The sequence below is a fragment of the Bos indicus x Bos taurus genome, chromosome 10 (assembly GCF_003369695.1).
Source record: "Bos indicus x Bos taurus breed Angus x Brahman F1 hybrid chromosome 10, Bos_hybrid_MaternalHap_v2.0, whole genome shotgun sequence".
Classification (NCBI taxonomy): domain Eukaryota; kingdom Metazoa; phylum Chordata; class Mammalia; order Artiodactyla; family Bovidae; genus Bos; species Bos indicus x Bos taurus.
Window position 1 is genome coordinate 55892608 of NC_040085.1, and position 288358 is coordinate 56180965.

The 288358-nt window shown below is 39.4% G+C and overlaps 5 protein-coding genes, 1 non-coding gene and 1 pseudogene across 18 annotated transcripts; 2 read left to right on the forward strand and 5 right to left on the reverse strand.

Annotated features, from left to right (window-relative positions):
* Positions 1 to 1757: 1757 nt before the first annotated feature.
* Positions 1758 to 13301, reverse strand: DUT (deoxyuridine triphosphatase). 4 transcript variants are annotated; one of them, XM_027554073.1, is made up of 7 exons: positions 13179 to 13301; positions 12057 to 12195; positions 9891 to 9982; positions 8230 to 8274; positions 3031 to 3105; positions 2794 to 2864; positions 1758 to 1883 (listed from the first exon to the last, which is right to left on the reverse strand). In XM_027554073.1, the coding sequence occupies exons 1-7, from the start codon at positions 13255 to 13257 to the stop codon at positions 1827 to 1829; spliced, it is 558 nt and encodes a 185-aa protein (XP_027409874.1). In that variant the 5' UTR covers positions 13258 to 13301; the 3' UTR covers positions 1758 to 1826. The 4 variants fall into 4 exon arrangements, with proteins under 4 accessions (XP_027409874.1, XP_027409875.1, XP_027409873.1 ...); XM_027554074.1 differs by lacking the exon at positions 13179 to 13301 and adding an exon at positions 12890 to 13032; XM_027554072.1 differs by lacking the exon at positions 13179 to 13301 and adding an exon at positions 12745 to 13031.
* Positions 13302 to 16521: 3220 nt separating this feature from the next.
* LOC113900530 lies at positions 16522 to 16653 on the forward strand. Its single transcript, XR_003513170.1, has one exon. It is a non-coding gene; the product is annotated as a small nucleolar RNA SNORA72 (small nucleolar RNA).
* A 19962-nt stretch (positions 16654 to 36615) lies between these two features.
* Positions 36616 to 124656, reverse strand: SLC12A1 (solute carrier family 12 member 1). Of its 5 annotated transcripts, none has more exons than XM_027554077.1 (27): positions 124569 to 124656; positions 122625 to 123160; positions 114037 to 114168; positions 113806 to 113881; positions 107937 to 108032; positions 105556 to 105695; positions 104406 to 104516; positions 101962 to 102073; positions 99876 to 100003; positions 94712 to 94796; positions 91408 to 91559; positions 90156 to 90263; positions 89739 to 89862; positions 87638 to 87739; positions 85344 to 85499; positions 79876 to 79975; positions 78741 to 78852; positions 69480 to 69620; positions 66860 to 66966; positions 62693 to 62775; positions 52709 to 52852; positions 49785 to 49916; positions 49446 to 49557; positions 47223 to 47309; positions 40808 to 40943; positions 39164 to 39231; positions 36616 to 37915 (listed from the first exon to the last, which is right to left on the reverse strand). In XM_027554077.1, exons 2-27 carry the CDS (start codon positions 123042 to 123044, stop codon positions 37780 to 37782), a joined length of 3300 nt encoding a protein of 1099 aa, XP_027409878.1. In that variant the 5' UTR covers positions 123045 to 123160; positions 124569 to 124656; the 3' UTR covers positions 36616 to 37779. The 5 variants fall into 5 exon arrangements, with proteins under 5 accessions (XP_027409878.1, XP_027409879.1, XP_027409880.1 ...); XM_027554078.1 differs by lacking the exon at positions 107937 to 108032 and adding an exon at positions 107320 to 107415 and having other exon boundaries at positions 122625 to 123229; positions 124569 to 124624; XM_027554079.1 differs by lacking the exon at positions 107937 to 108032 and adding an exon at positions 108575 to 108670 and having other exon boundaries at positions 122625 to 123229; positions 124569 to 124624.
* A 4406-nt stretch (positions 124657 to 129062) lies between these two features.
* On the reverse strand, positions 129063 to 135243 carry CTXN2 (cortexin 2). Of its 3 annotated transcripts, none has more exons than XM_027554080.1 (2): positions 134911 to 135243; positions 129063 to 129496 (listed from the first exon to the last, which is right to left on the reverse strand). In XM_027554080.1, exon 2 carries the CDS (start codon positions 129437 to 129439, stop codon positions 129194 to 129196), a length of 246 nt encoding a protein of 81 aa, XP_027409881.1. In that variant the 5' UTR covers positions 129440 to 129496; positions 134911 to 135243; the 3' UTR covers positions 129063 to 129193. The 3 variants fall into 3 exon arrangements, with proteins under 3 accessions (XP_027409881.1, XP_027409883.1, XP_027409882.1); XM_027554082.1 differs by lacking the exon at positions 134911 to 135243 and adding an exon at positions 134291 to 134538; XM_027554081.1 differs by lacking the exon at positions 134911 to 135243 and adding an exon at positions 130116 to 130200.
* Positions 135244 to 153243: 18000 nt separating this feature from the next.
* MYEF2 (myelin expression factor 2) lies at positions 153244 to 186631 on the forward strand. 4 transcript variants are annotated; one of them, XM_027554083.1, is made up of 17 exons: positions 153246 to 153544; positions 159087 to 159295; positions 160530 to 160582; positions 161757 to 161764; positions 161867 to 161960; positions 165257 to 165448; positions 166121 to 166274; positions 166820 to 166869; positions 166984 to 167047; positions 171861 to 171962; positions 173389 to 173439; positions 173745 to 173813; positions 174118 to 174216; positions 174505 to 174576; positions 176322 to 176530; positions 176610 to 176661; positions 184063 to 186631. In XM_027554083.1, exons 1-17 carry the CDS (start codon positions 153384 to 153386, stop codon positions 184224 to 184226), a joined length of 1803 nt encoding a protein of 600 aa, XP_027409884.1. In that variant the 5' UTR covers positions 153246 to 153383; the 3' UTR covers positions 184227 to 186631. The 4 variants fall into 4 exon arrangements, with proteins under 4 accessions (XP_027409887.1, XP_027409884.1, XP_027409886.1 ...); XM_027554086.1 differs by lacking the exon at positions 176610 to 176661 and having other exon boundaries at positions 153244 to 153544; positions 184063 to 184148; XM_027554084.1 differs by lacking the exon at positions 174505 to 174576 and having other exon boundaries at positions 153248 to 153544.
* SLC24A5 (solute carrier family 24 member 5) lies at positions 184667 to 193718 on the reverse strand. Its single transcript, XM_027552878.1, has 6 exons — positions 193704 to 193718; positions 192848 to 192948; positions 190179 to 190462; positions 187574 to 187780; positions 185604 to 185705; positions 184667 to 185132 (listed from the first exon to the last, which is right to left on the reverse strand). The coding sequence occupies exons 1-6, from the start codon at positions 193716 to 193718 to the stop codon at positions 184810 to 184812; spliced, it is 1032 nt and encodes a 343-aa protein (XP_027408679.1). The 3' UTR covers positions 184667 to 184809.
* Positions 193719 to 243340: 49622 nt separating this feature from the next.
* On the reverse strand, positions 243341 to 251114 carry LOC113899642 (annotated as a pseudogene).
* Between the last annotated feature and the right edge of the window lie 37244 nt (positions 251115 to 288358).

Below are 288358 nucleotides of genomic sequence, written 5' to 3' on the forward strand. Positions count from 1 at the left end.
CTACCACTTGGAAGACGGAAGACACCGCAGAGAACATGGGCTTTGAAGCCATAGGACCCATTTTAATAGTAGTCATTGTTAGCTGAAATGTCTCTGAGCCTGTTTTTCTCACCTATAAAATAGTGTTTGTATTTTTTCTATTCTCCACAAGCATGTTATGAGAAAGAAAAGAGCAGTTTGTGAGTGCTTAACAGTGGACTTAACATTAAGCTAAGATGGAATCTCTTAGCAGTCACATCAGTCTTCAACTGTTACTACGTATTGGTCAGAGTTCAGAGAACCGGACTCTAGCTAGTTTAGCAGAATTTATTTAAATTTTACTGACTTCAGAAATAATTTATACCATAACCCAGTAAACACGTGCACACATAAGTATGTAATTCAAATAATCTTCACAGAAATTACCTATCTGACCTGTTGTCCTCTGCTGTATTTCTGTTCAGTATTTTTTAACACTAGTTATGACACAGAGTTAATTTCATGACTCACTGATGAACTGTAACCCATATTTCCAAAGTAATGGAAAATACTATTGATACATTGCAGAGTATAACATGGCCTAGGGAAACACTGGAAGGACAGGGAAAACAAACTCTAACCCATGCTTCCAAAACTGGGCAGCCAAGAGTTGCCAGCTCCAGAGCATTCCGTCTGTATGACCCCCACCTACAAAATGACGGCTCCTGAGCTTCACACTAGGGCATCTGATTGACAAAGCCTAGCTGACACCCAAAGTCCTGGTGCAGAGGGGTTTGGGAAATGCAGTAATGGAAAGCACACCAAAAACTGCAATAGATGGTGTTAAACCAACTCATATGGCTGAGACAAACTTACTCAGATACTTGGATAAACCCAGTGGTCTAGGCATACCTCCTTACATCTATTTATCTGTACTAAATTGTGTATTTTCTTGGACAGCCTATTACTGCTACTTCAGTGAGGCAAATTCACAGTACTACAATTTACTTGTGTGCTTAGTCGCTTAGTCGTGTCCGACTCTGTGACCCCATGGACTGTAGCCCGCCATGCTCCTCTGTCCATGGAATTCTCCAGGCAGGAATACTGGACGAGCTTGCCATGCCCTACTCCAGGGGATCTTCCCAACCCAGGGATCGAACCCAGGTCTCCAGCATTGCAGGCAGATTCTTTACCATCTGAGCCACCAGGGAAACCCCAACAGAATGAAATTCAGAGCAATAAACCAAATGGAGATTCCCAACTCACATTTCCTTTCACAAATACACCTGTACCCAGTTAACCTGGGGTCTACCAAAAAGGAAGATTTTAAAAAAAGAAAAACAGGGAAAATTTAAAAAAATAAACCAAGGATTCTCTTCTTCCCAACTTCACAAATAATCTTAAGTTTAGAAAAACATTTTTTATATCACTGAAGGGAAGAATTAGCAATAACTTTTTACTGTTAATTAAATTTATGTAATAATTTGTATCTGTGAGAATTCAAATTTATTAAATGAAATGCATTGCTTATGATATTCAAAGCATTTTAAAAATAAGTTACTTAAGTGGTAGTATATAACAAATTAAATAATACAGATTTGGGGATAATTGATGTGCATTTAATTTAAAAAAGAAACTGCATGAGTTCACAAACAGATTTATATAACCACTTAATGCAGAAAAACACAAGGAAGTAGGTTTCTACAGGATCCCAACAGAGGTACCCTTTCCTTAAGCATAAGAAAACCAAATACTTTTAGAAGCTGAAGTGTTAAGTTTACAGAAATGCAAAACACCAAAACAGTTTAAGCAAAGTCTTTATTTTCAAGAAAAAAGTACATTCTCATTTCCTGTTCTTGGCATAAGTTTTAATTACTTCCAGTGGAACCAAAGCCTCCTGAACCCCTTTCAGTGTCATCTAAAACCTGAAAAGACATAAAGATAGTGAGCCATATAGTTAATTTTAGATCCTCTTTCAGGTCTCTCCAGCTTCTAATTTGTAAAAGTTTTATTCTTGCTATACCATTCCTTCAAAAAGGAGATTACAGAAAATTAAAATTTTTAAAATGTTCCATAAAATACTGAATAATACCAAAAAGCTAAGGGAATAGTAGAATTTCACAGTCTATTTAAATGGTTTATTATTCAAACTAATGCTATATAATAGCCATGGAAAACATTTTAAGAAGTTCTACAACTAAGATTTTAATTTTGCTTAAAATAGGACTAGTCAAATATTCCACTACAGATGGTCTCCAACTTAGAATGGTTTGACTTGTGATTTTTTAACTTGATGATGGTGTGAAAGTGATATGCATTTGGTAAAAACTGTGCTTCAAATAATGAATTTTGACCTTTCCCTGGGCCAGTGATATGTGACGTGATCCTCTCGTGATGCGGGGCAACGGCAGCGAGCTGCAGCCGCCAGTCAGCCATGCCATCACAGGGTGAAATGCTGACACAGTTTCTGTGCTCATACAACCATCCTATTTTTCACTTTCAGTACAGTATTCAATAAATTACACGAGATATTCAACACTTTATTATAAAACAGGCTTTGCATTAGATGACTCCGTCCAACTAGGTTAATAAGTGTTCTGAGCATGTTTAAGGCAGGCTAGACTAAGCTATGATGTTCAATAGGTTAGGTGTGTGAAGTGTATTTTCGACTTAAGATTTTTCAATTTACAATGGCTGTATCAGGATGTAATCGCATTGTTAAGTTGAGAAATATCTGTATTTAGTTACCAATAGCATATTCGATCCTCAAATTTTTATTTTTCCTTCACTGAAGACGTTATCATGTATTCCCTACTCAGCTTTTATGATACTTACTTGAACTTCCTCTATTTCTGGATAAAATATCCGTTCACAAATGAGCTGTGCAATTCGATCACCCTTTTTGACTTTAAAGGAAAAAGACAAAACAATTTATTACTGATTCTTTATTGATGCATTCTCTGTATCCTGCCTCACACAGTACAATGAGAATCAGAGGAGTCAGTATGTGCTATTTAGACATATTTAATACAAAACTCATTACATTGATGTGATTAGATATATTTAACATACCTTCAAACTTCTCTTTGCCAAAATTAAACAGGACAACACCAACATTTCCTCTATAATCTTCATCTATGACACCAGCTGGAGAAAAGAAAAATGATCTTAGCTTAGTGTATGGTACTTAAGGGTATATAATTACCTCAAAATCATTCCTATGTAGCTCTAAAAGTTTTATCCTTACAATGAATATGTGAATCTTGCTCTGCTACTATGTAAAGCCTCAAAGCTAAGAAATGATATTACTAAAATGCAAATGTACTTAGTCGCTCAGTCGTGTCTTACTCTGTGACCCCATGGACTATAGCCTGCCAGGCTCCTCTGTCCATGGGGATTCTCCAGGCAAGAATACTACAATGGGTTGACATGTCCGCCTCCAGGGGATCTTCCCAACCTAGGGATTGAACCCAGGTCTCCTGCATTGCAGGTAGATTCCTTACCAAATGAGCCACCAGGGAAGCCCAAAATTCAAATAAGAATTTTGAAAGTGGTCCTAATTTTCCAACCTGTCATCCTTACAAATGGTGACCATTACCTACTCTAACTTGGGAGTAGGTGCTTAGCATCTCAGCCAAGTCATCCTTAACTACTCTCTCCCAGTGCTACTGTCTATCTGCTGCATACCTGCCAAAAGGACTAGGAGAAAATTATGATTTGGGTTTCAAAGGCTTTTCCTGGTAGCAGCTTCCCACTAATATCCAGACTGAAATATGATTGAGTCATAAATAAAAATGTCAAAAAGCCAGAAGATCTGTGGTGGAATAAGTCAATGCTGACACTGTTAAGCAGCAGTCTAGCAAATATCAGAACACTCCATTTTTATAATGAAAATGGAGCTGAACTGTTCACTTCACATTCTTCTTCTCCTTTCCATTTGAGCTACCATCCTTTCTTAAGAGCATGATCTCTCAGAAGACATTAGCACATAAGCTTAATAATGAGTGTACTTTTATACACAACTGTGTAATTAGAACCTGTTTGAGATTATAAACACAAAAGCAGCAAATTTTTGCAGGAGAGGATCTTGAGCCAGGGCCCTGCCACAGCCCAGAGAAGTACATCTACCCAACTTGCTAGCATTTATCTTTGTACCAAGAATCCAAAACCTTCCCATAAACACAAGCACAGATAATGTAGGTGCACCAGGTCTTCTCATTTACTTTTTAAAAATTAAGACAAAATTCACAAGTCAACATTTTTTTAGTGTATTCAGCACTGTGAAAACATGACCACAATCAATTTTTGAACATTTTCATTATCCCAAAAAGAAACCCCCTAGCTATTAGCAGTCACTTTCCTATCCCTATCTTTCCCCTCAATGCCTATTTCCTTTTATACATGTTAATTCTTTCCCTTCAGTTTGTAAAATGCTAGATAGGATTCATGTGAATCTAATTAAATGCAGCTCCATGTCATATCTTACATCTTATTAATACCCCACTTCTCTGGGGGAACAAAAAAACTCTTATCAAAGAAGAAAAAAAAAAGAATCAGGAATTTAGTTCAATGGGTACTAATGCTGGTTGGCTAGACTCATAGTTATTTGAAGGTCAATTGAAAAAAAAAAGTTGGTTTTATTTTTTTCTTTTTTAGAACAAGAGTAAGCATTCACTTTCAATATTCTCATATAGGGAAAAAAAGGCAAAATTAAAAAAAAAAAGTTCCACCACAGGGAAATATATGCAGAAAAGCTAACATTTTAGATTCTTCCAGTGGATTACTATAGAAGTTTAGATGAACCCCTGTGCTTTATGAATGAATTAGTAGGGCTAAGTGAAACTGAACTTAAAATACTTCTTACAAGGTTCCTGACATAAGATTTAAGAGTTTGAATTACAGATAAAACACTTTTTTAAACAGTGAGAACAGTGAGTATAAAACTGGCTGAAAGTGGTTCATATCATGTCTAGACTGAAGGAAACAGTCTATTCTTTTCTGGTTCTACATCAATAAAACTTTGACCAACTCAAAGAATACTGAAGCCTGGCCTCTTTCCCCCCACTGCCAGTTGATCATTAACTTAGTCCTTGATATTTACTCAAAGAATGGATATAAAGATAGGGCCAGCTGTTTTCTATATTATCTAGATGCAGAAAGTTTCAGCTGCAGGAATGGCTCAGATCAGAGTTAAGGAAGGAACCCCTCAGCAGCAGGTCATTCCCTGCCTCCCATGCCGGAACAAATGACCACAGGAAGCTCTGGCATCTCCAAGTGGGAGTGCTCAGGCTAGCACTCATTCACCTAGAGTGCCTTAGATAAAGACCATGTGTGCTGACTTCTGAACTCACTCCTTTACTAAAAAATTTTAGAGTACCCAAACAGTACAAATACATATAAAGTAAAACCTAATAATACTTCCCAACTCTCCCCCTCAGGCAGCCACATATTTTACACATTTTTTCCACCTAAAATAGTACAGCTATCCTTTGAGAGTAACATATCTGAATCTTAGTCATTCTTTTAGATCCAAGATATGGAAATACAGCACCATGATTCCTATGTAGCTATTCTCTTACATAATCATCAGACATTCAGGTCGTTTTTACATTTTTCCTATAATAATCAAAACAGTCCTTTACATATGTCCTTGTGTATTACTGTATTGTATTCTCATCAAATAGTTTCAAAAAAAAAAAAAAAGCACTTTCCTGGGCTGAAAGGTGTGTATATTTAAAATTTTAATGGATATTGCTAGATAACTTTGCAAAGAAGGTATAGCAATTCAAATTTCTATCCATGATATTTAAGAATGCCCACTTCCAAGCTCTCTTACAATACCAAATTGAACCAATGTTTTTAATTCTGGCCAATATGATGAGTAAAAGATGGTATTTCATGGATTTATTTACATTTCCCTGATGACTAGTGAGGCTGGGCTTTTTTACCTCTATATGTTTGTTCCATATTTGCATGTCCTCTTCTATATCTTATAATCAGTTTTTTCCCCCCTTATCTGTTTGGATATTTAACTCTTCTTCATATGACTTGCAAGTATTTATTTGTTTACTTTATGGTACCTTCTACAATTCCCAAACACTCTCTTTTTTGTAAAGGCCTTGCTATACATTTGTAAAGGAGTCCTATCACACATATGCTTGGATGTCTTGAATTCCTCAAAGCCAGGTGATCTACCTAGACTGAAAGAAATTAAGTCCTTTCAAGTCAACTAGAATGTATGACAGAAAAAATGGTTCTTAATTACTCCTTTTTTAAAAGCATGAATGCCAACAGTATTTTAAAAAAACTAATAGTTCCAAGTTCATTTATTACTTGTTATTCAAAGGCAAACTGACCGTCAAAGAAAATACAAGACATTCCTTTCGTACATAAGGGACATAAACATCAAGGGTATTTCTCTTCATGAGAAAGCAGAAAGTATTTTGAAGTTATCACTGGAAAAATCATGCATTGGAACTGGCAGAGTGATTAACTGACTTCAGGCAAAAGTTTTACTGTGTCAAGACTTTGGCATGTCATTTGTTGGAAACCTTCTTTACTGAAAACTATCCACACCTACCAGATGTGAATTCTGAACGGAATCCTGCATACTCAACTTTTCCCTTTGACCCTTATTTACAGCCTGGGATTTCTAACAATATCCCTCTTCTGAAATAAAAACTGTGGCCAACTATGATAAATGTGTGCCTAGGAGACATTTTTAAGATACTCTGCATCCAAGAACACACCACAATGTGACTGTGTGAATAATACCACAGGAACCACCAGGCAAACTAACTTTCCATTGCTTTTACATGAATTTTTTTCAGAGGATTGTTTTAAATAGAGCAAAAGTTAGTAACAAAGTCAGAAAAAGTTTCCATGTTAAAAAAAAAAATCATAGAGGACAGAAAATATGTACCAAGCAGTGTTAGTGCTTTAGATACATTATAATTCAATCCTCCTATCTTTCAGGGCAAGCACACTAATTTTCATTTTACAGATAAGGAAACTGAGGCTCAGAAAAGTTAAGCAGTAACTAGCTAGTTAGTGACAAAGTAGAGCCCAAATCCAGTTGTTCCAAAGCCCATGTTCCTTTCATAACCCTCTGAAATTTATTTTAAAATACCATCTTTTATATCCTTAAGTTATTGTCTTAAGTGACCATACTGCTGCTGCTAAGTCACTTCAGTAGTGTCCAAATCTGTGCGACCCTGTAGATGGTAGCCCACCAGGCACCCCCGTCCCTGGGATTCTCCAGGCCAGAACACTGGAGTGGGTTGCCATTTCCTTCTCCAATGCATGAAAGTGAAGTCACTCAGTCGTGTCCGACTCTTAGCGACCCCACGGGCTACAGCCCATCAGGCTCCTCCGTCCATGGGATTTTCCAGGCAAGAGTACCGCGGTGCCACTGTCTTCTCCGAGTGACCATACTAGACCTTGTAAAAATATTCTTGAAAGTCAAGCATAAATTAGCCCAGGGAATTCTCAACCCCAGAGGGCTGTCCATCTCCGTTGAGTTATATTCAGCTCCTCTTCAGTCTCTAAGAGCTATTTTTGGGCTCCTGTTTTACCCCACAGCACCACCTAGTGATAGCATGGGGAGATGGCCCAGGGACAGGCCTCAGCCAGAGGGAACAGTAAGTTAATACAGGGCAGAGCTAGGTTGGTAGACGGACAGGGCAGAGTGATCCACGGCATTTAACTGCAGTGGAAAGAACAAGGGGATTGGAATCATATGGATGGATTTCAGTTTCTCAAGAGGCAACTTGGGGCCATTTCTGAGTCAGTTTCCTAGTCTATTAAAAAGCAGCTTCATATAAAAAAGGCAGGAGGTGGAGAATTTAACATACTCACTCATCTGAGGGCTAAGAGGCCTTGTGAGAGAAGCACTAACTGCAATTGCTTAAATAATGATATAAAAGCATTTCCTTTCCTTGTAATAACAAACTTCCTTCTGTGAACAGTCATTTTTGGACTAAATGCAGATTATCACTAAACCAAGGCAAAATCCTATCTGTCAGATAGTGTCTAGCTTGTGAGTAAAATAACAACATTTCACATAATGGTCATTAAAAAAGTAGACATACTCAAATAGCATTCAAAACTGTATCATAATCATCTTTTACTTAGGGACAGAAATTTCTAAAAGGCAAGATACAACAAAAATCATTTTCTTTTCTTGATAAAAATAAAATCTGTCATTTGATTACTGCAAAAACAAAATAAACACTTGTAAATATTTACAGAATAAAAATGTAAATATATTACCTCCTACATCTATGAAGTGTTTTGCTGCCAAGCCAGAACGAGGAGCTATAAAACAAACAAACAAAAATAAATTGACTATCTTAAGAAGGGCAATACTGAATAAAATTGACACAATCTAAGCATGCCACTCTCATCCCTATAACATCTGTATCTTAACCTTAGCAGACAGTTCTGAATTAAAAATGTATTTATCACATTGTACGATCAAAGTAGAAAAGTTTGGAAAAATATTGACAAGGTTTAATTCAAAACCAACTTAAACCACTCCAGCATGTCTTTAGGCAACTGAGGATAAGTGTTGAAGCTGTGGTCTGCAGGAAAGAAATGGAAAGTGAACAAGTGGTGAAAACCGTGGACAATGCTGTCCAGATGTTTGATCACAAAGGGAGGATGGAAGCTGGAAGGGACATGGGGCAGAGGAAGGGACTTTTAAGATAGGAGATCCGTTGCAGTATGGGTAAGAAGGGGAGGGGCATAAACCCAACCAGAGTAGCAGAGGTTAACCTTGAACTTGGGACTCCTACTCATAATTCAGATGCCAAAAGACAAATCTGAATGAAACAAATGAACCAGAGTAAGAAGCTAAGTTATATACCTTAACTCTTGCTGACTTGAGCAACAGGCCTACAATTAATTATCCTAATTTCTAGTATTTTATTCCAGAGTAACTTAAATCAGGCACTTTGTTGGTAAATGCTACCCCTTCCTGCCTTCACCGTTATTTCACCTCATCTCCTGATCCACACCCCCCCCCCCCGCCCCAATACACTAAAAATGCCGTCAGTGCAGCCAAAAAGAGTTCAAATGAGAGAGAGCTCATTTCAGTTTTCTTTTAAAGGGTCAAGTATCAGCAGTTCTCAGACTCTGGCTAACAAGATCCCCCTGGGATCACAGCTCCATTTGCTCCTTTATGTTTACTCTTAAGTCAGTCAGCAAGTAATTAGACTCTTGAAAAGAAGTTTTAAACTCTTTCTACAGTGATAACTGACTCGCTGCAGGAAAAAAAATCAAACCCGCATTTTTTGGTTTGATTTTTAGTTGGCTTGCCCTGCATTTTATCCTCTCTCCTCCCACGATGAGGCCTTTTCCTCTAGTGCACTGAAGAGCATCCCTTACCTAGAACACCTCATGGGAGGAAACCCAAGGGGGAAAGGCTAAGGGCCTGATATTCTCAGGGCTTAGAAACTTTACTTATGTTGGTGATATAAGATGCCATGTGCCATTATCTTAACCCTGCATCTTTATTCTTATAAAACAAATAAACATCTTCACAAAGAAATCTGACTTCATATGCCATCTGATCCCTGAGGGGAGAATTGGTTACCACTGGAAAAACCACCAGTTAAACATCGCCTATATTTTCAGTTTTTCTCACAGTGAACAGTTGTGAGAACAACCTCCTAGGCTAATGTGAGTGTCCTAAAACCTTAAGTAAGGAATCTGGGGGAGGAAGAAAAGCAAAGAGAGGCAAATGTAGCTACATAAAGGAAAGTTTTCAAGTGATTGCAACTGCCCTCGCAGCTGGCATGTCTTTATTTTAGGACACAGTCCAAGCAATATCCCTTCCCTCATTTATACACCCCAAATTTTAAACCAAGAAGAAAGAACTGATCACAAGGGAAGAGCATGACAAATAGTTATCTGTGTCTCAAGTCACTTACCCACTCTTCCATAGCACCCAGAAGGAAGGGCTATCTGAATGTCAGTTTTCACAAGCACTTTCTCCATCGGTGGTACTGTGTAATCATAGGCACTAGGAAAATAGTGAAAGATAACTGGTATTTAGATATAGTAATTCTCTAAGCATTCTTTGGTAAAAGAGGTGACAACCTGTAAACGTATTTTCCTTTGAACAAAATTGTGTTGGCAAACTGAGATAATTTTTTAGCAGGAGAGGGCTGAAAGGCAGACTTTAGAAGGTATATGATTCACTAACATGGTACAAAAAAGATAAAAGAATGAAGAAAGAAAGGCAGATAATAGCAAATAATAGCTAATATTTATTAAGCCATTACTCTGTCCCAGGTACAGTTCTAACTGCTTTGTACAACTCATTTTATTCTCACAACAATCCTCTAAGCATTAGGGAAAATGTCCAGAAGGAAGGGAGAAAAATGGGTGGGGAGCAACATGAAAGGGGGGAGGGGTATGTTCAGCTGTGCTGCATCTGTTCTGCACTTGCTAGTTGATCAGGCTTACCAAGCGGTGGCTGTGATCCTCACTTGAACTTCACTGGCTGAGGGAGAGAGGTAACCACTGTGAACAGGTCCTAGAGATGGACATTACTGAGGAGCTGATCCTCTAAGGTCCACCCACATAATGCTGCTACTCTGCTGCTACTGTAGCCCCCTCTTTGCTAAAAATGTAAGAGATTTTACAATAAGCAGAACTGGAAGTTACTTTGGAGCCCTTAAGTAAGACTAGTAAAATGCTGCTGTCTTTACTTCTTTCATTGGAATTTCCTCTCTTGATATAGTTTAAACGCTAATTTATTGAAGAGATGAATTATGTCCACGTCAACATAGAAAGTCTTCTGTGTTTAACAGGAGGATGCTTATCAAGTACCCTAAATTAAGGTCTCTTCTTAGACTCACAACAGTGCCCAGCTGTGGTGTAGTCAATCTACATCACTATTTTTATTCATGAAATAAGGGACTGAATTGTACCTCATTCAGCTGCATCATTCATACCTCACTTTTTCCTTCTTTTCTCCCACTATCATCATATACTCCTCTCTCCTCTTTTCCTGTACTTACAACTTATACCAGTGGTTCTCACACTAGAATTACCTGGGATGCTTTAAAATAAATCCTAAGGCTTGGGAGTTAGTCATGTAATAAACACCGTCTCCCCTCCAGTATCACTTTTCACCTACCTTAATGGTTTGAAGAAGTGGGGACAGTACTCAAGGGGGTTAAAAAACAAACAAACAAACAGTGGATTCAGGGTCAAAAATTCTATTATGTTCAAGCCCTTGGGCAATCAAGTCATCTCTTCACAAACCCCCACATCCGTAAAAAGTAACACTCATCTACTTCAGGATTGCTATATTAAATAAAATAGCACATGGGACAGCTTTTAGGATAGGTAAAAAATGCTGTACAAAAGAGGTGGTAGTATTAACTAACATTCCTGCTTTTCATATTCAGACTTCTGGCAAGTTCTTGGGGGGAACTTAACTTACTAACCCTTAAAGCAGAAGCAACTTCCACTAATCTTTCCTGGGTATTTTATTACCTAACAACCTTGGCTCCCAGCATGGCTTTTCTTTCTACTGACCACAGTACCACTCTCAGGCCACTACTTGAAAGCCAAAGACGGCCTTCTTCATCTCTACCTTCCACTTGGAAAGTACGCAAAAAATGTTGCAAATAAAATAACACCTGGGCGGTCATTTATTGCTATTTACTATTCCACAATCTGCCCAAATCCGTACTGAATTTATGCTAAAGAGGAAAGCTAAAATTTTCAACGTTAGAAAAAGGCAGGACTTTCGTGGTGGTCTAGTGGTTAAGACTCCAGTCTTCCACTGCAGGGGGTGCAGGTGCCATCCCGGGCTAGTGAAACAGGATCTCACGAGCCACGCTGTGGGCCCCCACTCCCCAAAAAGGCAAAAACCCTATATAATGCAAAATGCGTTTGTTTCTGCACTTTTCAATGACGGTTTCAAATTGTAGCCGCAATCGGGCATGTAAGCTAACCTGAGAGCTCTATCACTCGGAAATTGGGACTTCTCTGCGAGAAGTCCGGACGATGGGACACAAGGCGAGCCTCCTGGCCCGGGCCGGCCTTCCCCCGGGGCTCGGGTGGACAGAGTGCCCACTCACCTGTACAGGTCGTAGCCCGCGGCGCGCGCGGACCCCTTGGTGGGGGCTGTGGCGTGCTCCGAGAGCCGGGCAAAGCGGAGGCGCATATCGCCAGCCTCCGTGGCCCGGGCCCGCTTGCTGGGGGAGACGACCTGTGCCTCTTGAGAGCAGGGCATGGCAGTGTAAAACGTGGGCACAAGACGGAGCAGGGGGAACAAGAGAGAGAGAAAGAGAGAGAGCGCGGATGAGCTCTAAACTTCCCGCCAACCTCGTCCCGCCCCCGTTCCCGTCCCCTCCCCCCCGGACCAACCCACAGTCAGTGCTGAGAAGGGAGATAGGACTCAAATTTGGGGCTGGAAATCTTTCTCAGAAGACAGATTTGGGAACGGAAAATACGGAGCCTCTTAAAGCTTTGTATACTCAGTGCCTAGATCCAAAACCAGTGGCAGCTTCTGTGGCCTTTCCCTCATCCCCAAATAGAAAACCACTCCCCTTCCCTATGAGGGGATTCGAATGGACTGGCTCCCGCGCCGCTAAGGCCGCGCGCACTCCCACTGGCCCCCTCCGCCTGAAGCCCGACAACTTCCTCTGGTCCAGCCTCCCGCTCGGTGCCGGGCGCGGGGGCCGCCGGCCGGGCTCCCTGCCTCCCCCCGCCTTGGAAAGCGTGTGCTTCCAGCCTGGGCCCCGACATTACTGGAGCCGCGGCCACCTCGGCTCAGATTGCGGCCGCTGGAGAGCAGCCGGAGCGCCGGGAGCAGCACGGATCCCCGCGGGGTGGGGTCCAGGGGCGGGCCTGGCCGGGAGAGCCCCGCGGCCTCCGCCCCGGGCCGTGCGTGGCGCGCGCTGTTAATCACCGAGCGGAGCAAAGACGGAATGAAGTGGTGGCCGAGCACTGGGCGAGGGCAGAGGGAAGTCATCTGCCCGAGTTTGGGTGCAGCTTGGCGCCCCTCGTGCAGGCGCGCGCCAGCCCAATGACCTCGGAAGCAGTAACTGCCGCCGTCTGACGAGGGGCGCACGGAGGCGGCGCCTCGACAGCCCTCTGGCTGGCCCAGGCTCTCCTGGGAAGCTGCGCGCTCGAGGTCTCGAATCTCGCGGTCCCCTGCGGCCGCCTTTAACTCACCCTCTCCCTCTCTCGACTCTCACCTTTCATCTGGCGCCGGCTCTCCGAGGTCCGGGCCCTGCGCTCGGCCGGTTTACCTGGGGCGGCGCCGCCCGCCGCCATGACTCGCCAGGTTCCAGTCTCAGGGCACCTCCCCACCCCCTGCAAAAGGAACGGAACCGCATCACGATGCCGGTGACGGCCACCTCGCTCAGTGCTGCGCCCTAGGCGATGGGCAAGGCAGCGAGTTCAATCTCCTTCCAACACAGTGCAGGATGGGATTGTTGTTTATTCTCAGAAGGGCTGGGGATACCAGAGTCTTGAGGATAGCCCGGGGACATCTCAGTTGAAATCTTAGCACTCTTGGATGACCCAATAGGAGCACAGAGGAGAACCACTGTGGCTGTGACTCTGATTCGAACAAAGGTCCTGGGCCACGCTGGTGTAATTTACAGTGGGGATGAGTAAATAACTTTTCAGGTAATTGTAAACTGATTTTTCTAGGGTTCAGGTATCTTCACTTATGTCTGGAACTGACGGTAAAGTCTCAAATTGTAATGCATTTTGTCAAAAGAAATACAAACCTGTAGGGCAGTTAGGAAAATGACAAAAATGTTAGGGTATTGTTGGGGAAGTTTTCAGACTTCATTGCTTTGCCTTTCTTTACAATCCCCACCTTTTCAGTCTCTTAATGGCTCTTCCTCTTAAATGTTGGAATTCCTCTGGAAGAGATTATGGGTTATGCTCTATATAGTCTTCTCCCATGGCTTCAAATATCTATACTCTGAGGACTTACCAAATTTATATCTATAGCAACGTGATCTAGGACTTCTTCAATGGTCTCTAGAGCCATCATATGGCTCACTTCTGTTGCTCAGGGCCACAGTTCTAGACCCACCAGCCTTTCCTGCCTGCAAGTCTGTACACATCTTTCCTTGATTTATGCCGTTTTAAGTCTCACTCATCTGAGAAAGACTCACCCTGATAAACAACTAAAGTAGTTACCCTTTTTTCCCTTCACCACCATTCTAGCACACTTTTTTTTTCTTCCTAGTCACACAACTTCTTGCTACAGGCAGTGTCTCTTCTGTGTATTTATTTTCTCATTCATTGTCTATTTGCTGTAGTGGACATAAGCTGCATAAGGGCAAGGACCAAATGTGTCTTCATTCACCGTTGTATTCCTGGGGCCTGGTTTAGTGCCTGGCTCAAAGTGTTGCTTGAGAACTATTTGATATATGAATGAGTGATAAGAGATCTCATTCATTATATGAATAAATGATAGATCTCAGGTTCCATCCAGACCCTGCATATGATCACTTATCAAAGTCTTAAGATTTTTCTATTTTTTCCATTCTTTTACTTTTTAATCAAAAGGTTTTTTTCTCCATATAATGCTTTTTCAAACCTACAATGAACAACATCAATCCCTTCCCAGTCCCTCCATGAATACCATCTCTCAGCTCTCACTCCTCAGGGGCAATACTTTAACTATTTTTTTGACTTTCTATTGGAATTTACCTCCCCACCTGTTCCCAAATTATACGTTGCTATTTAAATGGCATAGAAATTACCTCTGTGGATTAGAATAGTTGAGGATTAAGTCTTTTAACCTCCTCTCCACTGCTTTCTGTTCATAGTTTTGTAATGATCTTCTGTATAAGTCAGCAGCTAGTATTTACATTATCATGACTAGTAAATATTGACTGTGGGGACAATATATGATTATTTCTTTTTTTTACACCTGTCACCCTCAAGTTAATAATTGCCTTGTTTTTCTATCTTTTTATTGGTGATGGTGTTTTTGCTTCACCCACTGCTTGTTTATTCCAAATGTTCCAGAGGATTCTATACCTCAAACATCTATCACTTCAGATGAAACACTGAGATGTAAATCTCCAATCAGTTCCAATTTTCCTTCCCTCACTCTGTTCTCTTGCTCTGATCTGCACAAATGATCTAGTCCTGCTGAATAGCTGACATCCTGGGACTTCACTTTGTGCCTGTCTTATTTATATTGGAGTCCTGGTCTTATGGATCTAGTATTTTCTTAGTTTACTTCCTCATTTTGCTGAAATACTTTCTCTAGTAATTTTCTAAGTTTGCATTAAAGGTAGTTTGAGTCTACATATTCTAAAATACAGTAACTGTAATGTTTCCCTTTACCCAGGCCCACACAAAAATCTCACTTCGTTCATGAAACTTCCTTAGAGCCAGTAATAAACTCTGCCTTATCTTTTATAACACTTACCGTATCATTCATTAGCCATATACTCCCATTGTGCAATTATCTCAAGTACATGCATTTTATCTTTCACATTAGTTAGAGTCATAAACTTTTATGACTCCTTCAAAGCACCTACTTCAGTGTTTTACACAAAAATGATTTGTTTGGCTCCTTGTAATGCCTAGGACCAAGGAAGTATTCAGCTATTTCTTCTGTTAATGTGGAGACTGAAAGTTTTATTAATGTCACTTTCCATCTGAGTTTATTTTAGATTGAAAAGAGAAAAGGGCATAATCCAACTGAAAAAGAGTAACAGATTAGGGATCTGAACCACCAAGCATTTGACGAATATTCCTTATGACAACTGAAAAATAATTTTATGTAAAATTATATACACCTTAAATTCAGGATACTACAGTAAAAAAGAACTAGATATATTCTAGCCATAGTTTATTTCATGCCATATGTTTATCAGAATATAATTATCTTATCAGTCATGGTGATGATTTACTTAAGTCTTGTGCCAACGTGAACCTACTGAGGATGCAAGTCTGTATTCTGTAAGCAAAGTTGTCCTTTCTATCTTTGCTATCTTAGAGATTTTTCACTTTTTAATAAGGACATACATGATGACTCCTTTTATTTCAGGTATATTCTAAGTGTTTTATAAATATTAACTTATTTAATCGCAACAGCCAGAGAAAACAAGTGCTGTTACTATACCCATTTTATGGCTGGGGAAATCAAAGCACAGAGAGGTCAAATAATTTGCCGAAGACCACACAGCTCACAACCAGAAAGAGACAGAGCTAGGATTCAACTTCAGGTTGTCTGACTTCAGCTGCTCTCTAGGTTTAGGTATGCCTAATGAGACTATGAAACTCTTCTTAGTACTGAGCCTGGCTGTGTTCTCCAGGTCTGGGAAAGATGTGTGTAAAAAATTAACCAGGCATTCTTAGTGTCACAGTTGATTGTGCCCACCTTATTGAAACATTTCTTCACCAAGCCACACTCTGGTTTCCTTCCCATCTCGCCTACTGTCTTCTCAATCTCCTTTTTGTAGCCTCTCCTCTTTTCAACCTTTTCTCTTGCTCAAGATAAAAAGCCTTATAGAGTCTTTCTTCCTCCCTCTTTCAGATCTTTCCTTATCCAAAAATAGTCTACGAATATTCTTGCTGTTCTGATTTCCTAATAGTCGAGGCAGGCTAAACATTCACTATATTAAGACTATGCATGTGTCCCCAGATCTACTTCTTTTCCTAAGTCTGGTTTTATAAATGCTGGTGATAAACCAAGTCTGATTTATATGATGCATCTTGTGTGTGAAATGTCTGTGACTCTAGGTATCTGATCAATCTTGAGAAATGGTAGCACGGCTAGTGTGACAATGTTTGAAGATAACCGTTGCTAGTTTGATGATTGCCAGTTGCCATTAAATGAATTGTAAATTTTTAAAAAAATAAATAAAAAGTCTTCTAAGCACTACCTAATGTTTTACCCTATTTGATTTTTCTTCATAGCACAATACTATATGAAATTATGTACGTACTTGTTTCACATGTATGTTTCTTGTACTAGCATGTAAGTTCCATAATGTTTCAGATCAGATCAGATCAGTCGCTCAGTCGTGTCTGACTCTTTGCGACCCCGTGAATCGCAGCACTCCAGGCCTCCCTGTCCATCACCAACTCCTGGAGTTCACTGAGACTTACGTCCATTGAGTCAGTGATGCCATCCAGCCATCTCATCCTCTGTCGTCCCCTTCTCCTCTAGCCCCCAATCCCTCCCAGCATCAGAGTCTTTTCCAATGAGTCAACTCTTCACATGAGGTGGCCAAAGTACTGGAGTTTCAGCTTTAGCATCATTCCTTCCAAAGAAATCCCAGGGCTGATCTCCTTCAGAATGGACTGGTTGGATTTCCTTGCAGTCCAAGGGACTCTCAAGAGTCTTCTCCAACACCACAGCTCAAAAGCATCAATTCTTCGGCACTCAGCCTTCTTCACAGTCCAACTCTCACATCCATACATGACCACAGGAAAAACCATAGCCTTGTTTAAATTTATCTTAATTTGGGTTCCTTTAAAATACTCTGTTTTCTTTTTACCTCTTCTTGCCATCTTTTAAATTTTATTATTAATTTTGCTTAAATTTATTTATTTTATTATTTCAGTTTTACTCTCTGATTCTGTTGTTTTAGATAAATTAAAACATGCATGCTTAATCCATCATTTTTTAAGATCTAAAACAAAATTATTATCTTTCTCCTGGATAGCATAGGGAACTTAGAATGCTTTAACTCCTTAATTTTTTTTTTTTTTTTTGGCATACATCCTATTATTGTCTAGTATTTTAAATGCATCTTTTCTTGAAATCTGATAAGCATTATTACTACTTTTTACAGTCATTTAAAAAAATGTCTGTCCATACTTTCATCACTTTCTTTGCTTTTCTTTCTGCATCTCAAACATCCTCTCAAATCTTAGTCTCAGATTACCATCCTTTTGCTCAAACTTTCCATGTAGGTGAACTTTCTCAGTTTGGGTTAATTTAAACAAAACTCTTGAACTCTTCTTCAGGGGTGGTGCATTCTTTGACAGTTATTCAGGAATGGAAAAGGTGAGAATATTAATGTGAAAGTATCATAATGCCCCATAACTGCACAATTCTGTAGCTGAATTTAGAACATCTGATTGTGGACCAAAATAGCTCATTTATCATGCCACACTTCACCTTGGCTAGAAATATGTGCAAGCCAAAAAATAACAGAAGCCATACTTTGAGTTATGGTACTCAAATTTACAACTTCCCCTTTATTTCAAGCCCAGAGTTTTTTTCATTTAGGACAAGAACCAGTTAGCCTGAAGATGGTGAGTTGTAGCCTATCTTTTGTAAAAGGGGAATTAGAATAAAGGAGATGGAAAAGAACCAGTATACAGGCAGATCAGTTTCAGTAAAAAGTATATGTGGCTCAGTGGTAAAGAATCCGCCTGCAATGCAGTAGACACCAGTTTGATCCCTAGTTCAGGAAGACCCACTGGAGAAGGAAATGGCAATCTACTCCAATATTTTTGCCTGAAAAATTCCATGGACAGAGGAGCCTAGCAGGCTACAGTCCAAGGAGTTGCAAAAAAGTCGGACATGACTTAACAACTAAACAACAACATATGTATAACTATCTAGAAATTCATTCTTTTAAAATTGTTTGGTCCCTAATGCCGTCAAGAGGACTCCTGGAATGTCTTTTGTTCCCCTGGGAGTATCTATTTGAAAACACTAAACTACCATATAGCTTATGAAACCCACAAGGCTATTCCTACAAGGCCCTTGGGAAGAATGCAAAGATCAGAAAAATATATGTAGCCTTTCAATTTCATAAAACCAGCACATGGATCTTAAGAATGCAAGTAGCTCAGAAGATTGACACTAAGGTGAGTGACTGTTAAGACACAATAAGGAACTCGCCAATAGTCAACAAAAGCATTTATTGCTACAAAACTACTTTGGACTGACTCACACATTACTTCCACAAAAGTTCAAGGGAATCAGAATAGTTAACATACAAACTCAGAACTATGCACTGAGTTCTCACTATACACTGAGCACACGATCTGTTAATTAACATAATCATGAAAAGCTGACTCTGAATTATGCCATTGTGTGTAGGAGTACCAGAAGGTGAAATTTCTGTGATTACAGCTCAGAGAAGGACTATTGTTATTTCATTTTAAAGCATCATCAACTTTTCAGGAAGCAAATAAAACAGATGGCTTAAGAGCAGGGTACACGTGAGAATCGTTTAAAAAGCTTGGTCAAATGCACATGTCCAAATCCCACTGCACACTGACTAAGAATTTCCAGGGTGATTCTTGTTGCCCACACTTAGTTAGGCACCACTGCTTTAGGGAATTTATTTCTAGAAAATCTGTTGCAGTCAAGACTTGCTGGAAAGAATTTCTTCACATTTAACCAATATTACAAATTTTACCAAACCCACTGTACTCTAGATCATTTTAATAGAGATTCCATTACCTTATATATAGAGGCAGGTCCTAGGTCTTTGTTCTTAATGATAAATTTGTAGTATAATTTTACTAAGAAAATTTGCAGACCAAGCATCATTCAGAATATCTGCTTGTTTCTTGGTTAAGCCATATAGAGGCCATTAAAGCTGGTCACAAAAGGTGCCCCACCAACAGATAGGACTAAAAGGCTGAAACTTACTGTAGAATGTAAAATGAAAGTTTAACCAACAAGAAACTTGATATATTTGACAATTTTGATTGCAAGATTAGGCAAAGAAGAAAGGGTTAGAGGAGGGTGGACTATATGGACTAAACTGTACAGTTGTCCAAGAAATAAGTCAGCTTTAGACTTGCACTGTCTCTCTTGACTCACATGATCTCTTTCAAATCATGTCTCCCTCTTTCATCTTTGAAGAGCACCTGATTGCACTGGGAAATTAGCTATATAATATATTGTCATGTAACTATCCCTGCTCACTAGCCCCTGGTTCAGAAATTAGTTGTATTATCCATTCTGGCTGGAGCAGCAGAACCGGTTTCATCCCAGCAAACTGACCGGTTTTATCAGCAGGGCAGTGTAAGTGGTCAACACTGCAAGACTTTATAAACCAACCAGTATATTGCTGTTGTTCAACATGTTTGGTGATGAAGCCCTGGGAAAATTCTGCTGACCAGTCCCTCCAAGGAATCTTTTCGGGTCATTTTCAGCAGTATTCACTAACCTTCCACTTTGAACTCTGGCAGGTCCAGAAGAGGCACTTCAGACCTTCTGATATTTATAGGAGCTTAGTTTGAAAACTAAGCTTACTCCTTGGGAGAAAAATTATGACCAACCTAGACAGCGTATTGAAAAGCAGAGACATTACTTTGCCAGCAAAGATCAGTCTAGTCAAGGCTATGGTTTTCCCAGTAGTCATATATGGATATGAGATTTGGACTATAAAGAAAGCTGAGGGCCAAAGAATTGATGCTTTTGAACTGTGGTGTTGGAGAAGACTCTTGAGAGTCCCTTGGACTGCAAGGAGATCCAACCAGTCCGTCCTAAAGGAAATCAGTCCTGAGTGTTCATTGGAAGGACTGATGCTGAAGCTGAAACTCCAATACTTTGGCCACCTGATGCAAAGAACTGACTCATTTGAAAAGACCCTGATACTGGGAAAGATTGAGGGCAGGAGGAGAAGGGGACGACAGAGGATGAGATGGCTGGATGGTATCACCGACTCAATGGACATGAGTCTGAGTGAACTCCAGGAGTTGGTGATGGACAGGGAGGCCTGGCGTGCTGCAGTCCATGGGGTCGCAGAGAGTCGGACACGACTGAGCGACTGAACTGAACTGAGTTGAAAATATTGCCGTTTGTAGACCCTTGAACAATAGAGTGATAGTTGACAAGAGTTTGGGGAGCAAGAATTACTATGATGACCTAGATATTTGAGAGGCTGGAGAAATTGAAAATTTTCTATTGTGTTAATCCAAGCTTGAGGTGATGAAGACTGTGTAAGTTTTTACATTGCTGCTGTAACAAATAACCACAGCAAATTACCTCAGTGGCTTAAACAATACAAATTTATTATCTTCAGTTCTTTAGTTAGGAAGTCTTGCATGGGTCTTACAAGGTAAAATCAAGGTGTTGGCAAGGTTGCAATCCTTTTTCGAAGAGGGAACCCATTTCCTTGCCTTTTCCAGCGCCCGGAAGCTGAGCACATTCCCTGCCTGTGACCTCCACCCTCGATCTTTAAAAACAGCAGCAGCGGGTTACTCCTCATGCTGCTATATCTCTAGTTCTCTGATCGTAGTTGGGAAAGTTTCTCCACTTTCAAGGACTCATTTGGTTAGACTGGACCCACCCAGATAATCCGGGATAATTCCTCTATCTCAGAGTTAGTAATCTTAATGACATCTGCCAAGTCCCTTTTACCATATAAGGTAATACACACATTTTCCAGGGGTCAAAGCGTAGATGTCATTGGGGGCCATTACTATGTCTATCATAAACACCTAGAATGGATATTTTAGACAATTAATAGGACTTCCTGTTCAGCTGGATTGATGGCCCAAAGTGTTGATTTGGTAGGCTTCCGAGGTGGTGCCGTGGTAAAAGAATCCGCCTGCCAATGCAAGAGACACAAGAGACGTGGGTTCGATCCCTGGGTCAGGAAGATCTCTTGGAGCAGAAAATGGGCAATCCACTCCATATATTCTTGCCTGGAAAACTCCATGGACAGAGGAGCCTGGCGAACCATAGTCCATGGGGTCACAAACAGTTGGATATGAATGAGCACAGTAGCAGCAGAGTCAATTTGTTATGGAAATAGGGTGGAAGAGGTAGGAGAAGATCAAGTGTTAGTTGTTCGGGTAACTTCACCCCTGTTCAACCAGTCTAAGACATATGAAAGTCTGGCTGCCTGCTGCCTTTAAGGGAACCACCTGGTTGTTGTGAAAGCATGGGTGTCTTGTGGAAGCTTCCAGATCTGAGATCGATAAGCCTTACGAAAGCAGACCTTTCCCCCCCACCCCAAATGTTCCCAGGGATAGGATTAATATCTCACCTTCTCTGAGAGCATTGATGCCTCTCCCATTGGCACCCAGTTGCCAGAAAGCATCTGCCTCTTTTTTCTCCTCTTCCCTCACACGGGCCTGGCCTTGGTCAGGCTTACTCCCTGGATGGAGCAACGGAAGGGTGCAGGGTATGGAGAATGACTGCGGATGCAGAAATCGATGCTGGGGCCACACTGGAATTGGTCTGGGAGTGGAGGATCCACGGGGTACTTGATTTGGGTGGAGGTGAATGGTGTGGCCATCATTCTGAGTAGAATGTGAGCACCACAGTCTTTCTATAACACTGAGGGTGGCTCCAGGAAAAAGGATGCCTAGTTAAGACACTACCTCAGACAGTTCTGATCTCTTTATTTCTCAGTCTTGTTGGTTGCACCTGATTTCCTCCATGACATTAAACAACTGCTGTATGATTTTTCTGTTGGTAGCACACAATTTTTCCAAATTAAAAAAAAAGAAAGACAGGAACAAAAAGGTTATGCTTTTCATCTGTGTCTGTGTAAACAAACCCAGTAATTACCATAACTCAAATTGCTGCTGAAACTCTCCATGTTTTAATGTGCACACGGTTGCTCTTGCTACTAAATCTCTGCATATATCCTGGGAAGTTAATCCTGAATTAGGAAACAGAAAAACTGATTAAAATAAAACTGGGCCAAGTCCATGATTTTTATATTCATAAGATTCAAAATTTCTGTGAGGAAATGTGCAATGCAAATTGAATTATCTTCCAGAGTAATAATAAAGAAGAAACCAAGACAATGGTAAAATATGGGCATCCATGCAGAGAGATGTATGAACCAGGCTTGCTGTAGTTTGGCTGATTGTAATTTAATATTCTGTCCTTCTGAAACAACCTGTTCTAACCTGGCTGCAGAAACTCAGTTCTCTTCAATATGAAGTGAACATTACCTAGTTTTGATGTGGCAATATTTCCTCAAATTCTACACTTTTATCAAAAGAGGTTTTTCACTGAACATTGTTAGTACTCACAAGTGTTCTAATCGCTGTCTTTCCCGATTGCCTTTAGGATAAAAGAGCAATTGTACATGTTCAAAGAAAAGACAGAAGGGTGAAAGTTGACTGTTTTTGTGCCTATTGGCATTGGGTAGGTGAAACTGAGTATTAAGGAAATAATGTAGAAAATTCAGGTCTCCACATTTTCTTTTAATCTTTAATCACTGAGTCAGATCTGACTCTTTTTGAGATTCCATAGACTGTAGCCTGCCAGGCTCGTCTGTCCATGGAATTTTCCAGGCAAAAATACTGGAGTGGGTTGCCATTTCCTCCTCCAGGGGATCTTCCTGACCTAGGGATCGAGCCCATGTCTCCTGCATTGGCAGGTGGGTTCTTTACCACTGAGCCACCAGGGAAGCCCTTTCTTTTAATGAATTGGGCTAATTTTCAGGTCTCTACTATGTATCTTTCTTTATTCCCTCTGTATCCAGTCTTATCCCTCTTTGTCCTGCTTTCTGTCTGGGGAGGCTGACCTGTAGGGACTTCATCAATGAGCTCTCTTGCTCTCCAGCGGCTTGCTTTTGGGTTTGGCAATAGAGAACCCCAGCAGGAGCTCAGAGGTAGAGGGGAGGGTAACGTCAGAGCTCCTCTGGGTGGCTGTGTCACTCCACTGAAGACGGCTGCTCTTGTTATGGCTGCCCTTTCTCCAAGCTCTGGAAACTGTTTTCTCTCCCTTTCCCTTCAGGCCTAGCACTGTTATAAGCTTCAAGATACTGTACTCCCCTGTGTGGTTTTGGTTTCCCATACCTTGTGAAACCTTTATAAATACCCCTTTGGTAAACACTCCTCAAATTTTTCCAACTTGACTGAACTCTGTTTCATATTTCAACCCTTACAGAGACAGAATCTGATTCACCTAACGTTGTATCTAAATTCTTTTCACATCCTGGGGTCCACCAACATCTCTTACCAGAACTGCTAAGTAATCTTGCTGCATCTACTTTTTAATGCTCAAAATCTAAAAGCGTCTCATCACAAATATAATAAAATCCAAACTCCCCACCATGACCCAGGGCCCTTTATATTCAGACTCTTTAAAAAAAATTATGTATTTATTTACTTTTGGCTGTGCTGGGTCTTCATTGCTGTGCAGACTTTTCTCTAGTTGCAGAGATCGGGAGCTAGTCTCTAGTTGTGGTACACAGGTTTCTCATCGTGGTGACTTCTGTTCTGCAGTGCGTGGGCTCTAGGGCACGTGATCTTCAGTAGCTGTGGCTGCTGGGCTCTGGAGTACAGGCTCAGTGGCTGTGGGGCATGAACTTTGTTGCTCCATGGCATGTGGGATCTTCCTGAACCAGGGATCAAAAACGTGTGTCTCCTGCATGGGCAGGCAGATTCTTTACCGCTGAGGCACCAGGGAAGCCCTAATCAGACTCTTAACATTCAGCTTCAACTCGAGTCACATTCATCTCATAGGCTCTGCTGCTGCTGCTGCTGCTGCTGCGTCGCTTCATTCTCTTTTGTCTAAGGACCTTTGTCTATGTTGGTCACTCTGCCAGGGGTGTTCTGCTTCCTGCTCTTCTTATGGTTAGCACTGTCAAAGACAAAATAATGAATCAGTGAGGAGGTGAATTTTATTCAGGCTGTTGCAATAGGGGAAACCCTCAGATCTGAAGATTGGAGTATACATTAATTTTGCTGTCGTTGCTATAACAGACCATTGCAAAACTGGTGGCTTTAAAGAATAGAAAGCTATTCTATTATAGTTCTGCAGGCCAGAAATCTGAATTGAATCTTAGCGTGGCTAAAATCAAGATATTGGCAGGACTGTGCTGCCTATGGAAGGTCCATGCGAGACTGATCCCTTCCTTTTTCCCACATCTAGAACTGAGTTCCTTGTCTCATGGTTCCTTCCTCTGTCTTCAAAACCGGTGATGTAGTATTTTTTCTCTGACTCTGTTTCTATCATATGGCTGCCTTCTCTTTTATCTACAGTTGTCTCCTTCTGCAACCCTCCTACAAGGATACTTGTGATTCTACTTAGGGTCCAACCAGATAATCTGGATCACTGTCTCACTCAACCTCATTAACAACATCTGCAAAAGCCCTTTTTCTGTGAAAGGTAACATATACATAGATTTCAAGGATTAGGACATGAATACCTTGGCGGGCTCTTATTTAGCCTACTGCGCCATGTCTCAGGAGGGGGATTGTACTAGATTTTATAGGAAGGAGCAGACAAGTTACAGGTGGAGTCATTTATAGTTGGGATTGTTTTTTTTCAATCAAAGAAAGCTTCAGTGAAACAGAAAGTGTTTATCTGGTTTCAGGGGAACAAACAATTCTAATCTTGGTTAATTATTCATGAGACAAGAAAGTTAGAGATCTCTGACTTTTGTCAACAAAAGGGGAATGGTCTGGGTTTGGCCTTGTCACCAAAAATGGGAACCACTTACAAATCTTATGGGAGTCATGAGAAAGAGTGGACAGCAAGCCTTAGCTAAGCTTTGTGGGGAGTGATGGCTCATTACAGGCAGTCATTTTCTAGAACACAAAAGGATGGGGAAATTGGAGAAGAAAACACTGAGATTTCTTAATCATCATTGTTTTCTAGTATCCAAGGGGGTCACATAAAAGTTCAGCACTGTTATCATCTTCTCATCCTTAAATCTATTTTCATAGATGCCCTCCCTCCCTAAATACCCTGTGTAAGTACTGCCCTTTCTGTTATTCTCTGTCATGCTTTTCTCTTTATTTCCTTCACAGTATTTTTTATAATCCATAATTATTTTGTATGCTTGTTTGCTTGTCTCTGTGTACCATAAACTTTTTGAGGCCAGAGAAGATGGTTATTTTAAGAGCTTAGAACAGTGTGTCTGCATATCCTTAGAGCCTGGCACATTTTGGTTGAATTGACCAAAGAAGCAATACCAGATGGCCAGCAAACTCACTGGTAGTGAAATAAGTGAGGATAAAAATAATGGTGAGATAAACAAGGAGAGCATTCTAGGCAGCAGGACCCACATATTCAGAGACACACAGTGGAGGGTGTGGAATGCGGTACATGGCTGGCATGGGATAGGGCTGAGGCTGGTGGGCTTAGCTCCACTGTGAGTCAAAAATCAGACCTCCAAGGAGGTGGAGGGGGAATACTTCCTATTCCCCTCAGTGCCTGCATCCATTCATCCTTCCAACAAATCTTTCTGAATGTATTCAATTTGGTAGGCACTGGTCTAGACTTTGGGGACAGAGCAGAGAACAGACCAGACAAAAACTAGTCTGACAGTAAATAGAAGAAGTAATTAAAATAAATTGTGCTGAATGTTAAAGAGAATAGCACAACATGAGAGTGAGATGTGGAATGTAGGCTTGCAGTTTAGAGAAAGTGCCCAAGGAAGGCCTCAGTGAGAATATGCTATCTGCCAGATATAGGATTCCCCAGTGACTCAGTGGTAAAGAACCCGCCTGCCACTGCCGGAGACGCAGGAGATGTGGGTTCAATCCCTGGGTTGGGAAGATCCCCTGGAAGAAGAAATGGCACCCATTCCAGTATTCTTCCTGGGATAATTACATGGACAGAGGAGCCTGGTAGGTTACAGCACATGGGGTTGCAAAGAGTTGGACACAACTGAGCACACACACAGGTGTGGGACTGAGGGTGGAGGCCATTTAACCAACCTTGAAGGAAGTGGCATTTGGGAGAAAGGCATTCTAGGCAGAGATCACAGCAAGCACTCAGGTCCTGAGGTACAAACTCACCTGTAAGAAGGCTGGTGTGGCCTAAACAGAGTGATGGGAGGATAGACATTGTAGAAGATAAGGTTACAGAGGCAGGGACTGAAGGTTGCAGTTGTAGGGCCTTAGAAGCTTTTGTAAGGACAGTGGCTTTTCCAGTGAGTGAAATGGGAAACCATTGGAATATTTTGGTAAGAGGAGTGACATGCCCTATTTCATTGAACAGGATTGCCTGGGCTGCTATTTTGATAAGAGACAGAAGAGGATCAAGGCCTGAGGCAGGAAGACTGTGCAGGAGGCTACTCCGTGATCCAGGAAGACCCTTCAGGAGGCTACTCTGTGATCCAGGTAAGAGATGACAGTAGTAGCACAGAGCAGGAGGAAGCAGTGGGAATGATGAGAAATGGTTTGATTCTGGATGTACTCTGAAGCCAGTAGGATTTGCTGGTGGATCAGATGTGAAATAAGGGAGAGAAGTCAAGGATGACTACAAAATTTATGGCAAGGATGGGGTTGCCATTTACTGATATTTGGAAAAGCGCTAAAATAGCATCTTTGGAAAGGAAGATCAGCTTGGAATACATCACTTCCAAGGTGCACAAGTAATACTTTAAAAAATAGAACTCATTTTGAAAATGTTCCTGTGATTAGGAAATTATAGAACTGGTAATCATATCTCTCCAATGTGCTGGTTGTGTTAGTTTAATATCTTTCAAGACATGTGATTGCTTACTTCTCTGAGCTCCTCACCTTCCCTGAGAAATTTCTACCACTTCTTTGTTGGGAGAAGTACAACAGGAAACTTAGAAAATTTAAGTGTGTAACTGCTTTGGAAATAACAACAGGAAAGTCTGCAGGTGAAATCTCTCCTTTTCCTCATCTCTTGGTCTTCCGAAAGAGCAGCTGAACTGAACTTGGAAGCTGAGGAAAGCCACCAGCTTTGGGGAGATGGCTGCTTAAGAGCAGAACCCTGGCTTTAGCCCCCAGGGCTCTGCAGCTAAGTCCATAGCTCGGCAGTTACTGTGTCTTTCTCTAAAAAGTTAACTGCCTAGCTTTGACCCTGAACAACTGTATGCAGAGAGATCTTTCAGGCTGAGATGGATAGCCTCGGCTCCTTGCTCCAGGCTTCACTGCTTGTCACTTTCTCTGAAGTGATCCACTCATAACCTGGACCCTGGCCTCAGCTTCTGAGTTCTTCCACACTCCTTATCTTGAACTGCCCAACTTGAAAATATACTCTTTAAGTCTCACCCAAGAGCTCCGTACACCTGCTTCACTGCAGAGTCGTTCCATGTAAATTAATTTTCCAGGTATCTGAAGCTTAGCCATCCTTCGATGTCAATTACATGAAGGGAAATTTTTCCGAGGCTGAACTGTAAACATTCCTGCTTTCTTAACCAGAGCGCATAAAACAAAACTGAACTTGTCAGGCATTAGGCTGTCTTCCCACCAAGTGATGATGTCCTCAGGCTCTAGTGAAGTATCTGGAGTCTGTGCCTCTTACACTTACAGCCTCAAGCCGCTGTGTTTTTGAGGCTTGTATTTCCTTTTTAAAAACATTTTTGATGTTTTGCTGCACCATCCCTGCTGTCATTTTTTGCTAGTTACTGCTTGTTTATTTGGATACTTCACAGACCATTTTTAACTTATCTGATTCCAAACTTGGGTCTTAGTAACTGATATGTGTTCTTTAGAAATGTGAGATAGCATTTGCGGTTATCAGAATTGTAAGATGGCCCCTTCCATGCTCACATCCTATGAAATCTCCTCCCCTTGAATCTGAGCTCGACTTACGAGTATGATGGGATTGCCATTCCAATGACTAGGTTACCTATGTGTTTGGCAAAGTGAAGGGACTTTGATTATATAATTAGAGTCTCGTGATCAGTTAACTTCAAGTTAGAAGGAAGATTGACCCAGGTATGGCTGACTTAAGCAGGGAAGCCCTTTGAAAGATGACCTAGAGGTAGGAGGTTTCCTCTCCTGTTGGCCTTCAAGAAGCAAATGACCGTGAGTTCTATAGCAGCAAGAAAATGAATTTGACCAGCAAATGCATAAGCTTGGAAGCGGACCCCAAGCCTCAGATAAGAACAAAGCCCTGGACTTGCCTGGTGGTACTGCTAAGTCACTTCAGTCGTGTCCGACTCTGTGCGACCCCACAGATGGCAGCCCACCAGGCTCCCCTGTCCCTGGGATTCTCCAGGCAAGAACACTGGAGTGGGTTGCCATTTACTTCTCCAATGCATGCAAGTGAAAAGTGAAAGTGAAGTCGCTCAGTCGTGTCCGACTCTTCACAACCCCATGGACCGCAGCCTACCAGGCTCCTCCGTCCATGGGAGTTTCCAGGCAAGAGTACTGGAGTGGGGTGCCCTTGCCTGGTGGTACAGTGGATAAGAATCCACCTGACAATGCAGGAGACGTGGGTTCAATCCTTGCTCTAGGAAGATCCCACATGTCATGGAGCTACAAAGTCTGTGCACCACAGCTACTGAGCCCTTGCTTTAGAGCCCACAAGTCAAAACTACTGAGCCCTCATGCCACAACTGCTGAAGCCAAAGTGCCTAGAACCTGTGCTTTGCAACAAGGGAAGCCATGGCAGGAAGCCTGCACACCACAGTGAAGAGTTGCCCCTGCTCAGCACAACTAGAGAAAGCCTGCATGCAGCAACGAAGACCCATCACAACCAAAAATTAATTAAAAAAAAAAACAAACACAGCCCTGACCAACACCTTGACCTCAGAGTTGTGAAACCCTGAGCAGAAAATCCAGTTAAGCTGTGCCTGTACTCTCAACCATAGAAACTGTGAGATAATAAATGGGTATTGTTTTATGCTGATACATTTGTGATAATTTATTATGCAGCAACAGAAAACTAATACAGCACCCTATTTGGATTTTGTATTTGAAAGGGTAAAAGCATACTGCACTTTGCAATGCATGGGTTCATACAAACTTAATCACATTATTATAATTACCCATCCTACTATGCATAATATCAATTCTGAGTTTTATTCCGCTCAGGAAATAAAACTCCAGAACCTATTAAAATTATATTTGTCCATTCCTGAGCCTCAGCAAATAAAATATGCAAGGCAGTAGTGGTAAATTCAATTCAACATTTCTCTTCTCTACTACTTTTTCTACCCAGGAGGGAGTCATAAGTTAGAAAAACAAAATCTACAAAAAAAAAAAAAAGCCCAAATGGAACACAGTTAAACTTATCAGTGGCTGTGTGGTGGGATCAACTTTTCCTACAGTGATATTTTAGCTACTTATGTTATAAATAAGTGCAACAAAATATAATGGTATAATATCTCATATTTTTGAGTACTTTATAAAACTTTTAAAAGTTTATTTCATATGACCTTCACAATATATGTCACCTCAAACATGAATTAATAACCAAACACAGCCTAGCAAGCTAGTAACTTGTTAATTTATGTATTTGATTTTTTAAATATTGTTTTTGCATAATAACAGCTGTCCCTCATTAATCTTGTTTTCTCTCCAGATTCAATCCTTAACTTGTTTCTTGTGCATTTTTCTAGAGGTATTCTATGCAGTTACAAATAGATATTCAAACATGATACATTACTTTTGGGAATTTGTATTTTACTAACAATTGATATATTTTGTTGGAATTGAACAATTTACCAGGATAGAGTTTTAAAGGACATTCTCCCAAGTTGTACCCATAGTTCCTTGCTCATTTGTAAATTTGTGTATTTAAATTTTATCCTTTGACTTTCCTTCTTTTTTTCTTTTAGCAATAGCAACAAACAGCACTTGAGTTTATCAAGTGCAGTTTGTGTCTGTTCTAAAAAAATAATGTCGAACAGTTAAGTATTTACCACAAAGTACTCAGTTTTTAATACACAAGATCTCGTTTTCTTGTAACAACCCCCAAAGGCAGATCTTTTAATAATGCTCGTGTTACATAGGAGAAAATGGTTCTCCAGCAGGCCAGGTAATACGCCTTCCACTAGTAAGAGGGAAAACTGAGACTCAGCTCCTCTCTCTCTGACTCCAGAACCTCAGCTTTTGATGTTACCTCCCCGCTTTTCTTCCTTAATGTCTTCTTCATGCTTTCCCTTAGTTACTTCGTACAGTTTCTAAATTCTTGAATGGATCATTAATTTTCACTTTCCTTATTTATTGATAAATCCATTTATGGATATAAATCTACCTCCAAGCCTGCTTTATCAGCATAAAATACATTTTGTTATGTGGAATTCTCAATGTCATTTTTGCTAAATAGTCAAATGTGTTCTTTCTTTCTTTTTTAAAATGTTGTTTATATATTTATTTCTGGCTCTGCTGGGTTTTCACTGCTGCTTGGGCTTTCTCTAGCTGCAGCAAATGGGGGCTAATTTCTAGCTGTGGTGCTTGGGCTTCTACCTGTCGTGGCTTCTCTTGTGAAGCACAGGCTCTGGGCGCGCAGGCTTCAGAAGTCTCTAGGGCACAGGCCCAGTGGCTGTGGGCGCAGGCTTCAGTAGTCTCTAGGGCACAGGCCCAGTGGCTGTGGGCGCAGGCTTAGCTGCGCCACAGCATGTGGGATTTTCCCAGACCAGGGATTGAACCTGTCTCTCCTGCATTGGCAAGTGGATTTTTGACCACTGAGCCACGAGGAAAGCCCTATTTCTTTCTTTTTTGACCTGAAATAATTAGAAATTTATTTTTGCAGTAAGGTTTTTCATGTTGTTTATATATTTGTATATATGATTAGTTTTATTTATTGTGATAAAAGTGCAATATTTCCTATTTCTACATTTTAGAATTAACTGAGTTATCTAATATGTAATTTGTTTTTATAAACATTCTATAGATTTCTAAAAGACAGTGTAGTCTTTGTGAGTGAGCATTATGTACCTATTAAATCCATTTTTAAAAAATGTAGTTTGAATTCTTCTATACTTGATCTGTCAAAGGTAGTGATATAGGTGAGGTGTTTCCTAAGAAAATTGGCTTTTGTAGTGACTCTCCTCATATTCAGCAATTCTTATATTATTTATGTCAATATGATATATTATTATATTTACATAAAGTTCCATTTTATCATAGCTATATTGTGACTGTATATCTTTTATAAATATAAAAAATGATGCTCTCTTGTCCTCCCTAATTCTTTTAATCTTAAACTTTGAAATTAAGATTATCAACTCTATTCTTTTTGTTTCAATGTCTCTATATATCTTTATTTATTCTTTTGTTTTTAACCTTTTTTGATATATAATTTAGAATATTATGCTAGCAGATAGAATACTGTTTAATTTTGTTTTATTAGTAAATTTGAGAGTCTGTTAAAAAAGATGTACACATTTGTGTTTTCTGTTTATTTCTTGTATGTTTGTCTTCTATAACATGATTTCTTTTTTTAATGATAATTTTTTTCTGACATTTTGGGACTATTTTTTCCCTCTTTTTACGTTCTTTAATGCATCAGGATTTACACACAATGTTTTAAATTCTGTTAGGAGACAAATTTAAGCTATTAGAAAACTGTACTAGAACCCAGAATTATCAAAATTATTAATGCCAATGAGAAAATAGTGTCCATCGATCTTCCCCTGTGAGAAATACTGAGTCATTAGTCCTCCTCCTGTTCTGTGGAGAAACAGACATAAACTGAGTGGACAGGTGAAGAGAAGAGTGGGACCCTGAAGTGGAACTAAATTTATTTCACTTATCTTTCCCCTTTTTTTGTATGCATAGGAACGATATATGACTTAAAATTCTATACCTGCATAAGCCTAAAAATTATATCTCAATATAACAAAATGCTAAGTGATAGAATATTATATAATAGTTTAAACAGCAGAGATTTTTATTCCTTAATGGGCCCTAAAATCGGAGAAGGCGATGGCAACCCACTCCAGTACTCTTGCCTGGAAAATCCCATGGATGGAGGAGGCTGGTAGGCTGCAGTCCATGGGGTCACTACAAGTCGGACACGACTGAGCGACTTCACTTTCACTTTTCACTTTCATGCATTGGAGAAGGAAATGGCAACCCACTCCAGTGTTCTTGCCTGTAGAATCCCAGGGACGGGGGAGCCTGGTGGGCTGCCGTCTATGGGGTTGCACAGAGTCAGACACGACTGAAGTGACTTAGCAGCAGCAGGGCCCTAAAATAGTGTGTTTAGAATGGTGTTGTAGATAAGATGAAGGAACATATTGTATGTTCATTTTGAAAACATTTTTTTTCTGCATTAAAAAAGGGAGACAGAGGTGGTCATTTGCACCATCAGAAATCCTAACGAGGTAAGAATGACCAGCATACCTTACCTGAGTGAGTGAAAGTCACTCAGTTGTGTCCAGCTCTTTGTGAAACCATAGACTGTAGCCCTCCAGTCTACTCTGTCCATGGAATTTTCCAGGCAAGAATACTGGAGTGATTTGCCATGCTCTCCTCCAGGGGATCTTTCCAACCCAGGGATCGAACCCAGGTCTCCTGCATTGCAGGCAGATTCTATATCGTCTGAGCCACCAGGGATGCCCACACCTTCCCTGGAGAGATTTTACCTGTAGATCAGAGCTGGCACACTCTGGGGCAGCTGCTGGCCCCAGGGGAATGCCTGTGTCAGTTGCTTGGGCCTGAGCCCTCTTGGTTTGACCTCTTGACTCTTACTGCAACTCATGGAGATACCCTGATCTGTCAGCAACTGGGACATCTGAGTCACACCCAAAGAGGAATTTCTCCTGTTCTCCACTTGGGAATCCAGACAGATTTCATCCTTATGTCAGTGTGTCCCCAGCATCTCTGCAGAAGAAAATGGAAATATCTAGGTGGACTGGCTCCAGGTGAACTGTGGGAGGCAGCAAGGAGCCTGTAGATGCTCAGTCTGACAACAAGCAGATGTGCCGATCTTCTGTGATGGACACAGTGACCTCCACCTCACCACCTGATTATCGTTACAATCCTTCTATTTAACTTTAGCTAAAGGTCTCATTGGAGAAGGCAATGGCAACCCACTCCAGTACTCTTGCCTGGAAAATCCCATGATGGAGGAGCCTGGTAGACTGCAGTCCATGAAGTCGCGAAGAGTCGGACACAACTGAGCGACTCGACTTTTCACTTTGCACTTTCATGCTTTGGAGAAGGAAATGGCAACCCACTCCAGTGTTCTTGCCTGGAGAATCCCAGGGACGGGGGAGCCTGCTGGGCTGCCGTCTATGGGGTCGCACAAAGTCAGACACAACTGAAGCGACTTAGCAGCAGCAGCAAACGTCTCATTGCCAGCATCTTGCAGTGCCAGTTTAGCAGCCCAGCATCCTAACAACAGTGAGACCCAAGGACAGGATTACCCATCTGAGTTTTCTTCTCTGTTACGAGAAATTGTGCACTGAGGGCTGATTTTGTCTCTGGCTCAGGCTCTATGGCTGGCACATATCTTTCTGGTGCCTTTCAAGGTCACCTATGAGATTCTCTCCTGCAACACCCATGTCTGCTGTGAGTGCTTACTGGATACACCTTGTGGCTTCTCCCAATAGCCCTTCTTAGTATTCATCCCAGTGCTGCACTTTCTCTCTCCTACCTTCAGCTTCTTACCTCTTCACATGCAAACTGCAGGCAGGGGTTAGTGGAATCCTCCCAGGGTCTCTTGCAATTATTTCCTGTGATACTGAGTTTTTCTCAGGAGCATTGGTTGCAAGCTGACCTTTTCTAGCTTCCATCGATCTCATCTCATATAAACTCAAGCTTGCTTGTGTTTCTAAAAATGTATAATGTACATGGCTTCCTTTCTTGGTTTCCTGCTATGATGCAGAACTTTCCTATTTGTGTGTTTCTTTGGTCATTTCAGAGAGGCTCTGCGAGCCGATGGAGAAAGAGAAACAGACACCTTTGCTCTAGTTGTGTCTTTTGTTTTGTTGGGTTTAACAGAAATCTGGTCATTCTGCACTTAGAGTGCAGGTTTACTGGGCTGGCCAAAAAGATCATTTGAGTTTTTCCATGTTATGGAAAAACCCAAACAAACTTTTTGCCCCACCCAAATACAAAGAGAAATACCATGCAAATTAGTGACTGGATATTTGGATCTGAGACTTAGGGAAGATCTGAGTTAGAGATATATATTTAGAGGTCTTCCTTGGTGGTCCAGTGCTTAAGAGTTTGCCTTCCAATGCAGGAGGTGTGGATTCTATCCCTGGTCAGGGAGCTAAGATCCCCACCTCATAGCCAAAAAAAAAAAAAAAAAAACATAAAACAGAAGCAATATTGCAACAAATTCAATAAAGACTTTAAAAGTGGTCCATATAAAAAATCTTTTTCAAAAAGTAAAGAAATATAAGTTTGGAGGCATCAGCCTGTAGTGGGAGTCACGTCACAGTAAGAAAGAAGTCTGCCTAAAGCAGGAGTTCCAAAATCTCGTGGATCATCAAAATATACAGATTCCTTGGTCCCTCTCCTATAGATTCTAATTTAGTAGGCTTATGATTGCCCTCAGGAATCTATAATCTTTTTTAAAACCTTCCATTGAAAGAATTCTAAACTTGAGTATTAAGGGAAGACATTGTAAGACAATGCTCCTAGTATGTTCCTCTTTATATAAGAAAGTTTTATATCTATGGGTATCTGGCTGTGTTGTAGGATGGTGGCAGGGTCATCAACTGAAAAAGTGGTGAAGATTTTGAAAAGTCATTGTGAGGAAAGTGTAGGGAAGCTGATGAGACACATGTACAAAATGAGGGGACGGAGGAAGTTGGACATCAATAAATATGAATGTGTACCTTCTCCTTCTTGCTCAGAAGCCCGATTGTGAACTTAGAGACTGTAGGAGGTTGGGCAAATAGAGTTGGATAAATCAAAGGACAAGGACAGGACACTGAGGGCTACAGAAACCCACTGGCAGCTGACATACTCCTATCTTTTCAATTTTCTGCTGCCCTAACCTGTTTCCCTGCTCTTGTCCTCAGGATCACCTATCCCTTTTTCTCTCAGTCCATGTACTCCTCCTTGGTTAATTTCTCCTTTGTTATCCCTTCAGTCACCATCTCATCAATAACCTTCAAAAAATTAAATAACTAATTTAAGGTAATAAAACTAATAAATGGTGAGACAGATTTGAACTTAGGCCAATCTGAGTGTTTTTTTTTTAATCACTACTTTATTTGACCCCTGCAGTTGGCATGGTGATGCCCCACCCAGACCCTGTTTAATAAAGGCCTTATTGCCTCAGCATCTGGGAGTGCTGTCAGCAGACAGCCTTCAACTGTCCAGCCCTTTGGGATGGTTCAGCTGCAGAGACTTGCCACGTCCAGATTCATACCCCTTCCTAGGCCACCCACCTTCAGTGACTGATGTATATGACTGATGTATGTGGGAGTATAAAGGTCTGGCCCTCTCAGACCTCCTTGGGACTACTCTGAATGAACCTCTGTCTCCAGAGCTCCCTGTGGGGTCACTGAGGCTGTCCTTGGGACTGCATTTCAGCTCACCTTTCCCTAACCCTTCCTGCTTTCTCCTCCTCCTTCCAAACGGACTCCTTAATAAACACGCTCCATGCTAACTTTCTGTTTCTTAGGGGACCTAACATGCAACAGCTTCTCCAAGAAACTAGAGCCGGAATTTCCTGTTATAGGAGTCACATGACTTCTCACTGTTTCCAGAGACCCTCTCAAGTGTTTCTGAGAAGTGTCAGGGCCCAGATGAAAAGCTGGGTGCCTTGTCCTGGTCACCAGGATAGCATCTAGCCATTTGAATTTCAGGTACAGAGGACTGAAGAGAGAGGGTTAACCCAGGCCTGAGTTAAGTCCAAAGGTGTCAGATTCAGAATACAGATATCCTGCTTCTTACGCTTTGCCGTTTCCCTTTTCCCTTCCTAGTCATCCTTCTGAGGCGAGTCTGACTTGAAATCCTAATCTTGAACCCCAGCTTTAAACAACCTGCAAATGAGTGAGGCACCTGATTGAAATTTTCAGGCTCACATCTGATAACACCACTGCAGTGTGATTTTAGTGACTGAAAGGAAAAAACAAGACCAGAGCAAACGAATTTGAGTGCTTTTATTTCAGGTTGACTTTTTCCCCCTTCTATTTTTTATCAGTTACAATAAACAGTCACAATATGTCAGGGAAAAATAATCAACGCATCCATCAGAAAAAAATTTTGGTAGTTTTTAATATGATTAAGTATTGTATGAATACTAACAAATTAAAAAAAATCAATACTTATATATTCCAAATTTGCAAATTTTTCTACATCAAATTTTAATTATCTTTTAACTCTCTACAATCATTATATAAAGTAACTAAAAATATGATTCAGGATATATTTCTTTATAACAGTTTGAAAATGTGTGATATTGGGTTTCCAATTAGACATCTATGAAGACTTCATCTATGCTAACCACTTAATTAGAAGAAAATATTCAAAATAATAAAATGTCTAAATATTTAGTAGGGAAAGCAATTAAAATTTATATATTAAGAACAGAATATATTGCATATTTAATCAGAATATATTTTGCTTCCTCTTTCAGCTAATATATTTTTCAGTCAGCCCCAAATTGAAGCTGTATGTTGTCAGCAATTGCTCAGATCACTCTCAGTATATAATCTGTTGTATTAAATAACCTTACTTAGGTAAGTGTTTTAAACATTGTGGAGACTCAGGTTACCTCTTAAAGTTTTTAGTTATTGATTTTCAAATCTTCTTTGTGAGTGTAAGCTTCTCAGAAGGCCAAGTATAATCATGTTTCCTGCCCAGTTGGTCTTTTCCTTTGATAACCACCCATGGTTACTATACCAGCCTGTCAATAAGCATTTAATGAGAAACTGCTGTGGGGCTGAGGCCACTACCAGGCCCTAGAAGCAAATAAAAGATTAGGTGTGCCTGGAAAAGCTTACAATAAGTTGAGTTTTCACGGGCGTAATAAGGCAGCATATGTTTGCTTAATTTTCATGTTTTTAAATAACATTGACAAGATGTTTTTCTAGGGGTAGCATTGGCTTTGACACCCCCTTAAACTGATTAAAAAAATAGTTCCCATTAAGTAATAATTTAAAAATGGCAAAATTTACTTGGAAGCCTATAGGATAGTCTTCTAGGTTTGAATATCCACAGATCACATTTACAACATAAAGTACTGGAACTTGTTTCCTAATTATTCATACTGTGTTCTAATCCTTTATCTTTAAGGATAAAGATCTTTTAAGAGTAAAATGTCAGGACATTTTTGTGATTTCCTCTAACTAGTAAGACAGGAGGGAGGTTCTTCGTGAGGATTTCCAACCAAGCCATGTACAACCAATCTGATATAGATCCTTTTCTTGCCACTGGAAGGCTCCTGACAGCATGCAAGAAAAATAAAGAACAAACATGACAATTAGTACCAACATAACATCATTAGCTATCTGAGCTATATAATAACAAGTAGCCTAAACCTTATATATGCCTCCTCCACAAAATGAAAGCACTGAAATTATTTTGAATATAGATGTTAAACTGAGATGTTTCTCAGATAATACAAATATTTACAAACCAGAAAAATAGGCCTGGACATTGTAATAGAATAGAAAGTGTGAAAAAAAGTAAAAGTGTTAGTGGCTCAGTCATGTCTGACTCTTTGCCACCCTGTGGACTGAGGCCTGCCAGGCTCCTCTGTCCATGGAATTCTTCAGGCAAGAACACTGGAGTGGGCTGCCATTCCCTTCTCCAGGGGATAGTCCCGACCCAGGGATCAAACCTGGGTCTCCTGCATTGCAGGCAGATTCTTTACCATCTGAGCCACTAGGGAAGCCCATTAGAATAGAGGCAAAGCATAAATAGATTTTCACTCTTTAAATAAAAAATGTGATCAACCAATACCTCTCCCCGTTTTTCTAGGGGTGGGGGAAGGATTTTTGCTAATATTTTAGAGCTCTTATTATATTTGGGAGAAATAGCTATTTGGGCTCTATCACCCAACTCAGGAGACCAGTCTATCTCTTAGATGAATGGTCTTCCAGTGTAGACCTTGCTTGAAGACATACCCTTGTACCTAGGAGTTAGATCATGAGATATAAATGTGAAATTGCTGGTTTTCTTGTTTAGCAATGAATCTTTAGATAAGCATTCTTATTTCCAGCAGGTATGCCCCTAATATTTGTGGGGTGGAGGACAAAGAGTGGAAATGGAAAAGCCCACTCTTTTTTCTCCTGCCCTGGCCTCTTCCCACATGGTAAGGAGCCTTGAGAACATGCCATGGACTCCACATCTCAGGAGCAGCTATCCAGGGAAGGGGCCTGTGAACCTTGACCAACTTGGGGCTTAATTGGCAGGGAATTCCAGGGTCAGATTCCTAGACAGAGGTCTAGACAGGGAATAAGGGTTCTAGGTGTCGTGTGTCCTGGCCCTTTGGGTGGAGCATGTCTGGAGTAAAGTCCATATGGAGCCCTCTAAAGCCCGTGGGCCCCATTGTCTTAGGGTGGTATTTATTTTCCCACATGTTCCAAATTTAACTTTTCCACCCGAATAGTTTTGGGCTTTTATATTGATTAACCCATGTACCTGAGATTTCTCTGTAACAGTCTTAAATGTCTGCAATGATACTTACAGGACTATGAGATTAGCAGCTCTTGAGTGCTCCTGTAAGAGTTCGTTCAGTCGAACTTGGCGGTAACTCTGTGGACAACATTCAGATTTTGTTGAGGGTGGTTTCTCAGAATTATGAATGAGAATTTATCTTTTTCCTCTAATTAGAGACAAGTAGGAAAGCCTCATTTAAAAAAAAAAAAAAAAAAAAACCTTTTCATTCAGGTTTGGAAACTTAGTGTTTTAGAAACTTGTGGAAAATATTAGAAATATAAAGAATAAGACCACTGTGTTATGTTGTAAGTTGCTAAGTCATGTCCAACTCTTTGTGACCCCATGGACTGCAGCATGCCAGGCTCCGCTGTTCATGGGATTTCCCAGGCAAGAATTCTGGAGTGGGTTGCCATTTCCTTCTCCAAGGGATCTTCCCGACCCAGGGATTGAACCTATGTCTCCTGCTTTGGCAGGTGCATTCTTTGCCACTGAGCCACCTGGGAAGCCCCATTGAGGTATAGTGGCTTATTAAATTCTAGAAAGAAAAAACAAGCAAGCAACATGGATAACAGTAAAAAGATGAGAATGGCCAGTGCTGGGAACAGGTTTGCTGTGGAAGAAACCTAACCTAATCTTGATACTAATTTGGTATGCTAAACACACAGATTATACCCTAGTCTAATCTTTCTTTAAACTCTTTGATTTTTACCAGCACAGGAGACTGGTTTCAATGAAAGAGTCACCAAAAGACTCATTTGGAAAAATAACTACATTAACTATTTTGTAGTTATGAGAGTAATATTTATTATCACATTTCACCGGTTCAGAAGCCAAAGCTTAGATAAGTGATTTGTTCAATTATATGAAAAGCTTTTGTTAGAGCTGGGCACTTTGTCACACAGAGTTTATGATTCTTAGCTCAGTATTTTTTCTACTAAATTTGAAAGGTTTTTAATATCTCCTGCTCTAATCTGTTCCAACTTCAGCTCCTAATATGGCTTATTTAAATTTTGTAATTTAGAGCTTCTTGAGGTCCTTTTCTTTGAATGTCTAATCCAATTCAGATGTTAATTCTTCTGCCTTATTCTTATGTCCTTGCCCTCTTCATCATCCTCACTGTTGCAACTTCATTCAGTTCAAGCCAGATGCAGGTAACTCCCGTCTTATTGTGTTCTCTAGAAAAGCTCACCATTTCACATCCATCCTACAAGACGTTCCAGATCCAACTTGCATATTCAGTGTTCCAGTTACAGATTTTCTCAGATCCCTATGTAAGTTTTTATAGCTATATCAGGTTAAAATTCTTTTTATTGTGTCAAACTGTGAGCAATCTATATTTACTTTGCATATGTATTGACTGAAATTATTTTAGTCTGATGGGTCTGTCTCCTTTTCTATAAAATTAAATTGGAAAGAAGACTTTGCAATATGTATCAACAGCCTGTTTTCAACTTAAAACACTTGATTTTATACTAAAAAATGAAAGCAGTTTTCTAAATCCTCACATTCACTAATATGATTCAAAAAGGACTTGAAATATGCAGAAACCCTAGATCTCGAATAAGTGAAATTCTATAATAGATACATTACTTCTTGATCTTTAAATCAACCACTGTTTTCTTTTTCAGCTAGTTAGATAGCAAAGTAAAGATTAAGAAAGAAAAGTCCTTACCTTTTCCTTGACTGCCTCCAGTTCTGCATCTGTAATTTTCCACGGAGTTTCTCTCTTTAATTTCTCAGCAGTTGTTAAATCTTTGCAGCTTTCATGGAGACAATATGGTTCAATCATTTCTTCAAAGACTTTCCAGCTGAAATTGGAATTATAAAAGAGGCCTCACAGTGGGAAACTAACTCATTATTTCACAGATACTCCAGGTGTGACTGGGTACGCTGGCTGCAGAATCAGAGCTGAATGTCATGCAAATCTTCTAAGAATTATCTTTGCAGGAGACTGTGAGTAAAACCATGGCTATCATAGTGCTTCCCTACCCAAGGAAAGACCTTAAGGGGTATGAGGCCTTGATAGCCTACTAGGTATTATTAATAAATCCTCAATATAAACACACAAACACATAGATGGTAATTACTCTGCAATTACACGTTCTACATAGTATAGTCAAAGGCACAGTTTTAACATAGACACTTTAGCCCATAAATGAGTTTCCATTTGCTTATTTACAGGTTCTATGGGAGATGTTCATGAATTAATGTAGGAGATGAACCAGCATCCCTGAGAGTTAGATAGGGTTGCCCTCCTCACCTTTAGCCCACATGGCAGCTCCCACCTTATGGCAGGAGGCTGTGGGTAGGTCGGAGAATAGTAAGTGAGTGAGTTTAATGGCTATAGAACAATCTGAATGTTTGCTGTAAATAATGCTGCCTTTGTCCTCCTGCTGTCTGATGTTGCTGCCTGAGATGTTCAAATGGCTATTGTTCAGGTGCACATTAGAGGAAAGAACAAAAATCAATAACATTTTAAAATCTGAGGCCATTTTAGAGCAATTAAGAAAAAATCATTGACTAGAAAATTAGGAGCAGTACCTCAGAACTTAGAACATTTTAAAAATTGCTGAAAAATCTCATTCTTGTCTATCATAAGAATCTCATAAGATTTATTTTTAAATGATAGCACAAAACAAAACATAATTTATAGGAGTAGTTGTCTTCCCTATGCTACTATAAGATGATCTCAAATATAAATAGTTTTCTTTGGTTTTATATATCGTGGCTTACTTAAAACTTAATAACTTTGGAATGAGTGATAATTAGAATTAATGTGCTTTTAGGTTAAGGAATTAAAGCATGAAGCAATGATTTCAGTTTCCCAGATGGTGCAAGTGGTAAAGAATCTACCTGCCAATGCAGAGATGTAACAGACGTGGGTTTGATTCCCTGGGTTGGGAAGATCCCCTGGTGGAGAGCATGGCAACCCACTCCAATATTCTTGCCTGGAGAATCCCATGGACAGAGGAGCCTGGAGGGCTCCAATCCACAGGGTCACAAAGAGTCAGACATGACTAAAGTGACTTAAGTGAAAGTGAAAGTGAAGTCGCTCAGTCGTGTCCGACTCTTTGCGACCCCATGGACTGTAGCCTACCAGGCTTCTCTGTCCATGGGATTCTCCAGGCAAGAGTACTGGAGTGGGGTGCCATTTCCTTCTCCAGGGGATCTTCCCAACCCAGGGATCGAACCCAGGTCTCCTGCATTCTGGGCAGACGCTTTAACCTCTGAGCCACCAGGGAAGTAAGGTGACTTAGCACAATGATTTCAGTGGTCTCATCAGTTTTCCTGATTTAGGACTTGCAGATGGAAGTACAGAGATTACTAAGGAGTAGTTTGTTCCCACCAGTGTGCTGCTGTTAACAGATTGAAGAGATACTTAATGCAGTAGATTTCTGATGCTTTGACTTATTCAGAATGGTAGACAACGAGTAGGAAAGAATAAGACTGATATGCCCAATTATTGTTTCAACCATGTTTTTTATCTGCTATTTCTCCCAACAGTGCTGTGCTTTTAGAGACCTTGGTGGTCATCAGTGCAGAGGTGCTGGTCTAGGAGAGAAGAGCCTGGGTTCTTGCTCCAGTTCTTCCATTGTCCTCCTTGACCTGGATAACCTAGCCTATAACAGGGGTAACAATGGCTGCTCAGAGCTGGTGTGATACTGATGCGAGTGTTAGTAGGATGATTTGGATGGCCATGCTCTGAAAAGTATGCAGTGCCCTGTACAAGCAAGACATTCATTTTACTCAACAACCATGGGACTGAGGTTAGCAGTTGACGGTTTCTCTGTTTAAGCTTTACATACAGTTATTTTGATCAGGGATAAGAGTTTTATTTGCCTCTCACTCCAGGTGCTTTTTGGAAAGACCACTTCAAAAATAGTTTCCTAAGAAATGGAAAGTGGAATAAAGATTGTTTGCTTGTCCCCCCAGGCATCCATACTACGTTTCTCCATTGTAGTTTGGATGAGAATGACTCTATCCTCAATATCAGCCAGTCAGCACAATTCTATCCCTTTTGCCAGTCAGATTGGCTAAGTTGGGCACATAAGCCAGGCAAGCTTGATCTAGCATTTCACTGACTGCAATGAGTGGCTCATAGCTTGGTGGTCCAAAGGTCTTTTTAGATTTCTATTTTGAGTCTCTATTAAATCTGCTCATTCTTATTGTTACAGTTGTTATTTAGTTGCTAAGTTGTATTTGACTGTAGCCTGCCAGGCTCCTCTGTCCATAGGATTTCCCAGGCAAGAATACTGGAGTGGGTTGCCATTTCCTTCTCCAGGGGATCTTCTTGACCCAGGGATCAAACCTGAGTCTCTTGCACCTCCTCCATTGGCAGGTGGATTCTTTACCACTGAGAAACTAGGGAAGCCCATGATCATTCTTATTATATCTTAAAATTGATTCTAGAATAGTTTAAGTATTCAGCTCAGTTCAGTTCAGTCCAGTCACTCGGTCGTGTCCGACTCTTTGCGACCCCATGAATTGCAGCATGCCAGGCCTCCCTGTCCATCACCAACTCCTGGAGTTCACTCAGACTCACTTGAGAATGAATTCAATTAAAAAAATTAACTTACAGCTTTCCTGCCTTTCCCATCCTTGTTCCTCATAATAACAAGGTTAAACTGCATAAAAATTTCCCCTAAAATTCATATAAAATTTCTTCTCAAACATTAATGTATTTGTTGTTTTTGTGATCACACTAGCATATTTAAACTAAATTATCTAGTTAATTGCTTCCAGTTTCTCTTTGATTTCTGTTTAATGATTGCTGTCTTTTTGGCCTATGACTTTTAATTTAGTCTATACAATAAAAAAGAATTTAGCCACAAGAGCTTTTCAGTTTCCCCTGCCCAATTGTTTTCTCATTAACTTAACTTTTTCCTCCCTTTCACCCTTACTCTACTGTATTTATAGATAACGTTTCTATGATAGAATGTTTCCATCAAGATTTACTCATGTTTTATGAGTAGTTGAAAGCTCTATTAAAAGCAGCTGAAGGACATTTAACATTAGCCTCCAACATGGAAATCATTGATGGTGAACTATTGCTAACATTGTGTGAAAATGAGTGATCAAGGAAGAACAGCAATCAGGAGATGGTTGTTAATGGTAGACCAGGGCTGTCTAGCCATAAGGCCCCTGTGAAAGCTGAAGTTGAGCCAGTGTTGTAAGGTTTGGGCCCTGGGCCTGGGGTTGCATCAGGCCACTGAAGAGTTCTGTTTCTCTTATTAAACCACTCCGAGGATTTGCCTTTTAAAAATTATCACAAAGATTCCAGGTGTGGTCAAGTGTGAAAGTGTTAGTCACTCAGTCATGTCCGATTCTTTGCAACGCCATCAACTGTACTTGCCAGGCTCCTCTGGCCATGGAGTTCTCCAGGCAAGAATACTGGAGTGGGTATCCATTCCTTTCTCCAGGGGATCTTACCTACCCAGGGGTGGAACCTGCGTCTCCTAAATTGCAGATGGATTCTTTACCATCTGAGTCACCAGGGAAGTGGCCATTTGTGAGATTTACTGAATGACCAGTCTCTGTTCTAAAACTTATCTTCAAATACTGGAAAAGGCATCGCCAGCATCAGACATGTGGCTGTTTTATGAAGTAACATGGCATCAGTTACAGCTGAAACTGAAAAGAGAAGGATGGTACTTCTAGCACACCTCTTCTTGGTCACCTTCTGTCTTCACATCAGGATACATTAACTACAGTTATTCTGCTAAGAATGTTCTTTTTCCTTGCATCTTCCTCAACACCTTGATATATCACAGAGAAAATCTCCAGAACTGTGAAAATGAATTAATTTTTTTTTTCCTGAGAAAGGGAAATAGATCTCTTCATTGTAGGATGCAGAGCATATGTAATCAACACCAAGTCAGAATGGTGTCTAAAGTCAAATTTAGAGACCAGGACAAAAGTACAAATGCCTTGGTCCTTTGTTTCTTATGACCGTGCATAGAGTTTTCTCCTTGAGAAGAGGAAACCATGGAACAAAGGTCAGGGGTACGAAGATGAAGCGCATCTAGGCTGTGATGGACACTCAAAGAAGGAAGAGGCATGGTTAGAGATGCAGCAACATCCTCCGTGATAGAACAGAAAGGATGGGTATACAGGTGACCATGGCTGCTGGGCAGAGACTAGTACAAAACAGAGGGAAGGATACAGGGACTTGGGTAGAAAAAATCATATTGATGGGTAAAGAGGCAAAGGATATAGAAACAAATTAATCAGCAAGCGCAGACAGTCCTTAGCTGCTGCTAAGACAAATACCAGCAAGAAGAATTCAGTTACAAGAAGCAGGTGACTGACTGATCTGTGGCCAGCATTGAGCCAGGGCTTATAGAGAATCCCAGTTCAGTAGGGGACACTGTGACTACACTCTCGTTGTCGTTCAGTTGCTAAGTCACGTCTGATTCTTTGTGACCCCCATGGACTGCAGCACGTCAGGCTTCCCTGTCCTTCATTATCTCCAGAGTTTGCTCAAACTCATGTTGGTGATGCTGTCTAAGCATCTCATCTTCTGTTGCCCGCTTCTCCTCCTCAACTATGCTCTAGACAACAGTAAACGGTCCTGTATTGGCAGAGAGCTGGCAGGCTGTGGTCTGGTGCTAAGTGGCACATACTGGGGAATCATTGTACCTGCTGTGTTATAGAAGAGAATGTGTTTCCTCCAATTAGAGCTATCAGATGAGCCTGTTTGATCACATCCCTGCAAGTGCCAAGGGGCAATGACTTAGGAGTTAAAATTCTTCAAATGAAATGTGCAAGGCTACCAGAGGTTACTGCATGACAACTTAGTTCATATAAAAATCTTAATTCCATTTACCAAGGAGAATGATAAATCTGTTCTTAATTTTTCTTAACTTTATAACTGTAGAAATATAGGAATGAAAGGCATTAGTGGTATTTATGATATAAGGAAATATTACATCATAATAATCCAGGTCAGCCCTGTCAATCCTAGCTTTCTTATTTCAGTTAAGACATTTTGTAAAGCTGTTTTAACTGACGCATAGCCTTAGAGGAATCATGAATACCCTCAAATGACATGAGGTTCAAGGTTGCCATTTTGTCAATAAGAATGCATCTTAAATCTGGATAATTTTCAGTTAGTTACTAAGTTCATCTGGGATAACAGTGAATCAGAAGAAGGATAGAGCAAGAAGGTTTGAGGAATGTGGAGTTGCAACTCATCAAGAACTACAGGAGGAAGGAGAAATGGTGATCAACAGGAATGAGAAGAGGTCTGAGTCTAGCAAGGACCTATGCCATACTGAGACCTTTGTATCTCCTGTTTCCATCCTTGGGGAACCATGCCACACCAAATCAAATGTACTAAACTGCATACAGATGCAACACTAAACATGATTTTGAACTGTAAACAATTGAAAATATTTTATAATTGTGAAGTCATTGCTCTAAATATTTTAATTTATGATCTGTTGTAATTTCCAGACAATCTTCTTATACCTCTGGGAACTCCTGTGAAGATCTAACCTACAAATTGTTTTCAAATACCATGGACTTCACAAATTTAAAAATTAATGAGGTTAAAGTGATGCTGTTTTGAAGGCATTTAAACAATTATTTCAATTTTTTTTTTCATTTTAAAATTTTGGAACCAATACCTTTCCTTGCCAGGCTTCAGATAGTTTTAGAAATCCCCTTTGGAAAAAAAAAAAAAAAAGAAATCCCCTTTGGGGGCTCTCATAGGCTTCCCATTCAGAATGCCCCACCAGTAACTTTAAATAATGTAAACTTACCCTGACTGCTCAGGTCAGAATTTTCTGAGCCTATGCTTCCTGCTACTGTTACCACCATAGAAAGCATAACGCGAAAGGCAATTCTAAAATGCTAACTAAACGATGTTTCCACAGTTGTTCTTCTCAAGCTCATCTTCACCTTAAAAACTTTTCCTTCCGTTAGAACCTGATAGCTCTGTGTCATGATTATTTAAAATCCCCTTTTATGTCATCCTATCAGGAAGTCACAGCAGTAAACCTGTAACATTTTAACCTTCTAATAATCAACACAAAAGAGGGGAGAGTTTACCATGGATAAACTGCATCTGGTTAAATATTCCATACCTTTCTTTGTTTGGCTTAACGTTGATGTCACCAATGACATGGATGTCTGCAAATTTTATCCTAAATTTGCTCAGAAGGGAAGCCATTCTGAAAATACAAGACAGAAATGCCTCATCATTGAATATTTAACTATTTTCAATCAAAGAGTTTCGTGTTTAAGACATCAAAAGCAATCATGTCTTATTTCAGCTTAGCTTTTGGACAAAGGCTTTGGTTAGTATTTGATTTCCACTGTAGCACTTGATGAATATGGATAAATGTGGACCAGATTATTCTACCAAAGGCAAAGAGAAATTTCTGTAGGTGAAGTCACTGGAAACAGCAAACCCAGCTCTGCATTCATGTTTCAGGGAAAAGGTTGTGGCACTGTCCACTCTTCCTTATCATTTGGGAAAAAGAGAACAAGTCTCAATACTTATTGATGATTGCTGATAATGTTTATAGAGTTACTGACAATCTACTGACAAACCAATAATTATTATATATTATATCATTGTAGATTAAAAGTTTTTCCCGCTAGCAACTGAACATTTTGATATAATTTCAAAGTTACAAAACATTATAAGAATAGTGTAAAGAAAGCTCAGATTCACCAGTTGTTTATGTTTTGCCCCATTTGATTTGTCATTCTCTTTTTCTCTGTCTATATCTCTCTATATTGTTTTTGCTTGCTGGCTTTCTACGTCCTACTTATCTGCCATTTTAAAGTAAGTTACACGTATCAGTCCCCTTTACCTCTAAGTACTTCAGTGAATATTTCCTAAGAGCAAGGACATTCATTCTCTTTTATAAACAGAGTACAGTTTCTGAAATCAAGAAATTTAACATGGATGCCCTGCTACTATCTTATCCACCAACCTTTTTCAAATTTCATCACTTGTCTCAATAAGGTACAGAGGCTTTAAGAAAATATAAATTATTGTAGACCTCATGATAGTTTCCATTTTACTATAATTTTCTTCAAGAGGAATTAGATATATATAATAACTTTCTAAGAAGGGGGAGACAATGTGAAAAAATGACTAAGAGCTGAAGAATTGATTCTTTTAAACTGTGGTATTGAAGAAGACTCTTGAGAGTCCCTTGGACTGCAAGGAGATCCAACCAGTTCATTAAAGGAGATCAGTCCTGGGTGTTCTTTGGAAGGACTGATGCTAAAGCTGAAACCCCAATACTTTGGGCACCTGATGTGAAGAGCTGACTCATTGGAAAAGACCCTGATGCCGGGACAGATTAAAGGCAGGAGGAGAAGGGGACGGCAGAGGATGAGATGGTTGGATGGCATCACTCACTTGATGGGCATGAGTTTGAGCAAGCTTTGGGAGTTGGTGTTGGACAGGGAAGCCTAGCCCATGGGGTCGCAGAGTCGGACACGACTGAGCGACTGAACTGAACTGAACTGAAGAGCCAGTCATTATTTTGTGATTTCTGGAAGTAGCCATTCCAGGAAGGGCTAGGACTTAGGCATGCCATGAGGGACTACGGGCTGCCAAAAGTCATTCTCTGGATTTCCTCCAGAGATCTTTGGATGCACCACACTCTTGGCATGCTTGTTGCTCTCACAACTAGAGATCAACTCTCCATGACTAAATAAATAAGAAAGGAACAGACTTAGCACCATGGGACTTGGCTTATTTATTTATTTTAATCAGAAGAGTTACCAACAGTCACCCATTTAAACACTTTCAAACTACAAGTGAGAAACTTGGGGAGGACCCAGACAGGTACAGTAACTGTTGCAAAGCCCTGCGTCTTGTCAGTGGCAGAGCTGGGGCTTGCACAGGGTGCCATCTCTGTTCTCTTCTAAGTGTGCGAGGCTAGAGGGACTGCCTCGAATTAACAGGTTTGACTCTCCCAGAAGAAACTGGACAGAATTTGGACACAGATGCCTTCAGGCTCTTCCTTTCTTGGATGCATTTACTAGTCAGAAGAAAATAAACATTATACAAGATAATGATGCTCTCACTGAAGACTTGAGAAGGGCTTTCATGCCAAATGCTTGTTGAAAGCATTTGTGGAAGGGGATAGAAGGACTTGAAGACAATGATTAGAAAAATTACGCAGATAATTTATTGACAGAAGCCAAGCAAGCCTAAGGCCTAGCGTGGTGACTTTTTGTCTTTAAATTTATTGTGCCTCAAAGACACTTAAAGTTTTTTTAAAATTAAAGCATTCAAGCAACAAACATCAAAAACGCTTCAACACAAGTGATAAATTACTTACGCAATTTTTTCTTCTTCAATGCGATTGATCTTCCCTCCAACATAGATTCTTAATTTACAGTCTTTCCATTTTTTTCTGAGAGTCAAGATATAGGGGATAAGGAGTATTAACCCTGAAAAAATTATGACAGAAAGGATGAGCATATCCAATTGAAAGGAAATGAATAGCTTTATATCTGTATTCATTCCCACACTCATAGCTCCTAAATAATTTAAATCTTTAGAGAACACAGAAATGTTATTCTTTAACTGATACCGTTTTCATATACCTTCCCATGCAGTTTGTTAAATTTATCAACAAGAAATTCTGCTCTCTAGTGTATATTCTGGAATTTTTTACCTCCATCATCAAACAACCACCAAACATCAATTGTGCCTTTTCCCTGCTTCTTTTTAAATTGGGTGCTGGCCTCCACCAGTTTCTGGTTGAACTCCCCAACGTGCATTGACTGGATTGTGTTAATGCTGCTATCTGTAACGAAAGAGAAAGTAGTACATCCATTTGTCTTTTGAGGAAAGAAACAAAATAACTTGCCAATAAATCTATTCAGGAAAATAGAAGAAGGATCATGACTTTGTGTTTTTTATACTTATGGGAAAATAGTGAGCCCTATTCTCCATAAAAGAAAAGATAAAGGTCAAATCCCACAGTAATTTAGATCACCTTCCATAGTTCAGAGAAATTTGATATTGATCTTACGATTACAGTTTTTATTATAGAGTAGTGAATTTTTTCAGATCCTTAGTAATCTGTCTCAGTGCTGAATTATTATTTAGACATGTAGCAATGCTAAATTATCTGATACAAAACCCCAAATATCCTCATTTTCCTAAATTTCATATATAACTCAGGTTACAATATCAGATGTACTTAAAAGTATTAATAGAACATGTAGTTATTGGTTTTCTAGAGATAACCAAAGAATCAGAAGTATTCCTTCGCTAGACAATATGTTCATTTGAGCACAATTTTGGTACGAATTCCAGAAATGTCTGGATTATAAAGGTTGCTAGGGACCTTGAGCATCTCAACTTCTCCATGACCCTTTGGTCCTAACATGGACCTGGCTTACTCTTCTGCTTTCTTTTCCTGGTATCTTGTGAGTCTAAGGTAAAGCCACTTGAGCTATTTGAATCTCTGTGAATGAGATGAAAAAGCCAGGAAATATGGATTAAAATTACCTCTTCTTGAGTTACAGTTAAGGGTGTACATAAAGTACTTAAAAATATTTTAATGCTATTTCCACCCTAACATGGACACAGTGAAAGTGTACCAGGGAAGTAGGGCAGTGTTTACCAGAACCCTCATTCCTATTCGCCAGTAGGTGTTTCTTTGCTACACCCTATGTATTATTTCTCATTTCCACATCTTTGAAAGTTGTGACTTCATTGCTCTATTTCAAAGCGGTAGTGTCAGCATCGTGCTTAGAGCAGAGCTGACAGCCTCGTTAGAGCTTCCTCTCTGATCTAAGAGGGTCTCAGGATGCTTTGTTCTGTCTTTTGCTGTTTCCAAGGTGGAGCTGGTCAGTTCTGAAGCAATTATCTCATATTGTTTCTATCTCAGGACTGCTAAAGGAGGAAGTAAATATCTTTACCAAGTGGACCAAACTCTGCCCCTACTTACAAGCAGATCAGAGCATCCAGAGGACTCCTGTATGAGTGCCTGGAGGCCGAGCTGGTCCTGATCTAGAACTCCAAAGAGTCCTCAACTGACAAAAGCCCAGAGCAGTAAAGGGGCCTACTATCAGAGCTGTGCTTGAAAATTTAGGCATTGAAACAAAACATAATTTTGCTTTTCTGAACAATGAGACGTGTTGACTTTCAGAGATGTATGTTTTTGCTAAAAGTATTGTCATGCAGAAACGGGGTTCCAAAATAAATAAGTTCCACTTTCACTAATAAGGACCTTATTACTTCTCTCCTCCCCAACAGCTAGAGAAGAGTATGGGCTATGACTTCTACATTTTCCATTGCTTCTCAGGTTGTACTGTTGCACAGAGCAGATTCAATGGGTAGTTAATTCTTCTCATGACTACATCAAACAATTGAAAAGGAAAGATGATAGTAGTTAGCATCCGGAGGGTCTCATTCTAATATTTATACCTGGAAAGACTTGATGTACCTCCAACTTAAGATTCAAACACATCATTTTTCTAGAAAATGTCATTTTAAGGAAGGTAATACCTAGTAGGTTCTCCCCTAGGCAATCAAATATTTCTGGCACCCAAGGGTACCTCTAAGTATTTGAAGGGGAGAAATGTTTGGTTTTCTCATAATGCTATGTAGATATACAAAAATGTTGTATTACAGGTTAAATTTGGTCCTTGGGTCATAGTAGGAAAATAAGAAAACTGAACCAAACCTCTTTCAGAGTAAAGAGATGGCCTCTTTGAAAGATTGGGTCCTATCAACCTAGACCAGAAGCCTGCTAAGTCTCAATTTGGATCTTGCTACTTGACTTGGAGACCTTGCCAAAGAAGTAATATTTCCTGGGCTTTACACCAGTGAAGGACTTCATGAACTACAGGACTATTTGTGCGTGAAAGAAATGAACCTTAACATTCTAATTTTCTACCAGCAGAGGTCGCTATGGACCTCATGAAAAAACTGTTTCTGCAAAGAGAGCAATTTTCAAAAAAAAAATCAGTCATTTGAATCACCTATTTATAAAACTTATAACAAGATCTCATTCTGTGGTCCTCCATTCCTGGGATGTACACTGAACATTCAGAGATAAGTGTACCATCTAGCCAAAATCTGCAGGTAATTAGTGTCTATGAAGTTCCAAGTCCAGCATTCTGGCTTGTGATAAAGATGGTTTTGAAATTAGAATTCTACCTGGATCCCTTTCTTGCCTGTACCAGTCGACTTTCAGTCTCCTGAAATGTCTGCAAGGTGTGTGTGTGTATAGATAAACCAGTTTCGGTATTAGGTCATGAACTTCTATCCCCTTTACATCTTAACTTAGAACTTTTTTTTTTTTTGCTTCTTATGGCATTCAATCTGCTTACCCACTATATATCTTAGAAACTAAATATTATTTTAAAACAGAGAGTTTTTACGGTAAGATGTTACAAAGGGGTGAATGTTGTTAATAAGTGACAATAGCTTCTACCTTTTAGCCATACTGTCTTCTCTAAGGAAATGTCTTTTAGTCCTTACCTACACACAATGCCTCCAGTATCTTAGATATTGACTACTGACCCCTGAAGATTCATTTTGGCTCATTTTGTAACTTTTCTTGTAAATCTTAAAAGCACTTACCTTTCTTAGGAGTTGGCTTAGTAATGTTCAGCTTGCCAGCTTTTTTAAACAAGCCTCGGATGCCTCCATTTCCTTCTTCACTTTCATTGTCTTTGATGGTGGCTTCCAAAGCCAGCCGCTCCTGTTCTAATTTCTCTAATTCCTCTGATGAAAGAAGACAAAAATCACTTACTTAACTCAGGACAACAAAGTTTCCAGAAACGGTCTTACTAATGATTTCAATATTGAAAATGGTGTGACTATGCAATTAAATGATTATTTATGCATAATATGATTTTTCTGAATGGTTTTTTAGAAGTAACACGTATCAATAAATTGTATTCAGAAAGTAACAACTAGCTCAGAAAACTGGCTCTGTTAAGTTATAATACATGAGGACACAGTTTTTTATTTGTGAGGGCAAAGGAGGAGGATTATTTAATGCCATCTTTATTTACTACTGGCAAAACAAGATACCAGATCCACTGTATGTAAGATCTTGTACACTGAAAGCTACTGATTTACTGATCTGAGCTACCAGATATTTTACAACTAGGAGTAACAAAATTACAGAAGTATGCTGGGTGTATATCAGACACACAACAGTGCCTCCTGAATTGAAACATGAAACTAGAGAATAAGAATTAAAGAAAGAGAACCAGATCTGATAATAAACTTACAGTGAAAAATATTTACCACCACCAAGTCTTTCCAATAAGTAAAATACTTTCTAGAGTGAGTGACCAAAGCAAAAGAAATAAAAGCTGACATTTCTGTGCGCCTGTCAAAGTCCACATTACTAAAAAGGGCCTCATGACACTTGAGTCTGCAATAAGAGTCAAGCTGTATAAAATGTCCTGTCCAGGATTTAGACCCGTTCTCTAAGCTTTGATGTTGGGTCTGGATGCCTTTTATCTTTCTTGGATTCTGATGGTGACAGAAAGTTCTTAGCTGCTAGGTAATGCACTGCATCCCTTGCTGGCCTCAACCCGCATGGATCAGGGCAGTCATATGACTGTGTTAAAGACTGATGGACATTCTTGCTTACAGTGGTAAGGTGAGAGTCTTGTCAGATCCCTTCATCTTCTTGCCTGCTGAGAACAGAACCTTAGAAAATGAGCTAGGTTTGGAGGAAGAGTAGAAAACCTAGATTCAGTGTTACAAAACACTAGAAGGGCTTCTGTAAATGTCAACCCTTGGAGCCCATTGCCTTTTCTTTCTGGGAAGTGAAGCTATACAAACTCTAGATTTATCAATTATGTACTAACTAAATCTGTCAGGACAGTCACATCCCTAGACGGTGCTGTTATTCAGCTACACAGAATTGTCTGGCCCCTTTCCAGGTCCCTGCGATTAATCTTTTGCCAGTGGCATGAGATTTAAGGTCAAATCATCCATGTGATTTCCCCAAAGCTTCAAAGGTTCTCAAGATCAGCAGCTATAGAAAATCTAAGAAATAAGATGAATGGCATTAAAGCTTAGACAAGAGTTGCTTACGCCTGACTTTCGAAAGGTGAACACACGCTGTGTTGCACTGGGGTCCTAACCAATTACAGCTCTGCTGCTGGCTTCATGTGACATTGGGCAAGTCACTTACTTTTCCTACGCCTCTGATTTCCTATCTGTGAAATGGAAAATCATAACCCCTCGCCTTTCCCACTCCCTAGCTTTGCAAAAAGAATAAGCAACAAGCCCTGCATGGTGCTTTGTTGCTCCTCAGAGAACAAAGCAATGAGTACATTTCTATAGGCAGTGGATTTATGCAACTTCTAGAAATGGGCTTAGGCATGCAAAGCATATCAAGGACTTTGAGAAGCCTGGGAGTTATTTTAGAAGTTAATTATTATTGTACTTTCTTCGGGTGCCAGGGTCTATGCTGCATATTATTCATTCCCAAACAACTCTGAGATAGCTACTATTATTATCCTCATTTTGTAGGTGCAGAAACTGAGGCTCAGAAAGTTTAGGTAATTTGTCTGATGTCACCCAGCAAATCACAGGGTTCCAGTGCAAAGGAGTCTGCTGCTGCTGCTAAGTTGCTTCAGTCACGTCTTACTCTGTGCGACCCCGTAGATGGCAGCCCACCAGGCTCCCCCATCCCTGGGATTCTCTAGGCAAGAACACTGGAGTGGGTTGCCATTTCCTTCTCCAATGCATGAAAGTGAAAAGTGAAAGTGAAGTCGCTCAGTCGTGTCCAACTTGTAGCGACCCCATGGACTGCAGCCTACCAGGCTCCTCCATCCCTGGGATTTTCCAGGCAAGAGTACTGGAGTGGGGTGCCATTGTCTTCTCCGCAAAGGAGTCTGCTTGACTCCAAATTCTGCATGCTATGCAATGTGAAGACCTTCTGCTGTTGGCTTCTTGCTATTATTTCAGAGTTGTTTTATTAACCTCCAACTCTTTATCCTTAGATGAACCTAAACACTCAGGTACATGGTGTAATGCCAAGCTAATTCCCCAAAACTCTGGTCTCCTCCAAATTGCCATTTTAAATAGAAGACCCTAAGGATACAGGTACATATGGCAGGCTGCCCCAGAGCAGCAGCTTCACTGTCCTGGGTGATGGGCCCCCAACTGTCGCCCACTCTGTGGGGTATGGCAAGGGGTCGGCTGTAGGGTAACCTATTCTTTGCAGTCATCTGGAAGGCAAGTATTTGCTGAGCTCCTCTAGGGGCAACTGCAAAGTTTGCACTGGAGAGAGGATTCTTTTCCTTTTCTTTTCTTGGCAGGCTCCAGCATACCCTGTGATTAGCCACTAGTTGCCATGTTTTTTTGTCCTCTAATTTGGACAAAGGAAGGGAAAAATAAATTCTCCTTTGTAAAGGGTTCGGCTGGCTAAGTGAACCGGGAGCTGCTCCAATAATGTGCTCGGAAAGTATGTGCAAAGCCCATCCTGGACAGAGCAAACTGCAAAATCCCAGGCCTGCGAGACAAAACCAGACTTTGTGTGAGCGAGTCAGATTCAGCAGTTTCCTCAAAGACAACAGAGACAGAGGTTGACAGAATCCATTCTAAAGGCTAAAGTCTGCCTGCTTGGACATCTTGGACTTTCAGATCCACACAGTGGTCACTCAAAGTGATTTTGCAAACTCTTATTAAAGTTAATTCTTAATTATGCACTTTGTAGGTGATCTAAGGCCTCCTTCTGTGCAGTCCCTCCTTTTCTCTTTTCAGTGCTAAGTAGAAGTGACGTTTTGATTATCTTTTCTCCTGCATTATCTATGTGGCCCACCGCTTGCGTCTGTTTGCATGCGAAATCACGAGTAGACTTTGTCAAAACATTTCTTTCAACTGGAGTACTGGCTAGCTGACTTGTAAAAGTGTGCCTTTAATCACCGGAGAGATAAGGCAAGGGAATAGGAGTGGATAGATGTGATGATTGCAATAAGGCTGCCTGAAAATTACTCGTTTCATCACCGCTACCATGACCACCACCACAACCATGACATTGTGATACTCAGGATTCACAGTGCTCTTTCCAATAGTGCCTGATTTCATCCCAGCATGAGTACTAGGATGAAAGCAGAGCTAGTAACATTCTCCCCATTCCCCCCTCCCCCATTTTACTGTGATGGAAACTTGGGTTTAGAGAGTTCAAGTGATTTGATCGAGGTTGCACAGCTGGTGACCCCCGTCTTCTGTTTCCAATTCTAGTGTTCATCCCTCTACTGTCCTTCATCAGTAATCTACTCTGACTTCCAATATCTCCCTGATGAAGCAATACCCAGTCTGCATGTTTTTGAAAAAAAAACCATCCTCAAATTTCTCAGGCAAGAAATTTCTATAACATTTCATATTTTAATAATATTCTTCTTCAAACTTTATTCCACTGACTAAACTATGTGGCATGGAATAGAGTTTTAAGATACATGTCTATTGTAACCCCACTAATTTGTAAACTCCTGGAGGGTAGCTTATGTCAGATTTCATTTCCACCACTTATTGAGAGTTTACTTTGTGTGAAGTACAATGCCAAACACTGTGCAGCCATCATATCCTTTAATCCAAAACAACAAACCTGTGAGGTAGGTATTACAGTTATTCCCATTAGAGTAACTGAATTTGAATCCAGACCTATCTGATTCCAAAGCCTGTGCTTAGGCTTCCCAGACTCCTGCTCAAACATTCTTAGATGTGTTCATGCCTCACTAGTGCCCATCACCGCAATCACTCAAGAATATTTTGCTGAAATAAAAGAACAGGTCAATTCTGTTTCATGTGGTGGAATACATTTGACAAAGTCATCTCTATAAAGGGACAAAAACAAGTGAAGGGCTGTCAGGGGTGGGGTGTGTATAGCGTGTATGCATGGAGGGTGTTGGTATAAAAGACAACGTTTGAAAGGAGGAGAGTTCATGCCTTGTACAGAGTTACAAGAAGAGGGGCTGAGAGCAGCTAACAGTACAGATCAGGCTCCACATGACAGAGGCAGGGCATGTGGGATTAACCCTAAGGATGAGAGATGAGGAAAGGGCTCCCTACCCTGGAACTGGCCACCCCCTGGGCACTGGTACGACTAGGAATCTTGCGTACTAGATAGTTTCATATTATATCATATTTACAAGCCATACTGCTCGGGAGAGAGAGTAAGAGCCTGCATTTCTCTCATGCCAAGATTAAGAGCATCCCTGGGGTTCTAATGATGGGAGAGAAAAGCATAGACTTTCAGGATCTATCCGTTGAGCGAGAGTTTCTGACCAAGGCTTCCTACATACCCCCAAACAGTTCTCACAGGAAGAACAAAGAGTGGAGCCTGAGCTGTAACCTCATGCAAATGCCAAAACCACTTGAACAGTAGTTGGTTTATTTTCAAGTGCTTTATAAATTGATTATATAGTAACCAACTGCAGTGACTATTTTGAAATTCAATTTAGTTGTCAAGATTGCCTCGAATGGTCTATTTCCAGTCTTTTTTTTTTCCCCCTCTTTTAACATGTCTTTTAGAAATAGGCAGGATTCTACAATTGAAATTCAGTCTGAATCTTCAGGATAGAGAGTAGTCAATTACCTGACAACAAAAGAGCGAGCAGGGAAACCCACTGAGGAGTTGCGTACCCTCTGACTTCACAGCATCCTTTTTCTTTATTAATTATTAAATTATGATTCTTTCTTGGTCAATCAACTCAAAGCTGTAAATGCTCACATGAATCAGTGTGCCGTACCCGAGGTGAAGTTTAGCTGAATTGAAGGCAGGAAGCAATCCTGCCGTGGTCGCCTTCCAATCAAGTGATTATTTACTACACTGCCATCTGTCTTTATTTTGCTAAGCCACTCCATCAGACACAGCAGAATCCTCGCGCTCCAAGATGGTCATAAATCGTGCAGTACTTCCACGGAACACTTGACCGCAATATATTGCGAATCACGTCTCATCACCTTATTTCCTACCAGTACAATTTGGACTCTATGTTGTAGTTGGCAACTTGCTAAATACCCCTGGGAAGTGAGCAATATGAAATATTGCATTTTTTTGTGTGTTGTCAGGCAATAAATTAACTTCTTAAGAGAAACTATCAGCCATCAGTATTGGATGAGTTTGCTGCAGTATACCAGTTATAATGCTATGAACATCAATCTTATTTACATAAAAAATTATTCTCCTCACATAAGCCTGTGACACAGTATAGAAATAATTGTCATTAGCTGGTAAATTACCTATAAAGTTGATTTCTATTCACTGCTTTATTAACTACACTATATGAGCACTCTGAATTGCTAATATTTCCTTTAAATTATAATCTGTGATGACACCGTGGTGTCGGTGTTGGAAAAGCTATGATGATAATCATTAACATATTGTAATGCAATACTTAAGATTTATCAGGCTCTTATTAAGCCCTGTATTACAGTATAATACAATGAAATGAAAGCTTATTTCTTCCAATTCAAATCTAATATGAAGGCTGTGGCATAAATTACATAAACTTCAAAACAATGCATAGAAATGTGGGGTGAAGTTAATTTCTATCATTATGCCGCTGTTTTTCTGCAGGTTTATGTATTTGTGTAATGTTGTTTTGGTTTACTCTAGATAATTGGTACTTATAATTATTTTATTAGCATCCTACTGCATTTTTACTTCCTAAGAAGCAAAAATATTTCAAACATCAAAGTTGATATAAATCAGATAATGCCCTTGGGAAATTAAAAGGGGATGCAGTTCACTGCCAGGATTCTTTCAGAAATATACAGAATTTGCTGGCTATATTGCTTTATAGAACTAAATTGACAGGGCATTTTGGCAGATGGAGCAGTGAGGGGTGGGAGCCGCATCACATCTTTTAGCCTGAAGAGATCAACATACAAAGCAAATGTGTAATTTAATACAAATTATAGTTTGCATTCTTATTTTTAGATGGAAAAACAGGACAACTCAAAAGGCAGGAAAATTAAATTAAAATGTAGAAGTTAATAAACCAGGTCTCTTAGTATTAGGTTCTTGTGATTGTCCGCAGCGTCATGTTTATCTTACCATAGTCAAACAGCCCCTACGCTGGGTTTTTTAAGGAACAGATAGAAACGGCTTTGTTCCATTCCTATCTCTCAGATTTCACCACTGCTTCTCGTTACGTAAGTCATTGTCCTCTAGTTCTCTTTTAAAAGGTAGAATAGAGGCTTCAAATAGACACAGGTTTGAATCTTAGTTCTACCAATTACTGGTGCTGTGAATTTAGTTAAGCCTCAGTTTTATTAGCTGTAAAATGGGGACAATGATTGTATTTGCCTGATAGGGGAGTTGAGGTGATAACTGTTGTAATACGTGTGAACATGAAGCATAACACATGGCACATAGTAAGTGCTCGGAAGTGTAGCTATTATTGCTATTAATGCATTACATTCTATTAGGAAGGAATATGAATTAATCATGACTACCACATAGAATTAGTATATCTGACCTGAGGATGTAAAAGGTCCATGAAAAAGAAAAGGCTGAAGGCATGAAAGATAACCTTAACACAACAATTTTACATAGAATGGATTCTACTCTGAGTTTTAAAGTTCTTCATGCAGAATTATAGAGTATACATATCAGATAGTGATTCTCCATCTTATAAAAATGCTTGATTTCTAATTTCTTCTTCTTTCTCCTGCTCCCTTGCAAAAAAAGAATTGTTACATCATAAAATTCACCTGATTCACTCATGGTCCCTTCTATTAGGATAAGACAGAGGTGAAATGGCCAAAAAAAAAAAAAAAAGACTCTGAACCCATCAGCCACTTGCACTCTCAAATCTCTTGCAGGCTTTTCCTTTCTGTGACCCTACCCAGCAAACCCCGATCCTCTCAACCCCAGAGATCAAATGTCACTAGAGAAAAAGCAGACAACTAGCAAAATTACTCCAGCTTCACGGAGAGAATTGAGAATATTGTGAATGATCTTCCTCAGTTTACCACTCCTGCAAATCCACATAACTCTTCATCAATCCTCACTTCTTTTACTCCAATTTTAGAAGATGAAGCAGTTTTCTTCTGTGTCACGCCAACTCTTCCATCCATGCCCTTCCTTTGATTCTTCCTGCTCCTCCAGGATCTTATTCCATGGCCATCTCTTTCCTACTCTCTAGAACCCATTTCTTTTTTCACCTAGAAACAAACACTTCTCCTATTCTAAGGTCTATATAGACCTCCTCAACCTTATTCTTCTCCTCGGCTCCTAAAGTGGGCCATATCCACATTCTCTGCTTCATCATCTCGCATTCTCTCCCTAACCCACTGCACTCTGGATCCTGTCAACACTGCTCTACAGACATTGTTCTAAGATTGTCTGTGCCATGTCAATTATATTTCCTTTGCAGTTTACTGGTATTTATGCTGATGGTTCACATTTGAGCACTCTGCTCCCATGACTTCCATGACAACACAGACTCCTGGTGCCTTTTTGTCTCTGGCCACTCCTTCCTTGGTCTTCCTTTGGGACCTTTGTCTTGTGCCTTGGGGCTCTCAACTCTTACACACTTTTTGCATTGTATTTTCCGGTGTCACAGTTTCAATTTTCATCTTAATTCTGATGTTCCTTGTGTTCGTTTGGTAGAGCTGCCATGATATATACCATATATATATGGGCAGAACACAACTGAAATTTATTTTCTCACAGTTCTAGAAAATAACACCAAGGTCAAGGTGTTGGCAGGGTTGGTTCATTCTGCGGCCTCTCTCTTTGGTTTGCAGATGGCCATCTTTTCCTTTTGACTTCATGTGATCTTTCCTGTGTGCTTGTCAGTGTCCTAATCTCTTTTCATGAGGACTCCATTCACATGGGATTAGGACCCAACCAGGGACCTCATTTTACCTTACCTATTTGATTAAAGACGCTGTCTCCAAATATAGCCACATTCTGAGGTTAGGACTTACAACATACAAATTCTGGGGGTATATAATTTGACCCAAAACATCTAAATCAACATCTCCATTTCAGATTTGTTCTTTCAGCCTGGGACTATCTAACTGCCTATTGGACATTTCCAGTAGGATTTCCCGTAGGACATCTCTTCATTACACCTACTACTCTTCCTCGTGTGGTTCCCATTTCCACTAATAGTACCACCATTCATTGCCAGCCAAGGAATCAAGGAATCTTTTTCCACTTGTCCCTCTCTCACTCCCACACCTCCTATCAAACCCAAAAGTCTGCTTTTTGTACCTCCGAAGTACACTGTCCTTTTCTCTCCATCCCCTGAGAGAGGCTGCTCTAGTCCAGGCTGTCACCTGCTCTGACTTTGATTATGAAAATCTTTTTGATTTATATTTCTGTCTCTGGTCTAGTCCTCTTCAAGTCCACCCTCCATGTAACTGAAAGAGTAGGAGATCTAAGACTCAAATTTCACCATATTATTCCCTCCCTTCAAATCTCTTCAGCGGTTCCTCATTGTCCATAGAATATGGCCCATGCTTTTTAATATGGCAAATGAGCCTTTTGAAATCAGGATCTTTTATCACCAGCCTTATATTTCACTATGATCTGCTTCAGTAATATGAATGTGCTTTCAGTTGTCCATATTCCTCATTCCTCCATAGTCCCATACCTTTGCTAATGCTCTTCTCTTTGCCAAGAATGCTGTTGTTCAAATTCTCGTTGTTCTCTCTCCAACCATTGCCAAGTTAGCTCCTACTTGGCCAGGAAGGCTTCCTGGAGTTAAGTGCCCCTTTTCCCTTTTCCATAGTACCCTATTAATATACCTATTATCACACTAACAGTGCACCCATTTCCCTTACAAGGCTATGAATCCTTGTCGATACAGACTCTTAGTAGTCTTAGTCTGCCCAGCGCTGCAGTATACACCATACCTGGCACACAAGAGGTTACCCCCAAGTATCCTCCTGTTGTAGTGTCATCTTGTCAGTGGACTCCATTGTGAAGTTCAGCTAAAGAGTGAGTCAAGGGTCAGGGCCCTATCCTAGTGTTTTACTGACTCTTTAGATGTGTCCTTCACTTTACACACAAGAGGGTATGTTTATACTCTAAGATTTAACAAGGAGTTTCTGGAATCCTCTACAGGGAAAAAGCAGAATCACTAATCTGAATTAGTGTTTCTGTCCCTGACTTAGATTAGTGATTCACAGCATGATACATTCAGGCTCATTTACATATGAGCTACAAACCAGATCATAGACTCTTAAACAAAATACATGGGTTTCCAAGGAAATAATTAGTCTTCATTTTTTGAAACATCTTGCAAAAATTAATTTGGCAGTTTACTTCACCAAAAGTACTTATTTTTAGTGATACTAGGTTTGTGGTTTTGTGATGAGAAGACTGATAACTGCCCTGAATTATTCTATATTTCTGATGAGCCAGACAAACACCGCTTATGTTAACAATGAGAAAAGCACAGGGAAAGGGTACACAGCTCGTGTCAGGGCAAGAACGCTGTCCTGACAAGAGCTCTGTTGTTAGCAGGTTTTGTCTGTGCTGGGCTCTGCACTATCCCCTCGCACCTAGAACGATGCCAGGCGGGAAGGAGGTGCTCAACGAATATCTGCTTGTTGAATAAAGAAAGTACGTACCTTGCACCTGAAGAACCTGGGAGATGTCAAACCCTTGGCTGATTCTGACTATGACAACACCAATCTCAAAATCAAATGCATCGCTGAAAGTGGAAACAAAACGGTTAGCAATTTAAATGACTTACTTAGCCCTCAAGATTTGGACTCATACTAAACTTCTATGGATTTTAATGTAATTAAACTACAAAAATTTACTTTTGAACATAGCCAAGAGTTGATGCTTTTTCTGTTCGTTTGTTTTCCCTTTATGTCTTTTAAAAATGTATTCTGAGGAAAGGTAACTAACTCTTATTCAAACAATACTATCAACTAGAATTTTAAGATTAGAATTTTGATTATTTAAAATATTTCATTCTTTTCTAATGTAAACAAAGCTATCATTGAACAGAAGTTTCAAGGCCACAAAGACCCTTTGAAATTATCAGCCAGACTGCGTACCCATTGAGGGGGAATCCTACAACATTTTTGACAGCAAGTTCCAACTTAAAAATGTCTCCAGTTCCTCTAAGAAACTTTCATTATTGACTTTAGAGAGACCATTTGAAGTAACACCTTTTCAGAGCAACTGTATCCTATTGAAGTTGGCTATTGTATCTTCTCTAAACCCAACCCAATGGAATTAGACTATCTAGAAGGGAAAGAAACACTAGCTCTTTTATCTCCATCCTAATAAAATACTTTTTCCCTCCCCTTAAATATCGAGCAGACCAGCTGGTACTTTGAGTTCATTTGAAATATTCTCCTTGGGAGTTCCTTTGTTTAATCTTTTATGGATCTGAAAGCCAAAGAGACTTTTCATTTGGTCACCCTTTCCCAGAAACTATGGAGATATGCAAAAAAAAGTCTCTTGCCAAAGTAAACCTGAATTTTCAAATAGTAATACAAATAAGTTCAGTATAGTAAGAATATCCATTCAGAATTTGAACCATAAGTGAACTTCACTTAAAATAATAGATCCATTCTAGCAAAATTTCCACAAAGTAATATCCTGATAAATCCTGTTTCTAAGTGTCCTTGATTATAAAAAGTGGACAGTGTGTTCCACAAAAGGTATCTGAATTCTGTGTTAGGCAAAATTATCCAGGACCAGGATACTAGTATAATGACAAAGGTCCTTAAAAGTAAAATTTGGAAGCAGAGGATAAGGTCAGAGCAATGTCGTGGGAGAAGGACTTGACCCATCAAAAGCTGTAAAGATGGAGACAGAGGCTATGAGCAGTGGGAAGCCTCTAGAACCTAGAAAAGGCAAGGCTAGGAATTCTGTCCTAGAACCTCCAGAAGGGAAAACAGCCCAGGGAGTTGGTATAAGACTGTTTTTGTTTTAATCGAAGGATAGTTGATTTACAATGTTGTGTTAGTTTTCAGTGTATAGCAAAGTGATTCAGTTATATATTGATATTCTTTTCCATTAGAGATCCAACCAGTCCATTCTAAAGGAGATCAGTCCTGGGTGTTCATTGGAGGGACTGATGTTGAAGCTGAAACTCCAATACTTGGCCACCTGATGTGGAGAGCTAAGTCATTTGAAAAGACCCTGATGCTAGGAAAGATTGAGGGCAGGAGGAGAAGGGGACAATAGAGGATGAGATGCCTGGATGGCATCACCGACTTGATGGACATGGGTTTGGGTGGACTCTGGGAGTTGGTGATGGACAGGGAGGCCTGGTGTGCTGTGGTTCATGGGGTCGCAAAGAGTTGGACACGACTGAGTGACTGAACCGAACTGTTAGTTTATTACAGGATATTAAATATAGTTTCCTACGCTATACAGTGGGACCATGTTGTTTATTTTATATATAGTAGTTTGTACCTACTAATACCAGACTCCTAATTCATCTCTCCCCTACCTCCTTTTTCTCTGGTAACCTTAAGTTTATTTTCTAAGTCTGTGAGTCTGTCTGTTTTGTAAATATGTCCATTTGTATCATTTTAGATTCCACAAAAAAGTGATATCATATGGTATTTTTCTTTCTCTTTTGGACAGTCAGACTTTTAACCTACACTTTTGTAAGCTAACACATTTGTGTTGTTTTAAGCCACTAACTTTGAGGTAATTTGTTATGACAGCCCATGAAAACGAATACAGAGTCTAATTAAAATTAAATCATACTTATGAATATTATGAAATTTAAAATCTTTTACTCAAACAAAATGGTATCAATAAAATACTATACTACTGTAGTGATACCCCTTTATGTTAATAATAATACTGTGCTCTAAGTCATTAAAAAAACAAAATGAAAAAGTTAGAGAAATACAAAATGGATATCTGACTGTCTTCCTTCTGTATTGACCCCATTTGCTGTGGTAATAAAATCACTTCACTTTATCAAGCCAGCTAAGTTTTATACTAGTACAAATTGATCCACCTTAACACTAACTTTTATTACCAATTATTAATTTGTATAAAAGCCAGGAGTCTCCCCAGCTTAATATTACTGGGTTTGATTATTTTGGTAATTTGAAATTTTAGAATATTTCAGATGGTAGGGGGGGTTGGAAGATGAACTCAGATAATTTTATATATCATTATGGACTCTTTGACTGAAGATTCACATATTTTTTCCTTTTTATTCCACCCCTCTTTGTTCCTAAAGATGAGGATGAAACCTTACTAAAGAATCAGGATAACAGAGTGTGGATCTAGTCCATTTCTAAGAATGTCTGGTCAGCAACTAACTGTGATTTTAAATATATCAAAAAGCTGTTTGCTAAGCCTGGCAAAATTCTGTCCCTGATCACCTGGTTTAGCTCTAACCTACTGACCTTAGAGTACCAGTTGGAGCCAGATAGCAGCACATGGCATCCAGATGTCATATGTTTAGGGAACACAGTTCAGGAGGATGCATTTAATACATGGGTTCCCCACCTTAGGAGGACTGTTAAACGATTGTTTGATCAGTAATGCATATAATTTCAGAAGATGAAAATTATTTTCTTGTATTTCTTTTTAATAGAACTAATATGGGGATATTTTGTTGTGTTCCCTAAATCTCCCCCAAATAATGGTAAATGTGATGCTCATTCTAGGAGAGGCCAGAAGACAGAGCCTGGTATAAGAAGCACTGGGTATATACCTGCTTTGAAGGGGAAAGGAATTTTTTCCTGTGTATTATGGAATCCTAAGTGCAGTCAGACTTCTTGGCATGTTCTCTACCCTGTGGTATGAAATCAGACAGAGGAAATATTCCACTTTCTGAGCTATTGACACAAAAGATGGCATTAGGCCTAGCTAATATCACCCTCCTTGAGACAAAGCTGGTTAAGTATTTTCAAGCCTGGAAGAGAAGCTCAATTTTCTAGAATTGTCACTGAGGACACCCTGAGTTGTTCTGTATGGATAGTATTTGTCTTCTCTTACTTAAAAGAAGGAACCAAGCCAGGTAAAATTTTGGGTATACATGTGCTTTTGAAGGTTGCATAGCATTGTGTTCGTTAGTTTAAACTTTGAACTTGGTTGGTCTTGGGTCAGAATTCTAGGTCTCTTGTAAAACTCGTCATTTTCTGCCTTTTACTTAATTTTTAATGTCTATGTCTCTACTCATAAAATAGAACAGTAATAGTCCTTACTTCAAAGGCTTCTTGTGAGAATTAAGTGGGATAATTCACGTTAAGGACATTAGCCTTGGTGCCAACTAGTCTTTTAAGGATTAGCATTATTATCCCTATCCCACGACTTCTTCCATTTTTAGATATTAGATGTCACGCGCATTTTAAACTCACTTTTTGCCCATAAACTAACCTTTACCTGTCAGAGGCACCTGCCATGTGGATCCTTGTATCACAAAGGGAGAAGTGAGGCTCGAGATAAGATCACTGAGTTGAGCACACCAGCCAACCCAAGATTCCAACTGTTTTGAAAAAGCAATTCCTTCCTTACCTAATTGTCCTCTCCTTTTAGTCCTGTAAATAGGTTTTAAGATTGTAACTCTTTATATTTACCTTTTTCTCTGACACTGAATTTCCGTCCCCCCCCACCCCCCACCTCTGATGACACGATTCCCTCAAGTTTTCATACTGGCAGTGTTTTTCCACTTTGCTAAAGAGTTCAGAGTACCAGGGGAACATCATCTTCTTGGGCAATTTATTCTGTACAACAGAGTCAGTTATGTACTGCCCTGGTTAGTGCTTTACAAACAAGAGCGCGTCTTGAAAGCCATCACTTACTGTATGATTCCCACATAGTTTTCAATCTCTGTCAGGGGAGCCTTCCTCCAGTTTTTTTTATATCCAATCACCAGAGTGTTTGGTTTCATTCTTCCTAAGCCCGAGGCCTAAACAGAGGAGATAAACACATGGGCAATTCTTACCAGACCAGGAAGCTACCTCTGCAAATGAAAAATAATGTCCAAAAGAGCACTGAAGTAATGTTCTGAAGATTAGATTACATTTTAGTGCATGTCCTTCATGCCCGTACCCAAGCATAAAATAGAAAGATTAGTTCTAAATCATCTCAGCCATAAATGGATTTTAGATGACAGAAATGTAGCTTTTCTAAATTAGCAGTCATTTGCATTTCTTCTGATACACTCATTAAAATGGTTCAATAATTTAAAATCAAGTGAGGGCTGGCTTAACTGTTGGCATGCGTGTTGTAACTTAGTGGTTCAAAGCTCATTTCCACCTGCTATATCCATAATGTCATTAGCAATAAAATCCATGTTTGGAAAATTCCTATATAGAAGAATCACTGAAACTTCTACTTACATTTTTTATTGAAGAATAACTGAGCTATGTTTCCAGAATCTAATCCTCTTACATGACGGTATCATTAATAGCCATCTTCCATACCAGAAGTTTCATTCCCCCCATTAGATGACAGGATATGGCTTCCAGTTAATTAAATTTAATCGGGCAATATTGCTGAGCACCTATTCATTGCAAAGTGCTATGTTAGGTGCTGTGAGAGAGCAGGGAGACACAGTCTTTGGCCTGAAGGAGTTTAGAGTAAGATTGAGGTGACAGATACATACACATAATTACATACAAATCATTAATGTGCAAAGGCAGTAAGAAATCACGTGGACGTGTAAGGGAAAATTTCCTGAATGGTTTCTTGGGAGAGCTGACATTTGTTTTGCATCTGGCAGTTTGGTTAGATGTTGCCAAGTGAAAGTAAGGGGAGCAGCGGAAGTGAAGGAAGAATATTCTGGGTCATGGGAATAGTGACACAACTGATAAAAGTGGGACATTGAAGGGACAGCAGCAAGTGAAAAAAAGATAGGCACTGAGAGAGGGTTCCTGGAATAAGCTTTGCCTCCTCCTCATTTCGTGTGTTGTCCTTGGAAATGTACAGGTAGCAGAACAGCTCCTTAGACCTGTCATCTGGCCCTTGGCATGGCAGTATGGAAGTAGTGTTTTCCATGACTATGATTTGAGGACATGGCCATTCATATCATAATTTTTTAGATGCAAAGAAGGTTTTATTCAAAATGGTATAGTTGTCAGTGCTTCCTTTAATACTACGCTGTCCTGCCCTTTTTGACATGACCTTTCTTATTCTGTTTTTCTCTGAAGAAATTCATGTCAAGTTTTTTTTTTGTTTTTTTTTTTTGCAATTTCTTCTGGATTAATAGGTGAATTGTTTTACATGCCAGTGTCTTCCCTCTTCATGTTCTTATTCTGTATTTGTTGTCTCATTCCTAGTTGAGATTCTTATTATTTTACTAACCTTCCATGATAATTTTGTATTAAATGTGTAACCTTCCCAACTCATTTAACCCAAGAGCTACTGAAAAATAACTTGCTACTGAAAGGGAAATCAGCATCTTGCAATGACATCTATTTCCAGTTTATCAAATTAGTAACGTGAAAAGAGGCTCATTGGTATTCAGAAGAAGGTAATAGGTTTTTCAGAAATGGTTTCTGCATATGTACAGCTACTTTGTTCTTTGGGGGTACTAGAGACAGGAATGCAGCAAAAACTCTTATTCTCCAAAATATTACAATTTAATTCATGTGTTTTCTTTCTGGCCTGTAAACCCATCAGTGTTAACTGGATGCAATCCTGAATTTTGACACTCCTGTAGATGGCAATTCTGAAAGCTAAATATATCATTTAGTATATGTACAATCAGGTTTTTCCAACAATATTGAAGTCCAAATTATTAGAAAGCCAAGCCCTGCACTTTCTGAGGTTCTCCTGGATTGTTTTAGAATTCTCTGGCACTTTAAACTTAGAAAATCAGAACTAGGGAAAGATTCTATGTATTATAAAAGGAGAGGAAAGAATAAGGGAGAAAAGATGGAAGAACTGTGAGCTTTAGTGTTAAACCACAGAGATTATTACATTTTATTTAACATTCTGGAAATAATTAAGGAGGAGAGGGAGATTTTATGCCCAGATCACCAGACATTTATTTAGTCCAGTCTTGCAGCTGCTCTCACACTATTTGCAAAAGAAAAAAGTAAAAGAATGCCTGACTTGAGCCTCGCTATATGCAGTATGAGATGTAAAAATAGTTTGAAGTTTTAATAGGATCTTGAATGTCGTCAACTATCAGAACAAATTTGCATTTCAATAAGTATGAGACAGAATATATGCTGTTGGCCAAAGGCAACCTCATTTTCCATTTCCAGTGTATCACTCATAGTTCACTGTAATAGAACCTCTCTGCTTCTGTTTTAGCTCTGCCTATCCCCAGGAATTCAAAATGAATTCCTTAACCATCTGTATTGATCTCTGATGCTCATCTGCCTAACTGGACAGTTCCATTTGGGAGCTTCATTACCACGGAGTGCTAATTGTCTTTAGCCTCTGTACTTATTCCCTCAATGCCAGCCTTACCTGAAGGAGACTTCGGACACCATCCCTGAAACAATCTGCTGCCACTGCTGCATAAAACGCCTTGATTTTGTTCTTTATAAGCCAGGCCTGCTTTTTTGCCATGCCACTGTTCATCTCTTTAACACACAGCTTGCGTGGTCCCTGTATGACACAATGAAATATTGGTTAGAAGCCCTGCTATTATACATCACACTGCTGTTATTTTCTTTTTTTTTTTTCCCCTTTTCAATGCTTTATTTGATCAACATATTAGAACAAATACATTTTCCTTGAATGATACTAGGAGAATAATTTGAGAATATAATGAAAAGAAATATAAAATCTGGAAAACTTTTCAATGTACAGAATAAAGCTACAATTTTTGCTTGATAATTGAACTGTTATATGTGGGTAACACATGAACTTTTTATTCTCTAAAGGACAAAAATAGCCAGCAATGCCTTGTTGGGTTAAGAAATGGGAAAGAGGGGAAAACACCTCACTAAACAGGCTTCACAGACACTCAACCTTCTGGAAAGAATCTGGGCTGCTCACGTTACTCACTTTCCATGCAGAATGTCTAGATGTATTAGCACCAGCTTAATTAACTGCCTCATGTCAAATGAAAGAAAGAGCTGATGGCAGATGAGAAAAAATACAGAAAATGTGATTGATGAGGTTCAGGATAAATACACCATCAACATTTGACTCAATAGCAAGAGCCAGGGACTTCCTTGGTGATCCAGTGGCTAAGACTCTGCCTTCCAATGCAGGGGGCTGGTTCAGTCCCTTGTTGGGAAACTAAGATCCCACAGGCTGTGCGGTATGATAAAAAAATTTTTTTTAAATAGCAAGACCCACATTTATGAATACCAAGGAAGCCTCAGCTAGAGCCCAGTTTCAAGAAATGTGACAGTACTCTTGGGAGCCAAAATGTGGTGAGTTGCAGATCCTAGCAGGAACAATTACATCTTGATAATTCTATCAGGCCCATTCTTTGTTTTTTGATGTGGAGAAGACACCCTTGTATCACTTTTCTCTGTGTAATATTGACATTGTGTGTGCTCAGTCACTAGTCATGTCTGACTTTTTGTGACCCTTTGGACTGTCGCCCACCAGGCTCCTCGGTCCATGGGGATTCTCCAGGCAAGAATACTGGGATGGGTTGCCATGCCCTCCTTCAGGGGATCTTCCTGCGCCAGGAATCAAACCCACGTCTCTTATGTCCTGCATTGGCAGGCAGGTTCTTTACCTTTAGCGCCACCTGGGAAGCCCAATGTAGACATATTCCTACTCAAATTAACATTTGCCATTACTCAATAAAGTTAGTGGAAATAGATGTTCACATACCTATGGCATAGGAAGAACAGGAGAGATTAAGAGAGAAGGAGGCAGGTGTTGTGGTGGTAGATGAAGCATTTTAAAATTTCAAGATCTGAGTTCTGGAAACTCATTTTAATTAAAGTTTCTGTTGTTTCTCCTTCCTTAGAGGTCCAAGCTAGTTTTATTCTTTGCATGTTTCAAGTCAACCCCAAGAGTATTTCTGATTATCTACCGTGTGCCTGACAAGGGTACAAATCTACTATTTTCCTGAAAAATCCTTTCAGTTGATGGAAATATTTTATTGGATTGTTTTAGATTTCTTACTAACCACCTCAGATCTTGGTAAAATGCACTGAGTAGAACTGAAACAGGGCTGAAGATTCTGCGTTTCTAACAAACTCCCAGATGACACTGATGCTGCTCATCCTCAGACCATTCTTGGAGTCATAGTCTTAGAGGGTCTTGGATTAGAGAGAAAAGGCTTGGTATGTATGAAAAAGATACCAGGTTTTTGATCAGATATAACTGGGTTCATTTGGCCACTCTGGAGGTAATTAATGATGTCTGAGCTTTGATACACTACTCCAGAAACAGGGATCAAATAGCTATCCTGCAAGGTCATTTCAAATAGTCATGATAAAGTATCTGGAATGACGTCTGGAATGTTGTAAGTTCTCATCCAAAGTTGATTTTTATTATGTTAAATAAGTGCTCACAATCTCAATTAAGTCCCAGACCTAAGTTCACCGGTGTTCTACAATAGAGCTGAAAGAGCGCTGAACTGGGAGCAGAGTGTATGGCTTGGATCTGGCTCTGAAACTGACTAGCCGATACCCTGGGTGTGCCCTTTGTTTTCTCTTGATTTGGGCTCTACACTGGTAGCTCAGACAGTAAAGAATCTGCCTGTGATGCAGGAGACCGGAGTTCAATCCTGCATCTCTAGGGGATCTTCCTAGTGGGCTGGGCTGATCCCCTGGAGAAGGGAATGGCTACCACTTCAGTATTCTTGCCTGGAGAATTTTATGGACAGAGGAGTCTGGCAGGCTACAGTCCATGGGGTTGCAAAGAGTTGGACACGACTGAGTAACTAACACTTTCACTTTACTTTCACTTTTATAAGAATAAGAAAATTGTCTAGGCCATCACTGTTCAGTATGATTAGCCCTTATCCACATGTTGCTATGGAGTGTTTGAAATCTGGCTGGTCCACATTTGGCAAAACTAATACAATTATGTAAAGTTTAAAAAAAAAAAAAAAGATGTAATGGAAATGTAAAACATTCACTGGATTTTGAAGCCTTAGTATATTAAAAAAAAAAAGGAATGTAAAATGTCTCATTAATGTTTTTATATACATTGAATGTTGAAATAATGATCTGGATGCATTACATTTACCTGTTTCTTTTTACTTTTCTTGATTGGCTACTAGAAATTTTTAAATTACATTTGTGGCACATATTACATTTCTATTATATAACACTAGATGTAATTTGGGGTCACTTCCATTTTAGTATTCTATTTAAATTGGGTCAGATTCTTTTTGTACATATTTTTACTAGAATGCTTTCTAGAACATAACAACATATTAAAGCAGTTTGGATAACTTACTTTACAGTTAAATAATAAGAACTTCCAGTGAAGATGGAGAAGTTACATAGGAAGGGTAGTTATTAAACCAGAAGACCTAGCCTGGGGAAAGATATGTCATTACAGATCAAATTTTGCTCAGGATCCTGTCAATGCATTTCAACCACTAGTACTTCTTGGGATTCTAGACACCATCAATGGCAAAAGAAAGAAGAAATATTTTCTTCAGGGAAGCTGAATGGTAACAATAACCATGAGATAGAAGAATAACCAACAGCTAGGAAAGGTATCAGACCATTGGCATATTGAGTTCACAATGACTTTGAACCTCTGGGGAAACTGGCATTTATTTAAATAAATATAGCTTAATGTATATCTATTAGTAATAAAAAAATCCAGATTAAACATTGATTGTGACGGAGAGATTTACTTTAATGCCTAAATTTGCCATATTGAGAAGTTATAAAAATATTTCATGCAGAGACTCTGTTTGCTAAAAGCAATTACATTATCCTTGTAGCACACTTATTAATGTGAGGCAAGGCTATAATACAGACATAGTATGGGAAAAGTGAGCTAACAAAAAGGTAAGACATGTTGGAATCTAATTTTTCAACGTTCAAATACATCAATAGTTACAAAAAATGGATTTTATCACCCAATTAAAATATTATAGAGATTAGCTCAGTTAGGAGTCAAAATATGAGTATATAAGTTAATTCAGGATTTGAACAAAGAAGCTCTTAAAATTTTGTATATATTATGACTTTGTCATTGATAGAGAAAGGGTTAAAGGAATTCTAATTATTTAGTCTGGAGAATAAATTCATGTGACACTACTTCAAATAGATGTATATTATGAAAAAGAATTTGCAAAGGATTTCCAATATTACTGGGCTCAAATACAGAAATTTGAGTCAAATGTGGAGTTCTTTCCAACTCTTATATTTTAAAACATCAAGGATCTTTTTGCTCTGTCTTTGCTTTCATTGCCTCTCTGGCTGGAACTATGGGAAAGAAAAATTTTCCCTTTCTGATTTGGTGTATATTTTAACTCGTCATGATCCTAGTGCCCACTTACAGGTCACTTCATTCTCCCTGTATTTTGTCATGTCATTATTTTATTAATATCGTTACAGAAACTCAATGACTAATAAAGAATATGTGCATCTAAAAAAAAGCTTTTTCCCTTTGATGGAGGTGAAAGTTGAGATTAAAAGGATGATGATAGAAGAAAAAATGATAATTTTAGTTTTCCATGCTTATCTATGCTTGAACTGCCCTCCATAAGCCACAGAGTTGGGTTATCTTCCCTTGACAAGAGAAGAGATTCTTTGAATTCAAAGAGAGTTTTAGGTTTTATTAAGATATTTTGTAAATTTTATGAAAAAAAAAGAGAAAGGGTAACAGGGTGAAAACTTGTTAAAAGGGGATCTACGTAAGGAAGTTGGTCCAATGTTATTCCTTTTCTTTACAGTGAGAAGAGAGAACAGGACAATCAGGTTTAAAGAATATAATGAGCAGGCAAATATTAATCAAAATAGATCTACATCTTTGTATACATAGGTGAAATGACTAGAAGAACACCAATCAAAGTCAGATAACATTGCCTTTTCAGAGGAAGAGAGCCATGAGGCTGAGTGGCTATAAAGGGGACTTTAGCTTGATCGGTAATGTTTTATTTTATTTAAAAAGTGAGTGGAAGCATCTAAGAAAAAGGTTAACTGTTGTTAATTAGAGAAGTAGTATACAGGTGTTGTTTTACTGACTATAGTTTCTTCATATGAAATTGTCAGTGTTCAATGACTTTCAACACACAAAAAAGTAAATTTCATGTATTTAAGCTAATATTTTTCTTAATGCTTCAAAATGAAAAATAAAAGCAAGCTTTACAAAATCTTTAGTTTTCAGCCAAAACAATACAGTGTACTTAATAAAAGATGCCAGTAAACTTGAAAGCCCTTTGCAGTCTTAAGAGAAACAAAATATAGAAAAGAGGCAAGTGTTGCATTTTTGGCAATAATGTCTTTATCTGATGAGCATGTTAAATCCCAGATCAATTTGGTCTCCTTTCCATCTTTAATGTATATTTGTCTTTTATTTGTTTTAGTAAAAAAAAAAAAAAAAAAAAAAAAAAAACCTGCCTTTAAATGTAAAACTAAGAAGTATATGAGTAAGTGACAGCTATGCCTAGAAACAGCATGCCTTCTCACATGATGAGCTGTGTGATTTTTAAACTGAATAGTATATTTGGAGAATTGATGGTGGTGGTGGTTTAGTCACTAAGTAGTGTCCAACTCTTGTGACCCCAGAGACTGTAGCCCATCAGGTTCCTCTGTCCATAGGATTTCCCAGGCAACAATACCGGAGTGGTTTGCCATTTCCTTCTCCAGGGAATCTTCCTGAATCAGGGATTGAACCCATGTCTTCGGCTTGCAGGCAGATTCATTACTGCTGAGCCACCAAAAGGGCTCAATAGTTGTGGAATATGGACTTAGTTGCTCTACTCTTCCATTTGTCAGGGGTCAAAACCATGTCTCCTGGCATTGGCAGGCACATTCTTTTACCACTGAGCCACCAGGGAAGCCCTACTCAGAGAATTAAGGGTACATGAATCCAAACTAAGCTATCTGCAATGATTACTATCTCTCCAGCTACTATAAATAAGTGAGGAAACTGACTGACAAAGAAAGGCAGTGTTTTTTTATGCCGCTGAACATATGGTACAATTAGTGGAAATCACAACCCTTGACTTCATATTTGCCTGTTGCTAAATGCACTGAGGAGAAGGCAATGGCACCCCACTCCAGTACTCTTGCCTGGAAAATCCCATGGACGGAGGAGCCTGGTAGGCTGCAGTCCATGGGATCGCTAAGAGTCGGACACGACTGAGCGACTTCACTTTCACTTTTCTCTTTTCATGCACTGGAAAAGGAAATGGCAACTCACTCCAGTATTCTTGCCTGGAGAATCCCAGGGACGACGGAGCCTGGTGGGCTGCTGTCTATGGGGTCGCACAGAGTCGGACACGACTGAAGCGACTCAGCATAGCATAGCATAGCAAACGCACTGAAGATGGCTACACTCAGAAACATGAGGTGATGCTCGAAGGTGGAATCCTACCTCTAGTCTTCGTGTGGTGAAAGGAGTGAAGCACACAAGAAAAAGAAAATCACACATATTGAATAGAAAGCCTCCTGGGATATATCACTAACTTATTATAAGGTAATCCAAAGGAGAAAAATAGACATTATTTTAAGTAACCAAGCCAGATTCCTTAAAAAATATCCCCCAGTTTGTCCTGATGAAGGGTCCCTCTTCTGAAATCTTTAAGTTTTGTAGAAAAAGGCAAGAGGTAGGCAGAAGCTCTGACGGGTGAGTGGAACATTAGTTGAATAGTTGGAAGGCTACTGGACTTGGGACCCAGCAAAAGTATAATTCTTAATTTCAATTTCAGCAGTTTTGAGGGCTACAACATCTAGTCCCTTTAAAAATGCCTGTCTGCAGGATAGGGCATGTGTTTTCCCACTACCCACCAACAATGAAATGCCTATGAGCTCCTCGTCTTGCCCCTTACTGGGAGGAGCAGATGACAAGTAATTGGAGGTCAGCAGAGGGATGGAGCACAGAGCCTGCTGCCCTGTGACTCGTTGGGAGGGAGTGCACATCTAACTGTTCAACTTGATCAAGTTGCTGAATAACTAGAAGTCCAAGATCCAATCCAATGTTTGGACCTGGTTTCACTAAGAGAGGGTATTTTAGGTTTCTGTGGAGGAAGGTATATTTTCAGAATGAAAATGGCAACAATTGTATATCAAAAATATCCCATGATAATAATACCAACAATAACAAATAAAATTAATTGAGCATTTACTGTTTGACAGACTCTGAGCTGAATGCTAGAAAGCTTATCTTCCAGAATTCTCATGACCCTGTAACAAACACAGGTGCTGTCACCATCATTATTTTTCCCATTTTATACCTGAGAAAAATTAAGGCGTAGGGAGGTTAAATTGTGTGCCCAAGGGAATCCCAGCTAATAGGTGGCAAAACAGTGATTTAGAACTTAACTGAGTGTCTCAAAAGTCCATGAGCATGAGCTTTCTAGAGTTAAAATTTAAATTGTTATCTCTCAACCTCATTGTTACCATTTAACCTTTTCCACAAGGTCGGCCAAATCACCAATCACCACATCTTGGAGGAAAAAAAATGTCATGTTGACTTTCCCTACATCCCTTTCCATCTGTTTCTTTGTAAAGATGATTGAGGACTGAGCATGAGTTGAAAAATGCTGACAGCATCTGCAGTCTCAGGAGCTCACAGAAAGTAACTAACTGAAAAGTCATTAACTGATACAGTGACTATTTTCTGTCCCAAAGAGAATCTTAGCACCTGGGAGCAAGGCTCTTGGGCCTTACTCAGAGAGTAAGTACAGTAATGTAGGAAGTAGTCTAATACACATGTCAAGCAACCAGGGCCATTAGAGGAACAGGCTTAAGTACCTGTCTCACATGAAATGTTATTCCAGAACCATACTCTTTTATTATAGTTAAAGCAGCAAAGGGTTAATTTGAAGTGATATCTCTTAAAAAGACCTTGTGTCCCTTGCCAATATATGACTGTTTATACTCTCAGTTCATTTCTCCACTCCTCCTAGAGATATTTTATTGGCTTGCTAAATTAAATTTTCTCTAAATTACTAGAGAACAAAAATACCCCAAATTGCATATTTCACCAAAACTGGCTTTGGTATTATATTGGCCAAAATGAAATCCACTAATCCAGGGCACCAAAGTTGATAATATGGGAGTAGGGTGCTTGATGAGATTTTCTAAAATCCTCTGGAGTCCCCGTTGGTCATTATTGAACCTGTCAATCTTATGTAGTCAGTAGGATTCCCTCTACCCTCTATGGGATAATTACATTGAGTTATATTGTTTGAGTTACTATCATATAAACACTGAGGAAAGAGAATATGATCGACCAGCTTGCTTCATATTGCATTTAGAGCATTGCCAAGTGTTAAAAGATGCTTAAGTGCTGGTCACAATGACATGTGGTAAATTAACCCCTGCATCATGGGACAGTCGACTGACCCCGGCTAGGTTACACAGCTTCCTGGCCACCCTATTCCCTGACAAGTATTGGAAGTTTAGGGAGTGGTATCCAACTCTAAGGGCTTTCCCGGTGGCTCAGCTGGTAAAGAATCCACCTGAAATGCAGGAAACATGAGTTTGATCCCTGGCTCAGGAAGATCTCTGAGAAAGAAATGGCAACCCACTCCAGTATTCTTTCCTAGAAAATTCCATGGACAAGAGGAGCCTGGCAGCTACAGTCCATGTGGTTGCAAAGACCTGGACCAATATCCCGACTCTGCCACTTCCTTGTCCTGTGACCCTGTGCATAATTGAATTTTCCTGAATCTCACTTTTCTAATCAGTGTAATGAAAATGGGGCTTCTTTCCCTTTCTTCCTCACTAGACTGTTATGTAGACTGAAATAAGAAAAACTGTAGGAAAATACTTTGAAGAATAGGTAAGTATGATCATAATACATGGACACGGCTGAGGATTTTGAGTGGTGTGTGTGCATGACCCAGAGGGAGAGAAACAGGGAGACACACACACAGTGTGTGCATGAGAGCACACTGTGAGAATACAAGTAGAAGTAGGCTCATTTGGAGGACTTAGACTTATTATTTTGTTAAAATATTAATGCTTTCTTCTCACTTTAGAGAGCAGTGATAGTGACTGGTCAATAATTACTGTTAAGTGTTTAGCATCTACTTTGAATACCTCCTGGAAACAACACCAGTAAGTTATTCTTAGTCTACCACATACTTCCTGAACAAAAAGGAACTCATTCCGCTTTGAATGTTTATCTAAGGCATGGAAAACTTGGTTTAACTCCCTAGATATCTGTAGTATCATCAAGTTTATTCAAATATTTAATCTAAATTCTACCTGCTTTCATTTAAGGCCATAGCGTCTGGCTCTTCCTCATCAGTTAATCTACATAATAGTGCTCTCTAGCTCATTCTATCCTTTCATATTTCTGAGAATGGTTATCACCCCCCAAATATTTTCATTTTATTTATGAGCTGGCTCTCTTTTTCTTGACTCAAAGGCCATCAATGGGAAATATTATCATTTTTAGTTGGTCTCCTGTGAAATCTGAAACACACTTTATCCACTTATTTAAGTTCAGGATCATGGGCCCCTGCTAGTCCTTGGTATATGAATGAAGGAAAGGGGTCCTGTTCTAAACTGCATTACCATTCTCCTATCACTGCACATACCTGCTGGGCTCCCCTAAGGCAACACAAATGAACAAGTAGGAAAAGGCACCTTCAAGGGATGAAGTGGCTCTTACCACAAAGACTTCACAGCAGATGCAAAGGCCACTGTTCTTGGTAAAGGCATGAGTTATATCCAAGAGAGCAGGTCTTGTCATGGGTCCCCCTGTTAAAACAATGCACTGGGGCCTGAAAATGGAGAAGAGAAGATGTGAGAGTTGATCATGACAAGAAACCTGTGAGTCCAGAACCACCCCCAGTGGAACGGGCTGGTACAGAAAGCTTGGCAAGATGGGGCAACCACTCTCCTAAATATCTCTTGAGTTTCTCACTAGAAGTCCTTTTTTTATTCTTCTTTTTAAAAAAGAAGTATTTATTTATTTGGCTGCATCAGGTCTTAGTTGCAGCTCATGGTATCTTTGTTTCAGCATGTGGGATCTTTCACTGTGGCACACGGGTTCAGCTCGTGGGCTTCGTTGCTCCCCCAACATGTGGGATCTTAGTTCCCTGACCAGGGATCAAACCCGCGCCCCCTGTGGTGCAAAGTGGATTCCTAACCACTGGACCACCAGGAAGTCCCTCACTAGACGACTTGAATCATCGTGATTTCCTGCCAATCTTGCCAAATTTGTATTCTTAGTTTTGTTAGTGATAGTAAGCATGTAAAGTAAGGAAAAGGTCCTTACTGTCCCCCTGTCTTTTTCCTCTGAACATGACCCTATCCCAAATCCTCAGTACAACCTGTCCTCCAACCAGTATATTCATATTATTTTCCTTCACCCTCCGTGCAAAGCTTGTGTTTTGAAGTTCCACTTAACATATAACCAAAGAAGAGCTTAAAGTACAACTTCTCCTAAGGGAATTCAGTAAGCCACAGAGCCTTAAGCTATATGGAGACAGAAACAACAATTAAAGTGTGTGGGGATTTGGGGACATCTCTCTGAAATCACGTCACTGAGATCCCCTCTCTATCTGTACATGGAAGGGGAAAGCCAGCACTAGGAGAATTTAGAGTTGGGGGTGGGCATAGCTCAGAGTGGAAGAGGAGAAGCGCTCATTCACAGGAGGTGCTGTTGTGAAAATGTGGCAGTTTTGTAAGATTACCTATCTAAGAGTATACCCCTAAAGCGTATCAATGTGCATTTGTCTCCCATAGAGGGAAGCTGCTTCCAATGGGAAATGACACCAGGATGCTTGAGAAACCAATTTTACCTGAAGTTTTTCACATGGTCTTCCACTGTGGTTAGTTCTAGAGCATTGTCTAAAGCGCTCATGTAGGAAAGAGCCTGCGTGGAGGAGCCCCAGTTCACATCTGTGGACAAAGGAGAATTTGACATAAAAGCACTGAGCTTCCCTCTGTATACTGTGAATATTTTTATAAGCCATTCCCTTCTTTGATTTTCCTTGGCTATGTCAGCAGTGACAAATGCCCAAATTAGAGAAACATAATGTAATATTTCCTAGAAAGTGTGTCCTTCTATGAATCCTTGTGAATTCTTAGAAGTGAGACCTCTTTTTCCAGCTGAGGATCAGACTCTAGTGTTGCAGCCTGAGAAAACTTACTCAGTGGAAGAGGCTGTGTTACAACCACACTGCAGAATCGTCAGCCCCTAAATAAATCCAAGAGTTCTTCACAAATTCTTAAATTGAAAAGAAAAGAGGCATTTCTGCATACATAGAGAGTATGTAGCAGTCTTTATATTTTGAATAATGAAACTGAATAACTTGGGAATTCTTACTTCTGGGTGTCCATGAAGAAGATCAATCTTTAGCAAGCATTTTAGTTTGATGTGTTAAGGACCCAATCTTCATAATAAGAGAGGAAAATACTACCATGCTCTGACTTAAAAAATTAAGTGTTAGATGAATCCTCTACATTTTATAAGAAGTCCCTGATGGGAATGCATAGATTCACCCTAGATGGCAGACAGAGCCATCTCCCCAGTCTTGCTCAGAACAATAAGGAAAATGATGAGAGATAATTATCTGGGGATAAAGCAGATTAATATTGATTAAGTATTTACTATGCATCAGGAATTTAGCATACCTTAAGTTATTTCATTCTTACAAGAACCCTATAAATCAACTGGATATTTATATGCAAAAAAATCAACCTTGAGCCATTCCTCACACACCATATACAAAAATTATCTCAAAATGATGAGATATAAATAAAAAATCTAAAGCATTAAAACTTTTAGAAATAGTTTGTAACTTTGAATTAGGGAAAGAGATTAGAAGCAAAAAAAAAAAAACCATAAAACATGAAAAATCAGACTTTAGAGGAATTAAGAATATCTGCTATTCAAAACAAACTGTAAGGAAATTAAAAAACAAGTTACAGACCTGTAGAAAACATTTACAAAAGATGTACTGTGAAAGGGTTTGTATCCTGAATATACAGAGGTCTTACAAATGAATAATAAGAAAACAACTCAAAAAATTTAAACAGACACTTGACAAAAGAAGATATGTGGATGACAAATAATATGTTCAACATCATTAGTCATTGGGAAAAATTGCAAACCAAAGCACAATAAGATAGTACATTATATCTTTAGTACACTACATAATTAGAATTTTTTTTTTAAAGAAATCAACTGACAATAATATGTGCTGCCTAGGATGTGGAACAACTGAGACATACATTTATTGCTGTTAGGAATGGAAAATGATGCTGCTACTTTAGAAAATAGTTTGGCTGTTAATTATAAAGTTATGTGTACCTTGTAATCATAAATTCCACTCCTAGAGAAATGAAAATATAGGTCTACATAAAGCCCTGTGTGTGAATATTTACAGCAGCTTTAGATATAATCACTAGATATAAATACAATTAGATATACCAGGTTAGATATAATTCTTCAATTAGTGAATATATTAAAAAAATCTTGAGATATATTCATATAATGGAATACTACTCAACAACAAAAAGGAACAAACTACTCATACATGTAACAACATGGATGAATCTAAAAACCTCATGTTAAGTGAAAGAAAGTATATATAAAGGCTACATCCTCTATGGTTCTACATAACACTCTGGGAAAGGCAAAGGTATAGGAACAGAAATCAGAAAAGCTGTAACTAGGGGATAAGTTGAGGGGAAGAAATTGACTGCACAGAATCTTTTAGCCATGATGGAAATGTCCTCTCTTTTTTAAAAAAGATTTATTTATTTTATTTTTTGGCTGTGGTGAGTCTTCATTGCCACGCACAGGCTTTCTCTAGTTGTGGCAAGTGGGGGCTACTTTCTGTTGCAGTGCATGAGCTTCTAATTGTGGTGGCTTCTCTTTGGATCTGCTGGCTCTAGGCACTCAGGCTTCACTAGTTGTAGCACGTGGGTTCAGTAGCTGTGGCTCCTGGGCTCTAGAGCCTAGGTTCAGTGGTGGTGGCATATGAGCTTAGCTGCTCCGTGGCATGTGGAATTTTCCTGGACCTGTGATCAAACCGCTGTCCCTTGCATTGCAAGGCACATTTTTAACCACTGGACCACCAATTCAGTTCAGTTCAGTTGCTAAGTCATGTCTGACTCTTTGTGACCCCATGAACTGCAGCATGCCAGGCCTCCCTGTCCATCACCAACTCCCGGAGTCCACCCAAACTCATGTCCATTGAGTCAGTGATGCCATCCAACCATCTCATCCTCTGTCATCCCCTTCTTCTCCTGCCTTCAATCTTTCCCAGCATCAGGGTCTTTTCAAATGAGTCAGCTCTTCACATCAGGTGGCCAAAGTATTGGAGTTTTAGCTTCAACATCAGTCCTTCTAATGAACACCCAGGACTGATCTCCTTTAGGATGGACTGGTTGGATCTCCTTGCAGTCCAAGGGACTCTCAAGAGTCTTCTCCAACACCACAGTTCAAAAGCATCAATTCTTCAGTGCTCAGCTTTCTTCACAGTCCAACTCTTACATCCATACATGACTACTGGAAAAACGATAGCCTTGACTAGATGGACCTTTGTTGACAAAGTAATGTCTCTGCTTTTTAATATGCTGTCCAGGTTGGTCATAACTTTCCTTCCAAGGAGTAAGGAACTTTTAATTTCATGGCTGCAATCACCATTTGCAGTGAATTTGGAGCCCCCAAAAATAAAGTCAGCCACTATTTCCCCATCTATTTGTCATGAAATGATGGGACCGGATGCCATGATCTTAGTTTTCTGAACATTGAGCTTTAAGCCAACTTTTTCTCTCTCCTCTTTCACTTTCAAGAGGCTCTTTAGGTCTTCTTCACTTTCTGCCATAAGAGTGGTGTCATCTGCATATCTGAGGTTATTGATATTTCTCCCCGCAATCTTGATTCCAGCTTGTGCTTCATCCAGCCCAGCGTTTCTCATGATGTATTTTGCATATAAGTTAAATAAGCAGGGTAACAATATACTGCCTTGACTTACTCCTTTTCCTATTTGGAACCAGTCTGTTGTTCCATGTTCAGTTCTAACTGTTGCTTCCTGATCTGCATACAGATTTCTCAGGATGCAGGTCAGGTCTGGTATTCCCATTTCTTTAAGAATTTTCCATAGTTTGTTGTGATCCACACAAAAGCTTTGGCATAGTCAATAAAGCAGAAATAGATGTTTTTCTAGAACTCTCCTTCTTTTTCAAGGATCCAGCGGATGTTGGCAATTTGATCTCTGGTTCCTCTGCCTTTTCTAAAACCAGCTTGAACGTCAGGAAGTTCATGGTCCACGTATTGCTGAAGCCTGGCTTGGAGAATTTTGAGCAGTGCTTTACTAGCGTGTTAGATGAGTGCAATTGTGTGGTAGTTTGAGCATTCTTTGGCATTGCCTTTCTTTGGGATTGGAATGAAAACTGACCTTTTCTAGTCCTGTGGCTACTGCTAAGTTTTCCAAATTTGCTGACATATTGAGTGCCACCAGGGAAGCTCTCTGTCCTCTATTTTGATTGTGGTGGTAGTTACAAGACTGTAAATTTGTTAAAACCTATAGACTGTACACTACAGGGGGTTAATATTAATATACATAAATTATGTGAACGTACTGTGTGTGGAAATACTTGGTATACTGGGTACCAAGCCTTGTGTCGAGAACTTTAGGAGTCTTTGTCTCTCTTGAGTCCCTTCATGGCCCATTGAGGTTGATACCACTAAGCCCCATTTAGCAGAGAAAGAAATGGCAACCCACTCCAGTATTCTTGCCTGGAGAATCCCATGGACAGAGGAGCCTCGCAGGCTACAGTCCATGGTGTTGCAAGAGTCGGACATGACTTAGTGACTAAACCACCACCACCATACCTGTATTACAAATACCATACAGTAATAAAGAAAAACAACAAAACCAAGCTCTTCAAAATAGTTACTACCTTCTCTTTTCTATTATACTTGTGTAGGAAGGGTCAGGAGCATGTGAGGGTGGCCGAGGGCCTGTCTGGCCCCTGAGACTGGACTGCCGAATACTGTACTCCTTAATCTCTAGCCTCTCTAAGTGTCAATCCCTTTCACTGGGTCTAAAGATAACATCTGAAGTCCAGATCCAACTGAATGATCAACAGCACCTTCTTGCTGCTCCAGATTCTTTAGCATGACATTTAGGTGTCTTGTTTACCTGGCCCGACCTACTCACCTTCCAAGGCTCACCTCAGGCCCCTTCTCATCACCTGAGGACTCCATCATGCTAACGGCCTTGGTGTATGCTGCACTTAGTCACTCAGTTGTGTCTGACTCTTTGCAACCCCATGGACTGTAGCCCACCAGGTCTCTCTGTTCATAAGCCTTGGCAATCCTTAAATATGCCTGATACTTGCACGCTTCCTAACTTTACTCACACTCTTTTCTTCTGCTTACAGTAGCCATCCCTGGCTCCATCTGATTAACCAACCCCTAGTCTCTTGCCCTTTTTTTTTTTTTTTAAAGTAGAGTATTTGTTCATTCAACAGATATTTATAAGTACTTACTGAGTGACTGACCCTGGGAATAGAAGCCATGAACCGGGGAAGTTTTCTTGGACAACGCTAATCACAGTTAGAGCTTCCCTGGTGGTAAAGAATCTGTATGCAATGCAGGAGACTCTGGGTTGGGAATATGCCCTGGAGAAGGAAATGGCTACCCACGCCAGTATTCCTTCCTGGATAATTCCATGGACAGAAGAGCCAGGTGGGCTACAGGCTATGGGGTGGCAAGGAGTCAGACTTGATTTAGACTAACAATAATCACGGTTAGTCACTTCCTCTCCTTTCCTCAGTAACTTGTTCATGTCACTCTCACGGTTCTTGCTATACTGTTATATAGTTAATTGCTTATATGTGAGTCTGTGCTTCTTGAGGACAGGGATTATCATTTATCAGATATAGAAGGACTATATCAGTGGAAAGCTTATGGGGTTTGGTATCAAAACACTCCCATTAAAATATCAGCTGCTTCACATCCTGATGGTCACCTCAGTGAGTGATCACTTCTTTGAACTCAAGTTTCTTCATCTCTGAAATGTGACCAATAATACCTAACATACAGCACTATTGTGAGAATTAAATGGTACACAGTATACAATAGGTGTTCAACAAGGGTAACTATTGTATTATCATATTACATTATATTATTAATATCTGCCATACACATGGCCCACCTAAACACAGGAGGTGCCACATAAACATGTGTTGAGTGAATGGATAGTTAGAGAGTGCTTAGGAGACCCTCTCTGTACAGTCCTTCTTATCCTACCTGGCTTCTTGTAAGTCACGTATATATAGAGGAAGAACTCAATGACGTAGGTGATGACAGCTGCCCACCAGTTGATGACAAACATGACCGCACAGCACAAAACGGCTCCAAAGAGAGACACCCACATGTTGTAAATACCATATGCAGGTCTCCATCCTGAAATTAAAAAAAAAATCTATGTGCACAAGAAAAATTTCCGCACTATACCATCATACCACTGTGTAGTTTTAGACTATAGGTAACATGGTTTTTTTTTCCCCTAGCATAAAAATTAGAACTTTTAGGTCAAGTTCCTAACTCTGTTATTAGTTTTCTGTGTCTTGGTCCCTGGCTTATGAAGATGTAATCACACCAAAAAGTAATGCTGTGAAATGTAGGAAATATGTCACTTGTGGTTCCTCTACACTTCCTACATGCCAGGATTTCTTCCCAAACAACGAAACCCTAAGCATCTGGTATCCATGTCATCAAGAATTGAAAGGAGGCAGGAGAGATGGAAAGAGTGGGGAACAGCAGGGCAGGGGGACACCTTAGTGGCTCAAGAAAGAGGAGGTTAAGATAACGGGCTTTTTCCTGCGGAGAAGGCAGAGCAGCCATCAAATATCATCCGCTACTTCATGCTAGCTCTTCTTTTACCCTAAGAGGATCATGCTTGCCCTTTCAGAAATAATAATCTATGGCAAAAGAGGGAAACATTTTTCTGCAATGGCTTTTTAAACCTGATACACTAATATATCATACATTTTGCAATGAAAATATACAGTGAGAAATATTTTCATACATGCATGGGGGGTTACTGTGTTCTATTAGTTCCCTGAATTGAAAGAAGCTGGGAGACAGTACAATCAGGGTAAAGAAGCTGACTTGAAGGGCACATTTGGTCTGTGGGTAAAGAATCCGCCTGCCAGTGGAGAAGACGCGGGAGATGCAGGTTTGATCCCTGAGTCGAGAAGATCCCCTGGAGAAGGAAATGGCAACTCACTCCAGTATTCTTGCCTGGGAAATCTCAAGGACAGAGAAGCCTTGCGGGCTATGGTTCATGGGATTGCAAAGAGTTGAACACTACTGAGTGTCCACACTCACACACAAAGTATATTTTTAAATTTGGAGTTGCCAAAATACAACAGAGCTTTCTTTCTTCAGAAGCAATTTCCAAAATGGCCACAAGATGGAAATCACACTACAAGAACATCACTGGAAATGCATTTATTTTTCTCTGTCTGTGTGGGTGTTTGTGTGTCAGAGAGAGAAAGAGAGAGGAGAAAGAGAGGGAAGGAGAAAGAGAGAGTCATCTTTTGGGTTTGGTATCCATGTTATCTCTGTGCTTTTCTAGGCTTCCCCTTTTCCCGCTTCCTCTTTCCTCATTCCTTTCCATTCTTACCCCTGCCAACTTCTATTACTTCACTGTGTTTTTAAAAAAGGAACACAACATGGCATGGAAGCACACATTTCTGGGATCTGTCATCTTCACTGACTAGAACCTCCTGTTCTCTGCTTAAAACAAGGCAACAAAACAGAAACAAAAATTCTTCTGTAATCTTCTGGAGCCTAGTGGCCTTGAGTAGATGAAGGCTCCCCTTCCATCTGTATTTTGGCAGGAGGTTTTCCTAAGGAGGTTTGAGTTCCTGGCATACCCTAAAACGTGAAGATGTGTTTATATCCTTAACAAAAGTCCTGGTAGTGAAGAATTTTCTACTCTCTTCTGATGGAAAGGCGAAAAAATTCGAATGGCCAGTGGAAGCAGAGAAGAGGTGAGAGGTGACAAAGATAGGGGGAGGCTCTTTGGTGTGAAATTTCGCACCACTTTAAACAACAGTCTGAGGGGTGCAGGGGTGTCACCAGCTTCAGTGTGAATCGGCACTGACTGCACTCAGCAGGTAATTATGGGAACTACTCATCCTTCTCTTCTGCACCGTGGGCAGAAAACAAATTGACAGTAAGAAAGTTTCAAATATATACATTCATTCCACTTCTGTGGTCACTTTCACCCTGGAAATAAACAGTGGTGTTTTTCTACTGCTGCAATAAATGTGGTTTCTCTTGCAATGAATAATTTATTGCCGCAGGAGAAAATTGACTTTACGGTTGGTCAAAAAGGCCGTTGCTCAAATGATTCTTTTTCTATTTCAGAAGTCGCCCCCCAACTCACCAAAAGAAAGTGAATTACACTGCCCACTAGGATATAAGGAAACATATAAACAGAGATTCAGTGGTTTTCACTGACTTATTTCATCTTGTTGAGACGAACGAAGTGGTTTGCTTTGGTTTATTTTAGTTTTGAAAAGTCAACTTACCTGGAGATTTGGCATAAGAGGCATGAAAGCAGGAGAAATTAATAAGTGCATATGAGGCCAGGAAAAAATTGGAGATGATGGGAGCGATGGTGTTCAGTTCCGCTGTGAAGGAAGCAGAATTGAGTATGTACATATGAGTGATGAGACCAGGGGCTGAACAGCTGTTACAGTCTGGAAGTTTGACTTTATTTGGAAATTGAAACCATAGCTAGCATCTGTCAAAGTTTAAGAAGGTTGTGATTTTTCTTTGGGTCTGCACTCATTTGAAATGTATTTTCAGCCAAAGTTTCTGTAAAGTAAGAAACAAGAAAACTCACCAATAAAATAGACAATCAAGATCTCTACCCACAGAAAATTCAAGTGGAAGTGGATAGAAAGTTTGGAAACCAGATGACAAAATTCCCTGTAGCTATTGCAGAGGTACCAAATCCAGGGCTCTTTATCTGCTTTGTATACCATCAAAGGGTTTCTTAAGTGCTTCAGTATTAAAGAATCCGCCTGCCAATGCAGGAGATGTGGGTTTGATCCCTGGGTCAGGAAGATCCATTGGAGAAGAAAATGGCAACCCACACCGGTATTCTTGCCTGGGAAATCGCATGGACAGAGGAGCCTGGTGGGCTACAGTCCATGGGGTTGAAAAGAGTTGGATACGACTTAGTGACTGAGCATGCATAGAATCAAAATGTTCTACAGGGTGACAGGTTAGTTAAATACCTGTACATCAGAACCATCTAACAGGATATATCTCTGCATATACCCAGCTTGCTCTCTCTGACTTTCAGAATTTTTGTTAGTCATTCCTACTTGTCTATATCTCTAGAGAGTTTTACCTCTGAAGGTTTGCTGAAAAAAAGTTTTACCTCACTAGGTAAATATCCAGTATGGTTAAATCCTAGCTGGGATGTTTACTCTATGATATAAAAAATAATTTAGAGATGTTCTCATTTATCTGAAGATCAGACAGCTATCACCTTCAGTGAAGAAGATGCAGGTGGAAGCTGGGTGTGACTGTAGAACATGGATGCCAGCAAGAATGTAGGCAAAAATAGCTGTCGCAAAGCTGGCACCATGAAGCTAAGCTACTGGGTTCTGAAAGAGTGACATTTAAGACTATTATTTAATGTATACGATTTTTAAAATCTGGGGCTATTTGATCACTTAACTGAAGTCTAGGACAATAATTGAAGTCTTAAAGTTTAAATTATAATTGAAACATATATACACATAATTACTTTTTCATTTTTAAAAAATCTAACAAACATAGATTTAAAAAAAAATTAACCAAAAAGTGATTATGTGTAGACATGGAGAGTCATATGTTCCCCTCTTCAACCTTGTGGAAATCTTATGAGGATGTGTGAATTATAGTCACTTCCTGAGTTTATGGGATGAGGAGAAGCCCTCGTTGTTCAGCACTACTGCTGAATCTGACTCTGCCTGTCTATGCATAGTTACTGTCATCCTTGCCATCTGCTCACCTGCAATGGTGGTACCTTAAGGAGGAGTAAGGAATGTGCAGGCTAACTTTGAGGTGTGTGTCTCTTTGAGATTATGTAGCTGTTTCTATATTGCTTAGGGAGAAAGAGCCAAGGTAAGTGGTTCTCAAATATTAGTGGTCTATGAATTTTGGGAACTTGTAAAAATTAGGATTCTTTATCACCAGAGATTCTAGCTATGGGATTGGGTGTGACCAATCCACAATTTTCCAGATCCACAGGTGACCACATTTTGTGGTCAGCAGACCACATTTTGAGAATAGACATTTCAGCTCTCCTGCTGGTGGCCAGAAGATGTAAGGACAGGTGGCAGCTGGAGGCAATGTGGGATTAGACAGTATCAGGCAGGTCAGAGGAAGGAGTCAGTTGCATTTGGTTGGATGGATTTCCAACATTCAGATTCAAAGAAGAGATTAAAGTCTGAAGCCCACCTCAAGTCCTCCAAGGCCCTCCACACACAAGGATTTCTCATTTCCTTCTTAGATTGCAATATTCCCAAATGCAGTATTAGACATACAACAGATACTTTCTCAAGGTCACAGGAAAACCCTATGAGTAATCGGAAGAATTTGTTGGCTTTCAGTAAGAATAAGAAAACTACAAACCAATAAGAATGAACGCCATGGCTATAACAAAAGTGAGAAAGTATCCTCTAAGGGGCTCATTGTTCTTCCCATATCCCTTTGCAAAGAACTGCAGAGCTTTGTAGATGTTGTCCTTGCACAGAGCCTAATGGAAAAGAGGAGAAATTCGTCATTTATATCTATGCAGACTCATTTTCCCTGGGCTATTCAAACAAGAAGATTTGGGGAAAAGACAAAGTGATACACAATATGAACACAAGTTAACACTGCAGTTTATCATTCTTTATATTATTTGAATCGATCTCGACTATGTGGCAGACATAGCGTCGGAGCCAGATGCAAACATTAAACTGTTTCAGAAAATGATGGAAAATGATCACCGGTGAGAGCAGATATCTCAGGGGGAGGGAGAAGCACGTGCTCTTATGCCTATGTCACCTGGAACACTTTGGGCGCGCTGACGAGGGAGGCCAGGGCCGAGGAGAGTGTTGCAGAAAAGATCCCAGCAGTGATGAGGGGGCCAAACCCTGACACCATGCTCATGACCTTGAGGAGAGAGGTTCAAGTAAGGAGACTCATCCAACAGAGTTAAAACAAAAATTTGAGCCAAATTTTAATGCAAATGCTTCCCTTTCCACTTTCTGGGGTTTCGAATCTCTTTCGTAAGCTAATTGCTTCTAATCAGATGTTTTCCCCCCTGCTTCATTCTGAATTCTTAATAGTTGTTTTTTTCAAAATGGAAATGCCTTTGTTGTTGCTGTTTTTGGATAAAAGGAACAAATGCTCACCACAATATGTCCAGAAGATACTGGAAAGAATAAACAAGGAAATTATTTCAAGAATTTTTATATTTTTCCCCTCTGTCCTTTCTGGGCATCTGTTTCTTGGTCAACGGGAAATTCTATCCAGCAGAAAGTGGTATTTTAATAAAGTCTGGGGAGGGACTCAGCTGTTTACCAATCTTTTTAAAAGGCATTAGCCTTTCTTGTTCTTCCTGCACATAGAAGCTTTTCAAATCTTTGCTTTTCCTGTGCTCATTAAACATAAGTTTAGGTCTGAGACATGATGAGATTCTATCAATTTAAGTCATGTTTGTAATAATGACTTCAGCTGAGTTAATTTCTCTTTGTTGGTTATTAAAATAGATGAATGAAGCCTTCACAACAAATTTGCTTCTCCTTCTGCTCCCCAATCATTCAGGCAAATTAATATGTTTTAAGTTCCATAGTCTCGCCAACTTCCCTGGTTCCTTTCCCCCTCACTCTTTTTCCCCTTCTGCCACTCACAATTCCCCCCTTGGCCTTGTCCTCCACACACTCCAGGACCATCACAGAGGCTTTTCCTGAGTGAAGCCCAGGCATGAAATGTGTTCCAAGTGCTAACTAATCGAAGTCTCTCCATCTGCCCACCAGGAAATCTTACACGATTGATTGGAAGATGCATAATGGCGGGCAGTAATCTTTCCCTGGGTGATGCAATTCATACAACTGCCTGTTCTCTCACCACCACAGTGAGTGTAACCACATAATGAATGCCTATAGGAATCCCTTTCCTCCCATACAAATTATTCCTTGCTGAATTAGAATCAGTCGATAACCAATCTGTTGGAGAGTCAGAAGTTTCATTACACATGATGTTCTAAAAAATGGAAGCAATAGCAGTAAACGTTATTAATTTTTGAAGTTCAAACCTGGAAATTGTTCATCAGCCCATACTGACATGGTTCATGTCGACATCTTGAGAAGTCGTAGCCTAACCCACAGGCTGCTGAACCATTGCAGTTCATCCCAGAAATGATGGTGTCATTCACGCTCCCAGTGGCATCTCGGACCACACAAGCCCCTGGGAAAACAACAAGGTCTGTCATTTCTTTACTTGAAGGGTTCAGATATCCCCCAAAGACTCAAGCAGAAAAGAATCTTCCTGCAATGCAGGAGACTCAGGAGATGTGGGTTTGACCCTGGGTTGGGAAGATCTGCTGGAGGAGGAAATGACAACCCACTCCAGTACTGTTGCCTGGAAAATTCCATGGTCAGAGGAACCTGGTGGGCTAACAGTCCATAGGGTCACAAAGGGTCAGACACGACTGAGCATGCACACACGTTTTTCTTCTGAAAACATACTTAGTTTAATTTGACCTATCCTGTCTTCATGGTCAATATTTCCTCTGACGTGACACCTGAAAGTTCCCATCCTCTGAGGCCTGGGAGCGGCCCCTATCTCTAAGGTGTCCTTGGGTGGTTAAAGTCCTAGCTTTCTGCCTGCCTCTGTAAGACGCTTGGGATTGAGACTTCTTTCCTTTTGGAAGTACACATAGCAGTGCTTTCTTTGCACGTAATATTTATTCAATTCAGATTTCCAGGTTAATGCTACTGATTGGGAGCTTTTCAGATAGAAGGATTTATTTCCTCATCTGTGAGAGAACCAAGGGATGACATTATTGAATACTAGTAATTAAGAGAGCTGAGCTCTTATTTTCAACTAATGGTATTCTTTGTATAATTTCTTAAACCATTATAATTTTACTTTTTATAAAATTTCAATGGTTTAAATGATACAGAAACTATTTGGGGATAAAATGTTAAGATTTCCTAGGTAATGTGTGCATGCATGCTAAGTCCCTTCAGTCATGTCTGACTCTGTACGACCCCATGGACTGTAGCCCACCAGGCTCCTCTGTCCGTGGCATTCTCCAGAATTCTCCAAGAATACGGAGTGGGTTGCTGTATCCTCCTCCAGGGGATCTTCCTGACCCAGGGATCCAGTCTGTTCTTATCTCTCCTTTACCACTAGAGCCACATGGGAAGCCCTTCCCAGGTACTATTCATGGTCAAACTGCTATATCAAGTATTTATCTCAGTGTATTATTTTTGTACCTTTGAGTTAATTTCTGTTATTTTCTATAACAAACATCCTATGAACATCTTTGTGCATACAATTTTTCTTCTGTAATTCGAAGTATTTCTTTAGGAGAGATTCCTCAAAATGGAGTTGTGTGCATTTTAAAGATTCTTGACATATATATTTTAATTACTGATTTTTCTTCTGAATTTTACTAACTGTATTCTCTGCCATTATGTATTTGACAGGATTATTGAGATATGAATATAGCTGTGAAATATATATATAAATGTTTCTGAACTACTTTAAGGGTAAATACTTTACAAACTAAATGCCAATCAATGAAACTGTTCATTTTGCTTTTCAGTCTCCAGCCAGATGAGTTCTCATTCCTTGCTAGTTATTTTAAGAGACATTCCAGTAATAGATATTAATGGGAACTCTCAATTATAGAGTTCATACTCTTTGAATTTATACCCTTTGAATCAAGGAAAGACTTAAAACTTACTGAATCCTTTAGTTGAAAGAGTCATTTAAAATGATCAGTGCAGGAACCCTTTCTATATAGCCCTGAGAAGTGGCCTACCAACCTCTACTTAGATACTTGAAATTGCGAGTGTTGGTTGGTTACTAAGCAAAACTATCCAGTCCAGATTTTACCTCTTTGCACTGTTCATTTATGCTGAGCTGACTTTTAAAAATCTTGTGGTTTCACTTCTGCATAATCAAACTCCCCAAATTCCCATGAAGCCATGAGCTATTATTTGCACTAATGACAGGCCAGGGACCTCATGAATATCCTTTTCTTATCCTGAGAAAAATATAGAAGCACATGTTTTTCTACCCATCAGAAACCAATAAATGAGAAGAATCTCTGAAGTCAGGCCTATACCTTTATTTATCCCTTCCTTTTTACTTTGTAGGAGAAAGAAAAACCATTTGTGAAATTTAGGTAATTTCAATGTCATTTAAAAAGTATTGATTTCCTAAAGCATTGGAATAATATCCCTTGATTTGTAACTAAACTTGGCAATGTCACAATAGAGTTAACAACATTATCCAATTTCTGGAAATAAGAGGCAGTGAGAGAAGAAAGAATCTAAGTTAATTGTTTTGCTTTTTTTTCCCCAAAGAATCCAACTCAGAACATATGTACTATCTCAATTTCCTTTCTAGTAAGCAGAGGACAACCAGAATGTCCCCTTTTAAATGGCCAGATGGGATTCCACAGTGGTCCAGCCTGGGGCTGTATTCATAGGTGTGCACAGAAAAATTTTCTTCTCTGAATGTTTCACATTCCTTCCTCTCCAGTAATGGCACAAGCCAGAGGTGACCCCCAACCAGGAGGAGGTGTGGCTGCAGGCAGCAGGTGGAACAAAAGTCAGTTTAAGAACAGCAGGCAAATTCACATATTTTCTGCTCACTGAGCAATGTGGGGGCTGGCCGCCCACACTGCTGGCAGCTGGGTCTCGTTCTGATTGCCTGCCAGTTGGTGACGGTGACATTTCCACATTAGGGACAGCAGTGCAAGGAGGAGTCACAGTCATTCATTCTATATCTTTCATACTTTTCTAAGGGTTTTGTCATGGTTGTTTTTTTGTTTGTCTTGTTCTGTTTTGGATTCGTATTCTGTCCCTCACCTGCCTCCTAAAGGCAGGGGAGGAGGTTGCTAGAAGTGGTGGCTTCCCTGGCAGTGGAATTATTACCTACAGCAGCAAAAAATTCGCTTTTGTGTTCAGGTAGAATGAAAGTGAAAGTAAAGTTGCTCAGTCGTGTCTGACTCTTTGCAACCCCATGGACTGTAGCCTACCAGGCTCCTCTATCCATGGGATTTTTCAGGCAAGAATACTGGAGTGGGTTGCCGTTTCCTACTCCAAGAGATCTTCCTGACCCAGGGATTGAACCCAGGTTTCCTGCATTGTAGGCAGACGCTTTACCATCTGAGCCACCAAGGAAGTACCAGAGACACCTGTGGTTACACCTTAATTGCATTCAAACTCCTAGAGGACCCAACAAGGGAATTAAAATTGTTGTCTATTAAAAAATTTTCAACTTATGTTCCATGGAAAGCCATGAAACATAAAACTTGACATGAAAAGCAACTGGATCCCTTGTAATTCTGGCATTCTGACACCAGAGACAACATAACTTACCCACGCAAATGGCGACTCCTAAGTAGGCGACAGTGGTGATGAAGATGGCCAGCATGGTTCCTTTGGGGATGGCCTCTTGGGGATCCTTTGAAAAAATAATGTAGAGGAACAAGGAGATAGAGTGGAATAAGAAACAGATATCACTTGGAGTTAGTTCTGTATTTTCAAAATTTTAGGCTACCCTTCCTGGGGCAAGTTGTAAAGAGAAAAAAATCAAGCAAATGGCAGAGCTGAGCTCCAGTTCTTTTTGGACAAAGACAAGGTGTTTAGAGTGAATAAAGAAATCTGTGGAACTTTGTGCTGAACAGAAGAGAACTGTAACTGACCAGGAGGAAGTTTTTACAGAAAAGTAGGCTAGTTAGTTCACTCACTAATACCTCTTTCTGTCCCTCCCCTTAATCTCCTGTGAATTTCATGCAGATGTATGGACCATAGAGTACTGAGGGGGTGGGGTAACATATCAATGTAACATATCTGGTCATTGGCAATATATCTCTGTGTGTATTTGTTTTGTACTAAGCTTGCTGCTGCTGTACTAAGCTTAGCTTTAAAAGATCACTTTTGACTGAGCAAAAAGGATGATCTGCTACATTCGCCAATCCCTCAAACTCCTCATTTGAAATCTAGTTCAGGAATAACTGCAATGAGAGATATTTAATTTCCATAGGCAAGCATAAAGAAAGAGGCAAATTTAAGCTTATACCAGAAAATGGGCTTTTCTTTTGCCCATAAATGTATATAAATTCACTGAGCTGAGCTCACATCATATATAATATACCATTTTATATCCTATTTTGGGGGTTGAATCGTATCATAATCAATTTCCAAGCAGCATAACTTCTCTATAATAGAGTTCAACTTAACAGGGATTATTAAGTAGAGATTTCAATGTATTCATTACCTATAAGACAGTGCTGGCATAGAGTAGAAGTCAGTAAATACTGAACTGAGGAAAGCACCATCCCAGTAGGCATCAGTTCCCCCTCCAGAGGACATGAGACTCATCGATACAAGTGAGCAATCAATGCAGTCAAAGTCTGAGTTCTGTGTTTCATTAACTTAAATCTGCTGATCAAATCCATCAGAAAAATCAACTCATGACGAATGCAGACTCAACCTGACAGCTGGAAATGTTAATTAAACCAAGTAAATCTGTCCCCACAGGGAAGTAAGCCAGCCCTGTGGAGCCATTCTGTAGTCATTCATTTCTTCCCACTCTTGTAGGAATATCTGTGCACAGGATTTGTCTGATATATACAACCTCTTCATTTAAAGCTACTGTCTCCAAAAGAGAATGTGTGCACTGAGTAGCACACAGAGGGAAAAAGAGGGCAACCATGGCTGAAATGAACCTCACTCAATATCCATTCATAGTATGTTTCAAATTTTCTTTCAGTGATGAAGGATTTCTTGAGCTCTCAGTGAAAATTGAAAAATTTATGTAAGTGGGAAGAAAGGAAATATATAAAAGGAAAAGAGGTATGAAGATGAACAGAAGTGTTATACCTAAAACACAAAGATCCCCTGGAGGAGAGCATGGCAACCCACTCCAGCATCCTTGCCTGGAGAATCCCATGGACAGAGATACTGGTGGGCTACAATCCATAGGGTCACAAAGAGTGGGACACGACTGAAGTGACTTAGCAAGCATCTACCCCACTCTACACATAAGACAAAATTTCCATGTAGCTGTAGACGTGCTACAAGCTCAAATTTTCCTTATTTAGGAGTTACTTGAGGGTCAAACTTGATGTGATATAAGTCGGGATGCCAATATCTTAATGTCTGGTCACATACTCACACTGCCTGTTCTGGCTACTTTTCCTCTAGTCAGGACGAGACTTAGATTCTTAGATTTCATTCCAAATGTTTATTTCCATCCTTCAAGCAGTAGCACAAAATCTCACCTTCCTTCACCTTTTTACATTAAATATCATATTTTTCCCCCTTGGGACACAGTACAAGCAGTCTTACCAGGTTGCTGCTGGTTGCGTGTCAACCATATCCTAATCTTTCATCTCTGAAACTGCATCTTAACTCTCCTGATTAGATCTGTGTACCTTGAAAATCTTCTCCCACACACATATTTACAGACCATCAATAGTGTGTTAACAAGTAGAAGGTTCAGGATGGGAACCTTGTATAGCATCCCCTTGTGCCAGTTCTAATTAGCTGTCCCTATCAGCCTGAAGACCCTTGGAATCTTGAGAAGGATTCTGAGGTTGTGAGCAGAGGTGGTGTCTTGCATATCCCCACAATGTGCAAATAACATGTTTACTAACTTGAACTGAATTTATTATGCTCTAGTTTCACTCTCAGAAACAATTATTATCTATAAGTCCAGAACTTTGGTTGCCACATCCCAGCATGTGGTCATCTTTTAGTCCTTAACATGCTTGACCCCTCTGGCTTCTGATCATGTTAATTATCTCAATGCATCATCATCTCTTGATTTCCTTTCTCTTGGGTTCCACAGTCCCTTAGCTTTTTCTCTCTCTCTTTTTTTTAAAATTTATTTTTAATTATAGGTTAATGTAGTTACCCACTAGACATCTCCCCTCTGATGTCCTTCTTCCATTTTAACCCCAATGGCTAAATCTGAGCTTCAACATGGAATCAATTCAGTAGGTTGCAACTAGCATGAAAACAATACAGTAGAATAGAACTGATGTGAAAACATCAGAGGACATCATTTGTAATAAAGTGTTGAACTGTTTAGAAGAAATTTTTATACGTAGGCACTTGGTTGTGATATATAGTATTTCCTTACAGTTCAGTTCAGTTTAGTCGCTCAGCCGTGTCCGACTCTTTGCGACCCCATGAATTGCAGCACGCCAGGCCTCCCTGTCCATCACCAACTCCCGGAGTTCACTCAGACTCACGTCCATCGAGTCAGTGATGCCATCCAGCCATCTCATCCTCTGTCGTCGTCCCCTTCTCCTCCTGCCCCCAATCCCTCCCAGCATCACAGTCTTTTCCAGTGAGTCAACTCTTCACATGAGGTGGCCAAAATACTGGAGTTTCAGCTTTAGCATCATTCCTTCCAAAGAAATCCCAGGGCTGATCTCCTTTAGAATGGACTGGTTGGATCTCCTTACAGTCCAAGGGACTCTCAACAGTCTTCTCCAACACCACAGTTCAAAAGCATCAATTCTTCAGTGCTCAGCTTTCTTCACAGTCCAACTCTCACATCCATACATGACCACAGGAAAAACAATAGCCTTGACTAGATGGACCTTTGTTGGCAAAGTAATGTCTCTGCTTTTGAATATGCTATCTAGGTTGGTCATAACTTTTCTTCCAAGGAGTAAGCATCTTTTAACTTCATGGCTGCAGTCACCATCTGCAGTGATTTTGGAGCCCAAAAAAATAAAGTCTGACACTGTTTCCACTGTTTGCCCATCTATTTGCCATGAAGTGATGTAGATCATAGTAAAAAAAAAAGAAAGAAAGAAAGAAAAAGCATCCTTTCCAGTTCCTTTCCTAACTCTAACAAAAGCTGACCTGTTTGATCCATTTTTCCTGCCATGGTCTTATCCAAACTGCATGCTTGAGAAGGATCAAGCAAGCTCTTCTTCACATCTTTGATGCCTGGTATAAGTAACAAGTGTTGGCTGAGTTGAACTGACTACTAATCAACAAATAATAAGAACTTAGGTGAAAGAAAGCACAATAGTCTTTGAATGTGTTCTTACAGTTTACCAAAATTTAAATCTGTGACCTCTGATATTTTTCCAAATCTAAGAAACCAGAAGCTCAACATCCAGTTAAATTTTGTTAAGCAGCACTACTTACTTACTTCATTATGAAGTTACTTAATTTTTCTGAGCCTCAGCATACTCATTTTTATGTTCCATCTCTGCTGAAGAATTTATCATGGCATTGTAGTCCTTAATATAACAAATGTGAATGCCTTTGTTCATTGACTCAATAAATATTTATGGGAGCTTTGCTAGCTCCAAGGACACAGCACTGAACAAAACCAAAGGCAAAGTCCCCACTTTTATGGAGTTATATTATAGGGTGAACATCTCTCATTCAGGCCCCTTCAACAGCCTTTCTCCTAACTTTGTAAGGATGCTCAGCCTATCAGGGCTTCTCCACTTGAATCATGAGAGACTCCTTCCTGTTCCCACAATTTTCCCTTGCCTGTCTGTCCTTTTGTCTTCTCTGCCTGGAATACCCTTACCTTTCCTGATTGTTGTCAGTAACCAGCTTTTGCTTTTACTTACTGCTTAAAAGTTTCTTCATTGCAAATATTGTTCCTAATGTAATTATTTCTTCTTTATTTTTATTTCATAATCTACTTGGACAATGCATTCAGTTTCATATATATATATGTACATATATCTCCCCTGATAACTTGCAAATATTTCTAGTCTTCCAAAGTTGATTGCAAATTTGTTGTGGTAAAACCTGTGTTTTCTATTTTTTTTCATGTGTGGTAGAGATTATTTATTGTCCTTTAATATCCATTCTCACCTTCCTCATTTTAGTACTGTTGCTGTTGTTGCTGAATCACTAAATTGTGTCTGACTCTTTTGTGAGGAGCTTGCCAGGCTCCTCTGTCCATGGGATTCTCCAGGCAAGAATACTGGAGTGGGTTGCCATTGCCTTCTCCAAGGGATCTTCCCAACCCAGGGATCAAACCTGTGTCTCCTGCATTGCAGGTGGATTCTTTACCACTGAGCCACCAGGGAAGCCCATCTTTTAATATTAGAACTCCCTAAAATAATACTGCTGCTGCTGCTGCTATGTCACGTCAGTCGTGTCCAACTCTGTGTGACCCCATAGACGGCAGCCCAATAGGCTCCTCTGTCCCTGGGATTCTCCAGGCAAGAATATCTGGGCACATGGCTGTCCAACTAGACATTACATTTCCCAGTCTTCCTTGCAAGGAAGGAAGGTAAAGTCACAGAGGGGGCCTCTCCAGTGGCTCAGCTTACTGAATAAGACGTTTGGAAGAACTATCAGGAATAGGAAAATTTGGCAGTAAAATTTGTCATTAAGAGAGAGAACTTTTTAAGTAACTAGGAAACCTTGAAGAAATCTTACAGCTTTGAAATCTATAGAGAAACACGGTCACTGTTGATGTCTGTAGCTCCCTGTCCTACCCAACTGCACCACTGCTTCTTAGAATTACAAAGCAGAGGAAATAACATACCTCCAAATCTCCCGAGATATTGGCACCAGCAAGGATCCCAGTTGCTGCTGGGAAAAAAATGGCAAAGACAGAGAAGAAGCCTTCACCTTTTGTGAAGCTTGGCCCAAAATTTTCTGCAAATATTGATGCTGCAACACAAATAATGAGAAAATTATTATGTAGACTTTCTTCACTGGCCGGAAATAAAGTTACCTTTGGCTTCTGTAGCCCTAAATGCAAATGTGTTCCTATAATCTAAATGGAATGAGCTTGAAGATATTGGTATAATCTTGATGAACCTCATGGTAATATTTGCCAGGTATCAAAATACATGTCACAAGGTTTTAAATCTCTAGAATATACTCTGGAAAGTCAATAATTTTCATGAAAACGGAGATCCATGTTGTCTGATTTCTTTCGATCTAGAAGACTAAAAAAGAAGGAAACAAAATTTTCTCATGATTGAACTGGCATACTCACAAATATACTGCATTATATTGCCCTACACACATACAACTACATTCTCACATGTATATATACCTTAGTCAGCATATTGCTTTACTACACCTTTTTTTTTTTTAATTGTAGAACCTTGTGGATGAAGCCACCTTACAGTTTTGATACTAATGTTCTAACCTTCCTGAACTTTGTCACTAGAGACTGGATCTTAGATCCTTATATCAAATTCTCATGTATAAGAATTCTCATATACAGTGAGGAGCTTTGGTCATAAAATAAAAATACACCACAGGTTGTCACCAAGTTATTTAAATGAAATGGAAACAATCTAGAAAAAAAGAAAAACACAAGGGAAAACAAAGAAAGAAAAGGAAGGAAGAAAAATGTAAACAGAAGAATCTAGGGAAGCGCAAAAATAAGAAAAAAATTGAAAACATCAAAAAATTTATGGCAGGAGCTGGAGAAAGGGAAAAGAAGCACAAGGAAAAGGATATGCATATCAAGCAAGACAATCTTTACAAAGAAAAAGAATCGGGAAGAAAGAAGTGATGTGATATAAGAAGGGAACAAAAAGTGACAACCAGGTAAATATTGACGGGAAATATAAAAAACCTCAGCCGTGGATTCTTGAGTATGCTAGGGTGGAAAGCTAGGAAAGAGGGGATAGGCGGACTAGAATAGAAGAGAGAAGTAAATGTTTATGCCTTGATCACAGCTGCTATGTTAATAGTTCCTACAGTCTTTTCTGTTTGAAAACCTGACAGTGATGCTCAACTAGATAATGTCATAAGAAAGCACGGTACAAAAATGACTAGCAGGATGAAAAAATGTCTGTGTTTGATTTTGGTGCTCCCAGTGGTTGGGCACATTGTCTGAGCTGTGTTTCCTTTTTTGCACAGACACCCCTACGGTTCGACAGAGACAACCTGTGCAAAACTTTAAGGTCTTTTTTTTGTTTGTTTCAGATAAGGCTTTATTGGGGCCCCAGCTGCAGCAGAGGGGAGCCAGAACAAATAACAGGTTCTCTTGTTGCCTGGCTCCCTGAGCAGGGGTAAGCTTGTTTCTTTTATGGAGTGAGGGTAGGGAGTGTGTCCAGAGGTTGGACCAGAGGGCTGGGCTTAGGTGTTTTGCCCACCTCTGAGGTAATATTGTGTGCAGGGGGCATGTGCTTTTGCTTTTAATCCCCTACTTTTGCTCTAGACTTTTCAAAAGTGGCAGATGATTTTTTTGGTCTCTTTGTATCTTTTGTCTATAATTTTGCCCCAACTGCGCATGTACACGGTTATTTTTAGTCCAAAAATATATAGTTTCTTTATATTTTGCTGCTTAAGGAGAGGTTTATTTTTTAGGTTCCAGCACTTTAAGGTTTTCAAAGCATTTTAACATCTGCTATCTTACTTGCTTTTCAACATCGCTTTAGGAAGTTGCTATTATCATTCCCACCTTGGCAGGAAAATCTGAGACAAACAGTGTTAGGTGACCTGTCTAGCTGGCAAGCAGCAAGGTTGAGACTCACTCTGGCTCTCCTGACTAAAACCTGAGAATATTCCCTGGGCCTCCAGTGGCCAGGGCAGGGGTTATGGGGATGGTGATGGGGGCGGGCAAAGAAGAAGCTTTTATTGCAAAGCAAGCTATTTGACACACATACCTTGGTAATTAAAGAAACCTCTGGCCCTTTTCTCATTGTTGGATGGAATGACAGTTCCAATGAAGAAGTTTGCAATAGCAATGAGAAGAATGATCAGAAGAATCACTTGAGCCTGGAATGACAAAGTAACAGGAGGTCAAATTAGATTTATTCAATGACCTTTTTACATAGTTATAAAAGTTGTAAATGTCCACTGAATAAAGACCCTATCTAATAATTCCGGTTAAGATTCTACTATCCAGTGTAGGTAATAAAGGTGTTCTTATAAAATGGCATCTTAATAAGCCTTATTTGGCCTAAGAATAGATGTTACATTTTCAACGGGTGCTTGGCTTCTGAGGTAGTGCAGTGGTAAAGAATCCACCCGCCAATGAAGGAAACATAAGAGATGTGGGTTCAGTCCTTGGGTTGGGAAGATCCCCTGCAGGAGGAACTGGCAACCCACTCCAGTATTCTTAACTGGAAAATCCCATGGACCAAGGAGCCTGGTGGGTTATAGTTCATGGGGTCGCAAAAGAGTCAGACACGTCAGCAACTAAACACGCATGCATGCATGTGCTTGGGCACCTGAAGGTGATATTTCAAGAGCATTCTAAGTATTAAGCGGGTAACTTAGTGCAGCGTCCCTAGGAATGTAAATGGAGCCAAAAGATATAACACTGACAGAGTTGTCTTCTTTCCTCGGCAGAGCTCCTATGGATTCTTCCCCTTCCTGGGACTAACTGCAGGAGTATGAGAACACAGAATGAGGCACAGAATTCCCAGGATGCCTAGTGCACTTGAGGTCGAGCGATCATACCCGTGTGTGCTCAGCACAAGCTGTCTCCAAGGCTGACCAGCCAAATCATCTGTTCTTTAGTCCCTCTGACATTTCAAGGTGTTTACTGGCTTGGCTCTTTCCCTCAGCTGGACATGCACTTCTCCCTACATTTTGCAAACCTGTGTCTTCACAGAGGCTTTCTTGCCCACTGAATCTAAACAGTAACAGCTAATGTTTAGTGAGGGCTTACAGTACAACAGATGCAGTTTTAACTTTACCAATATCCTTTCAGGTAAATAATAACCGCCCACAACTGTATGAAGTAGGTAATACTGTTATCATCATTTTAAGGATAAAAAATACTGAGGGATAGAGAGGTTAAGTAATTTACCAGAGGTCGTATAGACATAAACCAGGTTCAAATCCACTCTAACTACAGAGCTAGAGCTCTAAATTCTACCTTCTACTGTCATGAAACTACATTGCCTCCCTCAGGGAATAGTCTAACGTATGTTCCCCCTGCTATATTCTATCTCAGTGCCCTGTTTATTTCCTTTATAGCACTTCACAGTTTACCATTCTATATTTACTTTTTTATTACTCATCTCCCCGTAGACCATATGCTCAGCTATGGCAAGGATTGTGCCTGTGTGGGTCACACTGAATATCCAGTGCCTAGCAGAATACCCAGCACATGATAAGCACTTCATCAGTTTTTGTTTAATGTGTGAATGCATAGCCCACAAATAAACACCATGTAAGAATGTTTCCTATTGCATTATGTAAAATGGGAGGTTTTGGCTCTCTTTCCATTTCTGGTGACCACTTGAGGTCTAGTTACTGCACCTAGGAACATAAGAACCTAGGAGTTTCGATTGTACTAGTCACTGTAGTGAGTTACAAAGCAAGCAAAAGACATTCTCCCCACCATTCAGAAATTTACTAACTGGTATACTAATCACTGAGTGACTTCCTTGTTGGCTCAGATGGTGAAGAATCTTCCTGCCAATGCAGAGACACGTGTTCTATCCATGGGTCGGGAAGATCCCCTGGAGAAGGAAATGGCTATCCACTCCAGTATTCTTGCCTCGAGAATCGTGGACAGAGGAGCCTGGCAGGCTACAGTCCACAGGGTCACAAAGAGTCAGACATGACTTAGTGGCTAGACGACAACATACCAATCATTAAATCCAGATATTCTCTAGTTCCAGGGCCTCTGGTACCCTTAGATTTGCTGCTAGAGTACGGGATTTCAGAAGGGAATGACAGTTTCTGCCTCTGTTATCTTCTCCCAACACACTTGTCATATCTTGTGGATGTCAGCGTTCACAGTCAGCTAGGAAGGGGATACCAGGGAAATGAGGAAAAGACACAGGCCTCCAGTATGTACTATTGCTATGACCACAAGGGGTCTGTGCATGAAGATGGCAGCAATCTTGTTGGCTATGTCACTGTGACTACAGAACAAAGGACAAAATATAGGCCTGATCACATGAGCTATGTCTTACTACTGCCTGAACTTTGTGCTTTGAGGACTTGTTGTTCCACTGAGCACTGACCAGGCTCCTTTTACCATAGAAAGTAATAATAGCAATTCCTTTTGAATATGGAGTTCCTTCTATTCCTGCAGTTTGTTCAGGAAGCTGACTAGCAGTTGTTGGTAATATCATTTTGAGAAACTAACCTTTGCTTCCCATTCCATTCCAGCTACTGAAATTCCTAAAAGAATCACCACTGTGATGGAGCCTATGATCCGGATGTCATTGGTTGGATCCACCATCATCGAATCAGTCTCCTGGAACAACAACAAAAAATCCCCCCTAAATAGTTAGAAGTTTTTTTTTTTTTTGGTCTGTATGTGTTATTGCAGCATTTAACAGTAAAAAGAGATACTATGCCCTGCTGTCTGGGGATAATAGAAAAATGAAGTGCTCATAAATTTGAGAAGATAAAACATCTAGCATTACTTTTTCCTGTAATAATAAGCCTTTGATAGCCAAGGTTAGGAGTTAAAACTTTTAGAGATCCATTCTAGGCACAGCTTTTGAAACTATTGTAGCACTAAGTAAAATTATGGGTATGTACACTTATCACATTTTGTTTCAGGAGAACAACCAGTTATTTTTGTGTGTCAAGGGGAATCCTAGAGAGATGAAAATGAGTGGTCTCCAATGTGAATATCAAAAAATAAGTGCTACTCAATTAAAGAACAAACTATGAACTATACAATCCACTCATTTATTCATCTGATTTTCAAATAGAAGTACTATTACCTATTGAATTCAGTATCCACTATCACTCCCACAGAAGGAGGACTGGAAGCTAGCTCATATACTAGTTAATTAATGTGCTCACATACATACCATCCAGATGGAGCACCTGTGCTAAAAAATGCCCAGTTTCCTACAGTGAGTCCTAATGTTTGAACTTTCTTTCCCTTTGGACATCTGTAACCATAATAGTAATATTGATGCTGACAATAATGCTCATTGTTTATCTTTTCTTTCATGTTTTACCCTGTATTTCATGTCGATTATTTCAGTTGATCTGTACCACATTTATATGAAAGACATAGGACAATATTATTAACCCATATTATGGATTTGAAAAGCAAGGTCCAGATGAACAAAAGGGCTGGTCCAAAATCTGTCAGCTGGTAAGTGTGAGAGCCAGGACTCTAAGAAGTTCTGATGCCAACTATATTCAGCTTCCACATTCTGCACAATAAATCTGTTTCCTCTCATCTTGCCATAATGATATCCTCTGGTGCCCTGGAAAAGCAAATTAAACTGAATTATCTTGCTTAGATGAAGAGAACAAAAGCTTTTAATTACCTTAAGAAGATCTACCACAGTCTCAGCAAATCCCACCACATACATAGCAACAGCCACTGCATTGGCAAAAGCAAAGATCAAGCCTATAGATCCACCGAACTCAGGCCCTAAGCTTCTGGAAATAAGATAGTAGGCCCCACCTGAAACAAGAAATGAACATGTTTTATACTGACGAACTGCTAAAGGATTTAGTTGATATGACCAAATAATTTTGACTGTCTGAGAGCATTTAAAATACTAACTATTCTAATTTTTTATTTTAATAAAAATATTACAAATCCTAGTAATTTTAGAAATCTTGTGTCAACTTAATGAATAACTTAGCCCTTCTTTGAATTCTGTGTATAATCTACAATAGAACTATCTTGACTAAATAAAATCTATCCAAACCCATAGTACACAAATGCTACAAATAAGGATACAGCAAAATTTTCTTTCAAATTCTTTGTCTTTTGAAAACATAAAATTATTTGTCTCTAACTTCATTGGAGAGTTCAGATTAATAATTTCATATCTGAAATTTCCAGAAACGGGCAGGCACAGGCAGAAAATGAAGTAGGTAAAGTTTATCAGTGTCATTCAAGCTTCATTTCTGGTATAATTTTTGGTGTATATTTATTACATCAAAATTGATAACTATATAGTGCTATGTATTATCCACTTTATACATCAGACTTAGTTTTGACGATTTTAGCTCAAGAAAGCATGGTTGTCCCCAAATACCCATATGTGAATGGGGTTGGCAAGTGGGAAGTAACATGCAGAGAACTTAGGATGATTGCTTCTCTCTTGGACTTCGAAAAGGAAGTTCTACACATGGCTGTGTCCTTCTGGGTATGAGAAAGACTGAGCCAGAATGGCTAATCACCTTGAGAGTTCTGAAAGAAAGTTCTGAGTTCTGAAGGCAAAAATAAATAGTTGTTGAAAGGCCTAGGTGACTGGATGTTATCACAGACCGTGTGAGTTCATAACTTCCTGTCCTGAACTATTGGTAAAAGAATGACACTGAACACACAGACCTACAATCAAAACTCTCTCTCACTGACGCCTTTTCACTGTTTCCTCTCTAGTAACTCCTTTGGGTGAAGGGGCAACACCTTCTCTAAAAATGTAAATTTTTATTTGGGTTGGGCAAATCCTCATTATTTCCATTGTCCTGATTACATTAAGTACATTAGCAGCCAATTACTAGACTTGGTCGAGGAAGAAAGGAAGTTTGAAGAACAATGACAAACTTTACTCACTCATTCCCAGCCCAGGCCCATATGTTCCTGGATGATTTGAAAGTAACCCTTTGTTTTATTTTCTTTTTGAGAATCTTCTGAAGCCTGTTGGCCATTGGCAGCATAGCGTTGGGGTGAACTCTGAGGGCTCACTGAATGAGAAGTGTCAGGCGTGTCAGCTGGGATGCTCAAGAAGACCCCTTCTAAGAGGGCCTGGGGAAGAGCCAGCGGGCCTCATCCAAGGCACAAAGAAACCATTTATTTCACTTTAACACATGCTTTCTTTCTAGACACCTGGTCATTCTCTGCTTTATAAACATGATCAATCACAGGAAGTCGGCCCAAAAAATCTTTTCTGGAGATCTCTTAACTTTAGGTGAAAAGAATCAGGCCTTGCTATTTAAATTTTGGATTATTTTGTTTTGTTTGAATCCTTTGGGAACTAATTATCAACGTACAAATTTTACTTCCAACATTAAAACAACCCTAGACATCACTACATAATCAAAGCTTATAGTCACAAGTGCATGGATTGGCTTACCTCCTCTTACCACTCCATTTGTGCAAATAGCGGACATAGAAATACCTGTAAGTGTTGTCACTACCACACTCAGGCCGATGATGATGACTCCAAGACCTGAAAAATCCCCCAAGAAAGGTGTTTGGCTCCAGGACTTCAAGAAGTCACCAGTAAGTACTTCAGGAGGCAGCAGTTTGAACCTTGTCAAGGAATGATCTGTCTCCCCATGAAAAACCTGAAATGTTCTAAAAGATCCCATTGCATCCAGGTATAGGAAGGTCTAGAAGGTACCTGAAATGTACTAAACTTTAAAACCGAAGCTGTGTTGAGGAATCGGTTTTCAAGAAACACCAGCTGGAGTTGTGCAGTAGCCTGAAAAGTAAAGCATTTACCCAAGGAGTTTGTGCATATGGACTCCATGACCTGCAATGTGCCAGAGAGGACCGTTAGACAATAGACCATAGCTGACCAGAGTAGAGGGGGGCTATATGGACAGTACCTTATGTTTTCTTCTGGGTCCAACTTCAAGAACATCAAGCTACTTTCTTGTTCCCACCAAAAAGAAGTAAAGTATAATAAAAAGTTTTTGCCTACCAGTAGCAAGCGTTGAGAATATTTAGATATCTTAGAAATTTTACCTCCACGAACAAACCCGTTAGTTGCTATTGCAGAAGTTGACAACCCAGTAATAGAAGTGACCATGGTGGAAAGAAGAATTATGAGAACTCCAAGACCTGTTAGCAATGAAAGACAGAAGATATCACATTTTACTCTTCTTCCTTGGATTCCCTATTGCTGCAAACTATACTGCTTTGAATTTCAGTTTTCACATCCAAGCCTTTGGGCCCCAGTGGAGTTCCTTCTCGCTAAAGAGAAACTGGTTTGCCTGGTATAAAGATCAAGTCAGAGAACTGCTCATTATGATGAAGGATGGTCTCCAAAAGTAAACAATCTAAACTGCGGCCCTGGAAAGAAAAAGTTGGCTTATGCTGGTGTCCTGGGAGAGAAGTTACCCTGGCTGTGAAAAGAGAAAACATAACATTTGACCTTCTCTTTTGCTTGAGAGGAACCTGAATGAGAAAGCTGGGGTTTTGACAAAGGTTAAATCCTTCTCCATTTTTCTTGCATCTCTCTTGCCTGGCAGGGTAAAAAAAGGAAAAAAATGGAACCAACTTGGATTACCTTTGAAAACACTTCAGAAATGTCAGTGGTGAACTCTTTGAGCCTGTGTTGCCTTTACCTTACAAATGATCTTGCAGGTCACAAGTTTAATTACCTCCTCTGACATATCCATTTGTAGCAATAGCAGAGGTGGATAAACCAGTGATACCAGTCACTGTCACGGCTAAGCCGATGATAATCACACCAAGACCTCAGTTGAGAAAGGAAAAACAAAGGCAATTAAATGGTGGAATAACCCACTTAGATTGTTTACAAAAAAAGTCAGCAAGTCTAGAGTGAACACCAAAGGATCACATCTGAGTTTAACAAGTTGGTCTGGAAGCCACCACAGAGGAAACGCTCAGGTTTTAAGTTTTCTGCCCATGGTAGCACAGATCCAAGAAACACAAGTCCTAAGATGTGCAGTACAAAGTTGCACCTACCTAAGCAACTATGGCTGGTCAAAATTTAATGTGAACCTCACTATTTATGAAGTTCTAGATACTCAGAAACATAATAATTGGTCTGAACAATCCCAAGCTCTTAATATTATTAGTACAGGGTAAATGTTCAACTATCTTTTTATGTATATTTGATTGTGTAGGAGTGGAAAATCATATATATTAATAGTGTAGAAAATTGTTCATCTGGCAGATGAATAAAGTAGAAAGAATCAAATCAAACTGCATTTACTTATTGGCTATGTGAACTCTGATAAGTTACCTATTTTCTGAGCCAGAGATGGCAATGAAATTAGAAAGAACGTGTGTAAAGTGGCCATGTATGAAGAAAGCAGCGGCACGTGTAAAGGCAGAATGCATGTGTAAAATCGCATAGTGCATACAACACAGTACATAATCAAAGGTGCTGCTTTTTAATCATATCCACAGCAGTCATAGCAGTTACTGTTTATTAAAAGCCAAGTATATATCCAGCTGTGTTAGACAGTATGTGAAATGCAGTGAAAAATAAAAATGAAAAAAAGCTGCCCTCAAGGATCTTATGGTACAGAATCATTTACTGTGAGAGGGAGAAAATAGACCAGAATTCAGAGGAAGGCAAGGCTGTTCTCAGTTTCAGGGAATTCACAGCCAGGACACTGAAGGACAGCAGAATATGCTGTTGCCAAATTTGCCATGTTAGCATAAGGATTACTCTGAGCTAAAGACAACTGAAAAGAAGCAGATATCTCCCCTTATTTGCCTAAAGGCAGGACATAAATTTGTAAAGGTGTCTCCTTTTCCCTTTCTCCTGGGTATAGTTATCAGCTAGAGACTGGAGACAGCTGGAAATGGTACTAGAGGAATCTACATAGACTTTACTAACTGGGCCTTATCTTCCACTAGTTCTCCCCCATATTTGCCTTTCCACAATGTGCCACTCTAGACAGTCAGTCTTTCCCTTTGTCTTGTTATTTCTCTAAAAATGTGTTGTTCTTTTGCTCAGATGCTTGTATAAGACCAAATTCTAACCACCCCTTTGAGTTACTCATCACTGAGGATTCCCATTTATAGGCACAATGGATACACATGTTAATAAACTTCTGATTATTTTTCTCTTATTAATCCGTATGTTGTCAGTCTAATTTACAGGGCACTAGCCAATGAGCCTAAGATGAGTAGAGGGAAAATTGTAACTTCTTCCCCTTCATTGAAGGCTTCCCTCATAGCACAGTTGGTAAAGAATCCACCTGCAATGCAGGGGACCCTGGTTCAATTCCTGAGTTGGGAAGATCCCCTGGAGAAGGGATAGGCTACCCATTCCAGTATTCTTGGGCTTCCCTTGTGGCTCAGCTGGTAAAGAATCCGTCTGCTACGTGGGAGACCTGGGTTTGATCCCTGGGTTGGGAAGATCCCCTGGAGAAGGGAAAGGCTACCCACTCCAGTGTTCTGGCCTGGAGAATTCCATGGACTGTATAGTCCATGGGGTTGCAAAGAGTCAGACAGGACTGAGCCACTTTCACTTTCATCCCTCCATTACCTTTCTCAATGGACCAGTCCTGTAGAAACTATCAGTCATGTCCAACTCTTTTGCAGCATCATGGACTGTAGCCTGCCAGGCTCCTCTGACCATGGGATTTTCTAGGCAAGAATACGGGAGTGGGTTGCCATGCCCTCCTCCAGTGGATCTTCCTGACTCAGGGATTGAACCCGCTTCTTCTACATCATCCTGCATTGCAGGTGGATTCTTTACTGCTGAGCCAGGAGATCAACCTTAAATTCACGGAGAAATTATAGGCTCACAGGCACTGAAATCATGCTGGCTGCAGCCAGAATGTGCTTGCCTGCACCTGTTTGGTGTGTTCCCTGACATAAAGTGAATGCTTCGTAATTGTTGTTGGTAGGCTCTTTTGTTCCAAGGATGTAAGAGGGGCAGTCAGCTAAGGGGCTGTGATCTTTCTGGCCATGCCCTAGACATAGGGGACATGGAGGGAGGTTAAGAACAAAAATGGGAATGAAGTATTGGAAGCTGGCTCTTTTGACACCTTCAGTTATATACTGGTTCTAGCTGAAGTTTCTAGGCTCTTTTACAGTTTACAGTGCAGTAGGGAGAGGCTAAGTTGGGCATGAGATGCAAACTTAAGACTATTGGTTTGGCCCCTAGAGTTTATCTTAAATACTTGGTGTTGTAAGAAATGATTGCACTAAATTCTGTGTATCTTTTACAGGGATCCTGTGATGAGCATTGCTTCTATATCGCTGTGCAGTTTCAGGTCTGTGTGCCACTAAAGATGGTTTCCTTTTATTTTTTTGCTCATTAACTCTTGATGTTGTTTCATAGCAAATGTTTAGCTTACCCCAGCAACTGGACTGAATCATATAGCTTGCATTTCATGATATTAAAACTAGTCCGACTTTTAGTATTTTCCTACCTTTATATTCACTTTGCCTTTATTTCTGAACAATTCTTAATTTATCCTTTTGCATTGTGTATAATTCTGTAAACTACTTAGAATTAAACAGCAAGGGATTTGCATACATCTCACAATCAAATATAAAATCCCAGGGTAAAAGCAACTTAGAAAACATCAGGTTCATCCTCAAACTTGGGTCCTTGAACCACCTGCTTCAGGAAATGCCTGTGGTGCATATTTAAAATGCCCAGACTCACTGACTTTCCAAGTGAATCCCAGGACTCTGCAGTGTTGTAACTAACTTCCCAGGTAATTCTTATGCACCCTTCAGTCTGAAGATTATTGAGCTATCCTCAGCCTATCTCAATTTGCGTCTGCCTGTTAAGGAAGATTCTTAGGCTTTATCTTCAAAGAATTGATTGGGAAACAATTAATCCAGCTCCCTAATTTTTAGACGAAAAAGTGAAATACACAGAATATAAATGACTTGCTTCAGTCTCATCTGCTTTTCACACCCTTCTTCCTTACTCGATGGTTAAGTTTATTGGATACTACATGCCCCAGCCAAAGTGGTCAAGACAGAGAACAAGTAGATGGCATTATCAGCTCATTCTAGCGTATACTTTTGGGGACAAGGCAGCCAAAACTTATGGCCCCAGAATGGTTACCCAAGGACTATAGCTGCCATTACTCCTGGCTACAGCTTCATTCTGACTTTGTTTCCAGAGTCTGAGCTTGAAAGTGTATTCAGATTTCTTCCCCAAGCTCCTCTTAAAGCAAGAAGGGAGTACGGACTCGTTTGTTTTCTTTCCCAATAAAAAGAACACAAATGGGACCCAGACAGTGATTTAATCAACTCATTCAGTTTTAAGACCGTAGCAAAGTCAAGTAAAACTGAGTAAGGTTGATAGTTAAGTTTCTACTACTCACTAAAGTCTATTTTCTCAGAGTAAAGAAAAACCAAAAACCTCCATTTATGGAAAAACCCACTGGACATCCATTTAGGTAGAACTCTACTCTCTTCTGAAGTTAGACTTGACTACTTAAACAAAAGATCTTTATTGAAACAATATTGATATCTGAAAGTATAATACACAGTTTAGCACAAGATAAAATTCTTCATATTCTGCAATTTTGCGATAATCATGAAGCTGGATTGACTGGGAAGAATAATGTGAGATCTGATTAAAGTTCAGATTATTGCCCAAACATATGGGTTTCAAATAAACTGCATTCAAAACAATCACTCTTGCCCTGGGCCACACTCACACCTCCAAACAAATTGTTTCCTGATGATCTCAATAAGTTACTAAACTGCCCTTAAAAAAACTAATTTTGCATGAAACCCTGGAGCAACAACTTGGCAATATTAAGATGCAGATTTTCCATGGAACAGCATAGACTTACTTTGGACCTGAGGCTGTAAGTGTTCATTTGATATGCATCATAAAGCCAGCAAGCAGCCTTTTGTCAGGCACCCAGCAGTTGCCAAACATGCAATAAGGAAAAACTATGGGAACTGGTTCCAACTCTTTCTTTCTCATGTTAAGTTTCTGGTGATTCTGAATCTGTTTTGAGGAGTGAAGGCAGTAAATAATGACCAAGTACCTTTTTTATGTGAATTGAGACACATTTTGGAGTAGAATCTGAAAGCACATCTGAACTTCCATTTTATTGATACTCATGATTTTTAGCTATGCACCCCCCAAAGTGAATATATAATGTATTTTCCATATATAGAGAACACCATTAATTTTTGTCACATTGAATCAGAAACTTCAATAATATTCAAATAAATTTTCATATAAATTTAAGTAATATAGTCTCAATAAAAATATTTTCCATCAAAAACAGTACTTTAAATGGAATATAATATCTAAAAACATTAAGCACTCAAAATCATTTCAACATCATACTCTTTCCATTTAGAAAAATTAGCAATAGTTATTATCTTATTTATTTTATTATCTATTATTTAAACTTCTATCTGGGAATACTTCTTTAACCTTTGTTTTCTTACTGCTTGTACCTGAAAGTAACACAATTCCTTTTTTTTTGGAAATTCAGCATTTTTATTAGTCAAGTCACATTTTCCCCAGTTTTCCTACAAGGTATTTTTGTCCAGGGAAGTTTTGCCAATAATCATAAAGGGGGATACTCTGATGAATGCCGGTATGTCGCCAAACATGAATATATTATTTAAAACGAATGAATCTCTATATGCCTGTACACCTAAAACTCTATGAAAAGATGAAATATTTACTTGAGCATTTATCTGGCTGGCAAGCTGGAAAATTCCAGCCTCCCAGAGGTTAACCCTTTACCTTTCCTCCCTGACAAACATTGACAGAGAGGCAAAGTCAAAGAGCCCAAGTGTAGATTAATTCTGTGACCTTCATCTCACATTCAGCATTAAAGGTGAAAACCAGTTGCTTGCTGAGTTTTTAATTTACATTGAAAAGTATGTCGTGGGTGGTGGGGGGAGTGCTTACCGATTCCAGCTTCTCCAACAATCCAGGAGAGGCGAATGAAGAGCATGACACCCCAGATATTCAGCATACATCGTACCTGTGGGTTGAAGGAGCATGAAAAAGGGCGTGAGACGTGACAGTGGGACAACACCCAGGCATCACTGCGACTCTTGTTTTCAGGCCTTGTTAGCACGTAATCCAGTAGGACATTGAACAGACAGCTTTCATTTGTAAATAGAGGAAGTTTCTTACCAGCACACCTTTCACCCATCCAAACTTCACAGCGCCAGCTTGATCTTCTCCCTTGTTTTCAGCTTGTTCATCTCCAGGTGTCCCTTCACCGTTAGCAACCACATCAGCTGAACCTGGGGCCACTGATACATTCTACATTTTTACGGACAGCGAAAACATGATATCTGGTCAACACGCAGTTCCAGAAAACTTCCAAAGGCAAATCAAAATAGTTGACATAAAGCGTGTGTCAAAAAAGGAAACATTCTAGTCATTTTAATAATATGATTATTTTTTGCCCCGGGAGATGATGTGTTCGTTCTGCGGGTGATTTTAGGCACCACTGAGACTGCAAGGGTGGTAAAGGAAACTGGGCAGTTCTTCTACTGGTGAGAATATTACCTAAGGAGAATGATCAGAGTTGGACAGATTTCGAATACAAAAATATGGAAAGAAGGAAGAGGGGGTGCCAGGCAGGAAAGAAAGATTTATCAAGAGTGAATGAGGGGTGGGGACTTTGCTGGTGGCACAATGGTTAGGACTCCGTACTTCCAATGCAGGAGGCACAGTTTTGATCCCTGGCTGGGAAACTAAGACCCCACATACTGTGGGGTGTGGGCAAAAAATGCAAAAAAAAAGTGAATGAGTCTTTTATGAGGCGAAGTAAGACAAAAGTTAACATTCCTTACTAATGCAATGTTTGGCCTTCTTTCCATTAACCTCCCTGGGCTTCATTTTATCCATCTGAAATAATGATAACAAAAATTCTCCACTCATGTCAGAATATCTTTAAGAAGATTCAATAAAGGAACACATAGAAGTGTTTTGTCTTTTTTTTTTTTTTTTTTTAGGTTTAGAGTTTTCTTCAAAGGTGCAAAAAGTGTATGACTACAAAAATGCTACTCCTGTAGGGGAATTTTCTTCCAGATTTGATATACCTTTGCCTGAGAATTGTTGGATGTGCAATAGTATTGTACAGAAGGTGAGAAGTCTCCCTACTGACTTCTAGAAAACTAGTAGAAATAAGTAGTAGTAAGTCCTATAAAAAAAGATCAGAACCTTTACTTACTTTTTTTTCCCCCACTGTGGCCTAATTTTGAAAAAAGATCTTCCCTGTCAGTTGAATAGTTTCGAGAAGGAAATAGCTATGTTTCTTTTAAGTTAAGAACAACTTTCTAGCCTTTCTTTTAGATTTGGCTGAATAATTTCGGGTGTGCCCACTTAATTTAGCCTGTCTAGCACTTCACCGACTGAGCTCCCCAAAAGCAATCTTCCCCAGTAAGGATTTTGAAATTATTAGGGAAGACTTTTAGATTCAGCAGTTGATTATGGTATTAAAGAACAACTTTATAAGGACTTTATTTGGGAACAACTGAAGCTCTTGTTCTTGCCATGCTCAAGGGTTCTTGCTTCTTTGGGCTTTAGAAGGCAATGGCACCCACTCTAGTCCTCTTGCCTGGGAAATCCCATGGACAGAGGAGCCTGGTAGGCTGCAGTCCATGGGGTCGCTAAGAGTCAGACATGACTGAGTGACTTCACTTTCACTTTTCACTTTCATGCATTGGAGAAGGAAATGGCAACCCACTCCAGTGTTCTTGCCTGGAGAATCCCAGGGATGGGGGAGCCTGGTGGGCTGCCGTCTATGGGATCGCACAGAGTCGGACATGACTGAAGCAAGTTAGCAGCAGCAGCAGCAGTACCATTAGCATGGGAAAGTCCCCTGGAGGAGGACATGGCAACACACTCCAGTATTCTTGCCTGGAGACTCCCATGGACAGAGGAGCCTGATGGGCTGCAGTCCATAGGGTTGCAAAGAGTTGGACACCCCTGAAGTGACTTAGGACATACCATTAGCAGCTCCTCCATCCATGGGATTTTCCAGGCAAGAGTACTGGAGTGGGTTGCCATTGCCTTCTCCAATACCCATTGTAAGATGACCCTAATCTGGGCTGTTTAGTCAAGTGATTTTGACCTTTTGTCTCTTTCTAGAAGTCCTTTAAGCAAGGATTTCTCCCAATTTTGTTCTCTATAAGACTTTTTTCATGACACTATTATGCCACTTTGATAACCAATGTAATACGTGATAGGAGTTATTGTATGTGAACTGAACTGGAGGAGATGTGAGTTACTTCTTAATCCAAATCAAGGACCTGCCATAGAGCAGGCCATTGATAAACAGTACTGAATCCATAAAGTGGACTTGAAGGCTACCCAATCTCTACCACTTAAGAGCAGAGAAACTCATCTCTTATCCATTCTTGCCTCTTGTTTCTTTTTTCTTCTTTCCCTATTGGGTATTCCATTTCTCACTATTTCCTCTGTGCAGGCCACATTAAATAAGAGATAGAAAGGGAATGTTTCACAAGTAAGATTATCTTATTCTTTTCTGACAGCATTAGGAAAAAACTGAAAGTGATAGTTAAAATTATTTCTGAATTATTTGAGAAATATTCTCATTTTGAGCATACTCAATCCCTACTTAACAAATAATTGAAACTGACACTATATACTCATATCAGTATAAAGTATGGATAAACAAAGGCCATAGAAACAGGCTGAGCTGGGCAGAAATTGGTGATCTATATCAACCACAAATGTAAGACATGCATGTAATTTAAAAAATTTTAGTAGCTAGTTCAAAAAAAAGTTAAAAAAAGAATTTAGTAAAGTAATTTGGGTTCAGATATGGATCCTTACATTTAAAAATATATTTAATTTTTGTAGAATATTTTATGTTCCATATCGGCAATATAGATATTCATTAGCAGTAAGGGCACCCCATCTTATAGGAGAGAGCTCAACCACAGAATGTCTTAATAATATACTGTACTTAATAGATCTGTATAAAATACTATCATTTCAGCACTAATCATTATAAAAATATTAACAAAATATTTTATATTCTTTTTTTCCATACCATGTCTCTGAATCCAGTGTGTATTTCACAATGATAGCACATCTCAGTTTGTGCTAACCACGTTTCAAGTGCTCAATAGCCACATGTGGCTAGAGCTATTATATTGGATCTCACATGTCTATACAACACAGTCAATTTCAGATGGATGAAATACTTGAAGTTGTTCTCCAGTCAATTAAAAATTCTATTTTTTTTTTGAAAGGATTCTACACTTGTAAGGCAGCTGAGTAGGTCAAATGTAAATTTTATTTTGTGTAACTGGAAAAATCAATGAGAGTGAGGACTTGAGGAATGTGTTAAAATATTCATGAATGTTGAAGAGATTATTTGGTTAGGAGATTCATTTATTTGACTTGATATGAGAAAACTTTCAAAATTGTCAATATCCTAGTTAATAAGATCCCATGGCCAGACCATCAGCAGCTACTCAGTCAGGGAGAAAGCAATTTCCTTTTTCTGGGTTAATTAGGGAGCCCATGAGACAGAACCTTAGTCACTCACTTTTTAAAGGCAATCTTGGGACTAAAATCCATGTTTCCTGATTAAACTCGAACTTGAGGGTTTGGTCCAGGAAATTGCTCTGCTCTTCTATGAATTCTAATGGTAACTCTGACCCTTAGATCTGGATTAGACTACCAATTATTGTTTAAAAAAAAAAAAAAAAGGCATTTACAAAGTAGGCTAAAGTGTAAATAAAATATCTAAAATTTCTTCTTAAATGAACATTTTTATCTGATGGATGCCCTTCTGGTCACAGTTTAACAGTTCTTCAATTTATCACTAGGACATTACAATGTGCAACAAAAATAATATTCTATGAAGTCATGTCAAGGAAATAATTATATAAAAAAATTAGTAAGCAGTTATCTTCTAAGTTATTCGAAATTTGGGTCACTGTAGGATCTATAACTCTCTCTTAGGTATGTTCTACCTGCTAGAGTCTCAAAGTTTTAAATATACTTATACCACAGTGGGGAAAAATCCCTTGAATGTATATTTATTCCATGGATAATAAAGGTCTGACAGCAAATTCTTAAGTAGAATCCATTTCCATTCCTTGCTGTCATGCGGAAACTGAAAAATCTTTGTCCCATACAAACTGGGAGACTCAGAATCTAGTTTGGCTACACAATTAATTCAGTGCTTGTCCTCCAGCAAGTTATTTAACCTTTCCTGGATACTGCCAATGAGGTTAAATCCAATGGGTTTTCTAAAAATCTTACTTTGAAGTAGTTTACTCTAAGGCAAAATCATTTTTCTGTTTGCCGTCTTCGTCTTCTAACATGGCAGAGCAAAACCTGGTTTCACTCTTTAATAAATGCCTCCTTTGTAAGGCCAAACAGCAATTATAAATTAACTTATCATCAAAGTATGGAATAGCACTTCAGTTCGAGGATTTGTAGGACTTCATGGCTGTGAGCTATAACAGCGGGCTGGCAGACTCCTGGCTGGTGCACGTTCTTGGGACCAAAGTCTCAAAGACTCAAAGTTTTATGATTGCTGCCTGAAACCAGTTTTTTCCTCCATACTTTGAATTAATTTGTTTGTTCACACTCCATTACCGTAAATGATGACCCACAACCTTTAATAAATGCATTTTAAATTACACAGCTTTAGGGAATGATTATTTATTTACCAAGAGTTTTACCTGTGTGTTAAGTATTCAGAAAAGGTAAAGGGAAGAAAGAAAGAAAGAAAGAAAGACCATTTGATAAAAGACTTTCCCCCTTCCAATATTGATAAACTAGTAAAGATTCAATCACATGTGGTTTAAGTAAATTGCTACTAGATTTTTATAGATGATTAAAGATTGAATTATTTTATTTAGTATAAAATACGTGATTTTTTCAGACCTCCAAAAAATGACAAATGGTTTTCTAGCTATTATCAAAGAAGAAAAATCAGTATATATACTTTTAATATTTATTAAATGTTTTTCAGTGTGCATTTTACTTTTTAAATAAAACTTAAAAATTATCGGGTATAAAAATTACCATGACCATCATTAATAATCATTTACTAAGTTTGTACTCATTATAAGCAGTGTGCTAGACTTTGTCTGCATATAAACTGTAATATTTATAAGCATCCTGCAAAATCAATTGTTATTATATAACTTGTAGGCAAAGGAGAAGGGGGGTGGTAGAGGATAAGCTGCTTGGATAACATCACCAACTCAGTGGACATAAGTTTGAGCAAACTTGGGGAGACAGGGGAGGACAGAAGAGCCTGGTGTGCTACAGTTCAGGGGTCTCAAAGAGTCAGACACAACTTAGCGACTGAACAACAACAACTTGTACAGTACTGTGAGTAAGGGATGAAGTAATTTTTCTCTACTTTTAACCAGAGTTTTCAGAAGTCTGTAATTCATGGCCATCAGTATAGGCATTTAGCTCTTTACTACACAGAAAATGAAAAGGATTTCTGCACTATGATATCAAATCATTGGGATTACAATTTCTGTCAATATCTATCACTCCTGGAGTTCTATTTGAGATAGAGACTTAAAATAATGTCTTTCAAGCCTATTTTTCATTTTACCTACTAGGACAAGCTTATTATGTAATTTTTTTTCAGCTTGGAAGCTATAATCAGGATTTGTACAAAATCCAACTGATTTCTGACTAAGTATGTTCTGCCATTTAGTATGAATGTACCATTCCTATATGGCTTTTAAAAGCATGATTAGGGATCAAAAAAATCTCTCTTAACTTATACTATGTCAGTTACTTTCTACTTTTAAATTATTTAAGTAAACACTAAAAGTTATTTTTTTGCATACAAAATCAGTGACACATCTGAGTATATTTATATAATATTTGTTCTAGTGATCATTTCTATTTGTGATTTGAAGAACTACCATAAAGTTGTCAAGGACCACGAGAAGGTGACAGCATATTTACTTTATACTGCAAGTCTTCATGTTTTATTTGGGAGGTGGGAGGAAAGCAGGGGGAATAGCAGAATCAAATTCACTAGCAAGGAGGAAATGAATTGAAGAAGGCCCAGACTGTTAATGTCTGAAGGACAGCACAGAAGTGGAACACATGGAACAGGTGTTCACAAGATCAGCAACACCAGAATGGCCCTTGCTGTGTGAATGTACCCATTGTAGATTTGCTGATTATATTCAGATTCTGCTTCCAATTTGGTTATGTGCATAGTTCTTCATGATTTAATCAAACTGAAGTCCCCTAGATGAGGGTCTTCAGCAATGGCTTAGCGGTAAAAATTGACTTGCAATGCAGGAGACACAGGAGATGTGGATTTGATCCCTGGGTCAAGAAGATCTCCTGGAGGAGGAAATGGCAGCCCACTCCAGTATTCTTGTCTGGAGAATCCCATGGACAGAGAAGCCTGGCGGGCTTCTGTGCATAGAGTTGCAAATCGTCAGACAGGACTGAAGCAACTGAGCACTCACCTTAAATGAGGATCAAGTTCACAAAAAGAATAACTATACTGGTTCAGAATGATTATTCAGGGCATTGAGACTAAATCTAATTTTTAAAGTATTTAATTTGCCATTCCTTCATATCTGAGGAAAAATACTACAAGTTAAAGCCCTTAGTCTCATCTTTTCAAAAATAATATTTCAGACAGTCATCAAAACTGTCAAATGCAGCTGTGACATTTCTCCTGTTCAGTTATTCAGACAGTTTTCTAACAATAGTGCCCTCAGAGCTTTTCTCCCCTTATATAAATATTTATGTAAACCATGGCTTTGGAAATTATAAATCAGCCACTTTCCTCTCTATGGAATATCAGTCCTAAGAACACTGTGAATTTACACCATTTCGCTTTTAATAGGGGCTTTCTTGGTAGATCAGCCTGTAAAGAATTTGCCTGCAATGCAGGGGACCCTGGTTCAATTCCTGGGTTGGGAAGACCCCCTGGAGAACGGACAGGCTACCCACTCCTGTGGCTTAGACGGTAAAGAATCCACCTGCAATGTCGGAGACCTGGGTTCAATCCCTGGGTTGGGAAGATCCCCTGGAGGAGGGCATGACAACCTACTCCAGTATTCTTGCCTGGAGAATCCCAGGAGTTAAAATTTTCATTTCTTTTGTTGTAAGTTGGAGAAGGGAGTGAGAATATTAAAATTTTGATCCCAATTGTAACAAAGTATGCAGCTTTAAAAATTATCATGTGTAATGAGGTAGGGAACAGTGGAATAAAATTTCAAGTCTGCTCGTTTTACTTCTTCAGGATAAATCAAAATCTCTTTATAATGTTCTAAATTTCTTTCTGCACTTCCCATGTCTCAAACTCCTTGTGCCCCTTCTTTCAACCTTCTTTTCCCTCTTTTCCTTCTCCTTTTTCTTTCTTCTCCTTTCCCCTTCTCTCACATAGAAAAGGAAAATGACACCTTAGTCTGATTGGAGCTTCAAATTGCCTGGCTTCTTAACAGTTTTTCCTCAGGGCTGCCATTTTGTCCAAAACCACTACAGTGCTAATGTCTTTTGATTAAAGCACCAAATATCCCAAATTAGATCTAAACCTTATGTCTATAAGTAAAGCAGCCATTTAGCAGAATGTTGGTAATATAGTACACCGCACAAGTACGGTCTGGTGGGGAGAGGGGTAAAGAGACAGGGCATAGCTCTTTCTCTGCATGTTGCTCAGTCTCCAGAGTTAGGACCCAGGGTCCAGGATCCTGAGCAGCCAAGGGGAATTGGTTATAGAGAGGGATTTTCCTGAGGTAAGAAAGATGAGCAGAAACTAAGGGGAGCTTTTCACCTTTATTAGAATTGTATTAGCAGTATTCCTAGAATCCCTGGAGTAGACAATCATTTAATTTAAAAAAGGTTGAATGAATGAATGTATATGAAAAGAATTGTTTCAGCCATTTTTTTCTCCTTACCTTAAACCCTAGGCAAAAATAGAGTGCATTTAGATATGAGACAAATAATTATTCTTCATAGTAGTTAATGATATCACATAAAGAGTGCTATTCATTCCAAACTATGTTCCAGATGAGCAGGAAAATAAAGTGCATCGATATATTTTAGAACAAGTTACAGAAGAAGAAATCTATTAAGCTTACATGCTTTGCTAAAGATTAGAAAAAGTGCTGCCTCATGCTTCTAACAGCTTGGCCATATTCCTTAAATAATGAAAAGTTTAGCCACTTCTGCTGCTTCTTTAGTAAAGTTTAATTTAGTTACTTTTATATGCTTAAGTGCCTGCAGGAACCTTGGGCAAGGTTTTGAAGAGGAAGTGATAAAATGCTGAATCATATACATGTCTTCTCTCTCTTTAAAGAATATAAAAAATACCCATATGCTCTAAAGTCTATTTGCACAGTATTCACTACAGCAGGCACCAGTGATTCCTTTTTCTTTTTTTTAAACAACTGTTGTGCAGGCATTAATACCAATGTGAAACCAGCTTAGTATTCAGTTTGACATGCTTAACCAAGTGTGAATTGAATAGACAATAACTGTAAACAAGATCCCACATATTGCCTAACTTTCAGAATTCATTTTTTAGTTCTCTTTCCCAGCTAGTAAACGTTTGTGAAACACTTTTTGTGTATCTTCTGTTAATCGGGAACTAGGAACAGTTGTATGAGTAAGATGGACAGCTTGCCATAGAATTCTTCATTGGACACTTTTACATTTATAAGGTTCGTATGGAGCAGGGAATCACCTGAAGGAATAAGGAGGATACTTGTCTGTACCCTTAAGCTTACCTTTGCAAGTTGCTCGTGAATGTCCAGCAGGCTGGGTCGGTTGACCTTGGGCCCGCTAACACTGCCGGTGTTGCGATAGTACTCGATCTTGGGCACAGCATCCACAGTGTTGTGGCCAAAGGTTTGTAGGTAGTATGTGTTTGTGTGAGAATCGTAAGCGTGAAAACTGGCATCTGTTTTAGCCGTTTCTCCAGTTTGGAGGAAATTGTCGTAGCACTCCTGATTCCCAGGCCTAAAGCTGATTCTAAATCTGTTCTGACCTTCATCCCCAAAAGAGGTTTCCTCATAATGTGGAGGATCAGCATTGTCATTCATAGCCGCACTGCTCTCATGGCTCTCATTTATGACATTAACTTGAAAGCGATTGGTATTACTGGGCGTGGAATCCAGAAATACATTGGAAGAGTTGTTCAGTGACATCTTCCAAATAGATTTTTCACTAAGCTGACTATTTTACGGTTGTTTAAAAAAATGTGTAGATTTGCTCTCCAAAACAGACACTGAAGTGCTACATTAGGGAGCTCTTGACTTTTGTCCTAGAACAACACAACAAATAGATTCTTGATATATTGTCTCCTATACAATCTTCAGAATGTTCTTCAAAGCTGTCATTAAAAGAGAAAATTAATCTTGTTCCAGGTAACATACATATATTTAAGTAGGGTTGAGGTATGAGGGAACAGTTTTCTTTCATAAGACTTAACAACTTTAAATTCATTTCCTTAAAAACGACCTGTCTATGAACCTGGTAGCTCAGACAGTAAAGAATCTGCCTGCAAGTTCTGCAGGAGATTTGGGTTCCATCCCTGGGTGGGGAAGGTCCCCTGGAGAAGGGAATGGCTACCCACTTTAGTACTCTTGCCTGGAGAATTCCATGGACAGAGGAGCCTTGTGGGCTACAGCACCTGGGGTCGCAAAGAGTCGGACACGACTGAGTGACTAACACTTACACTTAGGAACTTTAGTTACCTAAGCAATTAAATCCTGTAATAAATAACTGGGGACGTGCTTCAGCAAACAGAATTTCCAATGGAGTCATTAAAATGCCACCTGCGTTTCTAGTATTTGCTTGTACTTAATGCAGGTGGATTCAATATGACTTTAGAAAAGATGAAATTCTACCAAACAAATTTGAGTGAAGACTAATGAGAATATTTTCAGCCTGAAACACAGTACGTTGGCAGTACTAAATGTGGAAACTGGAAAGTATATTATGATTGATATTAACACATATTACATCATGAGTAAATTTCTAAAATATTTCTAGAATTTCTAAAGACAAGGTCTTGTAGGGTTATAAAAATATATCCTGTCAAGATGTCTCTGAATTCTTGAATCTTTTACTAGTCTTCAAAATATTTCATTTGTTCATACATTTGTTTGTTTAACAAATGTTATTATGGAATCTTTAAAAAATAGGAGTATTCAGGGTAAGGAAATACATCTTAGTCCTTAATAAAGTTATATGCTATATTTAGGCAGAATAATTATGCTCTACTGATTCCCTTTAATGAAATATTCTCAATTTTTGAGAGGTTTTTATTTGACTGTGAGATAGATAGACTACATAATCATTTTCACAATCCACAATATAATCCCATTTTAGAATGTTCTTTCATTAGAATAATACCTGTATTGATATCCTAAAATTTGGCTTTTCAAAGAAAATTCAACAAAGATAGATAAATACAAAAAACAAACAAACAAAAAAAACCTTGCTTCTCCCCAGCAGCTATTTCTTTGAATTAAAGGAAAAAAAAAAATCTCAGCTTCAACTCCAAGTAATAATTCCTGGGGAAATAATAAGTGAAGCTATTATTTCTTTAGTTTTTATGGAACCTCTCACTTATCTTCATAGCCCTTGACATCCTCCCTTTTACTCCTCAGAATCCACTTTACAGCATAATTTTAAATATACTTTTTACCCTGCCCAGAAATATTTACCTTACCACCTGGGAGCCTTCTTCTCAGGAATCATAGCCTTCAGCATCACCCAGGCATATATGAACCACTTAGCTCTCACTCCCCGCCCCCACTGCCCCAAACATTAGGTTTCTTCTTATTGGCTAAAATCTTCCTTGAAAAAGATGACCAAGCAATGATTGGCCTGAAATAATACCACCCAGCCATTAGCACAGAAGAACCTTGAGTTCTACATCAACTTGTAACCAGGAGTAAACCATTAATCCCTTTAGACAGGAAGACAAATAGTTTCTTTAATTCATGAATTGCTCAACAGCAATCATCCAACAAAATATGAACCGTGCTTCAGTTGTTTGAGGTTAGATAAATAGAATCTTGTCATCTCATTTCACACGATTCCTAGTGACCTCCTATTTTTCAGGATTTGCAGCAAAATATAGGCCTCCAAACATAATGTCTATACTTTGCAACTAGAAAATGGTATTTGAGATGATTTTATCTTGTGTATGGTAGATATTATCTTGATTCTTCTCTTCATGGGAAATGAGCAGATAGAATATGATCAATGACTTATTATTGACAATTATTTCTACTTAATGGGGAAAGCTCTTTTAAGCAGGAATCAAACTATGGGTAAGTTTTTCAGTGGCACTGCTAAATGACCTTTTTAACCTCCACCTGGCAAAACATTTTTTTTTTTTCTCAAATCAAAACTGGGTTTTGAGTTTTGTTGCAGGAAAGGTTTTGCTCAAATCTGTGAGGTGGTGCTTATTAAGACAGCACAAAGAGTTCCTCCATGCAGGTTCTGTCATTGGTTTTCGATCAGGATGATTGAAGGAGTCCTCCTCATGTTTTATTAGAAACGATTCCGGTGATTTCCAGTTGTCTGAGCAGCACACTTGTGGTGTGATACAGAGAGCAGGAGAAAGTCTCTGAAGTCAGTGCGCTTGATCTACATCCTGGTCCTGTCCCTTCCTGTCTATGTGAACTCTGCAAGTTAGTCATCCTCATTGTGCCTTAACTTCCTCACCTGTAAAGTGCAGTTGTGAACAATACTGTATTGTAGACTTAATGTTAGAGTTAAATAAGTTTGTGTAGAACATTAATGTGCTAATTTCAGAAAACACCAGCTTGCACTTGGTGTTTTCTTTTACTATTTTGACAATATTTAGAATTCACTGATGACTTTTGCAGTCACATCCAAGGGTCTGAGGTAAATCATTAGAGGTTGGGATAGGTACTATGTCTATTAAAATAGGAGGAATGGTAGGTGAACAGATATCAGATTGTACAAAGAGGTCTACAGGTACCTATGTAAAATGCCTTAGAGGCTCTTAGATAAATGTCATGTTAATAAGTCAGGCTAATGTCATGAGACTGTATCAGAAATTGAGACAAAATTACATGGAAGATAAAGACCTATAACTCATTTTGCTCTTAAAGGCCACTGGTGCAAGGCATTTATCTGTTCCACAAAGGGTTCTGACTTCCCATATAATAGACAAAGGGAGTAGTTGCATTTCAGACTCAGCTGAGTGAAGCCAGCTGTTTAGATCAGCTAAGATGAGGCTGGGACCCAAAATAAGTCCTATTCACTCACCCTGGACAGGGGTTATGAACTTACCTGCAGTATTTCTGCCACCTCTGGCCTCCCTTTCCTTCAACTGTTCCCTTAACTCCAGCCCTCTTTGAGGAGCCCATCTATTTATTCCTCAACCTTTTTCCTCTACCAAAGACTATGACTGCCTCTGATAGCCATCAATTTCCTTTTTTCTTGCTGACTAACTACTTGACTACAGTGTAGTGTGAATTGGTTTTGGTTTTAGTCTTACATCAACTAGACACTTTCACTCAAAGCCTTTTATCTCTAACTGTGAAATGAAAGTCTTTGTTCTCCATTAAGGGGATTCAGCCATTCTGGAGCAGATGGGAGATGGTTTAGGGGATATGGATGAAATTACACCATCCATAAAGCCAACCTGGAACGGCCTTTCAGACAGGTAGGTAAGGTAACAGGGGAAAACTGTCTAGAGGTCCTCTCTGTCTTTTTTCTTGTCCTCCTTGCCAGGGCTCTTGGGAATTGGCATCTACGGGATAATCTGACTATGACATTGAACATCTACTCCTAAAAGGACTAGAATTTCATGAAATTTCCATGAGCTCCATGCTGTAACCATCTTTTATATCATATTGTTTTTGGCTCTGAAAATACAGAGCCAAATATTTCCTTCTAACATTTCCTTCCCATAGCTTTCCCCCCACCCCAAAAGGCACAAAATAGTCTAAGGCACAAAATAACCCTGAATGAATGTGAATGAAGACACTTTTGGTGAAAAGAATTTCTCTTTAGTAGGATTAGAAATAATATAATGCTAAGGCAGGTTTGATAATATCTGAAAAGTTTATGGGTATTGAATATTCAGAAACAATGCTCATACTTTACAAAGTTTTTTATCTTTGGTTTTTGGAGTCTTTTTCCTTGTTGAAATAAAGATCTGTCCTTGTTAACATAACAAATCTAGTCACCAAAATGAAAGGTCTTGTTGGGTGTCTTCCTTGGGAGACAAATGGAGTATCTGATACTTGGGGACATATCTTAGTGAGTACTTCAAAAGTCTGGGTCACTAAGGAGATGACTAGGATCATGGACATTTATAGATTTCAGTGTGTCCAGCGGACTTGGCTCAGTGACCTGTTCTGGACCAAATTACTAACTGGATACAAAGTATCCTAGGTTGACACTCCAGTACATACTGGGATTCAAAGACTCTCCTTAAGGTGTGAGTTTGGTTCAGAAAATCTATAGCCAGCACAGATGTGTTCTAAATCTACTAGGAGATGAAAAGTGTCAGGGATTCTCACTGAAAAAGCTGATTTTGGAGTGCCATAGACCTGGGCAATAATCATATTATGAAATAGGCAAGAAGAAGTGTTGAGGACAGTGAATGTACAGCATGATATCTATAAACAATGACTATGATTTCGAGGATAGTTTAATTTCTAATACAATCATTCCATTGCTTGGTGACCTTTGAAAGTTACTTAATCTCTCTGAGCTTCAGTTCCTCATCTGTAAAATTGAAATAATAAAATAGAAATAGTAGTACCAAACTCAAAGGACTGATCAGAGTATCAAGTTGCATAATAAATGGAAAGAACTTAATTTAGTCCTTACTTTCAGTACGTATTCATCCTTTTTTTTTTTTGGTGTGTATGGCAGGTCTGTATTCTCAAGTGACACAAATATTTTTGCATTATTTATCTCCTGGTGCATTCCTCCATTCATTTACAATAGATAGAATTTTGTAGTTGGAAATAATTTAGAATTATGTAATTTTATTTTTAATTTATCAAATGAAGAGAATGAATACCGGGGCGGTTGAATAACTTAACATCTAACCATTGCTTCTTAAGGTTTGATAATCTCTTTAACAATTACCAATAAGGATAATAAATAATGATGGCAAGGTATATTTAAACAGTGTTTTCTGGTTTTCAAATTACTTTCCCACTCATTATAAGTCATTTGGTCCTCCCAGAATTCCTGCAAAACATGTAAAATAGTTTTCTTTATCCTTGTTTTACAGCTGTGGGACTTAAGTTCCCATTGAATAACTTTTTAGGTCATAATGCTTGTTCTTGGCTAGACAAATATTAGAATTAAAATCTCAGAGTTTGGGCTCCTAAACTGAAGAACTTTTCATGACATCTTAAATCTTTATTCATCTCAGTTCCCTGAGTTTCCAGGTATATTTGTAGAGTTCACAAGGCACTAGAATTAAAAAGGTTGTTAAAAAGTCTCTGGATAACCTCCTCGCTGAACTTAACAGAGATGAGATGACTTGGCCAAGGTTGACAGCTATAATGGTGGCAGAATGGAGCCTGGACTTCTTATTTCCACTAGGTCACAATGAAAACTCCTTTTGTAATTTTATTTATAAAAGGGGAGGGGAAGGGAGTATCACTATGATCCCAAGCTAGGGAATTTTATTGCAAGAGATTCTAGAAAAAGAAGAAATAAAAGGGTCAAATCGTGGTATTTTGGAATCTTTATGGCCTGCGGTTACTTGTAAGGTTTGTGTGAACATTGTTGACCTATGGCTATTTTTAGGAAATATATATTCTGTTTATTCTTTGGAGTGAAGGACCCTTATCTTTGACACCTAATTCTCTAAAGCAAGGGAGCCAGAGTGAGTATAGAGAGGGTGTCTGGGTGTTGCATAGGAGCAGATGCAGGGCTTCCCTGGTGGCTCAGACAGTAAAGCATCTGCCTGCAATGTGGGAGACCAGGGTTTGATCCCTGAGTTGAGAAGATCCCCTGGAGAAGGAAATGGCAACCCACTTCAGTAATCTTGCCTGGAAAATTCCATGGATGGAGGAGCCTGGTAGGTGACAGTCCATGGGATCACAAAGAGTCGGAGATGACTGAGCAACTTCACTTACTTACTTACTTACTTACTTATTCATTAGAAAACTCAGTGTGAGGACAGAGGAAAGTGAAAAATCCCAACAGTGGTTTATTAACCACACACATTTATTGAATTTAGTGAGTGAAATTAGCTTCTTCCAGCACACTGAAGGAAATTACAGTTGTGTCCATCATGTGTTCCAGCAGTATAACCCTAAAAACTGTAAAGCTGGAACATTCAGGCAAGTGCATATTCAAATGTCCCTTTATCAAACTCTTCTACTTCATCTTCCCATGTAGAGGAAGGCATGCTACTATATGGGTCTAACAGGATTTTGAAGCATCTGATAATAAGAAGTCCCAAGAAGATACACAAAATCCCAACAAAAGCGAAGCCAGTTTTCTGCTCCAGAGTCAATGAGAAAGCTGACACTTCGTTGACACTCATCTTAGCTGAAGTGTTGCCACAGTAGGTACTACTCATAATTCACTGTCACATCATTTTGGGTCTTCAGAATTCCTGCTGAAGTCACCTCTTGGCCTAGATACAAAATTGGACTCACTTTAGTTTTATCCATATAAAGCATTAGACAGGTAATTTTTAAAATAAAATATGATATTTTTCAAACTCTCTTGACTTAACTCACAAAAGATATTTGAAAATATCATCAGATATGGATCAGGATCAAATTAGCATTGGAGATGCTACTTTTACTGTAGTAATTACAGAATTGTCTTCATGGACACATAAAACTATACCTGTATACACTAAATATAAAATCAAGTATAAAGGGGAATAGTCAAATTATTAACCCTGAAAGCTTTTGATTCATTGCGAGATGGTTGTCATTACTTCTTTGACCCAAGTTGTCATCTAATTTTCATTTCATTTTTGCGTGTATCAATAAAGTCATAATAAATTATAGGTATAAGCTGATCAAGCTCTCTAAAGTCCATGCTTTAAGGTCTATCTCCAATGCCATTTTTTCTGATAGATTATGATCCTTTTAAGTAGGTGTAATATCTTCATTCCTTTTTACCCCCTTAGCTTTTAGACTTATATTCTTATAGTTTCTTTTCCACTACCGCTTTATACACTAAATGCTAATTTTTTAAAGAGAGAAATTGTGTTTTTAAAATTACATTAAAAAGAGCAATACCTAACATAGCGGCTTGCAAGTTACAACGCCGAAGTAGCCACGGATGATTAATCATCTCCCCAACTCCTCCATTATCTCTCACACCCTAATTAGACATAAAATCCAGGTTAAACAGCATGCTTTCTATGAAATTCAGCTGCAAGTCTAGCTCCCCAGACTCCTTGCCGACCAGATTTCCATTCTCTCTAAGCTCCTACTATATTGAGATTCTAAAACTACAGCAAAAGTGTTCAGAATTTGTGTGTTGAATTGAAGCAAAATAGACCTTTCCATTTGATGTCTTAAAGTTAATTAAATTAATCAATTAAAATTAAGATTAGTTAATTAAATCAAATGGTTACTAACCCATAGCTGCCCTTCTTGAGAATTGTAACCAAAAGCTTGTCATCCAATAACTGAAAATGATAGACTGCTAGTGTTTTTGTCTTTTTTGTTGCTTCTTTTGATAATTTTAAAGATTGTATTTATTAAAATGACTGACCCTTCAGGGTTTTTTGGATTGAATTTTCAGAAAACAACTGAGGCAGAACAAGAAATTGGAGCTAAGGAGTGGAAAAAATGAGTAATTATTAAGAACAAGACTTACAGCTTTCAAACTTGTTCACCCACTTATGCAATAATTAATATCAAACAGTATTTATTTTATAATGGTTTGCATTACAAAATAGCTCTGTCTTCAAATCCTAAGTGTCAGAAATAATCAATAGGTTCTGTGACATGCTGGTTATTAGACTTTTCTGTTCAACAGAAGGAAAAATATGTTTCAACCATATTTATGTAATTTCTTTCTACCATTTTTCTGCATTAATAATTAAGTATACTGAATATATTTTAAGAAGATTTCAGATCACTTAAGTGGTCTTTTCTGAAGATTGAACTCTTTTTATACTATTTATCCTATAGAAGGTAGGGGAGACTGAACTGAATATCTATGACCTAGGTATTAACTGGAACTTTTTTTCTGACCAAAATTTTAATTTTATTGCTTTGTCAATTAAAAGTCATTTGCTTAGATTCATAATCATTTGCTTAGATTCATACATCCTCTGGTTCATTTATTTAATGGGTGGACAAACTGAAAAGGAGTCTGCTTCTACATGGAGATGCTGGATCAATCATTTGGCTGATTCAATCAAGTAACTAATTCAATTATTTCTTCACTGGAGTCCTGACCTTGCTAGGGTATACCATTTGACTGTCTCCTGGGACACTGGGTAAGAAGAGGCAATAAACGTGGTTTGCTGAAGGGCTTAGTAAACGGACTTCCTTCAACGAAGGGCTTGTTGCCCAGCACCTGGGAGTGCTACCAGCAGATAATCCTCAGCTGGTAGTTCCTCTCCTTGATAGCAGAGAGCTGCCTCACCCAAGGTCACTTCGCTTCCAACAGCAGACAACTAATAATAATTGATTAATGTGAGAATATAAGGGCCTGGCCGTCTTGGCTTAAAGGGTCACGATTCTGAAGAACCATTCTAGCTTTATATTTCATTAAGGAATAAGCTGAGGCTGTTGTTGTTTAATTACAGCTCAGATCCTGCCCACTCCTGCTTAACTCCCCACTTTTCCACAGGTATTGAGCCCAAGGGCAATACTTAGTAAGCATTTTGCACATTAATCTCTGTCTCAGAGTCTGGTTTCTGAGGAACCTAGCCTGAAACACTTGGTCTCACAAAAGTTAAAACATCTGAGCCGTTTTAATGATCTGTACATTTTTCAGCTAGGTCATCTCACCACCATGCAGAAACAGCCTAAACTGAGTATAGTTATGATATTAGCTAAATTTATTTATGTGTTTTTAAAAATCATTAAGAGGCCAAACTGACTTCCTTATTTGAAAGTTTATTTAAAATTTGGATTATTAGGGAAATAGAATCGACATGATTTAGTTGATACAAATATCATGGCAATAGAGTTAGTAGTCTCCCGTGATATTTTTTTGGGGGAAGCTGGTGAGATATGCCTGGATAATATTATTTTTATGTAGATTTATAGTTCACTGAAGTATCCTAATAAAAATTGTGTTCTGTAATCACAGAGACCGCTCTCTAACATAGTATCACAAAGGTCTAACTCTACATCCTCTTCAGTGTTTTTTGAACAGTAGCTTGAAGATATTAAAGTGATGATTATTAAATTTGACACAAAGCTGGGCCAAAAACTATAAGTTAACTTATAGACTCAAGATTCAAGGCAATTCTGATGACTGGAATTCTGGATGGAAACTTGAACATAAAATTTAATAGAAAAAAATTTAATAAAAACCCTTCTAAAGTCCCATATTTAAGTGAGAGGGAGAGAGATACATGAAACTTAGATTGGGGACACTTGACTGGGAAGTTCATGTGAACAGATGTTTTATTAATATCTGAAAAGGAAGAACTTGGACCTTTATATTCATCTTAAAATTCTACCTTACACCAAAGATAAAAACAAAATACAAGCTAAGGAGAACACCTCAAAGGGCAGTATTCAAATACTGAAAAAAAAAAGTCTGACCATTGCTGCAGGCAATGTGTTCACACAAACAAATAAGTTAAAAGTTAAGCAATTACCTAACAGAATGTTCAGAAAATAGATTCTCTTGGGAATTTAAGCCATATATATATACATATATATATATATATATACACACACATACATACATACATACATATATATATATAGTAGCTAAAATATCAGTATTTTCTGGCCTAAATTTTTCAAGTATTTGCCTAACTTGTCTTATTTCAACACCAAATCTAATGTTTTTGAGAATATACTACTAAGCATGCTGAGCTTTGTACCTTTCAGTCAATTATAGAGTATAATATGATATAAAAGTAATCAAATATTATTAAAAATCAATAGAAGTGTTCAGATACAGCACTGATTTGTTTGTAATTAATAAGGTATCCAAAATCACTCAATTGTGGATAAAAAATACATTTCTTTCACTTTCTCTAATCCCTGGAACTGAAGTAAAAAAAAAAAAAAAAATTAGCAGCCTCTGTAAAACAGACATGTTAATGCCTACCTCAAAGGGAAACATCATCTTAATATCCTGTTTATAGGGAAATAGAAAATGAAAGAAATATGGGAGAAGTTTAGATCATGAAGCTACAAAGCTGTAAATAACAAAGCTTCATGAGAAAAAAAATTTGAGAATAAAGAAATGAATTTTTAGAAAAAAAGCAGAATGTAAAGTTATGTGGTAAAACTTATTTTAGATATGCTCTGCCACAAAAAAATGGGTAATATTATCAACATTGTACAGTTTAAATATCAGAGTCTATGTGTGTTATGATTAACATATTTCAGTATATTTCTACAATACTTCTGCAAATGATAAAATATTGCCTCAAGCCATATTGACTAGAATAAATGTTGAGGTATTTTAGAAATGAGAAAATTAGTTGAAAGCATATCATTCCTTTCATGGCAATTGCCAGAAACTGGGATTTCTAAGTTCTGATGAGTCATGGGATTGGGCCAAGGGTATACCTGTAGTTATCAGTAGGCCCAAATCTCACTGAATTGTTTTGTTGCTGGTAACCAATAAGCAAGCTAACATGTCTTTCTATGACTAGCCATGCAAATACTACTATTGTGAGTAGTCAAGGAAAGATAATAGTATTTTTACACTTGATTCATGAATGTTATGTGTGATGTTTTTTCTTCTGTGAAATAAGTTTACTGACTGGAGATATACAAATTCACTTTTAATTCAGTTTTATAGTAATTTAATCACCCAACAATGTGCAACTGCAGAAACCAAAATTGAAAAGCATGTGCCCATTAATAAAAGAATCTCCTATATCTTATTTCAATCAACAGGTTTTTCCCCCTCCGGTTTACTCATCTATTAATGATATTCCAAACAATAAATCTAAAATAACAACTATTATAGTGGAATATAGTGTTCTAGGTAAAAAGTATTTTGATCACTAGATATAATCATCTCTAATGCTAATGATATGAACATTCATAATTTAATGAAATGAGACATACAGGAAAACCCATGCTTAAAAATAATGAATTCTCCCATATACACATATATATACACTCCTTCAAATATCAAAATTATTAACCCCATTAAAAGATGGAAAAGAAGCCTTACTGAGGCCACATCTGCAAAGAACTGGTTGATAATTTGGAACAGAATATGTTGGAGTCAAAGAAAACCTTAAATTACAAACCCAGATGTCTTCATGATGAAGTGCATACATTCCAGGCCTTCCCAGGGATCCAAAACCTTGAGATATGCTAGAATCAACCTCCCCCCAACCTTTCAGATTTCAACCTTAAGAGAATTTCCCTTTTAAGAGAATCTTTGAATGGCTCCTCAAGGACTCTGACATTCCTTTTTTTTTTCTCCCCAAAGCACTGGAAACCTGGTCCAAAAATTCTCAAAATTCTCTTACTAGAGAAACCTAGTCTGTCAATACCATTCTGTCTCCAGTTCTCTTTGGACATATTAAATTGAAGAAACATAGAAACCACCTATAAAGCATTATGGAAGAATCATCAGCAAGCTGACTGGACACATACAACACATCTGCTTTTTTTTTTTTTTTCCATTTCTTTTTGTCAGCTGCAGCAGCAGAAACATTAGGGCTCTTTCTCCTTTAGAATTTGAACTCGGCAGACCTGCAGACTCCTTCCTCCCTCCCCTCTCCCCATCTCTTCTCCTGCTCTCTAGCTTCAGAAATACAAGAAAAGCAGACATGCTACTTCTCGTCTGGAGCTGCATTGGAATCCTGTCAGTTAATGCGGAGGGTAGGGGGAGAAAGTTACTTCGCAGGCAGAGATGTCTCACCTTCCATGCTTGTTGCCATGGAGATGAAATCCAGCGAGTAGATTTAAGGGTTGGCACGTTTGTCTGTGTTCGCTGATCGGTTCAATAACAATGTAAAAGGCGTGTCCTGGGGACCTCCGTGGAGTCACAGTACCGCGGTTAGCGCTTTCCTGGCCTACGTGTGTAAATAGATCTGTCTGTGATGGACAGAAGACGTGGGCGCCCGCGAAGTGCGTGTGCGCGCGCGAGTGTATTAGCAGGAAAATGTGCACGGATTTCTTCGATGTGGCAGTGTGTAAATATTTGCGCGCGCGTATGCGCGTTTGTGAGGGCGTCTGACCATTTGTGTACGTGAGAGAGAAGAGGTGGGAAGTGAGGGGGTGGGGGAAGGAAATCGGCTACTGCAGCAACAGGCTCTGTCTAGTCCTCAGCTCTTAAAAAAGCGGCTCATTCTCACTCGTATCACACTTTGCAGGTTAGCAATCCTTCATCACCAATAAGGCTTTCTAAGGCAATGGGGATTTTCCTTAATTTATTATTAAAAATCCTTGTTTTCCTCTCCTCTCTGCATTAGTAGCTGTGCCGCGGGCATTTTGCTCTGCTCGGTGACCTCAGCCTCAGTCGAGGAGTAGGCACTAAATTCTTACGTCTTCTCATCATATAAAGGAAAGACGTGAGTGAAGGGTGTATGGGTTTAACTGGGGACTGCATATGTCATCTGGAGTTATTTTCCCCTATCCTTCGCTTTTCCTAAGCAAACCCAACAGAATCCTCTTCTCTTAGGAGTAGGTGCCTAGGCGCTGTCCATAGTGCTGAAACACTGCGTTGCTGCTAAGTCACTTCAGTCGTGTCCGACTCTGAGCGACCCCATAGACGGCAGCCCACAAGGCTCCTCCTTCCCCAGGATTCTCCAGGCAAGAACACTGCGTAGTACAAGCTATTAATAGAAGACATTAAGAGAAGAATCCTTAGATAAAGCCCACACAGGGAGAGGGAGAGGGTGGGATGATTTGGGAGAATGGCATTGAAACATATATAGTATCATATATGAAACGAGTTACCAGTCCAGGTTCGATGCACGATACTGGATGCTTGGGGCTGGTGCACTGGGACGACCCAGAGGGATGGTATGGGGAGGGAGGAGGGAGGAGGGTTCAGGATGGGGAACACATGTGTACCTGTGGCTGATTCATTTTGGTATATGGCAAAACCAATACAATATTGTAAAGTTAAAAAATTAAATTAAATTAAAAAAAAAAAGATAAAGCCCACATAAAGCAGAGAGGCTCATTTTGCAAACAGCATTGAATGTATATAAATCAAACTCAAACAACATTGAAAGCAAAACAAACAAGGCAACAAACAAAACCCCCTCTCCCTTCATCCTTATTTAGGGCTCTTCGCATTCTCCAGGCTCAGTTATAAAGCCCCAATTCTATTTATCTTTGGATAAATATTCAGGGGCTTCCCTGATGGCTGAGCTGGGAATATCCCCTGGATAAGGGTATGACAACCCACTCCAGTATTCTTGCCTGGAGAATTTCATGGAGAGAGGAGCCTGGTGGGCTATAGTCCATGGGACACAAAGAGTTGGACGTGACTAACACAGTTAGTTGGAGCGACTAACACAACAACACAGTATATTCAGAACCTACAAGTTGCAAACTTTTGTAGATTCCTTAAAAACTAAATTATTAACCTATTCAGTGACTGGGGAAAGTGTGGTGCAGAATTGGGTCATTGTTCATGTAAAAAAAAAGCTGAAAACAAGTGTGTTCTAATTGAAAATGAAATGAAGACAAATTTCATGTTCATTTATACTATTTACTAAACTATAAAATTCCATGGTCTTAACAAAAAGTCTAATGTATAACTGTGAGTTCATACAAAACTATACTAAAAAGAAGTTAAGTCTTTTTCATTTGAAACTATTAAATGCCCTATAATACAGGCCCACCAAGGAGGAGAGTGGAAGAAGTATCTACTTCCAGGAACATGTTCATTGCCATGGTTTTACTGACTCTTTTTTTAAAGCTTGCTAAAGGCCACATCATTTTTTGGTATTATATGGTATAGCAGTGCTCTTGAAATTTAATGTGCATATGAATCTCCCAGGGATCTTATTAAAATGAAGATTCTCATTCAGTAAGTGTGAGATTGGGTCTCAGATTCTGAATTTCTAACAACATCTCAGGTGATTCCATAGGTTGCTAGTCTCAGGACTACACTTCTAGTAACAAGGTTCTAGAGATAGTATATTCTGGCCATGCAGTCACTCATAGAGTATGGAAAAGGAGGTCATTTTCTTTCCACAATTTTTCTATGTATGTTTCTAGATTATTGCAATAATATTCTATTCAAAGAAGTTCAGAGATTAACTATTTTGTTTGCACAATATTAACAAATTTTATGAATTTATCATTTGATTGATTTTGGCATGGTCCATCTAGTCAAGGCTATGGTTTTTCCAGTGGTCATGTATGGATGTGAAAGTTGGACTGTGAAGAAAGCTGAGCACCGAAGAATTGATGCTTTTGAACTGTGGTGTTGGAGAAGACTCTTGAGAGTCCCTTGGACTGCAAAGAGATCCACCCAGTCCATTCTAAAGGAGATCAGTCCTGGGTGTCCTTTGGAAGGAATGATGCTAAAGCTGAAACTCCAGTACTTTGGCCACCTCATGCGAAGAGTTGACTCATTGGAAAAGACTCTGATGCTGGGAGGGATTGGGGGCAGGAGAAAAAGGGGACAACAGAGGATGAGATGGCTGGATGGCATCACTGACTCGATGGACGTGAGTCTGTGCGACCTCCGGGAGTTGGTGATGGACAGGGAGGCCTGGCATGCTGCGATTCATGGGGTCGCAGAGAGTCGGACACGACTGAGCGACTGAACTGAACTGAACTGAGACACATGCTACAGTTTACTCAATTCTCTATTTCCATACTATGATCTACAATCACCCATTCTCTTTGCAAGTCAAGCTTAAGAAAATAGAAGCAAATTATATGACTCTACTACTGATGTTTGGGCCTCACTGCAAGAATTTGTTACCATGATTGGAGACTTCAACTTTTCATTTTATGACTTTAAATCTGGTTCCATAGTGAACGCTCATGATACTGATTTGCAAAATCTGTTCATTACAGATCTAATTTTCACTCATTTTAGAAAGTAAAAGAGGACCATTGTTTCATAGACCATTTGAGTGAAATCTGATCTGTCATATCATTGACATAATATACTTATGCTTGGATTTTGAAGGTTCCTCTGAATGATTTTTTTTTTTTTTAATCCATACCTACATCAGTTGTGCAGTGCTTTCAGTTAATGCTTTTGAACTGATGCCAAAGGAAAGTTTTGACTATAAATCAGGTTCCTTGGTATTAATTGGTACATGACCTTGACCTTTAACAAGCTGTATGAACAGTGGTGATGTTTTGAAAAGTCTGCAAAATGGCTCATTCTGGAAAGCATAAAAGGATTAAATATCAATTAGGTTCCACATCCTTTGCCAAGTGCTGGGATACAAATGAGATCTTTTGCAAAACAACATAGCAGGTTATGTGAAGTTCCATGAAGTACAGAAATTAATAATTTATGTTTTATTCTCCATTACCAAGGAAGTGATGAAAAATAGCGAAATATAAAATCCAGAATAGCTGTATTTCAGGTCCTTGCCAATGTTTGTTGCCCAATTTTTATTTCAAAATTGTTTAAAGATAGGAAATGAATGCTTTTCTAAAACACACATGGTTTCTGGATTGTCTCTGATTTATTTTCAGAGCAATCCAAATTATTAGAAAGGTAAATATGTGGATGAAATCATTTAGATTTCCTTCCAAAAGAATTACCTTTACTATGCTTTGACTTTACACTTTCAGTTTATATACAAGTACTCCACATAAAGCAATCTTCAGCTTATACAATCCACTCTGTGCTTGCTATGAGGTTGTTGCTAAAGATTTGCCTAACACATTCTGTACTATTTCTTATATGACATACCTCTGAAAGCATTTCTTTCAAGACCAATTTCATGAATTGAACTCTCATACCCCTCCTCTTAAATCATCTCAAGGTAAGTGATGTGACCTCTTCTTATATACAATGTATATCATGTAGCTGATCACATGTGCCTTTTCCTTTAGTTACCAAGGATGTCAGGGTCAAATTAACAGCTAAAAATGAGTAACTGTATAAGACCTTAAGGCTTTTATATTTATGTTCTTTCTTTATTGACTACTGCACTTTTCTTTGCTCAGATGCTGATGTATTATTTTCTTTCAATTATCTGTTTTAATGTGTGTCTACATCTGAATGTTCTTATGGAATCAGAAATGGAGTAAATAAACTAAAAAATAAGTAAATAAGTAAATTTATTTCTCTACTTTTTGGCAAAAATGTTGAGTATTAGGTGAATATATATGGTTGTCAACATAAACTTGTTTTTAACAAGATACTAAAATATAATAAATGATTATCTAGTTAGCTATGCAGATGAAGATCTAATTTATTATGCTTGTTAAGCTAGTAGAAGAAAATTTCTCTTTAACTATAGATCAGCTTTATTTCGAAACATATTGTTTCCCCATTTCTTCTTCTATTCTTCTAAATAGTGTCCTTTGTATGACTTTTTCTTTGTATGACTTTGTAGGACTTTTTCTTATGTCAGAGAGCAGGTTTATTAATTATCTATCTTGTCAGAAGATGTGGTAACTATAGAAATGTAAAGAATATGACATCCCCGCTCTAATGAATATATTTGAGAATGAAGGTGTCACTAAGGAACTGAAAGCAAAAATTTTCTCTAACAAGCCAGCTCAGGATTCTTTTCAGAGGAAAATTTTGTTGCTATGAATGCTTGTCACCCTGGTTCCAGCTGACTTCTTGCTCTCAAGTTTTCTATAATGGTATCCTCTCTTGACCTTATTAGGTCAACATGTTACCTTCAGCTTTTCATGGAAATCTATATCTTGTCTGGCTTAAGTTTGTTTATTCTTCTGAGTTAAAATGTTTGAAAGTAGCTCTGCTTTTTCTTTTAAAAAAAAAGTTGCCATTTATTCAAATATTGGATACTACAACTTTCAAATGCAAAACTTTAAAAAATGTATTGAGGACAAATGTAAATTATCTTTTTGTTATAAATGTTAAACATCAATTCAATGCTTACTTAGCTTTAGATGGTATTAGATAATTAATTATGTCCAAAAGTCACCTGTTTGTTTTTTAAAAGTATTCTTTTTGGATTGTCATTTTTAGGTACCTATGGCTTATTTTCTACATAAAGAGTTTCAATCTTTTTGGAGGGTTAAGAATGCTTTTGAAATTTCAGTAGGAAATCTATGCCCTCATACACTTGCAGATAATTTTGCTCACAATTCGCAGCATTCATGGACTCTTGGAAGTCCATTTTTATAAATCCCAAAGTAATACAAGGAGTGATTTTTAAATTTCTGCTATAAATAAATGGTCTGTAGTCTCATTCTCAGTTTTGCGACTAAGTACTGATTGTCTTAAAGTCCTGTATTTTTTAAACTGCCCTATTAATTTTCAATTTTCCTTCCTTGGAATTCTTCCTCCAGGTCATCTTACCATCTGATCTCTACAGAGTAGCTAATGCTGAATATGCTGAAATAGGATTAGAGAGTATTGTAATAGGATGATTAAATTTGATTAGAAAACGACTGTGGGATTTTTGTCAACAGTGAAGAAATTATCTAAGTAAGTGGAATCATAAGTGAATTGAGCATGATGATACTTCTGTGTAGATAATGATCTAATGCTGGTCTATTTAATGAGTCCCATTGAAAATGAGATGGTATGTTTTGCTGGTAAACTGTTAAAATACATTAAATGTGTCAGTTCAGAGTGAACTTTTTAAGTGAAGTTTCATTTAACTGGTTTCAATTTTAAGGCCCATAAGCCTTAAATCATTTCATTTAAACTGCACTTCAAGTCTTTTCTATATTTACTGTTGAATCTTAACGAATATGATAAGGTACCTTGGGCACAATCCCCATGAATGTGTGATCCATAACCACAGTATAATGTTTAATTGGCTCAAGTTATCTTGCTGGGTTAAAGAAACAGAGAAATAGAATCAGTTTATTCTGCTACAGTGTATGTTTCTGTAATATGCATCAATTAATTGACAAATAGGGATGCCAAAAGAATGTGAAAATCAATTGGTTTATACAAGATTTTCCCTAAAACATTAGTGTTTTGACTACTTGGTAAAGGAATTTGATGCTAAATCTATTAACACAGCTAATGCAATAAGCTTGAAGGAAAGCAATCCTATACACACTACCCATTCACTCCTCCTTCTTTCTCTTTGTTCAGTTCAGCCATATGCTCTGTCTTGAACATGCAGAGTGATTTCCTGATCTTTGTGTGTTTGCCTTTGTTTTCATAATTTACCCTTTCCTTATGTTTTTTCATCATTCTCTCTTAACTAAAAAAATTTTGGTGAAGTTCTAGATACATTGTCATGTATATTTTAGCTTGTATTTTTAACTGTGCTCATATTTTCATTAGGTTTGTAAATGTTTTTGTAGTGTTTATGTGAAGCTGCATGAGTTTTACATAGATTTTTCTCCAACATGATATTTTTTTCCTAAATTTTGCCAATTATTTTTTCACTGAATAAACTTTATTTTGTAGATTAGTTTTAGGATTATATAAAATCAATCAGAAAGTACTGAAAGTTCCTCTCTCTTTTGCCCTTACTCCACAGTTTCATCTGGTATTAATATCTTGCATTAGTGTGGTACATTTATTACAGTTGATGAACCAATACTGACACGTTATTACTAAGGTCCATAGTTTACATTAGAGTTAACTCTTTGTGTTGTACATTTCTACATGTTTCACCAAATGCATGTCATGTATCCAGCATTATAGCATCTTAAAAAAAGTTTCATTTCTCTAAATACTCCTTGAGCTCCTTTTACTCATTCTCCTCCTTTCCCTAACCCACCAGGTTAACCCCTGGAAACCATTGTCTCTATTGCTTTGTCTGCAGAATGTGTGTATGGAGTCATACGCACTCTGTTACCTTTTTCAGACTGGCTTTTTTGATTTAACAATAAGCATTTAACTTTCTTTCATGATGTTTTACGGCTTGGTAGCTCATTTCTTTTTATCACTTAATAACATTCCATTGGATGGATATACCATAGTTTGTTTAGCCATTCACCTATTGAAGGACATCTTAGTTGCTTCCAATTTTTGGAAATTAAAAGTAAAGGTGTTTTAAACATCACTTGCAAGTTTTTGTATGAACATAATTTTTCAACTAATTTTGGTAAATAACTAAGAGTGTGATTTCTGGATTGTATATGGTAAGGGCATGTTTAGCTTTGTAAAAAGGTAACATGCTGTCTTTCAAAGTAGCTATACCATTTTATGTTTCCACCAGCAATAAAGTAGAATTCCTGTTGCTTGCTATTCCTCATCAGCATTTGGTATTGTCAGTGTTTTGGATTTTAGCATCCTAATGGCTATGCAGTGATATCTCCCTGCCATTTTCATTTTCAATTCTCTTATGACAAAAGATGTTGAATATCTTATGCTGATTTTCCATTTGTATATCTTCTTTGATGAGATGTCTGTTCAGATAGTTTCTGACTTTTTAATTTGGTAGTTTGTTTTCTCATCATTGAGTTTTAAGAGTTCTTTGTATAGTTTGGAAATATGGCCTTTACTAGATACATGTTTTGCAAAGATTTTATCCTTGTCTGAGTCTGTCTTTTCATTTTCGTAAGTTGCCAGGTATTTTTAGGAATGATTTTATAGAACATGAGTTTTTGTTTTCAGAAATGCATGGTTAAATAAGAAACATTTGTATACTTCATCTCAGATTTGTAAAACCAAGGTAGCCAAACTGAACTCATATTTCTCATAAGCAAAGCTAAACTGAATGAGTATTTAGTAAGACTGAAAAAGCCTATGATACTATGTAAAAGTTGGTATAAAATAAGTTGAAGCTAGTGGCAATGTATAAAATAATACTTAAAACTATGAAGATTTTAAGGAGGAAGTATAAAGCTAATGGTTTGAGAATTAACTTACATATTTTTTACATAGTATTCTCTATACACAGTAATTCTTTTTTTTTACACAGTAATTCTTATATAACTATCCCAAGACTTTAGATGATGCTCAAAGCAATAAACATTTGGGAAGAATAAGGTCTGAGTTTTCAGAAAGGTTTTGGACAGAACGTCTATCCTGGGACTGTAAGAACATCTGTCCTCACAGTACTACCATACATCCTTAGTAATCTGAAGGAAACTCTGGGAACTCACAATTGAGATTTGTTAATGGAGCAAAAAGTATAACATAAATTACAAGTTTCTTTTTTTTAAATACACTTAAACTTATTTAGAGGTGCAGGGATTCCTATCTCTAATGGACACAATGAATGAATGGATGAATAAACAAATAAATATAGTCTCTCCTTTGTTTTGGGATATCTCAGAACATATACTAAATAGCTTAGACACTGTGCCAAATATTATTTATTGATACTCAGCATTATCTTCACCTTTCTAAGCTCCCTTGTATAAGACATTTCTCAGACTCTGCTAATTCTAACCTAAATTCAACATACGAGAAGCTCAGGTATAAAATTTAAAGGGAGGGACAGAGAAACCACTAGTCTCAGCAACAGTAACTTTGTAGGTATCAGCAAATGGCAGATGAGATGTTATACCAGCAGCTTCAGGGCATAAGGAAGTTCTGAGACTTACCTGCTGCTACATGAAACAAAGATAATTAGTGGCGGTTCCCATGATTCCTGCCCTGCTTAATTTTTCAAACCCTAGCAATAGTTCCTGGACCTTTGCTCCATCAATCGCACTAATTATTGTGTAAACCTCTCTGTCTTTGTGCATTAGATCTACATGAAATGCCTACAGCTGGATTGAAAGCTTTTATTTCTTTTCCTGACTGAGTACTGAATAAAGAAAGAAGTAAAATCATGGAAATACACCTAATCAACTTTGTTTATATACATCAATATGTTTACAGTTATGCATATAGACATATATATTTTTAGCATGTTTAAACAGTTTGTGAATTGAAATATAATGACATGAAATCACTTCAGCCTACCAGTCTGTAATACATCATGAAAAATATATTACATTTGTATACTACTGAAAAAGTATTGTTTCTAACAGAGTAAGCTCATATGCAGCTATAAGGAAAAGTATAACCCTTGTTATAAAGGGTTGCAAAAGGGTAGAATTTTTGGATTCTGTTCCATTTCATGAAACTGTAGTAATAGAAACCCAATGCAAGGCATAAAGGGAATGGAGGTTCTTTTTCTCCCCAAGCAAGAAGTTTGTATATAGGCAGTCTAAGGCTTATACACTGGCTCTGCGAGGTCCTATTTTTGTATATAGGGATACAAAAATAGGTCCTAAGTTTGCATATAGGCAGCCTAGGGCTTATACACTGGCTCTCTGCGGTCAGGCTTCTATTTTTTCTGATTTGCCATCTTTAGCTGTGGCTCTTGTCCTCAAACCTGTTATGTCATGGTTTCAGAGGGATACTCCACCATCTTGCCTCACAGGAAAGCAGGGAGGCAAATAACTTACTAGGAAAGATTCTTCTAGCAATCCAAGTGTATTTATCCTTACAACTTCTTAGAGTTGTGTCCTATGACCACTCCCAGTATTTTAGTTGGGCATATTGCTACTAGACAAAATTGTGATTCTGTCAGTAAAAATAAAAAAGAGGGAGACTGATATCAGGCAGGAAACTTGTACTGTTCTACAGTAGACAGCAAAGGAACAAATAAAAACCAATGCAAAGGATGTCCTCAAGAAAAAGAAAAAAATAAAGCTGTGTTTGTGTGACCACACTGTAGACTACTGAAGCAAACTGGTTTTTACAAAAAAACCTTTTGACTATCATGATTAAGTTTAGCTGTGCTTAATAGAAAGACTCCAAATAGTAGCATATTAATCAGGATAGAAGATTTCCTCCAACTGAAAACAAGCTTGAGGTAGGACTATGAAGGTTGTTCATGGTGGCTTCATGGTGTCATCAGAGACCCTAATTCTATTTTCCTGTTCTAGCAACTTCAGTACTTAGCTTTCAGTCATAAGCTCACTTCATGGTTCATCATGGTTACCACTGCTACAGACATCATTTGTCCATTCCAAGCAGCAGCGAGAGGAGACAAGAGAGGACAAAAGGGCCACTCTTCCAGTTAAGTCAGTCCCTTCTAAGGAGCCTCCTCCTCAGTCCTCACAACATTTCTGCTCATATCTTAATAGCCAGAATATAGATGTGTGGCCACGCACAGTGGCAAGTGAAGCTAGGGAATGTGGACTTCTATATTCACAATCCGGAGAAGGCAATGGCACCCCACTCCAGTACTCTTGCCTGGAAAATCCCAGGGACCGAGGAGCCTGGTAGGCTTCAGTCCATGGGGTTGCTAGGAGTCGGACACGACTGAGCGACTTCACTTTCACTTTTCACTTTCATGCATTGGAGAAGGAAATGGCAACCCACTCCACTGTTCTTGCCTGGAGAATTCCAGGGACTGGGGAGCCTGGTGGGCTGCCGTCTATGGGGTCACACACAGTCGGACATGACTGAAGCTACTTAGCAGCAGCAGCAGCATATTCACAATCATCTTAAATAAATTTCTATTATCAAATAAGAGGGATATGGATTATGTTAGTTGTTAAGTCTATCATTACCATTTACAGCAGCAGTCCCCAGCCTTTTTGGCACCTGGGACAATTTTTCACGAATAGGGGAGGGAGGGGGTGGTTTGGGAGGTAATGTGAGTGATAGGGAGTGATGGGATGGGGCAGATGAAGCTTTGTTCCCTCACATGCACTCACTTCCTGCTGTGGGGCTGGGTTCCTACCAGGCTGAGGACTGCTATCTGTCCAAGTCTCTGGGGTTGGTACCTCTGATTTATAGGATTATATTCAAATATGCATGACAGTGTGTGGATTAGACCTTATTAGTTAACACTTTAAGAAATGTATTACCCCTTCTAAATGTGGTAACTAAACATTGAGAATGACCTTGCTAAAAAGGGCAATTAAGTTAAAAACAATGTTTGCTACACAATAATCATTTTCATGAATACTCCTTGAGCTAGAATGCCAAATTTGGAATAGTTAAAAATATTACCACATGATATCCATAGCTTTGGACAGAGGAAACCTAATTCATGGATTTACTGAAGAGGAGGGAGTAGCTATGCCTATAGGAAGGAAAGTAGGGCAGAATCCTTAGAAATTTGCTCTTCTGATTTTTCTTTTAATGGAGTTACTGGAATGAGATTGAGGAAAAGGCATGGTGATTTAAGGAATTAGAAAGAAACCGACACAATATTGTAAAGCAATTTTCCTCCAAAAAAAAAAAAAGAAAAGACAATAAAAAAAATTGAGACTCAAGTAAGTATCCAGGAATTAAAGGAGTGTTTAGTCTTCAAAGGAGAAAACTGTCCCAATATTGCTTACAAAAATCAAAAGTAAATCTGTTAATGGGCAATGAGCCTAGCATTGTAAAGTGGAAAAATGAAACAATTATTAAAGGAATTCAAGCAACACTGTTGGTATTATCTGAATTATTTGAATAATTGAGGTGAAAGTGTAATTCCTGCCTGGATTACTCAGATAATTGACTTAATTCTAGACTTCTCTTAACTACTTGAAAACTTTCTTATGTAATTTTAGAATGATAAATGCTAAAAAAGACTCCTAAGTTACACAGAGGAATAGGAGAAGAAGAGAAGAAAAAAAGAGAAAAACAGTAAGCAGTTAATTGTCAGAATAAATCTATTCTTTCAAGTGATAATAACCAATATCCACTTTTTCATCACAGAATGAACTTCTATGGTGAAAAAGTGAACTATATATGTATTTCAAATATAACCTGCAGTATTTTTTAGTTATAAATTCCTTTCTTAGTTTTAGTTTTCTAAAGTTGGGAAACAGTGGCTTCAAATTCAGCCATTTAGTTTTGTAAAGTCAAGTAAACTGACTTGAAAAACATACTATTTCTTTGACTTCATATTCTTGGTCTTTGCCTTCAGTAAGAGAAGTGAGGTCGCTCAGTCGTGTCTGACTCTTTGCGACCCCATGAACTGTAGCCCACCAGGCTTCTCCGTCCATGGACTCTCCAGGCAAGAATACTGGAGTGGGTTACCATTTCCTTCTCCAGGGGATCTTCCCGACCCAGGGATTGAACCCGGGTCTCCCACATTGGAGGCAGACGCTCTAACCTCTGAGCCTAAAGCCAAATTAAAAGAATGTTAGTGGCTACTCCATTCTCTTCTTTGGTAGCAGAACCATAGGCAATGAGCTCAGTTGCCAACCTCCCTTACAGATGGGTGTGTCATGTTGTTACCAAGTCCAAGCTCGCTCTGCTTGCCACAGGATAGGTGTTGAGGCAAGGAAGAGACTTTAATCAGGGAGCCAGCAGACCACTCTTGCCTGGAAAATCCCATGGATGGAGGAGCCTGATAGGCTGCAGTCCATGGGGTCGCTAAGAGTCGACACAACTGAGCGACTTCACTTTCATTTTTCACTTTCATGCGTTGGAGAAGGAAATGGCAACCCACTCCAGTGTTCTTGCCTGGAGAATCCCAGGGACGGGGGAGCCTGGTGGGCTGCTGTCTGTGGGGTTGCACAGAGTCAGACATGACTGAAGTGACTTAGCAGCAGTAGCAGCAGTGGCTACTCCATTCTCTTCTTTGGTAGCAGAACCATAGGCAGTGAGCCCAGTTGCCAACCTCCCTTACAGATGGCTGTGTCATGTTGTTACCAAGTCCAAGCTCGCTCTGCTTGCCACAGGATAGGTGTTGAGGCAAGGAAGAGACTTTAATCAGGAAGCCAGCAGACCAACAAGATGGCAGGCTAGTGCCTCAAAATAACCATCTTCTTGGGGTCTGGATGCCAGGTTGTTTTATAGATGAGAGAGAAAGAAGCAATGAGGAATTAAAGTCAAAAGCAGAATAGAGAGGGAGATGCAGTGGGGAAGTAAAGTGAAAGAGTCCTCAGTCTTGCAAAACATCTCCAAGGGAATGTCCAGCCTTGAGAAAATGTTAGCCTTCAGGAGAAAAGGAAAGATATACCCATTTGAATGCAGAGTTCCAAAGAATAGCAAGGAGAGATAAAAAAAGCCTACCTCAGTGATCAATGCAAAGAAACAGGAAAATAATAGAATGGGAAAGGCTAGAGATCTCTTCAAGAAAATAGAGATACCAAAGGAACATTTCATGTAAAAATGGGCACAATAAAGGACAGAAATGGTATGGACCTAACAGAAGCAGAAGATATTCAGAAGAGATGGCAAGAATACACAGAACTGTACAAAAAAGATCTTCATGACCAAGATAATAACGATGGTGTGATCACTCACCTAGAGCCAGACATCCTGGAATGTGAAGTTAAGTGGGCCTTAGGAAGCATCACTACGAACAAAGCTAGTGGAGGTGATGGAATTCCAGTTGAGCTATTTCAAATCCTGAAAGATGATGCTGTGAAAGTGCTGAACTCAATATGCCAGAAAATTTGGAAAACTCAGCAGTGGCCACAGGACTGGAAGAGGTCAGTTTTTGTTCCAATCCCAAAGAAAGGCAATGCCAAAGAATGCTCAAACTACCGCACAGTTGCACTCATTTCACACGCTAGCAAAGTAATGCTCAAAATTCTCCCTCCAAGACAGGCTTAAACAGTACATGAACAGTGAACTTCCAGATGTTCAAACTGGTTTTAGAAAAGGCAGTTGAACCAGAGATCAAATTGCCAACATCCATTGGATCATCGAAAAAGCAAGATTGTTCCAGAAAAACATCTACTTCTGCTTTACTGACTATGCCAAAGCCTTTGACTCTATGGATCACAACAAACTGGAAAATTCTTAAAGAGATTTCCTGATCACCTGATCTGCCTCATGAGAAACCTATATGCAGGTCAGGAAGCAACAGTTAGAACTGGACATGGAACAACAGGCTGGTTCCAAATGGGGAAGGGAGTACGTCAAGGCTGTATATTGTCACCCTGCTTATTTAACTTATATGCAGAGAACATCATGCAAAATGCCAGACTGGTTGAAGCACAAGCTGGAATCAAGATTGCCCGGAGAAATATCAATAACCTCAGATATGCAGATGACACCACACTTATGGCAGAAAGTGAAGAAGAACTAAAGAGCTTCTTGATGAAAGTGAAAGAGGACAGTGAACAAGTTGGCTTAAAACAACATTCAGAAAACTAAGATCATGGCATCTGGTCCCATCATTTCATGGCAAATAGATGGGGAAACAATGGAAACAGTGTCAGACTTTATTTTCTCCAAAATCACTGCAGATGGTGACTGCAGCCATGAAATTAAAAGACACTTGCTCCTTGGAAGAAAAATCATGACCAATCTAGACAGCAAGTTAAAAAGTAGAGACATTACTTTGCCAACAAATGTCTGTCTAGTCAAAGCTATGGTTTTTCCAGTAGTCATGTACGGATGTGAGAGTTGGACTATAAAGAAAGCTGAGTGCCGAAGAATTGATGCTTTTGAACTGCGTGTTGGAGAAGACTCTTGAGAGTCCCTTGGACTGTGAGGGTATTCAACCAGTCTATCCTAAAGGAGATCAGTCCTGAATATACATTGGAAAGACTGATGCTCAAGCTGAAACTCCAATACTTTGGCCACCTGATGTGAAGAACTGACTCATTGGAAAAGACCCTGATGCTGGGAAAGATTGAAGACGGGAGGAGAAGGGGACAACAGAGGATGAGATGGTTGGATGGCATCACCAACTTGATGGACTTGAGCGTGAGCACGCTCCAGGAATTGGTGATGGACAGGGAAGCCTGGCATGCTACGGTCCATGGGGTTGCAAAGAGTCGGACATGACCGAGCAACTGAACTGAACCGAATCTCTTCTATTCACAGGTGAGAAGGGACAAACTATCTCTCCATGAGCTGAACAAAGGCACATTAGTTTAACAGGGGGGCAGGGTCCTCCAGACAAGCCATTGAGTATGATTATAATAATAAAAGCAAGTCATAGAAACAGTTTCCAACATGGAGTCAGAATTGGCTTCCTCCCTGCAATAATGTGACTAAGTTTTGACCTGTGAGTGGGAAGTGTTGTGTGAGACTTCTGAATAGGAGCCTTCTTTTCTGAACAGCTTCTTGCCTTCAGTACAGACAAAATGCCTAATCTCCAGTAGCCAGCTTGGGCCCTAGGGTGATCTTTAAAATGTTCACCACACACTAGGGTGGTGAAAGGTCAAGACAGAAGAAACCTGTTCAGTTCAGTTCAGTTCAGTTGCTCAGTTTTGTCCGACTCTTTGCGACCCCATGGACTGCAGCACACCAGGCCTCCCTGTCCATCACCAACTCCTGGAGCTTGCTCAAACTCATGTCCATAGAGTTGGTGATGCTATCCAACCATCGCATCCTCTGTCATCCCCTTTTCATCCTGCCTTCAATCTTTCTCAGATTCAGGGTCTTTTCCAATGAGTCTGTTCTTCGCATCAAGTGGCCAAAGTATTGGAGTTTCAGCTTGAACATCAGTCCTTCCGATGAATATTCAGGACTGATTTCATTTAGAATTGACTGGTTAGATCTCCTTGCAGTCCAAGAGACTCTCAAAAGTCTTCTCCAACACAACAGTTTAAAGGCATCAATTTCTCAGAAGAAACCTGAGTCCATGATAATTGTGGAGCAACTATACCTGCTCTGGGATGCCTTCCTCTATACTATTTTTACTTAAAAGAGTAATAAATTTTATCTTGTTTAAGATACTATTATTTCTAGTTTCTGTTACTAACAATACAATTCCTAAATGATGCACAAATTATTAGTTGAAAATATTTTGGAATTTTAGTATTAGATTTCCAGGTATGTGTAATATAATGGTTCTTTCCTCAATCTCCCTCCATCTCCCCCTCTCTCTTTCTGCCACTCTATCACAAATACATTTCAATTTGTGAGAGATAAAACTAGGTAGTTATGTGAGGTTGCATCAGTAATGCATTTTGTGCCATTGCAAAGGATGAATATTGTAGTATGAGAAGGTAAAAGTTAAATCATTACTCAAGATTTTTCAGTATGTGTATATGGACTTAAAAAAATAAGTGTGGAAGGAAAATTAGAAATGGAATGTAGCAGTACTTTGTTAGCAAATGTGTTTTTAAATTTTTTTTTCACGTTTTGCTAAGGTAAGTACAATATAATAGCTAGTGAGGGAGGAAAGATCAATCTATAGAGCAGTCAGATGGAATAGTAGTTATTCAACATTTTCTCTTCAGAAGCTGCCCCAGTTCTCTCCATCTTTTGAGATTCAGCTCTTATATAAAGTTCTAACAGATCTCCCTATAGAAATTAACCTCTGCCATTTATGCATTTATCAGGACTAGAGTTAAATTACAGTAAGGGAGGTACATGTCTTAGGTACATCATTTAAAGGATGCCAAAAAGCTCAGTAATCAAGATAAATATTTTAATGAAACATTTTAATTAGCACACTACAGTATGCAAGCCAGAGTCCTGATTTTGTAAATAAATTTTTAATTATACTTCATATTTGTCTCAATTATAGCACTCAAATAGTGCTTTTCAAAAGTGTTCTCCCCTAATAGGGAATAGGCTGTATCTATTTTTGTATTCCTCATGTACTTACTACTCTGTTTTAAGAATAAAGGCCTCTTAAAAAATATTAAATTGAATTTTTTGAGATTTTGCAAGAATATACTATACAAGAGACTGCAGGTTTGTTTTCATCTTAAATTCAGTAACAGCCAAAGAATAACAGAGAGTGATGGATGTTTTGAAAGTATTTACAATTCAGTTCTATGAAAACCACTTGACTTTTCTTTGATAAAACCCTGCTCAGCCTGGAGAGATAGGGAATTGTAATACTACTTTATATTCATATAGCAATTTGCCCTACATAAAGTTCTTTCTTTTAATCCTCATCTTAATCTTGCTAGGTAGGTATTATTATCCTTATTTATTACGGAAAGATTGAAAAGTTAAGTGACTTGTCCAAGGAGTTACAGGCAGACAGTGGCAGAGCAGGGGTTTTAACCCAGTTTTTTTTGTGTCAAAAATCCAATGACTTCTGCTACTCCAAATACTAAATCTTGGAGAACTGACTGAGGAGAAACAATTCATGCAGTAACAACAGCCTGTGTTGTGTTTTTGAAACAATGTCAGTGGCACCCTAAACAGTAGTATTTTACCAAGTGTACCCATAGAATTAAAATTGTTCTGATTTTTATGTGTGTGCGTTTGATGAAGTAACTCTTCTGGCATAGGATTGGCTGCTTAATGGTATTTTTTAGTTGAAGGAAAAAAACCCTACACATTGAAATGTCAAGGAAACGGGGGTAATTGAGGAAATTATGTATTACTTGAGTATTAGTTTCTGACTACAGCTTTACCGCTAATGTGTGCATGATATTTAGCAAAGCATGTAAATCATACATGTTTGCCTCTTTATGAAAAGAAAGGTTTGGTAAGGTCTTTGAACTTTTCAGCTGAAAAAGGTTATTTCAATGTGAAATATTATTATGGTACTCCCAAGTTAGAAGTTGATTAAGTTTAATGAGTTTCTTTTTCATACTTGGGGGGAAAAAATCTATGACTGTATTTTAAAACTCCATACAGTAATTAAATTTGTTTGAGAGCCTGTAACTGCTTCAAATAGAATTTCCATCAGCTTATAATAAACACAACCAAAACCCCAAATGTTCATTATTGGCTGTCTAGTAGGTTTCTTATGAAAAGTATAGATTCTCCTCATTGATTGCTGCCTGGAGAATTAAAAACTTGAGTCTTCTTTTTGCCTTATTCTCTAGAACAACCAGAACTCAAAGGAATTCAAAGCCATTCTTTCTGGTGAATTGCAACCAGTCATCAATGACTATTTATTGAATGTCCACAGGGTGCCTAGGCACTGAAGTAGCAGGTGATTTATTTGCATTATTCAAAGGATTTCTAAGGGGAGTCTGAACATTAGCAGAAGTTTTTAAAGATACTAAGCGGTGTGTGCTTCTCTAATTTAAATTGCCTCTACAGGAAATGATTAGAATAGTCTAGGTTTCAGAGCCCTAGGGACTTCTAACACCCAGAGCCGACTTTTGTTAGTGAAAACCCCTCTGGGTGCCACAGGACTGAAGGGGCTGGGGCTCAGAACACTCCCCTACCACGGGCTTCAGGACAAATCAAGCCCTCCTTGGGTAGGAGCAGGACCGTCTACGGCCATGGTGGCTTACACACGCCACCAACCCATCCTTCTACTCCCCTCCCCGCGCACTCCCACTCCCTCCCCTCTACCAGCTCACACCATCTCCCAGTCTCCCAGCCCTGACTGGTTCTCGCGAGATCCGGGCAACTGAGCGCTCGGGGCCTTTTCAAATCGGGATCCGTTACCGCTTTGCCGGCCGCCGCCATTGTCGCGCTCGGAGCCCCTCAGCGCAGGCGGCGGAGGCGGAGGCCGTGGCGGCGGGATGGCTGACGCCGACAAGCCCGAGGTGCTTAGGGCCGCTGGCGACGACAGCCCGCATCGGCAGCCCTCGGAGCCGCCGGGCGAGCCCCGGCGAGAACCTCACCCGCCCGAGCAGGAGAAGCAGCCTCCGCAGCACAGCAGCAGCTCCAATGGCGTTAAAATGTATTGTCTTTTCCTCAGGGGACCGGGATGAGGTGTGGGGCGGGAGATCGACCTGGGGGCGGGGGGTGTCGAAGCCGGGGCTGAGCCTTGGCGGAGGATAACCGTCCCCGGGCCGTGGGCGGCGGGTTGGTGCAGGTGCAGTCGGCCCTCTCCCGGGCCCTCCCCGCCCGCACCGAACCGGGGGAACCCGGATGCGGGCCTGGGGGCTACCCTCCCCTGCTACTGACCCAAGACCCCCTCTTCCCGGACTTCGGTTGGAGAACCCTTACGCAGAACTCGGCGGTCGCCACGATTTGCAGGAAAATGGTCCCCCCCTTTAAAGGCCAATAGTTAGTGTTCATCACTAGGGAGTAACTAGGGATGACATCATCGGACATTGCCTCTTAACCGCCGAGAACGTTTGTAAAAGGAATATCCGCACCCCGCCCCCCACAATCTTCCCGGCCTCATTCTGAGCTGTATAAGTTCACTGTTGTTTTCTAAACTGTGTATTCATTTCTTAACTGATCTGTATACTAAGAGGAAGTTTAGTACTGTGCTGTGAGACCGAATCCATTGTGTTATCCTTGAATTGCTGAGAGGTACTTTAAAAAGGGAACGGTGCGTGGTGCCTTGCTCCACCCCTTTCCCTACCGCTTCCCCATGTTTGTCAGCCACACAGGCTTTTTAAAAAAAACTCAATGCGGAATGGTAGGATCTTAATTTTGGTAAAATAAGATCATTTTTTAGTTGAAGGAAACCCACTACTTAAAACATTGCAGCTGTCATCAGTGCCGATGAAGAATGTAGTCGGTTCGAGTCATAATAATTTCCAGTTAAAAGGAAATGCTGTGCTTCCCTTTGTTCTTGTTATATAGAAGGAATATGAAGTCAGAAATTTCATCTGCACATGCCCAGCTCTTTAAACCTGAAATTGAAAGTATGTTAATAATTTTGTGAAAACATTAAATTTACTAGAAAGTAGTGAAGATAATGTTCACACTAAAGTAGGAAAGATAAAGGTTCTTACTTTTCTTTTGTATAAGAATGTTTGGAACACTATGTAAGACCTGGACCAGTCTAAGGGTTGATTGCAGATGAAATAAAGTAGGTCTCCCAGCTCTGTTATGTACTCTTGCTCTCAATTGGATTTGAATAGGATGGGCAGTATCTTCTAGAAAAAACAGAGATCTGGGTATAGGAGATTTGACCTATCTCCTAGTGGAGTTTATTCCTAGGTGGAACCTGGTGCACTTAGTAACTGAAGACCAAAAGAGTGAATGAAGCATTTTCTACCCTTCGTACCAAACTGTGGGCTTTCAGGGATTTGGCATCATAAATATAAGTGAAAAACTGTGGAATGAGAAATAAGAAGTACTTTGTTTTATCTAAATATGGGCCTGCCACCTCCTTATCAAAAAGTACAACCTTGAAATATGGAGAGAAGCCCTACTGCACTTGGGTATGATTAGTATAATAGTCTTGGTACAGATAAAGCTGGTATCTGAACTTCCATGAGATCTAAAAGTCTCTAATCCCTTTTAAAGTCCTATGGGGGTGTAGATAGACAGAAGTGAGAAGTGGGAAAAGAATCACTTTCACTTCTTACTGAAGCAGAGGTAAATACAAGGTGAAGAAATGTTACCAGTAAATACAGATGCAGATTCTTTTCATATTGCTTATAATTCATCTTTCTCCCTGCCTCTTTTCCCAGTTGTGTAAGAAACCAGTTTACTATCAGGGGTTTCTTGTACTGTCTGTTCCTTAAGAACATACAACAGACCATCATGGATCACTTGGACTTCCTAGGTGGCTCGGTGGCAAAGAATCTGCTTACCAATGCAGGAGACCTGGGTGTTTAATCCTTGGGTTGGGAAGATCTCCTGGAGGAGGAAATGGCAACTCACTCCAGTATTCTTTTCTGGAAAACCACATGGACAGAGGAGCCTAATGGGCTACATACAGTCCATAGGATCAAAAAGAATCAGACACTGAGTGACTGAGCACACAGGCATGGGTCACTCATACTAAATAACTGGAGACATTTACCTACATCAGCCTCACAACCTTTTTTTTGACTCTGGGCACCAACTGAAGTAGTCAACAACCCAACACATAAACCTTGAGTTGATTCACCATATATTCTTAATGATAAGAACTTGTAGCACTGATAAAAATGGCCACATATTGCCTTAAAATGTATGTTGCTTAGAGGTGAACAGAGTGCTCTTTGTCATCAAGACTGAAATGATTTTTACTGAGGCTAGTCCATAGTGATTGAGCACGGAGGCAGCTATGTCGGCATCAGCTATGTCTTACTCCTCTTTGTACTTAAAAACGCCCGGTAAACATTTAAGAAATGCCAAAGTGAACTTTCATATGATCATGAAACTCATATACAGAGGATTTATTTGGCATGTTCATATCTTTTGACAAGAAATTAAAGATGTTTCCCTCTGTCTAGTCTTTTTCTTTATGCCAAAATGGTATACTAGCTCTCCTTTTCTTAAGTGAATGCGAGGAAAAATAGCAGTGTTGTTATAATGCTTCATTATTCATGTGTGACTAACAACTTGGAGCATATGGAGATTGAGAGTTACATTATGATGCTTGTATAAAATACTAAGCATTGGTGCAAGGTGTAGTGTTTGAAGTAGAATAGTGTTTTTATCATATTAGGAGTAAAGAATGGAACTGGGCTTAATTTTGGATCTCATAGTGTTATGCTTTCAAAATCATATATTAAAACTAGGTCCTCATTTGATGTTGGATACTGATTTTTCAGAAAGTTAAGTTATTTGGGTAGACATAATTCAGTCAAGAATAGATAATGTTTTTGTAACATAGAATCATCACAGCATTTCAAATACATTAGAAGGGAGATTGCTTAGATGAATAGTTTGGGGATTATTACATGGAATTCTGAATATAGTGCCAATATTTTGATTCCCTCAAGAGTTTTCACATGTATCTTTACTGACTTTCCCATAGTGTGTTTATGACATAGAAATGAGTTCAGAAATTGAGTAATTATAGTTCAGTTTCTTTTTTAAAATTTATTTTTATTTTAGAGTGTTTCATTGGTTTCTGTGATGCAACAGCATGAATCCACCAAAAGTATACGCATATCCTCTCCCTCTTGAATGTTCCTCTCACCCTTCCCCTATTATTATAGTTCACTTTCTTAACAATCAGACCATACCTTTAGCAACTACACTGATCTTACCTTCCATAGTAATCTTTATTTGTGCATTGTAGATGAGCAGTTTAGCAGTATCTTTAAGATGCCACTAATTGGGAAAAACTTAGAAGATCCTGGTAATCCCTTGAGCAGTAAAGAGCATATCCTTTACTACTCAAAAGTGAAAGTCACTAGAGTCTGACTCTACTGAAGTGGGTAGCCTTTCCCTTCTCTAGGGGATCTTCCCAACCCAGGGATTGAACCCAGGTCTCTCGCATTGCAGGCAGATTCTTTACCATCTGAGCCACCAGGGAAACCCAAGAATACTGAAGTGGGTTGCCTATCCCTTCTCCAGGGGATCCTCCCGATCCAGGAATCAAACCCGGGTCTCCTGCATTGCAGGCAAATTCTTTACCAAATGTCAGGGAAGCCTTTACTACTCAAGGGATTATATTATTATTACTACTGAAGGAATTAATGATAATGATCCTACATTGTTGCTTTTTAGTGGAGTTGTCAGATTGTTGTAACTTTACAACATCCATGTAAGAATAAAAGAACATACTTCAGAACTTTGTGCAATTTTCATAGTTGGTTTCACCTAAGAAGAAAATGGCAGGGGAAGGGGTATTTGGATAGGGACTGTATAGCTGTCTGCTCACCTGAACAGAGACTTACTTTAAAAATATTGAATTCAGACTATGTCAATAGGTTCTTTGGGGGATGGAAAGAAGGATTTGTTCTTGTATCTGATGTACCCAGGAAACAGAAAAGTCCTCTGTGGCTTTTGACTGCTTGCTGCCATTTATAGGAGTGCCACTCTGTTTAGACAGGTGGGTACTTGGTAGAGTACAGTTGAGGAGATTACTTCCAGGCATGCTATTTCTAATGAGGGAAAGAGGTCTGAAGAGGTGGCAAAGCATATTTGGCCCTCATGTGTCTTCCTTGATTTTAGCAGTTTTTCTGGCAGACAGTGGCATCATCTGTGCTCAGATGAGTATGGTTTCTATTTTGAACTATTCGTTCAAAAATGAACATTTGTCAAGCACGTGTTACCATGCTAGATACTGCTGATATCATTGCAGATGGTTTTTGTTCTCTAGCATTTTACATACTGTACTCATGGCTAGGTTGTTTCCTGCCCAGAAAAACAGCTACCCGAAAAGTTCGATGTATTGTAGAACAAGTGACTACAATTAGAGCTGTGTGAAGTACTGCAGTGTATAAATCACACAGTTGCTTGGCTTACGAGATAATATGGAGCCTGGATTATGAAACCTGATTGGTTGTCAGAATAATCCAGGAAACCTAGGGCATCATTCTCAGAGATTTTTCTTAGTATGTGTTTGTGAAAAATTGCTTTCAAATTGAAGTTTTAATTAAATTTAAATTCAGTAGGGTAATTGGTGGCTTAAAAGAAATCTATTGTTACTTCTGTTAAAGATTGCTTTTGAAAAGTAAATTACATTTTAAAATGTATATCCAAATTTTTATCTTTAGGATTTACTTTGTTTACTTATATGTTACAGATGTTTGGTGAATAGCATCATGTAATTGAAATGTGATTACAGTCTTTTAAGTGTTTTTCCAGTTAGGGCCTCATTAAAAAGTAGATTTATATATTTCTGGTTCATGTTGCATTTAAGTACTGCTTCTCTCCTCCATCCCATCCCACCTATTATAGATATTACTCTTAATAAAAATGGCTCGCTTCTGTGAAATACCCTATCCTAATTTGTAGGTTAAAACAGGAATACTGAACACGAAAATAATAGGATACCTTATCAAGTTGGTCAAAACTGGCAAGAGACAAAAATTATGAGAGTCATATGGGGAGTGTATAGATATAACTGTGTTTTGATTATGTTTTTAAGCAATGGAGGAGAAAAATTCTGGGAGGAAACTGTTAACCTTTAAGATACGAACTTTTTCAGTGTGTCATTTTGTAAATTAAGTTTTTAGAGTTCTGAATGAGGCCCAGACAGTTAATTCTCCATTAACGGTGGCAGTTTTAATCTAAGAATAAATAATCTAAGAATAAAATCACCCATTTCCCTCTCTTGTTAGGTTCTAACAACATTTATTAAGTAGTATCATGGGAAAAACTGGGTTTGTTTGAATGCTACAGCTATTTAATATGGAAACAAGAAGGGTTGTTAAATGAGAACTCTGGTAATATGCTAAAATCATTGCTTTGAAAAGACATTGATTGGATAATTTCAAAGGCAGTAGTTGAGTCTCCAGCTGCTTTCCTTAGGTCTAACTTAGGGGAGAATTTTGTGAAGTGATAAATGTGAAATACTTATTTTAACATAGACTTCCACTATTGGAAGCACCACTGAGGTTTTCTTTTTGTTGTTCTGTTTTGTTTTTAATTCACAGGGAGAATGATGAATCAGTCAAAGAAGAGAAATCTGAATTAAAAGAAAAATCTACAGGGAATAAGAAGGCCAATAGATTCCATCCTTATTCAAAAGATAAGAATTCAGGCACTGGAGAAAAGAAGGGTCCAAATCGTAACAGAGTTTTTATTAGCAACATTCCATATGACATGAAATGGCAAGCTATTAAAGATCTAATGAGAGAAAAAGGTAACTATTTTTGATAAACTCATTGTTGGATGATCTTCATTTAGAATGGGGAGGGAGATAAGGAAACGTTTTTCATTCCTCTTAGCCACACAGACTCAAAAAATTGATTTTTGTTTATTTCTTGACACATAAATTAATCTTTTCCTCTTCTTTCACTTGGTACAATTTCATTACAAGGTAGTATGGATAAATGAAGTTTTTTTTTTTTTTGCCATGTTAGTGGGGAAGGAGCGAGCCAACATATGCATGCCACCAAGAATTTTGTTAAAGTGATTGCTTTGTCTAGTTGAAGTTTTTATAGATTTTTTAAAGGACTATTGCATTAGGTAAGCAATACATTTAGTGTGTTAAAGTATGAATAATAAGGTCTGATTATTTCTTTTTCCAAAAGCTGTTTTGTTATTACTTGGTGGAGTCTGGAATCTGGCTGTGGAATTCATTTTGTTTGCATTGTCATGAATGCCATGATGCTGTCTCTGCAGTTCTATATTAAAATTGCGTTACTGCTGTTGCAGTTTTGTTTTCAGAATAACCTGAAAACCTTCATTTTATATATATGGTTTGTTTTGGGGAAAAATCATTTTAATACTTGATCTTGTAAAAGTTAGTTTTGTTATCTCTTGAAAAATTGAGTTTCAATAGTCATGCAAACTATGTACTTGGTTTTGAGGCTGATCTAATAAATAAAAAAATTTTTTTTGCATTGGTGTATCTGTTGTAAGGTGACAACTATTTGATTGGTTTTATTCACTGACTTTATTTAGAAAGTGTGTGGCTTGCTGTGAAGCATGACTTGTAAATTTAGTTTACTGACGGCAAACATGATTTGAAGACATTCAGGTAGAAAGTCACCTTAAAACAGCTGTTGTGTGTAGGCGACCAAAGTTATTTGAAAAGTGCTAATGTTGATGTTTTTAATATGATAGGCTAAGGGACCTTTTGTATGTATATGTGCATTTGTTCACCAACTATATCATGCTGGCCAAAATAATGATCTGTAGCATGAATTAGGTTAATATGGTTGTTAGCTTTTTTAGAGAATGTGGATGATGTACATTTCTGAAAATTAGTTAAATTTACATAGCCATTGACAGGAGGTATGTTGGTCTGGTTTTGATTGTTGGTGAATAATAGGTGCTTTTCTGTAGAGTTGTGCACAGGTGTGCAGTAAAGCAAGATACTGGTGTTTAAATGTATTGTTTCTTGGTATCTTCCTTTTGTATGTCTTATGTAGTTGGTGAGGTTACATACGTGGAGCTCTTTAAGGATGCGGAAGGAAAATCAAGGGTAAGTGCTGTGGGCAATAATCTGCTTGAGGTTTAAAAGTTCCTCAGCAGTTTAATTTTTGTATAATACTTGTACCAGTTTTTGGAAACTTAAGTTTCATTTTGTTTTACTCTATTATGAAAGATTTGAGGCTTTATACTAGCAAGTCTGACACACAAACCAAACTAGCTGCCTTGAAGAGGTGGGTTTTGAAAATGCTCATAAAGGGCATTCACTTTTCTAATGCTCTAAGGTAATGCTTCTTAGCCAATAGATTTTAATATAGGATTTTTTTTTGTTGTGTTCTGATGTCTTCAAGGATATTTTAAAAGTCACTGAATTGATAATATTTCCTCAGAGTTCCATGAGAGGCCTATAGCTTAAAGGTGTTATTTCAGAATGTATGTTTGAAACTTGCACTAAAGAGCTTACTTTGGTAGCTTATAGGACTACAGAAAAGGCAGTGCTCTGACCAATTGGATGAATATAAAAACATTGATGATTAAATTGACAGAGAAGGAATTGGTTGATAGATTTTTATTTTTAGCAACAAAAGCAACGTATTGAATATAATGGAAAGCTTTTTAACAATGTTTAATTATATTAGCAAAAACCAGTTGGGTGCATGAGAAATAAAACTTCTGTAATCAGATTCAAAGGGCACTTTGAATAATAATAATGACAAGGAACTATTTAAAAAAATGATTCTACTACTTTGTTTCTTTAGATAAATTTTTTAAAACATAGTTACAACTGGATGTTATTAAATTGTGTGTAGCCAGTTTTCTTTGAGAACTTTGTAAAAGTAAAATTGGAAAATTTACATTAAAATTATTTGTATACCATACATCTTTGAAAAACACACATAACAATGTAAGGATAGGTATTTGAGAGCCTTCAGTTATTTCCTTGATTGAATTTGTGCAATGACATTGCTTTAGTTTTAAAGAACAGACATCTAAAAGTAAAAATGTGCTTCTTAGATGCTAGATTCTACAATCCTAAATGGATAGATCTAAAAATTTATAGGAAATTTGCGGTCATTTGCCTGTTATATTCTGGAGGTGTAAAAAACAGAGTGATTGTATTATCAATTGCTTTAATGATTTAAATGTTAGAATCTATCATTAACTTCATCTACTGATCCAAAACTTTTTTTTCTTTTGCATATATTGACAAATCTACCTGGATGTAGGGTTGTGGGTAAGAATTTTTTTTTTTTAGTATCTTAAGTGAAATTTAAATTTATGATTGGAAAAAAATCTTAGTACATAAACATTTCCTATAAATTTTTTTCCCATTAAGTGTGGTTGAATTCAAAGATGAAGAATTTGTCAAGAAAGCACTAGAGACAATGAACAAATATGATCTTAGTGGAAGACCGTTGAATATTAAGGAGGTAAGATTTATTGTATTTAAAATAATTTAAACACTTGAATAAAAGGACATGGCTTCTTTGGATTTTCATCTGGTAATGTTATTTATCTGATTACAACTTTTTTTAAAGCATAGATGCTTTATTAAAGTGTTATATAATTGATAACAGTTTTGCTTGTATGTGGTTTCATATTTGCTTTTAAGCAATATCCTATGTATTTGATTTGTCACAAATTATTATAAGCAGAGGTGTATGATTCGTAAAAATTACAGGGTTCAGAAATTTAAAGAGGACAATGCTGACTTTGGTATAAACGCTTTCAGTTTTCAGATTGTGTTGTCAGATTTGAAAAATATTGTAGATATTCTTGTAGTTGATAAAGTTTACTTAGTGATTCAAATACCTTATAGATTTAAATAAAATTGATACTCACTTTTAATAAGTTTAACCTGAAACTATCTCTGATTAAAATTTAAGAAAAGTTATAAATCTATTAGTGAACTATATAACCAGAACTTATATAAATGCATGTTTAGATGCCTCCCCTAAAATGAAGATATTCACTTTGTGTGAAGCAGTGTAAATCTGTTGACAGAAGAATGATCAGAAGATAAAATGAAAAACTGTTTACAGTTAGCTGTTAAATTCACCTTGGAAATGGCTAGCTTGAAGAGAAGTCATTTTCATATCTCTCTTTAGTTCATATTGTTAATCTTACCTGGATAGTTTGATCACACACCACTTAGGCGTATATCCTTTTTAAAGTCTGTAATAAGAAACAACAGAAGATATGACTTTAGGATGCTGAAGAGTTTCCACCAACATGGATACAAATCATTGTGGAACAGTACTGTCAGTCACAATTTAATGTATTATGGTATTGGTTTGAGTCCCAGCTCTATCATTTTCTAGCTGTGTGACGAGTTAACTGTAATAATAATTTTGACTGTTGTTATTGCTGCACAAGGTGGGAGTGTAACTTGGTCCTTGGTCTTGTGTTCCTGGAAATGAGATGAATAATAGTTTAAAATTAAAGGCCATGCTGCCAGCAAATAAAAGTATCCCCTATCTCTTTATTGGAGTCACCTTCTGAGTTTCTTTAATTCTGTTTGAGCGTAGGGGTTTTTCGTTTTTGTTGTTGTTAGTATTTTGACTGAGAAGTAGAAAATTGGTAGAGGAAGTTTAGACTCTAGTAAGCTGTGCCATTTATTTGGTATTAAATAATTTTCATGCATAAGCCAGGACCAATTTGTCAGAAATGTGTTGATACCCTAATAATTTCCCATAAGGAAGTAACATTTGTAGAACAACCACCATGTAGGAAATTATAATTCTGAGAATTATGACTTGCTTTTTTTATGATGTTTCCTATTCCTCTTCAAAAGACAAGTATTACAGGGAATTCTCAGGTGGTCCAGTGGGTTAGGACTCTGTGTTCTCACTGCCAAGGGCTGGGGTTCAGTGCCTGGTCCAGGAACTAAGATCTCACAAACCTCACAGTGGGGCCAAAAAAACACACAAGTATTATAGGTTCTGTGTTTGTTTTGTTATTTTTTTAACTGGGAACAAAGCCCATTCTGTTTGTGTTCTTTTAAGTTTTAGCACATTGTAGATCTTGGTAATATTTCAGAGACCCTATAACAGATTTATGTGATCCAAGGTGATATAGAATACTTCTTATTTTTAACTTCCTAAAGAGAAGAATGATTGAGTTGGCCGAGCTAAATGATAAGGTGTTCTTTATTCAATTAACTTTTCTGGATTATTATCTCTAAAGGTTCCTTTCTTGAAATTATCTGATTTTCACATGGGTGGCTAGGATCATTGCTGAGAAATACTAGTTTGAGTCTAGGGAAAAGTATATTTCCAATGTTCATTAACAGATATTAGAATTACATTTTTAAATTTACTTAAATATGCTTAGTAGCAGTTATAAAATTATAGGCTCTCTCATAGCAATAGTAGACAGTGACAGACAGACTGACACCTAATGGGAACGGAGGACTAAAAACCATGCTGTAGTAGGTGGTTTTACATAAGTTGTGTTTTATATATGTTTTATGGTATATATGTGTGTGATTTTGTGTGTATATGGGTTTATATGTATATCATACATAAAAATATAGCAATATGCTTTATTAATATTAAGATGTTAAGGAGAAACCGACTATCTTAATGGCTCATGAAGCATCTCCCCTGCTATGTCCTCCTCCTTCCACCATGGGTAACCACTATTCTCAGTTTTGTATTTGTGCAAGTTTTTGAAACCTTAGGCCTGAAACATTTATTTATTAACTTAAAAAGTTATGTAGCATTCTTCAGAACATTTCTTTGCTTTTTTATTTCTTCATCATGATGGAATACATTGAATGCCAGAATACCTTTATTCTTACATTCACTTCACCTTCTCTTCTCTTAGCCTTCCTAGAAAGGCTAGGAAGGCTTTCTAGGCTTCCTTATTAAAGTCACCCAGCTTTCTTTTCATTAGAATTCCCTGACCAGGACCAGCAGAGTAGAATGTAGATGGTTACATGTATCGTAATCATTTGGTATTGCAGATAGTAGTAGTCTGGGTGTTTATGTGGTTTTTGTATTTTGTACTCTACTGAGATAAGTGAGGAGTATGTTTAAGCTTGCCTTTTTTTAGTTTTGTTTAAAGGCAGAATGTTTCTCTTAAAAGTTAATGAACTAAAGAAAACAAAACCAAACAATGTTTAGTACCATTCTTTACTTGGTACTTAGCCTTTCTTTATCTTCTTCTCTCCATCTCAAATTATAATCATTTTTGAGGTTGGAACGTGTATATAATTCTCTTTTGTTCAGGAATAAAATTTGCAGATTGTAACAGTTCCCCTCTACCCAAGTATTTCTGGGTTTTGCAATAGTTTGTTCTGCTATTGAAAGCTTTGAGGTAATATGAATTTGACATTGCTTTGGGTGTATAGTGGTGAGAATTCATCCCTGCATTTTGAAAAGGAAAGAGTCACAGTAAGTATTTGCCTCTTTGAGTTATTTGTATGTGTATGTGCCATATATTTGTATACCTGTGTGAGGACAAAATTAAACTAATTTCAAGTTCTTAAGTGACTTTAGTGATTGGAAAGAGGTATTTAATTGACATCCCTGGAGACTGAAATCTTTTGTCTGTCCACAGGTTTTTATGAGACTGGATTCTCTGGATGAGAAAAAGCTCACTCTTCAAGAGGGCCAGTAATTTGAGCAGTTTGGATAGCTGCTGTAGAATTTGAAGTTGTTATTTTAGTGATACAGATTTACTGATGTATATAGTGGCATTTAACATTCACTGTGTGTTATAGGATCCTGATGGAGAAAATGCTCGTAGGGCATTGCAACGAACGGGAGGATCATTTCCAGGAGGACATGTACCCGATATGGGATCGGGATTGATGAATTTACCACCTTCCATTCTCAATAATCCAAACATTCCTCCTGAGGTTATCAGTAATTTGCAGGCTGGTAGACTTGGTTCCACAATTTTTGTTGCTAATGTAAGTTTAAGCTTTATTCTAAAATTTTGCCATTCAGATATTTAGTTTTAATCATGAGATTGTTAGATGAATGGGTTACAGGTTTATAAAACATTTTGCTTGTTTTTAACTAAAGTAAGCCAAACAGTAATTATCATAAACTCAAACCCAATTTGAGTCCATAAATACAAGGTTAGAGTATAAACACAAGTATTTAGGATTTTTAAAAATAGAACTGTGGAATTTATAAACAAACAGTTCTTGATATTATGTACTATTATTGAATGTAATTTTAGTCATATTGGTAAGTGGATTTCTTTCTTTAGATTTGATATTTGTGAATGTGCATGTTGTCGTTGGTTTGTCTTAAGCTTTTGAAAGTCAGTGATATCAATCATACTTTCTAAAATCTGAATTTCTGTCAGTAAAAATAGATGTGAAAGTTTCAAATGTACAAAACAGGACTGAGCAGCACTGAGAGGCTGTTTTTGAGAATTGAAAAAAATAAGGGTAAGGAACAACATAGATGTAGCTTACTGATCTTTAACAACTTAAGATGTTTCTATTTGATACTGTTGATACACTGTTTTACAAGAATTAGAATTCTTTATATTTTTGAGAATTTGGAAATGATTTGTATTAAGTGGGGAGAGGGGTTAATAGGTATGTAACTTTATATGATTTTATATTAAGCTTGACTTCAAAGTTGGTTGGAAGAAGCTAAAGGAAGTGTTCAGCATAGCTGGAACTGTAAAGCGGGCAGATATTAAAGAAGACAAAGATGGCAAGAGCAGAGGAATGGGCACAGTCACTTTTGAACAAGCAATTGAAGCAGTTCAAGCAATTTGTATCCTGATTTATACTTGAGCATTGTTTAATAAGGTTGAAGTTTGATACCATTTTGTGGGGATCATGGAATTTAAGGTTGCCTTACTTAGAAATGTGTATTAGAATTTTGTCTCCAGTGCATAAAACCTTTATTATGTCCAAGTACTAAAGTCACTCTTAAAACTTGAATTAGCCATATTATACAGCCCTAGTATTAACTTTTTCCTACTTTCTCTTCCTACTACAACTAATTGTATACATGTTGTCGACAGTAATGTATCTCATTGAACATTAACATAGTCACTTTAAATGATGCCTAGTTAGTTTTCTTTTCTCAGTGGTTGGATTAAAATATATTTTATTTATAAAATAAAACTATAAAGCAAAGAATTGAAGCTTTTTTTGAGTATGTGGAAGAGACTAATACAAATAAGTAAAATATTAAAAGATGTTGATTAAAATATTAGGGGTAGTTTGATGCTAAATGTGATTATTAAAGATGTGTTTGTGTTCAACTATAATTTAATAGTTGTCCTGACTGGCTTTCCTTGACTGAACCAACAGCTATGTTCAATGGGCAGTTTTTGTTTGATAGACCTATGCATGTGAAAATGGTGAGTTCCTGTGTATCACTTCAACTTTCCAACCTCAAATTTTACCTGCTTTCTTCTGTGTTACAGATCTTTTAAATTGTATATTAACCATATAATAAACTTTTTTGCAACTAGGATGACAAGTCTGTCCCTCATGAAGACTACCGTTCACACGACAGTAAAGCGCCACAGTTGCCGCGTAAGTGACGCTGCTCCTAGAGCAGTGCAGGCTGTCCTGTGCGAACAGGCCTGTTTCTGCGCTCGCATCCCTGCTGGCCCTCCTCCGTTTGATGTTTTGAGTTATGGAACTAGTTTGTCCTGATTGATTAGGAAGACTGAGGACATAAATATTTGCCACTTTCTTTTCCTTTTTGTAGTTTTTCCTGATTATAAAAGCAGTATATACTAAAAAGTTTGTTAAGGTCTTATGTGGGTGGGGAGAAAGTCTTTGTAATTTTATTATCCATAAATAACCTCCATTATAACATTTTTGTGAATTTCCTTCCAGTGTTTCCTTATATGTGTATTTTTTTTTTTACATATTTGAGAACTACCACATAAATAATTTTCTATTTTTTTTTGTTTAGCATTAGAATGTAAGCACTATTCCTTGTTATAAATTCTTTCTAAAATTTTTTTATTGGCTATTAACGTATCATATGGATGCTCCATAACTATTTCAGTGTTACCTATATTTTGGGTATGTTAACTTTTTTTCCTTTAATCACCAACAGAGTTTTCCCTTTTCTTTTCTTTTTGTATACAAGTTTTTGGTATGTTTTTGGTTATTTCCTCAGGATAGATACCTTGAAGTAGATTTATAGGTTTTCAAGTGATCAGTGTTATCAAATTATTTTCCAAAGGATTATAAAACAGCAATATACTTAACATCTGTGTCTCAATGCTCCATCTTCAAAGTGAGGATGCTTATGGTACCTACTTTGTGGATTGGCATGAGTATTACGTGAGTTACTATATAATACATGTCAAGTGCGTAGAACAGCTCTGGTATAATGTAAGCACTCAGTAAATACTCTTATTCTTTTTGTTACATTTTTCTGGTTATTATTAAAGTTTTTTTATCATAAACTGTTAATTTGGACAAATATAAAATCACTCATGTAGCTATCACAGACCATATTTGTTTTAGGTGATTTTTCTTTAAAATAACATTTTATAGATAAAGATTCTCCTCTTACCACCTCCCACTAGATAACTTTACCTAGAGGAAGCAACTTATGGATACAGTGTTTATCATTTTATCTACATTTTAATAATTTGATTACACATTTATATATCCATAAATGTTATATGAAATTGTTTTGCTGGATTCAAAATTGGGTGTGAGTGAAATTATATTGTTCATATTCTGCAACTTGCTGTTTTTGGTTTAACATTGTTTTTGAGATTTCATGTATATTGAAAAATTGTAGCTCTAATCCTTTCACTTTAGTGGCTAATGCCACATTTTGTAAATATATGTGTGTGTGTATTTTAGGTTATTCTAATTTTTCTGTTATAAGAAACAATACTACTTTCAGGAGAATTTGTTCTCTTTCCCTGAAAATGCTCTGTTCTCTCAACATTGGTAAAAGTGTCCGTGGTGTGTAGTGCTTAGGGGAAGATTTTTACCTATTAACTTTATTTACTACTATTTATATACTATTATTTACTATATTTACTGTTGCTTCTTGAGTCCATTGTGGTAATTTCTATTTTTCTGAGAATTTTACCATTTTTTTTCATTTTCAGATTTGTTGGCATAAAATAGTCTCTTTTAATTTGTGCCGCAGCTATAGTTCTGTCATTTTTAAATTCCAAAGGTTTGCAATTCCTCTGTTTTTCTTAGTCAGTTTTGCTTGGAGATTTGTCGATTTTATTAGTGCTTTTGAAGAAGTAAATTCCATTTTTTATATCTTAGTTTATGCTCTTAGTTTTATTTCCTTTTCTATTTCTTTGGATTTAGTCTCTTAGTTTTGTCCTAACTCCTTAAGTTGAACGTATACTTCACTAATTTGTAGCCTCTTTTGTAATACAAGTAGTTATGACTATCAATTTGGCCACTATATACAAGTTGTGCTAGAGTGTCTTTATTGTGATTTAATTTTTATTAAATTACCATTATGATTTCTTCCTAAGTCATGTATTTTTGAATTTCCAAATGTATAGGTTTTTTCTTATTAATTTCTAACTTAGTGTGGCTGTAGATGTCTGTATGATTGTGATTCTTTGGAATTAACTAATTTGGGCTTTTTATTGTGGCCTAATACATTTTAGTAAATATTTCAGGTGTTCAGTATACTGTTCTGCGTGTGTTGTGTGTGTGTGCATGTGCAGTCGCTCTGTTGTGTCTGACTCTTTGTGACCCCCATGAACTGTAGCCCTCCAGGCTCCTCTATCCATGGAACTTTCCAGTCAAGAATACTGCTGTGTTTGCCATTTCCTATTCCAGAGGATCTTCCCGACCCAGGGATGGAAACTGCATCTCTTGGGTCTCCTGCATTGGCAAGCGAATTCTTTACCACTAGTGCCACCTGGAAAGCCCTGTGTCCATTAAGTCAAGTTTGTTAATCATTTAAATTACACCTTTGCTGGTAATTTTGTCTGCTTGTGCTATCAATTACTGAGATATATTTATGGTAAAATCCTATGCTATTAAGATGAATTTATCTGCTTTTTCTTATTTTTACTTAATGTCAAAACTAATTTAGTAGATGCATACAAGTATAGAACTGATACATTTTCCTAGTGAGTCAAGATTTTATCATTGTAGAGTGATTTCATATTTAGTAACTGCCTCTACATCTTTTGTCTAATAGTAATGTAGATACAACAGCTTTGTTTTGTTTATTCACTTTATAGATTTATTTGGTTTAATTCCCATTATCTTAGTTTGTGTTTTATTAGTATTTTTTCTGCTTTGTACAAATATTTACTTTATATTTCTTTTTCTCCTATCTTTCCCTTTCAGTGGTTATCCTGAATATTTTAATATGCTGATATAAAGTCTGAAGTTAATAGGATTATTCTCAAAAGCCAAATGACCTTTGAGTGCTCTAATTTTAATCATTTTCCTACTGAATTACATGCTATTATTGCTTAATGTTTTAGTTATATATTTACTTTTTATCCAGTCCCACAAAATAGGCATTATTTGTACTTACTTATTATTTGCTTTCACAGATCATGGCACTATTATTTTGCCCCCTGAAACATATATTTTAAAAGCTCTTTCAATGAGTATCTGTTGTTAGTAAATTCTCTCAATTTTGATTCATCTATAAATGTCTTAGAAGATGAAGTTATATAGTTTAAGGTAGTTATTTTCTCTCAGCACTTTAAAAATATTCCAGTCTTCTGACTTCCATTATTGCTATTGAGTCAGCTATCAGCTGAATTGTCCTTTCTTTGTAGGTAAGCTGTGTTCTTCATGTAGCCGATTTTAAGATCTTTGTCTTTGACATATAGTTTTACTACATTGTGGGTGTGGATTATCCTTCATTGGGCTTTCACAATTGAGAATTCAGTTTTTTAAAATAAATTCTGGAAAATTCTCAGCTTAACATGTCTTTGAATATTGCCTGTTCTCCCTTTGTAGGGCAGTCCTTTTCTGCCCTTCCTTATCGCTCAGGGTGTCATCTTTTAAGATCCTGGCTGTGAAGTAAGGGCTTTCAATTTTCTTTTCCACCATTAGAACTCTTCAATTTATTTAGATTAAAAATAATCCTTTATTATATTCATATTTATTTTATATCTATTCTTTTCAAGATTTATGGTTTTATGTACTCTTCTACTGAGATGTAGTATGAATTCATAGACTTTGACAGAATCAGTTTGATGTTTTAAGTTAATTATTTTTAATGTGTTTATTCTTTCCTTTCTCCCTCCACTTCCACTTCCTTTGCTGAAATTATTGTAACTTGGCAAGTGGAGGCTTCTTCATTTCTTATGCCTCTGATATTCTTACTTTCTGCTAAGAATGGAATTTCCCAGATCCATGATTTTTCTTTTCCTGAGATATGAAATTGGCCTACTTTCAAAGAGTCCTGGTTCCTTTCAGTGAAGAATGGTATCAGAGATGAAATAAGAGTGTTATGTGTAGACATGAGCATTGTTGATGGTTAAGTGTGCTATTGCTTTGAACCATTTTTAGGGACTGAACTGAAAAAAGGTATTTCTTTTACCAGGTCACACTGATCTTTCCAACTTAACACAACATGCTTCTGTACTGTTAAAAAAAAAAAAAAAAGTATATAATATATGGTTTTCTCAACCCTTAGCACTTACTAATTGCTCCATTGACTAGCAGGAACTTTAAAACCAAACTCAGAGTTAGTAGAGTAAAACAGTTCCCACTGTCTTTAAGGTCATCAGATTATCTTTTTAGAGTCTATTTTCAGTGAACTTAAGTAGTTTAAGAGAAGTAAAAAGAATACTGGATTTAGAGACAGAAAACTTGAATTCTAGTGTTAGCTTAATCACATAGCATTTTGCAGGTAACTTAAGGTCTCAAAAATTACCTCATCTATGCATAACAGATATGAAAACACTTAAGATACCATATAATTATGTCAATGATAAAACTAGGTAATATAGCATTCGCTTTATTCAATATTATGTTTACTTGGTTGTTGACTTTTTAGTTTCTTCTGAACCATCTAAAAGTAATTCCTAGATTTTAAGAGGGTCTACAGATTCAGTACCTACATATTTTAGATATGTAGGTCATTTATAAAGTGATTCAGAATGCTCTTAGTATTTCATTACTCTTTTTCATTATGCATTTGACTGTGATATAAGATGAACCTGCTTCATAAAACACTTTTCTTTAATAAATGATATTATAGTAAGGCCTCAGTGTGCTACATTTCAATGAAAACAAGAACTGGTGCTCTTATTTACAAATTTTCAAACTTTTAGAAATACTACTACAAACATATAGCTGTGAAATTTTCAGTGGCAGTTAGTTGATCAAATATAAATTGATAATAACATCCTTATTTGTGTTTTAGGTGGTCTTGGAGGCATTGGAATGGGACTTGGTCCAGGTGGACAACCTATTAGTGCCAGCCAGTTGAACATAGGTGGTGTAATGGGAAATTTAGGTCCAAGTGGTAAGTATTCTAACCTTATTATTTTGTTTTAAATGATACATTTGCTAGATTGTAAAGCTTATACTTACTAGTTTGTAATAATCTTGAAAGAACTCTAGTTTATAATTGAATATTTAAGATGTTACTTTAGTCTGAAAAAGGAATGAAACCTTGAGAGCAGAGAATATGAAAGAGATTGGGCAAAGGTCAGGAGGCTTCCTCTGAGGCCAGCCATGTTACAGTTAGCCTTTTAGCACTGTGGATTTTGAACTGTCAAAGGAGAATATTCATTGTCTGTGCCTTGTATATTATGGATATACTTTCTTTGTGGAATGGGTGAAATACTACCATATTGTAAGCAATTTAAATTTGAATAGTTGGGAAGGTAGCTTTTCAGATAGCTGTTTGGTTCTTCACCTAGAGTAATCTACAGTTTATCTTTGAAAATTAAGTTTTAAGCTTTTTGGTTTCAGAACCCTTTTATACTTTTAAAATTTGAGGACTCCTAAGTGCTTTTGTGTATGTGGTTATATTTGTCGGTATTTACTTATTAGAGATTAAAAATTAGAACTTAAAATTTGCATATTAAAATAATAATAAACTTATTATGTGTTAACATAAATGTAGTTTTTAAGGAAACAAAAATTAGAAGAGTGATATTTCACCTTTTTTTGCATCTCTTTAATGTTTGGCTTAATGCAAGATAATCATGTTCTTATATTTGCTTCTGAATCAGTTCATTACAATACCATCTATTGTGTAGTTTCTGGAAAATTCCACATATACTTAGGGGAAAGTGAGAGTAAAACAGTCAATATCTTAGTATTATTTGAATAGTAAAATAGTCTTGATCTATTGAACCCTCAAAGATCCCCATACCATATTTTGAGAATTGCTATTTTAATTAATGAACTGATAAATGCTCTCTGGTTCCTGTTTTTGTTGAGGTGCATAGCTACAGTTTAAATTGTGAGGATAGTTAAAATAATCATTTTCATCTAAACGGGTGGAAATTTTCTCCCTTACTCTTAGGCCTTCTGCCCTCTTAAACACATACTATTTTTATTCTTTAATTTTTTACTGCTCCCTTAGCTGCCATGTTTAAAGGAGACCTGATTTCTCAATCTGGTGTAGTGATATTTGTGTGTGTGAGCTGAAAAAATAATGAACTCTTGCCCAATCCTAGATATCCTCTAACCGAATGTGAGCATGACCAGTGAATTTTGTTTTCTTGACTAATGAATATTCACAGAGGCCTTTTTAAAGACTCTTGATTAGACAACTGCTATGGCATAGCACTTTAAACCATCCTGCCCGTGCCCTGCTGCTTCTCTAGTGTTCCACTGTGACTAGACCAGTGTTATATCTATTGTGCTCTTGCATTATATCATTCTTTAGTCATTAAAATAAAGTTTATTGAAAGTAAATATTGTGTATTTCATTTGAGGTATGGGAATGGATGGTCCAGGTTTTGGAGGAATGAATAGAATTGGAGGAGGTATGTATAAGTATTTGTTTCTTTTTTTTTTTGTATGTACCCATCACCATGTTGAGTGAATTAGAAATATGTTGAGAATTCTAAGGAAAACAAAGCATGATTTACTATTGGCTCACATCCTAAAGGCTGTGAGCAGAAATTGAGCCTGGTACATACTTAAGGGCTATGGAAGGTGATGTGTTAAGAAGCAGTTGCACAAGGGTAGGGTAGGTGAAGGGTTTACTGATGAGACTTAACATTTACAAAATGCACCGTTCAGCTATACAACTGACAGTCACATCTCAAACTTAATCTTTATTTCATAGGAATTGGGTTTGGTGGTCTGGAAGCAATGAATAGCATGGGAGGATTTGGAGGAGTTGGTCGAATGGGAGGTAGGTAAATGTATATAGTGGGATATGTGTGGTACATTTCATTTTCCTTCTTATTAAAAATGTCCCCCCTTTACTTAGGGATGGATACCATAGAATTTTCAGAGGATGTATGGGCACTAGGGGATGAGGACAGATATAGCAGGACTGGGATATATGTGGCATAGAAAGTAGGTTGGGTGAATCACAGACTTTCTATATTGTGACTTTTGCTGTCTTTACAGTATAGTTTCAATAATTTCCTAAATAGATTACTGTTTATTGATAATACTTGAAAAAGGGTTAATTTGTTGCATAATCTTTTCAGAGCTATACCGTGGTGCGATGACTAGTAGCATGGAGAGAGATTTTGGACGTGGTGATATTGGAATAAATCGAGGCTTTGGAGATTCCTTTGGTAGACTTGGTAGGGCTGGCTGTTTACTTTTCCTTTTCTTTGCAGGTTATATTTTTAGAATTTGGCTCTCTTTTTTATGAAAAAGTAGACATTTAAAATGTTTCATGCAGTTTATTACTTGAAGAAAAATACTTTAGAGATTTTAACGTACTAGCTCTCTTTTTCAGTTACGTATCTGAACCCTATTTTTAGAAGACTTTGTATTTTTCAGTTTTTATACATCTTCTGAGAGCATAGTACTTTGGGAATTTTAAAGTATGATTATTAATTAGTTATTATCTTTCCATCCTTGTTTAGGCAGTGCAATGATTGGAGGGTTTGCAGGAAGAATAGGAGCTTCTAACATGGGTCCAATAGGATCTGGAATAAGTAGGTTTAAATTTTACTAGAATTTTATAGTAATATTTGAGTACTTGCAAAAAGCTTTGCAAGAGTAGTTATTGTAGTATAGTAATACTTTGTTCTTAAATGTTACTATGACTTGTAATTTAGAGAAACTTTGATAGTTATTGAGCTTTACTGTTTGAAATTTCTAAACTAACTTTGAGTTTTACTTCTTTGACATTTCTAAACACCAGCATATGTGTTTAATGTCACCCAATTCAAGAACATTTATTCCAACTAATGAATCTGGGGATTTTTCTAGTCATGTGTCAGGAACAACATTAGCTTTAGCATCAATTTTGTTTCCTTGCTTATATTAGAGACTAGCTTATTTCATCTGTGAACAGCTTGTGTCTTCTGGTAAACACGGGTGAATTGCCTCAGATCTAACCCTTCTTGAGACCTCCTGAGTTTGAGGGCAAAATTGAAAGAGATGCTTATTTCCTCGCCTCTTAAATCTTTCCATGATAGAATCAAGAGTACCATTGTTGCAACCCTAGAGAATTCTAAATTTCTTCCCTCTGTTTCCACTACTACATATTAGAACTTATATTAAGCCTTAACACAAGGCTTATAATTTTGACTCCTGCTGAACCATGTCTGTTGTGAGCTCTCCATACTTTATTGACTTCCTTTAATTGATTGAAATCTCACAAATAGGAAACACAGTCTACTTGAACTGTTCTAAGAGTGAGGTTAAAAAAAAAAATCTTGTCGGTGGAAGATACTTACTCCATCGTACCTTGCTTCTCATTTTATTCTTTTCAACATCTTTTGTCAACCTTGGCCATTTCCCTGTTAAATATAATATCCCTATCTTCCTTTTTCACCTCAGTGTTTATACTTCTGTTCCCCTAATTTTATATTTGTTATTAACAGAAAACCAATTTGAGGGTGATGTTAGTTTTTAGAATGGGAATACTAGAATAGCTATGAGAAACAAGGATACATTTGAGAAAGAGTAGAATTGGAATAAAGAGGATTCAACTTGAATATAGCAATCAAGTGGGTATGAGATACAAGCTAGATTCTCAGTCTCTGGCTAAAGGGATGTGATTGTGTTTTTTGTTATCTCTACAAGTTCTGTATAACATAGAGACTAAAAGTTAGGTTCTTTGGTTATTGGAAATTGAATTGATATGAAAGGAGAAATTATATGTGAGACAAGATACTGAGATGAAAGGTAAGCTAGGGAAAGAATATTATGTAGGACAGTATGATGAGAGCAGCAGTTGATGTGTGAGTTGTAATTATTTGAATTTATCCCATATGTCTTTGTTCTAATAATTACTAAACTTGGTAATATTAGAAAATGAAAATGAGGGTAAAAAACTACTATAACATTAATGAATAAAGTATTAACAATTGGTATAAAATTTATATTACTTATGTTTTATGATATGAATATAACTTTATAGAAATGTATGTCTAATGTAGTTATACAGCGGCTAGAATAAACTGATTGAGTTAGCCATTAACATTCAACTAACCTAATATATACCAAATTAAAATTTGTTCCTTGGAAGATTGTTATATCATGTGTATGAAAATAATTTTATGTTTATATATTGTCTAATCACATAAATAAATTAATTTTTATCTCCCTTTCTTTCTCAAAAATGATTCTCTCCCTCCTCTTTCTCTCCTTCTTCTTCCTTCTCCTTTTCCTTCTGCTTTTAAAACAAAAACACCAAACTCCCAAATCCTCCCTTCCCTTCTTGAAAATCCAGGTGGTGGAATGGGTGGCATGAACAGTGTGACTGGAGGAATGGGGATGGGACTGGATCGGATGAGTTCCAGCTTTGATAGAATGGGACCAGGTATAGGAGCTATACTGGAGAGAAGCATCGATATGGATCGAGGATTTTTATCGGGTCCGATGGGAAGCGGAATGAGAGACAGAATAGGCTCCAAAGGCAACCAGATATTTGTCAGAAATGTAAGCAACTAAATGTAAAGGATACTTAAAATTAATTTTTTCCTTGTATATCTGTTACTAATACCTTTTTTCATTCTAGCTGCCTTTTGACTTGACTTGGCAGAAACTAAAAGAGAAATTCAGTCAGTGTGGTAAGTATGCCAAACTGTAGATACATTGATATTGACTATGGAGGAAAAATTGATTTTAAACTTTTAAATACTGCTTAAAGCACTACCTTTCCAGATGCTTATTCCTGGGTTAATTCCACTTCAAAGAAATGAATTATTTTGCTATCCTCTGACATAACAGCAGTGCATATTGGTACTAAATAACAAGATTTAGAGTAGAGTTTGTCATTGAGTAGAGTCTTTGTGGATAAAGAAGGTGCATATTGTATTACCTGATTTTTAAATGGTTAATATATCATCATTGGTTGCATTTAAAAGAATTTTTTTTTTCCTGTTGGAAATACTGACGAGTGGTATTTTTTTTGTTTATGATGTAGTGCAGTGCATTGTCAGTATGACCCAATGAAATCCTGACTTCTAAGTGATATGGAGTTAATAGATGAGACCCATTCTGCACACTCTTGTCACTTGTACAACTCAAGTAGCTTAGGTGGTAGGTAGCATAGAACCCACTGTCTTACTTGGTAGGAGTAAGAAGATCTGCCAGAATGAGTAAGCAGCAGCTAGCCATGAATCCCATAGACTACAGGGAAGTGAACATATCAAGGCCTTAGTGACATGTATCAAATGAGGGAGCAGTGGCAGCAAGTATAGATAACCCCTGCTATTGTCGTTTCAGTGAAAAAAAAAAAATCTCCAAATATCATATGATTAGGTAGAAGTGAAACAAGATAAACAACAAATGGGACAAATAGTGACATTAATGGAAATGTGACCAATATTGAATTGACTCTTCTTTGTCATATGTAGGCAAATTTCCTTTTGAGATCAGACATTGTAGCACGTTTAGGGTCTTTGGTGGGCTTCTATAGTTGCTACTGGCATTGTTTTGACAGGAGGACATCATCGACTCAAAAACATGTTTTAAAAGGAAAAACCTAGTACCTAAATCTACACTTTAAAAATCTGTACAACATTTTAGCTAATAAAATAAAGTGGTTAACTTTGTTATTTTAGCTCTAGTCTTAACGTACCTTGTTGATCAGTCTGTTTTATGTCATGAAAGTAATGATATTTTTTTGTTTTCTCAATTGTAAAAGCGTCTGACTTTTAGATTTATATTAAGGTAATATAAGTAATTTCCTACTGTTTTCCTATTTTAAACTTGAACTTACATTAGTGGAAAGGAAAATAAGTTATGGTAATATAGAATTAAGTGTCCAGCTATTGACAACTATGGAAATTATTTATTTGGCTTGTATGAACTGAACAGTTTTCTGCCACATCACTTTATTTATTTACTTTTAAATCTTAAGAATTTTTCTTTCTTAGAATGAGAAGTTTGTTTTTAATCTGCTCCAAGCCTTTAGTGGCCCTTTTCGTAGTGTAAGTCAATGTTTTGCTTTTTTTTAACCCCCTGGGCCCAAGGTAAGTTAAGTATATTCTCTTGGTTACTTAGTAAGAGTCTAGTGGTACTCCATGCTCTCTGCTAAAATAGTAACTGTCAGCAAATGACCCATCAGCAAGCCCTCTGATCATTAAATGTCTATAGTATTTAATTTTCCTTAATGGGGCAGTTACAAAGGCTGAAGAAATGTAGTATGAGTTATATAACCGTCAGTACAGCATTTCCTCAGCAGATAAAATACAGGGAAAAAAATCTATTCTGATCTCCAAATATAACAAGATGAGAAGTTAAGTGAGAATAGTGAAGTAGATCTTCCTTTATTCTGCTCAGTGTAATTCCTCAGAATATGCATTTTTAAGAAGGCAGAGTATAATATAAGTGAACCAGTTAGAGTTGGATCCCACATTGGTTTAGGTTATGCTGCTGCTGCTGCTGCTAAGTCGCTTCAGTCGTGTCCGACTCTGTGCAACCCCATAGACGGCAGCCCACCAGGCTCCCCCGTCCCTGGGATTCTCCAGGCAAGAATACTGGAGTGGGTTGCCATTTCCTTCTCCAATGCATGAAGTGAAAAGTGAAAGTGAAGTCGCTCAGTCGTATCCGACTTCGCGACCCCATGGACTGCAGCCTACCAGGCTCCTCCGTCCATGGGATTTTCCAGGCAAGAGTACTGGAGTGGGGTGCCATTGCCTTCTCTGTAGGTTATGCTAACAAGGTCAAATAGGCATAGCCTATCAAACTTGGTGTAGCCTGTACCCTTTAACTGCACTCAGTGGTCTAGTATGATGTAGGATCATAGCGTTGCAGTGCAGGGAAAGCCCATCTTAACCATTCCTGCTCTAAACTGTAACAAATATAACATTGCTCTACAGGTTTCCATATCAATTAGAAGATCTGTTAACTACACAGAAAATGGAGACTTGTGGTAGATTTTATTTGCTAAAACATATGCTGCTTCCCTTGTGGCTCAGCTGGTAAAGAATCCGCCTACAATGCAGGAGACCTGGGTTCGATCCCTGGGTTAGGAAGATCCCCTGGAGAAGGGAAAGGCTACCCACTCCAGTTTTCTGGCCTGGAGAATTCCATGGATTGTCGGACATGACTGAGCAGCTTTCACATGCTGCATCAAGCATGACTTGGTGTACTCAAGATTAACATAACAGTAAAAATAATGCAGTAAGAGTAGAAACACAATATGAAGAACATTCACAGATAATCACTTTGTATTGTTTATAAAGAAACACTAAAACTGTTTTTTGTCTCCTATTTCGTAATTATAGTTTTTTGTAGAATATCTTGATTTTGAATTTTTTCTCTTATGGTTATGTTACAGCTATACTTTGGAAGTAGATTTTATTAACTATTTAAATATACTTTAACTTGGCCTGTTTTTGGGTATGCTTTTCCATCATTTTCCAGAGTATACCTCACAAGGTTATATAAATAAAGTTAAATAAAGTAGAAAGGTTTCTTTTATTGCAAGGAAGTCACTTTTGTAGTGTATGTAACAGCAATATCTTTGATCATTGTAATACTGATTTCTCATTTCATACTCTTTTGTCCTATTTGTTGTTGTTCTGTAGCTCAATTGTGTCTGACTCTTTGCAGCCCCATGGACTGCAGCTTGCCAGGCTTCCCTGTCCTTCACCGTCTCCTGGAGCTTGCTCAAACTCGTGTCCATTGAGTCAGTGATGCCATCCAACCATCTCGTCCTCTGTCATCCCTTTCTCCTCCTGTCTCAGTCTTTCCCAGCATCAGGGTCTTATTTAAATGTGTCGGCTCTTCGCATCAGGTGGTCAGAGTATTGAAGCTTCAGCTTCAATATCAGCCCTTCCAGTGAATATGAAGGGTTGATTTCCTTTAGGATTGACTGATTTGATCTCCTTGCAGTCCAAGGGACTCTCAAGGGTCTTTTTCAGCATCATAGTTCTAATTCTAAAGCATCAGTTTGTCCTATACTGTTGCTGAAATAGCAGTACTATTTTATTTTTCTTGAAATTACCTAAGATCAGTAGATTTTTAAGTCATTTAGGAGTCCTCAGAGCATGGAAAAAGCCAGGGAAATCTGATATTAATCACTTAAAGCTAAATTTTTTCTCCTCATTTATTTTTAGAAAATATCTCTATTGGTGTTTTTATGGAATTAAGAAGAAACTTGGATAACAGAACTTTCTGTTTCTGTTAGGAGCTTTTTAGGGCAGTCTAACCGTGAAACAAGTATCTATAAGTCACTTTCTCTATAAGCCTGAGTGTCCAGAATATAAGAAAATTCATTTATCTTAGGTGATAGACTTTGTCAGCTAGAACAGCCTTGTGATCATTGTGAAGTCAGGAATTTGGGGGTCTGAATCATGATTCCTAAACAGAGGGAAAATTTAAGAGGAAATAATGGAGAAACTTGTCCTTGGAGATTAACAGATTTTTGCAAGAGATAATTACATATTTTCCTTTGAAGTTACGAAGATTTCTTGCTTGAATGAACCTCAGTATTGCTGTTAAATCTATGGTAGGATACTTACGTTAAGAAAAACTCTAAATTTTTAGGTAAATTTAGAATAATGAAGAACCTTTAACCTTAAAAGCTCTTGAGTGTTCTCCGCAGTCCTCTTCAAAATCACTGAAAAATGCTGCCATTTACTAAGGTGTGCTTCTTTAATTAAACTTGCTTGTTTTCATGTCCCAGCATTTGAGATACTAAGAGGACTCTGGAAATTGCTCTGCATTTATCTTTAAAGCTTTTTTAAAAATATAGTTTTTTATTTCATTTTATGATATAAAGTGTTTCATTTTATGATATTTATTAGAAAATATGATTTCTGTGTATGTTTTTTACTTTTTCTTCCAATTTCATTGAGATATAATTGACATACAGCACTGTATAAGTTTAAGGTGTACAAGCATAAATGGTTTGACTTACACATGTAAAATGATTATTACAAGAAGCTCAGTGAACACCCATCATCTCATAGAAACAAAGAAACAGAAAACAAATTTTCCTTGGGATTTAGGATTTTTTCTGAGGATTTTTTCTTAACAATTTTCATATATAGCATATAGTAGTGTTGATTATATTTATCATGTTGTACATTACATCTGTAGTACTTATTTATCTTATAACTGGAAGTTTATACCTTTTGACTGCCTTCTTCTAATTCCCCCTCTCCAGCCCTGTTCCTGCCTCTGACAACTACAAATCTGACCTCTTTTTTTTTTTTTTACTGAGTTTGTTTCTTTGCTTTTGAAGTATAATTAATCTACAACCCTATGTTAGTTCCTGTTACACAACCTAGTTACTCGATATTTCCCTACTTTTTAGATGATCATCTCGATAAAGTCTAGTTGTAATATATCACCATAAAAAGATGCTAGTTATTGACTATGTTTCCCACATAGTATGTTTCATACCCGTGATTCATTTATTTTGTGATTGGAAGTTTGTATTCTTAATCTTCCACTCAGACAGCCTTACCTGTTGTTCTCTGTACAGCTGTTTCTGTTTTATTTGTTTTTTAGATTCCATACATAGATGAAATTATACAATATTTATCTTTCTATGTCTGACTTATTTCACTTAGCATAATAACCTCTAGGTCCATCCATGTTGTTGCAAATGGCAAGATTACATTCTTTTTTATGGTGTTTTTAGTTTGTTTCCATATCTTGGCTGTTGTAAATAATGCTGCCATGAACAAAGGGGTGCATATATCTTTCTTAATTAGAGTTTTTGTTTTCTTCAGATAAATACCCAAGAGTGGAATTGCTGGATCATATAGTATTACTATTTTTAATTTCTTGAAGAATCTCCCTAGTGTTTTCTGTAGTGGCAACAACAATTTACATTCCTACTAATGGTGCACAGGGGTGGTTTGGTTTTTACCAGTTTTAGGTTGAAAACTGTTTGGATCAACTTTAACCATTGTAATATAATTTCTCTGGAAATTAGTCTGTTTTAGAACTTTTAGAAGGGCCTTCCCTGGTGGCCTAGTGGTAAAGAATCCCCTGCCAATGCAGGGGACAAGGGTTCAATCCCTGGGTCAGGAAGATCCCCTGGAGAAGGAAATGGCAACCCACTCAGGATAATTGCCTGGGAAAACCATGGACAGAGGAGCTGGGTGGGTTATAGTCAATGGGATCACAAAGAGTTAGATGTGACTTAGTGACTAAACAACAAATAACTTTTAGAACACAGTTAAGGAGAAGGCTTCCCTTCTGGCTCAGACAGTAAAGCGTCTGCCTGCAATATGGGAGACCCAGGTTCGATCCCTGGGTCAGGAAGATCCTCTGGAGAAGGAAATGGCAACCCACTCCAGTACGCTTGCCTGGAAAATCCCATGGACAGAGGACACTAGTATGCTACAGTCCATGGGGTTGCAAAGAGTCAGACATGACTGAGCGACTTCAATTTCCTTTCCAATTTCCTTTAAGGAGAAGGCAATGGCACCCCACTCCAGTACTCTTGCCTGGAAAATCCCATGGACAGAGGAGCCTGGTAGGCTGCAGCCCATGGGGTCGCTAAGAGTTGGACACAACTGATCGACTTCACTTTCACTTTTCACTTTCATGCATTGGAGAAGGAAATGGCAACCCACAGTGTTCTTGCCTGGAGAATCCCAGGGACGGGGGAGCCTGGTGGGCTGCTGTCTATGGGGTCGCACAGAGTCGGACACGACTGAAGTGACTTAGCAGCAGCAGCAGCAGATGAGTAACTATCGGTTTTAAAAAAAAATGCAGTAATGGGGCAAGGTGGTGATGGATGAATAAATAAAAGTAAAAAATAGTCCAGGATGTTGTAGAAATCATTCAGATGAAACTTCAAACAGGAAAAAAGTCTTAACTCATGGACTCAGATTAAAAATTCATCCCATCATGCGGAAAGGGCTTATGCAATTTTTGATAAGCCCTTTTTTTTTACCTTCCTCCCTTTTCCTTTTTTTTCCCTCCCTTTATAGAACTAAATATGTCTGGCTCTTTGATTTTATTGCCAGACTAAAGTTAGCCCATAGTGATCTGGCAACTACATATTCAAAGGGAGGGAAACATTATGGTAAGTAGTTACACCCCTCATTATCTAAATCTGTGTGAACTGGGTTATCATACATCCCTGTTTGCCTGGGGATAGTCTCAGTGTTTACATCTGTTATTTGTGTGTACTTATTAATATCTCTCCCTTTTACTCTCAGGTTTCTGGTTTAGATGATGGGTTTTTATGGCCATACATTTTTATAAATGATATGCATTTATTTCAAATACCAGTCTGTATAGAGTCAGTAATGATATTAACTCTAAACAGAACCATTGTCTGGTTTTCTTCCTCCTTCTGAAAGTTCCTCTCTAAGGTCCTTCTTTATGTTCTTGTCATCATCAGTGTTTTGTACCTTTATTGATTTAAATCTATAGTATCTCTTCCATGTCTATTTCCATAAGTACTTGGTGCCACTCTTACATATAGAGTTCAAATTAAGATATTGAATAAATGACTTTGCATTATGGTTGAAAACATAATTAGCGGAGCCCTTTGTGGACCTGGTAAAATTCCTGGGTGGTTGTTACTGTTTTCAGGGATAAAACAGTGATATGGAAGATAAAAAGGAAAGAAAAAAGATTAGGGTATTGAGTATAAAACAAGAAATTTTCAAAAAATAATTTTGTTTGGATTTGTGTTTGTTGTTAGGCATGGTAACTAGGTATTGTTTTGTGCTAGCTTACCTTATTTTGCTATAAAATTCAAGTAAAGATTTACATTAAAATTTTTTATTTTAATAAAATACTAAATCCTAAGCAAATTTATTTTTATTTCAATTTTGTATATTATAACCTTTATTTATTACTGTATATGAATTGCATTATATACAGAGTATAAAATGATGAGAGTAATACTTATATGATGTGCTATTTTAAAATCATTAATGTTTTTAGCCAAGTTACTTGTCACTTCATAGGCTATGAGAAATTTCAAACCTGTATACTGAAATGGAAACTTTATACTGACAGGTAATTCTATAATTTTTATTTTACAGGTCATGTAATGTTTGCAGAAATAAAAATGGAGAATGGAAAGTCAAAAGGCTGTGGAACGGTCAGATTTGACTCCCCAGAATCAGCTGAAAAAGCCTGCAGAATAATGAATGGCATAAAAATCAGTGGCAGAGAAATTGATGTTCGCTTGGATCGTAATGCATAATTTGAAACCACGGTTGGAACATTCTTACATCTGTTTTGCTGAATCTCCTAGTAAACATCATTTTTTAAAAGTAATACTGTCTGCTTACAAAAAGTTGTAAAAATGAACTTCTAAAACTCCCACCAGTTTTTTAACAGTATAGTGTTAAATATACTGTGTGATTTTTGTTAATCTCAAGTTTGGGTTTTTAAGACAGCAAGTCTGGTCATTCAGTTTAAATGAATGGTTATACTATTTTTAATGAAGTAAGCCATTTTCTTGTTATTTTCAGTTCTGCATAGTGGGATTTGTTTGTTAAAAGTGTCCCCAGCTTTTATCAACTTATTGTAAGGTAAAGCATAGATGGTTTTTTCCAAAACTTCTGTTTAATATATGTAATTGTCCTTGAAAAGAAAGGGCTCAGACAAATTAGGATATGATTTTGATTGGCTTTAAATTACTTTTGTTGGTGATAAAAAACTACTGTAAGTAAGTTTTAGATTCTGAAGTTCAGAATATTTTTTATTTGAGTTAAATGAAGAAATGGAGGTTTTCTTCTCTGCCCTTCCCCATCATTCACATTTTCCACATAACACTGTTAACGTTAATCACCACAGCCCCTTATTTTATTGTTTCCAATAATTCCAAGTTCATATAGAACTGATAATGTTGTAAGCCCCAAGTACAGTAACAGACAGACTACTCCCAACTTTCTGTCTAGTTTCCAGCCATTGAGGTGAACTGCTAAGAAAAGGAAAACAATTGAAATGTTGAGAAAGATGGTTATGTAAGTTAGTCCTCTACTGTTCACTTCTACAGGAGCAGATGGATTTATAAATGCAGTTTTAATAAACCATGGAACACCTAGGCATAGCATATCAAAGACATTGGATCCCACGATGTTAGACATAGCCATATCTCCTTTGCCTGCAAAAAAAAGCATGTTGTTAAATGTGCATACCAATACTGTATTTTATTAATAAGCTTCATAAGAAAAAACACTGGATACTTTTTCTGTTTGTTTTGGAAAATTGTATTAGAGCAAAAGTCTTACTGAATTTGTATTTTTAAATTTTAGGGGGTTAGTATTTAAAGTCTTAACATTTATTTATCTAATAATAATTATCCTTATTTATTAAACCATTTTTCAATAAGGTATATAGATTACTTGTTGCTTTTCATTCTAACATGGTTAATTACGATTTAATTCACATTTCAGGTGAATATTATTTAAGGGATTAGATTTAGTGAAATTAATTAAATAGTAAATGCTTCCTCTTGAGTTCTTTTTTCTTCAAAGTATGTTACTGAGGAAATACTTTAAAGGTATCTTTGCTCAATGTATTTCAGTCAGGCTTTTAAGAATGGGCACTGCAGCTTGAGGGACCCAGTTCTTACCTTTTCTTGCAACCAACACACTTGCGATCGTGTCTGGTATGCTTGTTCCTGCTGCTAATAAAGTAAGGCCCATTACTGTATCTGGAATTTCTAATGTTTCCCCTGTAACAAACATAGATATTATATATTACAAATCTTATAGATTCACTAACTGTTCTCTGCAGATATTTCTTTCCTGAAAAAGAAAATAGACATATTTAGATTTCAGAACCAATATGTACTTAGATTTTAGGTAGCAAAATAATATTGGTGAATTGGTAACCAAGGTAGCACAGATTTTTCATGACAGATGGTGATATTTAATACACAAAATTCTACCAAGGAATAATTTCCCTATGTGGTATGCTTATAGAAGTTTTGGATGTCCACTGTTATCAAGGCTGTTGCTTAAAATATGCCAATAAGATTGGTCATTTTCTCTTCTCCTTTTTAAAAACATTTCCTAAAAAGGTCAGATTTAAGCATATTATAGCTATTTTTAGGCTGTAAATGTGTTAACATGGTATGCATTTTTAAAGTTCTACTTTAGTGATATACCTTAGTTTAGGTGTTTCCTTTGGGAAATCATAAATCTGAGGAAAACAGAATAGGCTTCTACTTGAGTCTTTCTAACTTTGTGGTTCCGCTTTAATACCTCTGTTAAATCTGATGGCAGTTCATCATTTTTCATAAATGTATCCATTTTGGGAAACAGAACTAGAATGTAACTGCTCTTTATATTGTAATTGAAAACTTGCTTTACAATTCTTTTTTTTTCTTCTTAAAATGTTAATTAAAAAAACTTCAGGTAGCATATTTATTGCATGCTTATATATTGCTAATGGAACTGTAATTGGTTGTTAATTTGTTACTGGTTTGCCAGAGTTCATATGTACATAAATAACACTAACATTTATCATCTTGGGGACTGTTCTGTGATCTAGTACTTGATTTTGTTCTTTTCTTGTTTTCCTAACATCAAATGTGACCTGGCTGAGAACATTTATGGAGAGCTTTAATATGCAGGCTTGGATTTTTCCATATTACTCATAAAAAAAGAAATATTCTTAGAATAGCATACTATTCTAAGTCATATATTAATTTGAGAAAAGTCAGAGGTCAGGAAACTTTTTTTTGAAAGGGTGAGATAGTAATTTTTTTAGGTTTTGTAGGCTATACAATCTCTGTTGCAGTTATTCAGCTCTGCCAGTGTAATGTGAAAGCGTTCATGGATAATATATAAATGGATGGGCTTGACTGTTCAGTAAAACTTAACTCGCAAAAACAGGAGACTCAGTGTTTGGGTACACAGGTGGTGGGTTGCTCACCTCTGATTAAGTCCATTCAGGTTAACCTTTTTGGGAGAAATTCCTGATTTTTTTTTGGTACATTGTTTATATTCAGTTTTTCCTTCTGAACTACGAGTTCTTTGGGACTAGAGCTGATTATGGCCAGGTAGTAATAGTTAAATCTTAATCATGAAAGTAGTAGAAACTAAAATGAGACTTTATTTTTTACCCTTGTAATTCATTTTGTAGTACATTTATATTGCCATATTAAAAAACAAAATGTAATCCAGTTAAACAGTGAATACCCATTGTTTTCTCAAAACACTGGCACCTTGCCATATGTTAAAGTATGGGATGGCATTCAGTATAAAGACTATCTTGTGGACCCATGCAATGTGATTTAATTATTAGCAAAATAGAAATTCTGTGAATTTGACATCGTTTATAACATGTTCCTTTGACTTGTACCCCTGGGCTGTGTAATAGTGACCATATAGCTTGACATGTGGTATACACCTCACAAAACCTGAGTGAGCTTGTTGGTATATTAATATTTAATCTTTTTGTAAATAGCACTAATCTTTATTTTTAGTCTGCTGAAAAACAAATTTTCTCTTTAACTAGATTATACTTAGTGAATATATGCTGTTCTTATATACAACTGATTATTTTTAAATTGTGCTCTTAAGATATTATACATACCAGTTATTGTGACCATCCAAACCAGGATATATGTAAATGCAGATATCCACAGTGCTGACATAAAAAATGTTATCACAAAATACTTTCTCCAAAACTTTCTTCTACAATCTGGTGTGGTTAGAAAAAGTAGTATAATAATGGGAAGGGATAGTACCCAAAAAATTCTTTTTAAGTCGGCTTCAGGCATGTTGAAAACACTTGGCGGATCTGTTAAGGAAAAATTAAATGATTTTGAGTTTTCTCAAATGGCCAATTAAGTTAGAAATGTCCATTTAAGAAGCTATATTGAAATAAATTAGCTGTATCAGTTTTTAAGAGGCTATTTAAAACATTTGAATATCTCATTACTGATATTGCTGGCAAAAAGAAGCTAATTGAGACTTCAGGGCTGACTATAAAATGTGATATTCAGCATTTCTTGATTTGGGGTCTTAAATCCATCAGAGTGTTTAGGCTCATTCACTAAGTGTGTTAGAAACATAAATGTTTCTGAAGAGTCAGTTCAACATCTCTTGATTTTCTACAATGTGGATGGTTTTTAGTAACTTTTGCTTATGGGATTAACCTGGTGTCTTCCCTTAGCAACCCCAGTTGTCTCCACTTCCCAGTATTGATGATACCTCTAGCCTGCCCTATGTATCACAAAATGTATTCTTAGGGAGTAAAAGATAGCTATAGCATAATCTTTTTATTAAGTTGAATATTTCTGATTCTCAGGTGATTTTACGGGGCTTATTTCATCATTTTCTTTCATTAATTTACTAAACAAAATTCACCACAATTCTTAGAACCTTAAGAAAATTGGAAGTAGTATTGAATCTACAGTGTAACTTATAAAACTTGAGTATGTTTTTTAAATTCAATTTGTTCTATTAACTTGGTGGAAGAAGTCAATAATAATATATTAGATAAAAAGGAGACTTCACTTTAGATTGTTTAAAATTTGTATGGCACTTATAAAATATTGGGTTGGCCAAAAAGTTTGGTCGGTTTTTTCCATACCATCTTATGGAAAAAATTGAACAAACTTTTTGGCCAGTCCAATGTTTTGCCCATATATTAGGTCACATTAACACTAATACTAGTAAAATAACTCATAATTTTTTTTTTTTTTTGCCACATTGCAGCAAATGGGCCAGAAAGTAACAGATATAATTTTATTGTAATAAAAAATGTTTGGACTGTTTTTTTTTAGTTTCTTGTTATAAAATTTAACTTAGAAATGTATACTTCTTGTACCTGAAAGACTAGAAACTATAATCTTTGTAAGAAGGGGAAAATTCATGTTTTAATTTTTTCAGATAATAAATTACTAAGTTCCTTGTCTAATGTACTAAATAAAATGCAGAATCTGTTTCTTAAAACCACTTTATTAAAAAAAAAAATCCCTAAATTTTTATTTCTGGCTGTAGCTGAATTTGACTTCCTATATACTAAACATGTTAGTTGCTCAGTCATGTCTGACTCTTTGCAGTCTCATGGACTGTAGCCCTGACAGGCTTCTCTGTCCATGGGATTCTCCAGGCAAGAATACTGCAGTGGGTAGGTCATTCTTTTCCCCAGGGGATCTTGGAGGAGGGCATCGAAACCCACTGCAGTATTTTTGCCTGGAGAATCCCATGGGCAGAGGAGTCTGGTGGGCTACAGTCCATCAAGTCTCAAAGAGTCAGACATGACTGAAGCGACTTAGCATACATACTATAAACATTTATTTACATGTTTTGCTACTGCTTCACATGTTTAAAATTCAGCTGTCTCCTTCCTACTTTTTCTTCACACCAGCTCTTCCTAAATTCCTAGATTTGTAAGTGGTATTCTCATTTTACTTTGTCATGATCAAAAGCCTCAGAATTATCTCTGCTCCCATGTAGCCCTTCAGTTGCCTGGTCTTGGTGATGCTTCCTCTGCATTGTCTCACATCTATTTTCTTGTATTCCCACTGCCTTCACCTTGTCTAAGCATCTGTTAAACACATCAGTTGGTCTAGCAGCATGTCTTTTATCTCATATTTCAGTTCTGATAATTTCTCTGCAAACCTGCAAATGCTATTGATCTAGCATTTAAGACTGTCGTATTCCTTCCTATCCACCTTTCTTCTGCTTCCATTCTGCACATTCAGTCCTCCAGTTATGTTAGTACTTGACAAGCCTTTTTCCCATGTTATTTCTTTATCAATCCATGGAATGCTTTTTACTCTTAGCTCTGCATCATTTACTTATGACATATGAAGTCTGATAAAACTTCAGTAGCTATTACCGTAAATCAATTTGTTAAAATCTTACTGTTCTACAAGGCTTAGTTTGTCTCTGTGATAATCTTTCCTATCTGACCATCCTCATCAAATTTTTTTTACCATCTGTCCCATTTAGGAACTATGTTTATACTTTATTTCTTTCTCTATACAGTATTTAAATGTTCATATTTTAGCTATTTTGTTTTTTTTTCTGAAATATTTGGAAACTTCTTTAAGGATAGGTCTGCCTCTTGATCATCTCTAAATTCCCATAGTATTTTTAAAGTAGTAAGTATATAGTACTTGCCGAATTGAAATGAAATTAAGTTTTGCTAGTAACAGACTTAACAGTGGTCATGATGGGGTTATTACCTTCACAAACCTGACTAAGACCATGTAAACTTAAAGAAAGTTGGGAGTAGCCAGAATCTTCATGAAATATTCCACTGTCAGTTCTTGATTGCCTACGGATGAATGGTTGATCCTCTTCTTCCCATCCCATCAGTAGCTGTTGTTCACTTCTCTCTTCTATTGCTTTGACAAGACAGGTACAGCAAGGACTGCATTTCTTTATAATATATTGGTTAATTTTAATGTCAAAACACAGCACCACAACATATAATCCGTATATCAAAAGCAGTAAAGTTCCTTCATACCTGTAAATTAGAGAAATTTGTGTGGTTTTCAATTTAAAGTGAAAGTTATTTTAGAGTTAGTAGTTTTGGGGCAGTATCTGCTTAACTTTCTAATGAAACAATAGAACAGAAGTATTCTAGATACATTTTGATTTTATAGATGTGTCCAGATTTGGTTACAACATTATTAAAGACTTACTGATTGATGAAAGTTCGACACTGTCCTTTTTGTATTTTAAAAACAAGGATTATAAACTCATTCTTAATTTGTAGAATCCTTCAAAATAGCAAGCATAGAAAGTTCTTTGAAAATGTGTGTTAGTTACTTAGTCATGTCCGAATATTTTTCCTTTAAATGTACCAGTCTCTCAAATCATGCAGGAAACAAAAGGTCCAGTTACTAACCATTGTTAGGATAACACCAGCTTTTATAACTGCCCATGTATTTACCTTAATTGAGATCTTCATTTCTCCATAAGCCTTCAAGTTACTGTCTAGTGTCCCTTCATTTCACCTTGCACACCTCCCTTGAATGTTATTTGCAAGGAACATCTAGTGGTAAGGAGCTCCCTCAATTTTTGTTTAGCTTGACATCTCTTAATTCCACCCTCACTATTGAAGGACCGTTTTGCCAGATATGGGACTCAGTTGACTTTTTTTTTCATTTAGCACTTTGAATGTATCTGCCCACTGCCTTCTGGCCTCTGAAAGTTAAATCTGTTTATAATCTTATTGAGGTCCCTTGTATGAGATGATTCACTTCTCTCTTGATGCTTTCAAGGTTCTCTTTGTTTTTGAAAGTTTGACTATAGTGTGTCTCAGTGTGGATATGAGTTCATCTTACCTGAAGTCTACTGAGCTTCTTGGATATTTGTATTCATGAAGTGAAGTGAAAGTGTAGGCCGCTCAGTCCTGTACAACTCTTTCCAACCCCACGGACAGTAGCCCACTAGGCCCCTCTGTCCATGGGATTCTCTGGGCAAGGATACTGGAGTGGGTTGCCATTGCCTTCTCCAGGGGATCTTCCCAACCCAGGGATCAAACCTGAGTCTCCAGCACTACAGGCAGATTCTTTACCCTCTGAGCCACCTGGGAAGCCCTATTTGAAAATAATAGTAATTACAGATTTTCAAAGTGAAAGTGAAACTAATGAATAGTGATGGGGCTTCTCCACTTAAGTTCATTGAAAAAACAATAATTACAAGAATATAGTATCCCTTCATTTCAGTTGTTCTGGTATAGGAATTCTGTGCTAAATCAGAATATGTTAGACTGGCTGAAGCTTTTCAATTTGCTATACTGAGATTTTTTGATGATTTTAATGTAAATGAGTTTGGCTTGCACCATTTTCCTATACTCTGGTTTGCTATTTAGAGAGGTTTGATTATCTGATATCATCACATTTGAACCTTGCATTTACCTTTTATTTTATAGCTAGTGAATCACTGCTACAGCTTGAAAGCACAGAGTTCTTGATATCCCTAATGAAAGGAGCATTAGCTTGGATACTCCCACAGTCATTGTCCCCTGGCAGACAACTGCTAAGTCCCAGAAGCACTTCTGTTGTAACCAACAGTCTTTCCTTGGGAGACAGACTAGATGTCAGAAAGATTCACTTTGAAAATTTACTCCCTGCTAGGTTTGAAGTTTCTTGATAGCAGGTATTAGAGCAGCATTGCCAAATGGCACCCCTCTAGTATTCCAGAGGGGTGCTATTGACCTCCACCATCAGGCAATGTACAGTCTGTGTGTCTATGTTTGACATTTATTCATCTGTTAAGACTCATCTCATAGTGATCAATACCTAACAAATACCTGGTATGTGTTAGCTGAAAAAGTGACTGTTTCCATTTTCTTAGAACGACAAGGCATGGGGAGATTATAAATAAAACAAATAGTTTTTAGTCTTGAAACCTAAAACATTTTTAATTTTTAGAGGAAGAGGGCTATAGTTCTCTTACTAAATGAACATCAGGGAAAAAGTTGGAGGAATTTAAAGGGACTTTGTTTCTTTGTTATCTCTAATTGTGTGATCATGGCCACTTCTAACTGAGGAAAGGTAAACAACCCAATAGAGGAAAAAGCCACCTCTTGGGGCTTTAACAAACATCTAAAATTTGGAAGCTTTCTGAGAAGGTAGTCAGTAGGGAAAAAGAAGGATGGTAACATCTGCTGGTTAGACAAAAAGGAAGACTGATTTGACTGAAAAATTGCAAAGGGAGAACAACCCCACCAGCAATTGTGATGACGAGGTTAGCTCAGAGATCTCCAGGAAAATGTATGAAAGGGGTAGATAATTAAGAATGAAAGAAATAACATTTCTGAAAAAAAGTTACTAAACTAGAATTTTATAAAAGTACTCTCTGTCATTGTTTTACATAAGAGTAATGATCTTTTCAAGCTTACCAGTAAACTTGGTTGTCAAATATTATGGCAAGAAGTGCTGCTACGCTGATAGCATATGCCGCACAGTCTCTGAATAGGGGCCAACATGATAGCCTTGAAACCTGTAAAAATAATTAATGTTTCCATTACACTGTTACTTCTTCAAGTACTTGCTTAGTGTAATACTAAAATTATTTGTATATTTGTAGTTAAACATTGTTATCTTTTACATATTGCTTTTAGAGAAAGGAATTTTAAGAAAAATTGTGTTTCTAAACCTAGTCTGATTTTCATAAATTTGACCAAGAGGTATTTGTGGGTTAACTTAAAATTGAATACATGTTGTTTTTCTACTGATTAATAAACTTAATTGAACACATTCCTAGTGCCTTGTTTGTTCCAGACTATCAACAGTTCTTTTGTTTTTCTTTGTCTTTTTTTTATAAATTTATTTTTTAATTGAAGGATAATTGCTTTACAGAATTTTGTTCTTTTCTGTCAAACTCTGTCAAATTCTGTTATTTTCTGTTATTTCTGTGGATGAACCTAGAGCCTATTATACAGAGTGAAGTAAACCAGAAAGAGATAAATATCATATACTAACGTGTATATATAGAATCTAGAAAAATGGTACTGAAGAGCAGGGAAGCAGTGGAGAAACAGACATGGAAAGTAGACTTATGGACATGGGGAGAGGGTGGAGAGGGTGAGATGTATGGAGAAAGTAACATGGAAACATTACCACATGTAAAATAGATAGCCAACGGGAACTTGCTGTATGTCTCAGGAAACTCAAACGGGCTCTGTATCAACCTAGAGGTGTGGGATGGGAAGGGAGATGGGAGGGAGGTTCAAAAGGCAGGGGATATATGTATACCTGTGGCTGATTCATGTTGTGGTTTGACAATAAGCAGTTCTTATAATTTGTCAAGACTATATTTTGTTGAATAAAGTTTTCTTACGTACCACATTAGATAGTAAGCCACAGGCTGCACAGATACCAAGGAGGTTATAGATTGCAGATCCAAGAATGGTGCTAATGCCAATATCGCCCTTTGTGATAAATACACCTATGAGCCAGATAGTAGCTAAGTTAGTGTTGACTTGGAGAAGATCAAATAACACCAATTAAGCAAAAAAATAAAAGGAGTGGTATTTACCTAGGAAAGCAGTAACTAATTCAGGAGCTGAACTACCGGCTGCCATAAAAGTTGCACCTGCAACATCCTGGGACAGTCCTAAGGCTGAAGACAAATGAAATTATATTAAGCCTGGTAAAGTGACAAATGGGAGAGCATGTTCTCATAACTAAATAGATACCAAAGCTACATTTTCATAGAAAGCCATTGATACTAACTTCAACTGGAAAACAGCCAACACAGGCAGCCTTCTAGGCATTATTTACCCTATATCAGAAAGTTAAAATTAGAATGAAAATTCAGTTTCCAAGCCATTGATAGCAATCCTTTGTCAATGTTTATTGTTTAGTATATTATTGATTTTTGACAGTCTTCCCAGACCCTCAAACTCTGGTGTGCTTGGTTGAGTCCCTGTCACCTGTAGTCAGTATTTCTTATTCTTACCTGTAGGACCATTACCTGTTGCTCACTCTCCAGTCCACCTCAAGTTCTACTTCTCTACTGAGATATCTGCCTTTGACATTACTGATTTCTTTTTTGTTGGTGGCGTAGCAGGTTGAATTTTATAAAAATAGCTACAATATTTCTGCCCACATGGTTTTCCAGAACCTGTCCGTTCCCTGTCAAACAAACTAAAACAAAAAACAAGGTAGAGTTTATGTATTTTGAGCCTAGAAGAGCCTTTGTGACTGCTGAAAGTATGACAGAACCACATGCCTGAAGCTAGGACATAAAAGGTGAAAAAGCTTTCTAATGGTTCTCTCTCTCGGGACATTTGCTTCAGAGCCCTAAGCTACCACATAAAATCCCTGGCTGCCATATAGGAAAGACCTTGTGAAGAGCCCACATAGAGATGCCCCAGGAAGCCCTGCTGTTTCAGCCCCTCAGTTTTGAATCCTTCCGTCCCAGCACCAGACATGTGAAGGAGGGAGCTTTCAGATAATTATAGTCCTTTTTCTGAATATCACTGCATGAAAGACCTCAAGCAAGAACCATCCAGCTGAGGCCAGTAAACCCTTAAAGCTATGAGAAGTCTGAAATGATTGTTCTTTTAAGCCCCTAGTTTTGGGGTGATTTCATAAGCCATTGATAACTGGAACACCTGACTATTATTTATCTATTTGTTGTATTTATTGACCACCTACTGTACCAGATGCTTTTTTTATGTGATAGGAATGTGGCAGTCACAAAACAGACAAACATTTTCTCTTCTGGAATTTAATTTCAGTGAGAGTAAACAGACAAGAAAAAAATATTGTGTTAGAAGGAGCAAAAGTTAGGTGTGAAGTTGCTCAGTCATGTCCAACTCTTTGTGACCCCATGGACTATAGCCTACCAGGTTCCTCTGTCCATGGGATTTTCCAGGCACGAATTCTGGAGTGGGTTGCCATTTCCTCCTCCAGGAGATCTTCCCGACCCAGGGATTGAACCCGGGTCTCCTGCATTGTAGGCAGATGCTTTACCATCTGAGCCACCAGGGAAGCTCAAAAATCAGGAAGGTGGATATAAAATTTCATGGAGGAAAGACTGTAATTTTAGATTGGGTAACCAGAAAGGACTTCCCCAAGATGCTAACAAAGTGAGGGAGTAGCCACACATAGACCTGGGAGTAATATAGGCAGATGGAATGCGTGCAAAGGTTTTGAGGTAGACGTTAGCCTATGTGTTCAAGAAACAGAGAAAGGCCAGAGTATCTGGAATGCAGTGTGTGAAGGAGCTGTAGATGATGAAGTCAAAGGTGAGAGAGAGCCAGATCATATAAAGCCTTGTGGATCCTAGCAAGCACTTGGGCTTTCATTGTGAAAAATGTGAGAAGTGCTTGGAAAGATGGGCTTCCCTGGTAGCTCAGCCAGTAAAGAATCAGCCTGCAAGGCAGGAAACCCCGGTTCAATTCCTGGGACAGGAAGATCTGCTGGAGAAGGGATAGGCTACCCACTCCAGTATTCTTGGGCTTCCTTGGTGGCTCAGCTGTTAATAAATCTGCCTGCAGTTCAGGAGATCTGGGTTGGGAAGATCTGAGTTTGATCCCTGGGTTGGGAAGATCCATGGGGTCACAAAGTCCATGGGGTCACTTGGGGTCCATGGGGTCACAAAGAGTTGGACACGACTGAGTGACTTTCACTTTCACTTTCAGAAAGACATCTAGTGTTGCTTGCTGGTGATACCAGCCACAGTCATCTTTTTTACCCTCATGAGGCTATCTGGTCTCAGTGGTCCAACCAGCTCTAGTCTGAACTGTTTTGCTACCTGTTATGCCTCCACTGGGAAAAATCCTCTCAGGATGGAGTTAACCAAATCCAAGTTCTCTATCCTATTTGCCTTTGGTCATGTTGCTTGATGAACACTACTTGTGGTGACTAATGAAGGGACAGAAGTAATAATTTACGTAAGTTATATTTCATAGCATTTCTTTAACTGGTTAGAGTGATTTTGCATATATATATAGTATTTATACTTTTACTACAACTCTGATACATAGTAGGTCCAGTTGGTTTTAAAACTTAGAAAAGATGAAGCATATCGTTCTATTAACTTCTTAAAAATTTTATCTATGAATTAATATATTCATTGCATACAATTCACTTTCATATACATAATTTAATCATCTCAGCTATTCTCGGAAATGAGTGTTAGTTGCTCAGTTGTGTCCTACTCTTTGTGGCCCCATGGACTGTAGCCTGCCAGGCTTCTCTGTTCATGAGATTCTCCAGGCAAGAATACTGGAGTGGGCATCCATTCCCTTCCCCAGGGCATCTTCTCAACTCGGCTCAAATCCAGGTCTCCTGCATTGCAGGCAGATTCTTTACCATCTGAGCCACCGGGGAAGTTCTTAGATATGAGTTGTGGTATTTCCATTTCACATATAAAAAACAGATAACCAGAAGGTTAAGTAACTTAAAGTTACATGGAAAGTAAGGGTCTTAAATGTGAGGAGTTTGGGTGTAAACCCCAAGTCTGTTGATTCTAAGCATGAAACATGAAAGTGAAAGTCACTCAGTCGTGTCCCACTTTTTGTGACCCATGGACTATACAGTCCATGGAATTCTCCAGGCCAGGATACTGGAGTGGGTAGCCTTTCCCTTCACCAGGGGATCTTCCCAACCCAGGGATGGAACCCAGGTCTCCCGCGTTGCAGGCGGATTCTTTACCCGCTGAGCTATACCTAAGTCCAGTGCTATTTCTTTTTCACCACAGAAACTCAGGATCAGAAAGGCACTGAGGCAATTGTAGGATGGGAGGTGCTTGAATCATTTTCTTCCCTTCCTCGTGGCACTGGTACATAACTTGGCCCATTGTATTCTTTTCTAGGGGGAAAAATAGCTAGTGAGAGTTAGTAATAATTCAGAAGTGTTCTAGCATATTCCAGAGAATGTATAAATCTAGTGATATTACCATGAATTCTTGAATGAAATCAGGGCTAACTAATACATGGAGGAAATTGAAAAAAGAACAAAATATCTTAAACTGTCTAAACTTGGGGCAGCTGAAGAGTGATTGGCTGATCTTCGTCTAATGCTGGCTGAAGAATGCTTCATTAGAAAAATTCAATCTGGAGAGAGAAAAAGTGATCCATCTGGCTATTGCAAGGTAAGAAAATAAGTGACCCTTCTGAACAATTTCCTTCTCAAAAGGCAATAACAATAAAGCTTGTTGCTATTCACTGGGCTCTATTTGAGTTATGAAAAGAAGAGCTCTCTACAGATGGATGTATAAAACTTCAAAGATATTTTAACAAGTTATATCTTAAGGTTCTAAGCATATTTTGTAGAATGGTTTATACCTTTGAACTTTAGAATCGACTGGCTTTGTCTTCACTGACCTTTGGGTAGCATTTCTCTCTGTTATAGTTTATTATTAAAGATAAATTGTTCTGTTCTCCCCCCACCCCAGAGCTATTATTTTTTTTCCCTCTCTATTACTCTAAAGGACTAATCATATTTCCTTGAGGATATAGTAGAAATGTTCAAGGTGAGTTTTCTTTATAGGTTTGGATATTACATTGGTTATATAAAGTGCAACTTTATGATAATGAACTGATTACTGATTACAGACTTTTTCGTAAGCATGTTCTCTTCTCTGATACCATGCTGCAAAGTTTATAACCATCTTTGCAAATCTTTTTCTAGAAATATAATATAGAAAAAGAGTTTTAAACTAAAATGGAAACCTGGCTTCTGGCCCTGCCAGTACCTTAATGTGAGAATTTAGATAAGTCATTCAGACAAGGCTTGTATTTTGGCATCTGTAAGAGGGTTGGAATATACAAATCTTTAAGGTATCTTCTAATTTGTATCAATTTAAAAAAGTATAAAATATGAATTCTATGCCTTACGCCTCTGGACCACCTCTTATTGTTAGATAAATTCCTTTTATAATTAAAACCCCTATGTTAACTGAAAATTTAGAAGATAGAGGAGAAAACAGATGGGAGGGAGCATCATTTATACTTTTATCATTGTATTTTAACTGCTGCTACCTTTTAAAAAATATAGTTTCAGTTCTTTTCACATGTAAATTTAACAGAGTTACAAGACTAGGCTATAAGCAATTTGGTGTCTTCTGGCACAATTTTATAAAGTCCTCAGTGATAGCAAATTTTTATGCTTCGTGAATGGATTTGAGTTTTGAAAGGAATTAAAAGTCATTCAGACCCAATTCTAGTGACTATGGTGGGTAGTCATGCTGAGTAATTCTACTTAGGGTTCAAAATGAAGTATGACAGCAAACCAGTGTTTTTTATGATTTGCAAAATTGGTTCTGACATTAATTTCAAATATATTTCTAGAAATATTTTGAGTAAAGTCAGCATCACTGGAATAAATGCCTAGCCTCTCCATGCACAATTGCATCTATATGCTCTGTGATGCTTCTAATAGTAAATAAAAACATTTTGAGTACTTTATAGTTATCATCTCATATCTTGTCTGAGCCATAACGGAACAAATTCTGAAGCCCTGTATAATGTTTTGAAAAGCCCAATTCCACTGGAAAAGGACGCCCCCATGCCCTAATCTAACAGCTATAATATTAATTAGTTTCCACGTGCTGTAAGTCAATCATATAAAGCCACACGCAAGACTTTTTGTCTCCAAAGCTCACAATTACCTGAGTTTTGTTTCCATAACTTGCTCAAGGTCACATAGGTAGTAGTTGCAGAGATGGGATGGGCACTTAGATCTTTTTGAGTTGAAAAAGCTGCTCTTTCTGTTATCCATGAAGGTAAGTGAAGAGATTTAATGCAAGCTTTATTATTATTATTGCCTGTCTCTACGATAGCATTTTGGTAATATCCAGACCACTTGACATTTATTTATCTTTGTATACGTAAGGTAGATTTAGATGCAATCCAAAGTAACCACAATGTATTTATTTATATTTTAAATTCAGATTAGTTTAGATCAGAGGAAAAAGAAAAGCAAAGAGGATGAAAATGCTCTTAAGAGGAGAGCCTGTGTGGCTGGGAGGAAGCACTCTTCTTAGATTCTTTGTTCTTGGGGAAGGCTTTGCCTCTGTAAATTTCATAAGGATTAAGAATCAAACAATCCCCTGAAACTGTCGGCTATCCAAATGCCATACTCACAGAATTATTTGACTCCCTTTCAATTTTATCAATTTAGAATCAATTCTACCTGGAATTAAAACTTGTATTTCTTTCTTATTGTCTGTTTCTGAAACATAAAATAGAACATGGACAAATATTAGTTCAAAGCAGAATGAATAAAAAGAATTTTTAATAAAAAAGTAAATATTTTATTTAAGTATGTTTCCCAAAACCTTGTTAAGATCATTTTCACTTAAGACATGTTATACTTCAAAGGATCAACATGGTGGAGGGATTAGAGTGTCAACTGAATAGCATATTAGTGTAACATTTAAGACGAAAAATTTCATAATCAGCTCATTGTGGACTTTAGGCAGTATCAAGTGACCGACCAATCACTAGGGGTTCTCAGTTTTCTCTGTAGTTAGCCTCAGAAAAGTTAAAGAAAGGTACTCTAAACAGTGATGAAATAACTCTAGGAGATCCCCATTACATATTAAAATGATATGTAAAGGATTTGTTTTGGCTTTCTGCTGAACTTTTGTGTTTCTAAAAATGAACTGCTTATAAAGATGAGAGGTAATCGTCCTACTATGGGCTGTAAATTAATATAGTTTCTATTATATACAAATGTGTTCAAAGAATCATCTTTAGCCTCTTTTCCTTTAGAACTTAAATGGATAAAAGAGAAGATAAGATTAAAGGAAGGTGGTATAGCAACAGCATTTTCTCATATTGGATCTACTTGGTTAAGATCACAACAAAATGTCTCAGGATTTGTGTGTTCTTGCTTTCCTAGTGTTGAGATGCGAAGGAGAGGTTATATGACTTTAATGATCATGAGTAGAGCAAGAAAGAGAAAGATCCTTGGTGGAAGCCTCAAGTGGTAGTGGTTCTAGAGGTAACTGACAGACCAATGTATATACAACCAATGTGTATAGCTACAGACAGACAAAGCACTCATGTGTCTAAGCTGGGCCTGACCAGAGTATCAGCCAGAGGCTCTGTCCTCCACCACCTCCAACATATCCCCTGCACGGAGACTGCAGTCCCAGCCACTTCTAGAGTTCACCATGCTGAAGCCCCTTGTGCTAATAACCAAATGAACCCCTGTCAGTGATTGGAAGAGTGGATCATGGGACGATGGGGCTGGGGTGGGCCAGGGCCGGCCGATTCAACCACTGTATCCTAGATTGGAACTCAGACGTGTACTCCACAGAATGTCATTGAATCAAACATGATGGTTTGGTTCCACAGTACGATGCTATAATTTCGTACATCGTAAACAAAATGCTTAGTTCTCGTATTAATTATAACATTAATTTACAACCCCCAGTAGGTTGCTGAAATTCTTAACTGATGTTTTATTTTTTTTTTAATTTAATTTTATTTTTAAACTTTACAATATTGTATTAGTTTTGCCAAATATCAAAATGAATCCGCCACAGGTATACCTGTGTTCCCCATCCTGAACCCTCCTCCCTCCTCTCTCCCCATACCCTCCCTCTGGGTTGTCCCAGTGCACCAGCCCCAAGCATCCAGCATCGTGCATCGAACCTGGACTGGCGACTCGTTTCATACATGATATACATGTTTCAATGCCATTCTCCCAAATCTCCCCACCCTCTCCCTCTCCCACAGAGTCCATAAGACTGTTCTATACATCAGTGTCTCTTTTACTGTCTCGTACACAAAGCCACAGTTATCAAGACAGTATGGTACTGGCACAAAGGCAGAAATATTGATCAATGGAACAAAATAGAAAGCCCAGAGATAAATCCACGCACATATGGACACCTTATCTTTGACAAAGAAGGCAAGAATATACAATGGATTAAAGACAATCTCTTTAACAAGTGGTGCTGGGAAAACTGGTCAACCACTTGTAAAAGAATGAAACTAGAACACTTTCTAACACCATACACAAAAATAAACTCAAAATGGATTAAAGATCTCAACGTAAGACCAGAAACTATAAAACTCCTAGAGGAGAACATAGGCAAAACACTCCGACATACATCACAGCAGGATCCTCTATGACCCACCTCCCAGAATATTGGAAATAAAAGCAAAAATAAACAAATGGGACCTAATTAAACTTAAAAGCTTCTGCACAACAAAGGAAACTATTAGCAAGGTGAAAAGGCAGCCTTCAGAATGGGAGAAAATAATAGCAAATGAAGCAACGGACAAACAACTAATCTCAAAAATATACAAGCAACTCCTACAGCTCAACTCCAGAAAAATTAACTGATGTTTTAAAATGACTCAGTAGATTCTCATTATTTTGTAGTATACTTCCTCTGTAGTTACAATGACTATTTGATGTATTTTTCAACCAAAATTTTTGGTGCCCTTGGGTGGAAAATACCTTTTAAAATTATTTAAATAGAACAGTTCTTCTGAAACAACCATATTATGACAGCTAATCTCAAATAAGGATGTGTAAAATTATATTATATAGCAATTGAAAACATTCTTGGGTTTTGACATTAAAGAGACCAGGGCTCTCCTGTGTACTGGCTCTGTGTGTGTGTGTGTGTGTATGTTCAGTCATGTCCAACTCTCTGTGACCCCATGAACTGTAACCCACCAGGCTCCTCTGTCTATAGAATTTTCCAGGCAGGAATACTGGAATGGGTTGCCATTTCCTCCTCCAGGGAATCTTCCTGATTCAGGGATTAAACCTGCATCTCTTGTGTCTCTTGCATTGGCAGGCAGATTCTTTACCACTGTGCCACCTGGGAAGCCCTGTGCAGTCTTGAGAACTTGTATATTCTTTCAGCCCCAGTTTTTTCATTAGTAAAACCAATCTAATAGTCCCTACTTTGTAGGGTTTTTTGAAGAGCTAAAACCTTATATATTTAATTTAGAACCATGTTTGGTCTTCTATAATTGTTTATGAAAAATAACTATAATAAATACATAAGTAGTTAATAACATTCCAGTACAATGTATAATGCTCAGTAAATTATTTTGAGGATAATATTAATACTTATTTGTTGGGTGGGACTGTATAACTCATGCTCATCAAAGAACTATGGGGAAGTGTAAAGCATTTACAGACTTTCTGAAGCTAGTTTCTGTGGACGTAAACAGATCCCAGAGAGCCTGTTTTTTATTGCTGACGTCCTAATTTGGACAAGACCATGCTAAGGCCTTGAAAAGAGAAATGACAGAGTTAATTTATAGGCATTTAAAAATGAATCAAGCTAGCACTATTTCTATTTCATTTTGTTGCCAGTATTTTCAATACTCAAGACAGGGATCAATTCTTAGCAGCTGAAGATAGGCAGTGGTGTAGGCATCCATCAGTCACACATCCATAATAGCAACTGTGTTATATTTCAGAGCAAAAGGCAATTCACTTGAGAAATGCATGTTTGCTGATGATGTTCAAGGTAATCCCACAAGTGGCATGGTGGAAGTCGTTATTATAGATGTTTCATGAAGTTACTTATTATAGATGTTTCATGAAGTTACTTAAGATTATTTTGAAGTATCAATCTAAATTTTAATGAGGTGGTTTCTTCTGCAGGGCTAGAAACGTTATTTATTTATTTACCACTCCCAAGACAGGTTTTTATTAAAAAAAAATTCTGGATGGGTTCATTCTTTCAGTCAAGAAAGCAAAAAAAGGGGATGGGGATTTATTATTTTCCAGAAAAAGAAAGATTCTAAGTAGAGAGATAGTACCTTGAATTTTTAATTTCTTAGTTTTATATAATTAATATGATTTAGTTTTTCTAATGAAAAGTGTGGTATTGGCACAAACATAAATAGATCACTAGAGTATAGAGTTGAGGGTATAGATAATGGATCAACTTTTCATAAAACAGCAATGTATCTTATAGCAAAACAAATTCTTAGTGGAAAAAATAAAAATATTCAACATAAATAAATAAATGTTAAGAAAAGAAAAAACTATCAGTAGAAGAGAAGATGAAATTTTTTCCGACCTAGAGATAAAAGGTTTTTCTAGGTATAAAACCAAAAGAAGAATCATAAAGGAAAATATTTATAAATTTACCTATGTACACTTCAATGCAATAAACACACAAAATACAAAACCGAACAAACCAAAAAAAGCATATGATAGGAAAATTATGTTAGAAATTTATATTAGAAAAAATCTTGGAAATCAATAAGTAAAAGACAAATAACTCCCCTAATTAGAACATGGGCAAAAAAAACACAAGAACAAAACCACAAATTTCAGTACCTATGTAAAATGTTTAACATCACAAATAATAAGATAATGCAAATTTGATAAAATAAACTTCTATTTTAAAGCAATTAACAAAGACATTTAAGTGATATTATTTATGGTTTTCTGGAATGGAAGTTACCACACATTGTGGAGGTTTTTGCTGGCACACCTTTTGTAAAATGTTTTTGGCAATGTATAAAATAAAGCTTAAAATAGGCATAGCTCTGCATCTTTGTCAGGAAATGGTCAGCGAAGTTTGCAGAGATTTGATACAAGTATGAACATTATGTAGGACAAAGAATTTAAAAATCAAATGTCTAATAAAACTAATAATTTAAAAAATTGTGATAAATTTCTACTGAGGGCTCATTTTGTATAAAAACCAGTGTTAGGTGCTGAAATCATTTACAGAAGCAGGAAGTATTGTGCTACCATTAAAAACCAAGTTTTTGAAGGCTATTTAATAATATGGGGAAATGTTCACAATAAAATAGTATCTTAGGAAAAAGAAACAGTCTCAGACTGTATGTGTAGCAATATCTAAAAGACTAAAAGGAAATATAGCAAATGACAACTGTGGGGATCTCTGGGGGATAGTAATGTAGGAAAGTTTATGCTTTTTCTTCTATTTTTCTTGCATTTCATCAATCTAAGTAAAATATTATGTTAATTTCTATTAAAGAAATGTCCATGTCAAATATAATATCAAAGTAAAACTGTGTATATAAATTAAATAATAATTATAATAAACTTACACTGACCTGTTCTATAAATATTTTGAATTAGAGAAATAAGTGTTGAGTGACTCCACTGTTGCCACATCCTGTTTTAAGTCCTAAGGATATTGCTATACTGCACTAACAAGAGAGAAAAGAGAGAAAATGACTTGCATTTCAGCAGGGGTGGGGGAAGGGGCCAGGGGAAAAGGGGAAAAAGGAGAGTCTACATTCATGCTTTTTCCCTCTGTGAAGAAGTGCTAGCAGTGTGTGTGTCTGGCGATGGGGAGAGGGCATGCTATTTCTGTGCAATCCTGGGAGTATGCAAGTGAGAAATCTAATCCTGAACTTCGACCTTCTCTGAAGTGAGCATGCTCAACCAGTTAAACTAATTAAACAGGAGACAGAGCCTGGAAATGCAGGCACTTTTGCTTAGTTACCATAATACATCACTGGTATCCTGATTTTAGGGACCAGTGCACCCATGTAAGGTCTATGCTCAGAATGCTGGGTGATACACATGATTCAAGAAACAGAACTAAAGGGCTTGGCAGATCTTATTTCCCAGAAACCAATAACTGAGCTTAATGTTTGATTACCTAATCCCTGAGGTCACTTTACATGAGATGCAGGACTTATTTATATATTTGTTGGTTCACTAACATGAATTAGTTTCCTTTCCCTCCTGATAGGATACTGGTAAAGGAAGAGGTAGAAGGGTGGTCCTTAAAGGCATTTATTTATCATCTACTATTTCTAAAAAGTTATAGAGATTTCAGAGTAAAAATTTAAAAAAAATTGAAGTATTTGATGGCAAGTATTAGGAGCCCAGTGTATTAGGAGTATACACCAAGTGCATGTGTATAAAATTTGAAACAGTTTACTAACAGCTAGACAATACAGCAGACAAACTGGCAGTTTTTAGACGTAGTCCGTATGATTGTTGCCTTATACCCATTAAAGATGCCCTGCTGTACATGAGCTACCAAGAAAAACCACAGTCAGGCCAGTTCCTCAAGGTACAGGACGCCACAACACAGACGTTAGTGTCCTGCAGCCAGGTAAGATGGGCAGGATTGTTACTGAGCTTCTCCAAACACAGGCATATATGTGTGTGGCATCACTATTCTGGGAAGTTATAGTGGAGATTTCCAGCTACTTACATTCACTGATGATTTCCAAGGATGGTAGGAAGTACTCATCGCAGACAATTGACACAGCCATGAACATGTAAAGGATAATTAGGAAGTAGATTATGATGCCTCCATCTGCACGTTCCTGTTTCGTGAAAAAGCCCTCAGGAAACTCCGATGATGGGGATATAACACACTGGGTGCTATTTCCTGGTAAGGAAAAGGAGGTGAAACTGAAGGATATTGAAGTCACGCATTCCAAGCCCACAAAGAGAAATTCCTTAAGAAAATAGTAAGTGTGGGGTTTCTGGGTGGAATTTTAAGAACTCTGGTGAAAATGTATAAATCTCTTTTGACTATGATATAATTATAGATCCTTAAAAATATTAGTCTTTGGGACCCAAAAGAGGTGTTTTAATAAAATAAAATAAAGATAGTGGATGAATTTAAAAGAAGAAATAATGAAATCAGTTTTCCTTGTCTACTTCAACTCTAAAACGGAATTCTGAACCCCTTTTCCTCCTAAACTAGAAACTATATATCTGAAGATAAAAATTTCTAATATCCGTGCAATCTCATTTTCCCATTTCAGAGCCCAAGTTGTCCACAAATCTCAAGGCTCACAGAGAATCATTAATTGTTGCAGAGAGAATTTCTAGGATGAAAGATTCCTTTTTCTGTGATGAAGTCTCCAGCAATAACATCTGAAGGACTGAAAGTGTTTGATATCCTACCAAACGCTAAAATAATCTAAACGCTCAGTCGTGTCGACTCTTTGCGACTGCATGGACTATAGCCCGCCAGGCTCTTCTGTCCAAGGAATTTTTCAGGCAAGAATATTGGAGCGGGTTGACATTTCCTACTCCAGGGGATCTTTCCGACCCAGGAAAGATCAAATCAAATTTGCGTCTCTGGATTCTTTACCACTGCACCACCTGGGAAGCCCCACCAAATGCTAAAAATGAGAGCAAATACAGTGGCAAGCACGAGCAAAAGTAAGCCAAGTAAGAATTCCCCTCTCTTTGTTTATTTGTATGTGGCGGCAGCAGCAGGGGTGGCTGACCCCAGTGTCCACCTACCTGTAGCCCTTGGGAGACGCCGGGCCAGGGAGGCCCCCGGGGGAGGCAAGTGCGCAGTAGCCCAGAGGAGGCCGAGGAGCAGGGCCCGTCTTGCCCACCGTGGGCCCCCTTTGATCTGCATGCCAGTAGCAATGTTTCTGCAGCGTGCAGCCTTGGGAAGGGAGAAAAGGAGGATTAAGCTGGATCATGTGAGGAATCTCCTTCCTGCCCCATGCCCTGCCCAGGGCACATCACAGCAAGGCCAGCGCATGAGGGAGGGTGACTGGAGTCAGTCAAGCTACTCTGATCAGCAGCCATAAGCCTCAGAGAGGCTGGAAGAGGTGGAGAGGAGGGGGAGAGTCCCCTGACCCATGGTCCCTGAGGGCAGATCGAGGCAGCTTTATTCTTTGTCTTCATAGTGGCTTTGCTTTTTTTTTTTTTTAATTGAGGATAATTGCTTTACAGTATTGTTGCAGTTTCTGCCATACACCAAGGCAAATCAGTCATAATTCTATATATATAACCCTTCCCTGTGGAGCCTCCTTCTCCACTTCCAACCCACCCTCTAGGTCCTCACAGAGCTCCAGGCTGGGCTCCCTGTGTTATACAGTAGCTTCCCACTAGCTATCTATTTTGCATATGATAGTGTGTGTATGGCAATACTACTTTCTCAGTTTGTCTCACCCTCACCTTGCTGCTCTGTGTCCACAGGTCTGCTCCACGTCTGTGTCTTCACTCCTGCTGTGGGCTTTCTCCAGATTTCTAAGGACCTGAGTTTACAAGTGCTTCCACCTCTCTCTCCAGCCCTTCTAGAAGTTGTTGGAGCTGGTGTCTATGTGTTCTTTGGCTAAGTTTGTACCCTTTTATATTGCTGTTTTGGGGCCTTTCATTCTCTCTCCAGTTAGGGCTCCAAGCAGGGAGGTCATGAAGGAGGCTCCTATAATAATCTACTGGAGAAATGATGGTGACTTGAACCAGAGCAACAACAGTGGGGGAGCAGAGAAGCGGGCAGCTTCAAAAACTAGTAAGAGCCATAGTGGATGAAGGCTATTGATCATTGATTGGTTATGCTCTCTGCCAGAGGTTCGAAAATGCAAACTGGACACGCCAGTGAGTGTTTAAATATAAACTACTATCCTTCCTACTCAAGCATTTACTGGGCTTGCTGGAATGTTAAGAACTTCTGGCAGTGTGGTAACATATAGTAAACAGCACAGGCTCTGGAGCCAGACCTCTTGGTTTGAATCCTAGCATTGCTACTTACTAGCTATAAGACTTGGACACGCTATTTAACCTCTCTGCTCTTCTGTTCCATTCTCTGCAAAACAGGAAGGTTATAGTACCCTCTATTTGGGTTGTGTGAGGACTACATAAATGAATGTAATCTGCTTAGAACAGCCTCTGCCCCATGGTCAATGTTACCTAGCTATCTATTATCTGTCATGTTCAGTTCAGTTCAGTCACTCAGTCATGTCAGACTCTTTGCAACCCTATGGACTGCAGCACGCCAGGCTTCCCTGTCCTTCACCAACTCCTGGACCTTGCTCAAACTCATGTCCATTGAGTCGGTGATGCCATCCAACCATCGCATCCTCTGCCATCCCCTTCTCCTCCTGCCTTCATTGTTTCCCAGCATCAGGGTCTTTTCCAATGAATCAGTTCTTTGCATCAGGTGTATTATTATTGCTATTTTATTACTTTTGATTAAGATAGAAGCTTCTTGGCCATAAGGGAATTTTTTAGTTTTGCAACTCTTGTGGTTCCTTTGCTTTGCAAAAAAAAAAAGCATAAACACTGTTCTATTTGCTTAGTTTTAAATTTAGAAACTGGGTTTTTCTGGTGGAAAGGAGTAAGTTGCTTCCGATGTTTGTGATCTTGATTTGGTGAAAATTCTCAAACACCCCCTTTGTTTTGTTGGGAATTGTTACCCATTATAAACCTCTCGGGAACCATCATTTCCAGGAACTGACTACCCAGATGTGTGGTGTGGTTGTGAGGCTGGGATAATGAGTCACCAAAGTGTAGCCCAGGAACAGAGCAGATTCCCAGAAAGCAGAGTTCTGGCTGCTGACACCTGCAGGAGGCATCACCCTGGACCACTGGCCTGTGGTCTCAATGCCAGCAGTGCTAACCCCCTGGGAAGAGACCACTTAACTTTGTGTGCGTGGAAGTGTCTCACGAACCTTTCCTCTCCGAAATGCAGTAGTTTAACTAATTAATATAACTAAACATTATAAACAGACAAAACAGGAAAACGCAAACCCAGGGTGAATACTTACACAATGTATATTGTTAATCCAGGAAACAGAGCAAATATCTGAAGATATAAGCCAATGACTATGAAACAATTCCAGTGGAATCTTGTACAGAGTAGGTACTTAATAAACATTTGTTGATTGATTAGATTGTAATAAGTCTTGAAAACACATTCCCAGAATACACATATACTTGTTCTGAACAAACTATCTGATAAAGCATAGTTTTACCAAGAAAAGAGAATTTAGGAGGCTAATTAGATTTACTTCTTACATTTATTCTTCGTTTTGCAAAAGAATGTTTAAAGCTTTCTATTGTAAAATAAAACATATAAAAAGCCACATAAAACAAATGTATAGTTTATTATTATATTATTATTGTTGTTATTTTATTTTTATAAGATAGGCTCCCTCATAAACTCCCCAGGTCAAGAAACAGAAGTTTACCAGACACCCCAGCAATCCTTTCATGAACTTCAGTCCCAACTTATCCTTTTCCCTGAGAGTAACCAGGCTCCTGACTTAGATAGTAGTCACCTCCTTGTGGTGTATTTTTTAACAGTTTATCACCCTCCCTAATTGGGTGCATTCTTAGGATACTGCAGCTTAGCCTTGAAAGGAGTCTTTTAAGTCTCCTCTAGTTTATAGGTTTCCTCTCTTTTTTTCTTCTCCTTATGGGTTATCTGTTAGAAAACCCCCGGGGCATTTGATCTGTAGAGTTTCTCACAGTCCTGATTTTATCGATTGTGTCCTATGGTATAGCTCAATAGATGCGTCCGTTTTCTATATTTTTGTTGATTGACAGCTGGATGCAGAACTTGGTTAGACTCAGTTCTAACTGAGAGTTGCTGCTGCTGCTGCTAAGTCGCTTCAGCCGTGTCCGACTCTGTGCAACCCCATAGATGGCAGCCCACCAGGCTCCCCCATCCCTGGGAGTTAGTCAAGACTAACTCTGCTTGCTCAGAATCTGCTCTGCTACTGGGCTACACTTTGGCATCACTAAGGTGGTGGTGAGGTCTTTCCTTATAGAGCACACAATATCTGCTTCTCTCATTGGTAATGTTATTAATTACAGCCTTCATGCTCATTACCTAAATCTATTCATTCTTTTGCAATCCATTCACTTGCAAAAGAAAGACATTCTACTTCTATAATTTCTTATTCATTTATATACTTGGAATGTTTTACAATGGGATAATTTCTATCATCTGCTTGGTAGGTTCCCAGGGGTATATAGAAAAGACAATATATGTGCTTGACTCTTCTTTATTTATCACTTCTCAGGATGACTGACTCTCTGTTTTCCTCCCAAATAACCAATTCTATTTAAACAATTATTATGAATTAATGTACTTAAATATTTTGATGGGTTCCAATTATAGTTATTATCATTTCTGAAGTTCAAATTGTCTCATCTTTAGGCAGAAGGAGCCTCTCCAATATGACTTCTGAGAGTCTTAATAGTTTCTGATAGCTTTCTTACTACGTAATGTTAAAAAAAAAAAAAAGATGTGCTAGGCTTGTCTTTTACCTCAAACCAGCCATTGTCCCAAATGTCTCTCTGTTTTTTAAAATGTTAAGTACATCAAGACCACGATCTAAGAATCTGGGTTACCAGGGATGTTCATCCTTTCTCTCTCTCTTTCTCTCTCTCTCTGTCTCTCTCTCTCTCACACACATCACATATGCACACACACCTCTTAATAGATTGCCTCATGAGTTCATACCAATAGTTCTCATTCAAGGTTCTCATGTACTTAGGGGGACAGTAGAAAATCCAGTGCTTTATAATTACATATTTGCTAATCCTATTTATGAATCTCAAAATAGTGATATTGATATCACCACCACATATATAATTACTGAGAAGAGTTTTAAAATGCTGTATATGTTCTTTCTATTCTCTTTCTATGCTATGATCTATAGTCCATATTCATTGCCTGAGCATATAGTCATTAAATATATTCTTTCTCCCTTTAACCCTCATCTAATCTTGGTACTTGGAGAAGGCAATGGCACTCCATTCCAGTACTCTTGCCTGGAAAATCCCATGGGCAGAGGAGCCTGGTAGACTGCAGTCCATGGGGTCGTGAAGAGTTGGACACGACTGAGCGACTTGACTTTCACTTTTCACTTTCATGCATTGGAGAAGGAAATGGCAACCCACTCCAGTGTTCTTGCCTGGAGAATCCCAGGGACGGGGGAGCCTGGTGGGCTGCCGTCTATGGGGTCACACAGAGTTGGACACGACTGAAGTGACTTAGCAGTAGCAATCTTGGTATTACAAATAAATAATTACATTTTCAACAATTGCCACCATTCTTAGGTTGATATTTCTCTAGATACTTTGATGCTCAAATCTTATATTCTAGTAGATTCTTTGGAAGGGATCATGGGAACTATATTCCCTGAGTTCTTTCATGTTGATAGCATTATTAAAGTTTGAACTGTGTCCTGTACTCACAGTGAAAATTAAAATAAATAAAAAAATAAAGAAGCCCAGAACAAGCAGTCTATTGAAATAACCAAGTAAGCTACCCTGGTAAAATCAGTGCAGAGGTGGTCATTGAGTCGATGACTAGTAGTCATTTTTTTCTTCTGAGGAATAAAACTGTCAGAATTACTTTCAGCTCTTCCTTGCTCACTGTCCAGCTTCAGTTTCACAGTCTTCTCACAGATATCTGGACCTCTGCTGAGTTAGCGCCTGCTATACTTGGAATCAAAGCTGATAGTAAAGTTATGTTTACTAAGCATGAGGTATATTCATGAGTATTATTCAGTGTAATTCTCCCTCTAACCCTAAAGGGTAGAGGAGTGGTTTTCACTTGCTGCTCAGTAGAAGTATCTGTGGCCTTTAAAATTGCTGATGACTTAACACTTACCCAGACCAATTGAATCAAAATCTAAGGGGTGGCTTAGGCATGGATATTTTGTTAAAATTTCCCAGGTGATTCTAGGGGTGTTGAGAACTACTGGGATGGATATTTCTACCCTTGCTTTATAGATGGTAGATTGAGTCAATCGCCTAAGATCTAAGGTTATATAGTTCCCAACTAAGTGTAAGAGCCAGGATGCAGGCAAAGGTCTATTTAACGTCAAAGTCCAGGAATGTCCTCACCTGCTAAGTTGAGCCAATTCTTCAGAGTGTAAGTTCCATGAGGGCAAAACCATGCCTATCTAGTTTCCTCCAGCATTTCCAGTGTTCAACACAGTGCTGGGCATGTGGTGGACATTTATTAAATATTGTTGAATGGATGAGTGAATGAAATAAAATAGGGAATTCCACAAAGACTTTTCCTTCACAACATCCATAGGATAAGAATACACAGTGTCTTCTGTAAGTTGACCCTTTGTGCCATCCAGTTCCCCAGTTCAGTTCAGTTCAGTCGCTCAGTCGTGTCCAACTCTGTGTGACCCCATGAATTGCAGCACGCCAGGCCTCCCTGTCCATCACCAACTCCTGGAGTTCACTCAAACTCATGTCCATCGAGTCGGTGATGCCATCCAGCCATCTCATCCTCTGTCGTCCCCTTCTCCTCCTGCCCCCAATCCCTCCCAGCATCAGTCAAGCATCTGCCAATCAGCTCTTCAGCTCCACCTGCTGAATTTTCAAACACCATGTTGGGCTTCCCAACTTCCTCTTGGAGGAAATACGGGAAATCTACAATGAGGAACCCTGTGAAATCGGTCATTTGAAAAGAGACTTTGACTTTTCTTCATGAGAAAGAGAGCTAGTAATGTTGTCTTTAATTATCTGCACCCAACCCTGAACTGGAGGCTTTTGTAGGCATCCCAACTACTGTGAAGAAAGAGCAAGGGAAAGGAAACAGATGGCTAAGGATGGTCCCGTGCTCTGACTTCAGCTTGTCATTATCACCTTTTTATTTTTTAACTTTCTGTTAAAATATATAATATACCTATGCAACTAATATACAAAAAGAGGGCACATGCTTTGCCGTTGCTTTTTGCTATTTAAACACAGAGTCAAGCCAGATGGGGACCTCTTAATAAGATGGTCACCATGTTAAGAACAATCTGCAAGGGTGGAGATGCAGCAAGCATTGACTGCAAGTGCATCATCATGGAGAACCCTCTGAATCTCAGCTGCTGCTGCCCCATGACTGGCTTTCCCTCAGGCTGCTTTCCTAGGAAGTAGCCTAGGAATCCTCGTGACAAGGAGCTTTCAGCTCAGTCTACCAAGCTCCTTCATTTTTTGTCTCTAATCAACAAAGAAGTTGCTAGCTGGGACCATAGACATGGCCGTGAGTGAGCAACAGTCTGCTCAGTGTGGTTCACATATTCCCTTTTTACCTGCCAGCTTTCTCTCACCCTCATCTTTAGTGAGTTTCTCAGCAAAAGTCGGGATCACGCACTGGCTGAGAGTATGACTGAACATCTCCAGTTTCTAACCCAGTTCACATTGGTCTCATTCACTGCTGTGTGGGTCCTACTCAATGAAAAGTGTTTAAAACATTTTCAATTCCTAGAGGGGCTTCACAGTCTTCTCAAAATTTGTATTTTTTCCCCCTGGAGGGTATATTCCAATTCTCTGAATACGCTGACCATGTTTTACAGATCAAATATTATTTAAAATAAAAAAACACTTTAAAGTGAATATAATTTTAAAATTAGCTAAACCTGGGTTACAGCTGCCTCCTTCATTCTTTCTGAAACTCAATAAATGGGGGTAATACCACGTGCTTTTTAGGCTATGAGATTACAAACTTAGAGCATGAATATTCATCCCCTTTTCCTCTGGAATATAACTCCATGAGAGCACATTTTATGTCACTAGAACTTGGCAGAGTGTTTAGCTCTCAATGAAATTGAATGCATTGGGCAGGCCATGAGCTGGGGGAAAATGAAGAGATAAAGGATTTTCATTAGCTATGTTTATAATAAAATGTTTGCTTTTTAGCCTGTATTTTGGTACTTGTTACACCTACTTCTTTGTGCTAGCCTTACTCTGTCTTCCTTTGCCAGGTTTAAATATAAAAGACTTCCCGAAATGTTTCAGAACTTGATGGTTTAATGAGTGATCTGTAAAAAGGCTTGATCCAGCCTGTTTTTTTCACTTTCTCTTCCAGCTCTATTTCACTGGGGTGTTCTGAGGGGGTGGCAAGTGTGAAATGTGGAGGGCGGGGGGTCCTGACTCATATGTGCTGGAGTGGGGAGATTTATTTTCTTCACTTTAATATAATAAACCCCCTCAGGGTCTGAGTTAGCATCATCATTTCTCCTTAGTCTGCTCCGTGAAGGTTGCCATCCCCACATGAAGAAATTGATGCCTCCTTCACTCTAAATAATAGGGACAAAGGCATAGGGATTCTTCAAATTTTGCCGGGCTTAGAGTTTCTTCCCTAGGCTAGGAACTCAAGAGCCCTGGTGCTCATGAGGACTGAATGTATAAGACTCTCGTTTTGAAGAAGGGACACCAGTAAGCACTTTATAATTCTTTCCATACTGGGATGGGTTATACACATCATGTCATGTGTTTGAAGTCCTTCCTTAGCAAGTAGAGCTGGAGGTGGTCATAGCTCTGCTGCTATTGTTGTTGGGAGTATGGAGCTAGAGAAGCAGGGGAGTTGACCAGGAGGGCTGACCACAGTAATACGAGTAGCTTGTACTCCATGCCCATGAACGCCAGGGCTGTTGTTGGTACTATGACTGTGGCCACTCTTTGTAAATCAATCTGTAGGCATGGTTGGCACAAGTCTCTGTGTAAAGGTTCCTTGTTTTCCAGACTGTGAGGCTTCTTAGTCTGCTGCGTCTTTGGCTGGGTATTCCCAAAGAACTAGAGTTATACTACTTTTTTCTAGAACCTAAGGACACACATATTTCACTGCTTGCTTTCTCTCCCTCTTTTCCCTCTTCCCCAAACTGAACATTCTCTGAAGGGGACACGGATATGTACCTCACAGATACCCCTTGAAGAAGGACTATCCCAGCATGGGGGTTGCTGTCAGCAGATGGCCTCCAGTTTAGCCCTGTCACAGACTGCCTGAGCTGAAGAGCCTCCTTACCTAAAACCACACCATCCTCAGGGCAGCCCACATCTAAGTAAGGCAGAGATGTAGAAGCCCAGTCATTTCAGTGCCGTGAAGACAACTCTGATGGGCAGTGTGGTTTCAGAGCTCCCGACTGATTGGACCAGGGCTTCTTTGGACCTGCCTTGAAGTTCAACTTCTTTAACTTCCAAATCCTGCTTCCTCCGTTTCCTCTCACAGGTGTAGAGCCCCAGTAAACATCTTACACCCCGACTCCATCTAAATGACAGCCTCAAAGAACCCTACCTGTGACAGGCCCTAGCCTACTTTGTAGCTTGATTTATGCTCAGAACTCCAAACTTTACCCTTGATATTTGAACAGTGAGTTTTAGATATGAGAAAATTCTCTTTTCCGTCAACAAAGCTTGGCTTTCAAAATTGTTGCCTATAGATGGAAAAACAGATTGAATTTGAAGCTCACAGTTAAGGAGTAACTCCTTTGTTCTTTACTGTGTCTATCGTTTTCTTGAAGCAATGAATGCCACTGATTCCTTGGGCAGGTTTCTGGAAAATTTCTAAAGGATGTGCTGTATGCAGCCCATTTTCCTTCCAGCTGAAACTCAGTGAAAGATACTGCTTGGTTGTCATCCATGATTCCTACTTCTCCCATCCTCTACCATCTCTATCAATCACCGAGTCCAAATAACTCTTTCTCCTGAATATCCCTTAGGTCCACACTCCTCTCCATATCCATGCTACTATTGTCTGTTGCCCAGACTACTACAGGAGCCTCCTGACAAGGATGTCATCTCAATCCCCCACTCCCGCTGTCCTTCCAACACCTGTGTGTCAAGTAGGCAGTAGAAGATAGTACACGCATCCTAGGTGGCACTGGTGGTAAAGAACCCACCTGCCAATGCAGGAGACATAAGAGATGCGGGTTCAATCCCTGGGTAGAGAAGATCCCCTGTAGAAAGAAATGGCAACTCACTCCAGTATTCCTGCCTGGAGAATCCCATGGACAGAGGAGCCAGGCTGTACAGTCCATAGTGTCGAAAAGAGTTGGACACAACTGAAGCGACTTAGCACACATGCACACAGTTCAGAGGTGCAGCCAGGTAGAGGAGAAGGAGCCAGCCAGTGAATTTCAGAAAGAGGGTCACTGAGGCAGGAGGAAAACCAAAGGAATGTGATATTGTCAGAGCAGAAGATGGGAAGTTTGCACCGAGGACTGGTTAGAGATTAAGGTGAAATACACAATAGTCCATAATATTTGGCAGCACAGAGATCATGGGTGATTTTCAAGAGGGAAGTTTCAGTGGAGTCCAGTGGGTAAAAGTTAAGTTGGAATAAACGATGAAGAGGAAAAAAGTAGAGAGTTTTGGATTGTTTTATGTATGTGAAAGGGAAATTGAGCAACTGGAGGAGAATATTGGGTGAGGGATTTGGGGTTTTGTTTGAATGTCATGGGATATTCTATAGCATGTTTTTGCATTGATTTGGATGATTCAAAAACAAGCATGAATTGCAAATGCAGAAGAGAGAAGGGAATCCCTGAGACAGTTCTGGGGGTCAGGGTTTCAGAGCTCCAGAGGGTAGGTGGACTTTTGCTGGAGAAGCTCTGCTTCTTTCCCTGAAACAAAAGGAATGGAGAAGATGGATATAGAAGATGGATATAGAGTCACAAATTAGGTGGGGAGGAGGATATATAAATTCTTTTCTGATGGTTTCTACTTTTTAATCATAAATAACATTTTAAAAGTCATGTTTAATTCATATTTGAGGAAGGTTTGAGAAGAGAAACTGTAGAAGATAAGAAATAATCATCTTGATATTGGAAAAGCTAATTTACTAGGGAAATGTAAGAGGAGTGTTGAGTGTTTTGTTCAGGTTTTTGATCATGAATTTAAAGCAAAACTGGTTACCTCTAATCTGTGTGTATACATTTATCCTCCAGTAATATTTTATTTTTAAAATGCAGGTGTGGGGAAACTGGACTCCAGTAAGTGTATTTTATTCCAAGCAAGTGTTGATAGACAAAAGAGGTGTAAAGGAAGAGAGGAAATTTTCAAAGAAGTGATTATAAATTATAGATTATGTGATATAAATGAATTAGAAAGAAAATTAAGAGGGGACTGATTGGAGGGTAATGAGAACATGGCTGATGGTTTGGGGATATTGATGGGGTGAAAAAATCATGAGCATGAACTGGAGTTGGGGATGGGGGGTGTGAGTTCGAGATTGGTGGGGAGATTAAGTGGGGAGGAGGATATGTAAATTCTTAGCTGATGGATTTCTATTTTTAATCATAAAGAACATTTACAAAATCATGTTTAATTCATCTTATATTTGGAGATTTGCAGATTTGGAGATGGTGCTGATTGCAGTAATAACCAGTTAGTGTGTGATAATAAGACTAGAAAAGCAACTGGAGATGAGAAGTTCAAGGAACTGAAAGTCCAGTTTGGGTTTCCTCTATCTTGCACACATCTTGGCGTTTTGTAGTTGCTGGTCTATCTTTCCAACAATGTGTTATTTAGGACAGGATCACATTTGTCACTGCTTCCTCCCTAATGCCCAGAATGGTACCGGACCCATAAAATACTCAATAAACATTTACAGAATGAACAAATAAGTCTATTCTTTTAAAAATTCTGAAAGTTATTCCTGAATTGAGAGCTGCATCCTGGGACACCACTGTCTTCACTCCTCGTGGGCCACTTCTTGTGGGCGGCCTTGTGGGTAATAACATTTACTGCTGCTGTGGATGCTGTGAGAAGCACTCTTTGTAATTCTCTATGGTATTTAGTGTAGGGGGTTGCTGAGGAAGTAATTCACTCCCTTACACAATATTCCTTCCATTAGGACCCACAAGGGAAGCTTTTCTAGGATTTCATTGCTAGGAAGACCTGTGACTCTCCTGAGTGAACTGACAATTTGTGAGTCTCATAAGTGAATGTGTTTTCCTCTTTGCTTTGTCTATTATAGCCAGATTTGTGGCGGAGGCTGAGGCTCAACTTCAGCAATTATGCAGAAAAATATAATATCCATTTATTATGAATTATTTTATCCTTTGCTTTATCTGATTACCTTTTCCTGATTTCCTCATCTTGGTGACTTCTTCTCATGTTTCTTTTTCTATTCTAGAATCTTTCTTGAATATTTAATATTAAAATGTGTCTCCCCAAGGTTCAGCTGGGTGAAATTTTCTCCTGACCACTTCAATTGGTGCAAATTCCTGGTGATCCTGGGGAAAGCAAACCTGTTATAAATCTTAATAGTGAAGATTAAGATTAGGTCCATTTATAAATAGTACATGTTTCTGAGGATTTATTGAGTTAATTAGTGTTGAGAATTTCTATAATATCTAATATTCAAAATGTCATCTATCTTAGACAATACCAGGTACAAAATTGTTTATAAAAAGTAAACATATTTCTGAAGATTTATCAATTAAATCAAGGTTCCTATCTGAGCCTTTATTAATTTAATTAAGGCACTTTATGAATTTTTGAAATATATTTGCTTAGTCAAATAATTTAAGAAATGTAAGATGAGCTAAATCATGTCTAAAGACTCTGGGAGCCTCATAAAAAATGCAAATATGGTAGTAAAGCGGAGATCAAGATGACAAATACGGACAGAGACCTCCGAGGGATGATAAGAATGAATGGGAATGGGAAGATGAGTGAAACTCTACAGGACTAACCACACGGGAACACTCAACGTAGAGATCTACATGCTATAAAGGAAATGAAAGGGAAAAAAAGAGGAAGCGTGTTTTAGCTATGAGCTTTGCAGTACACCATAGTGGACAGTCATTAAATACATTACGTACACTAATGTATTTAATGTACATTAAATACATTACGTACACGGTGACTAAATACTGTCCCTGTGGGAAACTGTATTCCAGAACACTCATTGATGCCTACTGTAATTTTATAAGAGCTGCTTTCCTCAGATGGAAGTGCGAAGTTAGCAGGACAGAGAATGAGCACAACTCGGCATGGGTGCTCTCACAGCGGAAACCAGGCCATTGCGTGCATTGACTGAGGGTAACTGAACGTCCTCTCAAGTGTGATCACGAGTCTCATTAAGTGTTGTGCATAAGAAGAATGAGATTGTTGAATGAGATTGTTCAATGTGTTTGCTGTGAAATACATGAATAAGCAAATAAAATGCATTAAAAATGTATTAACAATTGTAAAAATATTCGAGAACAATATAAGTAATGTTGGTATAGCTAGTTTTACATATTTTTGTAAACTACCTAAAGTCCTTTTATGGGAGAAGCTGAGTTATTCATTAAACATAAAATAGGACTATACCAAGTCATATTTCTACTATTGAATTGAAAAAATGACTCTAGGGATGGAATGTGTATTATTAGAATTATTAGAACTACTAATTACCACACATGATGTGCATTGCTGTTGTTGTTTAAGTCACTAAGTCATGTCTGACTCTTGCGACCCCATGGACTATAGCCCATCAGGCTCCTCTGTCCATGGGATTTCCCAGGCAAGAATACTGGAGTGAGTTGCAATTTCCTTCTTCAAAGCATCTTCTTGACCACCTCTGGAATTCCAGCTCCCCACATCAGCCTTTGCTGCTCTGTGAGCCTCAGTGGCCCCCTGCTCTGACCATGGCCATTTGGAGAGGCTCCAGTTTCATGGTGAAAAGAGAAACACATATTTGCTTAAAGTCAATTTGAAAAGCAACAAGGTATCTGTTTTGCTGTGTGAAAATCAGCTGAAGGGGAGTGTCTTGAGAACCCTGTGTGCTGAGTTAGCACTTCTAAAGGGTAACCTGGAGAATATGCACCCGCAGACTGTTCACACGGCTTGAGGGAAATTCACACTGGGCCCTTGCCTGAGTCCTGCAAGATAAAGTTGATAGTAGAAACACCCTTCTGTTTCCCTGTTTAGCCTCCTCTCATTTGTTTTCTCTGTCCTGCTATAGTAGCTTCTAGAACAATGTACAAAGACTCTGTCCCTCTTTTACTCAGGAGACCACTTTACTCAACTAGAATTGCTACAATCTTCCCTCTCTCCCTGGAGCCCTCCCTGTGAGCTGGCAGATAGTCCTTGGCTGGTCCCACGGTGTTGTGTGTATGGGCTGGGTTTACTCCCCCTCTTTCTCAATCCAGGAATGAGAATTAGTAGTAGGTGCTTGTTCTTTAGAAGGAGGGAAGAGCATGCTATTGAGAGGAGACTGGGTCTGGGATAAATCCCAGAAGAAACTCTGGCGCCTTGATGTACAAAGTAGTAGTCTTCTACTGGACACAGATTTGAGTAGATCACTGAATTTTTTGGAGGTGTCAGAGACAGATTTAGAAGAACTGTAACCTGTGAGCTCATTTGCGGCTTATTATTAAGTGCTTATAAAAAGCACCTTTAGGGGACATGCCTAGCGGTCCAGTAGTTAAGGCTTCACCTTCCAGTGCAGGGGTGCAGGTTTGATCACTGGTCTGGGAGTTAAGATCCCACATGCCTTGCGGCCAAAAAACCAAAACATAAAACAGAAGCAATACTGTAACAAATTCAATAAAAGATTTAAAAAGTAGTCCATGTTAAAAAAAAAACAAACCTTTTTCTAAGAAAAGCACTTTTAATATGCACATCACAGTTCTTTTTTAATAAAGATATTAATTTAATTTTAATTTGATAATATGGTATTTCACATCACAGTTCTTAACTCAAGAAATACAGAGAGTACATGGTCTCATGGGAGAGACAGACATGAAGAAGATCATTGCTCTCAGGGTTATAACTGGTGTAAAGTAGGCAAAACAGGGTGATGTTGAAATACAAATAGTAACTTTTGGGGGATTCCAAAAAAGCTTCAAAGAGATGGTGTTATTGGGGGTGGGCCTTGAAGGACAAGAAGAATTTGCCATGGGAGAAAGAAAAGAAGGGTATTATTCCAAGGTAGAGGAATTCCGTGTGCAAAGACATGGAATCCGGAAGTAGCCTGGCTTCCTCAGGAAACAGCACACAGGCAGGAGAGAGCTGCTCCTGCAGGGAATTGGGGGAGCAATGGCTGGAGAGGAAGCCATGCCACACGAGGTGCCTTTGGTTCCCAGCCAGGTGCCCGGGGCCTTTTTCTCTCCCTTTGTGGAAATCCATAGATTTTGGAACAGGAGGCTGTCTTAGAAAACATCTGGCTGATAAAGAACCCGAGAGCCACATGGTGAACTGATTAAACTGCATATTTAAAAATAGAGCATGATTTAAGAGTTACTGCCAAATGAGAATCTCCTGAAGACTTTTGTCTTGCCTGAACACATATATATTACTTATCAACATAAGCATTTTGTTTCTTAGGTGTGCTTGTTTGCAAATGATGGACAGTGTGTCGTTAGGGCTTCGTGTTCTTATAGACCCAAGAAGTTGGGTCTGTCAGCGTGTTTACTGTGCAGAATTCAGATTAATGCTTTGGACACTCACTCACACCATGCAGGTGGGAGTATACATTGGAACAGCTCTTCTGAAGGGCAGTTTGGCAATGTATATCAAAACAGCATTTTCAATCTGAACAGCATTGACCTCAAATTCCTTTTTAAAGAATTTGTTCAAAGGCACTGGCCAGAAATGCATCTAGAGTATATTCATGCATTGTAGGATTGTTTATAATGTCAAAAAACTGGAGATAACCTACATTTTCTAATAAAATAATTATGGTATAGTGGAGTATTCTGTCAGTACTAAAATGATTAAGTAGAAATTTTTGAAATATGAAAATTTCATATGAAAGTATATTCCTGAATGAAAAAACAGGTTACAGAAAATCATGGATAATGACCCTAATTCTGTAAGAGTTACATATTTTTACAAGATTAGGTTTATTTCCTTTTACAAAAATTAGTCTACTTATGTGTACATGTGAAAAAAATCTGGAAAAATTTATACCATGATGTTAATAGCAGTTATTACTGAGTGGTAGGGTAGCAGGCGATTTTTAATTTCTACTATTGTCTTATCCATATAATTTCTAGGATTTTGGTTTATCAATAAACAAGCATCACTTGATTACTTGTGTAATTGAAGAGTTATACACCATTTCCCCACGTGAGTGCAGACTGGTTATCTGCCTGTTTGTTGTCATTGTTTAGTTGCTAAGTCGTGTCTGACTCTTTTGCAACCCATGGACTGTGGCCTGCCAGGCTTCTCTGTCCGTGGGATTTTCTAGGCAAGAATACTGGAGTGGGTTGCCATTTCCTTCTCTAATTTACCTGTTTACCACACCTATTTTAGATATTTTGATTGTTTCTTCTGCAACTATTTGCCAAATTATTAGGGAAAATGAAAAAGTTTGGGGATAATATATAATGGCTGGAAAACTTCTGTCTTTTGTAGGTTGTGTCTGTGATGGGAAAGATAAGCTAGGTTTATCACTACTCCATTTTGGAAAGCAGAAATCTTTAGGTTAAGCATGGCTGGCTGACTTCCAGAATTTCCATTTCCTTAGTGACTGAATGGCGTAATAAATTGGATAAAAGCATCTGCTATTTTTCAGGTCATCTATGCTGTGCGAATGTCTCACTGGACACTGGGATCCCCCTTCAAATACTCTGATTTTTCATATTCTGCACATAGAGAAGGAACTAATCTGGGGTTGAGCCAGTCCTCTTAGGGGGTGTTTCATACTTGGTTTTGTCCACTTAATTTGGACTCTGGTGTTCAAGTGGGCATCACCCACATCTAGAGTCTGCTTCTAACACTTTCAGAAAGGATTCTGTACCTTGGGTTTTATGAAGATGGTTAATGTATTGTGGAGAATGAACTAAAACACCATTCATTGTTCTTACAGGTAGACTTCAAGCTGTAAAGGAAAGATACACAGCAGGTTTGACCCTTTTCTTCTCTCCTTCCTCCCTAAGGAACTTTGAGATAACTTTTTACTAGACTAGTTTTGGTCCAAACTGGTTCTTTTCATGTTGCTCTTATCTGAAAAGCTCCCATCTGCCCTGGGGTATCTACATCTTGCTCTTGTCTTTATTACATAGTCTTTATGGCAGCATGAAGGACTGACCTATCAATTGGTGTGAGTTTTTCATTTTTTTCTCCTTCCCTGTTTCAGGTGGGAAGCAAGGTTGTTCTTATTTCTTTATCTTGGAAACTTCTGCAGGGAAGAGAGAAGAAACGTCAGAGGACAAGAGCTCTTCTAATGTGTTTGAAGATCTTGAGCTTTTCACAGTAATGGCGTGGGTGTTCTGGGGAAGACAGAGGCAGAGGGAGCATCTTTAAGCACAAGGTGGAGCAGGGAAATCCAGATATGAAGAAGCTCTGGAGAATGTCCAGTCTGGAGAGTAGTTGGGACCCGTACCCTGCTCCTAGCAGAGCTCTAGGAGGGCAAGCCTTCTGAGGTACCATAGGAGATTTACCACATTGCGTGCATGCTCAGTTATGTCCAGCTCTTTGCAGCCCCATAGACCAAAGCTGGCAGGCTCCTCTGTCCATGGAATTTTCCAGGCAAGAATACTAGAGCAGGTTGTCATTTCCACCACCAGGGGATCTTCCCAACCGAGGGATCAAATCTATGTCTCTGTGTCTCCTGTGTTGGCAGGAGGATTCTTTACCTCCGTGACCCCTGGGAAACCACTATGAGGAAAGAGGCTGGGATGAAGTCTGAGAGACACTGCATCTCCAGCCCTGAATGACATGCACTTTGAGGAACACTTAAGCTAATGAGAACATGCTGTTTCTGGCTCTGGTGTCACTGGCTCTGAGTCCATCAGATGTACTTTTTTAAAAGGCCTTGGTTTCCCTTCGATATCCCTCCAACATGCTGCCGATGGTTCATAGAGATTTCTGAGGGTTTTTTTGGCTCTAAGAGGAGATGGACCAGACCGCTGCGTTCCCTTTGTGAGGATTCATAGTTTGGGGGCCAGAAGCTGAATATTTAAAGGCTGTGGTTAGTAATAAGGTTTGCACTCCTTTGTGTGAAGAAGTCACTTCCAGGTTGGAGCTAAGAATAGATAACCCATTTTCGTAACTGCATGAGATTTCCTATTTCACGTTATTGAACATCAGCCCTCCCTTCTGTAGCAGCTCCAGCTGTAATCGTTTCTCTATGCTTAGGAGCAGGTAATCCATTTTTAGTTGCACTATTAAAAACTATGCTATTGATTATTTCTTGGTTTGTGTCATGGTTTCAGAGGCCGTGATGATATAAGGTCCCTGTATGTTTGGCTCTCTAATCATTGTTGTTCATGCATCAAATGGGGCTGTCGATGCAGACTGGAGCAATAAGGATGACACAACATGAAAATGAACATGCATGACAGGCTGCGGATGAGAAATAGAGGCAGCAGCACTGACCTCAGGTCTCTGAGAGCTCCGGGGGAAAGTTAGAGCATCGTCACCAGGACCTATAATACACGAATAACCTAAAATAAGGCAGGAATTAATAAGGGCCAGAATCGAGTTACAAGGCATTATGCACACTTAGAGAAGGGAGCGTTTATACCTGGATGAAGTATTTGTAGTCTTGAATGATGTTTAGGATTTGTGTATGCAGAAGGGAAAGAGTAACTCATATGTCTATTTTTTTGGTGAAGTATTGCAACTACAGCCTGTGGATCTGGTTCTTAAGGTAAGTTACAGGCTATGCAATCCATCATATGCCATGCTTTCCTACCATATCTAAAGCCTGAGTTTGGAGTGGATTGGAAGAAGGTAAAATCATGTTTCATTTCCTTTTAGGAGAGTTTAACTCAACTTTCTCTTTTAAAAAAAAATTTAATTGGAGGATAATTGTTTTACAATGTTGTATTGGCTTCTGCCATACAACAATGTGAATCAGCTCTAAGTATACATATATCCCTTCCTTGCTGAGGCTCCCTCCCACCTGACCCGCCATGGTACCCCTCTAGGTCATCACAGAGCACCAGGCTGATCCTCCTGAGCTATAGCAACTTCCCACCTGCTATCTGTTTTACTCATGGTAACATATATATTTCAATGCTACTCTCTCAATTTGTCCCACCCTCTCCTTCTCCTACTGGCTCCACAAGTCCGTGCTCTAAGTCTGTATCTCTATTCCTGCCCTGCAACTAGGTTCATTAGGACCATCTTTCTAGATTCCATATATCTTTTTGTGATTCCTTTTAATTGAAGATTTCATTGAGCCAATGATGTAAGTTCAGGCATTGTCCAGAGATGAGGGATGGCTGGGGATGAGGGAGGGTTTTGTGGTCTCCCTTATCTTCCACTGGTTCTTGATATTCTGTCTGTGCTTAAGAGCAGTTATCAAAGTAGTGTAAAGGAAAGGATAGAAAAGAGTTCACATTTCCATGTTGTTCAGTTATAAATTTCTGGACAGCAAACATGGGAAACACCCAAGGTAGAATGATCTTGTGAAACGTGGGGAACAGTGATCAACAGAAATGCACTCTCCATGCCCTGATCAGATCATCAGTGAGGCCAAGGTGAAAAGGAAAGCACCTGGATAGGAAAGTCTCCAGACATGATGGTACCAAGTCTGGTTGTTGTAACTATAATCACAATATAATTATAAGAGCTAATACTTACCGAGTACTTGCTGCCAAGTTCCTGACTTGCATTATCTTACTTACTCCACATAACTATCCCATAAGAGAGACACAACTGTTCTCTTTTACAGATGAAGAAACTCAGGCAGAAAAGTTAAAGACAATTGGCCAAGGTGATTAGCTAGGAGTTAGTGGAGCATTTCAGTCTGTCTCTTGAGCCTCAAAATGTAATTCTTAGCCAGACCGACTGCTTTCAAGAGAGCAGAAGGGAGTGTGTATAGGGGTTTTCTCCTGGTGCTCCCAGTGTCCTGGTGGGGGGAGGGGGGGTGATGGAGGCATTGCTGAGTTTACTCGCATCATCAGGGATAATTTAATGGGCTTCTCTGGTGGCTCAGATGGTTAAGAATCTGCCTGCAATGCAGGAGACCTGGGTTTGATCCCTGGGTAGGGAAGATTCCCCTGGAGAAGGGAATGGCTACCCCACTCCAGTATTCTTGCCTGGAGAATTCCATGGGCAGAGGAGCCTGGCAGGCTACAGTCCATGGAGTCACAAAGAGTTGGGCACAACTGAGCAACAAACACACTTTCATTAAAACAAGGCAATGCTGTGCTCACAGAATTCATGTCTCACATTTCCTCAGGTGTTTTCTCTTTTATCCTCTGCCATCAATAGAGTTGTGACTAGATGGTGGCATTTGTGAGAAGCATCAATAATGAATTAAAATAGCTTTTTGATGGAAAAAACTATTGATAACCTATAAAAGAGTAACACTCTTAACAATTCATTTGCAGTTGATTGAAGAGAGCAAATGAAACAAATTTGTAGCATGTTAGATTTTGCTGGTTTCATTTCTGAAAAATAAGCCAATAAACTCTTCTACTGAAGATTGCTGGCTGTGTATGTTGAGTTACAGGACTGTAATATTTATTCACCAATCAGGAAACATGAGTGTGCATTCCTAAATATACCTTTGCTTCTCAGACACACATTTGTATAATTCTTTGGCTTCCTGTAGGAGAAGTGATGTTGAACCTATCTCTTATGTTCAATTGCTGTTTACAAGTTCACAGCCAATTCTAGACTCTACCTCCAATACTAGAAAAGAAGAAACATTTCTAAGAAAACCTTCAGGTTTTCATTTCCAACAAATCTGCGGCACAAATACATGGGAATTAATTGGATATATAATGTTATGCCTTCCTAGAGTTGGCATGCGCTATTTTCTAGGATCCTGGTGCAGTGGGTCTGTTAAGAGCACATAGAATCTTAAAAATAATGTTTTGGCAAGAAGGTAATGCATGCACACAAGACAAAATGCAAAAGGTGTTTATCATGTAATTTGAAAACTAAGGGTGTCCCCAGCTCCATTCCACGGCCATAAAAATTACAGATTTCCTTTCTTGTATCACATGACATCTTGACTCAGATAATTTAATATGACAATAGTTCGACTTGATTGACGGAAAAACAATTAAACTTCTATCTTTAAAGAAATTACTAAACAATAGTCATGTACACTGCATCATGGCACTCCTCACGTCCTCCCTTATAACCAGTTCTTTCTTTACCACAGCTCTGCTGCTCACCCCACTAAGGGTGATCCAAGGAAGAAGAGAACATAAGAGAGATCGGATTGTGGGGCTCAGGTAAGGGCAAGGACGGAGGGGTATCAAGTGTAGATCAGATGAGAGATGGAGTAAGAGCTCAGACTGTGTGTTCTGTAATTAATTTTTTAAATCCAACTTTTAAAACTCTAATTTGCTGGTTCATAATGTGTTTTATGTTAAGTAAAGCTTTAGTGACAGCCTTTAGTTGAGCTTGGAACGTGATTAGGACATTTGGCTGTTTATGTCACATAACAGGCTTCGTGGTGAAGCCCTGATGGTGAGTAGGCATGGAAGGTGATACATGCATCCAAATCGCTATGGCCAGTGGGCTTGGGCTGCACCCTCACTTTGAGCAGAGCGAATGTGGGGGATGCGGGGGTGGGAGAGAGGAGGCTGGTGTCAGATACATTCTTGGAATTCTCCGAAGGTCTTCCACGCCCACAGGCTATGCATATTTTTGCAAAACTTGCTCTTATCCTCCCCACCAAAACCAAAAACAAAATAACAGTTTACTATGGCTTCTAGTTCTGATTCATTGCAATGTAGTGTGCTGGAGATTTGGAATTCTCCAGGCAAGAACAATGAAGTGGGTTGCTATTCCTTTCTCTAGGGGATCTTCCCAACCCAGGGATTGAAGCCACATCTCCCCCGCATTGCAGGCAGATTCTTTACTGTCTGAGCCACCAGGGAAACCCAGTGGATATATAATTGCATTTTCCAGCAGGACAAGAGGAAGGTGGATGTAAAGGTAGGGGACTAACATGAGCCAAGGCATGGAAGAGTGACACCCTTTGTGTTTGAGAGATGGGCAGTGGAAGGTGTGGTAGAGTGCGGGTGAGGAGCACGGAAAGACACCTTTCTCTAGAAGAAGCTTGGGCTGCACGGGGCACAGCATTGGATGGCCTTTTGAATCCACAGATCAGGAGTTCACAATGACCTCCTTGGTTACAATGTGGAGGGTGAAGTGGAGAGGGAGAGCAAAATTATTAGTTTGTACCATGCATACCGACTAGCAGTCCTAAAGGCTACTGCACCAAGAATACAGGAATATGCTTAAAGCAAATCCTCCATCATCTTTCACCAGAGACAAGAGAAATGTGAATGCCAATTGTCTTCTTATATGTCAGGCTTCTTGAGAAGTGAATTCAGGTATCTGGCTCATTCTTTGAACACTGCTGCTGCTAAGTCGCCTCAGTCATGTCCGACTCTGTGCGACCCCATAGACGGCAGCCCAACAGGCTCCCCCGTCCCTGGGATTCTCCAGGCAAGAACACTGGAGTGGGTTGCCATTGCCTTCTCCAATGCATGAAAGTGAAAAGTGAAAGTGAAGTCGCTCAGTCGTGTCCGACTCTCAGCGACCCCGTGGACTGCAGCCTACCAGGCTCCTCCGTCCGTGGGATTCTCCAAGCAAGAGTACTGGAGTGGGGTGCTATTGCCTGGCTGCATTACCATCTGTTTGGAGGTTGGAACTCAGATACTTTGGGCTTCTCCATCTTGTCTCAGTTGTTTATGTTTTTTAGATTGCTGAGTTAAGAATTTAGTTAATCTCTGTGATTGGGCAGGTCAAGACTGTCAGTTTATAGGTAGGCGCACCATGTCCCAAGTAGGCTGAAAACATGCTTGTACAATAATATTGGCACAGCAGAAATGACAGAGGCCAAGGTGTAATTTCTAATGTTGGAGCTAACTCACTCCTTCAGAGGTCTTCCCTGATGGCTCAGCAGTAAAGAATCTGCCTGCAATGCAGGAGTTGTGGGTTTGATCCCTGGGTCAGGAAGAACCCCTGGAGGAGGGCATAGCAACCCATTCCAGTATTCTTGCCCAGAGAATCCCACGGACAGAGGAACCTAACAGTCCGTAGGGTCACAAAGAGTTGGACACTATTGAAACGACTGAAGATGTACGCGCACACCCCTTCAGAGCCATGCTTGTGTGACCAGCCCCACCCAGCAGGACATGTGAGGACAGTGGACCATGAACCTGGCCGACTGGTTCCTTTATGGTGAGTACAGGTGAGTGAGAGTGATGAAGATAAATGCTATGAGGACATGCTGTAGAAGAATTTCAAGCAGTGCAACACAAATAAAACATGATGGAAGTGAAAAATGCTCAGTCGTGTCTGACTCTTTGGGACCCCATGGAATTCTCCAGGCCAGAATACTGGAATGGGTAGCCTTTCCCTTCTCCAGTGGATCTTCCCAACTGAGGGATCGAACCCAGGTCTCCTGAGTTACAGGTGGATTCTTTACCAGCTGAGCCATGATGAGTGAGAAGCTATAAGCACAGAGCAAGCTGTCTCACAGCACTCAGTATGGCCCATTGAGCTAACCAGGGACATCTACAGATGTCCTACTGTGTGCTTGGTACACAAGACCAAGATGGGGACAGTAAGATGTGCTTTCTGCTTGCAAGCATCTCTCCATCTTAGCGGGAAACAGACTAGGTGGTGGATACATGAGATGATTTCTCCCTCAGAGCCTCTGGAAGGAATCAGTATTGTCAACACCTTGGATTTGGAATTGGAGCCTCCTGGATTGTGAGAAAATAAATTTATGTTGTTTTAAGCCACCTGTGTGCATGCTCAGTCACTTCAGTCATGTTTGACTCTTTGTGACTCTATGGACTGTAGTCCACCAGGCTGTTCTGCCTAAGGGATTATTCAGGCAAGAATACTGGAGTGGGTTGCCATTTCCCACTCCAGGGGATCTTTCCAATCCAGGGACTGAACATGCACCTCCTGTGTCTCCTGCACCGGCAGGTGAATTCTTTACCACTGAGCCACCTGGGAAGCCCTTTAAGCCATCTACTTTATGGCAATTTGTTACAGTAGGAAACTCATATCTAGATAAACTTGTGGTGGTACAGCCTCATTTTCAAGTAGAAATCCGGGTCTGATGTCTCAATGAAAATAGGTTGGAAAGTTCATGATGCCTGGGCTCTGGGGAGGACCAGGGAAGGGGGAAAAAGGCTACCATATGAGGTTACCAAGAGGACCACATACAGAATTCAATAGCATACAGCACTTTGAAAAATAAGTGTAACATGCAGGACAATAAGTGTTAATTTCATTATATGAAGATCCACTATCAACCAACCAATAAAAAGATAAATACCTTTTAGGAAAGTGGCAAAAGTTGAGAAGCAATCACTATTCAAAGGAAATGTGGCAAATGATGAATGGATCATCACCTGAATCGACCTGGGCTCGTTGAGCATCCTGCCTCCTCTTAAACTGGTACTTGAGATTTGCTCTTTCAAATGGGTCCTAGCGACACATGTTTAGCACCCAGCTTGTGAGGACCAGAGAGAGAGGGGGCTTATTTCAGCCCAAATGAAGCAAAGGTGGGTGCTGCACAGCTTGCTGGATCAGCAGGAGTGATGCTGAAGCATGGAAACAATCCTAACCTGGAGCAAAGGGTGTTGCGAAATAGGAACACGTCGTCAATTGAAGAATCAACACACACGGATTTGTTGAAGAGCTATTTGACTTCAGTGGGGAGCAAGAAAACACCAAGCCCTGCTCCCACTCCCCTCCCTTCTACCCCCCACCCCCACCCCGTCACAGAGGAGAAAAGTCTGAGGGATAAGAACAACAACCCAAGGAGGAATGAATTGTTTGGCCTAGATTTTATGAGTGGTTTTCAGTTCTGGCTGCACATTAGAATCCCTGGAGAGCTTTTAAAAAATACAGATGCCTACTGGAATGTTCATAGCAGCACTGCTTATAAGAGCTCCAAACTGGAGACTATCCAAACGCACATCAACAGTAGTATGGATAAATAATTATGGATCATTCACATAATGGAGTGCCACTTAGCAATGAGAAGGAAAGATTGACTACATGCAACAACATGGATAAATCTCTTCACTATAATGTTGAGTGAAAGAAACCAGACAAACAAGTGTCACGCTTAAAGGTAACATCACAACGGAAAATGCTAACAATAGAAAAAAGTAGGTGCGGGGTACACTGGAATTCTGTATTATCCACACTTCTTTTTTTGTTGCAAATCTCGACTGCTCCAAAATTCAGAAGTTTATTTAAATATGAGTCATACTGTATGATTCCGTTAATGTCAAAGACAGATAAAATTCATCCTAAGCTATTAGAATTCAGGAAGATGCTTACCCTGGAAGGCATAAGTCTGGGAAGGGTACTGGGGTGGTATCTTTTAAAAAAAATTATTTATTTTTGGCTATGCTGGGTCTTCATTGCTGTGTATAGGCTTTCTCTGTTTGCAGCAAGCAGGGCTTACTCTCTAGTTGCCGTGTGTGGCTTCTTATTATGGTGGTTTCCCTTATTGCAGAGCACAGGCTCTATGGCTAGTGGGCTTCAGTAGCTGTGGCTCACAGCCTCAGTAGCAGTGGCTCACAGCCTCAGTAGCTGTAGAGTATGGGTTTAGTTGCCCTGTAGCACATGGGATCTTCCTGGATCAGGTATCAAAACCTGTGTCCCTTGCATTGGCAGGCAGATTCCTAACCACTAGACCACCAGAGAAGTCCTGTTCTGTGATTTGATCTACGTGTTGGTTACATGGGCATGTTCCATTATGAAAATGTATTGAGCAATTTCTGTATGTAATATTTTATTTTGATAAAACGTGAAAAAGCTATGCTAATGTCTAATGCTACCTAGACCAACTAACTCAGATTTCTTAGAGGAGGGCCTGGGCATTAGGATTTTTAAAAACCTCCCTAGATTATTTTAATGTGCCTCCAGGATGGAGAACCACTGCTATTTGTCCTGTGGGCAGAGAGAGGAGCCAGAAACCAGTTTAGACTGGAGGCATGGGTACAAACTTCCCAGAGAAGCAGAACATGCATGAATCCTGAAAGGCTGGAAGAGATTGTTTGAGGCCAGTGGGGTTCCACTATAAATGAATGCTTCAAGCCCAGGAAACATTCAATTTCCAATTCTCATTTTTCAGTTTTTCTGGTGGTGGCTACACTTTTGCTTAGAAACTTGATTTCCCGTCTTAAATGCTCTTGTCCAAGAGCTGTGAACAGCGTATCACCGGGCTTCATGCAAATAGAATTATAAAGCAATTAGTGTTGTATACCTTACACACTATATTTTATCTAATTTGTAGTCTCTCGTATTACTGCCCAAGCCTCTCAGTAAGCCCTGAAAAAAGCATGCTTATAATAAATGACTAGAAAAACAAGCCTTGGCGTTTAGGTTGGATCACAGACGCACTCCCTATAGTGTCAGTAGTCAACTGCTAAGACATAATACATTTAAGTGTACCAAACTGGGGAAGGGAGACTTCTTTGGGGAAAGGACTGATGGATTCCTGGCTTGTGCAGAAACTTATGTCTGAGTGTGTCACTGCTGCTGTGATTATTATTTTAGACCATCCAATAGGCTCTCTGGTAAGTTTCTTACTTGTAAGGGCGACAGGAGCCGTATGGAATATTCACTAAGAGTATTTGTGAATTTACAGTGTTGTTTTGTTCTGATAGCCTTTACTTCCTTGGGCTCATTCTAAGTAATGAACGATGATAACAGCTGGCCTTTTTTGAATCTCACATCATGCCAGGCACTTTGCCAAGCCCCTTCTGTGAATTATTTTGTTTAATCCTCCCTTCAATCTTAAGAATCCCCTCTTGACAGATGAGAAGTCTAACATCCAGGATTAATAATTTACCCAGGGTCCCACCCCCCGTCAGAAGCAAAGCCAGTTATGTCAAAGCAATTGACATTCAGACCCTGCTTTTAACCATGGTGTGGCACTGCCTACGAGGGTCCAGGACAGTTGAGGGGAGGGCACCTTGTCACCATTTGTCCTCAAAGCCCGTGCCTCCCCTCGTCCCCACCTCGCCTTAAGTCTCACGATTCGTCACCTCTTCCTCTCTTCTCCCTCTGTCCTTCTTTGCCCCCTCTCCTGGTACTTTGCATTTATTCTGGAGAGCTCCTCATCTCATCTCCAGAAGAGTGGATGATAAATCTAACATTTGCGATTTGCTGAGTAATTTCTCTCAAGACTGACAGCACGTGAGAAACTCCTCCAGGAGGATGGCACCTGCCACACGTGAGTCCTGAATGTGACATAAGCTAGCCCAGGGGACAGAAAACTCTGGCCTGCTGACCAGATTCTGTTTTGGCAAATAAAATTTCAGGAGAACACAGCTGTGCCCCTTCGTGTATGTATTACCTGTGGCTGCTGTGGCACTACAGTGGCGAGGTTAGAAGCTCCAGACAGAGGGTGTGGACCACAGAGCCTAAAGTTTTTGGTCTCTGAGCCTTCTGGAGAAACTGCCCACCCCAGTGACACTACAGAAAGGCTCTACTGCAGATCGCAGGGCATAGGGCTCCATACTGGCTATTTCCCCTTCCGTGGGTTTCTGGCGGCTTCCTGTGGTGGATTCCGGGCAGGGGGAGCATTCTGAAATCACATCACGTGGGTCACGGCTGCCCCTGCCCATTCATGGCAGGCAGGGGAGGCCACAGTCCTTGCTGAATATTCATCTGCACTTTGGCAAGTGAAACAGTGACAAGTGTCCTCACAGAAACAAAACAATGTATTATTCATTCTGCAGAGTATTTCCAGGAAATCCCCAGCGGGGGTGGAAGCCGCCTGGGACTGGGAGCAACATGTCGGTGCCAGGACCCGTGAGAGGACTACAGCGATGGCTGCTTCAGTGTGGCAGACACAGGACAATCATGTGTCCTGATGGCTATTGCCTTACCGGATAGAAGAAGACACTTATTTTTTTTTCTTTCAGAATGTGTTTAAAATCTCAAAAACTGGAATCAGTCATGAAACACTTCAAGTTAACTGCTTGTCTGCTTCATTATGATATTTTTGGTTAAGGACCACTTTTCATCATGTGATCCTTGTTTTCCACTGGTTAGTGGCAGGGGTGGCCCAGGATTGCCGTGGAAGTGGCTCAGTCGTGTCTGACTCTTTGCGACCCCATGGACTGTAGCCCACCAGGCTCCACTCTCCATGGGATTCTCCAGGCAAGAATACTAGAGTGGGTAGCCATTCCCTTCTTCAGGGGATCTTCTTGATCCAGGGATCTAACCCAAGTCTCTTACATTGCAGGCAGATTCTTTACCATCAGAGCCACCAGGAAGGCTTTCTGTAGACAATATCAAATGGCTAGGCTGCACTGACACTGCTTCTAGTCCAGTTCAGGAAGCCATTACATGCAACCTCTCAGATTCTCCATGAATTCTACTTTCTTTAATTTGGGGGGCTGGAGGCCTTGCATTTGTGGACCATTTTATCCAGGAGCTGTATTTCCCATTCTAGGGACACGCACATACTGGGATCTAATACTTTTCCTAGTCTAATACTTCCTGGATGACTTAGAGGGTCTTACATTCTTAAATAGGGAATAGATATTCCTCATCATGGCTCTTGGCACTCTTAGTAAAATTGAGTCTCTGTGAGGTTAGTAGAGTGATGAAGACTGGAATTAATATGAAATTAACCCTGCAGTGTGAGCCTGGCTTCCCCCAAAGCCCAGGTTTACTGGAAGAACATAATGCCTGGAGCGGGACTGAGGGCAGAGGGAGGTGAGACAGGGAGGAGGAAGGGTGAGGTGAGGTTGGGCTGCAGAGCCAGCCTTCTGGAAGTTGCTTCACCTCCTGAGGCCATTTTCCTGGAAGAGATACAAGATGCCTCTCAGTTGACCCTGACAGTGGGGAGAAAGGGAGAATTTATCTCCCAGCTTTTGTCTCCCCACCAGGACCTGGCTACCAGGTTTACTGCATGGGTTCTTAGTGCCTCCTGGCTGCATGCATGGGCCCTGAGTGGGGCGCTGAGAAGACCCAGGGCTCCCGTTGCCCTCTGGTCAGGCCCTGCCATGCCCCTCAGTGCACCTGGCTTTCTAGGGGAGCACACTTATAGCTCTCCCCAGAGAGTTAACATCATGGAGAGTGGAGAGCTGAGAGTCCATGGCTAAATAAGCCAGTGTCTCTATGCTTGTGTGAACCAATGATGAAGCCTGTGCTGTCCATTATTCCAGAGGCTTCCAGTGGTCGAACCTCAGTCACCACCACAATCACCTGCTCATTGTCAGACCATTTATGGGCTTTCTTCTCACCCCATCTCACTCCCCTACACCCCTCTCAGTATTCCAATCTTTATTTCAAAGTCCGCTTCTGGGAGAACCCAACCAAAGACCACAGAGAAGCTGTGGAGGAGGTGAGAGGCCCAGGGAACAAGCATGCAGTGTGTGCCACCCTACTGCGCCTGCAGGAGTGCTCCAGCTTCAGTGATGGTGGAGACGAGAGGGGAGGCCTAGAGGTGAGGTGGTGCAACAGGTGTCTGATGGGCATCTGCTCCACCTGCAAAGAAGGGTTACAGTTCATTGATTTGAACCAGGCCCTGGGTAAGTATTTACCATGTGCAGAAAGAGTGCTGAGCACTCCCTGGGGATCAATGCATTTAAGGCCCACCATTGGGAAGCAGCCACTATTATCATTGCCCACATTTTATGAATGAAAAAACTGAAGCTCAGGAGGATGAAGTAACCTGCCATCATCCTTCACCATTACTATTAATGTTTAAAGGTTTACTATGACCTTTTTAGGGGACAGAGCTATTCAGGCACCCTGTTCCACTGATCTCTTACCAGACACAGTTCCGTAGTTGGGTGTGTGAGTGTGAGTGTTTGACTGTGTGTATGCATTGGGTGGTGGGGACATGGGAACTGGGGGTTAAAATGTAGAAACCCATTTCCCCTCAGTGTGACTCAGAGAAATAACCTTCCACTGTTTGCAATCCAAGCAGAAGCTGGTCTGAGTCTTGTGTCTGGTTTGGGTCCTTTTCCAGGACTAGAAACTGTTTCTAAATTAGACTCTAACTTACTGACCATCAAATAGCACAGAACAAAACATTTTTTTTTTTTGATGATTTAAGTGTAAATGAGTCGGAGGCAGAGAGATTAAATTTTCCCTCAAATACACAGGGGTTAAAAAAATTACAGTCTCCAGAGAGGCTGGCTCCTTGAGGACTGAGTTTTCGCCAAGTCAGCACATTCAAGAAAGAGTTTGTGACTCTGCCAAACCCCAAGCGCCACTGGCTTCTTTGCCTTAGTTTCTTGCTGAACTCTGGAGAAATCTATCTTCCTAAATCCTCGCTGTCTGTCAGAACTGAAAGCCCATTTCTGTGCAAATGATTCATTGTTATAATTTGTGCCACCTCCTCACAGACCTGCAGACTTTTCATTTTTTACATCAATTCCTATGTAATATTTCAACAAGTCTCTTTTTTCTCCTCTGTCTCCCTCATGTCCTTCCACCAGCTCTCTGCCAACAGATTCGAAACAGGAGTTCACCACAGAGCTTTCTTTGATTTTAGCCCTGCATCTCACTCTGCCTCTTGACTGTGTATTTCTGACAGGTGCAGAGCAGGCAGGAGAAATGACAGCATCATGCAGGATGCAAGCAGATGCAGTGTCATGTGTCACTGTTTCTCCTGCTAGTGTCCCTTTGGGTTACAGTGAAATCACCTAGCAGGGCAAGTTTTATTCTTTTCCTTGAAGGAGTCACTGTAGACATCATTCATCCCCTCATTCCACGTCTAAGAGGATTCGAATGATTTGACTATCTCGATTCTTCCCATTCGAAGTTTTGGGGTAACAGTGTGTCCCCCACGACTGGGAGGTCCATCAAGGCGTCCCTGAATGTTAGCGGCAGAGGATAGCAGGACCAGCTGATCGCCGTGAGTACAGCGCACAGCGGACCAGCTTGCCTCCATTTGCTCAACTGCAGGCAGTTCTAGTTTCAAGGTGAGTGAAATGAACAACCGAGGACCAGGAGAATAACCCTCTTCTTTCTGCATTTTGAAGACCAGTGAATACGATTTCCAAACCTGAGCTGCTGGCCCTTGCCAATTCCTTTGCGTTTGGCTTGAGTTTTAATGGGCACCCAGAGTGTCGTCTCTCACAAGTTTTTTGCAGAGTATCCAGGTGATGCCTCAGGAGAACTCCACTTGTAAAACCTACAGTGTCCCCATCTGCAACACTCCAGAGAGCTGGTCCACTCAGATACTTTTTGTTCGGTGGATTCTGGAAGGCTGTTAGGTCTGAGAGGGGGACAAGTTCCAGGAAACATGCACATCAACTTGTCAAATGTTCTGCTGGATTGATGGCATTCGCCGGCATAGAATTGTGCCCATTTAACGACCTGTGAGCCACTCATGAAAGGATTCTGAAGTGCAGCCTGCCCTGATACCGAGCCACCCGTGTGGAAGCCATGGTAAAGTTGAACAGCAGATGGAAAAACTCCACCGAACCTTTTATTGGCCATATGTCACTTCTGAGTGTTGGCCAACAAACCAAATTTGCAGCTAATATATAATGATTTAAACAGCTAAAAGAGCAGCTGCGCTCTGATTTCTGATGCCTTTCCTCCCGGCTTTCCTAGCTCACTGGAGTTTCTTAAACTACTTTCCTTAATCCTGTGCACTTCACTCTGAATCTTCACCAGGTGGCACCATCTTCAGATGGTGGGGTTGCTGGTTCTGTTGTTGGCTGCATCCAGCTTAGTCGGTCCATCTCTCTGCTCCTTCTGCCTTGTAAGCAGTTTTCTAACTTCTTTGGAAGAAGAAAGTGCTACAAAGCACAAGACTCAGGTATTTTCATATTTCTGCCTGCTGGGCTGTTTCTATTCTTTTTTTTCCAAGTCCCTCTGATTTCCAAGTCCCAGGCTTCCCTGGTGGCTCAGTGTTAAAGAATCTGCCTGCAGTGCAGGAGATGCAGTTTCGATCCCTGGGAGGGGAAGATCCCCTGGAGAATGAAATGGCAACCCATTCCAGTATTCTTGCCTGGAAAATTCCATGGACAGAGGAGCCTGGTGGGCTACAGTTCATGGGATCTCAAGAGTCTGACACGTCTTAGCAACTAAACCACCAACTACCACCTGATTACAGGGACTCTTGCATTCTCTTTGGGGGTGCCTGGACTGGTCTTTTGCTGAGCCTGAAGGGCTAGTCCTTGGAGTACATTGTAGGAGGGCAGCTTGTTCTGATTTATGAAGACATGACCTGGGATGGAGCTTCTCTGGAACAATTCAGCTCTCCTACTGTCAGAATCATCTAGAAGGAAATGATTGGTGTCAGGAATAAGCAGAACAGACCTCCTCTTGGCTCTTTAGTCTCTCTGGCTCTTCTATCCCATGTAGTTTAAGTGCCAAGTCTCTACTCCCAGCCATGGACATACTAAGCTGGCTTAGTGCATGAAGCTTCATGGAAGAAGAGGCTCCTTGTTATAAATTGAGGGTTATATAGTTGTTTCTGGGATGAGTGTGCTGGAAACTGCCAGGAAAGGAGAGAGAGAACAATGCCAATTTAAACTTGCATGCCTGCCAACTACTAACCTGATAACTCAATTTTGGGATAGAGGATTGCTGAAGCTGTACGACCATAAAATGGCTCTATAGTTGTCAGTCTAACGAACTCCAGCTCAGGTTTCTGTGTATTAATTCCTGCAAAACTCAGCCACCTCCCTAATGTTATTCAAAAGACTTTGAACAGCATTGTGAATAAAAATTATCACAGACTACATCAAACTGAATGATTTCTATAACATCTGGAGCCAAGCACATTAAATGGGAGTGAAATGTCCATTCATCACGGGTGTTTGGGCTTGTTTTCTATTTTTACAAAAAGAGGAAGTAAGAAATATATTTCCTATAGGGATTTTTAGTTATCTGTTCCTGTGCTAAACTGGACACCTCATGAAAGAATTATAGCCTTGGTTTCTGTGTTTATAGGTTGATCCTCTTTTTAGGTCTGATTAAGACTTCGTCCTGCAGAAACTTCATCTTAGGGAATTTATCCTAAGAAGGCACTGCTGTGTGGAACAACAGTGTACATGGTTAACCATCCTAGCATTATTTATGGAAGCAGGAGATTGGAAACAACCCAAATGTTCATCAACAGAGAAGAGATTAAATTATAATGTTATCCACACACTGGATGCAGCTGTACGAAAGAAGGAAGATGTTCCTTATATACAGAGATGGAAAGAAGTCCAGGACACTTGTTAGGAAAGGTCAGATACAGAACACAGGGTACAAAATGCATTTCAGTTTAATCCATGTAACATTTGTATACACGTTAAGAAACTCTGGGCTTCCCTGGTGGCTCAGTGATAAAGAATCTACCCTGTCAATGCAGGAGACATGGGTTCAGTCCCTGGGTAAGGAAGATTCTCTGAAGAAACAAATGGCAACCCACTCCAGTATTTTTGCCTGGGCAATCCCATGGACAGAAGAGGCTGGTGGGCTGCAGTCCACAGGTTCACAAAGAATCTGATAGGACTTAGTAATTAAACAGCAACGACAAAGAAACTGTAGAAGGATACATAGAAATAGGCTACCAGGAGAGCAAGAACAGAGCCCACAGAAGGGAATAAACCACTCATTTATTTATTTAAGTCAAACATATTTGACATATAACAAATGGTCCTAAAAGTGTCATAGACTTTAAAGTGTACAACATGTTGCTGTGATACATTTATGTATTGTAATGTGGTTGCTGGTATTATCCATGTTTATCACAGTATGTAGCTATGATATTCCTGTCTATATTCATTCTATTGCACATTAAATCACTATGGCTTATCTACTACTCTTTGCAAGCTTGTAGCCTTAACATCCCTCCTGCTTTCCAGTAGCCACTGTTTTTTCGCCCTATTTTTCATGGGTTTGACTTTATTAGGCTCTGTATATAAGTGATATCATACAGTACTTGTCTTTAACTTACTTCACTTAGCATAATGTGCTCGAGGTCCAAGCAGCAGGATACCCTCCTCTCTCACAGCTGACCAATATTCCATTGCATGTGTGTGTGTGTGTGTGTGTGTGTGTGTGTGTGTATTTTTATCCATTCATTCTTTGATAAACATTTGGGTTGTTTCCATATCTTTGCTTTTGTGAAAAATGTTGCTATAAACTTGAATGTGTATATATATCTCTTCAAAATCCTGTGTTCATTTTTCTGGGTATATAACCAGTAGCTGCGCAGTTCTTAAGCTGGCTTTTCTGTCCACTGTTCTGAAGGAAAATTTCCCTACTGACTCCCCTATTATGTCCTAAATGCCAAACTCTCAACCTCCTTGATGTCACTGACTGCGTGGACCATACATTCTTCCAGAATGAGGTAACTCCAGTGAATGGGTATCAGAGATTCTGCCAATCCTTAGCTCTGTGTGCATAGAATGCCTGTTAACCTTTATGAACTTCAGCAGACACAGAGAGGAAAGGAGGGAGCTACTGAGTGTTAGTTATCTTTTAAAAAAAGTATCTCTTTTAATCATACAATGGCATTATGAGGTGGGCGCTCACTATCTCCATTTAACAGATGAGGAAATTGAGGCTCAGAGAGCTTAACTGATTAGCCTCAAGCCATACAACTCCTAGGTGATGGAGCAAGATCTGAACCTCAGATAGCTGGTCACTGATGCAAGGGCCCCCTGGGAGGGGGGCAAGTACACCAGTGCTTTCCTCCACCACTCTCTTCTCTTCTCTCTGACTCTCACCAGACTCGTTCTTTCACTACTTGAGCTGCTGCTCATTTCCTCATTCCTTTGCTGGTTCTTCTTTCTTCTCCTCAAACAAGATTGTCTCCAAGGTCTGTCCTCATCTTCCTCTCTCTAGCTAATCCCACTTCCCAGGAGAGTTCTGACTCTCAACCCTATTGGGTTCACATTCCGGGCATTTATTTCCAGTTACTTGATGGCCGTTTCCACCTGGACCTCTTGCTGGACCCCAAGAGCCAGTGTTTCCCAAACCATATAGGTCATCTTTCTGTTCACAATTGGATTCTTTTCCTTCTTAGCATTTCCTGATAATGCTACCCCAACTTCATCATCCTTAAGCTCAAAACCTTAGAGAAGGCTTTGATTCCTTTTTTTATTTTTTTCTCCCTGGCTTCCAGTTTCTAATATAGAAAAAGATTCTGTTGTTTTGACTTTGACTGCCTTCCTATATAACTCAGTTGTGCATTAAATCTTGCCTGGGGAGTGATCTTTTAACTGACCATCCCACCTTCAGTTTTGTTCATCTCCTAACCATCTAACTAGCTGACAACCTTTTTATATAATATGAAACTCATAACATTTTATGAGGAAAACTTTCAAATGCTAATGAGAGACACACACCGAAAAAAGACTTCATAAATGGAAAGGCCAGGAGCACAAATTATTATAAAGCTGCCAATTTTTCTGAAATTAATCTATAAATTTAATGGGGCTTTAATAAAAATACCAACAGGGCTTTTGCATATTTTTCTGTAACCAGACACGCTGATCTGAGAGGTGTTATGGAGAATAAGTATGCTAGAATACTCTAAGATAAATCTGAAATGGAGAAATAAAAAATAATCCTAAAAGATATTACAATTATTTATATATATACAATTGATATTAATTACCATTAATATAGTTAAACCCATGCAGGAATTAACAAGCAGAACAATAGACAAAATAGAATCAGGAATTGAATCCAATGTTTTTATAAGAATTTAAGATTTGATAAAGTTTGCCTATCTTAATCAGTGGGAAATATTTACAGTTCAATAAATGGTATTGGGTAGCCACCTGTCAAATAATAAAGTTGTATTTTCCGAAGTCTTTATACCAAAATGAGTGCCAGGTGGACTACCAACATGAAAGCTAAACTATCAAGGTTGTAGGGAAAAAATGGAAAAAATTAATAATCTTGGAATAGAGAAGACATTTCTAAGCATGATAAAATTCAGGAGACATAAAAGAATGTAAAAGTTTGGCTCTAAAGATCAAATATTTCCACATGGTAGGAAACTCTACAAATTGAGTCAAAATTAAAATCATAAATAGGGGAAAATATTTGTAACAAACTTGTCAGACAAAGGGCTGAATCTATTAATATATAAAGGACTTACTCAAATCAATAAGAAAAAGATCAACACTCTTAATAGAGAAATTAGCAAAGAACATGAACAAATCTATCACAAAAGAAAAACAAATGGTTCAAAGATAGTTTAAAAGATACTTAGGTTCCCACACAGTAAGCAAATATAAGCTAAAACTGTATTTTTTCACTTAATATCCAAAGTTTCTTAAATGTATTTTTGACAGTTTATTTTCAACAAGGGTATAGGAAGACAGACATTTATACATTTTTGAGGTATGCAAATTGATGCAACCTCTAAAGAGGGCAATCTCAGAATATTTATCAACATTTAAAATGTGCATACCCTTTCACACATCAATTCCATGTTTAGGAACTTCTACAGTTGTGTTTAAGCTTCTGCCTGGAGAAAAACATAAGGATATTTACTGCAGTGTTGAGCATAATAGCATATTTTGCCATTTCAAAAAAGAAATGAAAAAATAGTAAAGCTTGTTTACCCTCTACTTTAATTCTCCGATTGTTCCCCATCAGCTATTGAAATTCTCCTGATCTGGCCCTGGCATACTTTTTCTGTCTTGTATCTTGCTACACCCCTTGCTGCTGCTGCTAAGTCACTTCAGTCGTGTCCGACTCTGTGCGACCCCATAGACAGCAGCCCACCAGGCTCCCCCGTCCCTGGGATTCTCCAGGCAAGAACACTGGAGTGGGTTGCCATTTCCTTCTCCAATGCATGAAAGTGAAAAGTGAAAGTGAAGTTGCTCAGTCGTGTCCGACTCCTAGCGACCCCATGGACCGCAGCCTACCAGGCTCCTCCGTCCATGGATTTTCCAGGCAAGAGTACTGGAGTGGGGTGCCATCGCTTACACTTGGCCAAATGAGCGCTCTGTTTGCCGGGCCCCTTCCCTGTCTCTGTACCTCTCTTTGTGCTGATCCTGTTTCCTGTTGCATGACTTGCACCGTTCCCAGTCTCTCCCTTCTTCCACGTGAATCCTAACTACCTTTATAACCTGACTCACGTGCTATCTTTTTCTGAAGATATCCTTGGATATTGGATCCTCTATGATTCCCTATACTTAGTTGAAAATTTCTACCTGTTGTGACTGTTTTTTTTTTTTGGCTTCTCATAAAGTTGCTTTAGATTCTAAACCAAAGCAGAGAGAAGAGATGACACCCAAGTTAACCCATCCACTAGTGAGTTGGGACCTCTCTCCCAACACACTGGAAGGGTGGGTGGAAGTGCCTGACTCCACCCACTGGGAACTGCAGGCAGGGCGGGGCGTGGGGTGTAGTGCGAGTGGTCCAAGGCCCCAAGGCGCTGACCCCTCCCCCTATCACCTCCCTGCTCCCCTTCTCCCCAGTCTCCCCCTCCTTCTGGACCCAGAGCATCAGCTTAGCAGTACTGTGGCCCCCAGGGCATGACCGCAGGCAGGGCAGGGCCTTCCCCCCAGGCAGAGGAAGTACAGGGAGAGGGGCCCAGGACCGGCAGAGGCACCAAGAACCCACACGGTTGGAGCAGCTGAGGTAAAATTTTTAAAGCTTATTCATGGGGACGTGGTGTCAGCAATCTTCATGGCTCAGCTGTGGGCCTCAGCTTGGGCCTCGCCATCCTGAGGTCGTGGTGGTAGAAGAAGTCTGAGCCCTGGTTGAGCCGCACGCTGCAGGGGGCCGCAAGGTGGGACCTTCACGCCGTTTCACCCAGCATCCTCCCTTGTCCCCAAGACCTGCCTCCTGATGATGTCTGCGTGCTCCCGGGCCTGCCTTCTCCCTCTTCTCATTTTCTGTGCACAACAGAGGTGTCCAAGTTGGCAGGTAAGATGGTGTTGAAGTCGTTGAGTAGGGAGATGATGCTCAGGAGGATGGTCCCATGTTCTGGGGGCATTCCCTGGCCCAGGTCGTCTAGTGGGGAATGAAGGATGGAGATGCACACGTCTTGATTTTTTAGATGTTGGGGCACCACATCTTGGGGAAGGGGGGAAACGAAAGGCTGGCCAGGAGTAAGGGTAGCCAATGGCAATCTGTAGGTATGCCTTCAAGTAGCGCCCTAAGAATAGGTGTTGGGTGCTGCACCTCCCAGTAGGCAGGTTTCCCTCACACACCGAAGCCCTCCACTGGCTTCTTTTGCAGCCCCTTGAGCTCTGGCAGCAGGGCCTTCTCTGAGCTGAGTGACAGTGGAGAACTGGCTGGGCAGCTGTCCTCCCCAGCACCTCTCTGGGTGCTCCCCGGCTCTGACTTTTAACATGTGACCCTTTTGGGACTGGAGTGATAGTGATATTTTGATGTCTTTGTCCTTTGATGCAACTGTTTTAATCTGGGGGAAAAATACAACCTACATAAGACACTATTAATGTACACCCTCACCCCCCAACCCCAATGAAAATATCTTTTCTGTTTCTGATTATATAACATTCATTTATAGTTGACCCTCGGAGAAGGCAATGGTACCCCACTCCAGTATTCTTGCCTGGAAAATCCCATGGATGGAGGAGCCTGGTAGGCTGCAGTCCACGGGGTCGCTAAGAGTTGGACACAACTGAGTGACTTCACTTTCACTTTTCACTTTCATGCATTGGAGGAGGAAATGGCAACCCTCTCCAGTGTTCTTGCCTGGAGAATCCCAGGCATGGCGGAGCCTGGTGGGCTGCCGTCTATGGGGTTGCATAGAGTCGGACATGACTGAAGTGACTTAGCAGCATAGTTGACCCTTGAACAATATGGGTTTGAAGTGCATGGGTCCAATTATACACGGATTTGTTTTTTTCAATAGTAAATGTACACTACAGTACCACGGGAGCTGCAGTTGGTTGAATCTGAGAATTTGGAACCAGGCAGAGGGATAAAGTGGGCTTCCCTGGAGGCTCAGTGGTAAAGAATCTGCCTGTCAATGCAGGAGACTCAGGTTCAATCCCTGGATCAGGAAGATCCCCTGGAGAAGGAAATGGCGACCCACTCTGGTATTCTTGCTTGGCCAGTCCCATGGATAGAGGAGCCTGGCAGGCTACAGTCCATGGGGTCCCCAAAGGGTCAGACACAATTTAGCGACTACAACACAGGGAGGAAGCACCTGTACAGAGTGCCCTATCCAGAGTGCTGACTGCTCTCTGCGCAGAGGGTTGACACCCTTAACCCCCTGAGTTGTTCAAGGGTCAACTGTACTTAGAAATGTGGAAAACCGTACACTCCTGTGTATTTATGCTGTGCTCTGTGTGTGTGTGCATAATGGAATAAAAGAAAAATAAATTTCCTGAAATAAATTCCCTAGTCAAAAAACATACATGTTTAAAATGTTAGCGTATGTTGCCAAACTGATCTCCAGAAAGATTTATGATTCATTCAACATTTATTGAATTCTTAGCATGTATCAAGTACTGTGTATTATTTAGGGTACAGAGATGAGAAACACCACGGGTAGTCCCTGCCCTTGTGGAGTCTGTGTAAGAATTTCTAACAGAAGACACATTTACTGTGAGAAAGTACAGTAGTGTGAATTCTGCCTAGTTGGGGAGTTCAAGGACGACTTCCGGAGGAAGTGATGTTTCAGAGAAGGCCTGAAGATTCAGTTGGAGTTAACTAGACTGTGAGGGGGTTGAGGCGGGTAAGAGATTTTCAGCCTCAGCCTTTGCAAATGTGGCTTCTGGTGGGGCATGGGGTTGAAGAAGGCTTGTGTAGCTGGAGTCCATGGAAAGGGAGGGAAAGCACTGGGCAAAAATGAGACTGGAAGTATAGGTAGGGAGCGTGCTACTGGTGGATCCATAAGTTTTGTTAAAAATGTTATTGTTATTCCAGTGCTAGGAGAGATATAAGCAGCGATTGGAGATTATATTTATTTTTTAAAAAGATAACTTTGGCTGAGTAGAAAGGACTGATAAACAGAGGCAAGAATGAACACAGGTTGACAAGTTAAGAGGCTAACTGTCCAAGTGACAGATGATAACACTAAACTAATCTGAAGCATGAACAATAATAAGAAATCAAGGCAAAAGGAGAGGAAAATGGATGCTTTTATGATTTTACCAGTTAATACCAATATTAGAGGGGATATCATTGATCTTTTTTTGTCTTTGCCAATCTAAGGGGTGTATGCATAGTATAAATTATATGATATGGATTATATATACAATTTAGAATATGAATTATGTGTACAGTTTCCTTTTATTATTAGTAATGTTGGACTTCTTTTCCATTGGCCATATTCATTTTTATTCATTTGTTCTTTTGAACTATCTGAACATCTACTTGGTCCATTTCCTTCTTCTGTTCTGGTATCCAGCCCAGAATCCCACATTGCACTTAGTTGTCATTTCCTCCTTGTCTTCTCTGGTCAATGACAGTTTCTCAGATGTATGTTTTTATTATTCATTTGAATAAATCATTTTTATACTGATGCAGGGCAGAGCTTGGTAAGAATCTAAGTGCATAATGAAGGCAAACTTAAACCAGTCTAAAAGAGAGCAGATGATAGTCTGTGATATATGTTGTAAATTTTTAAAAGTTTTTTTTTTAACTTGGTTTGTGTGTTTGTGCTTGTTTATGTGTGAAATTATTTCATATTATTATTTCTGGCTTTGGGATAATGCTTAGAAGTCCCTCCATCCCAACGGATAGAACTCTTTATGTGCATTATATTCTGTTACTTTTACAACCATATATTGTCAAGTTATATCAAATAAGATACAAATCAGACATCCTCACCCTATTCTTTATTCTGTCCACCCTCAGCTTCACCAGATGGGACAATAAAAAACAGAACTGAGGTGGCGCTTATGATACAAAATCAGCAGTGTCAACGTAATGATGTCATGATGTCTTGCTCTGCTCTGAATTTCTTTGACTTTGCACCTTACTTGGGTCCTGACCAAAGCCTTACCTGTTTTGATACTATTCTTTAATTGTCTTTCCAGTCCTACCAGATCATGAGTTACTTGAGCATAGGAAACACGTTTATCTCATTTTGTGTAATACACCTGTGATTGGGCCTGCCTTCACAGACTCTGCCAACATAGCATTTTAATGCATCTATTCCCATAAAGAAAAGAGAAACTCGAAACACAGTGATGAAAATGCAGATTTTCTCAAGAGTTTTGTGAGGCATTTATTGGAAATAAGAGTCCCTCATAAATCATACAGCAGGACAATCACATTTCTACATCAGGCAGTATTTCTGTGTCCTTTCTCTTCCCCTCTGGTCTATAGTCTCTCTTCAGTGAGAGTAAAAAAATCTAGATCTAGTCAGGAAAATAAAGCTCTCCAAGTTAGCCTAATAAGGGCCACATATTTTTCTTCAACACCCCCCCCTTAGGGGTTTCAATTCATTTTATCATGACTGTATCCCTTGATTTTTTTTTTTTTATATCAGAAAACTTTGGGCATGGCAGAGGGTCATCCAGTGCTTGTGGGAATCAATGAACTGGGCCATGATGCTGCTCTAATATTGGACTTAGGCAGTTGACTTGTTGTCTAGGAGGTAAAAAAAAAAAAAAGCTATTTACTTTTCTAATTCCTCTTTGTTTTCACCTGATGGAGAAAATTAGAACTCTAATTGGAAACCCACAATAATTTTTATGGGCTATCAGGTTAATTATAATAAGGATCTATCGTATATTCCCACCAAAGGGCTTAGTTACTGGAGCAGCATTTTCTTAAATGGTACCTTAGCATGGACCCAGAGGACAGTGTTATTGAAAAATGAGCAGATGGTCTCAATGAGCTGAGAGTATGGATGTCACTGTCTGCCCTGGAAGTGGGGGCAGCCAGATGCAGATCCATTTGGGATCAAGCCTTTGGGCTATAAGCCAACAGCCCCTAAATAGAATGTTTTATCTCTTCCCTGAAGAGAGGAGTTGAGAGGCTAGAGCCATACTGGACAAAGTAGGTGAAACCAATCTTAGTCCTAAGAAGCAAGCCATGTGCCCACAGGTGAGCAAATGAGATTAGAGGTGGTTGGCAAGGTAGCCACCGCTTAGCTTCACATCACTTGCTGCTTAATTCAGAGCTGGGTTAGTTGGAGGAGTCATGGAACATTTGAATATTAACTGAGCGCCAGGGCACAAAGTAGGGTCAAGTTTACGTTATTAGAAGGTTAATGTCCTGATACCTAAATTCTGGCCTAATGATGAGTAGGGTCAGTTTCCCTCTTTTGCTCCCTTTTTTCACGTTCTAATGGCCTCACCCTGCTTTCTGGGCCCTACTTAGCCTTAATTTACATGTAATAAGTTCCCCTTATGTGAATTGATCTCTTGGTGACCATGTGACCTCTACAGAAGTCACTTTCTGTCTCTTAGCCTCAGTTTCCTCATCTGAAAAATAAAAGGAAGATAATGAAAGATAATATGGGTAGAGCAACCAGCACAGTGTGTGGGTCTGACTCTGTGCAACCCTATGGACCGTAGCCTGCCAGGCTCCTCTGACCATAGGATTTTCCAGGCAAGAATACTGGAGTGCGTTTTCTGCCAGGGGATCTTCCGGGGATTGAACCAGTATCTCCTGCGGGTCTTGCATTGGCAGGTGGATTCTTTATCACTGAGCCACTAGGGAAGCCCAACCAGCACAGTGCTGGTCACCTAGAAGGTGCTCCTGAAGTTCATCTTAGGAGAAGCTAAGGCTGTTTCTAGATGTCAGGACACATGGGGCTTCGCATTCTCTCAGAACATTGGAGGGGGATACCTCAGCAGCAGGGGTAGAAGGAGCCTTGCTTCTCCTGATTCTTCACAGCATGAGTTCTCAGCATTTAGATTCTTGCCTATTTTGACACCCAGATGATGGCTCCCTGAAATCTCTTTGAACGCCTCAGCCCCTGAGTTATAGCTTCCACTGAGCACTCTGTGGGGGAGGACAATGGGCTGGGACTGCTGCGGGAACCATGGTAAGGAGCCAGTAGAATCAAAGCTGCAACTGGGTTAATGACACTGCAGCGTTGGGGTGGCCGTCGTGAGGACTGTAAAAAAAGGAAGAAAAGAAATCCCAAGACCCAAACAAAGCCAGATGTGACTTAGGAAAAGAACATTAAGGGATTGCAGTATAGAAATTTGTTTTCCTAACAGCAAATAGCTACTTAATTGGGTTAAAGTAAATCGAAAGACATTTTATATTTACATCAAAATTAACCCAAAAAAAAGAAGATAGATGAAAATCTAATTTTTTGTACTCTTCCATTTCCCCTTTTCTTTCTTCATTTTCCTCTCTTCCTCTAATACAATGAAACGTTCCTTCTAATTCTCCCTTGGGGCTCAGGTAGGCTGGAACCACTGCTATGGTAGATGTAATCCATAAATGGGAATCTTGGAAATGTCACTTTCCCCCCAACTTCTGCCGCTAAGCATACTTGAATCTGAGACAGAAACCTCTATTAATATAAATGTGAGTTTAGTGTGCTAAACTCACATTTAGAATCCCATTCTGGAGACAAGTTGGGTTTGAAATCCAGTTTGTGCTCCCCTTGCCAAGTTTCTGCCTGCCCAGAGAGAGTGACTTTTCCTGATAGTGGGCCTAAACAAAAGACCTCCCTGAAGTGGGGCAGAGATGAAGAAAAGGGAAGACATTTTTGAGAGACTTGAAAGCCCCATGATGTGACTATGCTTGCAAGAAGGTCAGGAGTGACCAAAAGACAGAAGTCTGCAGGAGCCAATACAGTTTAGGGAAGTAGAGAGGAGGCTGAGAGTCTAGTGGGGAGAGGAATCCAGGGAGAAGCCTGCAGAAGCCTGGGGAGGAGCCCTTCTCTGAATGTCAGGGTGACTTGGAGTACAGCGAGGCCTCATTGCAGTGATAAGATGTGGTGAAGCCAGACAGAGAGGACTGTGCATCCCCACCAGTCACACAGTGGTGAGAGAGGCTATGTTTTGACTGGAGTGGAGTGGAAGACCCAGTTTCAGGGCTGCAGGGTCACAGGCAAGGAGAGGGAGTGGATAAGAGTAGAACATGGGAATGAAACAGACTCTAAGCCTTTGCTTTTGGGTCCTGAATATCTGTGATTTGTCTACTTTTTACCAAACATCATTTTGTTCCTTGTAGCTAACTCTGCTACCCTCACTGAAATACTGGTCATGGAAACAGACACACTCACAAAAACTCACCCTTGGCAAACATCACCAAATTAAGATTTAGGCCAGAAAAGAAAATCAGACAAAATTATATTCTTATGTTTCTTTAAATCTACCATAAAACCCCAAACCTCCAATGAACTAGAAAATCTCTCCACGAAAATCATTAAGTTAAAAATAAACATTAAAAATTGACTGCAGTCAACAAGAATAATAGAAAATGTAAAACCTTCAGACAAGAGCAGTAATTATCTTATTGATTTGAAGGATTAAGGGGAAAAGAGGGGCCTTGGGGATAAGCTATGACTCATGATTGCTGCCCTTTGGCTGGAAACTTCAAGGCTGATGGCTGGTTATGTTTTAGGATCCCAGAAGGAGGCCCCCCACCCCCACCACATGAAGAAATTTGTTCCACAGACTGTACCCTACAGCAGTTTTACTAACAATTCTAATGTGGCTATACAATCAAATAAACTAAAAGTACTTTATAAACTGTGATAGTCCTCACAAAGGCAGGTGGTACCTTAGTCCTGGAGGCCAGAATTTAGATCTGGACCACTGCTGTATTCTCATAGAGGTTGGACTTATTTGTTGAACAAATGAGTCAGATATTCTACAGATAATATGCGTGTGTGTTTGTGCTCAGTCATGTCCAACTCTTTGCAACCCCAAGAACTGTAGCCCACCAGGCTCCTCTGTCCATGAAATACTGGAGTGGGTTGCCATTTCCTCCTCAATCTATGGATAATACTCTTCTGATATTACTCTTTCTGATTATATGTAAAGATTTGGGGTGGGGAGAGGGAAGATACTCATTTACATCTGCATGCATTTGTGTGCTAAGTTGATTCAGTCATGTCTGACTTTTTGCGACCTTGTGGACCATAGCTTGCCAGACTCTGTCCATGGAATTCTCCACCAAGACTACTGGAGTGAGTTGTTTGCCCTCTTCCAGGGGATCTTCCCGACCCAGGGATCGAACCCACATCTCTTACATCTCCCACGTGGGCAGGTAGGTTCTTTCCCACTAGCACCACTATTTGCCGTCTGTTTGTCACCTAAACTGACCTGGGTGACTCTGTTAATTCCCATTCTGACAGGAGGGATCCTATGGAAAGAAGATGGCATTGTCAGTCTTCTACCGTGTGGACCCTTCACATGGTGTGACTTGCCCCTCACTGTGCTCACTGCCACGCTCCTCTGTGGCCTGTTTGGGCTGTCTCAGGATGTTCATTTCAGCCCCTAGAAACTCAGACATCACTTGCCTTTTGTGATCCAGTCCTTGGAGTTTTCCTTCCCAAACCACAAATAAATCCACAATAGGTACTGTGGTTTTGTGTTTAAGGCTTCTCTTGAAAATAGACTCCATTCACCATTTATTCAATAGATATTGTTGATGACTTACCCACTGCCAGGCTGGCTGCTGTTACTGAAGATCTAGCCGTGAACAATACCAACCAGTGCCTCTTCTTAGGGCTCCCGGGTGTTAGTGACTGGGGGAAGGTCCTGGTGGCTCAGGCTCCCTCTCCCATCCCATCCTGGGGCAGGCTTTGCAACAGGAAAGGGAAGAGCAGTATGTCTGCTAATTCCATGTAAGTAACAGAAACGACAGTACAGCCTTACCCTCAGCAAATTTAGTCTAGTTCACCTTGTTTTTCTGTGGTTTTTAGGAACCTTTACGTTGTGCTTAGTCAGAGGACTGGGCTGCCCATGCAGATGGCCTTGGAGAGTAGGAGGAACCGCTCCCAGCTATGACTGCCTCCCAGCCTGTTAATTGTACCATCCTTTTCCCTGTCTCTTGGTAAGAGTTGTGGAGCATAAGTTGATTGATATTCATGGGAGCTATTTGGGTTGAGACTTAGGGTCAATGTTTACTATCTTGTCCTCTAAGTACACCCTGGTATGAACCTTTACTTCCTTCTGTGGAGCCATGCAGTATGAAACCTGGGCTTCCAGGGTGGTGCTAGTGGTAAAGAATCCGCCTGCCAATGCAAAGGACACCAAGAGACGTGGGCTAGATACCTGCATCAGGAAGCTCCCCTGGAGTGGGAATTGGCAGCCCACTCCAGCATTCTTGCCTGGAAAATCCCGTGGACAGAGGAGCCATGTAGTATAAAACCTATGACACTCCAGTTCTTGGCTGTGCCCTTAGGCTTCTTGAGTCCTCCTTCTAGGGTCATGGTGGAGCAAGGCTTTACTCTGCTCCAGGAGCTCTGTGTGGATGCTCGGCTTCATGAAACAGTGAGCTCTTGCCACACCCCTGCCCTCTGCCTTGGGTTCCTGCAAAGAGCTAGTGGGGCAGGTGTGAGCACCCCGTCCCCTCTGCCAAGGCTCATTGCCTTCTTGTGCAGTAGGAGTGTGTATGTGTATGTGTTACTTGCTCAGTTGTGTCCAACTCTTTGCAACCCTATGGATTGTAGCCCACCGGGCTCCTCCGTCCATGAGATTTCCCAGGCAAGAATACTGGAGTGGGTTGCCATTCCCTTCTCCAGGGGATCTTCCCTACCCAGGGATCAAACCCAGGTCTCCTGGATTGCAGGCAGATTTACTGTCCAAGACACCAGGGAAGCCCCAGGAATGTGTATAGTGAGGTGCTACCTAGTCCTCCAAAAGCTCTGATAAAGGAAGCTTGACAAGTCCGTGATTGGGTTTTCCTCAGGGGTCTGTGTGAGGGCGTATTTCACCCAAACTCTGGGGTGACTCCAGCCCAGCTGTCAGTTTTATTTTCAGGAGTCCTTGAACAGGTCTGATCTGGTCATGAGAGCTATTTGGGAAGATAGCTCCATATGCTATCTGTTCCCAGGGAGCTTGAGTCATTTGTTCAAAGATTTGGGATTGTTTCATTGATTGTCAAAATAAATTAATCACAGGAACTTTTTGAAGCTAGCTAAATCCATTCTTGAACAAGTGAGCTTATAAATATAGAAAATAGTCAAAATAAAGAACGGGTGTTTGGTAGTAGGGGACCATGCAGAGAATGGGAAACGCTCACAAGACTTGCCTTCACTGTAACAAGAATTTACCCTGTAGACCTCTGTTCGCTTCACCCTGTTCTGTTGCCTGATGATGTACACAGCTCCTTTTCAACAGCTTGAATTCTGCCTCCCTCTTTCCAAGTTTTTTTTTTTTTGGCTGTGCAATGTGTATGTGGGACCTTAGTTCCCTGACTGGGATTGAACCTGTGTCTCCTGCAGTGGAAGTGTGCGTCTTAACCACTGGACCACCAAGGAAGTCCCTGCCTTCCTCTTTCCCATTTCCCAACCCTCCCTTGACGTGGGGAAGCAAACAATGAAAACACAGAAAGAACAACGCCCCAAACTACAAAACATTAATGGAATATTCACTCCAAATGAGATTTTTAAAGAGGCACTTTAAATGCAGCGAAGACCTAAGCACTAACATCAATGTTCTTGTAAGCAGAAAATAAAATCTACAAATAAAGTTTTAGTGGAAGGTGTATCATTTTATTTCATTAATATTCATATTCCAAACTCATATACACAGTGACAGAGAACGTCAGGAGATAATTTTGCTTCTAGGAAATAAACAACAGCTCCAGACCAGCCTAATAAACATTCAAAACAGCATCCACACCAGGCACAGGTGTTCTCCAGTTGCCTCTGTACTGATGTTTAGTAGGCTAGAGCTCTGAGCAGCATCATGACTGGTGCTGTGGCTTTGCATCCCACATGCTGGAGTGAGATGGGCTGATTTGTCCTACCTCTGTGTTGGAGGGTCCCCCAGGATCTTCCTAGTAACATATGTCTTCCAGCTTTCCATCTTTGTGTTTAGAATGACACTTCTCCCAGGCTCCTCTGACTAGTCAAGGACAGGCTAACCCTGAAGAAAGGTGATTGAGTCTCCTGGCCTCTGACTCACTGCAGAACCCTGCTGAGGCCTTTAAACCTGAACTCCAGTGACCTGCTCTGTAGCTGTAAGATGGTGAGATAAATGCACATACCCCACTCAGAACCAGGAGAGTCTGCTTTTTGATAGTGACCTGACCTTGGAGAGGCTCGACTGGTCTATGGGAAGAGATGGTCTTTGCTGCATATTTGTTGTTGTTTAGTCGCTAAGTTGTGTCCATTCTGCAACCCCATGGACTGCAGCCTGCCAGGCTCCTCTGACCATGGAATTTCCCAGCAAGAATACTGGAGTGGGTTGTCATGCTGTCCTCCAGTGGATCATCCGAAGCCAGGGATCAAACCCACGTCTCCTGCACTATAGGCAGATTTTTTACAGCAGAACTTTATTAACCTATGGTTTGTGTGCTCAGTTGCTCGCCAGGGAGCTCCATAGGCACAGGTTACACCTGGAGAAGCTAAATCACCTGCATGAGGAGCAACCTGGGGAGGGGGGGGAGGTCTGACTCTTTGTGACCCCTATGGATTGTAGCCCGCCAGGTTCCTCTGTCCATGGAATTTTCCAGGCAAGAATACTGGAGTGGATTGCCATTTCCTACTCCAGGGGATCTTCCTGATCCCGGTATCGAGCCTATGTCTCTTGTGCCTCCTGCATTGGCGGGCGGATTCTTCACCGTCGAGCCACCTGGGAAGTCTTTCTGTGTATAGAGAAGGACTATACTCACTGTGTTACTCAGCCTTCACAGTGGGGTTCCCATCTTGCCCCTGAGGAATCCAGAGATGACCTTCCCACTTTGCAGGCTCCGAACACTGGGCTTTTGTTCCCAATCCAGTGTTGCTCTTCTCATGCCACAACTGCCCTGGAGATAAACTGAGAAGTGTTATGAATTCCCGAGGGAATCATGTCCACATTCAAATTCCTCACAGTCATGTGGGAAGGAAGGCCAACAGAAGAGAACATTCAGATTAGAGATGCAGGGAAGAAACCTGGGGGAAAACCAAGGATTTCAGCAGAATACATTTGCATGGGAAGGGATCCTAAAGACACCTCATGGGAGAACACCACACAAATTGCAGCCGAGAAATCCGGAGAAGTGTCTGACCCAGATAAGTAAGGTTGGGTTTAATCTCTCGATTCTGGTTGCTTAATTCCCAGACTGTTTTGCTGTCAGGTCTGCACAATTAATTGGTCTAAGGAGATAAGGGACCTCTTTAGATTAACATCAGAAAGAAAAAAAAAAATAGCACATTCTCTGGTGAAAGTGTCAGTTTTTCTTAGCTGACAGAGAAGGTAGAACAAATAGGAGATAATGGATGAGTTTCACATTCCAGCTCACTGGACGAACCTCTCGACTTCCCAGAGCCTGGGTCCCCTCCCCTCTCTCCACCTTATCTGTAGCCCACCAGGCTCCTCTGTCCATGGAGTTTTCCAGGCAAGAATACTGGAGTGGGTTGCATTCCCCAGGGGATCTTCCTGACTCAGGGATTGAACCCTCATCGCTTACGTCTCCTGCATTGGCAGGTGGTTCTTTACCACTAGCACCATCTGGAAAGCCCCTATTATGATTACAGCTACTGGTCTGTTTTTTGTGACAGCCTCCAACCAGGTTTCGTTTATCCACTCTTCTATTTCAATAGTTCCTAGTAGTTTATGTTTCCTGGACTCAACCCCCCATCTACAGAATCTCTGGTAGGAGCCTAGGAATCTGTATTCTAATAAATGTCCCACAAGCCTGGAAAACACCAGCCTGCTGAGCCCTGAAGCCAATTTAGGATCAAGCTTCCAGCACTTAGGCCTACTTTGCGTCTCCTCAGCTACTCTGCCCACTGGCCACATCTTCCTCTGGGTCCATGAAGCATTCTCTCTTCTCATCCCGTGTGAGGAATTGCTGTTCTCCTCCAAGAGCATGTGGACGATCCTGCATCCTAGCTGTGCTCTGCTGTCCCTACTGCCTGAAAGGCTCCCATTGCCAAGCCCTCCCCAGTTGTCATCCCAGTGTTCGGCGTTTTTCTTTTCTGCTTCTTTCCCTGGTTCAGCACAAGTCCTAGCCAGCGGTGGTTGTCTCCTCCATACACCTGTCTCTCAGCTCACCTACAGCCCCCTCAGAGCTGGAAACTGGATTCCGATCATGAGAAACGAAGGAACTATGACCTCTGTATCACCAGTCGGTGGCTCCTCCCCGGGTGAAGGTGGGGTGGGGATGAGATCGTCTTCTCGCAGGAGTCAGATCCTGCACTTTTTCTTACACTTGCTGGTACTGAGCAAGCATCATGTAGCAAACCCTTGGCCCTGCACACCCTGTTTAAGCCCTTTTCCCTGTGTTGAGCCCGGTTCTCCAGAACAACTCTGTCGCCAGTTTATTCTGTCCACCATCACCGGCCGCACAGGATGTGGGTGTCCTTCCCACCGCCCTAGCTCAAGGTTTGAAACAGCCTCATGAAACCACCCCCTCCGTCTGGCCTGCCCTGACCTGGACTGCTGAGCACAGCCCTCTGCTCTAGGCACTGTGGCCTCGCCGCCAGTGGGAGAGAATTCTGAGTCCTGGATTGTGATGCCCACGGTGATAAGGAGGTCAGAGGGGTGGCTTGGGACTCCAGCCCAGCCCCAGATGGCAGACCTCCCTGAAGATACAGGAACTGCCCAAGGGGCAGCCAAGGGCAGACATTCCTGGTGTTTCGACTGTTGCCTTTGCCACCCTCTGGGGCTCACCACATACTCTTTTAGGTCTGTTTTTTGACTTGCTTTGTTATCAGGTCCTGTTTCCCTCTGCCCAGCCCTCCCTTTACTCTGCCCTCTGCCCCAAAGCGGGTGAGAGTAGAGAAGTGAGCAGTGGGGTGGAGGGAGGTGCACTTTGAGGGGTGGTCTTCAGCACCCCACTGTGGTGCAGGGAAGCCCTCAAGGCTTGGGGCCACAGCTGGGGAGGCTTCTCTGTCTCCCACATTGCTGTTTCTCTGAGGGCATGGAGAAGGCACAAGCGGTGCCATTATGCTGTTGTTGTTTTTAGTCCCTAAGTCATGTCCAACTGTTTGCGACCCCAAGACAGAAGTAGCACTTGGATTGGCCTTGAAGGACAGGTGGGTTTGTGTAACCAGACAGGTGAGGTGGGCACCCCAGGTGGATGCATTGGTCTGAGTAGATATAGGGAGATGGGAAAGTTCTGGTATGATTGGGAAGTAAATAATATTTAGTTTGGCAAAAACTTTGCATTATTTAAGGGAAATCATGAGTGAAAAGGCTGGAAAAGTTAGCCAAATCAAGCCTTTGGAAGACTTTAGCGTCAAGACTAGGGGTTCTGACTTGACTCGGTCAGATACATATCCACTGGAGGCTGTTCTCTTGTAGATAAATAAGTAACTGCAAAAACATATTGGACTTTAAGAAGCCAAATCTTGCCTTCTTGACCCGGAGGCCCTTAAGGAAACAGCTTGGGAGGAAAAGAGTGGTAGCAATGTGAATATAAAGGAAAAGAGGAGATACTGAGAGTGGTCCTGAGGGAGACTGAGCAGGATTTGGCCATCTAATGGGGATCAAAGAGAGTTGAGGGATCAGGAAACCATCTTGTGCTTTTATATAGATTCCTGTTGGCTAGAAAGCTTCTCCGTTCAATATTTTCAGGTGCTTACCATGTGTCTTGTGTGAGAATAAGCAGTAAAGGAGCAATGCAGGTGAAGAAAACAGTCCTTACTCCAGCTGAGAAGAAGACTAAGAAGAAAGTCCAGATCAGCTCTTACTGTTCTCTCTGGAAAGAAAGTCAGAGATGATTGAATATTTTCTTTAGAATCCTCCGTGAAGTGTGGATGAGGAAAAAGGGATCCAGGTCCACCAATTCCCTGGATGATTCCCTGATTTCGTTTGACTTCGTTTCATTCAGTAGCTATTCCCTTTGACTCTAACATGGAACGTGCACTAGGTCACAAAGCTGAGAACTCCCCCAGTGTCTCCGAGCTATGGAGGGTGATAAGAGGAGCATGACAAAAACTACAGGGCTTGGAGTGAGGAAGAAGACGCAAGGGGTTAGCATGGGCTTGAAAGGCGGGTCTCACGCCTTAGTTAGGGAAAGGAGCTGGGGGAATCTTTGTGGGAGAAGTGACATCTAAGCCAGACTTTGGATGGAGTAGACATTCATTAGGCAGACAGGGGAAGTGAGAGACACGGAGAACAAGGGCAAGGAAGCAGAGAACATGGGACCTGTTTGGGGAATGTTATATTGTCTTGTTCAAAAAGCTTATAGGCTGAATATAGCCTTGTTTAAACCAGGATTTGGTTTTGTTTTGCCAGTGAAGTCAAGAATAAGCGTTGGAAATCCAATGAAGTGGTTTATAGTTGTGGTTTCGTTGTTTCCAGTTATACAGTTTTCTGGGTTTCTAGTTGGTCCTAGAAGACATCTTGGTTTGTCTGCCAGCTGTCAAGAGTCCTGTGATTAGGTGACTCCTCCACTCCGGCCTGGAAGTGTGTCTGTGGAGCTTTTAGCTTTACAATGAATGTTTCTTTGAGAAGGAGACTGGTTACTCACCATCCAAGGGTGGAAAATCATGCTGCTTTCAAGTCTGTTTAGTTTGGGTTATAGGACATATATGGGAATCACTAAGTTACATAAACATATTCAGGGAAACTCAAATGCTCAAGGCCAGGGCCAGGCTGAAATTGGTCGTTAATACTCTCTTACTTCATCATTCTGGATCTTCCTTCTCTCTCAGAGTTGTTGATTCATCAAAGAGCAACTCAAAATATTATGACAACAGTATCTTTCTCATTCTAAGTAGGAGGACAAGGAGGACCACCCAAGGGTAAGAGGCATAATTAGCCCACTTAATAATCAGCAACAATTGTCAGTTATTCTTAACTATGTTCTCCTGTTAACATTCTGGACTAGGGTGTGGCTATATAGTAAATGCAAGAGTAGATTTTTTGTCTTTTTTGGCAGGGCATAGTAGGGGGCTTGGTGATTGGAGTTGGGGAGCTACTTGTCCAAAAAATAAAAGGTTCTAATACATCCATGAAAGCCAAATCCTAGACATGTTTCCAAGCATGAAATGTTGAACTTGGTACCTGATTGTGTTGCTTTCCTGGGGCTGATGTACCCCAAACAAAACAGATTAATATTCTCATAGTTTGGGAGACCAAAGGTTTGAAATCAATGTGTTTCCAGAACCTCATTCCCTCTGAATTCTCTCGGGGAGAATCCTTCTTGCCTCTTCCAGTTTCTGGTGGTTCCAAGTGTTCCACAAACACCTTGATGCTGCACACTCTGATCTCTACCTTCAGATTCATGTGGTTTTTTTTTTTTCTGTGTGTCCCTGTATTGAAAATCTTACTCTGTGTTTGTCTTATAAGGCCATCTTTCATTGGATTTAGGGCCCAGCCTAAATCTAGGATGATCTGAGATCCTTAGCTTAATTCCACCTGCAAAAGCCATTTTCCAAATAAGTCCACAATCATAGATTCCAGGGATTAAGATATAGACACATCTCTTTGGGAGCCATCATTATTCAACCTGTGATGCCAAAGATGCATTCTCTGCTGGTACAAGAATGTGCCCCTGTTCAGTGGTTAAGAATCTGCCTTCCAATGCAAGGGATGTGGGTTCGATCTCTGGTTAGGGAGCTGAGATCGCACATGCTGTGGGGCAGCTAGCACCACACTCCATATGTAGAGAGAAGCCCGTGCCCTGCAATGATGAGCCCTCCCATTGCAACAAAAGATCCCACATGCCACAATGTACTACAACTAAGACCCACTGCAGTCAACTAAAGAGGTATTTTTTTAAAGTTCAGTTACTTTTTTTTTTTTAAAGGAATGTGCCCCTGGATTATCAGCAAATCCTTGTTGATGACTATGGTTAGGACAGCAGAGCAGGGTTGGACTGGATTCAGTATAAGAAGTTGTAGCAACTCTAAGGTAACCTGCATTTGAAAGAAAGGGAGTTATGTAATTTGCTGGACAGAGACTATAAATTCATTTTACAAATCACAATGTATTCTGGAACAACATCAACTTTCCTGGTAGACTCCAAGGCTGAGTTAGAGATCCATAAAGAAAGGAATTTACATGGTACATTTTGTCATGTGGAAAATACTTGCTGTTTCTTGATATTTTAAACTCTTTCTTAAAAGTAAAAAACTTTGAGTTTATCCAGTTGGACTTCTGAAACTCTGAGAGTTCTGAAACACTGAAATGTTAAAGAAGCAAAAAGTACATTTTAAAGAAAGTCTCCTTTAAATAAATGGAAGGCAGCCCAGTTATTAGTACACATATAAGAAATTTTCAAGTATAATTAATGGAACCTCATAAAGGTCAGAGTTCCTTGTTTTTTGTATGGACATATTAAGATATAGGTCTTAAACGCAATGTCAGCTCCCTAAACAATAACTGCAAAGTTCTTTTTTCTCTTCTAGTTGTGAAACATAGCCACGCACATAGCCTGCTATTCTACCCCAGTGCTTTGCAATGGTGCTGGAAAATTGCAGGGAGAGCACTGACTCACTGGAAAGGTTCTCCTTTCTAGAGTAAGCAGCAAGAACAAAATCATGTCAGCACCATTTCCCAGTTTTATTTTTAATTGGTTAATACGCCTTTGATCACTGAAGGGGAAATAACTGAATGAGGGCTAGCTCAAGCCTAAGGACCAGCAATATTACCTTGTATGTTCCTTAAGATCATTTCCTCCCATCCACCTGAGATGCAGTTATTTATTAGCATAATATGGATATTATGATCTATCCACAGGGCTTAAAGATGGAAATTGAAACTGTGATGATTTAGCTGAAAGTTACTGGAGCATTCATAAAGCTGTCAGAATTACAAGATAAACCACATTAAGGAAATGCCAGCAATAGTTGCTATTAAACAGATATTCAAACATCGTCAGCACTGTTATCCACAGCAGGGTGGCCTAATTTATAAGCTTCTGTAGAAGAGGATAATGGTGGCTGCAGGTTCAAAGGCAAGTGGATCACAGGAATGATATAAGGCAGGGTAATCTCATGTTTTAACACATAAATCAGGACGCAAGACTGAAGACTTTTCCCTGGTTTGTTAATTTGTTTACATCTTTAAAAAGTATTCTCAGCAATAAATCACATCTATAGAAAACAATAAAATGAACTGAAGAGACACAAACTCAATATTTTTTCAGTTAACAAATACTTACTGAGTGCTGTTTGTATGCTGGGCACACAGTTTTAGGTACTGGATAAGATGTAGATTGAACAGGCAAAATACTGGCCATAGACAATATTCTGTCATTCTATCCACAAATCTTACTGAGTGGCTGCCACATGCCTGATGTGTGCTGTGGTCAATATTCTGTCAATTCAGAATCATTTGTGGTCACATATACTTGGAAAATGAAGTGCTACTGATTCTCTGACCCTGAGGATTCCTGGGAGTACCTAGGTGTCTCCAGTGAGTCTTGACCATTGCCTATTACTCTGCGAGCCAAGCTAGAGCTCTGTAGTCTTAGGCCTCGATGTATAGAGTAGCTGTTGTGAGCTGAATTTTTACTGCATTTCTGTGGCTGCCTTCATGGTGTGGAGCTGGAAAGCTGGGTGTGATGTTGGTGCCCCTGGAAAGGAGCCAGGTGCCCTGACTGTCCTTCTCCAGTACACTGAGCTCAGGTTTCTCGAGCTTGGAGTGTTATGGTATTTAACCAGGCACTTTTTTCAATGCTCTTTCCCAAGCAGAGTCTCCATTGCAATCTTGCATCCCACTTGACACATCTGTACCCATTTCCTTAGCCCCAGGCAAATTTAGGATGTCAGTGTGTCTAAGGAGCATGGAGGCACCTCCTTCCACTCATTGTGAGCCGCTGAAACCTGGGCCCCACCAAGCCAAGACATCTTGTTACACACCACACATGTGCATCTTTGGAAACAAGATGGCTGGAAAATATCTTGGGCAGATGGTCTTAAGGAATGTCCAAAATTGAATGTCACATAGTTCACGGTAGAAAAGCTAGTATTCTATGGAAATGAACAGGAACACAAACCAGGAGTCAGTTACTAAGGCAAAAAACACATTTAATTATGAGCCCCATATCCAGAAATGAGGTTGAAATTAGGATGTAATAATTACAAACTTTGGAATTTGTACCTGTTAAATTAGCAAAATCTTAATGATCTACACTCAGATCTTTACAAGGGAGAATCGTTACTTACATTTATTCTGCCATTCAAGTTATGAATACTGAGCTCCCCTCTGATGCAGACTCTGCAGTAGGTGATGGGGATATAAGAATGAGTTCTTTTCTTGCCTTTAAACAGCTTATAGTCTAAGACAAGGGTCAGAAAAGTACGGCCTTTGGGATAAATCCAATGAACTTCCTGTTTTTGTATAGCCTGCAAATTAACAATGGATTTGCTGTTTTTAAAGTAGAGACATTACTTTGCCAACAAAGGTCCGTCTAGTCAAGGCTATGGTTTTTCCTGTGGTCATGTATGGATGTGAGAGTTGGACTGTGAAGAAAGCTGAGCGCTGAAGAATTGATGCTTTTGAACTGTGGTGCTGGAGAAGACTCTTGAGAGTCCCTTGGACTGCAAGGAGATCCACCCAGTCCATTCTAAAGGAGATCAGTCCTGGGTGTTCTTTGGAAGGAATGATGCTAAAGCTGAAACTCAGTACTTTGGCCACCTCATGTGAAGAGTTGACTCATCGGAAAAGACTCTGATGCTGGGAGGGATTGGGGGCAAGAGGAGAAGGGGACAACAGAGGATGAGATGGCTGGATGGCATCACGGACTCAACGGATGTGAGTCTGAGTGAACTCCGGGAGTTGGTGATGGACAAGGAGGCCTGGCGTGCTGCGATTCATGGGGTCGCAAAGAGTCAGACATGACTGAGCGACTGAACTGAACTGAACTGATGGTCAGGAAAAAAAAATCAAAAGAGTAATATTGCTGACACATGAAAACTATATGATTTAAATTTCAGTGTGTATAAATAAAGTATTATTGGAACACAGTCATGTTTGCTTAGTCATGCATTGTCTGTGGCTGCTTCCTGCTACAACAGCAGATTTGAGAAGTTGCCACAGAGACCTTAGGATCCATGAAGCCTGCATATTTACCCACCACTGATTTGACAGAGAGAGTGACACAGGCAAAAGTATGGAGGTAGAGGGGACTTCCCAAGTGACGTTAATGGTGAAGAAACTGCCTGCCAATGCAGAAGTAAGAGATGTGGATTCTGTCCCTGGGCTGGGAAGATTCCCTGGAGGAGGGCATGGCAACCCACTGCAGTATTCTTGCCTGGAGAATCTCATGGACAGAAGATCTTGGTGGGCTATAGTCCATAGGCTCTCAAAGAGTCAGACATGACTGAAGCGACTTAGCAGACATGTACACATGAAGGTAGAGATGTTTCCAAGGATATTCTTAGAGCCCTGTGGAGGGGATTAAAAAGAGGCACAATTTTCAGTTCCCTTAAGGTCACAAAGAAGACAGATGTGTAACCAACCAAAGAAAATTTTAGATTTTTTTTTTGCTGGTACTTAAACAAGGAGCTGAAGGAATAACAACAACAAAAATTATTATATTTGCAGCTTAACTATTACTTTTTTTTAAACTTACTTTATTGTTAGTAGTAACAATATTTCAGCTTTGTCTTAATACCAGTTTATACACACAGGTATAAATTTTGCTTTATTACCAGTTGTCTTATATGTATTATTAAAACATTATTTGTTCAAGAGATGCTGCATAGAATGAGTTTTAAAAAGAAAGATTCTTTAATTTTTAAGTAGTCTGAAAGCAATGGTCTGGAGCAGCTTGGCGGGGCTGGGTTTCTGCATGCGTTTCAAATGTCGAGTCTCCCAGCTCAGCTTGAGAAAGAGTGCCCTCTGAGTGCCTTTTTATTGGGTCGGTCTTCCTAGGGTGGGGAGGGGTGAACCTTCATGCAAGCAGGGCAGGGGTGTACCAACCGTGGCACTTAGTTGACCTCAGAGGCATATTTAATAGGACCTCATCCGTAGCTGACCCAGGAGGAGAGCTGAGCAGGAAGAAAGTAGTTCTGGGTCCTTTGATTCCCATTTTTACTATCTCACTTTTGGCTTCCCCTAGTTTCACTTTTCACTTTCATGCATTGGAGAAGGAAATGGCAACCCACTCCGGTGTTCTTGCCTGGAGAATCCCAGGGACGGGGGAGCCTAGCGGGCTGCCGTCCGTGGGGTCGCACAGAGTCGGACACAACTGAAGCGACTTAGCAACAGCAGCAGCAGCAGTGACAGTACAAGCTCGTGCTCTAATGGCAAGCGGTCAAGGGCACAGGCCAGTAGTCCACAGTGCCTTGCTGAGGGGCAACATAGCACCGGTTATGGGGTTGTGTGTGCTAAGTCACTTCAGTCATGTCCAACTCTGTGCAACCCCACGGAGTGTACCCCACCAAGCTCTTCTGTCTATGGGATTCTCTAGGCAAGAAAACTGGATGGGGTTGTCATACCCTCCTCCAGGGGGTCTTCCCAACCCAGGGATTGAAACTTATATTCTCTCATGTCTCTGACGTCTCACCTCCTGCACTGGCAGGCAGGTTCTTTACCACTAGTGCCACCTGGGAAGGCTGTGGGCTTAGGACCCCTGGATCTGAATCCTAGCTGTGCCATGTAGCAGCTTTGTGGCTTTGAGATATTCACTTAGCTTCCATGCTTCAGTGCATTTTAACTGAGGAAAATAAAGCAGCTATCTCAGGATTATTGAGGATTAAATAAACTCACCCACGAGAACCATTTAGAACAATGCCTGGCACGTGAGTCCTTAACACTTGCTGTGATGATGATGGTGGTTATTATTATGTACTGTACTCTCTCAAAAATACCAATTCCCTGTTAACCCTTAACACTATTTTTGTGTTAAAAATTTTTTTTTCCTGGCACTACATCTTCATAAGGGAGTCTTGGTCTCTTCCTGTTACTCTCTTTTTCCCCCGAGGCCCTTCCCCGCTGAATTCTGACCTCTTCCATTGTCTATTGTCTTACTTCAGTCTTATTAATTCTGACTACAGCAATCTTGCATATATATGCCCAGGCACTAACTTTTATAATCCATGCCCAGGGGAGCGATTAAACACTCTATAACAATACTATTGATGATCCATTTTCTGTTTTAGAGCATCAGTCATTTCCTTCGCAGCAGAATCAGTGACCACTACGCATTTGTTGGACTGAACTGAATTCTGTTCTTGTTTGGACAGTGATGAAGATCCCATTCTCAAAAATGTATTGCTGCTTTACATTAGCCTAGAGCTTGAGAACTGGACAGGTATCCATTTATTTACATTCAACTTCCTGTTATCTTCTGCCTGACTGTTTTGCTCTGGAAGGCAGAGTTTGGAATCTCTGGTTTCTGATTTATTCAGGGTATGTGTTATGATTGTTTAGCTAGGTAAGCCTTATCCCCAGTTTCCTGGGTGTCTTGCTTTAAATGTTTCCTTATGAGGTTCCTTATCTCTTCCTAACTAGTTTGCTACTGACTCAGCATTCTCCCTTTTCTTGCACTTAGCTGCTCATCGCTGTTTCAGAGATGCTTTCAGTGGGCTGATTTAGGATTGTAACAGAGGCTGAATGAGTGTGTTAGCTATCTATTTCTGTGTAGGAAATCAGTAGCTTGAAGCAACAGTGAATGTTTATTATCTCACAGTTTCAGTGCGCCAGGAAGCTATGACTGACTGACTTAGGTTTTATGGCTCAGGATCACTCATGATGCTGCAGTCAGGGTGTCAGCCAGGGCTTGACTGGGTTGGAGGATCCACTTCCAAGATCATGAACATGGCTGTTGACTGAGGGCTTCTGTCTTTTGCCGTGTTGGAACAGAGTTCTTCATGCAGAAGAGAAACTGGATTCCTCCAGAGGCCACACGAATGAGCAAAAGAGTGCCTCAGATGGCTGCCACAGCTTTTATAACCTAATATTGGAGGTGGCAAATTGTTTTCTGTGTCATATTGGAAATAGAGATCAACACTGGCATAATGGAGGAGGAGGTCTTCACAAGAGTCTTATAGCAGAATGTGAGTTCCTTGGGGCCATCTTGGAGGTTGACCACCATATTCTGAAACTCTGGTCCCTAAATGACGTACATCATTTCCCCATGCAATATACATTCATTCCTCCACAGTATCTCATTAAAGCATCAGCTTGAAATCAAAAATCTTATTATTGAAATCAGGTCCAGAGAGGAAAAGTCTCCTCGGGCATAGTTCCTTAAATGCAAGTCTTCAAGTTCAGTTCCTCTTCACTTATGAAACTGAAGAAACATACAGCCAACACACAATGGGGAGACAGGCACAGAGTGACTGCTGACGTTCCTTCTCAAAACAGGGGAATTAGATGACGCAAAACAAAATAGCAGTTCTGGAATCCAGCTGATCAAATGTTAGCTATTGCTTGATCAAGTATCAAGGTCTGGGAATAATTCGCCCTAGCTCTCAGGTCTGTCTTCTGGCTTTTGGTTTCTTTTCCTGAACCACTTTTCCTTTTTTAAAAGAAAAAAAACCTTTTAATTTTAGAATAGCTCCAGGTTTGCAGAAACTTTGGCAAGGCACTCATCCCCTCAAAGCCTCAGTTTCATCATCTTGCCTTTCTTCATTTGGAATGTCTTCTAATATTTTTCACCCACTTTCTTTGCCAAATCAGAAAACTCTGAATTGATTTTCCAGTCATTCTTGCCAGGGTATACTTCTTGCCCAAGTCATGTTTGATGTGGAGCTACAGTCTTCTGTCACACATCCTCTCAGCATCCTGTCATCCAAATGAACATGGTGTACTGGAATTATTTATGTTCCAGTCCCTTGTTATGGTGTATTGGAATTATTTATGTTCCAGTCCCTTGTCTGTTGTTTTTCAGCACCTTGAAGGCTAGAATCCAAATCAGTGTCTGGAAAAGAGGAGACACAAGTATTTCTTGAATAAATTGAATACATTAAAAATTAATTTTTAAATAAACATATGGTAAATGTATAGATTCTTGTAACTTATCACAATCAGGATACAAAACAGTTTAACCATCCCATCAAACTTCTCGTTACTATCCCTTCCTCCACCTCCTAACTCTAGCAACCGCCAGTGCATTCTCTCTCCCTACAGTTTGGCCTTTCCCTGATGCTGTGTAAATGTGAGGGTGTATGTGACCTTTTGAGACTGATTTCTTTTGCTTAGCATGATGCCTTTGCTTAGATTCATCAGAATTGTTGTGTATTTCAGTAGCTCATGCCATTTTATTGCTGAGTAGTATTCCATTATATGAATGTACCCGTTTGTTTAGCCATTCACCCACTGGAGGGCACTGGGGTAATTAGTTGGAGGAGGTAATCTAGAGGATATGACTAGCAGTTAACCCAAGAGCTAGACTGGGGTAATCAGCGGTTCCTCACTGCCCCCTGATCCCCACTGTCTGCCCTCATCCTAAAAATGTAGATTTTGCCAACTAGTCCCACAGTGGGAGCTGTTCCAAGGACACAGCCTTGAAAGAGCACGGTGTTGAGACGATCTGGACAATATATGTAACAGAATCCAGTTAAGGCCGCTATATGAACATTTAACTTCCTGGCAGGTGGATGCGGAGATTTACTTTCTTGTAGCTGCATAAGACAAAGCTTATATTTGAGATTCCTTGCTTATTAAACCTGTCACCTACCAATCTGGAGTGGCCTGCCTCTTTCTTCAGTGTCTCCTTGCCCTCTGTGTATAAAGCCAGTTTGCAAACCAATATAATTCTATTTTTCAGTGATTATGAATGGAACTGTGATAAAAGTTCATTTAAACAGGTTTTAGGTGAATATGTTTTCATTTCTTTAGGCTAAATACTTAAGAATGGTATTTCTGCATTATCTAGTTATATATACACATGTATATAAGTCCTTCAGTAGTTACAGCAAACAGGCTTAGTTGCCCCACAGCATATGTATATATATATGTAATAGTCAGTCATGTCTAACTTTTTGTGACCCTATGGATTATAGCCCTTCAGGCCCCTCTGTCCATGGAATTCTTCAGGCAAGAATACTGGAGTGGGTTGCCATTTCCTTCTCTAGTTATATATATATATATATATATGCTTAAATTAAATTAAACATTATATATATATATATGTATGTTTAAATTAAAAGAGGGACTTCACTGGTGGTCCAGTGGTTAAGCCTCTGCCTTGCAATTCAGGGGACACAGGTGCAACCCCTGGTCAGGGAAATAAGATCCCACATGCCCTAGAGCCTGTGCTCCATAGCAAGAGAAGTCCTTGTGTGCTGCAACAAAGAGCCTGCATATCACAAAGACCCAGCACAGCCAAAAAATTTGTAAAGAAGAGCAGACTGTTTTCCAAAGTACCATATAATTTTATATTCCCACAGTAATATATCAGAAGTTTAGCTCCTGTGAATCTTTTCCAACACTTGGTATTGTCAGTATTTTGGGGAACCATTTTACTAGATGTGTAATGTAATCTCAGATGGTTTTAATTTGCTTTTCCCTAATGGTTAATGATGTTGAACATGTTTTCATGTTGCTTATTTGTTATCCATATGTTCTCTTTGTTGAAGTGTCTATTTCATTCCTTCTCCAATTTTTAAGTTGTGTTGTTTATATTATTACTGTTGAGTTTTGAGAGTTCTTTATTCTGTGTATGAGTCCTTTATTGGTTGTATATTACAAGCATTTTCTCCAGTTTGTAACCTGTCTTTCCATTATCCTAACGGCGTCTTTCATAGAACAGAATTTAAAAACTTTGAGGAAGCCCAATTTATCTTTTTTTTTTTTCTAATGGATAGTGCTTTTGGAATAATATCCACAAATTTTTTGTTTAAAGATTTTTTTCCTATGTTTCCTTCTATATAGTTTTATATTTTACATTTGTATCCTGATCCATTTGAGTTATTTGTGTATAAGTTGTAAGGGATAGGTCAAATTCCAGTTGTTCTGGCCTTTGAAGTCATACAGAATAAATGTAATTTCTTCTACAAGAGTGTCTGGGATTACAAGTTTATTTTCACCACAGAGAGGAACAAATAGCAGATTTCACTAATATCAATGGTTTATACAAAAAAATTAGGAATAAACTTCAAAAGAGATTCCAAGACCTCTGTAAAGAAAACTTCAAATTATTTTTGAGGATTTAAGAAAAATAGAAACAAATGGAGAAGTATACAATGAGAAAGCAATATAGTAAAAATGTTGATTCCATCAAATTAATCATGATATGCAATGTCATTCAAACTCCAGTAATTTTATGTTTCAGAGGGGATATTTTATAGATAGGACCTTCCAGGAAGCTGACTGAGCCTGAGGTTAGTGTTCAAGGCATTTGTTTGGGAATGGCCAGGTGGCTCAGTGGTAAAGAATCTGCCTGTCGATGCAGGAGACACAGGAGACTCAAGTTCAATTCATGGATGGGAAAGATCCCCTGGAGGAGGAAACGGCAATCCACTCCAGTATTCTTGCCTGGAAAATCCTATGGACAGAGGAGCCTCGTGGGCTTCAGTCCATGGGGCTGCAAAGAGTCAGACACGACTGAGCAACTGAGCATACTTAGATACACATGGACAGGGGAAAGAGGAGTGGAAGAAGCAGGGCTGCACAGAAGTTGGTCTGCAGATCAGTCCCAAAGAAGGCTTCCCCTGTCCCCATTGGGGAGCCCTGGAACTACCTTGAGTCCAAATTTACAAAACAGTGACAACCTAGGAAAAAGATCTGTGTCATCAAAGGCAAAAGATGACTATATCTACTTTAAAAAGATTTGTTACAAATCAATATTGAATATGCAAATACTCCAATAGAACATTCAAGAGTCTAAGATAAAGAAGAATGACTAATAGATATATGAGAAGAGCACATATATGAGGAGAGAACTTTGCAATCTCACCAGTGAGGAAAAAACAAAGAATTCAAACATTTTTCTTTTTGACCCTTAAGATAAGAGTAAGGAGGTTGCTGTCCTAGAATGATGAGAGTGGGGACTGTCATATAGGTAGTGAAAGGGTCAAGAAGTGCAAAGTTTTCGAGCTGCTATTTGGCAATATTTATCTAAAGTTTTGACCCAATAATGCTACTGATAGGAATTTATCTTAAGAAAACAAGAAAAAAAATATGGTATATACTTTTACTCTGTGCTGTAAGGATAATGAGTTTATAAATATATATATATAGGTCAACAACTATACTATACTCTCATTAATATGGTAATACATATCTAAATTATCCTAGAAAGTTGCTTAGGTTTTTTATTTAGTGAAAAAAGGTATGCATAGTGACACATTTTTGTAAATATAGTTTTAGGTATAATAATTTGGATAGATATATCTAGAATGTTAGCAATACTCATCTTTACATGGTAGGATCTTCCTCTTTTTGCTAAACTTTATATTCTTATTTTTCTACTATTAATGTGTATGTCTTGTGCATGTCTTCTCTGGTGGCTCAGATGGTAAAGAATCTGCCTGCAATGTGGGAGACCTGGGTTGAATTTGTGGGTTGGGAAGATCCCCTGGAGGAGGGATTGCCACCCACTCCATGGAGAATCCCCATGGATAGAGGAGCCTGGAGGCCTATAGTCAATGGGGTTGCAAAGAGCTGGACACAACTGAGCGACTAAGCACATCACAGCATACTTGTGTATTACAAATTTTGGTACTTGATGTCCAAGTTTTGAGTAGATTTTCTTAAATATGAAGTCTTGAAAATAGAAAACAGCAGTCACATTCCTTGCAGGACATCTAAAATTTCTATAAAATGTGTTTAGACTGGCTTCATTTTTCTCTTGGTTTAAGTTTAGTTCATTTTTGAAATTTCAACTTGGATCACTTTTTTGCATGGTCCTGTATGTGCCTGTTTGCTCCCTGTACCCAGAAAACTTGCCCTTTCATTTGGCAAGTAAAGCAGCCAGAGAACAAAGTTACCAATGTAATTTGAGTAGGTGTGGATCAGAATGAATTAGGCTGCAGGAAGTGGTTTGGGACTGGTTTTCAAGATCTGTACTTTTTTTTTAGTCTTTTGTATTCAGCGAAGATTGAAAGCTCAAGTGGGAGAGGAAGGCTTTCAGGTTCTCAGGTTTTTTAAAATGCAGGTCTCGGAGGCCTGAGCCTGACTTTCCTCAGCATGACAGGAAAAGAATTTGGTGGAAAAAGCAAGCAAATCGCCTTGGCTGAGGTATGATCCCTGTGGTCCCTCCCATCTCCTGAAGTGTCCTGGGTTTTCTCTGCTCTTCTCTGTCAAACACCCCTCTGCCTTTTCTCTACATCTCTCTCCTCCAAACTCCGCAAACTGCCAGTGTCCTTGAATTAGGACATCTTCCCAAAGAAAGTAGAATTGCCTAGGTAAGTAAGGAGAGAAAATGAGAATTCATTTTCCAGTTTTCAGGGGTTATTTTTAGTGAGACAAGTACTCAAGGCTTGTGCCAAGTTTGGGTGTGTGTTGCTTTGTTTTGTTTTTGTACATACTTGCATTGCCCTAATGCCATATCTGGAGAAGGAAATGGCAACCCACTCCAGTACTCTTGCCAGGAAAATCCCATGGACAGAGGAGCCTGGAAGGCTATAGTTCTTGGGGTCCCAAAAGAGTCTGACACGACTTAGCAACTAAACAAACAAGCAATGCCCTATCTTTCTTACATCGTTCACCTATTGCTCCACGTCAAACCATCTACACACTGGTCTCATCCTCAGAAGCTTTCTAGTTGGGGTAGTGTGTGCGTGTGCTCATTTGCTTCTGTCATGTCCGACTCTTGTGACCCTGTGGACCATAGCCTGCCAGTCTCCTCTGTCCATGGGATTTTCCCAGGTAAGATCACTGGAGTGGGGTGTCATTTCCTCCTCCAGGGGATCTTCCTGACCCAGGGATAGAACCCACTTTTCCTGTGTCTTCTGCATTGCAGGTGGATTCTTTACTGCTAAGCCACCAGGGAAGCCCCAGTTGGATAGCAGTCATTAGCAAAGACGAGGGAAGAATGAGATATATGTGGTAGTGTTATCGTGAAAGTGAGTGGGAGATGGTCTGAATATCTATGTTCTGTTGGGTTGTCAGGATACCTATAGATATTCCCATTCTCTTAGGATTCATTCATTCACCCTTTCATTTATTCATTCATCCCCTAAACATGAACATAGTTACTATAATATTAGACACTCTACCAGGTCCATGTTCAATTGCTAAGTCGTGTCTGACTCTGTGACCCCATGGACTGTAGCATGCCAGATTCCTCTGTCCTCCACTATCTGTTGGAGTTTGCTCAAATTCATGTCCGTTGAGTCGATTGTTCTCCCACCCTGCTCACCACCAGGTCAATGGCGGTAAGTGGATAAATCTACTTCCAGCTCTCAAGTAGTTCATAGTCTAGAGCCAAGATTCCCAAATCTGTGTGTTCAAAATCACTTGAAGACTTGTACAAATACAGATTTCTGGACCCCGTCTCAAACTTTGTCAATCTAAATTCCAAGGGAAAGGTTCCGAGATTGGTGTTTTAACCAAAATTTCCAGAAAATTCTGTTCCATTAGCACTGGCCTGAGTACCAAAGTTAGGAACTCATTAGTAAAAGTTCATGCAGAAAGAAAAATAATAATAATTAGAACTGAATGGCAATACAATTGTCAGGCCAGCCAACTCTTCCTCTCTCCTCTCCTTCCTACCATTTTTCCTTCTGTGAGTATTTGAGGAAGGGTGGCTATTTGGTTTTCTATTGCTATAATAAGCTATCCCCAGCTTAGTGTCTTACAACAACAATTTCTTATTTCTCATGGTTCTGTGGGTTGACTGAGATCAGCTGGGTGGTTCTTCTGTTCCACATGATGTAGCTGAGGTCACTCAGGGGGCTGCATTTGGGAGGGAGCTCCACTGAAGCTGAAATATCCATGATGGTGGACATCTCACCCTCTGAGAGCCCCTCTCCACGTGGTCTCTCATGATTCAGTAATCTAGTGCCGTCCTCTTTACCACTTTTGCTGCTGACTTCCAAAAGAGAAAAGCTGATGCTGATACTTCTTTTAAGGCATGGGCTCAGAAGTTTCAGAGGATTGATTCTGTTTCATTCCATGCATTCTGTGGTCAAAGCAAGACACAGGGTGAGTGCAGGTTCAAGGAGAAAGAAATAGACTCACCTATCAATGAGAGAACCAGGGAAGAATTTGTGGTCCTTTTTCGTCTACCATAGATAAAAAAAAAGTCCATGAGAATTTTCCTGCTGATTTATAAGGCCTATATACCCACTGACAGCATGATGACTTCAGGCTAGGGGTTTCGGATGCAGTTTTAGTCAGTCAACATAGACCAAGACCTTGGCTGGTTGTATGAGTGGCCATAAATGAACAATAAAATTTAATAAGAACAGGCTGTAAATATAAGATGGGTCACTCCATTGTGACTACATAAAAAAAAAAAAGAACTAAAGATAAATAATGGAAAAACAAGCATGGGAATGTAAATAAGTCCAATCTTTTTGTCAAAAAAGGTTAGCATGATACTGGATATATCTAGAAATTCTAAAGTGTGGTAAGACCTTGACTGGATATCATCTTCAGTTTTAGGCAGACTGTATGATGAAGAGTCAAGAATTGTTCCGGCTAGAAATAGACATGATTCTTTACTTTCTCTGTCATGTCCTGAGTCCTAGACTTGATTAGGGAATTCAGGTTAGCCTGTGCTCTGGGCAATGAGCAGTTTGGATGGGAGGAGGGAGAGGTGGTGGGGTGCCAGGCCATCAGCCACCTGTTGACTCTGTGCAACTAGGACTTAGGATGTAAATTAAGCCCTGTTCCTTCTCTGGTCCACCCTCCTCTGGCTACTTCAGTTACTCAGAGTAAAGCCAGGGTCCTTGCAGGAGCCTCCAAGTCTCCTAGTTTGGCCTCTGTATCTGACTTCATCTTCTACGGATATTCTCCTTTCCCATTCCATTCCCATCAGAGCAGCCTTTGTGCTCTTTCTTGGAGAGGCCAACACACACCCGCCACTAGGCCTTTGCACTCAGTTTTCCTTCTGCCGGGGATGCCCCTCCTGCAGATCCCTGCAGAGCTCACAGCCTCTCTCCTCTGGTGCTGCCTATATTCAGGTCATTACTTTACATAAAGGAGTCAGTCCCCCTGTCCCCTCAAACTTCATATCCACATTACCATGTGTCTTTTTTTCCCCTCCCTGCACATGTGGGCATTTGACATGCATTTACTTCATTTTTTATTATCTTACTTTGTCTATTAGCATATTAGCTTCAAGAAAACAGCAACCCTTTTTTGTCTCCTGCTATATCTTCAGTGGCCCCAGCAGTGCCTGGCACCTTCTAGCTATTCAGAAAGGGTTTCTTAAATACATGGGTGAATTTCCTTATACACCTTAATAAACTGAATGCAAAGCTTACCATGAATGCTTATTGAATTGACTTGTTGAACCATTAAACTCAGGAGACCTGGCTTTAAGTCCCTGTTCTCTGTGACTTTGGGAAAGTGTTTAGCTTCTCCATGTCTCATCAGACATCTCCATACAACTCAAAATTTAATGGAATCCTAGATTGGAAAAGTATTTTGGAAGGAAAACTGCCAATGGCCCTGTATTATTCTTTGAGGGTCTTGCCTGGTGCCCAAGGCAAGAGAATTGCAGCCCACTCTCTCAGTTTAACTTTTTTTGTATCCTGTTGGTGGGGAGGGATACTGTCAACCCCAGCCACTGTTAATACATGAGGAGGTGAGGGATTCTTAGAGGGGAGGGGAGGATGGGGCATTAGACACAGGGAGATGTGGGTTTTATCACTGTCAGAGTCGGTTGGAATACATATCAAGAATTCTTGGGCAGGGCTTTATTAGGGTTTTGAATCCCATTTCTGGTGGAAATGGTGATTATTTTCTAAAATTCTCATGAAGATAGCAGGACCATGGACTTAAGTGTCATACTGTGTGCATGCTAAGTCACTTCAGTCGTGTCCAACTCTGTGACCTTTTCAACTGTAACCCACCAGGCTCCTCTGTCCATGGGATTCTCCAGGCTAGAATACTGGAGTGGGTTACTGTGCCCTCCTTCAGGGGATCATCCCAACCCAGGGTTTGAACATGTATCTCCTTCATCTCCTGCATTGCAGGTGGGTTCTTTATCGCTGAGCCACCAGGGATGCCCTTAGGTATCACATTACCTAGATTTGAATTTCACTTCAGTTTTTAACTGTGAGACCATAGGCAAATTTTTAATCTTTTAAAATCCCAGTTTCACCTTCTGTACTATCTACTTTGCCAGGCCATTATGAAGATTAGATGAAATGTTCCATGCAAAGTGACTGGAATGTTTACATGTTTATTAGTATTATCTGCAATACTATTATGATTAGGAATAGCAGTAGAGTAGTAATAGTCATCTCATATCTACCACTTAAATCCTCTGAGTCTCATTTTCTATTCAATAAAATGGGATGGTAATCCACATTACACGGCTGTTATTATACCTTGCCTTCAAAGCCAAATGATGACGTATGTCACAGAATTTTATAAATGTGTAAACTTTATCCAGATGTTAGTTTTTACTGAATATTACGATTCAGCTACTATCTCTGGCTCCAGGAATCCACCTCCATCTCCCCTCCCTCACGCAACACAAATGCTGGTCCCTCACCTCTGGCTTTGGCCCCACAATCCCCAGTCCTTCCAGTTGAGAGTCAGATAATCCTCTGGACTGGAGGGGGACCAAGAACATATGTCCCAGATGCAGAATAAATACAGGCCTTTCTTTTGTCAAGTTTCCAGGAGGGACCTTAGAGGCCATGATGGAAGGACCTACTTTAAGAGCTACCACTGCAGACCTATCTGAGGGTTGTCAAAACTGTCAATAAAGAAGGTTGTCAAGCTTCTCTCCCTGAGGTTTTTAAGTATGAGTCTTGCCTGAAGAAGGAGTCGGAATGAGATGACCTCTCAAGATCATATCTCATTAATATTCCCTGTCACTTCCCAAGTTTATATAGCCTCTCTTTTAGAAAGTAAGGCCCTTCAGTAATTAAACATCTGAAGGAACTAGGCATTCATTATCTGAGTATTAATTCTGAAGGCAGATCAGGGGATTCTGCGGTTTCAAATCATTTTGGTAAATGGTCATTTGATTATTATCCAACTGATGGAATTATAAAGGGATCTTTGAACTCTATCTTTGTTCACGGCCCTGTTCTTAGAATTTCTATATATAAAGGTCTTCGATTAACTTGCTGTAAGGCTGCTCTGTTGAATTTTCTTTGTAGACATGCCTGTTCCCTCTGTGATGTAGGGAGCTCCTTAGGGGGGAGATATTTGTCTTGTCCTTGTGTGTCTCTCATCGCCTGTCACTACACAGGGTATCAGTAATATGAAGTAAACATTTTGTTTTCAATAAACAAATGAATAAAACTGCACAGGACCTAGTCGATTGATTGTGCTCAAATTGGGATGACTACTAAAATATTTCAGCATACTTCTTAGATTTGGTTTGTGGTTATCTGTTATCTGTAAACAAAGTAATTGACAAACATTTTCAATGTTTGTATACTTTCCTGATAATTCTGAATTCATTCTAATGACATTAAGTACATTTCTGAAGTATGCAATAGTCATTACAGCATGGGAGCTTTATCCACAGAAGATAGGATAAGACTGTCTTTCTGCAGCATCCAGCAAATGGGGCAGAAGAAGGTCCCTAGACATGTTAACAGTGAAAGCGGATAAATTCATGTTCCAGACCCATGCCATTTGCTTTGTCATCTGGTTAAAATGAAAATATCTGGCAAAAAATTGACTTGATAAGTATAGATCCATTGTTCTGAGCCAGGAGTTTCTTGAAGGAGGTGATAGATTGAAGTCATGAGATTTGAGTTTATTTGATGCTGGGGACTCTGGTTTCTTTGTGGGTATCATGGGGGTAGAGAGGGGAAACTCTGATGTTCTATGACTCAGAGCCCACCCACTGGATAGTGGAAATAGCAGGAACTTTATGGCTCTGACTGAATTCCTTGAGACCAGAGTGTCTCACAGCACCTAATGTGTGAGACATGGCAAGGGGTATTTATTGCCTCATGGGTTCCTGGCTGCAAGTGATGGTGGTTTGGGCACTTTTTTTAAGGATAGATGGAACTGGGTTCTTTCCTTAGACTTGCTGCCCATTAATCTTATTATTCTATGTACGTGTGAACATTTCTCAGTTATCGTAAAATCTTAATATTTACATTTCACTGAAAAATGGAAATAAAAATAGTGCCCACAGTATAGGGCTGTTGAAAAGGACTGAAATGATGAGGTATGTAAAATGATGTAAGAAACACCTGATAGCAAGGGCTAAAAATTAATAGTCACTAATGTGGTGGTGATGGATGGAAATGATGACAACTATGATGGTTAACTGAAAGAGACAAGGGTGTCAGTTTCCTTATTGGCGCCTTAGACTGCCAAGAGGATTAAATGAGTTAATATTTGTAAAGGGGTCAGCAGAATTCCTGGTACACTCTAATCGCTATTAAAGTATTCATGTTTTAAAGAAAAATACATGAGTTTCCCATACTCTCCAATGTAGGTCCAGCTTCCACTGCATGAAACTGGCAGAGAAGGAAGGTGTTTGCTGCCATTAAGACCTGTTCTGGGCAATGCTGTTCGGTTTCATGATGAAGAAGGAACCATTCATCCCCTCCTAGATGTGCTTTTGCCCGTAGACAACAGGTGCTCTGCCAGAGTACACCAAACACTTTTTTTCTTTTCCTTTTTCCTCACGCTCCCCCTCCTTTTCTTTTTTCCCCCTCTCTTTTTGGTTTGTATTCAAGTAACTTTCCCTCTGCTGTGATCTTCCCCCACTCATCTGCTCTTATCCCTCCTTTGCTGCTAAGCCGTGTGAGTCACGAGGACCACGCCGACAGAGGTGCAACTGTTCTTTGGCAATCAAAGGGCTTCTCATGCCCTGCTCCCAGTCACACGGCAATGCTGCAAATGCCAGCTCAAATGCCAGCACAAAGCCGGACCCCTTTTCATCTCTCCCCTTTGAAGAGCTTCTTTGTGGGGGTCTCCTCATGAATACTGTCTTGAGATAGAGTGCATGCTCACCCATTTGTTTTGCTTTTCTTTCTCATTCCTTGGACTCTGAGAGAAAACTCCTGCTACATCAGAGGGAGCCTCGCATGGAACTTCAGCTCTCTCTTGAGTTAGAGATGAGGTGATTTCACTGAAGGGCTGATTTGTCACACCCACTGTCTTATGCAGAAGACCTCATCTGCTTAGATTTCATTTGCACCTTCCGGGTAACTCAGGTGACCCCCCCAAAGATTATGGTGTGTGTGTGTGTGTGTGTGTGTGTGTTTAGTCACTCGGTCATCTCTGATTGTTTGCAACCCCATGGACTGTAGCTCACTAGACTCCTCTGTCCATGGATTTCCCAGGCAAGAATACTGGAGTGGGTTGCCATGCCCTCCTCCAAAGGACCTTTCTGACCCAGGGATGGAACCCACGTCTCCTGTGTCTCCTGCACTGCAGGTGGATTCTTTTTTTTTTTTTTCATTCCTTCTCTTTATATTTGATTTCATTTTCCTTTTTTTTTTTTGTGCTTATATTGCTATTTATTATAATAGTTATCCATAGATACTTGTGGTTAGTTTACATATATCATGACAATGTCTACAATAGTATAACATTTTTATTTTGTGTCCTCACTACTTAGAAATTAGTTTTTTTCCCCTTCTTTTTTTTTTTAAATTGTATTTTATTTTTAAACTTTACAATATTGTATTGGTTTTGCCAAACATTGAAATGAATCCGCCACAGGTATACATGTGTTCCCCATCCTGAACCCTCCTCCCTCCTCCCTCCCCATACCATCCCTCTGGGTCGTCCCAGTGCACCAGCCCCAAGCATCCAGTATTGTGCATCGAACCTGGACTGGCGACTCATTCCATAAGCCCCTACATTTGTCTTTAAAATCAATGGATTTTCTCATGTGAAATTTGTGAATCTGGATTAGCTTTGTCACATCAGATTTTTGTGTTTTAAATGTTTTAAGCTGGTTTGCTGTGAAGCATAGTGAATAGCCTAGGCTCAGACTTATTTAGAGAGCATGTTGGATTCTGGGAATAGCCCCAGCCGCTAGTCTTTCTGTTGGAGCTTTTGTAAAGAGCTTTTTTCCGCTCATAAGTAAACACTTGAAAATGAGATTAAGATTCCTTCTAAGCCTCAGAATTTAACTAACCATTTTTAGTTACTTGCTGTTTACACTCAGTCTAAATGGCATAACGTAGATGTAATAATGTGGGAGGAATTGACTGTCTCCATTTCTGCTTCTCTACATCTTACCCCCAGCCCGTACTGAGAACTGGTACTGAGCATCTACTGCATGTATACACGTAACATATAGTGTCCCTAACTGTTTTGAGAACTCTTTAAAGTGTTATTATCCTAAGTTCGCAGGTAAAGAAACTGAGGTTCAAAAGAATCAGTAACTCGACCTAATATGGCAGATTATAGTTTCATAATATGGCTACAGCAGTATTTCCTTGTCCAGAAATGCCTTGCCGAGAATCTTGCCACTATGCCATCCAGAGGTGAAGTCCTTTTTCTCTGCCCTTTAAACCTGTGGGCCTTTGTGATTGCCTCAAGAAGTAGAATGTTGTAAAGATTTTGCATGACTTCTCAGGTTGGGTCAATGAAAGGGGTGTTTTTCTGTCTAGCTCTTTGTTTCTCTTCAGGAATGCTCATCATCAGAACCCAGCTATCATGTTGTGAGAAAGCTCAGGCCACGTGGAGAGGCCACATGTAGATGTTCCAGCAGACAGCCTTGGCTAAGGTCCCAGCCAACAGCTAGCACCAGTTGCCAAGCCTTCTAATGATTCCACCCATTCTCCAAGCCTCAAGCCACCCCTGCTTATGTCTATCGGAGCAGAGATAAGCTGACCCTGCCAAGTCCTGTCCCAGTTGTGGACTTAAGGCAAAATAAACCTTGTTGTACTAAGGTACTGAGTTTCAGGGTGGTATGTGACATAGCAATAAAACCAAAACACTGAGCATGTATAGCTACCCTGTGGATGATCCAGCATTTGAATTCAAATCTGTATGACTACACCACTGTAGGCTGGTTCCATTGTCCTAGATCCTTATTCTCCTAAATCGCATTTCTCAAGTAACTCTCCTCCTCCATAGCCCTCTTTTAGCCTGGAACCCAGAGCCATTCAGCCTCTGCTTGTCTCGGTGTGCTCATTGCTATTAGGCCCCTAATTAACATCTGTAGTTATTAATAGACAGATGCCTGAACATCCATCTTCACACTCCAGATGGATACCTGTCTTAAGAACTCAGGAGAGCTTTCCACATTAGAGTGCAGCTTTCATCAGTGTTTCCTAAGAGTATAATGATGCATCTTCACAACAGCCAATGTCGTGTAGTGATGAGTGGACAGGTTCTAAAACTTGAATGTCTCAGTTCAAATTCTACCTCCTTCATTTACCAACTGTTTGGTTTCAGGCATTTGTTTAACTTCTCTAAATCCTGGTTTTCCCATCTATAAAATGGGGCTACTAATAGTCCCTTCCTCATAGAGTTTCTATAATGAATTCATGAACCAAGGAATTAAATCTTTAGTGCAGTGGTTGCTATATGAACTCTTAGTATTTGATCGCACATCTTTTTTTTTTCCCTACTCAGGTCATTGGAGAGGAAAAGTGTCTCCTGGTGGCGGTTCTTCCTTTGTGGTCTTATACAGCCCACTTTTGGTTTAGGTAGAAAGTGGGGCAGATTCTGCTGAGCATGCATCTCCCAGTGGGAAGGAACCCGTTCCAGGGTGGCCAGAGACTTTGATATTGAAGGTTCAGCCTTGCTTTTAGCCACATCAGCTGTTCTGCCAAATGAGAACTTTTGATTTCACTGTTAATTGTTTGTAATGTGTGTGAATAGATGTGTGAACCAAAATTTATTTTGGAAGACACTTGAGAAAATTGGGTATTCTCCATGAGGACTCAGGGGAGCCAATGGACAGACAGCATAAGAGGCTGGGGAAATCTTTCTGTCTTAACAACAGACAAGAGAGAAATGCTAACAATTGAATGGGATATGGTAGAAGCTGAAACAGCATCAGTGACCACACAGGGTAAAACTGTAGAAGATATTTAATCCAACCTCCTCACTTACAGATAAAGTCCAAGGTAAAGCAATTGTCCTGAGATGGTACCCTTGGCATGGACTTTAAGAACCTACGACTTGGATTTTTCTGGTGATCCAGTGGCTAAGACTCTGCACTCCCAATGCAGGGGACCCAGGTTTGATCCCTGGTCGGGGAACTAGATCCCACATGCTGCAACTAAGATCTGGCACAGTAAAATAAATAATTTTTTTTTTTTTAAAAAGGAACCTGTGGTTTGCTCACCTTGTGTCCTTGATCACCAAGAATTTGTTGTTGTTGCTCAGTCACTAAGTTGTGTCCGACTCTTTGCAGCCCCATGGACTGCAGCATGCCAGGCCTCCTTATCTCTCACTATCTCTCAGAGTTTGCCTAAGCTCATATTCCTTTTTTCTTTGGGGTCCATTAATTAATTTAGATTGTTCTGATAAAATGACTTGGATTTTCTATTATCACAATTAACTTCCTGTTCATTTTCTTTTGTTTGAAGGAAACAAATGAGGTAGACAGGTAGCTGTGAGAAAGCAATGTATATTTAGAAGTGCCATTTTCTGAAACTAGCCAAGTGTCAGAAATTGTAGTAAACGTATAATTATCCAGTCTGTCTCATGGATGAGGAGCCCTATTGGTATGATGGCTAAATTAGTTTTATGATATTGTTTCTGGCTTCAGTTCAGCTGAATCCAGGGACCCCGGGAGGCACACAAACTCTCTACCATCTCTATTTTTGGGACCTATCCTTGCTGTGTGGAAAGAAATGTAATATCAACATGAAATGTAAATTGAAAAGCTTGCCTTGGCCCTTTGTGTACCGCCCAGCTTTTTCTATCAGTTCCTTGATTTCTATCACTTGTCTGCCATGCTCTTGAAGTCTTTGCTGTCTCAGTGTGCTGTTTAGATGCTTAATGTCTCCTCTGTTGAGGCCCGTTCCCTCAGAGCTGGTGTTAATGAGGTCCCAAGAAGTAGCACACATTTTGCAGCACAATTTCAGTTGCCCAAAGAGATGGATGTTATGAAGCAGGCAAAAGGGCTCCCTCAAGTCGGCTTGGAGAACGAGACCACGAGGAGCCCTGAGTGGAATTCAGTCAGGTGATGCTGTGGAGTAGGGGAGCGGGGAGTGATCCCTTTGACAGGAAGACAAATTGAAAGGGAAAGAAAATCAGAAGACAAATGCCAGTTTTCAAAAAGAGGGCTGGGAATAGAGGGGCACTGCATTTTATCAAATCGAGGCTCCACACTGCAATGGTTTTCTAATATTCCCGGGGTGGGGAGAAGAGTTCTATCTGACATTGGACAGGGTCCTGATTTTAAGGTAATCTCCTGAGGAAGGAAAAGTCCCTCAGTAGCATTTGGGTGCCAGGATTAATCTCACTTCTGATGATAACCCTGTTTAGGTGGTTACAAAAATGCACAGATAGCTGGTGATTATGCCTCCTTCCTTATCCTGTCAGCTTGCATTAAATGGCAGCTCTTTGCAGATAAAAATTTGGGAATTGTATTTCACCTTGTGTGCATGCAAACCACACTCAGACGTATACACATGCACAGAAATCTGAGCACTGGAGGAAGTTTTAGATGAAGGTGTCCTTGTTATCTTCTTAAAAGTAAAAATTGCACTGTCAGAAAGATACATAGCACATCTGAGGGTTCTTTGAAACATTTTGCCTCTCTGCCTCCATGTTCTATGCATTTCTAAGCAGGGAGACTTTAGGCAACTGTAGGAAAAAGGAAAACCTACCACAGGCTTTTAGGGTTTAGCCAATGAAGTGACATTCTCCTTGGGCAATTCTGAAGTCAGTGATTCTCCGTTTGATTCAAGTATAGCCTAATAATTGGGGAATTTAGCCAAACGGGTGTAAAATTCTGGATGCTGCATTTACTCAGCATTTAGGACCTTCGGCGTTTTCATTAACATTTTGGAAGTTCAGTTTCTGCAACTGAAAAATGGAGATACTGAACATTGTTGTGATGGGGCTATAGGACTTACGGGATAATGTATGTAACTGTGTTGCATAGTGCTTGCCAGGTAACAAGGGCTCAGTAATTGTTATCAATTTATAACAACAGCAACAACATCAACAGCCTGAAGTACTGGCCGTGGTGGCACACATGAGAAAGCAGTTTGGAAGATAAAACATGGGATTATGCACTATTAGCAAGAAAGAGGCATCAGAGAATGAGCTTCACACAAAGCAATCTGATTTGGAATGTAAGGCTAAGTTCTTAGGGAGAAGGATTTCACAGATGGGTTTACATAAATGCACTTTTATAATATACAAGGTGACTGATTGTATTCGATAACTTATCTTTTCAAAATGCCTGTAGAGGAAGGGTGGACAGTAGATAGGGTGGGAATTATTGTCTCTTTATTGTTAATGAGGACCTGAGAGAGAGAAGGTGCATCCTTCCCAGGGCTCTTGGACCTGAAGCAGAGTTATGTGTACTGAAGTGGGGATGGCAGGGTACACACAGCCTCCCCTGCTATGACATCCCATACAGAATGGTACATTTATAACCACAGAGGTACATGGACACATCATTATCACCCAGAGTCCATAGGTAATCCTAGGGTTCACTCAGACTTTTGCATTCTAGGAGTTTGGACAAATATGATGACATGTATCCACTTTTATAGAGTTATACAGGATAGTTTCATTGCTCCAGAAGTCTTCTGTGCTCTGTCTATTCATCCCTCCTTTCACCATAATCCCTAATCTTTTTTATAGTTTCCATAGTTTTAGCTTTCCAAGAAAGCTGTATAGTTGGAATCATACAACATACAGCCATTTCAGATTGGCCTCTCTCACTTCAGTTCAGTCGCTGCGTCATGTCTGACTCTCTGCAACCCCATGGACTGCAGCATGCCAGGCTTCCCTGTCTATCACCAACTCCTGGTGCTTGCTCAACCTCATGTCCATTGAGTCAGTGATGCCATCCAACCATCTCATCCTCTGTCCTCCCTTCTCCTTCTGCCTTCAATCTTTCCCAACACCAGGGTCTTATCCAATGAGTCAGTTCTTTGCATCATGTGGCCAAAGTATTGGATTTTCAGCTTCGGCATCAGTCCTTCCAATGAATTTTCAGGACTAGTTTCCTTTAGGATTGACAGTTTGATCTCCTTGCAGCCCAAGGGACTCTCAAGAGTCTTCTCCAATACCATAGTTCAAAAGCATCAATTCTTTGGCACTCAGCTTTATTGTCCAACTCTTACATCCATACATGACAACTGGAATATGCATTTAGGTTTCCTCCATGTATTTTTATATTTTGGTAGCTCATTTCTTTTCAATGCTGAGTAATATAACATTGTCTAGATGTACCACAGTTTGTTTATCCGGTCGCCTACTGAGAGACCTCTTGGTTGCTTCCAAATTTTGGCAATCATGAATAAAGCTGCTATAAACAATTATGTGCACATAAAATTTCAGCTCATTTAGGTAAATACCAAGAAGCATCATTGCTGCATCATATGCTAAAAATATGCTTAGTTTTCTAAGAAACTGCTAAAGTGTCTGCCAAAGTGGTTGTACCGACTGTATTCCACAAGCAGTGAATGAGAGAGAGTTCCTGTTGATCTACATTCTTGCCGGTATTTAGTATTGTCAGTGTTCTGGATTTTAGTGTGTAGTGGTATCTTGCTGTTGTTTTAATTTGCATTTCCCTAATGACGTGTGGTGTGGAACACCTTTTCATGCTTATTTGTATCTGTGTATCTTCTCAGTGAACTCCGGGAGTTGGTGATGGACAGGGAGGCCTGGCGTGCTGCGATTCATGGGGTCGCAAAGAGTTGGACACAACTCAGCGACTGATCTGATTTGATCTGATCTTCTTTGGTGAGATGTGTATTCAGGACTTTTGCCTATTTTAGCTGGATTGTTTGTTTTCTTATTGTTGAGCATTAAGAGTTCTTTTTACATTTTGGATAACAGTCCTTTTTATCAGGTATATCTTTTGCAAATATTTCTCTCAGTCTGTGGCTTGTCTTCTCATTCTCTTGACAGTGTCTTTTTCAGAGCAGAAGTCTTTAATTTTAATAAAGTCTAGCTTATCAATTATTTCTTGCATGGATCGTGCTTTTGGTGTTGTATCTAAAAAGTCATTGCCATACCCAAGGTCCCTAGGAATCTTATAGTTTTGTGTTTTACATTTAGGTCTCTATTTTTTTTTTTTTTGAGTTAATTTTTGTGAATGGTTTAAGGTCTGTGTCCAGATTCATTTTTTGGCATGGATGTTTACATCTTACTTTTGGTATGAATATTTTATCACTAAAAAAGACAATGTAGAGGCTTATGAGGGTTCTTAATCGTTTCATTTTACAATGTTTACTTTTATTGCTTATCAGGCTAACCAATAACCACATTGGGTTCAAACTACTGTAAACATCTGAGTAGGTTTAGTGTTTTTGTCTCCTTCCCCACTCCTCCCACCTACCACTTTGGGCACATTAGATTAAATTTCAGCCCTGGGCCAATCTATCAAAGAAACAAGAAATGTCTCTTTGACATATTTGCCAGCGGCTGAGGTTTGAAACCAGGTGGGTATTCTTATACAGAAGCAATTTCTCCCCATCGAAGAGACAGAAGCACTGGATTGCCCAGCCCAAACCTTTGCTTAGTATACATGACTTTCTCTGATAGGAAAAAAGTCTTTTAATAAATGTGCTCAACAATTTGCCGAATTCTTGAGAAACTTAAGGAAACTAAGAAGACAACAATTTTCTGCTCGGGAACAAAAATCGCATCCAGATACAACTGTGCTTTCACTGATATTAAAACTGTATGGTAATGGTTTTAATATGGTGATCAACAGCCTAAATAGACAGTATGCGACTGGGGATAGAGTGATAAGAGAAGGGGAAGGACTGTTTCTTTGAGAACCTCATAGCACACTCGTTGGCACAGCTATCTCTAATCAGAGGTGAGTCCTGGGCTCAATTGAAAGATAAGGAGTGGCTCACAGTTGCTTTGACTCATCACTTGGAGCCTGGGATGGGGGAAGGGAACCCACCTCTGTTTCCTTCATGCTCTCATGCCTTCGCTATTCCGCTGAAGGAAAAATCAATATCTAACACAGAGAGCGAATCTACCCGCACCGTGAGGCAGTGTTTCTCTCATGCCTGCCCGAAGAAGATATATTTTGCAGGCTGTGGCCAAGAAGTGCAATGACTGCCTCTGGCTTGTGGATTTTCTATGCAAAGGAGATTATTTTTGCAGTAGGGTCCGTATGGAGTGCCTTCTTTTCCTCTTCCCCTCTTGTCATGTTCCCACCTTTTTATTAAACCGGAACCCCTTCCCAGGGGATCACCTTCGAACTCTTTCCAAATCAGCCTAGGGATCCAGGTTGAAGCCCAGAGTGGTGGCAAGTGGCCCAGGTTTTAAAAGCTGACATTCCCTCTTGGCTCTCATGTTATGGTGAATCTAGGTCACAGACACCCAAGATAGGCTGCTCAAGTGTGGTGGGAAGAGATGTATTTTTGCCTTGAGGTTTTAAGGCACTTATTTCCAACAGAAGCTTAGAAAATTCTCTGAGCAAGAAAGCAGGGTGGGAATTAGTAGGAACTACAGCCAGCAATATCCGCACCCCTCCCCCAAAAAGCTGCTCCTCCCTGGGCAACTGCTCTTATCTTTGCTGTGTTAATCAGTGATTCCCTTTCCATTAGAAATATTTTAAAAAGTTACTTTGAGCTTTCCATATTGATTAATGTCTAACACCACACATATACATTAAGTTTCAGATTTAACAAGTAAGGAAGCTTCATAGCTTTGCATACTAGTCAATGAAATGATCAACTTGATGGATTGGTCAACGAATGTTTAAACATTTTCCTCCTTTAGACTAATAATAATGATAGTAATCATAATCATGCTAGCTGATAAAAGCAACAGTCATCACTTGAGTATGTTCTACACCTAAGTGCAGTGCTTAGTGCTGTGTGCCCTTTTTATTATTTCATTCTTATAATTCTGAGTAAGAGAGTTCTACAGATGTCAGAAAATATGAACAAAAACCAAACAAAAAGGTCTTAAAATTACCATCTACTTTTGTTTTGCTTCTTAACCATTTCCTTTGTTAGAATACACTATCCAATGCTTTGGAACGTGGTATAGCATCTGTCGGAGAAGGCGATGGCACCCCACTCCAGTACTCTTGCCTGGAAAATCCCATAGACGGAGGAGCCTGGGAGGCTGCAGTCCATGGGGTCGCTAAGAGTCGGACACGACTGAGCGACTTCACTTTCACTTTTCACTTTCATGCATTGGAGAAGGAAATGGCAACCCACTCCAGTGTTCTTGCCTGGAGAATCCCAGGGACGGGGGAGCCTGGTGGGCTGCCTTCTATGGGGTCGCACAGAGTCGGACACGGCTGAAGCGACTTAGCAGCAGCAGCAGCAGCAGCAGCAGCATAGCATCTGTAGTTATGAAATTAACCTAAAGATGGTTTGCCTATTTAAAATGGCATTTGTAGGTTTTATTTTAAAGGTTAATATTAACAAAAAAATAATAATAAGAGGAACCTTCTGTTGAGCACCTAAAGTTCACCAGGCACTCTTGTAACTGCATGTCATATGTTAATTCCTTTCAACTCTTTGAGATGGGCCTTATTGTGTCCATTTGTAGATAAGGAAACTGAGGTTCAGAAAGTATAGATAGCCAACCTGATAGCCCTCAGCCGGTAAGTGATGGAAACAATGTCAGAAGCAGAATGTCCTGACCTCAAAGCACTGTCTGCAACTCAGGCTGTCTGCAAAGTGCTCTGTGCAGCAGGGTGTGAACCTGTCATGAAATAACTACCCTCTAGGTGTGTGTGTGGCGGGCGGGGGCTGGGGAGCAGAGGTGGGTGGCAGTACTTTGCAGTGGCTCAGTGTTAAGGAATCCACCTGCCTATGGAGGAGTCTAGGGTTCAATCCGGGGGTCAGAAAGACCCCCTGGAGAAGGAATGGCAACCCACTCCAGTATTCTTGCCTGGAGAATCCCATGGACAGAGGAGCCTGGTGGGCTTCAGTCCACGGGGTCACATAAGAGTTGGACATGACTGAGCAACTAAAACAACAACAACAACGAGGTACAGGAGGAGCTGACAGATTAGGAAATTGGACAAGGATGCCCTGGTGAAGCAGAAGTGACTGGACCCTGTGGTTGAAGTCTTTGTCTCTAGGATCAAGCCTCTTGCATCTCCTGCCTGCAATGGCCTCTCTGCCATGGTGTGTATAGTGTGGGGAAGGAGTTCTGTCTGCAGGGAGGAAGAGCTGAAATACAAAAGGTTGCTTGGAGGCCAACTGAGTTTTATGCACTGATAGAGCTGTTTGCTTAGTTTCTGCTCTTTTTTTTTAAAAAAGTAGGTATTAAAAGATACTTCACCCACTTTTGTGGCAAGCAGCCTTTTTTTTATCCATTTTAAAAAATTGAAATCTGGTTAATTTGCAGTGTTGTCTTATTTTCTGGTATACAGCAGAATGATTCATCATACATATATACAGTTGTGTATCCTTTTATGATACATATATTCAGTCATATATTCTTTTATAGTATATATGCAATATATTTTCTTTTTCAGATTCTTTTTGGAAACTATCACTCTACTTTGCTGATTCC

Bases quoted from the DNA above. Each gene is read 5' to 3' on its own strand.
- SLC12A1 (XM_027554077.1), bottom strand. From the start codon at position 123,044: ATGTCACTGAACAACTCTTCCAATGTATTTCTGGATTCCACGCCCAGT. The intron at 100,004-101,961 runs GTATGTGTGTCA...TTTGTGTTGCAG, and splicing joins AGGTTTCTTTAATTACCAAG to CATCAATATTTGCAGAAAAT. The intron at 66,967-69,479 runs GTAAGGCTGGCA...TCCTCTGTTTAG, and splicing joins GTGTCCGAAGTCTCCTTCAG to GCCTCGGGCTTAGGAAGAAT.
- SLC24A5 (XM_027552878.1), bottom strand. The intron at 185,706-187,573 runs GTATGTATAATA...TGTTTGTTACAG, and splicing joins TTGGATGGTCACAATAACTG to GGGAAACATTAGAAATTCCA. The intron at 185,133-185,603 runs GTAAGAACTGGG...TTTTTTTTGCAG, and splicing joins TGTGTTGGTTGCAAGAAAAG to GCAAAGGAGATATGGCTATG.
- DUT (XM_027554071.1), bottom strand. From the start codon at position 12,952: ATGACTTCCCTCTGCCCTCGCCCAGTGCTCGGCCACCACTTCATTCCG. The intron at 9,983-12,056 runs GTGAGTGGGCAC...CTATTTTCCTAG, and splicing joins GCGGGCTACGACCTGTACAG to TGCCTATGATTACACAGTAC. The intron at 1,884-2,793 runs GTAAGTATCATA...ATGTCTTTTCAG, and splicing joins CAGAAATAGAGGAAGTTCAA to GTTTTAGATGACACTGAAAG.
- CTXN2 (XM_027554080.1), bottom strand. From the start codon at position 129,439: ATGAGTAGTACCTACTGTGGCAACACTTCAGCTAAGATGAGTGTCAAC.
- MYEF2 (XM_027554083.1), top strand. From the start codon at position 153,384: ATGGCTGACGCCGACAAGCCCGAGGTGCTTAGGGCCGCTGGCGACGAC. The intron at 153,545-159,086 runs GTATTGTCTTTT...TTTAATTCACAG, and splicing joins AGCTCCAATGGCGTTAAAAT to GGAGAATGATGAATCAGTCA. The intron at 159,296-160,529 runs GTAACTATTTTT...TGTCTTATGTAG, and splicing joins AGATCTAATGAGAGAAAAAG to TTGGTGAGGTTACATACGTG.